Source organism: Leptonotus elevatus, chromosome 14 (assembly GCF_054856555.1).
Source record: "Leptonotus elevatus isolate MCC_2025b chromosome 14, RoL_Lele_1.0, whole genome shotgun sequence".
Lineage (NCBI taxonomy): Eukaryota > Metazoa > Chordata > Actinopteri > Syngnathiformes > Syngnathidae > Leptonotus > Leptonotus elevatus.
In genome coordinates this window covers 4,641,249-4,922,553 of record NC_141252.1, presented here as the reverse complement: position 1 = coordinate 4,922,553, position 281,305 = coordinate 4,641,249, and the positions used below count along the sequence as shown (strand labels likewise).

At 42.7% G+C, this 281,305-nt stretch overlaps 22 protein-coding genes, 2 long non-coding RNA genes and 1 other non-coding gene across 59 annotated transcripts in view; 10 read left to right on the top strand and 15 right to left on the bottom strand.

The window, feature by feature from the left end:
- Positions 1–1,902, bottom strand: part of tecpr2 (tectonin beta-propeller repeat containing 2) — an 18,049-nt gene extending 16,147 nt beyond the window's left edge. For both annotated transcript variants that reach the window (XM_086094895.1, XM_086094896.1), the window contains exons 1-4: positions 1,792–1,902; positions 1,388–1,468; positions 581–721; positions 379–507 (exon numbers count right to left, since the gene is read on the bottom strand). In XM_086094895.1, coding sequence (XP_085951021.1) covers positions 379–507; positions 581–721; positions 1,388–1,459 — 342 coding nt within the window. In that variant the 5' untranslated portion in view covers positions 1,460–1,468; positions 1,792–1,902. The remainder of the gene's footprint in view (positions 1–378; positions 508–580; positions 722–1,387; positions 1,469–1,791) is intronic.
- A 1,046-nt stretch (positions 1,903–2,948) lies between these two features.
- Positions 2,949–11,483, top strand: znf839 (zinc finger protein 839). The gene is made up of 10 exons (XM_086094182.1): positions 2,949–4,138; positions 4,826–5,806; positions 6,066–6,224; positions 6,298–6,420; positions 6,489–6,581; positions 6,877–7,026; positions 7,671–7,775; positions 7,858–7,939; positions 8,013–8,250; positions 10,180–11,483. The coding sequence occupies exons 1-10, from the start codon at positions 3,230–3,232 to the stop codon at positions 10,541–10,543; spliced, it is 3,204 nt and encodes a 1,067-aa protein (XP_085950308.1). The 5' UTR covers positions 2,949–3,229; the 3' UTR covers positions 10,544–11,483.
- On the bottom strand, positions 6,031–13,947 carry cinp (cyclin dependent kinase 2 interacting protein). Its single transcript, XM_086094184.1, has 6 exons — positions 13,892–13,947; positions 13,429–13,591; positions 12,940–13,033; positions 12,713–12,842; positions 6,278–11,681; positions 6,031–6,206 (listed from the first exon to the last, which is right to left on the bottom strand). Exons 1-5 carry the CDS (start codon positions 13,896–13,898, stop codon positions 11,473–11,475), a joined length of 603 nt encoding a protein of 200 aa, XP_085950310.1. The 5' UTR covers positions 13,899–13,947; the 3' UTR covers positions 6,031–6,206; positions 6,278–11,472.
- Positions 13,948–14,695: 748 nt separating this feature from the next.
- Positions 14,696–23,627, bottom strand: dkc1 (dyskeratosis congenita 1, dyskerin). Its single transcript, XM_086094183.1, has 15 exons — positions 22,212–23,627; positions 20,728–20,777; positions 19,875–19,961; positions 19,481–19,572; positions 18,491–18,675; positions 18,289–18,353; positions 17,966–18,092; positions 17,631–17,761; positions 16,495–16,638; positions 16,295–16,415; positions 15,961–16,079; positions 15,746–15,849; positions 15,345–15,393; positions 15,112–15,261; positions 14,696–14,967 (listed from the first exon to the last, which is right to left on the bottom strand). The coding sequence occupies exons 1-15, from the start codon at positions 22,225–22,227 to the stop codon at positions 14,902–14,904; spliced, it is 1,506 nt and encodes a 501-aa protein (XP_085950309.1). The 5' UTR covers positions 22,228–23,627; the 3' UTR covers positions 14,696–14,901.
- Positions 16,174–16,250, bottom strand: LOC147162674 (small nucleolar RNA SNORD83). The gene has a single exon (XR_015097183.1). It is a non-coding gene; the product is annotated as a small nucleolar RNA SNORD83 (small nucleolar RNA).
- A 9,809-nt stretch (positions 23,628–33,436) lies between the features above and the next one.
- brf1a (BRF1 general transcription factor IIIB subunit a) lies at positions 33,437–68,716 on the bottom strand. 3 transcript variants are annotated; one of them, XM_086095676.1, is made up of 19 exons: positions 68,550–68,716; positions 67,304–67,509; positions 65,754–65,834; positions 64,620–64,793; positions 63,527–63,558; positions 61,441–61,513; positions 53,812–53,961; positions 52,382–52,475; positions 51,859–51,985; positions 51,128–51,167; positions 50,965–51,057; positions 49,971–50,285; positions 45,318–45,379; positions 44,296–44,377; positions 44,134–44,192; positions 43,054–43,316; positions 36,738–36,789; positions 35,331–35,478; positions 33,437–34,506 (listed from the first exon to the last, which is right to left on the bottom strand). In XM_086095676.1, the coding sequence occupies exons 2-19, from the start codon at positions 67,482–67,484 to the stop codon at positions 34,469–34,471; spliced, it is 2,064 nt and encodes a 687-aa protein (XP_085951802.1). In that variant the 5' UTR covers positions 67,485–67,509; positions 68,550–68,716; the 3' UTR covers positions 33,437–34,468. The 3 variants fall into 3 exon arrangements, with proteins under 3 accessions (XP_085951802.1, XP_085951804.1, XP_085951803.1); XM_086095678.1 differs by having other exon boundaries at positions 33,437–34,503; XM_086095677.1 differs by having other exon boundaries at positions 68,467–68,550.
- On the top strand, positions 55,139–60,236 carry LOC147162672 (BTB/POZ domain-containing protein 6-B-like). Its single transcript, XM_086095679.1, has 4 exons — positions 55,139–56,042; positions 56,782–56,872; positions 56,951–57,069; positions 58,495–60,236. The coding sequence occupies exons 1-4, from the start codon at positions 55,630–55,632 to the stop codon at positions 59,525–59,527; spliced, it is 1,656 nt and encodes a 551-aa protein (XP_085951805.1). The 5' UTR covers positions 55,139–55,629; the 3' UTR covers positions 59,528–60,236.
- Positions 68,717–69,477: 761 nt separating the features above from the next.
- Positions 69,478–76,218, bottom strand: zfyve21 (zinc finger, FYVE domain containing 21). Of its 2 annotated transcripts, XM_086095649.1 has the most exons (8): positions 76,023–76,218; positions 74,597–74,647; positions 74,343–74,511; positions 73,684–73,759; positions 73,239–73,330; positions 72,640–72,693; positions 71,137–71,276; positions 69,478–71,060 (listed from the first exon to the last, which is right to left on the bottom strand). In XM_086095649.1, exons 1-8 carry the CDS (start codon positions 76,146–76,148, stop codon positions 71,022–71,024), a joined length of 747 nt encoding a protein of 248 aa, XP_085951775.1. In that variant the 5' UTR covers positions 76,149–76,218; the 3' UTR covers positions 69,478–71,021. The 2 variants fall into 2 exon arrangements, with proteins under 2 accessions (XP_085951775.1, XP_085951776.1); XM_086095650.1 differs by lacking the exon at positions 72,640–72,693 and having other exon boundaries at positions 76,023–76,217.
- Positions 76,219–77,252: 1,034 nt separating this feature from the next.
- Positions 77,253–104,124, bottom strand: LOC147162669 (kinesin light chain 1). 3 transcript variants are annotated; one of them, XM_086095403.1, is made up of 18 exons: positions 103,191–104,124; positions 102,460–102,657; positions 101,818–101,881; positions 101,333–101,423; positions 96,547–97,045; positions 95,016–95,094; positions 94,102–94,330; positions 93,262–93,349; positions 91,935–92,036; positions 90,877–91,050; positions 90,691–90,790; positions 90,094–90,146; positions 89,111–89,178; positions 88,936–89,044; positions 88,295–88,456; positions 82,607–82,728; positions 81,276–81,348; positions 77,253–79,220 (listed from the first exon to the last, which is right to left on the bottom strand). In XM_086095403.1, exons 1-18 carry the CDS (start codon positions 103,326–103,328, stop codon positions 79,155–79,157), a joined length of 2,415 nt encoding a protein of 804 aa, XP_085951529.1. In that variant the 5' UTR covers positions 103,329–104,124; the 3' UTR covers positions 77,253–79,154. The 3 variants fall into 3 exon arrangements, with proteins under 3 accessions (XP_085951529.1, XP_085951528.1, XP_085951527.1); XM_086095402.1 differs by lacking the exons at positions 101,333–101,423; positions 101,818–101,881; positions 102,460–102,657; positions 103,191–104,124 and adding an exon at positions 99,937–100,439 and having other exon boundaries at positions 88,322–88,456; XM_086095401.1 differs by lacking the exons at positions 101,333–101,423; positions 101,818–101,881; positions 102,460–102,657; positions 103,191–104,124 and adding an exon at positions 99,937–100,438.
- bag5 (BCL2 associated athanogene 5) lies at positions 97,171–113,938 on the top strand. 4 transcript variants are annotated; one of them, XM_086095407.1, is made up of 6 exons: positions 97,171–97,250; positions 101,201–101,273; positions 107,621–107,810; positions 109,037–109,525; positions 109,659–109,894; positions 110,555–113,938. In XM_086095407.1, exons 3-6 carry the CDS (start codon positions 107,655–107,657, stop codon positions 111,090–111,092), a joined length of 1,419 nt encoding a protein of 472 aa, XP_085951533.1. In that variant the 5' UTR covers positions 97,171–97,250; positions 101,201–101,273; positions 107,621–107,654; the 3' UTR covers positions 111,093–113,938. The 4 variants fall into 4 exon arrangements, with proteins under 4 accessions (XP_085951533.1, XP_085951531.1, XP_085951530.1 ...); XM_086095405.1 differs by lacking the exons at positions 97,171–97,250; positions 101,201–101,273 and adding an exon at positions 103,755–104,081; XM_086095404.1 differs by lacking the exons at positions 97,171–97,250; positions 101,201–101,273 and adding an exon at positions 104,329–104,518.
- A 5,836-nt stretch (positions 113,939–119,774) lies between these two features.
- Positions 119,775–126,959, bottom strand: trmt61a (tRNA methyltransferase 61A). The gene is made up of 4 exons (XM_086094758.1): positions 126,826–126,959; positions 125,276–125,620; positions 123,580–123,846; positions 119,775–120,200 (listed from the first exon to the last, which is right to left on the bottom strand). Exons 2-4 carry the CDS (start codon positions 125,604–125,606, stop codon positions 119,911–119,913), a joined length of 888 nt encoding a protein of 295 aa, XP_085950884.1. The 5' UTR covers positions 125,607–125,620; positions 126,826–126,959; the 3' UTR covers positions 119,775–119,910.
- A 568-nt stretch (positions 126,960–127,527) lies between these two features.
- Positions 127,528–131,796, top strand: ckba (creatine kinase, brain a). The gene is made up of 8 exons (XM_086094757.1): positions 127,528–127,685; positions 128,953–129,154; positions 129,238–129,392; positions 129,481–129,613; positions 130,055–130,226; positions 130,312–130,435; positions 130,598–130,787; positions 131,482–131,796. The coding sequence occupies exons 2-8, from the start codon at positions 128,962–128,964 to the stop codon at positions 131,658–131,660; spliced, it is 1,146 nt and encodes a 381-aa protein (XP_085950883.1). The 5' UTR covers positions 127,528–127,685; positions 128,953–128,961; the 3' UTR covers positions 131,661–131,796.
- Positions 131,797–132,856: 1,060 nt separating this feature from the next.
- On the bottom strand, positions 132,857–164,042 carry mark3a (MAP/microtubule affinity-regulating kinase 3a). Of its 16 annotated transcripts, none has more exons than XM_086094739.1 (19): positions 163,498–164,042; positions 156,968–157,156; positions 156,628–156,681; positions 153,707–153,755; positions 152,647–152,712; positions 149,869–149,939; positions 148,352–148,408; positions 146,890–147,126; positions 146,686–146,826; positions 144,710–144,809; positions 142,533–142,645; positions 142,316–142,463; positions 141,983–142,200; positions 140,502–140,608; positions 140,189–140,323; positions 138,272–138,541; positions 137,322–137,348; positions 136,438–136,482; positions 132,857–133,577 (listed from the first exon to the last, which is right to left on the bottom strand). In XM_086094739.1, exons 1-19 carry the CDS (start codon positions 163,546–163,548, stop codon positions 133,220–133,222), a joined length of 2,436 nt encoding a protein of 811 aa, XP_085950865.1. In that variant the 5' UTR covers positions 163,549–164,042; the 3' UTR covers positions 132,857–133,219. The 16 variants fall into 16 exon arrangements, with proteins under 16 accessions (XP_085950865.1, XP_085950866.1, XP_085950869.1 ...); XM_086094740.1 differs by having other exon boundaries at positions 140,502–140,605; XM_086094743.1 differs by having other exon boundaries at positions 146,707–146,826.
- A 1,082-nt stretch (positions 164,043–165,124) lies between these two features.
- On the bottom strand, positions 165,125–172,440 carry eif5 (eukaryotic translation initiation factor 5). 4 transcript variants are annotated; one of them, XM_086095261.1, is made up of 13 exons: positions 172,193–172,346; positions 171,474–171,737; positions 169,760–169,847; positions 169,559–169,657; positions 169,401–169,482; positions 169,055–169,227; positions 167,987–168,098; positions 167,783–167,916; positions 167,544–167,705; positions 166,515–166,676; positions 166,079–166,243; positions 165,755–165,895; positions 165,125–165,582 (listed from the first exon to the last, which is right to left on the bottom strand). In XM_086095261.1, the coding sequence occupies exons 4-13, from the start codon at positions 169,628–169,630 to the stop codon at positions 165,484–165,486; spliced, it is 1,302 nt and encodes a 433-aa protein (XP_085951387.1). In that variant the 5' UTR covers positions 169,631–169,657; positions 169,760–169,847; positions 171,474–171,737; positions 172,193–172,346; the 3' UTR covers positions 165,125–165,483. The 4 variants fall into 4 exon arrangements, with proteins under 4 accessions (XP_085951387.1, XP_085951386.1, XP_085951385.1 ...); XM_086095260.1 differs by having other exon boundaries at positions 169,559–169,847; positions 172,303–172,440; XM_086095259.1 differs by having other exon boundaries at positions 169,559–169,847.
- A 227-nt stretch (positions 172,441–172,667) lies between these two features.
- vps29 (VPS29 retromer complex component) lies at positions 172,668–176,893 on the top strand. Of its 2 annotated transcripts, XM_086094572.1 has the most exons (5): positions 172,679–172,749; positions 173,631–173,642; positions 174,949–175,140; positions 176,269–176,504; positions 176,571–176,893. In XM_086094572.1, the coding sequence occupies exons 1-5, from the start codon at positions 172,747–172,749 to the stop codon at positions 176,686–176,688; spliced, it is 561 nt and encodes a 186-aa protein (XP_085950698.1). In that variant the 5' UTR covers positions 172,679–172,746; the 3' UTR covers positions 176,689–176,893. The 2 variants fall into 2 exon arrangements, with proteins under 2 accessions (XP_085950699.1, XP_085950698.1); XM_086094573.1 differs by lacking the exon at positions 173,631–173,642 and having other exon boundaries at positions 172,668–172,749.
- Positions 176,894–177,767: 874 nt separating this feature from the next.
- On the bottom strand, positions 177,768–182,470 carry pgrmc2 (progesterone receptor membrane component 2). Its single transcript, XM_086094571.1, has 3 exons — positions 182,077–182,470; positions 179,828–179,983; positions 177,768–178,799 (listed from the first exon to the last, which is right to left on the bottom strand). Exons 1-3 carry the CDS (start codon positions 182,429–182,431, stop codon positions 178,693–178,695), a joined length of 618 nt encoding a protein of 205 aa, XP_085950697.1. The 5' UTR covers positions 182,432–182,470; the 3' UTR covers positions 177,768–178,692.
- An 871-nt stretch (positions 182,471–183,341) lies between these two features.
- larp1b (La ribonucleoprotein 1B) lies at positions 183,342–201,707 on the bottom strand. Of its 2 annotated transcripts, XM_086094457.1 has the most exons (19): positions 200,763–201,705; positions 197,594–197,655; positions 195,969–196,025; positions 195,065–195,365; positions 193,535–193,741; positions 192,726–192,851; positions 191,262–191,427; positions 190,614–190,758; positions 190,363–190,540; positions 189,075–189,259; positions 188,380–188,739; positions 186,916–187,030; positions 186,674–186,843; positions 185,949–186,055; positions 185,601–185,761; positions 185,383–185,527; positions 184,972–185,081; positions 184,763–184,890; positions 183,342–184,351 (listed from the first exon to the last, which is right to left on the bottom strand). In XM_086094457.1, exons 1-19 carry the CDS (start codon positions 201,085–201,087, stop codon positions 184,166–184,168), a joined length of 3,234 nt encoding a protein of 1,077 aa, XP_085950583.1. In that variant the 5' UTR covers positions 201,088–201,705; the 3' UTR covers positions 183,342–184,165. The 2 variants fall into 2 exon arrangements, with proteins under 2 accessions (XP_085950583.1, XP_085950582.1); XM_086094456.1 differs by having other exon boundaries at positions 184,203–184,890; positions 200,763–201,707.
- Positions 201,708–202,114: 407 nt separating this feature from the next.
- On the bottom strand, positions 202,115–205,300 carry LOC147162660 (uncharacterized). Of its 4 annotated transcripts, XR_015097042.1 has the most exons (4): positions 204,932–205,300; positions 204,523–204,568; positions 202,533–203,644; positions 202,115–202,459 (listed from the first exon to the last, which is right to left on the bottom strand). It is a non-coding gene; the product is annotated as an uncharacterized LOC147162660 (long non-coding RNA). The 4 variants fall into 4 exon arrangements; XR_015097041.1 differs by having other exon boundaries at positions 204,523–205,300; XR_015097044.1 differs by lacking the exon at positions 204,523–204,568.
- Positions 204,992–207,857, top strand: LOC147162659 (dr1-associated corepressor). The gene is made up of 6 exons (XM_086094458.1): positions 204,992–205,190; positions 205,592–205,664; positions 206,357–206,450; positions 206,509–206,619; positions 206,691–206,790; positions 207,481–207,857. Exons 1-6 carry the CDS (start codon positions 205,149–205,151, stop codon positions 207,505–207,507), a joined length of 447 nt encoding a protein of 148 aa, XP_085950584.1. The 5' UTR covers positions 204,992–205,148; the 3' UTR covers positions 207,508–207,857.
- A 690-nt stretch (positions 207,858–208,547) lies between these two features.
- Positions 208,548–214,466, bottom strand: ahsa1b (AHA1, activator of heat shock protein ATPase homolog 1b). 2 transcript variants are annotated; one of them, XM_086095625.1, is made up of 10 exons: positions 214,197–214,466; positions 211,726–211,916; positions 211,572–211,654; positions 211,379–211,496; positions 210,748–210,836; positions 210,527–210,661; positions 209,413–209,514; positions 209,282–209,333; positions 208,986–209,174; positions 208,548–208,877 (listed from the first exon to the last, which is right to left on the bottom strand). In XM_086095625.1, exons 1-9 carry the CDS (start codon positions 214,274–214,276, stop codon positions 209,002–209,004), a joined length of 1,023 nt encoding a protein of 340 aa, XP_085951751.1. In that variant the 5' UTR covers positions 214,277–214,466; the 3' UTR covers positions 208,548–208,877; positions 208,986–209,001. The 2 variants fall into 2 exon arrangements, with proteins under 2 accessions (XP_085951751.1, XP_085951750.1); XM_086095624.1 differs by having other exon boundaries at positions 208,548–209,174.
- Positions 214,467–216,197: 1,731 nt separating this feature from the next.
- Positions 216,198–222,032, top strand: cdca4 (cell division cycle associated 4). Its single transcript, XM_086094288.1, has 2 exons — positions 216,198–216,691; positions 219,043–222,032. Exon 2 carries the CDS (start codon positions 219,052–219,054, stop codon positions 219,931–219,933), a length of 882 nt encoding a protein of 293 aa, XP_085950414.1. The 5' UTR covers positions 216,198–216,691; positions 219,043–219,051; the 3' UTR covers positions 219,934–222,032.
- Positions 222,033–224,362: 2,330 nt separating this feature from the next.
- LOC147162656 (cell division cycle-associated protein 4-like) lies at positions 224,363–228,684 on the top strand. Of its 2 annotated transcripts, XM_086094290.1 has the most exons (3): positions 224,363–224,578; positions 224,814–225,330; positions 225,480–228,684. In XM_086094290.1, the coding sequence occupies exon 3, from the start codon at positions 225,484–225,486 to the stop codon at positions 226,147–226,149; it is 666 nt and encodes a 221-aa protein (XP_085950416.1). In that variant the 5' UTR covers positions 224,363–224,578; positions 224,814–225,330; positions 225,480–225,483; the 3' UTR covers positions 226,150–228,684. The 2 variants fall into 2 exon arrangements, with proteins under 2 accessions (XP_085950416.1, XP_085950415.1); XM_086094289.1 differs by lacking the exon at positions 224,814–225,330 and having other exon boundaries at positions 224,365–224,578.
- On the bottom strand, positions 225,416–267,794 carry LOC147162654 (uncharacterized). Its single transcript, XR_015097026.1, has 4 exons — positions 267,714–267,794; positions 266,830–266,912; positions 238,706–238,860; positions 225,416–230,503 (listed from the first exon to the last, which is right to left on the bottom strand). It is a non-coding gene; the product is annotated as an uncharacterized LOC147162654 (long non-coding RNA).
- LOC147162655 (uncharacterized) lies at positions 237,351–265,598 on the top strand. The gene is made up of 7 exons (XM_086094293.1): positions 237,351–237,550; positions 244,853–244,902; positions 245,546–245,656; positions 246,506–246,610; positions 246,705–246,858; positions 246,998–247,158; positions 247,242–265,598. Exons 1-7 carry the CDS (start codon positions 237,493–237,495, stop codon positions 264,990–264,992), a joined length of 18,390 nt encoding a protein of 6,129 aa, XP_085950419.1. The 5' UTR covers positions 237,351–237,492; the 3' UTR covers positions 264,993–265,598.
- A 223-nt stretch (positions 267,795–268,017) lies between the features above and the next one.
- LOC147162653 (protein LBH) lies at positions 268,018–275,046 on the top strand. Its single transcript, XM_086094292.1, has 4 exons — positions 268,018–268,184; positions 273,195–273,252; positions 273,613–273,763; positions 274,685–275,046. Exons 2-4 carry the CDS (start codon positions 273,196–273,198, stop codon positions 274,744–274,746), a joined length of 270 nt encoding a protein of 89 aa, XP_085950418.1. The 5' UTR covers positions 268,018–268,184; position 273,195; the 3' UTR covers positions 274,747–275,046.
- Positions 275,047–281,305: the final 6,259 nt, after the last annotated feature.

Genomic DNA, 281,305 nt, shown 5'->3' with positions numbered 1-281,305 from the left:
AGTCTCGCAGCAACCAATCATGTTAAACTCCATGACTGCGCCACTGATTGCTTTGGCCTGGCAAATGACGAGGAAGTGAAGTTTATTTATTTTTTTATTTCCGTCCCTATGTTCTGATAGTACATGCTTTCAAATTGGCAGTGTAGAAAATGTACAAGCAGAAACTGATTTTGATTCAGTTACTGGTTTGGCCCTGGACAATATTTCTTGTTCAAGTGCTGAAATGACAATAATTTGAACAATTTTCAATTAAACAAGGTCTCTAAACGACTAATCGATGATCAAAATCATTATCGACTAATTTGATAATCGATGAGTTGCTGATTAATCTACTATTATGAAAAGGTCAATTCTGTAGCTTGAGGTGAAGCCGCTCACCTGCTTGTTGCGACCCGGCAACGGCGACACCAGCTGGAAGATGGCCACTCGGCCCGACGCCGTTCCCGCGGCGACCAGGTCGTCAAAGCAGCTCAGCAGCTTGACGGCGGTGATGGCGTCGCATTTTCCCTAAACACGCATTCTCGTTAAAAAAAAAAGATCGGAGAGCGAGAAAAGACAATGAGAAGAAAACGAGCGCCACCTCCAGGCTGTACTTGTTCATGTGCGCCAGGTGGCGGCAGTAGAGGTACAACATGCCGATGCTGCTGCCCACCGCCACAAAGTCGCGGCTGCTGTCCACCGCCGTCAGGTAGACCACCACCGAGCGGAAACCGCGCTGAACCTGCACATACATTATTATAGTGACGTTCTTTTCTACTTAATTAAGGTTTTCGGTTGCCCATCAAACTATTGCATTAATGATTGTAAATATTAATACACCAGGGGCGTCCAAACTCTTTCCTCCGAGGGCCGCATACAGAAAAATCAAAGAATGCAAGAACTACATTTGACTTTCGTCCAACTTTATTCAACACACTAAAAACTTCTAAAGGTGAAACGTTTGGGATTTTTCATGATTTTGTGATGACAATAGATCTGCCCTTGCCCTGAGCAGTTTCCACAATCAAAGCAAAAGTCATCGGTAATGAGATGATAAATCCGATTATTATCATTTTGAAAGCAGTGTTTACTTAAGGACCGAAATTAATCATTAATGTGATATGTTCACAAATCAGACCTAATTTTGCTTCTGAACCTGAAATATCTTCTTTCATTTAATTACAAAGAGAAATGTCACGATATTAGTTATAAATAGTTTATTTGCGTATCTAGAAAAGCTCTAAAAGTCAAAATTCTTAGTTGGGTGCGTCACACCCATGTGGGCGTCACAATTCCTCCACTTTTTCAATGCCTGCACCCAAAAGGGTGCGAATAGTGAGGTCTACTGTATGCCCCTCTGCTCATTGCCTGATAGAGTAAATAACTGTACATTGATAGATATTTTTACTTTGGCTGGGATGGCGTTCAGCAGGTGCTGCAGTGGGCCGAATTCCCTCAAGACGGACGGCTGGCTCGCCATGTTTCTGATCTGCAGAGGAAGAACAATTTAATTTCTTGTCCAAAAGGGATATTTGCAAGTGTTCAATAAACGCCAGCAGGCATTTTGGGAATTGAGTACAATGTCACTACAACAATGATGCCAACACTACTGGAAAGTTGGTTGTTGCCAATCAAATGTAAGACAAAGACAATGGAAAGCAGAATAAAATTGACCAAGCACACACATACACAACACACACACAGACGGCGTTGTTGTGTTGAACTGGCCAGCCCGAGATATGCTAAGCTAACAGCCAAGCATTAGCACGTCAGCATAACATTATTAGGACCGGGACAAAATGGCACACTCACAGTCTAATGTCGTGTGGAACAAGTCGCTCGGCTTCGCGTCCAGATGTTATTCATCCCAGCAGCAGCTGGATGGTACAGAGGCGACATCGCCCTGTCAGTCTGGCAGACGTCATATTGATGTCGTCATCAAAACGCGCCCACCTCCTGCTCCCCACCATTTGATTTGTGACGTCATTTTGCTGCCTCGTTGTCTTCTTTTTATTTCTATTTTTCAGTCTAAATTCATTCGAATTTCAAAATTTAAGCCCACGAATCAACATTTTAAACGTGTCATGTGTTTTTTCGTGCAATTATTTTCATATTCCACCGAGATGAAATTACCTCGAAAGAATTGAATGGGGACGAATGAGAAACCCGGAAAGTGGATTTAGCGACTCAGAAAATTAATGGACTATATGCCACTGAGGAGGCGGGACTTCCAAGTTCCGGGTTTTCACCCACCAACTTTGTTTCCGTTTCCGATTTGAGAAGTATGGGCCGCGTCCCAATACTTGCGCTTCCGCCTTTGTGCCCCTCTGTTTCCCATTCCATTCGACGGGTGCGAGGCTGCGAGTGTGTAGTGTCCTAAGCATTTCAGATAGCAGAAAAGCCCTCCCGATGAGCGGGAGCACGCTGTTGGGGGGCGTAGGGGTGCGAGTGTTGGAACGCAGTGGCCGCAAACGGCGCTGATGTGTAAAACCCGGAAGTCGGAACTCTGTGGCATCTACCCCATAAAGAGGTTGCTAACGTGTAGGTAGGTTTCAAAAACATTCACATTATTACTCAAGAAGAAATATACATGTTATCAACTTAAGCTTTTTGCTTAAGTAGAAATATCAAAATAAGAAATCATTAAAAAAATTACTTCTTTTTTTTAACATGGGTCTTTGCTGTAATTTAATTTGATAAAAAAATACCCAAATAATACTCTGATTTGATTTCAAATTGCAAGTAGTGCATACAGTAATTCCCTACTGTAATGCAGTTCGAGTTGTTACTCTGTTTTCTTTATACTGTTTGGTATATAATCTTTTTTGTGCTATCAATTTCTTTTGCTCTCTCAACAAATTATGTTAGGATGTGTTGGTATTATTATCAAATTGTATTTAAAGACCTTAAAAACATTTAGGTGCAGGGGGGAGGGGGTTGACTGTAGTGTGAAGCGGGAGTTCGCTCCAGTTAGCCAGTCCGGACATTTTGCCTCCTGCCTGGAGCAGCTAGGCGAAGGCTAAGCTAGGCTAGCTGAAAACTCCTCCAAGGTTCCGTCATCTGGTCCCCGCTTTTTCTGCTCCGGTGTTCATGTTGTTCTTCGCAACGGCGGGGCATTTCACTTACAAACACGCACACATTCTCTTCGAGCGTCGATTTTTGTAGTCGCATCGCGTTACGATTGCATTTACTTTGAGGCGCAGACTGGTTCCCTGTTAGCCGCTTAGCTAGCAGCAACCGCGCAGCCAAAATGGCGGACAACGAGGATGAGAGCGGGTCTGAGAGAACAATAACAGCCTCGGAAACTCCTCGGTCCCCGGCCCAGACCCACGCCGCGGACTCCACGCAGCCCGAGGATGCGGCCCTGCCGGAGCCCGCCGCCACCGATACCGAGTCGGCCGAGTGTACGCCAGCCGCGATGCCCGGAGGGTGCGGGGAAAGCTCGCCCGCGGTGGGTGGCGAGCAAAGCGACCATCCCGTTGACCAGGGCCAGGCAGCGTGCGCTGTCCCCGCGGTCGGGGAGTCTCAGCTGGTGGACTTTTTACAGACGGAACAAAGCATCCTGGTGGGCGCCGAGTTCTCCAGCTTGGGCGCAGACATGAGTAACACCACCATCATCTACGTGCAACCGGACGGCAGCCTGATGGAAGGCTCCGGGTTGACCCCAGAGGAGCAACAGGCTCTGCTGGAGCAGCTCAGCAAGCAGCAGGTGGTTCAGGTGTCGGACAGTGAGGCTGCCCAACTGCTCCAGCAGAGCCAGACCCTAAAAAGCAGCCCTCTCCACAGTGTGGCTCTCAACCCTAGCCAACTGCAGCAGGTCATCAGCCAGGTGAGCAGCAAAACCCAGCAGCAGGTCCAGACCCCGCAGCAGTCGGCGAAACAGATAACCCAGATCCAGACCCCGCAGCCGCCCGTCAAACCAGTGATTCAGGTCCAGACCTTGCAACAAGCGGTCAAACAGCTAGTTCAGGTCCATACACCACAGAAGGTGGTGCAGCAGGCGGTGAAGCAGCTAGTCCAGGTCCAGACCCCGCAGCAGGTGGTAAAACAACTAGTCCAGGTCCAGAATGCCTCCCAGCACCTGAAGAGTGCTGCACAGCAGGTTGCGTTGCAGGGAAGTCCCAGCAGCACCATCACCGTCCCCTTGACTCAGTCCAAGGTAAGCACACGACACAAACGACCGACCCACCAATCGCTGCAACCCTAATTGATACCTTGACGTTTCAAAACCGCAGCAAACCCCCAGCCTAAGTGCATTTTGGGGAAATCGTCTGTTTTGGTTGTGCTGCTACCGTTTTTCCATTATTATAGAAGGTCATCCGGAGTTCACCCAGTAAATGAAAGACATCAGTACAGTACAAAATAACTGAAACTGTGTCTAGTTAGCTAGTACACGTCACATTAGGCATGCGTAATTTAGCAACTACCCTGACAAAAAAACAAAATACATCTTGATTAAATCTTTTTTTTGTTTTTCTGATTTGATTTAAGTCCCTTGCAAAAGGCCCTGTTCACTTATGTCAAGACAAACGGGCACAACATCCGATCGGCTTTGGGATTCAGTCATCACAAAATGGATTCTGAAACTAGTAATGACACAGAATCTGAATCCTGGTCCCCTTTTCCCTGAAGTGCCTTTTGATAAGTGGAGGTAATTTGATCTAGAAAAGGCTGAATACAAACGTGAGTATTGTCAAACACAAAAAAAGAAAATCTCACATTTTGCAGCCTGGCACCTGGACCCACACCATAAAAAAATTCCCCCCACGAGCCAAGATCACAAATAATTATGATTCATTGACCCCAAAAATTCTTCCTGAGTGTTATTTTCCTTTTATGCCCACAGCCAGAACCAGTCAGGATCCAGATTCAGGCTCCTCCCAAACAGGAAGTGAAGCCCCATCCACCCTCCCAGCTGCACAACAATCAGACTGCCAATCAACCACATGTGACGCTGTCAACCAATGGCAGCACTCAAATCATCCACATCCAGCCAATGGTGTCTCAGCAGGGCCAGCAGTTGTTCCTGCAGCAAAACTTGGGTGATGCCCCCATACAGCTGCTGCTCCAGAGCCCCACCCCCGTGGTGGGATCTTTGCTCCCATTGGTGCACAAACTTCCGGCGACCGCGTCGGTTACTGTGTCGGCCGCCGCGTCCGCCGCCATCGCCTCCCCTGCCAAGATGCCACCCACCCCCACCGTTAAACTGACCAATGTGTCACTGCTCAAGACCCCTACCAACGGCACCGCGCCGCCCCCCACTAAGAGTCCGGTCAAACAAGCTGGCCCCCCCGCAGCGGGCCTAACAGCCGTGGTCGCTCCCCTTGCGGCCAAGGATCGAGATAAGGAGAAAGCGAGGAAACAGAAGAAGAAAGAGAAGAAGGCAGTCAAGGTGCAGACCAGGTCGGGTCGAGTCTCAAGACCGCCCAAGTACAAAGCCAAAGACTACAAGTTCATCAAGACCGAGGACCTGGCCGAGAGCCACCAGTCCGACTCGGACGACTACTCGGACGTGAGCATGGAGGACGAGGACAAAAAGGACGGCGGCCAAGACGGCGACGCCTCGCTGGCCTACAGCCACAAGTCCAGGTCCCACCCTTGCCAAACCTGCAACAAGGCCTACATCGGACCGGGAGGGCTCAACCGCCACTACAAGCTCAACCCCAGCCACGGAGAACCCGAGCCGGCCGGCGAAGCGCTGCCGCCGACCCGCGGCGAAGACGGCCAGCCGCAAACGGTCGACACGGAAATGGCAGACGTGACAACGCCGGACGCCGCCACGGAAGAGGAAGCGGAGGAGAAAACTGCTGCCATGGCAACCGACAAAGTACTCCTACTCAATTGAACTAGTTCGTTTTGTTCCATTAGCGCTACAAGTTAACCAACTGCTTGTTCTGTTACTCTGCCTGCTAATTAGCTTACATGCTAATTAACAGGTGTTTATGCTAACTCGCTGGCATCCTGTTACTGCTACATGCTAACTAGTGATGCTAATTAACTGATTGTTGGGTTACTGCTACATGCTAATTCCATTACCTGTTCATGCTAATCAGATGTTGGTTCGGTTCCCTCTCTTTGCAAATTAGCCGACTGCCTCGTTGGCTCAGCAGTCGGGCCTGGTGGTATCTGCTGAAGGATTCCGGGGCGTCCACCACAGAGGTCCGGGCAGGCCCCGCGGTCGAGGAAGAGGGAGAGGGAGGGGGCGTGGCCGTGGTCGTGGTCGGTCCCTGGGGGCGCCACCCAAGGTAAGGTTACTTTGAAACTTCAACACTTTGAAATAAAAACCCAAGTGACTTACAAGTTCTTTGTGTGCTGAAGTTCGTTCAGGTTTCGGGAAGCTTCATGGGCCGGCGGGGACGCCGCGGACGGCCCCCCAAGATGGACGACAGCATGGCGAGCGGCGAGCCGCAGGTGGAGAGGAGACGGGAGCGACTGCAGGAGGTTTGTTGGCTTGTTTGCAAGCATCTTGCGTGCGTTTCCATGACAACCGCATTGTCTTCCGCCTGCAGCTGGTGGATCAGTGTGAGGACGAGGAGCTGATGGACATCGTTCTTCCTCGTCTCACTAAAGTCTTAAGTGTGTGGGAGATGCTGCTGGCCAAGGTACGAACACAAACGCACTCCAGTCCAACGCGCTGGCATTTCTTGACTTCCAATTGACCTCCACGGCAGTGAATGAGTTAAATGGGTCACCGCTCTATTTTTTCACACAAGTGGCAGCATATCTTAAGTTCCCTTGTAATAAAAAATACAACCAAAGAAAGTGAAGACTTGTCAAGTCTTGTAGATCAAGTACAGTCCAGCTGAAACTTGTCAAAGTTTTAGCCGAGCAAGTCCTCAAATTTGGTGTTTTGTCGGGTTGAGTCTAAAGAAGGCAAAAACGCAATCTGTGTTCCAGGTGGAGCGGACCGGACCGCCTCGGACTCACTTTCCGGATGTTTACCGCGAGTTCGAATCACTGCAGGCGCACGTGAGACAAGCCGCACAGGATTACATCGTAGCGCCACTAGGGGGCGCCGCCGCACCCCTGGAGATCAGGAACATCGAGGTGAGGAAGAGCTGAAAAAGTTTGATGCAGCAACATGGAACGTGGAAAACGGATATCATCAGGAGACTCAGGGTGGGGGTGAACTATACCTAAAGATTTAGAAATTTGGTAGACATGAGCAGAACCACCAAAAGATTTCAAGAAGACAAAAGACACAGCAAGTCTGCCATTTTGGTTTATAGCAGCCATTTTAGGGTCTGCTTGCTCATTTCACAGGCTACTTGGAATGTTTTCAAGATGTAGATCAGAAACCACTTCAACTTACGAACATGAAATTTGGCAGCGATGGCGAAAAGGCTCTTTTCAACACATTTGTAAACAATGACGAAACTTAGCTATATTCTCATGCTAATTGCTGCGAAATATACTTTCATTGCTGATGAGCGTTTGGTAGAAAGTCCATGTTTTGATAGCAATAGAACACAATATTCTGTGGGCCTTGCAAAATCAGTCCAAATCCAGTCAAACAGCCGGGAGCGAAGGGGGTTGCTTCAGTCAAAATGGCGGCCAGTCAATGAGTTAATTCCCTCAAATCCCAGAAAAATCAGTTAGACTGAAAAATGCAGTCGCCAAGTCCATCGTGAGTAAACCCACAAAAAAGAAAATTTTGGACGTGATTTGTGATGCAGCTGATACTTGCTCAGGTGGCGCGGTCGCTGGGCATCCTCGACGAGGTCAACCGGATGAAAGTCCTCCCCGGTGCATCTTCGGTGTCCAGTGTGAGCAACAAAAGTAGCCGTTACATGGAGGTACGTTCCCCAGCTGCCTTTTACCCGATCTCCGCTTGACCCCGCTCAGCCCCCAAACTAAATTTTTGCCCCTCCCCCCCAGAACTCCAAGATGCTGCCACCGTCCAAGCGCTTCAAGATGGAGAACAGCGTTCCTCCGCAGCACAACGGCATCGAGAGAGCGGGTACGTTGATAGGAGCGGGTGGCGGAACCTTGGCCGAATTCAAATGTTGACCTCTGACCTTGTAACACATTAGTTGTGACCTCCGCCACCCCCGTGGTGACCTCGGTGACCCCCGTAGTGACCTCGGTGACCCCCGTGGTGACCTCGGTGACCCCCGTGGTGACCTCTGTGACCCCCGTGGTGACCTCGGTGACCCCCGTGGTGACCTCGGTGACCCCCGTGGTGACCTCGGTGGCTCCCGTGACGCCAACGTCAACGGCCTGCGCCGCCTCCTCTACGGCAACGCCGCTGATTCCCAGTGAAGCCAAACCGTGAGTGAAGCTCCCAGAGTAACACGTCAAAATGTTTCAAACATCGTTAGAGCTGCAAATATTGAAGCAGACAAGTTTGTTTTATAACGTTCTCAGTTGTCTTTAATAAAAGTTTTGACATTCTTGTGTCACAATCCACAAAGGGTAAATATGGAGAGCGCACGTCACATCCACTTGCCTCACTGCTAAAAATCACTGGGGGGGGGGGTTGCTTCTATGACATACAGGCATGTGATTTTTCCGCTAATTCGCGGAATTCCGCTTTTTTTATCTCCCCCCCCAAAAAAAAATCCGATTTCGTCTCTCTACAGCATTCCGTTTTAGTGTTTCCGCAACTGAAATGAAACCGATCTTGCGATTGGCGGAAGTCTCCGTGTTGACCAATAAGAGCGCTTGTTATAAAGGCACAGGAGTATGCCATTGTTCATTTCTCAGACGTTTTTGCCGGGTGTTTAAAGAAATGTCCGTGATCGAACGCAAAGATGCTCCGCGAGTTAAGGAAATTGACAAGATCGTAAAAAACAAGTTTCGATGTGACTGGTTAGAGAAGGATATATCTACAAATGTTGGAAAGAAGACTGTGACGAATTTGTTCAGTGACTTTATTCGGAAGATCGATCGTGCCGGGAAAGCGCTTTGCATTTGGTGCCGTGATACCGTTGACGATGGTGCGAGAGGTTTCAAAGCTCTTGAAAGTCACGCAAAGAGCAAAAAACACGTGAAAGAACTCCAGTCAAGAACAACAAATTATTCCATCGCTGGAAGTTTCGGTGCCCGAACGAAAACTCCAAAACTTTACGGCCTCCAGACCTTATTGACATCACAATCGGAAGCGGTAATAGAGAGACGTGAACCTGCGCCAGTTGCTGACAGAGTCGTGAATTTTGAGGTCGGTGGTAAACGTTTCAAATTAATCGAAATCAAATTTTCGAAAATATTATAACGTAATAAAAATGGTCATAAATATTTAACATGGTTAATCATTGACACAAACTCAAATGAATGCTGCATGTTTGCACTTTTCAGGTTTCAATATGTTGACTGTCTTGATGTATGCAGTTACAGAGATGATCTTAGTCAATCCGAATGCATGATTGTGTTTTTACCAGAGCTTGCTGCATGAGGTATTTTATGTTTTTGTTATGCATTATGTATTAAATTAAGAATGATTGATTAAATGATTTATTGCATGGTAAATATATATGATGATATTCTCAGTGATAGTTTTTAAAAGCAAAGGCAGTCCAATGTTTTTGAATGTGACTGATTTTGAGTTGACTAAAACTTCAATTTTATATGGGATAGTTCAATATACATTGGAAATTTATGCTGTTGTTTTGTCTATTTCTTTGTCATCTGAGTGCATTGAAAGTACTCAAAAACACGGAAAACCCATGAGCTCTGGACCTAGCTGAGTGCCCGCGGCCCCCAGACCCCCGGCTAAATTTTCAGATAATTTCACTTTGGTCAAATCACATGCCTGGACATACCATTGCCAGTATGCCGTTTTGTTACCGTGACAACCGGGCGCGCAGTAATGATGTGAAGATGACTCATTTTTGACAACTAGGCATGTAGTGACTCGTAAAAAATGTAGTGATGTTTTTTTTCTTCAACTGACTCGTACCAAATGTAGCCACTCCGCATCCAACGCTAGGGTCGGGTATCGATTCTAATTTCCGCAACCGATTCTAATTTCAATTCGCAAGAGTTCACTTCGATTCAATTTTGATTATTCCTGATTAAATTCGCTTTAATTCATTCGATAGTGATTAATTATGGAACATCGATTCCTTTTAAAAATCAAGGGAATGATTAAACTCCACAAATTCCAAGTCGCAAAAAAAAAAGTTTTTGGTGGTTTCTGAAAGCTTGGAACAAATTAATGACAAATGTCAAAAGTACTCATCTGGATATTTGCTCCTCCAGCTCCACTGGCCCCGCCCAGGCTCCTCCAGCCGCCACCCCCATGGAAGTCACCACAGCTGAGCAGCAGGCGACGGAGGCCGCCCCGCCCCCGCCGCCAACGCCAACGGAGGGTCCGGCCCCAAGTGAGCGGGCCCAGGAAGCCGAGAATCTGCTGGAGCCGGAGAAGCTTCCCGAGACGTGTCTGGTGCAGGAGGGCCAGGAAATCTACATCGAGACGGACGGCCTGAGCGACGCCGACGGCATCGTCATCGTCAACGGGCCCGATGGGACCACCATGCACATCCAGACTCCGGACGGCGTCCCCCTGGAGGCGGTGCAAGCCCTGCTGGGCATCGAGGCGGCCAACCCGAGCAAAGCCAGCTGAACGGACGATCGTTGACTTGATGGAGTTGTTTGGATTGCTTTGTTCCGGGACGTTCTGTAACAAAGTCGGCGTGTAGAACTTTTGGACAAAAACAAAACAAGGCGACCGGCCAATCGCAGACTTTATTTCAGAACAAAGTCTGCGATTGGCTGTTTTGCTGGCTTTGTTCCAATGATGGACTTTATTACGGAACCTTGCGGGAAAAAGCAAGGTGGACGGCCGTTCACGGGCTCAGTCATGGAAGTAAAGCATCTGATTGGCCGTTGATGGACTTTGTCACGTCAAGAACAAAGTCTGCCATTGGCCGTTTCTGCTTGTTTTGTTCCAGAAGGTTCTGGTCCACGTATGGAAGGTTCTGGACAAAACGCAGAGTTTGTATCAAACGTCTGCGATGGCTTTGTCGCACCCTTGGACTTTGTTGCGGAACCTTCTGGAACAAAACAAGCCGGACGGCCAAACGTGGACTTCGCGGAACCTTCTTAGTGGCCGATTGCAGACTTTCTTCTGGAACTTTGTGGAGGAAAGCAGCTGATCGGCCAATCGCAGACTTGCTTCTGTAAGCAAGTCTGCGATTGGCCGATCAGTTTGCTTCGTCTCGGAAGGTTCCGTAATAAAGCCGGCAAATGCGCCAAAGGCGGACTTTGGAAGGGAAACTTGTGGAACGCTCCTTTAAGTTCCTATTTATTTCTCACGTTCCGATCTTCTCCATGTCGCCGCCATCCGAACGTTCTTGTGAGCACGCCGGAGCGATCGATCGATTGATATTTTTTTTTAGAGGTCGTTGTAAATGTTTTTTCATATTTGCCTTGTCAATATGTAGATAAATGTGAGAAAAGAAGTTGCACTATTTTTACGACTTTTTGGGATAACGCTCGCGGTTGCCCGCCGCTCGTTGCTCTCGTTTCCTGTTTTCACAATAAAAGCCGTTGTCAACCAGGAAGGTGTCGCTGGCCCGTCTCCAGCAGGACCGCCTCCAGGGCCAGGCGGGCGCGCGCCGGCACCAGCGGCTGGTGGAGCCAGCACGAAAGGTAGACCAGGCTGAGGTCCGAGTTGGCGCTGTGAGCCACTTCCTGGAGGAGGACGCGCTTGAGACGCAGCTCCGACGTGAACGACTGCAGCAGGATGCCGCACGACCACGCTGGCGGAAAAAACAGACACAATTCAACTTTAGAGCCCCTTTCGCGCCACTTTTCTGCAATCTCGAGCTGCCTCCAACCCCCTTCCACACCACATTTAACTTTCATTTACATTTGATTTTTTTAGTCAAAATCGTTTTCCTCTTTAGACCATTAAAGTTGTAACTCACTATTTTCCAGGAAGTCATGTTGACCTACTAAAAGTAGAATTTGTGATTGCATCTCTTCTCACATATCTTAACATATCCATTACCGACCAAAATAACACATAGAAGCCATTTGCAGAGAAACTTTAATAGCACCTTTCACACAGACCACACAACCTTTCCAAAACCTGTCTTTCTCGAGCCCCTTTCTCACTGCCTTTCACAAAAGTTACTGTTCTAACCCCTTTAACATGGTCTTCAACAAGATACCACCTTTGCAGTATTTTACACCACACTTATCTTTCCATATCCAATTTCATACCACTTTGTTACCACTTTACCGTATAGAAAAAACACAAATACTAAAATAAAAAAATGGGGGGGGGGGGTGAACCCAAGACAATGCACCACAAATGACAAATTCTTACAAATCCTCACTCCACTTTTCTTAAACGTTCTTTCTGTGCCCCTTTCACACCAACATGTGCCTTTCTACAAACATGATCACAATGCTCCAAAAAGATGGACTTTTCTAACCCTAAATCTGCAATATGTACATCAAGTGTCACCTTTCTGCAATATTGACTTTTTCGTAGCCCCTTTCATACTGTCTTTCCAGAACATTTCTCTTTCTGTATGCCCTTTCAAAATCAATCTTTCAGCATGTAGCTTTCCATTAAGTGTTGACTTTCTACAGGCCCTTTCACGCCGCCGTTACCTTTTCGGTAGCCCTGATCTCACGGCCTCCCTTCACGTCCCCTTTCGCACTGCCATTTTGCAACTCTTCTCTTTCACCCTGTCCATCAAAATAACCTCACTGGTCTGTTTATGCACGTCAGATTTTGCAGAAAAGGGGCTTGTTAAATTGCCCTTAAGAGAAACCTCACCAAAGTCTTTGGCGTTCCAGCTGTGGAAGAGCGGAACCTTTCTGCCTTGGGGGCCAAACTGAAATTCCTCCAGATTCACGAGGCCTCGCTGGGACGCCATCAGCCGCTCCATCTTCGCCACAATGGCCGCCTGACAGGAAGTTACGCATTAGCTTGACGCGGCGCCGACAAACGCTCGTAAACTTCCAACGTAAATTTCCAACGTAAATTTCCAACATTTTGGTCACCATTTTATTGACGACGCCCTCCAGCTTCTCACATTCCTCCTGAAGCGTCAAATTCCCCGGCACCAGATCCCTCGACGACCCTTCCGTCTCGCCGCTGCAGAGGAAGTAGAGAGAGGCGCTAACGTTAGCACGCAAGCCTGTTGAGTATAATAGTACAATACACTAAAACCATGTTGAGTTGACGTGAGATTCGGAGCTTCATTTAGACAAAGATAGTGCCTTGCCACCATCCAGTGGCATCTTGGGTGCAAGGAATGATGTTGACGGCGTTGAAGCGCTCGACCAAAAGTCGTGCTTTCTTGCCATTTGCTGTCAACATGAGCTCTTTTAGACAAATGCAGTGCTATGCTTCCATCTGGCGGCATCGAAAACTATGTTGGAATGAGTTGAGGCGCTTCATCTGGACAAAAGTAGTGCTTTGTCTGCAAAATATTTCTCTATGTGCGCAGTGAATCGACATGACGACTAATAATAGTATAAAACGGTGACCTGCTTCTCCTGGCGTTGACGATGTTTCCCGCGATGGTGAAGCCTTCGTCGTTGAACTTCTCCCAGCGCAGCATCAAGTTGTGCCAGTCAGCTGCGTTGTCTTTTAGTTTGCGTCCACTTCCTGTGACGGCCGAGCACTTCCTGTTCACGTTGGTGACGTCGCCTGGTTAGGGTACAGAAGCACAAAGTCATTTGACTGGCACAGATGTTAATGTTCCGTAATATTGCAATAGCACTTTTCACACAACATTGATTCAAGTTTGTGTAGCCCATTTTAAACACTGCTTAAAATGCAATCATCCAATTCAAATGAGGGACACAAAATCAATGATACGAAAGGACAAATATTTAACTAAAACAATCACCAAGCCTTCTACGTCACACTCGGGAGTTATATTGTGATGTCACCTTACAAAAACACTGCTATTACTACACTACTGGCAAGGCATTTTATTTTACTTACCTTCCATGTGTTTGAAATTTCTCCGCACGTCGACTTCCTGGATTTTTCTTCGTTGTGGGTGTCCAATGCGTAGTTATCGCCCCCTACTGGCGCTTAAACCTCATGAATCAACGTTATGTGGTTCGTAAAATTCATTAGATTATTTTTTATAGGCCACAGGGCAACTTTTACATAAAATACAACTGAATTAACCAGATATATATCTTAAAATAATGGCCCATGTCTTATTTGGACCTTTAACATCTAAAGATGTCGGCCACCTTTTCTAAAATGTGCTACATCGATTAAACAGATTATTCAATTCCACCCCAGAAATGAGATTATTAATACGACATAATCAGTATCTACTTGGTCCAGTTTTTCACGTTTTCCTAAAAAACTGACTTAGGCCATTATTTTTAGGATGATTACTTTCTAAACAATGAAATAAAGTGCTCCATTTTGGGGGCATCGTTTAATCGGCACAGTTCAGTTTCAGTTATTTCTGGAATGTTTTTAGTTTTAAGTAGTCGCGCAGGATCTTCATTATAAACACCCAATCCGTTCGATCGTTTTAACGAAATGTTTTAAATGCTGTATCTGTAGTCTTTTTGGGGAGGTCTTCTTTGCCACTTTGTGGCATTACAGCGCCGCAAATAGGTCGGATGTATGCACTACAACATTGTGGTTCATTACTCATTCACCATTGAGCATCTTTGACGGAACCCAAATCCATGTGACTCGAGTGGAGAATGGGTTTTCTGAGTACCAAAATACTTCCTTTTGGACATTTCTGGTGCTTTGAATTGACTTTAGTCAATGCAGTTAAAATAATTTGTTTTTATTCATGGAACTGTTTGATACATGGCATCAACCTTTCATTTTAGATTCTTCTAAAATGTCACAAACTTGCATACTTTTATTTTCAAACATTATTTACAAGTTAAACATAAAAGGTATATAAAAAAAAAGAACAAAAAACCCCCCCACTAAAGGTCCCTTGGTCCGACAATGGGCGGAGGTTGCGAGTGTCACTCGGAGGCTGCATCGTCATCTTTAGGTTTCTTCTTTTTCTTCTTCTTTTTGCCACTTTCAAGCTGCGCACACAAACAACATTTATGAGCGTCACAAACAACGTGATGCAAATATTGAGAAAAAATAAAGTTGAATATTAACAAAATAAGCCAAAACTAGCGCCGCTGTTCCAACACAAACCTCTGCATTTTTTGGTGCGAACTAACCTCTACTTGTGGCTCGGCCGCCGTCGCATTCTCCGTTTCGCCGTCGTCAATCTTGGCGCGCTTCTCTTTTTTCTTCTTTTTCTTCTCTTTGGGCGTCTCCTCAGTGGCCGACGCGGCTTCCACTTCGCTGTCCGCCTCCTCCCTCTTCCTCTGTACAAAGCGGAAATAGGAGAAAGGTGAGCGCCCCCTGCAGGCTGGGAGGCAAACAGACGAGCTGCCGATTTTTGTTTTACCTTGACCGTCGCGGCGGGCGTTTCCGACTTCATGGTGGCGGGGGTGGCACTGTGGCGTTAAAAATAGGCAAAGGTTTTGCTTGAAGATGAATACAGACGTGGCTGGGAATACCCCCCCTCCCTTAAAATTGACATTTGATATGAATTTTTTTCCCCAGATACAATAACCAAACTCCACCCACAATAATAATAAAAATAAAACACAGAAATCCCCAAAGAGCATTTTCCCTTCAAATTGCACACGGTGCATCAAAAGTGTACTCCGAGCAGCCATCACCGAGCAGAGCGAAGAAGCCGCCTGGAGAGTCGCTGTAGCAGAGTGACTCCCCGAAAGAGGACGGCACACCTCAGCCAGGGATAACCCTCTGCGACAACATGTACGCCACAGGGCACGCACGCACCTGTAGTCCACGTAGCCCGTCCTCCATGCTTCAGGCGTGCTTCCGTTGGGTTTCCCGTGCTTGTCCAGAAGTCCTTTCTGGATCATCATCTTCTTCTGACTCGCCTGATGAAATAAAATTAAAATGAAATAAATGACGTCCTGTTGATCAGGAAGCAATTGAATGTCTCGGCGCTTCCTGACGCCCGATTGGCTGGAGGTTGCGCGTTTGGGTACCTTGGGCCCGAGCCCCCACTTGCGCGGGTAGGTGTCTCGCTCCATGATGACGCGCTTGATCTTGGCCACTATGCCGTGATCGCACGTGGAGATGACCGCCGTCGTCATCAGGGCCACAGCTGGCGCGTGCAAAAACAGCGATGAGAAGCCGTTAACACCTTTTTTGTTTTTTTTGATCCCTCCCTCCCCTTCCCACGGACGCAGACCAACGAGCGCCATCAGACAAGGGTGATAGATGTCAGGTCAGCACAGCCCGAAGGCTCCTGGATCTACGCGTGTCATCACGTGGCCTCGTCCGTCGAATGTGCAACGCGACCACGCCCCCCCCGCTCACCCGTGCAGACCGCCTCCCCCTTGGTGGTGATGACCACGATGTCCTGGTTGACTTCGATGCCGTCCTCGTAGCGGAGGACGCCCGGCAGCATGATCTTGGCGCCGTAGCAGATGGCGTTGACCTGAAGGCGAGCGCGAAGCGGGTCAAAAACGAACGCCAGCGGACGACGCCGCGGGGACGAGCGAGGGCGGGAGACTCACGGCGCTGTCCTTCATCACCAGGCGCTTGTAAGACACCAGAAGCTTCTCCAGCGGGAAGATGACTCGCCGCAGGTACGACTCGTCTTTGTTGTGGTCAAACTGCCACTGCGCGTCCAGGACGTCGTGCATGGTCACCAGGTTGTCCTAAGACGCAAAAGGTCAAACATTCATAAAGGAAAAGAATAACAAACATTCTGTCATTTACATATGCAAAAACTAAAAAGGCAACATTTTTCTTCCAAAATAAAAATGGGTTGAAAAAGAAAAACTTTTGAAAAGAGACTCAGTTAAAAACGTAGTTTGGGAAAAAACTTATTGCAAAAGACCTTCCTAATTAATTGTACACCAAGATGACGTTTTGTCAAACCAACATTAATTGCAAATGCAATTAATTGTTCAGCCCTCCGTCAAAATCACGTTGGTAAAAATTTGCAGTTTGAAACGCTGACTTCCAAAATAAATAAATAAATGCAGCACTTTCACATCACAAATGTTTTTGACTAAAAACATTGCCCCTAAAAATATGACAATTGTTTTCAAAATAAATAAAAAAACAACCTTTTACCCGTCAAAAATGCAAAATGGTTGCTCCTCCACAAAATATAGAAATGTGTTTTTCAAAAAAAAAAAAAAAAAACCCGAAGGCAGTCATTGTCAGTGTGGCATTCGAGCTCCCTCTGGTGCTTCGTAGCATCAAGCTAAATGTTCAAATTGTGCACAATGTTACTATATATATATATATATATTTTTTTTTAATTATTTTTTTTTTTTATCTAGTTTAGTAGAGTAAAACTTAAGTATTTTAGAACAATTTCTTTTCATACATGAAAGTTTCCCCTCGATTGCGACATTCGAACCCGGTGCAACAAAAGCGCTGATGTCAGCAGTGAGACTTTACGAATAAAATCTCAGCTGCACTTGCTGTTCCAAAGTTTAATTGACGGTCCGACACCAGCAGTCGAACCGAACTCAACACTTTGGTGTGACGGCATCTCGCCATGACACAGATTATCATGATCGCCCTTTTGGGAGGGGGAAAAAACGCTCCCGGCTTCCTTGACTAAAGTTTCTATCGCTGTTGAAATAAATAAATCAAATACAGGAAGTGACATCACGTGACAGGAAGTGGAGCCCACCGTCTCTCCCATGACTCCGGAGCGGACCCTGCGGAGCTCCTGCATCTGACCCCCGACCCCCAGCAGCAAGCCCAGGTGGACACACAACGTCCTGATGTACGTTCCCGCCTCGCAGCTCACCCAGAAGATTCCTGAAAGACGCCAACGTCAAATCCCGCCTCACGCCAACGATACGGCCGCCACCATCGCCTTACAGTAGCAGATAGAGAGAGTTTGGTCATCTTTTTACCCTGTACTGTGATTGGTCAACTGCTGGTCACATGACATGGACGCCATCTTGTTACCCTGCCGAAACCGGACGGCCAAACTCTCTCTATCAACGGCTCTGGTCTTACCGAGCCTCCTGTCGGCGTCGTACTCCACCAGTTTGCTCTCGTAGACTGTACGCACTCGCAGCTGCCGCTTGACGGCGGCGATGAGCGGCGGTCGCTGGAACAGGGCGCCCGTCAAAGTCTCCATGGCCTGAAAAGGTTTTTTTTTAATATATATAATTAAATCTACTTTTTCTAGAAGACATGATTTCAAGAAAAAAGATTGAAGTTGGATTAGCGGGGAAGGAAAACAAATCAAATTTTAAAATCACGTAAATCTAATCGAGCCACACAACGACTTTGTAGAGCGCCACCTGCTGGACGTTTAGAAGCACAGCGCTACTTACTCTGGCCAGCGCATGTTCACTTTCGATGGCGTTGTGTAGCCGAACGATCCCCACATACTCTTTCCCTGCAACACACAGCAGAGCAGAGTGGGCGTGGCTGCTTTGTTCTTTGTTTTGGAGGCGGCTCGGCTCGGCCCGACCCACTTGGATCGAACTTCCGCTTCTCGCCAATGCAAAAAGAAAAAGAAAAGTGAAGGCGTACCTGCGCTCTGCTGGGACTTGACCAATCGCGTGGCTCGGTCCACGCACACGATGAGGCAGCCGGTGACTTTGGGGTCCAGTGTGCCGCTGTGGCCCGTCTTCTCCGAGCGCAGGATCCGCCGGATCCACGCCACCACCTCGTGAGACGACGGATTGGCCGGCTTGTCCAGGTTGATGAAGCCCGATCTGCAATTGCACAAAATGTCCGCCATATGACAACATTCCAACGAGGCACTGGCTAATTAGCGGTTTAGAAAAGTCAAGCTTCCAATAACTGGACAGGGACATATGATGGATAAGCGGCCATCTTGGGCTGCCACTCGCCAAGCTAACCCAAGCTAAATACATTGATTTAGGATGCAGAACAATATTAGGGCGGGGTATCGATTTGAACTCACAAGAGGTCAGTTCGATTCGATTAATTAAATTATGCAGTAAAAAGTAATTAAGCGATTAGAAAAAGAATGAGTGAAAAAATGTTGAAGACTTCCTCTCATAACATTAAATACCAAAATAATTGACATAACCGGTTGCTCCTGCAAAAATAATGATTTTTTTTATATTCTTTAAAAAAGATTACAAAAGAAAACAAACTTTAAAATTAAAAATTACAGGCGCCAAGCGATAATTTTTTATCGTTTAATCTCATGACTTTAATTAATCCCAAATTTTATATACGTTCTAAACGTACAAAAAAATAATCTAGGTTTTCATACTCATTAACAAAAGTGAAAACAAATGTGAATGAGTTAATTGAACAGCCCGAACCAATACTCTGGCTGATATTGGACCGAACTCAATATTGGCTGGGACAACCCTTACGATCCCTACCGTGAAAAGTATTGTCAACGTATATACTGCTACCCACTGGTCAATTGTTGGAAGTGCAACGCAACCCCCCCCCCCCCCCCCCAGCATCAGTTGTCTTTTTATTACTTCAAATGAACAACAAGAGGTGACATTATGTGATGATGTCATCATCTCATCTTACTTGATGTAGTCCTGGATGTTCCTCTTGAGCGGGTTGCTCCCGCTGGAGATCGGCGTGTAGTGGGCCGTGCGCACGTTCAGCTTGTCAAAGTTCTACAGGAAACAAACGTTGTTACTTCTCGGACGCGCCCGTCGCGGCGACCGATCAAATGCCAGCGGTGCGATCAGATCGTAAGTCATCTTTGAGGCCACCCGCCCGGCCCTCGACGCCGCGCCGTCCCTAGCCGTGGCTCCGACAGAACGCCGAATCGCACTTCGGGAGGCGACGGCGAGGCCCCGCCCCCAGAACGAAGGCGGGGCGACGGGCCGGGATGGGTCGCCGCTCGGCGAATGGATAAACAGATTCATCATGTCGCAGCGGCGGCAAGGCAGGAACGAGACGGACGTGCGGTCACCTTGAGGAGGAGGGGCCACTGGGACGTGTCCAATGTGGGCACGATGGTTTCGGGCTTGATGAGAAAGTCGCCGCTCTGCTGGATTTCCTGGTGGAAGACATGTTTTGTCTTTTAGACATAATTGCTCGTTTTCCGTGTCTCCTGCCTCCAATCCAGGTGCTTCAAATTATTCGCTCAAAATTACGTTTAGCAAGAGCCTCTCAGCTGTGTTCGAGGAGGGAGACATCAAAAACACGCAGGACTGCGGCTCTCGGACCCAACTTGCCTACTCCTGAGCCAAATATTTTAATAAAAGGTAATTGTGGAGCTATAATTTTAGGTTGCCATACAGTGATATTGTTACTTCGTTAGCGCACTGTCAACCTAATACCGGCCCGTGCTTAAATGGTAATCACCCGTCCTGATCTAATTCAATGGTTTAGTTTTATCCACTTAAATTGACCAATCATCAAATATATTAAATTAATTGAAAATCGAATTAAAAATGATTACGTGTCAACTAATTAAAAAGGTATAAAGCAAAATAATAACTCTTTAGCTATATTAATTACAGGCAAAATATGTGACGCTTTACAACACTTCACCCTTAAGTATTTAATGTTACGACGAATAAAAGGCTTAAAAAATAATGACTTGGGTGGTTTCTATGTCATTATCGTCATTGTATGTTAAAAAAAACAACCGGCCCGATTTTTGTGGATTTTAAAAGAGCCAACGTCGGCCAATGGATCTGTTGGAACCTGTCCTTGATTACAGATGCCTTGACTTGAAAATGAATGACATTTGAGTTCCATTTTAAGTCCCTGCTTCCCTGAAAAACACAAGAGACAAACGTGCTGATTTTGACACTCACCCCAACATCGGCAGCCATTTTCTTGGCCTTTTTCTTCTTCTTTGCCGAAGCTGCAAACAAAAGCAAAGCGCAAATGAAAACGAGGCCGACGCCAGAAAAACACAACCAGGCGTCGCAGTGTGCGATACGCGGACTTCCTTTAGTGCCGCGCAAAAGAATCACCGCCATGATAATCTTCAATTGTGTGTTTTTTTTAATCCAGACCACGCAAGAATAGATTTGAACCTGAATGCACATTTGCAAAATTGGGTGAGATTTGATGCATGTCTCTTAAAGCCGATTTGATTATGAACCGAGATTCAGATTTTTTTTGTCACCTTAATGGCTGACAAGCGGTTGCTTGCCGACTCGCTGCACAAAATAACCTATTGCGCAAGTTTTGAAAACACAAGAGACTGCATAGCTTCTGGATTTTGTGCCTGGTCTTGTCAAGCACGGTGAATTTTGTGTTTCACTTGCGCCACTTCCCAGATGACGTCCTCTTGAATGAACTTTCGCACTATTCTAGTAAATATTGTTCAGTATCACAATATAAACTGTGTAAATTGTTGCCCATTCAGCATCCATTGCAGCCTGATCCTCCTGGAAGGGAGATGACCACATTCGCGGTCCCTTCTCAAGGCTTCTCATTTTCCCGATGGGGGTTTCGAGTTTTTCCTTGCCCCCTTGTGGTTCGATGAGGGGATGTCGTTGATTGGTCAACTGTGGGCACTTGAAGCTCTTTGTGATAAACTTGACGAGGTGTTTCTCCTAATCTTGAGTGTTTTGCATTACATTCCACCAGAATAGTTGGCAAAAAACGACACATTTGAGCATGTTAAATCTTAGCAAGGTGAAAAAATATCAATTGCCTAATAATTGAGAGAAAAGGCAATCTGGATTAAAATTTCGGTGATTAATACATGCATTATGCGTCATATGATGACTTGAAAATTGGCGAGTTTGTCGAATGGATGAGCCCACGTGGTCACTTGCGCAACACGTGCCAGCTAGCATAGAGGCTAACGGAAACCGCACGAGGACCGCCTAAAGGCCGGTGAGCAAAATGCGTCAAATTGGAACTCAAACCTCCAAATGGAGACGATAAAGAAAAACGTGGTTGCAAAAGCAGATGGCGACCAAGTGTTAATCGCAACGAAAGAGCCGTTTCACGAGGTCCTGCCCGTAGTTCACGGCTCACACGTGGCTTGGCCATGGTACAATGAACGGCTACCACTTCACTTGACTTTAACAATATTCAAATGATTACAATTACATTTGTGATCTTATTTACAAATAAGATGTCAATGAAGAAAGGTCATTTTGGGTGATAAAGAGAGTAATTTGGACAGCTCATTTGCCATAGTTTACGTCACCGCGAGTTGTTTTTGTCACCTTCTTCTTACAAAAGTGAATTTTTATATAAAACAATCAATTATATTGCTTTTGAACAGCCACACACACAAAGATGAAATCGGTCGCAGGAGCGCTTCGACCTCGCTTACCTTCTGCGTCCGCCATCTTGATCTAACTGGTTACTGTTTGCCTCTTGCTCCGCCTCTTCTTCTACCACATCTTCCGATTCTTCTTTTTCTTCGTTGTGGACTTCTTCATAAAGTCGACTTGCTGCCATCTGTGGACATACTGCGCTACTACAGCACAGACTTAAAAACACAAATATTTAGCTCAAAGTCTGTAAACAAACTACGAAAACAACACACCGGAGACAATTTTACTGATAAAATAAAATAAGAGTCAACTAAAAATGTACAAAAAAAGGGTCTTCAATAAAAATTAAGAAACACTGAAAACGTTCAAATGGAAACACAATTTCAGTTTTGAGAGCTTTCTTGTTTTCTAGCACCAAAAATTGAAAAAATATAGTTCTTTCAAAGTCACACAAAAATACGGTCTTTGTCTTTACAAGTTTAAATTTAAGAATATATAAATTTGCAAGAAATATTAAAAGCTGAATTAAATAACATTGCTTTTCAAGTGACGTGTCGTAATTTAACAAAAAACAACAACATATAGCTTCAAGTTACAGAGTGTCGTGCTACATGACTACAGACTGTCTACAGCACCGACTTTTTTTTGCGATATGCCGTTCATTTGACGTACTGAATAAATAAATGAAGTATTATTGAATAAATAAATCGTACTATTTCAAACAGAAAACGTGACGTCACTTCAGATGCACACTCCTATTCTGACACTCACCGTAAAACGAGCCGCCTGGCAATACTTTTACAAAACAATGTCATCAATGCCTTGTACCGGCAGATGGCGCCGTTGGTCCAATTTCCAACAGCTGTTAAAAATCACACGTGCACAGGCACTGCATTATTCATTATATTGTTATGGGATGTCATGCCACTGTGCTTATTTCATGTCCCTGAAACTCCCTTTTAAAGCTATTTAGTAATAATTCATACATATATATTTATAAACATGTGTTGTTACTGTACTCACTACAGTGGCTAATGCAATCAAATACAAGCTTTGACTGACAGGCAAGTCTTCCTTTGACAAGGGATGCACAATTACACGGCATGCTCATACTGAGTGACAACTATTTCAAATATCCTGACATGTAACTCGAATCGGTGCATCACGGGAGTAAAAATGGCAAGTGACCCCCACCCCCTCCCCCACACACATACTCGTCGTCCGTGTGGTTTGTATGAGTGCATGTGGGCGAAAAGCTCACTTACACGCTAGCTATCAGCCTGTCACAATGCATCACGGGAGACGGCGGCGGATAAAAGCCTGCGTGGTCGTGCGGCCTGCAGGTGTGGAGGCGCGGCTCGTGTTTTGACAGACGTCGCCACGAGCTGCGTCCTCAAAGTGACAGCGTTTGGAACACGCACGCGGCCGTCGTGAAATGTGATGACAGCGCCGGCTGCCATGTTGGACCTTGCCTCGAGATCAAGTTTATTTTGACATACTCATCAACAGATGTGGGAGTCAGTCACATTGTGAGCAAGTAGGGGGGGGGGGGGGGGTGCAAGCCAATCAAGTCGAGTCGCCACCACATTTCTAGCAAGTCGAGTCAAGTTCTTACGTCGTTTAAGTCTTAAGTCATAAAATCATAACACAAAAAAATAAGATTTTATCTCTAAAAATTAAACAATGTAAAAGTGTGAAATGAATACACTTATGCTAACATTTGAATAAGTGCTTACCGCTACACACTTGACATTTTCTGTGATGATAAATACTATTTTGGTAGTGAAAGAGAACAATAGAATTCCTGGTCATGCCGACGTGATCATTCTGATGCACTGGGGTTTGGTGGGGGGGTCCGGTGGGGGCATTTGTGCCGGGTGGCGGCACAAAAGGGCAGACTGTGGCGACCCACCAGGATCTCATCAGAACTCCGGACACGCTTCTTAGCCCCAAAAGCTTCTGGGAGAGAAGAGGGGAGGCGGAGAATTCCGAAGCTGACAGAAGGTTCAATAATGAGGTTTTGTCTGGTGGGGTGTGTGCGTGTGCGTGTGTGGAATCAAACAGCAAAACTAATGAGTTTCAAAAAGCACTAATCAATATTTTTAATTTCACTCACAAATTACATTTGGGAAGTCCATTTTATCCTTTGGATGCTTTAGACCCAGAATGCAAAGCAACAAATGAAGTAATGGACTCGAAGTGTTTACATTATAATCCACTTTGAGCGTTTGCACACTACTTTCTTCTTTCAGTCCATTTCAAGATTACAGAAACTTTTTTTCCCACATATGGTGCCTTCCTTGAGGAATCAAGAAAGGCACCATATGTGAAAAAAAAAAGTTGACAAATTGATAAAAGGGACTCACTGGTTAAATGGCCAATTGGTCATATGTGAACCCAAACTGGACTGGACTCAAGTGGATTAGCGTTCACATTGCGTAGTGACAGAAATTCAATTGGATTCTTGTTAAATGATCAAATGTAAATACCAAGTGGATCAAAAGTATGTAACAAAAACTGGACTTGATTTTGATTGCTTCAAAATCACAGATTTACCTGAATTCAACTTTGAATGCCTTTAACTGACCAACGCGTCAGACTCGCTTTGATTTTCTTTCACATAGCTGCTGAAACAGGATCGAGTTGTATTTTGGGTTGAGAATGAGATGAGTGTTTTTTTGTTTGCTTTTTTATATACATACATATATGTATACATGCTTGAAATTCATTCATTCATTCATTCAAACACAATGGCCACGATGGAGGAGACGGCACCTGCCTCTCAAACCCCCACAATAGAACCCACCACCACCTCTCCGCCTTTCAAGACGGGGTGGGGGGGGGGGGGGTGGAAGTGTGCGGGTCTCCACTGAGCTGTCACTCAATTATCTATCCATCTGTCCAAGAACATCTGCAACCTGTGTGTACGTGTGTGCGCGTGTGTCTATTGTGTGTGTAAAGGGGGCGTCTCCTGAATTTATGACTCATTGTCAGAAGCAAAACAGTGCACTTAAACTACTTGAGCTAACGCACGCACACGCACACACACACACATGCACATACCTTCAGTGGTCCAGTGGGTGTGTGCACATCTGAATGTTGATTGGCTGACGCACAGGAGGCGGATTCATAGTGTCAGTCAAAGATTCTTGGCGGTCAGGTCATGTGATCCCAGTGCCGTATTCACAATCAAAGAACGGTTTTCAAGTTGGCTTCATGATGGAACACCTGCTCCGTACATAAAAAAAATTTTTTTGGGGGGGGGGGGGGTGTCCCTCTTGGTGTTCCCCCGACTTCCGACGGAGCGACAAGGTCACTGTGGTCAAGGTCACTGAGGCAGAAAAAAAAAGAGAGAAACAAGGACACGCCCCCAAGCAAATGGCACTGAGCAACATGCACATTGACAAAATGACGAACATGAATACGCTCATCTGCGAGCATCCTCCAAACACGCCATCAGTTGCGATTTTGGTCCGGTTTGCACTGAACGTATGCAACACGCTGACAAGAAAATACAAACAATTGGCGTAAACGAGTCACGCCAATGTCAATGAGTCATGAAAACAATTAACACATGACAAACCTGGCAAAAACAAACAATAGAAGAAAATGATGTCAGCAAGTATGGAAAGAGGACACGTCAACAAACGGCGTTCACAAGTGACGTCAACAAGTAATGTGAACAACCCGAGTAGTTGAGTAAATTAGTGACGTAAACGTGAGAGAAAAACGAGAAGCGCAAGCTAACGATGTTAACAAGTAACCTAAACAAGTCATCCAAAGTCGTAACATAAAAAACACCAACACAACATTAACGCATGTAAGCAAATGATGTAAACACGGTAAACAAAAGAAAGAATAAACAAGTGATGTGAAGACCAATGTGCTGCTTAGCGCAATTAGCATGTAGCTGCTCTTCCAAATGTTGAAAACAGGAAATTAATCAGTCATCGTGTTGAGTCGTCTTCCAAGCACTCACCACACATTAATATTCACAGACGTTCATTAGGAACTTTTTTTTCTTCCCATTTGCGTGTGAAAGCCTCCATTGTTCCCGCCGCATCACCATGGCAACAGCACAACATGCTGATTAAGACTTCTTCTTTTTTCTTGACAATGCACTTTCGCCGCTACTTTTACACGAAACGCTCGCCATCGCCGAGCCGAACATCCCGAGGTTGTTCGTGCTTGGCGGGCACCTCCAGGGGGCGCCATGGATTATGCGTCAGTACAATGAGAGTGAAAAGTAGGTCAGGCACAACATGACTCTGCACTTTTACGCATCATCCCCTGGCTCACCTCCAAAAGGCCTCCATGCTCACTTTATTCTCCTCTAATGAAATCCAGAGTATTCAAATATTTTCACTCGACATAAGAATATTAAAATCTTACAGGATGGCGCAATGAGTAACACGTGACCCGGGTGAGCATTGTGAGAATTCTTAGAATGGATCTTTAGATGATGTAGGAAATGTGTGACTGCTAAAGTCTTTTGTTGTGTCATAATAATGGAGGTGGTGGTGTGTGTGTGTGTGTGTGTGTGGGGGGGGGGGGGGTGTATTAAGCATATCACAGGTTCACAGTTGATATGTTTTGCAACATGGCTGCATCAGACCTTAATGGCTGACTTTTTTTGTGGGTCTTGTCATGATAAACAAGCCCACCAAATTTCATGTTGCCAAGCCAAACTGTCTCCAGGGGCTGAATTTTGAAAAGTATTTGAGGGGAAATAATCAAAAGGAGCCTACAACATCCTCATCAAAACAAAATGGTGGCCTTCCTGTGCTTTTTGGATATCGCTTGACAAGAGTTTACTCATGAGAGACGAGTGTATCAAAATGTACTCGGCTCAGTCAAACTGGCTTCAGGGGCGGAATTTTCAAAATAATCACGATGACTTAAGTGACTCTAAAATGGACGCTTCAAACCAAAATGGCAGACTTCCTGTAACTTTTTCAGATAGTTTTGCGGCTCCACTCATGATAGACGAGCTTACCAAATTTGATGTTACGTGAAACTGGCTTTGGTGAAAAGTGAACAAAGAAATAAGATTGAAAATAAATATGTTAGGCTGAGAAGCAGTTGCATGTATTTACATGTGTGTGTGTGTGTGTGTGTTTGTGTGCGCGCGAGAGGAGCATCTGCTATCACACAGGCCAGATGGAGTGTGCACGTGTGTGTGCGTGAGAGAAGTGTGTGCAGGCACGAGATCTTCCTCCTCCTCCAAGACAGATGTGCCAGTCTCACAGCAAAGACGCAGCTCACCCACTCTGACCCTCCCACAGGGAACAAAAGGGGGTGCGAGAAAGCAAAGTGACCAGCTGAGCATAGCTAAGTGACCTTTGAACTCAGCTGCACACACACGTCACACACGTCACACACGTCACACACGTCACATTTATGCTGGGATTTGCAACTTGTTGTGGAATGTGTGCGCACGCACACACATACACATGCACACACATACACGTTTTGTATTATTTATTTTGGGAGTGGGGGGGGGTCACATTAGAAAAAAAATAGTACATGATTCCAATAAACACATATGTAATTTCGATATCGCATTTAATTTGTTTTATTATTATTATTATTATTATTATTATTATTTTAGACTCTGTGGGTTCCCCCCTCCCCCAAAAAGTTTTATTTTACAGAAAAAAAGTATTTTATCAAAATAAAAAGTTGTGTTTTGAGAGAAAAAAGGTTTCTTTTTACACCAAAAAATTGTTAAACTGAGGAAAAAGATTTTTGTTGTTGTTGCAAAAGTAACATTTTTCACAATAAAAGTAATAATTTATAGAGATAAAAAGTCATTTGCTTAATCAGGAAGAATCATACTCTTTTTCAGATAAAAGTTCAGATTTTTGAAAAATCGGGAGTAAATTCTTTAAAAAAATATATATCAGAAAATCAAAAACAGAGGCCAATGGCCAAAATTAGTCCCCAAAAAAAGAAAAAAAAATCTCTATATTTTCACATATTTTCAAACCAGCACAGCAGTTTCCCCACCAAGCCTTTAGGGGGCAGTGTTTGCCATCGTCTCGCATTGCAAGCAGACAGAAAAACTGACTAAAACAACATTTCATTCATTTTGGTGATTGATACTAACAGATAGCAATGTGTTACTATCCCTAACCTTTTGTCAGGAGCTGCATGACCTCTGTTTTCCTCGCCCAATGTCCTGAACCCCAAAAACTAAAATTACCAACAAACAACAAAAACTACCCAAACCACAAAACGACACAAAGTGGATCAGCTTTGATCACTCTTAGCAACTATGCTAGCCTTAATCCTCATCATATCGCTAACATGAACCGCTAATCTTTACCAACTGTGATGACAAATTTGCTCTAGATTATTTATTCGGTTGTTACTAACATATCGATGAGATTAATTTTTCAAAAATAATTTCCAGTTGAATACATTTTGTAGATTGTTATTTACGTCGCAATGCCCTGCAATTGCAAGGTAAGTCTGGTACCGTTCCTAAAGAAAGAACATGCGATGTGGAACAGCCCCCCACCCCCCACCACCACCCCTCCCCCCCCCCCCCCTCCCCACACCGTGTTCTTGTCATTCACCACCCTTTAGGAACGCTACAGAGACGTACTTACTTGCGCACTGAATGCGTTGCCACGTAAATAACAATGGCGGTGTACGTCCAAATAAAGTTTCTGCAAAATGTATTCAACTAGAAATGATTTTTGAAAAATTTATCATAGCTATGTTAGCGACAACAACAAAAATAATATTACGGAACCCAAGTCCCAGCCACGACCCAGACAAGAACACACTGCCTCACAATGGACTCAAAACGCACACTTCAACACACGCTGTGATTGTGATGACAGGCTTTTCTTTCTTTGATCTTGCTCTCTGGTCTCCCTGCATGAGGTCACCGGCGATTGCGCCACGTCTGCAGTCTTTGTGTGTGTGTGGGTGCGCGAGAGGCCCAGGTGAGAACACACCTTCCGTGTCAACATGAAATGAGGCAAAGACGTCTCGCAGTGAGTCGCTGGATGTACGAAAACAAACAAGATGGAAGCAGCAATGAAATTTGGACAATCAAATGCGGTGCTCGTTACGCACGCACGGTTTAACGTGGGAGGATGCGCCAACCGCACGCCGACGACGCAAATGGAAAAACATGGCCAAGCGCCGTCACCTCGTCAAAACTCCCAAACGAGGAAAGGCAAAAATGGCAAACGTCTTCTTTGACGTTCCTGGGAAATTTGAAAGGTACCGACCACCGACGTGAATATATGACTGGATCGTCCATAGATGCCCGTGCAAGCCGTTGAAGCGACAGGGCGGCCATCTTGCTCCTCCCATCTCTGTATGAACCACGGGTGGGAATCTTTGGCAGTCTCACGAATCAATTCGATTCCGATTTTTGGGTCTACGATTCGATACAAAATTGATTTCCGATTCAAAATTATTTGATTGACAATGATTTCTGCTTCAATTTACAGACGTCATGATCTACTCCAGTCTTAAACGGTCATGCTAATTAGCATGCTACTCGCGGCACTTTTATCATTAAAATCGTTTTTTTTCTCCTTCAAAAAGAGTCCAATGCTGGTATTGGTTTGTCATACAGAGTGAACGATTAAAGCAGCGACTTGTTTAGCTTTGTTTCCCGAACGTAGCTAGCTCAAGGCTAACGCAAAATGGAAAGTGCTCTTGACTGAGCGTTAGCGAAGAGTCCGAATTTAGGGAGATTTTCCCTCATGCCTGACAGGAGCGTGCACGTGAGCGGCGTGCACGCACACGTGACTAATGAAGACGGCCGCCGCGTCCGCTCGCTAATGAGAGGCAGATGATGCTCGCAGGAAAACACTTGCGTATGTGCGTGTCCAAGAAAAAGACAAATGACACTCAACTGTCATCGCGCACACGCGAGCACGCACGCTCCTCAGATTAGCCGCTTATGAAGTCGTCAGTATTGCACTAAGCTTTCTTTTCACACATTTTAATCTCTCCAAGGATGTCTGAGAGATTTCTGTGTCTTTTAAAAACATTTTTAATATGAAAACTCGATTGCAGCCATCTTGTCCTGCAATCGTACATGAATCCAAGTCGTGTGGCCGATTTTTGCCATTTGCTGTCAGACTCGATCAGTTTCCCACCAGTGATAATTTTGTTGACGAAAAATTTCCATCATTTTTTTTGTCACAAATGTTTTTTTCCAGACGAAAATCCAATAAAAAAATGTGCATCCAATCACCAGTAACGCGTTTCTCAATTTCCCATTCAGCAAAATGAAGCAATCGATTCCATAAAGTGGAGCCGTAAGCAACTCACGGCTTAAGAATCAGCGCTAATTAGCCAGCAGCTGAATCCTGCTAATAAGCTCCAAAAATCAATCCATCAACTGTCAAGACGAGCAGACTAAATCCTCTGCACCTTTCTCACGATCCCGCCGATTACTCGACAAAACCTCCGTCCCGCCTTCGCCGACCCGCGTCAACCTTTTAAGTGATTGCTGTCATTTAAATACTTATTAAGTGTTATTTTGATTAAACTCAGAAGTCTTCTTTGATGAAGGACTACAAAAATCCGTGAACAATTATTGTTGATATGCTGAAATGAAAACAGACGATTTGGACAATTTTCCATAAAAAAATGGCTCCAAACGATGACTCGTTGATTGAAATAGTTGTCGATTAATTTGATAATGGATACATTTTGACAGCTCTCCGCAGAATATCATCGCAAAGAATGTTATGCCTTTAAACAATTTAGCATCATCGGCATCTCAATCATCGTAATCGGCATCATAAGAATAATCGTCAACCTGCAGCCGACGTTGCCAAGTTTTTAGCTCTCCACGAGTGTGAATGAAGGAATTCGTCTTCATTGTGCAGCAACAATGAAGACAAAGCGCTTGTCGGGGCTGCGGAGGCGCCTCCTCGAACCCCCAGGTTGTTTTCCCCTTCCCCCTGCCTTTCTGCGGCCCCCGAGGACGGCATCCCAACTGGAAGTCCAAGTTCAAGTTCAGATTTTTTTTGGGGCGTCTCGTTCGGCGCATCTCGCTCCCCTCAGGCTGGAAGCGCCCCGACTTCCCGGCAGACGGCGTGGGCGGCGAGCGTGGGGGGGTGTGGGGGGGTCTCCCGCTCAGACTGCCTATTTTTACATTTCATTTGATATTTTTTCCCTTGTCTGTCCATCCGCGTCCGCATCAGCAAGGAGGTTGGCGAGGGCGTGCGGCGTGGGCGGAGGACGAGGCGCAAAACGCTAAATAGCGCCAAAACGGCCCCAGGAATTCACCTCAATAGGCAAAAATGTAAACAAATTCTCCCACCTCACTCGTCCTGGTCCTGATGTTGGGAGCATCTTCCCTCGTTTCCATGGAAACCACTTCAGAAATGTCACTGATTTCAGTCGGGTTGCCTGAAATGTGATGTGAAAGGACTTATTTGTGTTTATGTTCATTCATTTCTGATCTACATGCCGAGCCGCTACACTTATTGACAAAATCAAACAGGGTGGCTTGGTGATGAAGTGCTGCTGCCACCAGTGAAAATACAATCCAATTTTCATGCGTGTTTGCTTTATTATAAGTGGGATGTCGTTGAATTGGCACTCAGGTGGATTTGTAGTGAAAATTTGCTAAGTAGCCGCTTGTTTCCCTGCAGAAAGAGAGAGAGAGGAAGAAAGAACAAATGATAGAGGGAGCAATGGAGAGGGAAGAAAGAGAGAAAGAAAGAGTGAACGAGAGAGAGAAAGAAAGAGAAAAAAAGGAAAAAAAGGAAAGAAAGAAAAGAAAGAAAAAAAGAAGAAAAAAGAAAGAAAGAAACAGAAAATCACTCCCGAGAACGAGAACGAAAACGAGGCGCAAAGAATTCGGGCCCACCTTGGGAAACGAAGATGCGTTCATGTGTCTGCCGGCGGCGAGGGAATGTGGGAAGTGACGGGAGCGGAGGAGGAACATTTTCTGTCATCTGCTGAGTTTGTCCTGCTTTGCTGGCGGCCATCTGCTGGAGATCACCAGAAAGGCGCACGTGGGGGGAGAAATGGAAGTCATTAGCGTGCGTCAGAATTTTCAGTTTTATTGAATGCAGCACAGTGGTGGCTTTCGCTGCTTCTGATTGGCTAAGGCGGCTTTTCAGGTGCCAAATTATGCACCAAACAGACTTCAAAAGACGACATTTGCTCAAATTTCGACATTTCCATTTTCAGTGAAAGCAGCACGGTTGCATCTTTTCCACACTTCTGGTCGACTCGATCAGCTTTACAGGTGCCTTGGCGCTTGACAGCCTGCAAAAGTGTCCAATGTTGCTGAATTTCTGGTTTCCTTGAACACAGCACGATGGTGTCTTTCCTCGAAAAGAACTCGACTTCACACAAAACTTTGTTAAAAGCATGGCAGCCTTCAAAAGTAATTTCCCCTCCGAATTTTCTTAATTCCAAGTCTCCTTGAAAGCAGCACAGAAGATGACGTTCGACAAGCATCTGATTAGCTAAACTTGATTTGTTACGCGACAGACAGCGTGTAGAAGTAAACATTTCGGGAATTCTCAAAGTTCCCAGCTTTAATGAATGCAGCACGACTGTGCCTTTTCCAGAAAATAATTTCTTTAAGCCTGTGATTGGCTAAAATTGTTTCACATTTTGCCATGCACTTCCGTGGACAAAAATGTTCCCTTGTGAGAATTCCCAGTTTTCATGAATGCAGCATGATTTTCCGGAAATGATTTTCTTCAGGCTTCTGATTGGCCAAAATAGATTTGACAGTTAAGCAATTATTTATTTTTAAATGGTGCCACCCGTTGCTTTGGTTTGGAAAACCTGGAAATGTTTTGTTAGCCTGAAATGAAGGAAAATTATGATTTTGTATCAAAAATGTGACATTTCTTAATATGATCTTAAAAGGTCGCCAGATTTGATATTCCTCCCTCGGAGACGGAAAGTCACAACACAGGAAGCCAAACAAAACAATACGAGACAGTCGCAGGTGGGCTGCAGTCACCTCCGTCCTCCCTCTAATTAAATTGTCTCTCCCACCTGCGCCACACCAACACGTGACTGCACGTAATTACAGGGCTGCACTGACACACACACGCGCACAGCTGGATAGAAAGACAGCAGCGAGTTGTGTGTGTGTGTGTGTCTGTAAATATGATATATCACAAATAAATGAAAGTGTCACACCATGTCGCCCGTTGTCGGCGGGAAGTGAAATCAAGATGGATGCATTTGGGATTCAAATAGGGATCTTTTCCACACCACACTAAAAAATCTCAAATTTCATTATAAGCAACATGATCGACAAAAAAAGTTGGCATTGCATGCTTGGAAACGTTTATTGGTGATGTTGAATTATGTGCCATTTACTTTTGGTGTGTGTGTGTGTACTTCCTGTTTGATTGTCACACGTTATTCTTTTTGGAAGAACACATGAAATGTGGCATGATGAGACATCATGCCACGATGTCATGATGTAACGTGGCACTGTGACACATCTGGCAGTGTGACAACATCAACTGTAACATGTGGCTTGTGACATGACCTTATATAGATATGACATCACAATGTCAGATGATGTCACATTACATCACGAGACACGACACCGTCACGTGACATCAAGCAACATCATCTGACATTGTGACACATACGTCTCAAGGTGTCAACATGTGACATCACTTCCCCCATCATCAACTCACCAGCACCCCCAGTGGCCACTTTCAAACACAAACCTAAAAAAATCCAAAAAACAAACAAAAATATTTGCTCACTCACCGGATGCCATCTGTGAAAACGTCCAGAAAAAAAAAGTATTTCCCCAAAAGTCTTTGCCAAATTAAAATCGTATTAATATTAAAACAATAGAAATATGATCCATTTAAAGAAAGGCAAGCTGCAGCAGCATGAGGCTAGCAAACATGCTAATAAATAAATGAAAACTAATAAACTAATGTGCTTGTTTTCTTTGATTTGTAAACAATTTAACTTAAGGAACTTTGGCATCTTAACAGTTTTGAGATAAGAAAAACTTGTTTGTCTTGGTGTTTAAGCCACTTCCTGTCCAATCAGGAAGTACATACGTTTGCAGCTTTTTCGTGAGCACTTGTTAACGTCGTGAAGCTTTTCCACTTGGAGTCAACTTTGACGAGCGTCTGGCGTCATCACGGTGGCTCGACGTGACGTCTTCGTTCCAAATCAGACTTGTGCCGCCATCTTAATTGCGCAACAACCAGACATTTGTCCGTTATTTTTGGCGTCCGCCAACTTGTGTCCCGGCTCGTAAAGGCTGGATCCCTTCAAGCGTGCTAAGTGGTGCGAGATCCGAGGAAAAAACAACAAGCTGCCGCTAGAAGCCGTCGTCGTAATCGTCGCAGCCGTAATCTGCTGGAAAAACAAAAACAACAAATCAAAATGGCTGCTGCAACGCTGTTTGTAAATAAGGATTTCCTGGATTTAGGATGGCATCTAATGCAACATAAAATCAGAGTATGGCTAAGATTGTTAGCATTGATGTTCCTTGGTTTCACAGCTTTGGACATGCCAACATGTTAAGGTCCAAGCTCTAAGGTCAAAGGTCAAAGGTCACAGTATTGCCAATTTGGTGAAAGAGCAAAAACTACTTTTGAGACAATTTTCATCCGATCGTCTTCAAACTTGGTGGAAAGATAGAAAGTATACAGCTACTTACATGATTTGGTTTTTAGTGACAATTACCTTTGATCGACAGGTGGTTACCTGAGGTCAAAGTTCACCAGTAACAAGTTCAAAAATCACATCAATAAAATACTATCAAGTCATACCTCATATTAAAGGTCTTCACGAGGGCTTTCCGGATATGTGATTGTGTTGCTGCTATAAGCTCTTACGATGAAATGAAAATCAAAATCACGTTGCAACAAACCAACATAAACAAATCATACCTCAAATGAACCATCCTTTCTATTTATAACTACATTGTCAGTATGATGAATATCCAAAACCTTGATATTGACTGAGGATTATTTGCCTTCGGAGATTTTTATAGGTCAAAACTCTGAAGGTCAGTTTAATGTCAACGCGAGGTTGACGGAAGGCGCTAATTGCGGCAAAGTGGACACAAACTGACCGGCGGCGCTCATTAAAAGACGTCATGAAAAAAACCGGATCCCCTAACGAGTTAGCGGCGCCGAGTGACGCCACTCGCGACAAGCCGACGGCCTCCGACTGACCTTGACTGCCCATCAGCTCCATGGCGCTCACGCAGGTATCCTCCTCCTCATCCTCGTCTTCCTCGCCCGCGTCGTCGTACATCACCGGGCCGCTCTCCACCAGCACGGCTAGGGGGGCCGCCACGGCAATCGGCGCTGGGAGGGCGGGCTGAGCAAACAGTGAAATATTGATTTTCAATATTTCTGATGATCGACAACAATCCAGTGACACGACTCACAAACATGGACTGACTGTGTGTGCGTGCGTGCGTGCGTGCGTGTGTAATGTCGAGTGGCAGCAGGAAGACATGCGGTTCCTCTTTGAAAATTTTGGCCCCAAAGCCAGTTTGAGTTTGCAACATGAAATTTGGTAGACATATCTTTCATGAGTAGACGCACAAAAAAAAGTCTCAAGAAGCCATGTTTGAAAAGCAACTTCAAGTCAACCACGTCGAAGATAATTAGAATGATGCCCATATGCTAAGAGTTGAAAAATAAAAAATGAATAAATTAGGGACTGAGGGACTGCCAAAAATGTCAGGAATTAGACCGTGCCATTTGCCCCTTCAAGCCCCCAGAGAGGATGTTTAATGGCGTATGGGTACGGTTTAATTCCTGGGAGCGAGCGAGCAGAGTGAACTCATCTCGTCTAATCTGCAAGATTACGTAAGTGGGCAGCGGACTCGGCCAATCAGGGAGGACCATTGCTTCCCTTTCCCAAGGGGGGGGGGGGTTGCTAAGTAACAAGGTTCGTTGACCCCAGCACTCGTGCAAACGTTCTTCTCCTGGCACGTGATTTAGCAAAGGAGAATTAAAAGAGGACAAGGCAGGAAGTAAGCACAGGAAGTAGAACAACAAAACGGAAAGATGCGACCAAAAATCAGGACAGGACGTGTGACTTTGAGTGTCCACGGAAACACACAACACAAACATTTCAATTCATGTGCACGTGCGCAGCCGGTAGGCAAGCAGCGTGTTGCGAGCGCACGTCGTGAGAAAACACAAAGTTAAAAAGCAGCAAAAAAAAGAAAAAAAGTGCTGCTGTGGACATTTTTGCCCTGAAGGGATTTTGACTTGAAGGCAGGAAGAAGGGAGAAGGGGGGGGGGGGGTCGCTGGGGGTTCTTTTCGGGGCGTTTGTTGAAGGGCAGACAAAGAAATTAGAGTTGGACTCTTCCGTGATGCCGTTCTCGTCTCGGGAACTCAAGTGAAACAAAAAAAATGTACATTGTACCCCCCGAGAGCCCCCCCCCCACTGGTCGTCATGGTAACAAAAGATGTACTCGCCATGGATGAGAGGCAGAACCACCTCCCCTGAAACCGAGTGAGTTCGACACCTAGGAACGCTTTTCCATGCTGATTTAAAGAACAAAAACAAAAACGTCTTCTGTGTATATTGATGATGAAGATGATGATGAAGATCATCTGACCTGCTGCACGGCCATCTTCTTGTTGGGCTGCCCGGTCACAAATGTCTGCAACCTGGCAACAAACAAACCACAACACTTAAACTTCATCTGTCTTTTTTTAAGGGTACTGAAAGTACCACTTTTATCGATACCGGTACTTGGTCTCAGGTACTACACGAGAATTGAAAAAAGTGGTATTGGGAATCTTTACTTAAAACCCATTTGAGTGACTTTATATATTGACTGTGGATGTAACGCATCATTTAGGATTCATACGGCCGATTTCCCTGTTTGGGAAGTATCGCTTGATTGATTTCACAGGTCCACACTGGGAAATGAATTCACCATTGAACCATCGTCTCGATTTTTGCATGTGCGTGCGTGTGTGTGAAACTCCTTCACATACGAATGTCGTCTTCGTTTGAGCTGCCCAGAACTACAGTGGGCTAATTCCATTTATTCATTTAAAGTCTTTTGGGCTGCAATAAAATTCTTGTGATTCATTTGGCAACGACGGCTTCTTCTGGCTTGTTTTGACACAAAGTGTGCTTTTTCCCAAGACTTGGCATTTTGCTGATGCGGACAAAAATGGAGATGGCCCACTGTGGTTGTCAGCAGCTCATTCCGGACCATTTAAGTTATTTTTTTTAATCTGAATTTCTGGGATGTTTTGTGTAGGAGGTGAAGCCTGGGGGCCATTTTGGAAACGGGAGTTGGACCAGTGTTGCGCTGGCGAATCAGGAATAATTTACTGCCTCCTATAGGTCAAAATTGGAATTAAACTTTGATTTTGACCAGTAATCATCTGAAATAATCATAAATGGAGTTAGCAACTTAGCCCACTGCAGTTTTCAGGGGCTCATTGCTGTTTTTTTATTTCACTCAAATTGAAAGAATAAGTTCCATTTCACAAGACAGAAGTGATTGACAGCTCAAAGCTCGTTCCCACTGGCGGCATCACCCGAGGCGCTGATCACGCCCCACCTTTTACAATCAACGCCTCCCTCTGGCCGTTGAGCGCTAATGAATCAGCCTTAAGCCAGGGAGGTGGGTGTGGTTAATGATGGGGGGGGGGGGAGGCAGCATGATGTAGGGCCCCCACTGCGTTGAACATGTGCTCTGCGAACACCCCCCCACCACCCCGAGGGGACACGTAACATTTCCGCATGACCCCGCAACGAACTTGTCATGAATACTAAATGCAAGCTTGTCTGACGCCATGATGATGATGATGATGATGATGATGATGATGATGATGATTGTTATTCATCACCGTTATCATCGTCATCAGGGCCTGAACATGAGAATTGCTTCATTTCTTCTTCTTCTTAAATTGTAATGACCATTTGTTGGCTTTAATGCTTATTGGTAAGTATATGATCATTATTGTTGCACACAGAGATCAAAACAGAACAGATTTTATTTTTTAAATCTTATTATTTGGGTTACTACTAGAGAATCTGTCACCTGTATGAGGTGCTTTAATTTTTACTACTGTTATTATTATGATTATTAGTGCCAAGCAAAGAGGTGCCAAGACATTGAAAGGGTTAAATCACGTTATTCACATTTTCTTTTAATGAATAGAATTTTCCAGTCATAATGTCACCTTTTTGGAGGCTTTAATTATTATGATATGATTGTTAATATTAATTATTATTATTTGTGCCTAAGCACAGAGCTGCTACTACTCAATTGAAAATTGTTATATTTTGTTCTTATGATAAAAAAAAAAAAATTCTGACCGATATGTTTTCTGGCCACTAAATGACCTTTATTTATACCTTTAGTGATGATGATGATGATGATGATGATGATGATGATCGCCCGAGTATGAAGCTGCTCGGACTGCCTTGAATTATATAGATTTTAAATTCATATCATTATATCAAGTCACCTATTAGGTGCTATAATTCTTATCATCATTATAATTATTATTAGTGCAGCAAATAAATTTTTACTATTGTTATCCTTGAACAATAATAATAATTTTCATAACTTTCCCACCAGTAAGCCAACTTATTGGGAGCTTTAATTCTTATGATGATGATGATGATTATTAAGAGCCAGCCAGAGCGAGTCGTGGTAATAACGTGAGAATAATCGAGTCATTTAGCGAGAGCGACTTGAGTTTGGATGTTTACGGCCGACGGTGGGTGTCCGGTAGAGTTCAGAGGTCAAAGGGCGGCTGAGCCCGGTCTCCGAGGCGACCGACTTGAAGAGGTGCCGCGGCGGGGAGCGGCTCCCGACGCGCCGCCGGAGTTGACCGCCCCTGCGGCCGACGCATAAATCATGCGTGCGCTGACAACAACGTGGCACTCTCACAGACGCGCCGTCGCCGCAGATGTCTCAGTCGGGTCAATTTCTCGCACATCGTCGGAGTCCAACAAAGACATGTGGCGGAATATTCTCCCAATTAGTAGTACTTTTTGCTTTTAAAAAAATATTTTTCAAACAAAATGATATCACCGTAATCTTGTAATATTTCTTTTTTTCTCTGGGCCTTGAAATGACATATTTTTAATTCAAATATTGAGCTTTCTCAATCTTTTTTTTCTTAAATAAAATATTGTAATATTCTATTTCTGGTTATTATACATGCCTGTAAAATGCTGTCTTAGGCAACTTTTTCTCTTAAACGGACACCATTTTTACCAAATGACACCTTTTTCCTGGCAAAATGTGTTTCGTCTTGCAATAGTGAGACATCATTACAGCAACATGAAGCCTTTTTTTGTGTGTAAATGTCTTTCCTCCCAATCAACTACGAGACAAAGGAAAGAAAAAACAGTCCTCATTACTGACGTTGGTTGTTCAAAGTTGGACTTTGGTGCTGACTGGTGATTTTTGCGGCGCAGGCAGGACGTGTTTTTGCCTTCAGGCCGGACAAGCTGTTGACTTCCTGCAAACATCCTCTGCTGAGTCGCGTCCTCCTCCTACTTTTCTTTCTTATCATCGGCTCAGCACTCAAAATACAAGCAACAGCTACAACATGAGGTACGCCAGCCAAGACGCCAACAAAACGCATTCAAACTATGTCGCTAACAAAAACAGCAGCACCGAGGCAAGGCACGGAAACGGTCCTTCATAAGATTTCTATTGTCTCATGTTGTTCCAAGCATGTCTTTGGAATTAATACAAATGTTGAGTGAGTTGATTTTCTTTTTCATGTTGCTTTGCCGTCCTTGAATGGTTGTTTTGCCCTCCGGCATTTGAGTTGCCACTCCTGCGCTATAAAAGATGAATTTGTGAATACCAAACCAGAAATATGCAGTGGGGTTTATTGATTTTTTATTTATATTTCATTTGCTCTACCTTGAAGTGACCTGATGCTAGGCTACTAAGCGAGTCGGGAGGCCTTGGCAGAGGTCTGTCCTCTCCCGAGAGACACTGTGCGGGTTTTCATCGGTTAAGCGTGGATCTAACGTCATCTGGTGTACCTAATGAAGCGTCTGTCGACGCTAGCTTTTAACTCCGCCCTTTGCCAACTGCTCCTGTGTTAGGCTATCAGTAGCCGCCGGCTTTAGCGACGCGGCGCTAATCAGCTTAGCGTCCAATGAGACGCCGCGCCTGAGCTGCACAGGCGACTGACGGCTGGTGGAGTTAAGCCACCGGATTTGGTGTGTGTGTATGTGAAAGGGGGCGGGGGATGGGCGAGGTGCAAAGACTGCAACCGTATGTAAGAAAAATTAATCTATGTAAGGGGGACTTGAGTTTAAGGGACAAAAGATGAAGTGGAATCCCCACAAGGAGACCAATCTAAATCCACGTTCTCACTAAGACAGCTTTTCCCCCCGTCTCGCTGTCTTGTGTGAAAGGTATCGACCCAAGCGGTAGTGGATCTGCGACTTTTTCAACTTCACAGGTACTTCTGCCTTGTTGTATCGCTATCTTGACAACTATTTCCCTTTAACACTGCTGTGTCAGGTGTTTCGCACCCCTTATACACAGACATCTGTCTGTCTTGATTCGGTTACAACTCTCACCCAAGTCACAAGTTGAATTTTTCCGGTCAGCTATGTTGCCCCAACCCTTTTGATTTGTTTATACCATATATATATAACAGTTACAAAACAAAAAAGCTGTGGGGGAAAGCCGAGGTTGTGTGAAAGGGGTTAGTGTGAGTCTTCAGTTTTAGTAGAAGGTAAGATTAAATTTGACCTCCCCCAAAGAGCTGTTCATTGTAAATTACTTTTGACACAGAGTGAAAGTGGTGAGTGCTGTTTAGTAAACTTCGCACCCCCTTTAACACAACCACCTACTGTCATGCCTCTGTTACAGCTAATCCAGAAAATGAAAATTTTCCAGGTCAAGGAAATCACCCCCTCACCCTTCTGATTTGTTTTTACAGAACAACAACAAAAGAAAAAGGTGGTAATGAAAAAAAACAAGAAAAAAAAACAGGGTTGGGAGAAAGGGGTTAGAGCAGGTACAACAAAATTTGAATTTAGCCTCTTCCAAATAGCATAAAAGCAAATTTGCAACAATTACTTTTGATGCATCAGAGCGAAGGACGGGTGTCTGGTGTTAACTTCGCACCCGGTCCCGATTTCCCAGTTTCCCCTTTCACACATTAGTCAACCTTGCTTGACTCTGCCGTTCAGTCATTGCCTGGTACGACAGACACCGGCTGCTGCCGCCGCCTGGGAGAAAACATGGCATTTCCTGTCTCGCACCCCCTTTTCACTCTGGCCCTGCAACCGTCCTGGGGGGGGGGGGGGGGTGTTGCGGCGACGGCGGCAAACATCTGCCGGCTAAAGTGCTGAGCTGCCAGTTCTTCCGTAGCGCAAAACCAACACAGACTCCCGCTGGAAAACAAACCCCGTTAGGAATTCTCTTTCTTCTTCTGTCTTTTTGCCTACACACAAAAAAAATGCGAGAGTGGAACTCGGAAGAGCGCAGCAGAGAAGAGCGCTAGAGGGCAATTAGGCGCTATTTCTGGATCCCGCTTCTTTCCAGTGAGGATGGGGCGAACGGGGGCGGGAATGTTTGGTAAGCGGCTTTCATATCGCAACAATGTAAGGAAAATATGGCAGGAATGCGCCACAGAAAGACAACCAACCGAAGCATCCCACTTCTGACACAGGATTCCAAGGAGTAGAACCTTCAATCGAGATTTGAAACTTGGGACACTTGACCGTGAAACCACACAACCAATCTCTGAGGACGACATCCTGTTCAAGTTAAGAAAAACAAAACAATACATACTTTCTCCCCCTTCCCCAAAAGCTAATGCTAACTAAATGCTACCTTGGTTGACTGTTCAAGAGCGGTAAACATGCAAACAAGTGCAAATAGAAGCCTTGAGAAAGGCGTAAAAGTGGGGGATGGGCGCACTGTCGAAGGGGGGGGGGGAGCTCCCCCCCCCCCACAATGTGGCCCCTCAGCAACAAGGCACAATGGCTGCACTGTCAGCAGAGCCGCACCGTCGCTCTTTCAATAACAAGCTCAAAGGCGGCCATTCTGCCCCCCGACTGCGTGCCTTCTTTTTGGGCCTTTTTCCCAGGCTGCACATAATTACGCTGCGAGACGATGGCCATGCCGTCGCCCCACTTTTTAAAAATTCTGCTAATGCATAAGCGACCAGTCCTAGCATTGTGAGCACAAGTTAACATTGCATTGTTTTACAGGCAAGTTGAGTGGTTGACCTGGAAGACGACAAAATAGGTCTTCATTTTCACACAAAGCGATTCGGACAGCCGCACAGCAAATATGCCAAGCGCTCATTAACAATCACTTGTTTTTTGGGGGAAAGATAAAATATGTATTCATTCTTGAGGCATTCAAATGACTCCGCAAACATAACATTAGCATTTTTCCATAAAGTCAGCAATGCACTCATTTGAAGGCGATAATACAAGTTGTTTAACTTGGAACAGACAAAATAAGTGTTAATTTCTGAGGGATTCAAAAACTCCGCAGATGACCTCACAGCAGGTACGGCTCACGTTTGTAGCACAACGTTAGCATTACTTTAGCATTTTGAGCTAACAACAGCATAGCTTGGTTTTCAATAGAATACAAGAGCATACAAAATATGCAAAATATTAGCATATGTGTCAGCATTTGTTAGCTAACATCAGCGTAGCATTGTATTACATAATGCAAGTTATTTATGTTTGGGCAGACAAAAAGTGTTGAATTTTAGTATTCAAAGGACAATGCGGACAAACGCGTAGCTGCAAAGGCCTGGTGTTTGAAATATCATCTTAGCATTGCAAGATTTTACAAACACAACCGTTTTTAACATCAGAGCAGAGAAAAGTTGTGTTGACTTTTGAACCCCCCAAAGTCACTATGCGGCCAAATGAAAAGCATTTAAGTTGTGCCCACTGACCTTTTGCCCAGCGAGCTGAGTGGCGTGCTGAGGTTGAGTGACGCCCGTCCCAGCTTTGGGTTGCGTCTGCTTAGCTTGGTTGTGGTGGTGGGTCCCCGGGGGGACTGGGCCTTGTGGGCGGGGCTGACGGCGGGCTTGATGTTGAGGTCCTTGAGCACGTCGTAGTTGATCTTGGCGGAGATCTTCTTCTGCTCCAGCATCTTCTCGATGGCCTCGTCGGCCGTGCCGGCTCGGATGGCCGGCCGCTGTTTGGGCGCCGCTCGCTGTTTGCAAAACGTCGCATGTCAATGTGGTCAAATGGCAAATCTGAAACTAATGTAAATTGCGATTTATCAACTCAATTTTTGCTATTTGCTCGGAAAAGTATTTCAGCCAATTTGCACATTTAGTTGTTGATGTTGATTCCGTAATGTTGAGCTTCATTATCTCGAACGTTAAGAGTTAATGATGGATGCTCACTTCATGCCAATAATAAAAGTTAACATTTGAGATAATGTTGACGCTAACCTTGGAAGCGAGCGTTGGTATCCAACTTCAGAAGCAGGATGTAAATATCATTGGAAGCAAAATCTTGAGGTAATGTTGACGTTATTACTTGAAGCAGATGCTAAAGACAAGGCTAGCTTCCAACGTTGACGCTAACTTTGGAGGCCAACAACAGAATTGTCATACGTGTAATGTGACGCGTAATGTTGGAAGCTTATCTCCAAAGCTAACATTGAAGGTAATGCTAAAGCTAACCTTGAAGTCTACCACCGCAGCTAACGTCAAAAGCCATCATTGTTCTTTCTAAGCTCCAACAGAGGTAACATTGGAAACTAATTTGAGTCTCTGACTCGCTAACTTTGGAAGCTAACGCGTCTCCGTGTGCTACGAATTTAGAAGCGAATATTGAAAGTAACATTAGAAGCCAACTAATGAAGCTACATTTAAAAGGTGAGGTTGAAGCTTTTGTATCGATTCTTAAACTATGCTGCCGTCTGCAGAGCGACGTGGTCTCGCGCTTGTAGCATAGCGTTAGCATTCTGAACTAATTAAGTCAAGTTGATTCGTGTGGCGCAGAAAGGCAAGAGTTGGTACCTTCTTCTTTTCCTTGTAGATGCCCAACTCCTTCTCCTTGGCGATCCTGGCCTCCTTTTCTGTAAACAAAAACAATCATTTGGTCCAACACAAGCCAAATCACAAATATAATGTTGCCATGTGATGATGATGATGATGATGATGATGATGATGATGACGAACCTTTCTGTTCTTTGAGGTATTCGGAGTTCTCGGCCATCCAGAGAGCCGTCTTGACCTTGATCTCCTTTTCACTGAGCAGGTACTGCAAACAGTTGTATTGCTTTTCGCTCTCTGGCATGTACAAATCAGTACCAAAATATTTGGTAGTCACAATTTACGGGAGCTTCTTTGGTTTTACAGCGGAGCTCAAAGTTAACCAGTAAAAGCGTCAAACATCAGATTTGGAACAAACCACATGGAGTCATACCTCAAATTAAGGGTCTTGAAGAGGGCTTCGCCGTTCTGTAACTATGCTGCCAATCTATCTTTCTATCATGACCTTATTGTCCAAAATATGCATTTTGCAGTATGACGTTCAAGCTGGTCAAAACCTCCCTAGTAACAAAGTCAAAAAGCACATTGCAAACAAACCACATCGAGTCACACGTCAAATTAAAGGTCTTGACGAAGCCTTTTCAGATTTGTAGCTTTCTTGTCGATATAGCCTCAGCTGATGACACAAGTGCTGAAAAATATGTTGGTTTTTCAGCATGCAGCCAAGATGGCCTAAAGTCACTAGCAACAAAGTCCAAAATCATGTTGCAGACAAAGCCATGTTGAGTCACACCTGAAATTAACGGTCTCGATGGAGGATTTCTTGGATCTGTTACTATGCTGTCAACATTGTAATGACATATTTACACCAAAACATTGTTTTTCCAGTGTGAAGCTAAACTGGCCAAAACGGCAGCACGGTCAAAAATCGCAACAAAAATCGCATCAAATCAACGGTCTTGATGAGTATGTTCCAAATATGTAACTATGTTTTTAATATGTTCTCAGATGATGACAAAGGCATCCAAATTTTTTTTTCCCACCCTAGTATGAAAGTCACATGGCAACAAACCACTTTCAAATGAAAGATCCCGATGACGCCTTCCCATGTTGCGACATCGCAGATCTGTCATTATATGTTGAGGTCATCGCATAAAAACACTTTCTTCCGCCCCACAACCGGGACTTATACCATCTCGTTTACGTACCAGCTCGATCTCGCTATCATCGATCCCGCTCAGGTCCAGCTCGCCGCCATCAGCAGACGCTTCTGTCACACAAACAAGCAGAAGCAACGAAAACGCTGCGTGTGATTTGTGACATCACGAAGGAGAAGCTTCCTGGTCTAAGAAAAAAAAAAAAGACTGAAAACTAAAATCTCGTCCATGGGGGCTGACTTGCTATCTGGTGGGCGCAGTCCTCCGAGAAGTTCCTGTGCGTTAAGTGCGAGCTGATAAGCAGCAGCGCAGCTGATAAGACTTGGGGGAGGTCACTTAGCCTGGCGCTCGTCGCACACCGCTCGCTAATAATTTCATCGCAACTATAAAAAAAGACAAGAAAAAAAAAGACTGAAAATATGAGAAAGATTAAATGCAAAAGTCTTCGAGAAGGCAAACGGAGGTCAGGCCGTCCGTTCGTCATTCATCATCTTTCCTCTTTTTGAGCTTAATGTGCTTCTGTGAGCTTCTTTTGTTCTCTTCACTTGTCGTTCATCAGCTCTTCTTCTGCTCATCTTTTTTGTCTTCACGTACGTCTGCTCGCTTCTCTTTCTCCCAAAGACAAATCATTTGGTCCCTTTTTGATTCTTCTTTCTTTGCAGATTTCTCTTCCACGCTAAAATTCTTCTTTTCCTTCATTGTGTCCATTTTCTTCTCTTTTTAGTCTTAATGATGTCCTGCTAGCTTCTCTTCCATCACTTTTTTAAACGCTTATTAGATATCCACCAAGTAGCTGAATGGGCAACAAATAAAAAGAAAAGCATTTGAGCATTTTCTTTTAAGTTTTGTTATCATGTCTAACCTGTCAACTTTGCATGTTTGTGTAGACATTTTTTGTACTAGAGATAATAATGCTGACTTTTCTGCAAGGCTATCTGATGCATATTTAATAAGATTATAACCGGTAGTTTTCCTATGTGGCTACAATTCTGGAAGATTATAGCAAAAAAAAAAAAAAAAAAAGTCTAGTCAAGCTTATTGGGGGGGGGCAAATAATCCCAGGATTTGCACTCCTGTTATCATTGATGGCGAAAGCAAAGAAAAAAAGCAGGTGCCGGAGTGTGAAACCTTCCCTCCGCTCGGTGCCAGACTCCCCCTCCCCTCTCCTCTCTCCTCTCTCCCCCCCAAGATGGATTTGCACCCCCTCGTAGAAACAAGCATTCAGACTGGCAATAAATAGAGTGGCAGATTCTTGCTGACACGGGTGGGCCGAGGCCAGCCCATTAAAATGCGACCTGCTCAACCTTGGAGGAGGTTCCGCCAAGTGAACGCCCACTCAAACACCTGCTCCTCCACCGATCCCCCCCAAGTGGGGTCAAAGGGAAGAGGGAGACACGCAGTTAACTTTTTTCACAAGGCATGTTTTGGCCCTTCTAGGTTTAAATTCCACGCTAATGGTCAGATGAAGACGAGCGCAATATGCTTGTGAACAGAGTCAATATGTGGAGGAACTCAATGTGTGCATGCATTGCCTCGATATATATATTATATTTATATATTTTTTTATATTTCATATTTATACTATTTTTATAATATTTTTCATTGCTGTAATATACAAAAGCACAATATTGTGTGCGACAGAAAATCTGACATTTTGCTTTAAAGTAATTATTAAGGCAATTATTATTTTTTTAATTGTAATTAATCACATGACTACAATAGTTAACTCACAAATAATCACAAATTTTATACATGTTAAAAATGTACAATGACTTTCATACTTTTTTTAACATAAAAGTGGGAAAAAAATATGGCTGCATCTTTTAGTCATTGATACAGTAATTTAAGAATAATTCATAAAATGGAGTTAAAATTAATAAGTTGTACTGTACAGTCAAAAAATCCGAATGTGATATTGATTTGTTTTGGTCATCTTTCTGCCACGAGATGGCTTAATTGCATTTGTAAGACATTGATGACAGCGCCGTGTATTTTTCTTTTCATACTAAGAGCTAGCTAATCATTACCATGAACGTGATATTCTGCACATTTTTGTAAAACACAACTTGTCTCCACGAATATAATCACATTTATTACTGCTAAAGTTTGACGTGGGCGTGTCTGCTGCACTGCGACTGGAATTCCTCCAGTAAATTAATTAAGATTAAAGTAAATCACGCGTTAAAAAAAAAACCATAAAAATAGTGGCGTCATAGGAATTTGAAATGAACTCACTCATTTTGACACCCCTACTTTAAAGCTGACATTTTAGAATCGTCAAGCTTCTAACTCAGCTCCACAAGGACACGAACAAACATTTTGCGAGTTCAGTCGGACTTGGCAATGCGAAATTTGGTAGGCCTGCCGATCACGAGAAGACCAACAAAAAGTCTCGAAAAGCCTTGCTTTAAAACGACACATTTAGATTTGTATTGGAAGCGCGCATACGAGAGCAGACACGGGGGGCAGGGGTGGCGGGGGAGGGGTTACGTGTTTGTTCCTGGCAGCTGAAACCTCCTTGCGTTGCGCCCGCGTGACCACATGTCTTCTCCCAGCTGTCCCGTCAGTGCGACGGATGATGGCCGTCCGTCCATGAATGAATGATGAGTCATTATTAATTCACGGGGGAGACAAAGTGCTCCGAGAGATTAAACACAAGCTGCAAATATTCACGAAACAGGTGCTCAAAACTTCAAGTCCAATTCGAACGGACACCAAAGCCACTTTCAGTTAAATCTCTGCATTTAACAAGATAACATCAGAATGATGTGACGTCATTGCGTTAAAGTGTCAAGTCATGTCATCCGAGGTGAGATTTTGCCACCTTAACGTGACCTTGGCGTGTGCCGGAGGTCTTTCGGGGCTCTTGCGTTGGACACGGCTAGCGTCCGCATTGATCCGTGCTGGTGGCTGCGGAAGCGGCACTCAGTCCAATCAATAAGCTCAACGAGCAAGTCAGGCGTCCGGGGAGCACTTCCTTTAAAGCAGCGGACCACCACCAACTATTTGGACGGGCCGCCGTAGAACCCTTCGCCATGACGTCACATGCACTTCTGGTCGGAAAGAAAAAAACAACAAGCAAACCTTTTGGACGTACGTATGAGGAAATGCCTTCCACGAAGTCTGTCGCGTTCCAAGTGATTTTATCTTCTGTGTATCGAAGACATCCATCCTTTGGTTTTCCCCCCCAAACACTCACAGGTTGCAATGGATTTCAGTTCTGTTTCAGTTGAGTGCGAGCACAAACAAACTTGTGTATATGAGAGCATTTGAATAGTGTGTATAAGAACATTTCAGTGGTGTATGTGAGCAAAAAACAAAAACTAAAAACCCAGTAACAGGTGCGTGCATTTCAGTAGTGTGTATGAACAAAAAAAAATGTGTGTGAGAGCATTTCAGTTGTAAAACCATTTCAGTAGTGTGTACAAAAGTGAGCAAGAACACACAAAAGTATAGTGTTTATGAGAGTGTTTCAGTTGTGTGAGCATTTCTGTTGCATATAAAATAAAAAAAGAACAAAATAAATAACAGTAATTGTGTGAGAGCATTTTAGCAGTGTTCACTTTCAGTTGTATGTGTATTTTAATTGTGTACATGTAATTGTTGGAGACCATTTAGTGTGTATGAAAACATTCCAGTAGTTTACATGAGTAACAAAAAATTAGAAAAATGTGATGAGAGTTTTGGTTGTGTGTAAGAGCATTGAAGTTGTGTATATGTATGTATATACGTGAGAGCATTTGAGTACTGTAAGGTGTGAGAGCATATCAGTAGTGCATTTGTGCATGAATCTCAGTTTTGTTTATGAACATTTCAGTTGCGTATATCAATCTGAAAAAAAAATCTGTAGTGAGTAATCGAGCATTTGAGTGGTGTATGAGTGTTTGTCTTAAGTGTGAGAGGTAACGTCCCTAGCAACCGCACCTGATTTCCAAGTTACGACTTATTTTCCCACTACTAACAAACCGTTGAACGTGTCTACACTTCTTCCTTGGTGAGTCACGGCCTCCGGCGCTATGTGAGAGGAGAATCAGCTGACTCAGCCAGAATAGCGTAAGCAGCATCTGTCGGCTCCTGGCGGGAGGATCGCCGATTGGCTTTTTACCTCCACGTTCGCTATGCTAACCAGACTCGGGTCATGAGTCACGCGCATTCGTCATCGTTCCGGTACTAGCATGAGCGCTAGCATGAGCTCACTGACACTAAAGAGGGGACGTGGGGGTCCACTGGGAGGAAAAGGGGGGCATTGCGGGTTAATTAGAGGGCGTTTACGGCTGCTCTGGCATCCCAAAACAGGAAGTGCAGCAGGACAGGAAATTTATGGAGTGACTCACGGGGAATCAAAGAGCTCCAAAAAAATCCTTGCAAACCGCGAACACCTCGATAGCCTCGTTAGCTAAGTGACGAAGATGCTTACTCAACTTAAGATGCAAAATTTTTTAGAAATGATAACACTTAGATGGAAGTTAACATATTTAGAGCAAAACCGTCGATAGAGTTTGGCCAACTCTGTTTCACCGTTGTAACAAGATGGCGTCCATATATCATGTGACCAAACACATTGGTTGGTTGGTTGGTCACATGACATATGGACGCCAACTTGTTACCCTGCTTGACCAAAATCTTATCAACGGCTCTGATTTGGAAATATCAACACACTTACTCATGCTAACACATTGATAGATGCTAACACATTAGCCTTACCGCCCTCTTGCTCTCCTTTGGCGCAGCTTTCTACGGCGTTGTCCAGGCCTAGCGTCGCCGCGGTGGGCAGGCTGGCCCCCAAGATGGACTCCAGCGTGGGTCCTTTCCTCTTGGGCTCCTGCGGGTCCTGGTCTTCAGCGGCACACCCAATCCGCTCCAGCTGGATGAGCTTCTCCAGGGTGAGCTCGGCGACATCTTTGCCAAAATGTTTGGCAACCGCCTTCAGAACGTCGTCTTCCTCCTCCATCTCCTTTTCGTCCTCTTGCTCCGCCTCGGGGGACGCGCACAGGGCAGCGTTCACGTGCTTCTGCGTGTCTACGTTGACATTGTTCAATATTGTTATTCTTTCATTCATTACATATTGATTGAGTGTGTGTGTGTGGGGGGGTATGTTTAAAATCAATATAGCTTAATTATTACATTTATTTTCTATAGAACAAAAAATATTTAACATTTTTTAGCATGATTTTTTCACAACATAAGGTAGAATGTAAAAAATTACTTCTCTATGGAATGTTTTTTTTAACAACAAAAACATTTAAAAAAACATTTTTTTTTAATAACATTAGCATGATTTAGTTGTTAACTCATTCACTGGCTGCCATTTTCATTAGAGTCTCTTCTGTCTGTTTCCGTTTTGCAACAATTAGCATTAGAAAATAGCTAAGTTTCTTCATTATTCACAAACCTGTTGAAAACACTGGAAAAAAGAGCTTGTTGCAATTTGGTCTTGGCTGTTCTCTTATACTGTGCTGCCATCTGCTGGCCGTTTTATGTAATAACTGCGATACTGTAATAATTGCTTTAAGCAACCTCTTCATGTCAGAAGTTGTATCAAAGCCTTCTGTATGCTCTAGCAAAAAAAACATTTAAAAAAAACACGTTTTTGGGAGAGAAGGACAAAGTATTAAAAAACTTATTTATACGTTTTTGGGGTTGAATGAGTTAATTGTCAACTCAATACATGAATCAAAGTAAATAATAAAATGTTGACCTTGTTTGGTGTACGCGGCGTAAATTCCTCGGAGTTTGGGTCTGCTGTTGTCCAGCTGGGTGTCGATTTGGTCCTGGTAGCATTCGATCTCATCTGCAAGATTTCCTCATTGATGACTTTTGTCTGTGTACGTGACCAAAATGTGTGTTCGCATCAATAATACCTTCAATTTGATCCATCTTTTTCTTGAGCTCCACCTCCAGCTGAAACAACAACAACACGCAAAGAACACGTTCATCACGTGTGTGCGACGCAGCCAAAAGCCACTCGGAGAAAAGAAAACTGACAGCAGGTGAGTGACTATTGGCCACACAGCAAGCGATTGATTACCGCACATCTGTCGATGCGCTGCAAAGAAAAAAACTGCGACCCTGTATGGCGTTTTGAGGCTTCATACAATTTATTGGACTGTACTGTTGTTTTATGGAACCACAAAAGCATGGTGCGATTGTCAAGGATGATGCCGATCGTAACGGGCGGTTGTAAAAGTCAGGAGATATTTGGAGCGCCTGTTGGCAATGATCGATCACCTTATTAGGAAATTAATTACAAAAAACAAAAAAAACAAGGTCAAGATCAATCCATGAAAATACTTTTTTTCGATTGAAAATCGTGCGCAAACTGAGGTCAATTTTCTTCTGCATCCACACAAACGTATTTATTTTATTATTATTATTATTTATTTATCATTTAAAGTGCTATTATTTTTATTCAAAAAATATATTCTTTATACAAGTAGCTTATTATTGCCTTTGCGGTACTTGAGATGAGGTGACTTTGCATGCAAGTAATTGTGCCATCGCAGATTTTTCCCGCCTTCACCATCGTCGCGGTCTTTCTCGACGCTTGCGATTGGCCAAAACGAGTGCGTCATTGTAATTGAGCGGGACGTGCCTGCTGCGCTTTCTTCTTGAGCAGTCCGGCCGTGAAGCAGGGAGGGTTGCATTCCTGGTCCAAGTCCACGTTCATGAACTCCTCCACCGTCAGCAGGCTGGTGGGCGTGTCCGAAAACTCCGCCAGTCTAACGGCCACAAACTCAAATTACATTGGTGGCATGCAAACATTTCATTTCAATTTCTTTGGTCGTGCGACAACATTTATGGCTGGCACATTAAATTTACTTTATCTCCGTCACATGTGCACACTCATGGCCAACAATGAGGCGCTCTAAATCGACCATGCCAGCCCGATGCCGCAGTCCACATGTTGGCATACTCAATGTTTCAATTGTGCCGGATAACCAACAAGCAACAATTTGAAGATTTTCTTTTCTTTTTTGATGCATTCATTTTCGTCGCCCACCTTCTTTGACCGCGTCAACAATTTCTTCGTGCGCCAAAACGTTTTGGGGTGGACTTTGTAACAATTGTACTCATTAATCTCCATAAAAGCCATACTGTCAAAAGTGGTCACCAACCTTTTTTTCAGCGTGGAGTCGCACACTTTGACCACATTGACGATTTCTTTGGGCGTGCGGCGAAAGTCGTGCATGCGAGCAGCGACCAGGAGCGCTACAAACACACACGCACACTTTAGATTGTGTACCTAATGAAGTGTCCAGTCAGTATACGTTTACTCTTTTGAACATAAAAATACTTTCCTGACTAGAGTCCGACTGATTAATCGGTGCCGATTTTTATCAGCTCGTTAACCCTTTTCAAAATAACCACAGTTGGAGTTTTGTCGATTAAACGCCGATATTTCAGATCTAACTAAATACGTTTCTGGTTTTTATTTTGTCATCTTTGTAATTCTTATCTTTGATGATGTAAGCGCAAAAGAAGTTACTTTAGTTCTTATTAATTTTGCTTTCGGGACTTTTTTTTGCATGAAAAAAGGCATAAATGGGGGGCAAAATGTATGTGTGTGCGTGTAGAATAAGAGTACGAGTGTTGCGCAACGAGCAGCCGAGCGAGCCTTGAAGGAGAACACTTACGTAAGCTTGATTAGAGCGTCTGAGCTACTAAAAGCGACATCGTGCGTGCGCTTACTTGCACCTGCACGCGGGCGCGAGACCAACCAACGCCATCCCGGAATCATCATAATCATCGTTAATTACCATCATAAACATTAGGATTAGATCGATGATTCATTTGGGCTTTTGCCGCAAACTTCTTCCAGCAGGCGTCTCCATCTTTTATGAACATTAAGCATTGAGGCGGGACAGCCGTCGAACACGCTCGCTGGAGTACACGAGAGAGGAAGAAGAAGCAACTTCCATCAGGCCCACAAATGTCAACATTCAACTGACATTTGGCCCACTTTTTATGCATCTATACATTTTTAATTCACGTCTAACAACAGTATTCTTGCAAAATGGCAACTTTACTCTTGTAATAGTTTGACTTATTTCACAGAATTGTTTCTCAAAGGGTTGCAATTTGTGTCCTGTAATATTTTGACTTAATTCTTGTCAAATCATTCGTTTCCTCTGGAAATAGAACCTTTTTTGTCAATCGTAAATTTTATTCTTGTGATTTTTTTGGTCTTAAAATTTGAGCTGTCAAAAGATTAACTTTTTAAATTAGATTAATCACATCTTAGAATTTTGATGAATCTCCATGAATCACTTTTTTTAATCAACATTTTTTGCCTTGACTTTGACAGCACTACTTAAAATCCAATAATTATAATATTAATAATATAAATAGTAATAATTATGTTTTCCCATAAAGTAGGACTTTTCCTGTAATATGTTGACGCCATTCTTGTAAAATTACCGGTATGATTTTTTTTTTTTGTCCTCATGTACAATTAAGAAAAATACATAATCCGGGTAATATTTTGCTTGGGTAGGCGGCTCTGTGTACTCGCTGGAACGGCGGCGATGGCGTTTCCGGTGCTTACCGGCCCCGCAGAGTCCGGAGGGCCTTCGTCCGGTGTGCATCCAGTCCCGCTTCATCCTCTGCACCAGCCTCAAAGCCGTCATGGACACTTCGTGGTTCTTGTCGCCGAAGTCCAGCTGCTGGGCAAAGCGCGGGATGTAAAGGCACGGATCTGCGGGGGGGGGGCAATGAAACAGTGTTGCCCATCTCATGATTGAGGATTTACATCATGCTAACAAACTTGAGCTAAGCTATTATAATTTCTCAAGATGCGGCATCCATGTATATTGAGAAAGAAAAACCCTCCTTCAAAATCTGCTTTTTAACTCAAAGCCTTCAGATACGACGAGAAGACGAGAAACGCCAGCGCGCCGAAGCAACCCGGCGAAACAACATGCCTACGTGGCAGCCATGTTGGCAGGAAGGTAACATGCTCATTTGTCATTTCTCAGCACATTTTTATGAGCTTTACTTTGTCGTCAACGCCAAATTGCCAATCAATGATAGCACGTCAAACCTTTTTGCCTGTGAAAGATTATTCACTGTTCATGGAATAAATTCGACAGCATTGCGAGCAAATCACGCGAGTTCAACTTCGGTGTCCTAAAAGAAAAAGATGAATCATTTAATAAAAGTGTGGCAGGTGTGCATTTTCTGCCTCTTTTGTCAACTTTACTTTAAGTGCGTCTAAATTTAGAAAAGAGATGGAAGCACTCTCCCCCTTCCTTCCTTCCTTCCTTTCTCAGGGATCCGAAAAGGAGAGTTCGATGCCGATGAGTTGAATGTCCTTCCAAGTCGGCCCGCCAGCTGCTAATACCGTTCCCCCGACGAAGCCCTTCATCATTCTGCTGCACTACTTTGACGATTACTAGTACGGTCCAACCTCCTATTAAAAAGACTGTCAACTATTAAAGGCATCCTATTCTTATTTCTTAGATACCAAGGATCTTTCACTATTTTGGTTGTAGTAGTATGTAATGAAATGTAGGGTTAAAAAAATATGTGTACATGTATTGATGGATTTTATACATATTATGTATGGAGAGAAGTTTATCTGGATATGTAATTTATTATTATGATTACAAATCTCCACTCCATTCTTATTTCATTGCATCTATACAAGGACCCAAAATCCTTTCATGCCATTTATTTTCAGTACTTTTATGTTCTATATTTTGCAGCCTCGAGTGTTCTTGTCATCGTTTCAGTGTGACGTTCATACTCAAACGAATTTAAATAAATAATGGATTACTGTATTCGTTTCGCCCTAACCCGCTCAGCGGAGGGGAAGCGCTCGTGTGCGCGTTGTGCTGTGACGCAGTCTGCGGAGGTTTAGCGCCCTCTGACGTCAACCACAAGCGTGAATGTGATTGGGTGACAATAAGAGGGGGGCGGAGAGAAAAGCGAAGAGGAGAACGAGAAGGTTAAAAAAAAAAATAAAGGAAAAATAAAGATCAGAGCTTGGAAAGTCTCCACAACAAACCACCGCCGAGCTCCGAGGCGAGTATCCGGACGTGAGGAGCTCGAAGCGGGGAGGGCGGAAAACGGATTAGCCGCTGGGTGGAGGGGGGAAAGAGCAGCGAGGAGGAAAAAAAGTGTTTGCGCTCCAAGTTGGCGGAGGAAGACGAAAAACAGACGAACGCTGAGGCCCGGAAGGATATTTTTAGATGCGCTGCTGGCGTCAACTTGGCCGCCGACGCCGTTTCCAAATCGGCGTAGAGGAGGTAGCGGAACGACGCGGCTGAAGCCTCCGGGGAAAACAGTCGCTTCGTCGGAGCAGTAGCCGCGCCGCGCCTTCTTCTTCTTCTTTAAATTTTTTTAATTTCGCTTTCTCGCGCCGATGCCCACGGCGGACTGCCGGCTGCTCCATCATGGCCGGATCATGAGGTGCCTGAGCTGCCTTCTGCTGCTGCCCGACACACTCCGAAAGTCCAAGAAGCTTGGCGGGCTCCCGCTGCCGTCCGACGACAAGCACAGGAAGATGGCCGCGGAGCTGTGCGCCGCCAACAAGGGCAACCTGGCGAGCGGCACCACGGTGGCGGACGCCGAGAAGGCGGCGACCAAGGAGGCGACGGCGGCGGCGAGCGTGAGCGTGAGCCAGGCCGCCGGCGGGGGAGGAGAAGGGGGAGGCGGGGGAGAAAGCGGAGGCGCGGCGGCCACCAGCCCCGCCGGAGAGCAGCTCAACGCCGGCGACAACAACAACGCCGCCGAGCCCCGCAGCTGGCACGGCAGACACCCCACACTCCGGGAAAGGTGACAACTCTCACTTTGCTCGTTACCAAATGGTTAATAATGCACCATTATCGACAAACAGCTCAAATGGCGTTAGTATTTATCACCACAAATGCTCCAATCCGCTGTCCGGACCAGAAAAGTAAGAAGTACATGATTTCAAATGGTGATTATACATTAGCGGTGTGCCATCACCAATTTACATACCGATATTTTGTAACAATTCAAGTGGATACACCATTTAACAAGAGTCCTGTTTGAGAATAAAGGGATTGTCCAGTCGTTTACATGCTGAATATTTTCAAGCACATTAAAGCACTTGATGGTTGCTACTCAAACATCATTATCCCTGTAATGGTTGTCGTTACACTTTTATGTATTCGTTTTTATCCTAAAATATTGTCGACAAATTTACCATTTTGGAAGAACTGTTGAGGGGAAACGTAATCAAAAGACTATTTTTAGTTTTAGTGCTCAAACCTAGTTTGAGTTTGTTTTGCTGAAATGGAAAGAAACCGTATTGAAGCACTCCACAATACTAGACGCTCAAAGTCATGTTCTCACATTCTGCTTTTGATGCTTCTATTAAATTGCAATTTGCAGGACATGGAAAGAGTTCGCATTAAAAGCACTTCAAGATGCTTAAAATCATGATTTGGTCATGCTTACTACATTTTTTTTGGTCAATTAGTCAGCCAGATGCACCGTTTTGCAAGAAAAGGATGACATTTTTGTGACCAAATGATTGCACTTTCTCAAGGAACGCCTTGATGTTCAACAACGAGTTGATGGCTGACGTGCACTTCATTGTGGGCCCTCCGGGTGGCTCGCAGAGGGTCCCGGCTCACAAGGTAAACAAACAAGCAAGCTTGCGTGTTGCGTCACAAAACCATCACTAACGCGTCACCGTCTCTTTTTTGCTTCCACAGTACGTGCTGGCTGTGGGCAGCTCGGTGTTCTGCGCCATGTTCTACGGCGACCTGGCCGAGGAGGAGGCGGACATCCACATCCCGGATGTGGAACCTGCTGCTTTCCTCCTCATGCTCAAGTGAGTGATGCTGTAGCGGACTACCGGTAGTTTGGCCCTTAAAAAGTCCACAAAATTCCCTTTCTCGTGGTTCGGGAGTAGGTAACGAGTGAATGATTTACTCATCAGTTTGCTGAAACATAGTTCATTGACACCAAGATGGCACCAAAGCACTACTTTTGTCAGACAAACTCGTCAACTTAGCAGCGCTACAAAATGGCTATAGAGGGCACTTTATAATGGATGGCCTGAAGAGAGATTCCAGAAACGGAGACTTCAAAAGCTCCTGATTACTCATCCTGACTCGTCTGTAATTGCTGCTCTTCTGCCGCTCTTTGTTCGTCCGGCTGGGGGGGGGGGGGGGGGGAATGGGGAAAATGTAGCCTGGTGACGATGTTGCAGAGCAGAAGGTTAAAAATAACCTGCAGTGCTGCAAAGCATGCTGGGAAGTTGCAGTGGTTCACTTGATGGGAACTGAGATGTGGAGGGATGGCGGTCCGCTTCCCATAATGGAGAGCGAAGACCTCCGCCAAGGCCAAAGTGTCACAGAGTGGGGCAACATTTTTGGAGTGGACTGCTATTGTTCTCGGTCCCTCCTATCCCAAGTTTTCCTTTGCGGCACCGTCCAATTTTGCATTTGAAGGCAAATGTCACGTCAAGCCGGTCTCGGAGTTGAAGGATTCTTCACTTTTTGTGAGTTTTTCCAGAAGCTTTATCATCATCCTTCATGAACATCCAGATCCCTTACGTACCTCCTTTGTTGCACCTTTGCATTTGAAGGAAGTTGATATAATGCGGTTCAGAGTGAGTCCCAATATGAAGGGTCTTTCAAATGCAACCTCCTTTATCCCAAGATTCCCTGCACACCCTCTTCGTAGGACCTTCAACTTCCACGTGAAGGCAGATACGGTGCGAAGGCAGACCCCAAGTTGAAGCATCCTTCAAATGCAGCCTTCTTTTCCGTTTTTTTCCCCCCATATCTCAAGATTTCCGTGCCTGCTTCCATTCGTGGATCTTAAAATGTTTGCATTTGAAGGATGACCTCAGAAGTCAAAGTCCTTCTGAAGACGTCTTCACATGTATGTGGCCTCATTTTCATGTTTTTTTAGAAGCCACCCGATGGAAGCTATCATATGCTAGCTGTATTCCAAGACCTTTTGTGAGATATTTAAACATTCAAACCATGTGCAAAAGTTGAAGCACCTTCAAATGCAGCCTCCCCCCCACACCCAAAAATGTGTAATGACTGCAAAGATTCCTTGTGGGATACGAAGATTTCTATTCAAAGGCATAACAATTAGCCACCTAATATCGTGACAAGCAGGAAGAAGGTTCGAACGGGTTCTTCGAAGTGTGCTTGTTACGTCTCGATAAGACTTTTTGAGCGTTTGCGACGGTCTTGATGAGTATTTTCTGCCCATTGACGCGTTTCCCTCCGTGTGTCAGGTACATGTACAGCGACGAGATGGACCTGGAGGCGGACACGGTGCTGGCCACCCTGTACGCCGCCAAGAAGTACATCGTCCCGGCGCTGGCCCGGGCTTGCGTCAACTTCCTGGAGACCAGCCTGGAGGCCAAGAACGCTTGCGTGCTGCTGTCTCAGAGCCGCCTTTTCGAGGAACCCGAGCTCAGCCAACGCTGCTGGGAGGTCATCGACGCTCAGGCCGAGCTGGCCCTGCGCTCCGAAGGTTTTTGCGAAATTGACGTGCAGACGCTGGAGATCATCCTGCGCCGCGAGACGCTCAACGCCAAGGAGGCGGTGATGTTCGAGGCCGTCATGAACTGGGCGTCCGCCGAGTGCCAGCGGCAGGGGCTGGCGCCCGCCACCCGCAACCGCCGGCAGGTTTTGGGCAAGGCGCTCTTCCTGGTGCGCATCCCGGCCATGAGCCTGGAGGAGTTCGCCGACGGGGCGGCGCAGTCCGACATCCTGACGCTGGAGGAGACGCGCAACATGTTCTTGTGGTACACGGCCGCCAACAAACCCCGGCTGGACTTCCCGACGAGCGCCAGGACGGGTCTGGCGCCGCAGAGGTGCCACAGATTCCAGTCGTCGGCCTACCGGAGCAACCAGTGGCGCTACCGAGGGCGCTGCGACAGCATCCAGTTTGCCGTGGACAAGCGGATCTTCATCACCGGGCTGGGTTTGTACGGCTCCAGCGGCGGCAAGGCGGAGTACGGCGTTTGCATCGAACTCAAGCGGCAGGGCGCCATGCTGGCCCAGCGCCTCACTAAGTTTGTCTCGGACGGCTCCAGCGGGACTTTCCCCGTGTGGTTCGAGCACCCGGTCCAGATCGAGCCTGACGCCTTCTACACGGCCAGCGCGGTTCTGGACGGCAACGAGCTCAGCTACTTCGGGCAGGAGGGCATGACGGAGGTGCAGTGCGGCAGGGTCACCTTCCAGTTCCAGTGCTCCTCGGACAGCACCAACGGCACCGGCGTGCAGGGGGGGCAGATCCCAGAGCTAGTCTTCTACGCCTGAATGCTGGGACGGGCGCCGGGACGAGCCGGTGGGACTTCCTGTCATGTAGCATCGCAAACTCTGACACTCTTCTGGAACTTAATTTAATTTAAGCTTATTTTTTTATTTAAACATTGCGGTTGTCAACTGGACTACTTACTGTTGTAAAACCAAGTCGGGTTGATTCGAGGCAACTGGCTCTTCGCTACGCGCACAACAATTGAATGGAGGCAACCGAAAATAGAGCAGAGGTTGCTCTGCTGTTGCTTGCCAAGAAGTCCAGTTGCCTCCATTCAATTTTTGCAGATGACAGTCGGCTAAATAACTGAGAATCTACAGACCAGTAAGAAAAGTTGAATCAAGTCAACTGGACCCAACAAATCCACTCGAAGGCCACTTTGACACATTCAAAAACCAGATTCCAGAAGTGGCTTTAAAATGTTTCATTCATGACTTTGGCCAGAGTACCGACGCAATCACACTTTTAAGAATTTGTTTTCCGTGAGAAAATTCAGTTTCCGCAACCAAGAAGAGTCCAGTTGGCTCGATTGAACGTTTCTGTATTAAAATGACCGAGAATCGACGAGGGTTCTTGCTGTTTTGCACTTTGAGGACGCACCCTCACCAACGTTTGCTTTTTGTTGAAAAACAAGTTATGTTAAAACAGCTCAATGCTGTCTGAAGAAGAGTTTATGTACCAGTTTGATGACATAAAAATTCTCACACGTGATCCAATTTGCACACGTGGCTTTACTTATGCTTTCCGTGTGTGTTTTTGCGACATGGTGGGGACCACATTCCAGGTCTTTACTATCCTAGTGGGGACTACCCGTCCACCGCCTGTCTTTGTGGGGCCATTTTGGTGGTCCCGACTAATCCAGACCTCTTTTTGAGGGTCAAGACTTGGTTTTAGAGTTTAGGTTTAAATCAGGTTTTGGTTGGGGTTAGGCAATCAGTTGTGATGGTTAAGTGTAGGGTAAGGGGCAAGGAAACGCATTACATCAATGGGATGTCCCCACCGGGATAGTAAAACAAACGTGTGTGTGTGTACATATTTGGTTTTGTAGTATTTACAAAAGTACCTCAACATTTCTCAAACTATTCAGCTCGGTTAAGACATCCTGCCAATTATTTGTCACATTCCATGAAAATCAGGATTTTCAAGCCATTTTGTCATATTTCCACATATTTATGCCATCCAAAAACAAATGTAGACTGCAGTTTCAAAAACGGTCTAAAATGTTATTTATTCGTACTTTCTCGTACTTATTTATTCGTACTTTCTCCAAAATCTATTTCTTCTCCACCTATGATGAGTAGCCCATTTTTCATCAGAAAATCCAAGTTCAATTATTTATTTTATTTTAATTCTAAGAGTCCCACATTTTCCCATGAGAACATTCAGAAATAAATGGAGAAATTTGACAAATTCACAATTTCTCAACATATTCAACTCATTGTAGTTTCAAAGTCCCTCATTAGCATAACAAAATTCCCAAATTAATGGAATTTTATCAATTCTATTCCGCTTAAATGGACATACTTCAACTTCTTTTTTTTAAACAATGTTTATTATTGTGACGTACAACTACCGCAGCAAACAGCTGTTTCTAATATTTTGACCACACTCTTGCACTACACAAGCTAGTCCAGAAGTCACATTTCTCATCTATTACGTCTACTAGATGGCAGGAGATTTAATAAAGTGGTCCTAAATGACCACCAAATGATTTATGACATTAGGAAAAAAATAATGTTGGAATTGTCACATACAATTACACATCAATAGTGCCCTAAATCATTCTAATATGATCCTAAATCATGTTATTGGAGTCCTAAATCAATGAGTGGACATTCCAGTGATTTATGGCCCTCCTGCCCTACGTGTAGTATTGATTGTCGGTATTAGAAGATGTTAAAGAGGGGGACAGTACCTATAGCGGAAGCGTTGATGCAAAGGTCTCTGGAGAGCGCCAGAAAGGTTTTTCCCAAAGTGTACACGTTCACCTGCAAGGACGACAACGAGGTCATTAGCATAACTTCCTGTCGCCAAACGTTTCCTTCACACTTCACTTGTGATTCGTCGCAAGAACGTAAACAAGAGGACGGACGAGCGAGCGAGAAGATTGAAGAGTAGCACGAAATCTAGTGGTTTGGAAGATGATGCTTTGAGAAAATGATTCTTGCTCACGTGACCACATGCTAACATGCTAAGACAAAGATCTGCCCCAGTATTGACGTCAAAATTTTTGATTCGTTTTTATTGCCGATTTTCATAGCGATACGACGCCAAATGAAATGGATGCTACTAGTATCACCGATACAGATATTTCAAACGCAAGATCTCTCCCCTTTCATGATAGTGTGTCTTGTCTTTGAAAATAAGAACACAAACTTGTTCCTTGTTTTGCTTCGATGGTTATCATCGTCATTATTAGTCACACGTTCCACAAATGTCCACAAAACCAATCAATAACTGATTCAAACTGTTCAGCATTCCAAAACTTTTCTTTTTTTTTTCAAGTCGGAAGGGTGCTGAAGCCACGCCCTGCTCGATTGTCAATCAGGTACCAATTACCACTTGAAAATGGATGCGACTTTGTCCAGCATCTTTCTTATGCCTGCAAAATAAGCGCACGTTTGAGCTGCAAAAATATCTTCGCTTAAAGTCACTAGTGGCTGAATATGTCTCATTGGGTCCTTGCAGGAATTTTCCACGCCACAACAACGAGGCGCTCTAAAGCAGCCACACCAGCACGACGCCCCGTCCGCACACTGGCTGTCAAGTTGGACACACACACACACAAAAAAGTTACAACCCGCCTCCCTTCTGTCTTACTTCGCAACTTGTCCAATCGTTTGAGTTCAATTTCTTCATCATTTGAATTCAGCGCCCCCTGTCAGTAGTCACATGCAATTTCACCAGATCCGATTTTTAAAATCACATTCTTGATGCGACACGCGTTCCATTCAAAGTGTGTGACAGGTGTGTGTCACAGATGTTTCGTTGTATTACCCACCCCCCCCCCCCGCCGTGTCTGTCCGAAAGTGACAAATTGTGGCCGCATGACAAAGACACGAGTCATCCTTTTGACTTCCTTTGCCAGCAGCCGCCACAATGACGTGTGGACAGAAGGCAGCGAGGGTCGCGAACCTGCCTCTGATCTCTGCAACTACCCTCCGGTGGGAAGTGGGAGCGGTACCCCCCCCCCCCCCCCCCCGTCCCGCCCCGTCCCCCCGCCTACAATCAAACATTCGGCAGGCCGCTGCTATTCTGGGAAGAGAATTCCAGCCAGGAATTTACGTGCGAGCCTGGAATGTTGGACGCTTGCTTACGATTTCCTTCTCTTGCTACAGACACAAAAGGAAGTAACACGGTAGCCAACGCAAGAAGTCAAAGATTCGCAAAGAAAAACGTTAACAGGATGTAACACGATCAAACTTTAAGTAGCAGACAGGAAGTAAGACAAGTAAACTAGTCACATGGGAAGGCATGCACAAACAGTTGCACAGGAAGTAACATACAGGAACTGTTACAGGAAGTAACACGGAAAGGAACATGGCTGCCTGGGAAGAAGCCAGTCACACGGGAAATCACAGCGTTGTAGCGGAAGTAGCGGAATCAAACAGGAAGTACACAAAGTACCGCATAGAGTAACGCAGTCGCACAAAAGTAACACAAGAAGTAGCACGAACACGGAACAGAGTGTGACAAACAGGAAGTGACAGCGTCGCAGGATAGATTGCGATGACTTCAACTTGACTAAAAGCCGCGTAAACTGTGCAGTCTGCGGGTTTGCCGTTTCAATCGCGCCACTGGAACAGTCATCCCAGACTGATGACTCGCACTCATGGGGCGTGTTGGGTGGGAGGAGCTCCAGCTGTTTGTGTAAAAATAGCCCCGCCCACTCCCAGCAGCAGCTGTGCCTCAGAATGCACTCGCACGCGCGCGCAAGGTTGACTCATGCTAAGTCCCGACATGCGTCAGACGTCAACACGGGACGAGAGCGGTCCACGTACCTGGACGATGTCGCTGAGGTCCAACAACATGTCTGCACCACAAGCGTTAAGTCAGCAACCCAAATTGCTGAACACCAAAGAACAACTTTACATTTGGAGCAATCGTTATAAAAAGAGGACAACATCTTCTAAAACGGGTTCTTTACCTCAGAAAATGACACAAGCTTTTGGACACAAAGGTTTCTGGAATATCTGAAGGAGTTCTAGAATAGGGAAAGTAGTTATCCTCCCAAACCTCTCCGTAGGTTGTCTTCTAGAACAGTGGTCCTCAACCCTGGTCCTCGGGGACCGGTATCCAGTCTGTTTTCCATGTCTCCTACAGCCAACACAGGTGGGAATCGTTATCAGGCTTCTCCAGAGCTTGCTAATTAGCTGATGATATGAATCACCTGTGTTGGCTGCGGGAGACATGGAAAACAGGTTGGATACCGGTCCCCGAGGACCAGGGTTGAGGACCACTGTTCTAGAACACCTCAAACGGTTTACCTTCTAGCGCTCCTTAACGTCTAGCGCATCAAGTGGTTAGTTTCTAGAACATTTCAAATTGTTGACCAACTACAGCATCTCAAATATTTAGCTTCTAGAATATCACCTGCACTTCCATCAAGAACAATTAAACTTAAATTTACATTCTCATCTCAAACCGTCACTCTACTAGCACGTCCCAAATATTTGACTTCCGTTATCTTCCCGAACCTCTCAATAGGTTGTCTTCTAGAACACCTTAAACTGAACATTATAGAGCTCCTTATTCATGTATTTAACTTCTAGAACTTCACGTCTAGAAGTCTCAAATATTTCACCTCTAAAATGTCCGGTTTTAGCTTCTAGAACACATCAAGTACATATCTTTCAGTACATCAAGCGGTTGCCGTCTAGACCAATGAAGCGTTTTTCGACTGTCCACGGCTTGCGTGTGTCACGTGGTTTCCCCCCCTCAACAATAACTTGAGCATTGGACCTTCTAGAAGAGTGGTTCTCAAAGTGTGTTGCAGTAGCTCCCTCTAGTGGTACCTGACAGAATGACTGAATGTGACGTTCCACCTGCGCATGTCGTTAACTGCAGGCGACGACGGCGCCAGCGAAAGGATACGCGGCGTTCCCTCGGTGCGACACACCAGGTAGATGCAGGCGGCCATGACGTGCGCCGTCTTGCGTCCGAACGTCAGGTGCTTGGCCAGCGCCATCTTGTAGAAGTTGAAGGCCGTGTCCAGGCAATGCTGGTTCAGCTGAAGCTGGTGGCCCAAAACGCTGATGTGCTGCTTGGCTACAAACACAAATTTGCCGCATTTCAGAAGCCGTGCCCGAGCCCCGAACTCAACCCGACTCGCCGTCGCTTGGACGAGGTTTCGTTTTGTGTTGCGGGCCAAAACAAGCGAGCTTCAGACACGTCGAGCTTCCTTCTCATAAAACGGAACAATTCCGGTACCAAAATGGTGATCAGAAAATAGGAAATGAACACACGCACGAGGAGCATGAAGAAGACGTTAACACTGGTCCAACAGTGGAATCCAACTTGACTGCAATTCCTGATATCACCCACTAGGCCACGCCCCCTTAGAGGCTCACTTCAACACATTGATAAGAACCAACTACCTGTTATATATTTTTTAAGTTCTACTTCATTCTGTATTTGTTCAGATTAATTGTCTGACATAAGCTCAATTGCAAAAACGGGCACATTTTTTGGGGGCAACTTTTGACAACATTCAACATCTGACATTCAAACATCCCTCCCCGAAATTAATAATAAATGTGTTGTCCATGCGAGGGCATTAGTACGGTGGCCCTGAAGTGTAAAACACAAAAAGCAAATAACCAAACGCAAGAGCAAATGAAAAAAACAATCAAAAATTGCTAAACAAAACAACAAAAATGATGCTCAACAGCAAATCAAGAAACACAAAAACAAACATTTTGTTTATGGATTTAATTCATTTGCTGTTGTTTTTTTGTTTGTTGCTGTTTTGAGGGCCACCATCGATGACAGGACTTTAACTGCTCCATTTTTGTTTGTCCTTCACTCGAGCAAAATTTCAAACCAAATTTTGGCACAAAAAAAATGTGACCAAGTGATGGCTTGTAAGTCCAAATACACACTAACTGTGGCACTCAATGTACCGCGAGTCTCCTATTGATATTGACAGCCAATATTCAGCCAATCCGAAATGTGAGGAAAGTTCCGAGTGGAAAACAACAAGAACAAACACAAGTTGTTAACTCGTACCTCTGTACAGCGTCTGCGCTCGTGACTCTTTTCCCTCGTGGGCCAGAAGACCGTCTCCAAATGACGGAAGCTTGGCGCCGCCTGCACACACAAACACCTTCAAGCATTTTTTACACACACACACACACACACACACACACACACACACACACACACACACACACACACACACACACACACACACACACACACACACACACACACACACACACACACACACACACACACACACACACACACACACACACACACACACACACACACACACACACACACACACACACACACAACTGGACGATAGAAGTTCACGTTCTGCTATGAAATGACGTCATGACTGAAAAGGCAAATTTGAGTCAACAAACCAAACAAGGTCCTACAAGAGTGTAAGCTCAGCATAAGGCAACAGCACACTCTTGTGGGAACTCTGTGAACTACAACAACATACAAGATATAAGACACGTGGAGGTCAAAGTTCAAGAGCAGATATACTTGACACGTGACAGATACCATCTGACTAACTTGATCATAATGGTTGTGAATCAATCAATAATTATGTGTTTGCTCATTCGCATACAGTAAAGCCTGAACTCAAATTCGGGTCTCCACGAACTTCCAAGGCTTCTAGAACATGTCTGGCACATTTCTGGCTCATCTTCTAGAACATTCCAAGTGATTTTGTCCAATAAGTCGAAACTGTTTAACCAATGAAAAAGCCTCAACATTTTTGCCCAGAATGTTTTCAAGTGTTGATCTTCCAGGACATTTCTTGTTTACATTCTAGAACTTCTAGAACGAGTGCTTTTGTCTCAGGGCTCAAGTGCTAAGCTTCTAGAATGAATTCTTTATCTTGTCTCGCTTATACAACCTCTCCTGTTTGGTCTAGAACTGCTGGTGTTTTAGAACGCCTTTTAGAACCTGCTAGAACATAACGTGCCTATTTTCTAGAACTTGTTTATCAATCATATCCCATGGAATGACCGTCTAGATAACCTTGTGAAAGCTTTCTAGAACTTCCCATGTTTGTTTCTTTTCCATGTGAATATCCCTTAGAAAATGTGCAGTGGTCTGAACTTTTATTTTTTTTATTTTTAAGCTAAGCTTCCAATGAGACAAACCAAACGGTGATGAGACTTTTGTTTGCTTGTATTTTACCTTGTAGAACTTACTCATGCTTATTTTCTAGATCTCAAGTTTTATTTTCTAGACATCTTGTCTGTCCTCCAAGTCATTTAAGTTGACCTTATATAACTTCTCGTTTACCTCCGAGGGACTATTTCTCGACATCATGGAATTGTTCTGCGTCTGTTTATTAAGTGTCACTCAAAAATCATATATATCTTTCGTTATTTATCTCCTAGTCTTGATTTATTTATACTCAAAAGTTTGGGTTCTAAAATGGCTTTTCTAGAACTTTTTTTTTTCCCCAGACGTTTTTGAAGTTTTGTTTTCCTGGAAGGTAATACGAGCGTGTGATGGTGAACGCCAAGATGACGTCATCTGACGTTCCACATTCAGCTGACGTTTTTTTCTTCCATTGTTCGAGTTCTGACCTTGCGAGGACACAAACTGGCCGACGGCGAGCGACCCGCCTCCTCCCGACTCGACGAATTCCACCTCAGAGACGATGATGTTGTCCTCCAGCACGGACCCGCAGGTCATGCAGACGGCGTCTCCGCGTGCATGATCCACATCCACGTCGGAACTCCCGCAGTTCTTGCACGTCGGGCTCATCTTGGCCGCTCTGGCACCGTTCACACTTAACACATTAAGCAATTGTTTTAATATAAATGTATTTTTTTGTTTCAATTAAAGTCAACATAAAAAAAGGCTGCAAAGTGGCAGATTTTTTTCAGGAAAGAAGTGGAACGAAAAACAAGCGAAATGTCAGCAAAAATGTCCGCATAGCTCACGAAAGCTCAATTTGGTGAGCATTCGAGGAGGTTTCACTTTTTCTTTGGCTTTTCTGGTGATTCTTGTGTAGAAGCCTCAACAAGAGCAACAGAAGTAACGTGAACCATGTGCTTTTCAGCATTTCATTGGTTTTACCTTGAATTGTAAACAATGGAACGGCTGATACTTTTTAGTGCAATATGTTTATTGTTAGTACATTTGATCTTGTTTTTTTGTTGCCTTTCCTCCTGGATTTAAGGCAGCGTTTATGTTCAAACGTAGTGGCTTAATATTTAAAGCACTTTTTAAGAATAAAAACTTTTTGATTAATTTGGGCCTACTAGTACTGCGCATGTATGTTGATATTGGTTATTAAAGTGGTGACAGAAGGGCCCCCCCAAAAAAGTAGATATATTTTAGGTGGTACATGGTGTCAAAGGTTTGAGAGGCATTGACCCGATAAATAAAAGACAACGCTAACTTGATAGCTGTCGTTCATTCGTTAACGCTTTGAAACTTCCTCCCTGCGTGCTGACGTCACAGAGCCCCCAACGTGACGTCGGCTTTCCCGTGACAGCGCATTAAAGACATTCAGACATGAATTAAAGTTCAACCGAAATCGTCTTTAAAGCGGAGTTAAGCGCGCAAACATGGACGACCGTCGGCAAAAGTGACAATTGTGGACGTGCCTCGTTTAGCCGGCTAGCTACGTGGCACCGGCAACGTCCGCTGCTCGCACTCCGGCCACGCGTCACTTCAACTACACGCCCAAAAAAGAAAAAATAATTGGAGAAAATAAAAACTGTCCCACGACGACACTTACATCGAAACGGGAATGTAGCGTGCTGGAAGCTAGCTCAAGCCGGTGGATACTACACACGTGCCCGCGCGTGCACGTCTACGTACCTGAAATCCGGCGTGGATGAGTGACGTGCGCGTGCTCGCCTGACCCGCTCCCCTCAAAACACGTTGTGTGTGTGCGTGGGTGTTTGCTTCCCCTTCTCCACGCATGCGTGTATTTACAGTTGAAAAGTAGTACTGCACTTAACAATTTTGCATGGGGGGGCACAGACACACACACACACGCACACACAAAAAGCCAGGCTTCTCAATACACGTGTGCACGTGCGTGCACGCTCGGACGATACCAACTAAGTTGACAGTGGAGGGGTGCTCAAGTCAGTTCAAGTTGCATTTCAATGGCCTGAGCCACCCAAAAACAATTTCAACAGAGTTTGGAGCATTTATTTGATATGTTGTGTGTGTGTGTGTGTGTTTTTTTTTTTTTTTAAGTATTCACGTGAGGTCCGCGTGACTCGTGGGCCGCACCGGAACCTCACATTAGTCACGCAAGCACTTTCTCAATTGCAAAGCATTACGTCAGAAATATTGGCCTACCCAAACGTTTTTTCAAAATACTGTACATACTCAAATTAATTCCAAATTATTGACCTCCTTACTCACGTCACATTTTTAATGTTCATGAAAATATAAATTTTAATAAACAGGCATGAGATTTTTTTTTAATTTAAATCGTTCAATGTTTATATATACACAACTTATTTGCATCAAAACGTCAACTTTCTTAAACATTTGTGTTAATACTGTCATAAATATTTGCACAAGCAACGAAATATTGTCCAGAATATTTTCATTAACAAATGTGTTGGGAAACGTCAACATGTCCCAAATTAGTATTACCATACGGGCATTTTATTTTATATCAAAAAGATCAATTAAAAAATGGCCAAGAATTTCCTTAAATCACATTATCCAGTATTTTTGGTAATTGTTTAACAAATGCATATTTAATGGCGCAATGAAGGAGTCCAAGTGAGAAATACTGCTTTTTATTCCCAATTGCTGTCAATAAATGAAGCGCTGGCGTACACATCCACTGAATTGCCAGCACCCTTCAAGTGCACACAACACATTCACACACGCTGGGTTCAGTGACGCCATTCAACTTTTAGGCAATTGAGCATAGAAAAATACTTTTAGCAGTAGTGTTAAAAAGCTGAGTGAGACGTTTTTGTCACCCCCACTTGATGAAATCAAGTGACGAGTAGTCCTTCATCTGCTTGGATTTGTGCTCTTTGAAGACGTCCTTCATACAAAACGTCAAACGCGTGCGTCATCTTCTCAGAAGACAATCAGCAATCAGCCTGGATGTCGGCAAAATGGATCGGACTTCTCGGATCAAACTTTCTGTATGCCGAACCCGTAAAAGGGATGCTTTACTAACTTGGCAATTTTCAGCAGTAAAAGGTTAATAGTTTGTCAATAATAATATGAATTGCATAAGGTCATTCTTTTTTTTTAGGGCTCAGGTAACAACCAATCACAGCTTACCTAATGTTTACAAGCTGAGCCGTGATTGGATGTCACCGCCCGTGAGACGTCATTTTCAGTCGACAGCAAGTGTAAAAGGCCTTTTTAAAAGGGGTTAATTGTACATGAAAAATAATGACATATCAAATTCATGATAGACAAAATATGAACTGAAAATGGCAAAATTAGTCAAGTATCCTTGAACAAGTCTGTCCCTGAACTCGAACCCCCTGGACTACACGGGCCACTTTTGATTTGGAAAATGGATACATGGACTCTGCAGGTCATTTAAAGACGAGGTAGACACAGGAAACCAAAAACGCACATGACATTTGCTAAATATTTGACAATTAAAACAATGATTATTAATACAATATGTATGTTAGAAAAATTAATCAATCATTATTTTCAAATGTTCAATATACTTGCTCAAATTTGAGGTTCCCAGCCAGTGAGTTAATTAACAGCACCACCCCGGACCCCCGGATTTGCGTAAAAACATCAAATGTATTAAAATTAAAAATGTGGGATTAAAATACCAAGCGGTGCGTTATGTGGCCCCTCCCCATGCTATATATACCCCAACTGCAGCCCAGTTCCAACCACTAACCTTCTTCACCAATTGGAAGCCCCGCCCTCAAGGGTCCCAATCCCAATCCTAGCATCCTCGTCTGGATGACCCTTTAAACTGAAGCTAACTCGTAACATTCCAACCCGAGGCACAACCATCATCATCATCATCTTTTTGTTCCCAAACTTCAAGTCAAGGGGGCACAATAAAGACCCCTGAGGTCCAAATCACAAAGGCAAGGAAGACAAACACTGTAAAAGGTACAAACACCTCCAGGACGACATTTCCCACAAAGTGACGCCATCAGCCGCCTGCTGAGCTTCGTACGACAAACGCTAAGACAAGATGGCTGACGCTGGAAGTAGAAAACAAGGTCAACACGGCGAGTACAAAATGGAGGCCGTTGGAGAAAGGGGGGGGAATCTTCTTAGGGCGTCCGGTTTTCTGCCGGCGACGTTCGGTCTGCAGAGGAAGACTCACTGCTGCTCCCGAGACTCGTAGAGTAGCTTGGCGGCCTGCAAACAACAAGCGGTCGCATGGATGGAGACGTTAAAGGAGCGCTCGCAGGCGTGATTGATGTGGGTGCCGGACCTTGTGCATGGCCAGCAGCCACAACTCGGCCGCCTTCTTTTCTTCCTCGCTGGTGCCGGCGTCCAGTCGCAGCTGCTTAACGTCCTGATCGCCCGGCGGCTTGTACTTGACTAGCATGCCGGCCGCATGTGGAGACGTGCCTGCGCGGACGCGGACACACACACACACACACACGGACACACGGACAATTAGCATTAGCATAAATGCTAACACTGCACAAGAAGTGACAGTGATGCTGCTGATGAATGGAGGCCAAAAATATTATGACGGAGCATTAGCTTTAGCTCTATGGCTAGCCTAAGTGTTAATGACACAGACATCTTTATTTTTTGGCTTTTGACTGTTTTTACGTTATCGATTTACTGTTTTAAAGTGTTAGTCACCCTTCAACATTTCTTGACAATAATATGTTATATGTGACCTCACAAGTCTTAAGACGACATTCTAATTAATTTTACATTTGTGACATATTTGTTATGAAGCAAAATTCAGCCATTTTGGTCCACCTCAGGGGGCGGCCATTTTGCCACTTGCTGTCGACTGAAGATGACATCAGTTGCTCAGGCAACAGCCAATCACAGCTCACCTGTTTTCTGAAGAGGAGCTGTGATTGTTTTTACCTGAGCAACTGTGATGTCATCTTCAGTCAACAGCAAGTGGCAAAATGGCCGCCCCGAGATGGATAAAAACGGCTGGATTTTGCTGCTTAACTCTTATTCCACTAACGCAATATGAACCAGAATACCATATTCAGACCAGTGAGGCTGCATAGAATATATTATTGAACAAACTGTTTTCATGTGTCTGATTATACGCTGGCTGACAAACCTGCCTACATGGCAGCCATGTTTGGAGGGGCAACCTTCCCATAAAAAAGTATTGTTTTGATTCTGCACCGATTTTATGAGGTTTACATATTCAATACCGTGAATAGTTTTTTTAAGGCGTAATTTTGATTCATCTGCCAAAAATATTTTTTCTTGATCTGTCAAGTGTGATTTGTTATTGTTCCGTTGTTGTAATTTACTTGCATTCACACTCATGCCTTTGATGCTAACATTAGCGTTAATGCTAACAGTGAAAAGAAAGTGAAAATAATAAACCACAAGCAAAAAAAATAAAATAAAATAAAAGTACCAGTACAAAACACTAGGCTACACTTTTGAAATGAATGACAACACTGGCCGGAAAAAATATCTTGAACGTGACTTCATGCATTTCAACACAAAAACACTCCATGTTAATGCATGTTTGGCATTAGCGCTAACACTGGACAGGACGCAACCTCAAAGGAACACTGACACAAAGATCTTCAAATGAAACAGGAGGGATCACTCGCATGCATTTTAAATCCAACGAAAAAAGGTTAAAATACATTTAGCTTTAGCATTAATGCTAATGGTGTTTTGGGTCCAAAAGTTATTTGGAAGCCAAAATACAAAACATAAGCGGAGGCTAAGAAGTCTGATGGAGCCCCAAAGACGGACGGCGAGTGGCGCTAACCTTCGCAGGCGCAACCAGCGTCCAGCAGGTCGTCGCCAGCGTCCAGCTCATTCTCTGACATCCCAAGAAGGACAAACCCGATCCGACGGGACCAGTCAAAGCAGCACAAGTGAGAAGAGGTGCAAGTGTTAATACGCTGCCTAGTGGGGAATGTAAAAGTGAGTAGACGCCCAACAAACACCAAAGTGAGTACTGGACACCATGTAGCAAAAGTGAGTGGTCGCTTGTTGGGGATGTAAAAGTGAGTGGACGCCGAATGAAGACAGATATAAGTGGACACCCAATCAATGAGCGGTCGCCTGGTGGGGTGTGATTGGTCACCTTTTGGAGATGTCCATGCGAGTGGACATGTGAAGCTGAGCGGACGAAGACAAACGTGAGACAAAAGACGAGATGCTACGAGAAGGCGACGGCAAACGGGTTTTCAAAATTATTACAAGCTGAAAATCACAACAAGTGCTCAAGCGACCGCTCATCAAACTCTTGGAGCCCCTTTCCAACAGAGACCCGAGCCCAACATTTGGATTTCACACAGACCGTCAACAACAGGCGCAAAGGGGGAAACGTGCAAACGTGTGAAAGGAGCGCCGGTCCCTCACCTGTGTGATTGGTCGTGTCTGTCAGAACCTGTATGGTGGTGATGCGATTCAACTCCACCTCAAAGTTGTTTTCGCCGTCCAGGAACAGGAACCTGACAAGCGGAGAGGGCAACATGTGAGCAGGCATGCATTCTTGATCCTCTTTCTTTCTGAGCAGTTTATGCATTGTACGCCGCCCTGGTGGCCAAAACGTGCACGCCACAAACAGCCACACAAACTCAGAAGTTCTATTTCATGATAGAACGACGTTTTGTCCTTCTTACAAACGTCATTGCTGCACAAAGATATTTTGCAATTGTGAATAACAGAATTGAGTTGATTGAGGGAATTTGAAATGTGAATGTGAAAATAAAAACATATTTCTATTTTATAAATGTGTAACAACTGTCAGCAAAACAAAACAATTTGGGTGCAGAATAACTTGTAAATATTTGTTCTTGTTGACCTGTGGTTGTTGGAGAGACGAGAGGTCATGGTGGCACACTTGTCTGACGTGTCCCGCGTGACCAGGAAGGGACTTCCTGTACATTCACACACAAAAAAATAAAAATAAATCACATACAGTTTGTACCGTGTTTAATAGTCGCACCATTTTTCATGGGAAAACGTGACATTGTTTTTCGGTCCTAACAAAAATGTTGAAACCTTTTTCTTCGTCTGACTTACAAGATCGACAAGACTAGGCAATGACGTCATACTGCTCATAGCCACTACTAGGGGGTCAACAGTTGGCTATTTTAGCCAATGACAGTTGGGATGTGTGCTAGCACGCCAAGCTAGAAGAAAAAGTATCGCGTCAGATTTATAGTGATAATATCACCGCCATTTTTTTTTATTGGATCCAGAATCAAAGACAAAACATGCGTCCCATCTAGGACCAGGGTTATTAAAGTTTGGGAATTTTCATTTTAGACCGTTTTTATTTTTTTTAAGTTTTTGAAGTCAGTGGTAATTAGTTCTCAGGGTGTTTTTGTTAGTTTCCGTTAACTAGAATAACCCTGTCTACGACAGGTGTGCTCTTACTTTTCTCAATCCAAGCACAAATAATGTTCCACTGTCGCGCAATATCTTCGATGAGAGGCGCTAGCTAGCTAGCTAGCTCACCTGCCACGAGCACTTTGATTTGCTTTTCGTAGAAGTCGCTTTCCTTTTGCGACAGCAAGCTGCATTGGCAGCACTGGCGCACCGGGTCCACGAAGCTCATGCGCGGCAGCGCCACCTTCTGGCTGCAGCACTTGTCGCAGAAGCAGCGGCCGCAACGCCGACAGTGGTGCTGCGCGGGGATCAAGACAGTTTAGGCAGGCGACATGTTGGGAAGGTTTGGTGATATGGCAGGAAAAAAAACAAAAAAAACAGACCTTGCGCTTCATGAAAGCAAACTTGGTCTCGCACTGCATACATTTTTGACACTAAGGGGGAAAACAGGAAGTGGTTACATAACATGCTGGCAAAAATGAAAAGAAGTGAAATCTGTTTATCATCTTCCTGCTAGTCAATAAACAACCAACACTATATCACAAATAAGCAGTTTCTAGTGGGTTTTAAACTATACAATGTAAACTCCTGAGAAATGCATCTTTTTTTTCCGGTTGAATGCTGGTTGATTTATATATAGATATAGATATATCAAAGTTTAGGTCAAATTTTGACCCGTAATTGCACATGTAAACTCAATACAGGAAGACAACGTGAAGGACAGCTGAGCGTTTGTGACATTAAAGTCATTGTGTGTGTGTGTGTATATATATATATATATATAAATTTATTTCCAATTCATTTTAATTTCCAATTTATTATATATATATATATTATATATATATATATATATAATATTATTATAATTATAATAATTATATATATATATATATAATATATATATATATAATATATATAAATATAATATATATAAATATAATATATATATATAATATATATAAATATAATATATATATATATATAATATATATAAATATAATATATATATATATATAATATATATAAATATAATATATATATATATATAATATATATAAATATAATATATATATATATATAATATATATAAATATAATATATATATATATATAATATATATAAATATAATATATATATATATATAATATATATAAATATAATATATATATATATAATATATATATATATATATATATATATATATATATATATATATATATATATATATATATATATATATATATATATATATAATAAATTGGATTCAGTTGATAATCATTAACTTGACTGTCACTTTGTGGCGCGTTTGTCTTTAGCGCGTGTAACAAACACAGTTAGCAGCTTTGCCAAGACAAACAAAGCAGTTACGTCACAACAAACAAGCCCCTCTTTGTCATCGGAACTACACAAAATATTAAATGGGGCAGGTGGAAGTTTTATTTCGGGAATCAACAAGCTTTTATTTAGTTTTGTTAGCTTAGCCTACTGCCGAACAAGTCCCGTTAAATTGACCGAATTTCACACGGGTCAAGCCGGATGTTTCTCAAACAATTCAAAATAAGAGTTTGGCTTTAACCGCCACCAAAGTTGTTCAAAGGCTTTGATGATATGAAACGCAAACAAGAGTTTGTTAAACTTTACAAGCGACTCAAGTACTTGTGTTTTAATTAGATTTGAGGTTTTGCTCGGATATAGTGAAAATGCGCACGTTTTATTTTGCAAACCTTCAACGGAAACGCTTAATCTACAACATGCTGGCTGGTTTTACAGCAGCTTCAGGGTAGGAAAAAAGGCTCGATTTAGCCTCACGTCTTTGTCGGGCACCCATGTGGGTTCCTCCAGGCAGAAGGGACTGTTGAAGGATCCGTTCTCGGCCACCATGCGAAGGCCGCTCGGGCTGCGGACCAACTTCTTGCCGTCGGGAACCGAAGACATTTTTCGCCCCTTGCCTCTTCGTCTTTTGGCTTCTCTGGAAGACTGGTGGCACTGGTAGTGACTGCGGACACGCCCTCGACCCGCCGGATTGGCAGGTCGGTGGGCCAATGAAGGCGCGCGAATCAAGTCACGTTGCTTAAAGCGCTGCCAGCCCACTGTTTTGCTTTTTGGGGCCGCCGCGCCCAGTCGACACGTTTGCAAACTTTTGCTTTTCGCCACAAATAAATACGCCCCCCCCCCCCCCCGTTTATTCTCACAGCTGTCAAGGTTATAATGAATCACTTTTATGCAAATGCTAGCCAAATTGTCAACATTTGTACCTTACCTCCGGGATTTTTGATCTCATAAGAAAACTTATAAATATATTTTAGAATATCAAATAAAAAGTTGGGGCTTCACTGGAGCTACACCGATTTCTGACGGGGCTTAGCACCAGTGTAGCACAGCCCTGGTTTGAGACGACGGACATTTAAAAAACAGAATAAAAGAAAGATATCACACAGGATTGGTAATAAATGTAAATAACAAACAACATAACATAACATACAGGGCAATTGTCTATCTCTATCTTTTTTACAAAATGTCATAGAAAATCAAATTACACAGGAATAGGAATAGCTTAAAAAGAGGGAGGGGGCAAACAAGATTTGCTTTGCTTTATTTGCTTTTGCAGCACTGGAAAAAATACAGCAAACTGTAAAAAGAAAAAAAAGTGTCCTAATTTTTTAGATGATAGAACTTAATTCATTTTTTTAATGATTAAAAAGTAAAAATCTAGCCATGAAAAAAATATAGATTTTGTTTACTTGAATCACTACATTTGTTATATATTAATTTTTTTTAATAACATTGAAATAGTCATAAAATATATTAGCAATGTCTGTAAAACAAACTTACAAAACTGTTGGAAATTGCTCATTAGTCAACTTTTTTTAAATGATAAAACTAAAATTGTAATTAAAAAGTAATAAACAAAGAAACATGTAAGCTACCTGTATTGGGAATGGTTTTACTTTTGATACTACGGGAAATTTCTCATTTCCAACTTTTATGGAGATAAAAAAAAAGAAAAAAAGTAACGGGAAATAAATACAGAATTGATCATTGCAGTAAAACAAAACAAGTATGGGAATTTATTTTTCTTTTGAAACACTGAAAAACACATTTAACCTTAAATTAAATACCACAGGAATAAACAAAATGAAGACTTCTGACTTTGCGCATCGAGTTGTGGAATTGTAACATGTAGTAACTACTAACGTGCAGCAGATGGCGCTGGAAACCACCCAATTTGGAACTTCGCAACAAAGCACACTACTTAAAAAAAATCTTCACTAACATGACAAACTGCATTCTAATGTTTATCATATTTTACACAAACGAGTTGCCGCTCAAACTTTGTAGTGAGAGCTTTCAAACAATATGCACATGTATGGAATTCCTGTCACCGGCAATACATTCATGACATCATCACTGTGCTGCTGCTGCTGCGAACGGTTGTTTGTCAGTGCATCGACGCCGAAAAGAGACAAAAGAAAAAAAAGACCGATCAACAGTCGCTTGAATTTCACAAATGTTATTATCATGCACAATTCTAATGTCATCGAGTTTTGGGAAATTACAGCAAGTCTTTGGGAATGTCGGCGGCTTTCAACGACATTTTGGACATGAACTTCGCACAAACAAGCAAAGACAGGCTTATTGCACAACCCTGCAAAAGTAGCACAAAAAAAATGTCTTCCTGGAAAAGTCTTAGGTTAGTCTTTTGGTCACGTGTGTTGTAGAGATAACACGGAATATATACACGCCAAAGACAACATCAAGTCCAGTTTGGCAACTATTGGCCTGCACTGACATTGCAATTACAATTGCAAAGTAAAAAAAAAAAAATCGCATTCAAATCTGTGATCCAAGTCAGACTTTAAGACCACATTTTACACATAAAATTGCAACATTTATCATTGAAACTTTTTTCATCATAAAATTACTTTTTTGTGTGAAATGGAGACTTCTTTTCTTTTTGACTTGCTGTAAAATGATTTTTTTTAAGAAAAATTGTTTATTTTCATAAAATTCAATTTTTTTGCTGAGTGTACACATCCGTTTTCATTTTTTAAAAAACGACACACTTTTTCATGTATAATTTCAGAAAAATTCCTGAAATATTCAGACTTTTTCTTGCTGACTTATTTCGAGCTGCAGGGTTAAAACTTTTTTTTTTTGGACATTTACAACTTTTTTGGGTCATATACTTTTTGGGGAATTTTTTCTCTCTCACAAAATTGCAATATTTTGTCAAAAAATAAGAACCCTATTGTGATGAGTTTACTTTTTATTTAATAACATTTTAAATGTAAAATACTGACTTTTTCAGACTGTTGATATATTTTTTATCATTTTAAAATGAGGGTTTTTTCCCCCTGTTGAAACTCAAAACCTTTTTGTCATAAAATTGTAGCTTTTGTGATGCGTATACCATTGATTTATTTATTTTTTAAAGTCAGACATCAGATTCTCATCCAATTCAAACTCCTTTTTTTTGGAAGAATTCAACATTTTTCCTGTAAAAAAACGAATTTATAAAAAATGTAAGTGGTACCATTTTTCTTGTAATCTTTTGACTTTTTGGTGTCATTTGCTGTCGTTTTGAGTCTCAAAATGACATCGACAACCGGCAGATTTTCCCCCCTGGTCACAATTTTTTATTTATTTTTTAATCCTAAATGTTCTCCGTCAGTGCGCGGAAGGACGACCCGAGTGTGCCCGTCGCCTTCACGTGCCCGTTGGCCAACAATGGTCAGCGGCAAAAAGTATTGTCTTTTTCCTTTCCCCATCCAGTTGCGCTGGACGAGCAAGATATCGAGTGTGACGTTACAGGCTACAAGACGGACATGTAAAAACGCTTAAGGGGCCACAGCAGCCTCGTTCTGCCCACCAGGAAGCGTCAAATCCAAATGGAAAAAGTGGCATTTACAAGCAGCAGGAAAGGAAGCGCGGCGGCGAGCGTCAACGCGGCAGGTCGCTGTGGCTGGCGCTCAGGTCGCGACTCTTCCTCAGACGATGATTTCGTTCCTGGATGGCAGCAAAAAAGAGCAATTACTCAAACGGATCCAAACTTGGCTTCACCGGTTTACCGCCAATGACGGCTACGGGCGTCAACGATCCGTTTGAAGTGGGCTGCAAGGGAACGAGTGAAAGGGGACCATTTGAGTCGCTGAGGGCGAGAGTGGGCTAACTTCACTCGGAGAAAATCTTTCACATGAAGGTAGCCATTGTTGAGCCGCAGGGGCCAATTCGGCATGTTTCCCGATCAATTAGTGCAATGCTGGGCTAAATCCCATTTTCACGATTGATCAAATCATCAGAACATGAATTAGCTCAAGATGATTATATTGACAGAAGTTGACATTTACACCAAATCCCAGTTTGTTTATTTCATTCAGACAGCTGAGATCAAAACTTCAATGAAAAGAAAAAACAAACAAATGTCTCAAGGGTGGGCAACACACCAGTTGCCCATTCTTGACTTCGATGATCGTGATCAGGCAATGGAACTCAAAATTGAATTTTTTTCCCTTTCAAAATCGAAAGTGGAATTTTCGAATTCAACGTGTCTTGTGCAATGTGACGAAACAAGTTAGCCCACTCTCGTTCTCAGTCGCTCACATGATGAAAAAATGTCACTAAACGAGCTAGTTGCTAATGTTAGCTTGATCACAGCACACATTTTAAAATGACAGCTTGAAAAAAAGAAAACAAAGTTCTAGGATTTGCAACAAAACCATGATGTCATCAACGTTAGTTTGATCACCGTTTCAAGCGAGTCTGTCAAAAAAACACTTTTCACTTGGAGATCGTGTGAACAGCAAAATGAAAAAAAAAATATATATATTTTACAATCGACCAAACAATGTTTTTTGTTTTGTTTTTATGAATGGAAAGAAATACCGTCGGTATATAATTAAACATGACCACATTCAAAACGCAACTCTTATTAGGCGTTATCGAGTAGAAAAACAAGTTAGTGGGATGGCAACATGCCGTCGTCCGACATTCACGTTGAATGACAACATTGTCCTTTCCAGTGCGCTAAAAAAATAAGCACATTTTCAGTCAATAGTTGTTTTTTTTTCAAATTCATCATTCGAGCAGAAAACAGGGCGTCGTCTAATGACAACTGCGATGTGGAATTGAAGAAAGAAAAAAGACGGCATTTTAAATGAAGAAAAAAAAGTTAATTCACGAGTTTTACACACAAAAAAAGTGAAAATACATATACTTGTAAAATGAAAAAAGTTGGTTTGAATCATAATTCAAAGCGACAAAAAATCACACTTTTATGAGGAAAAACATTTTAACCATACAAAAAAGTTGGACATTTTACGTGGCAAGCTGAAAATTTATGGGCAAAAAATGTTTTCATTGTACTTGAAAAAGTCATTTTGAGAAAAAAATCATATTTTGTACGAGTTTAAAATATATATATACATGAAGTCATGAATTTACATTGAAGTTGAATTTTACATAAACATTTAACATTTTTATACTTTACAAAAACAATTTTGATTTCCATATTTTATGAGAATGTCTACAAATTGAAATGAAAAGTCATTAAAAAAAATCCTTTAAAGGGATACTTGACACATTTTCAGCAGTAAAAAGTTAATATTTTGTGTCGAGTTAATTTGATAACTTCATTACTTTTCATCTAAACAAATGTTTCCATTTGCTGTCGACTGATGACATCACCTGTGCTGAGGAAGTAGGTAACGACCAATCATGGCTCACCTGTTTTCTGGGTTTGGTCAGCAGACTGAGCCATGATTGGTCGTCAGCACGTAGAAAATTTTGTTTTTAAAGGAATTGTACATGAAAGTATTTTTTTTCTTTTTAAAGTCGTATTTTTTTGGGGGGGGGTTAAAATTAGAATTTGACCTTAAAATAGTCATGAGTTTACATTTATGAGCAAAAAGTTTGATACATGAAAAACATCATTACACGGAGTTGAAAACGAAAACTCCATTTCACGAGAAAAACGCATTATTCCGACATGAAATTGCAAAGTTCTTATTTTAAATGAAAACGTGATGATTTGGAAAAAAATGTCACTGAACGTATCGTGCTTACTTGGTAGTTCGGCTCATTGGGCGCCGCTTCCTGGCTCACATTCAGAACCCCGAGCGAGCTGGCTCGTTTCAAGCTGCGCCCCCCCGCCGGATGGGCGTGGTGTCATGCGGGAGGGAGGGGGGGAGGTTTTAGGGGTGAGGGGGAGAACACGCGTGTCTCGGTTAATCACACTCGGTTAGTGTCACACGCTCACGTCAACAACTACGTTCAAGTGTCGTGTTGCATCTTGGGAATGACGACGATGACGACGATGACGACGATGAAGGCGGTGACATCACGGCCATCGCTTTATACTGGCTGTCATTTTAAAGTCATGAAGCCGTTACCAAAACAAACCGGTTTGGATTATACATGAGAAAGTCGGAATTTTAACAGAACCTTTTCATCGTTTATGGAAAATTTCGATTTTGAATGATACACGTCCATTTTGTCAGAAAAAGTCCGTCTTGTATTTAAAAACAATCCCAAATTCATGAGAAAGCCTTCAATACATGAGAAGTCTTTGCATTAAGAAAAAGGTTTTCCGTAATTTTTCATTTTCAAATTCAATTGTTACCTAAAATCCTAATTTCACACACAAAAAAAGTTTTAACTCTGTAAAGAAAACATTTCAAACATGTGAAATGAGTCAAAGTGAAAAAAAAAAATCATAATAGTTGTAATTTCTTTCACATAAGACTTAACTATACGTGAGGTCGTAATTTGACTAAGTTTTAATTTCGCATGAAAACAGATGAGATGATTTTAACTGAAGTCACAAACGGGAAAACTATTTTCATGATACACGGAAAAAAATTTGAAATTTGAAAATAAGTGAATTCAAGCGAAAATAATGATTGTGATGTCATCATCGTCATCGTGATGTCATCAACTTTCCACCATCAAGACAGGAAGCAGGAAGTGAAACCAGACCAGAGAGCACATGCGGGTCCGCATTCAAGTGCCATTTATTCTTAAATTAAAAAAATATATAATGAAACACACACAAAACGAGCCATGCAGCGACAACAGCATGTAACCTTTCAAAAATAAAACCAGACATGAAAATAAAAGCCCACAGCAGCCCACAGGAAGCCACCAGATGCAATAAATATTAGTGAACACCCCCCAAAAAAGTCATCCAAAATAAAAGCAGATATTGTGCAGCTGCATTTTTTGTCCCGTTCTTTTATTTCCTAAGGGCCGTCATGAAAATATGACTTCCTGTACAAGAAAGGTAGCAACTCTTTAGCTTTTGGTTAGTGCAGCAGGCGCCCCCTGCAGGCTTGGAGGTCCAGCGAGTCCCTCCTGCCGCCTGAGAGAGCAGACGGGTACGTTTTGGTGATAGTTACCCGGAATTTTTGGGCTCGCCGCCGCTGCCTTTGAGCTTGCGCACCAACTTCTCGCTGCTGCGGCGGAGCGACGCTCGCAGTTTGCTGAAGGAGCCGCTGCGCTTCAGCGCGCCGGAGCCGTCCTGATGTGGGGGAGACAACGCCACCCGCCGGACACAACATTAGGAACTTGCGCAGTATTCTTCTGGTATGTTACCTTGACGTACAACGTTTTAAACCGAAAGTCAAGGCACACTTTGATCGGCAGCACAGGCGCAAACAAAAATATGTTTCGTTTTTCTTTGTAATTCTTGCATTGGATCTCATCAGGTGGCGTACCTAATGAAGTGACCTGAGGTGTGACAATAAAGACAAGACAAGGGGGCGGTCCTAAGCGTGTCTTGGGTTGGACTCCGTGGTTACAAACTGCCTTTTCTCTGCCGAGTGAGCGGCTCGGCGAACAAAGAAGTCTGGCCGACTTGAATGGAGAGCTCCAGCAATCTTGTCCGCTGTCACCACAACTTGTCGAGTGTATTTATTTATAGATATTTGTTGTTTTTATTTCCATGTACATATATTTAGTTTAATTTAATTTTCAAATACATTTTTTTTAATATCCGTTTTTAATTTTCACTTTTACTCATTTATTTAGTGATTTATTTATTTTGAATTTTGGCCGTTTTGGCCCGCCATCCTGTCCACCTGTGCAAAATCGCGCAAGTCAATACCCCGTAGCATTATGGGAAAAAATACGTTTTGTACGCTTGAAAGACTATCATGACGTTCGATAGACATCGGCAGTTCCACACTTCCGTAGATTTGTGCCAATTTTTCTCTCTATCGTGGGGAGAAAAAAAATATTGTAAAACAGTCATGATCGATTTTGGAATTAATCAGCTGATTCATCTGAATTATCGGAATTTTCGGAATCGGCATCCGCCTCAAAAAAATCGATACAAAGATTGACTATCTGTCACACTGTTGATCCATTCATCAACTCGATGGCAAATATATTTTCAGGATCAATATTTCTTTACTAATCAATGAAAGGGAGCGCCAAGATGGAAGTCTTAAAACGGACTACATCGTCGACATCATAAAAAATATCAATCTTTGTTGTGGTTATTGTGATTTTAGGAAAAGAAGAAGAAGGAGAGGAAGAAGCGTCAGACACAAAGTTGATGTCAGCCAAGAATTCGTTTAATTGGAAGTTAAGAAAGATGCACACGTACACACAGCGGGCGAGCACAAGCAGCGGAAGATTAGTAACAGTAGAAGAAGAAGGAGGACAACATACAAGGAGATTGGAATTCATTCCCTAATCATGATGTAGTGGAGCGTGAAAGTTCCTCTAAAAATTCCAAACGTAGCGATTGAGTCGGTCGGGAATGATGAGCGATCGCAAACGCGGTCTTTCGTCATTCCCGACTCACAAATCGCCACGCGGAGTTTCATGTACAACATGCAAACGACGTCTCCATGACGGGACGCGCTAACCGCTATTTACACGCAAGCGAGTTGACATTTCTTCCGCACTATTTACAGCACTTTGGAGCAAGTGATGATGAGATGAGATGAAATCCGAGCGCCGCGGGCTGGAAAACCTCTGCCAAGGAAAAATGCCTACACATTTTGTTTTTGTAAATCCACGTTTGAAGGTAATTGCTGAACATGTGAAACGGCCTCATTTTATAATTGTGATTTAAAAAAAATTAATTTAAATATCCAAATCCGGCAGGGTTGTTGTGCGTCAAATGTACAAGATATTAGTTTTGGCTTTTATGGGACTGTAAAGTGTTGATTGGTTGTTCTAAATTTGAAACAGGGACAACTTTTATGCGCAACAGTCAAAGCTTATTATTCACGTTTAATAAATATTTCATTCATTTCAAATTAGCTAACCAATTATTACATTAAGGACATAAAAATGTAGACGTATTTTTTTCTCGTTCACTAATATTTAATCATTTTTATTTATAGTAAATAAACCGATCATTAAAATGGAGAACTGAATTAAAAGATTAAACAATTAGACACCGTGTGGTCTACATCTTTAACACAACTGTTTTGTATGTGAAATTGTAAAAAAAAAAAAAATGATGATTGATGATTTATGTTGCAAATAAAAATGTAAAAACGAAGATAGAGGCGGGCCCAAAGAAATCAATAAAGTTTTTAGCTATTAACAAAATGTCAACTTTAAAGGTCTTATTGCAGCAATAATGAAATTATTTAATTATTGTCAGGGAAGTTTATTTCCTGACTCGCCACAGCTACAGCTACTTGACCAGGCCGTGGGTGATGAGCCACATGCTGCTTCACCTAGCATGAAGTAAATATTATTGCCAGTTTGTTGTGACACTTTTTTCAAAACCATGTTTAACTTTAAATGTTGGACATCGTAGGATAGACGAGGTTTATTTCCCACTTTGCAGTTTCAGCCGTATAAGTCACATGACTATGAGGTCATCAATAGGAGACACTGCAATGTTTCTTGAGTGGACTACAGAGTGCGTCTCAAAAAGAAGAAGAGAAGCGGACGGCAGAAAACATCAACACGGTTACAAGTTGGATGGTTTGGCCTCTCTGGGTTTAAAACGACCGAACGTTCCTCCCCCGGCAGAAAACGAAGACGAAGCGAGAGCGAGGCGTCACTGCAAAGCTCGAGGCGTCCATCGCAGAAGACGAGCGTTTACAAGCGCTACAAGGCATCTGGAGGTTGTTAGGCCTGCTGGTCCAAGCGGCGGCGGAGGAGACAGGAAGAGGAAGAGGAGGAAAGACAGACAGACACACAAGGGCGGACAGAGAGATGACCAAGAAGAGAAGTTAGGCAACTTTCTTAATGAGCGCTCCGGTTTGGGTTCTTGGATGCTGTTGAAAGGTCAAAGTGCGCCACGAAAAGATGACATGTGAGCAGCCAGACTGGCCGACATTGTTCAAGCTGCACAATTCACATTTTCTGTGCTTTCTGGCTGCTAACATGTCAAGCAAAGCAGGAAGCTTTACGTTACATGCAATATGCACACATTGACGTGCACGCACGCACGCATCAAACATGAAATAGGAGTACAGTACAGAGCCCATGTTGACATAGTGGAGACAAAGACACGCATTTCCTCTCAAGTGAGACACTTTTAAGGCACCCCATTTGGTGACAAAATGGCTGACAGCGGACGATGCTGATTGGTTGTCAGAGCAGAGGGGGCGGGGGGTGTTATGACAACTGTTGCTATGCAGATCGACATGGCGTTAGCGGCGTGGGGGTGGGGGTGGGAGGGGCAGGAGGAGAGACATGATATCAAGCCACGGTTAGAGCTGCACAAGAAGTTTGTTTTGAGGAGTTAGTACGAGACATCTTCGAGAAAAGAGTCCAAAGTGGACCAATGGCGTCCTACAGAAGACTTAAAAACACTACAAGTTGCAGTGTTTGTTGTTGACGTGAGTTGACACACTTGCTAAGAAGCACAAGAAGCATCTAGCACAGGGGTGCTCAAGTTGGGTCCTGGAGAGCCCCTATCCTATCCCGCCTGTTTTCCACGTTTCTCTCCACTAACACACCTGATTGATGATCACGATCGTTATCAGGCTTCTGCCAAGCTTGCTGATCATATATCAGCTGTGTTGGAGAAGGGGAACATCCAAAACCTGCAGGACTGGAGTTTGACACCTATGATCTAGAACATCTACTGTATGCGTTTCCAGCAAGCAGTTGAGAAAATCTTGATGCTTCTTTTGTATGTGGGCAGGCGGGATGGTGTGAACATATCAACTAGGGGTGTCAGGCGATTACAATTTTTTAATCGTAATTTCATATCTGTTCTCATTGTACAATAAAATGCAAAATCTACGTTTTCATACACTTGTTAGCGTAAAAGTGGGGAAAAAATGTTAAACTAATAGAAATATGGTTGCATCTTTTAGTCATTGATACAGTCATTTCATAATTCATAAATTTGAGTTTAAATTAAAAAGATGTACTGTACTGGAAAAAATGAGTGTGATATTGATTTGTGTTGGTCCTTTTTCTGCCACTAGATGGCATAATTGCATTTGTAAGACGGTGATCTTATCTTTAAGATGAAGTGACTTGTGAAATTCTGCACATTTTTAAAATTGTAAAATAAAGCTTGACCCCGGTCTCCACAAATATAACATTCTGATTACATTTATTACGGCTAAATTTGTTTGTCTGCGGCTTTCCAAGTAAGGGGCGGTCAATAACCGCGCGTAAAAAAAAAGAGTGACGTTAAAGGAACTTTTCAATTAATTCAAAATCGATGCACTCATTTTGACACCCCTAATATCAACATAAAGGTGCTGAGAAGATGTCGAAACGTAAACATGGAGCAGACTGAAGTGGACCAAAGCGTACTGCTTGATGGAACTACGCAGCGGTACCTTGACTTACAACTTTCAATTGATTCCGCAACGATATTAACTTGCTTATGAAATCCATTTCCTCCATGAAATGAATTTCCACGACTGTCATTTTAAATCATTCACTGCCACCTGCTAATATATTTGTCAAATGTTTTTTTAACGCAAAGGCGTGAGGGATGGTCCAGAAACAAAACACAAAAAAAACTCTTTTTTTTGTGTTAAAAAGATGCAAGTGCATCGACTCAAACCAAATCGAATCATTTTTAAATATATTGAGATACAAATAGAATATTTTTTAATTTTTTTTGTCAGTTATATCTTTGATGGAAAGGGCACATTTGCAGTACTGACGTGCAATCAAATGTGTGTAAAATGACAACAAAAAATGGCGTCATACCGTCTTAAACTACGCCAGACCAGATCGAATTGCACTCAGTCGAACCAAATGGAATCGTTTCACTTTCAAATCAAACAATCCTTGGATGTCTCGTCATTTGTGGGGAGACGCACGCTGCCCGACTCGGCCGCGAATGCCAACATTTTTAAACCATCGTAATTGGGGACAGACCGATTATGGGCCAGACCGATTATGGATAGTTAGTATCTGACTGAACGGCGAATGCTTGCAAACGTAGCGAATTTAGGGTTCATCAGGATTTGTAAGATGTTCACAGACAGTTTTTACTTTTGGAAGAGAAATGTTGAACATGTTCAGACATTTTTTCACTGTCTGCGAAGGTCTTTTGAATTCTTTCCCCAACCGTGACAAAAAAAAACACATTTGCATGAATTTGTCACTCAGCGAGATGCAGAACTTTCCATTTATGTGTTTATTTCAATGACCACTTTATAAAAGATGATGCTGACACTGGGAAGTTTTGAGTCCCTAAACATTTTATTATATAAATAAATAAATATGAATTATATAAAAATAAAAATGATGTTGACATTTTGGAAAACTTTATTGACTTGCTTATTTTTTTTAAATAAAAAAATAAATAAATTTGTTGAAAATTTAAAAACAGGCTTAATGGCATTTCAACAAAGTTATTTATTTTTTGACACAAATATTTTCACTCTTACTGCAAAAGAATATGGCTTAAAATATCGGTTATTGGCCTCCTTGACTACTAATAAATGTTTCCGTTTTTTTTTGCGTTTTGTTTTTTTGCCCTTCAGCAAAGTCGTATATTTGTGCACCAGTAAGTCAAGGTACCACCAAGTCGTCTCCTGCAGCTCCCTCGCCGTCAATCAACAACATCCTTTGACGACTGCGACCATAAAGTATCAACGCTGAGTGTAATGGCGAGGGCTGTGTACTGCACTTACCCCGTTCCACTCCACGCTCATACTCACTTCCTCGCCGCCGTCAGGCCCGCTCTCGTACTTGACCGTGTCGGAGGTCAAGCTCTCGCGGCTGCGCTGCTTCTCGCGAGCTTCGGGCTCGCCGAGCACGTCGGCCACGCGCTGCTTGTGAGCCGTGTCCAGACCCTCCATCGGAAAAAACAAAAAACATTCCACATGTAAGTCAAGGGGCTCATTTTTGTGGCCGTGAAAACGTACGCGGAAACTTGTGTATGGATGCTTTGACAACTAATTGAATAAAATATTTTGTCCTCAGGTGGAAACATGAACCAAACGCAGATTTAGATAATCAAAGCCTAATACAGATTTGACTATTTCAACAATAGTGTTTATTTTTACGTGGCATGACAGTAATTTGTGGTGTACAGATGACGTCAGGACAGTCCGCTACGAAGGATACGAGTAAATAATGTGAAATTGACCATATTGACCATATTTGGACACGCAAGCGACATTTTTGACGTTAGTATTCTTTTATGCAGCTATTGAACACTTCATAAAAAACGGGAAAAATAATAAACTCCCAACTTGAGCTAAACTGACACGGGCCAAAGTGGAGGTCATTTTCGGCTCATTTGATATGCGTGCACGTGAGCAGCGGTCACCTGCTTCCGGGAACGCATGGCGGCCTCCTCCAGGGTCTCGGCCGCCTCGAACTTGCCCTGCCGCTTGTAGAGCGCGCCCAGATTCTTCAGGGTGGTGGTGACGGTGGGGCTGCGCACGCAACGAAACACTTGTGCACTTTTCGGTTCTGCTCATGTTGCTCTTGAAATGAATTACCTGTCAACTTTGCAAGCTTTGTACCATCCTCCGTACTCTCCGAAAGGCGAGCCGTCCTTTTGCTTGCCCTGAGAAAACAACAACATCCAACCGAGTTTGTTTGAATCAGCCGACCGCATTTTCTTTAAAACTCCAAATTCAGAGAAATCGTATTCAAATAAGTTACACAATTTCGATGTGATTGATTGTGTTTTTTGTTTTTTCTTAATCCCTGCACGCTTGGTTGAGGTCCTCCACTTCAAAATTGGAAGTTAAGCAACGCTGGTGGGATTACGGCGGCCTTGGCAATAACGCAGCGTTGAGGCTTCATTGCGGCGGCGGCGGCTAATCCGCGAACTCAAGACGGTGCCTTCTTACTGCAGCTTTTCTGTACGACTTAGCCGCTCCAGTCAATGTGTGGCAACACTGGTTACCATGGCGACCGTAGCACCGCCATCAGCAAGCGACGAAGTGGACGACGCAATCGGAGAGCACAAATCCAATCCTCTTCACAGAGGATAAAGAATAGATTGCTGGACCTCATGGCAACAAAAAGCATATTCAGTATTGGCCCAGCAGACGAGGGTTTGTTGGTCCTGCTTGAGACATGGCGGCCCTACGTGGCAGCGGGGGGGGGATGCTGAAGTGCTGCTTCCACCAGTGAAAATACAACCAAAACGCTTGCTTCTTTTTCGTCAAACTAAGGGCTAGTATGAGTTTTGGCTCATTTGCATGAGAAAGGACCAACCCCCTCAAAACACACAAAAGTTTAACAATAAATGTAAACATACTGCTTTTAAATTATTTTATATTGAATTGTCTTATGTGTGATTTTAAACTGCGGCTGTTTTTCAAATGCTCAACGAAAAACCCGGCCTGTACAAAAAAGGACAACATCTCGTTTAATGTCTTTAATTTAAAAAAATCCTTTTTGCACATTTGTGGGATTCTCACAAAGAGACAAGCTTTCTGATTGTAGTACAAAAGTATGAACGTTTCCTCACCTTGCTTTGTTCCTCCCTCTCCTCGGCGTGCATCCAAATGGGTTTGTTCTCGCCTGCAGTGTAAACAATAACAGCATTTGTGGACACAAGTGCGTGCGCGTGCACGTGCACGTGCGTGCACTTTTATACATTGTGGGGCCCATACACGCGTGTTTTTCTAGGTTTATCTACCATTGTGGGGACCGACTTGAAATTGTGGGGACATTTGGGTGGTCCCCACAAGTTCAGACCTCTTTTTGAGGGTCAAGACTTGCTTTTAGAGTTTAGGTTTCAATTGGGTTACGGTTGAGGTTAGGGTAAGGAATGTGGGTAGGCAATCATTTTGGATGCTTGGGGTTAGAGGGAGGGGCTAGGACAGGGGTGGGCACACTCGGTCCTCGGGGGCCGGAGTCCTCCAACACATCTGATAAATGATCAGCAAGATAATAATGATCCCGTTGATTGGAATCAGCTGCGTTGGAGGAGGGAAACATCCAAAACCTGCAGGACTCCGGCCCTCGAGGACCGAGTTCGCCCACGACTGGGCTAGGAAATGCATCATGTCAATGAGATGTCCCCACGATGATACAGAGACAAATTGACAGGTGCACGCCTTACCATCAACAGAACCAAACTCCCTCTCGTGGGCCCGTGTGAGGATTTCTTTGTAGAGCGTCTCGGCCTGCTTGAACTTGCCCTGCTTGAGGTAACAGGAGGCCTGGTGGAGGAAAAGTTGACAGCACCGTCACAGCGTGGACATTCCAAAACAATTTTGCATTTTTTTCTCAATGCTGTGCACCTCACCAGGTTGTTCTTGGTTTTGGCCACGTTGGGGTCGTCGGGCCCCAGTTTGGTCTGGTAGATCTCCAGCGCGCGCATGTAGTAGTACTCCACCTCCTCGTACTTGCCCTGGTTCTGGCACAGCAGGGCCAAATTGTTGAGCTGCTTGGCCACGTCCGGGTGGTCCTTGCCCAGCACCTGGAGCGCAACCACAGCAGAAGCGGAAGCGGGTGCCATTTGCTTTACGGTTGACCACCTGCGCACTCAGTTTGCACTTTCTTTCTCGGTTTTAAGCGACCCGGTTGAATTTTTTTTTTTTACGTATCTCAATTATCATGGGGATTGTTTTATTATGTTATCTTAACATATATTACTGTGACTTATTGAGGACTTTTGTCCGGGTCTATGTATATGTGTTTGGATGATTTATTATTCGGGATCGACTGATTAAGGCGCCGATATTAGGCATTTTGATGAATGTCGATATCGGCTTTTTCACAAAATCTGACGGCCGATAAAAGGTCAAGCTAAAACATTTCAATCTGAGGGAACTATTTATTTACATTTTCAGTTAACGTTATAAGAGATGCTGCTGACCCTGGGAATCCTCTGAACCTTTTGTTTTTGTTTGACACTAAAACAAAGAGATGTGAAAGTTTAAGATTTCACGATTCTTTAAATTTTGGGAGAAAAACTGAGCTATGGTTTTTACTTCTTTAAGTTTCCATGTAACTTTTTTTTTTTTTTACTGATAACCTTGGGAGCTCCGTAAACAATTTTAAATGAAGCATATTTTCTAAGATTTTATATATATATATATATATATATATATATATATATATATATATATATATATATATAGCAAAAACACATCACATCCATTCTGTTGAGAATGAAAATGAAAACGTGTTTTCATCTCACCTTCTCTCTTATTTCTTTTAATTTTTTTCTAATCTCACCTTCTCTCTTATTTTTTTCTAATCTCACCTTCTCTCTTATTTTTTTCTAATCTCACCTTCTCTCTTATTTTTTTTAATTTTTTTCTAATCTCACCTTCTCTCTTATTTTTTTTCTAATCTCACCTTCTCTCTTATCTCCAGCGCTCGCTTGCACAGCGGTTCGGCCTCTTTGTACTTGCCCCTCTTTCCATACAGCACGGCCAGGTTGTTGAGCGTGGCGGCGACCTGGCGGGGACGAGACAAACCTTTGGTCAACCTTGAAACCAACGCAGGCCTCAAATCATTTTCGCTCCGACAAACGTCAACCTCTGATCTGAAAACAGAACGCGCTCGGAAAGGAAGTCATCGAGTGTGGCCTTGTCATTTGATCCCATTTGGCGGGGAAAGTCATTAGGACCCTCAAGGTCGTCAGAGACCAGGACAGAGTTGGAAGAAGAAGAAGGGTGAACTCGTTGGGATGTTGTTGTTGTTTTTGTTGTATGTACTGTGTACACTGTAGCATATGGAGAATAGTGTGAAAAGTGTAGTTGTTTAAGTGTACTGTATGAAGTGCTGCCTCCATCAGTGAAAATGCTTGTATCATGTATGAGGCGTATGTTTGTTTTCCGCCACTCACTCTGGGCTCCACTTTTTGCAACTCTTTCTTGTTCCTTGGGTTATTTTGACCAAAGCATGTGACAGAATGATTTTAAATTGCAGGGGGGAAAAAGTACACAATGTGCCTCGTGTAAGAATTTGAATGATACAAGTTCTATTTGCGGAAAAGAGTGAGGAGGAAGTGCTGATTTTATGTGGCAATCACTTTGAGGTGAAAAGTAAGAACGGTGATGGGGAGGGCAAACCTCACAAAATGTTGATCGCTGAAGGTTCACACCTGAAGGAGTTAACACAGTTAGTTTTTTTCTTTTTATTTATACATACAGTGCGTGACTTTATCATCACCTTGCGTCAAAGTGTTAAAATACCGACACAAAAAATCCGTAACAACCTTGGAAGAATAATGTGTCCCATTGAGAAGAAAAACACAGTAATGGCCGTGTTGTCTGCGAGGGAGCCGGCAAAAATCAATGTTATTGATCCTAAAGCGAGCACGAGCGTGCTGTCCGGGTTCTCTACCCGCCTAATTGTATACACAGATAAAAAGAAAGAAAGGTCAGGGTGATGACAGGCCGTGTAAACAAGGCCAATGACTCAGCCCGTCAAATGAGCCGAATAAGAAGTTAGCTACAGTAAATATGAAAGTAGCCCGTTAGCTTAGCTTTAAGATTTTTTTAATCATTCATTTTAAATGAATTTTGCATTTGAAGGCCGGCCCGGTCCCAATACAATACAAAACCATTTGTTTGCCCCGATTGCTGTTTATGAGCAGACCCACAAAACAAATGCAGAACTTTTACATCCTGGACGAAGATCGGTAGCATTGAAAGTGGATTTTATACGATGAACTCACGGCAGGGTGATCGCGGCCCAGCGTCTTCTCCCTGATGGCCAGAGCGTCATTCAGCAGGTTGGCGGCCTCCTTGTACTTGTTCTGATCTCTGTCAAACGCGCGCGCACACACACACACACAGACACACACACAGACACACACACAGGACGAAAGCCCATAAAGCCCAATGACAACTTCCACTACTAACGTTATGTCGCTTTACCGCAGTTCCCACACGTAACCAAAAGACGGACAGATTGTTCCTCAAGGAAGATTTGTGGAGGGAGATAAAAATGAGAAGAACTCGTTAAAATAGTTTTCCAGCAGGTTTGGGTCATTCTTTTGTTTGGGGCAGACAGTGGCGACATTGACGCCGTACTGTAAATCGTCAGACATGTATGCCGGGTTCCACAAGGACCTTTACGGTCGTCTAGCAGCCGCTCACGCAACGCAAAGAGAGCTTTTGCTACGCTGCAGCAGCAATTAAAACAAGGCTGCGAGAAATATGATCCCGCCATCCGCTTTTTCATCCTTTCCCTAAAATTAAAATTAAATTACCTCTTCAAATAATTGGTGATTTTTTTTTGCATTTATATTTCATTGGCTATAATTAATAAGTTGCATTAGAATAAATTATCAAATTATCACTGAGCTCTTAGGAAAAAAAAGAAAAGAAAAAAAAAAGAATAAATTATCAATGTATAATTAAAATATCAATTTTCTATATATTTATTTATAATATTTTTTTTAAACTATGATGGAATTACTCTTTTGTTAAAATTAACTGGTTTACGGTAACTGTCCATTTTAAATTAAAATTTAAAATAAGAAATTTCTGGTAGTGGCGGCCATTTTGGAGACCTGTATACGAGGGCCAGGATGTTGAGCATGGTGGCCACGTCGGGGTGGTCGTGTCCCGACGTCTTCTCCAAGTCCTCCAGGGCCTGCTTGCAGAGCGGCACGGCCACCTCGTAGCGACCCTGCGAGGCGTACTGGATCACCAGGTTGTGGAGCGTCCGCAGGCGCGCCGGGATCTCGTAGCCGCCTTGCTGGGCAGCCGCCGCCGCCGCGCTGCCGTGGGCCGGCTGGACTGCGAAGACCACGGACGACAAGGGTGAGCGTTGACAAAATTCAGCACAAGAACCGGGATACACCCTGGACTGGTCGCTAGCCAATATTTTATGTATATATATATATATATATATATATATATATATATATATATATATATATATATATATATATATATATATATATTTTTTTTTTTATTACTTGTAATTTAGAATGTTTGAAAATATAGCGGAGAGCATGCAACTTTCTTCCTCCTTCATCAAAATGTCTTCGTAGATCTGAAATGATTTATGATCTAAAAACTAAAAAAGCAATCATCGGTGACCCCAAATAACTCAGGAGAGCGCCGTCATGGCCGTCTCATTATACGCTATTGACCGCTATGGTGATGTTTCGTTCACTAAAATTCATGATGCCCCAAAGTTGTGCTCGCTCATATTTGTCTCACACTTCGGTTATAAATAAATCATCTTGCGAGATGATAAAATTCCCTCCACGCTGCTGCGGAAATCCTTCAAAAAGTGAATTCAGTAACTGAACGGAGCTGTGACGCGGTCCAAATGATCCATTCAGCCGCCTGCTTCCTTGTCCGCACACTTTATGATGTAATTAATCCACCAGGTAAAAAAACAAACAAAACGCAACCCAATTACAGACTGGACACCAGAGGTTCAAAAGTATACGAAATCATAAAGCGTACTTACTGCCTTGCGCTTGGTCGTCATGATCGTCCGGGAAGAGATCATCCAGAGTCTCCTTGCTACAGTCCGAGTCTTTTTCCTCCTGAAGAAGAAAGTACACATACAGATTTTTAGATTGCCAATGAAAAAGTCATCATAGCGATTCAGGAATGCGTGAATGATTGCAAACCGAGTTTGGAATCATTCGTCATTCCTAATCACAATACTGGGTTTGTTCTACAGATAATTATTCATAGTCATTTCTGGACTATAAGGCGCACCCGACTGTAAGCCGCAGGTGTTTTAATGTTACCGCACCGGGTTCCCGCTTTCTTTTTCATAATTGTCTCGCTCTGGTTCTGTCTCTTTCACTGTATTTGGGTTCACTTGGTTTGTTTTGCTCTGCCTGACGCTCTTGCGCTTCCTTCAAAGTGCGCCCCCTTGTGATCTGATGATAAGCCGCCCCTTTGTATTAGCCGCAGGGTTGATTGCAAGTGAAAAAAAGTAGCATCTTATAGTCCAGAAATGACTGTACTTGCAATGAACAATGGTTTTGAAACACTTGATGATGTCATCACTGGCATAAATACAACACAGCACATCAATGCCGTTAATTCAGTAAATATATTAAAAAAAAGAAGCAATCATAGTAAAGTCCTATTGTTTTACGAATGAGTGTAATTTACAAAATGAATACAAATCGGTCCGAGGTCTTAGAATCGGGTAATCTATCTATCAATGAATCTTTCCAAACGGCTCGCTGCCGTCGCACAAAATCATTTAACACGGAGCGATGCGGTTGTTAAAGCGATCACTGCGAAGTTTGGAGGCAGAGATTATGCTTCAATCTTTTTTGTCATGAAATTATTTGAGTTATTGGATAAATCGTTTCTCCCCTGCACATAATTCACACAGCATTACAAAATGACCAATATTTGGCCGTGTCCTTAAATATTGGGACAATTGGCGTCTTTTTGTGTCTGAAGACCACCTTCATGGATTTGAAATGAGACAAGATATGATTTAATTTGAAGGTATTGACATCCAAATGTGTGTCTTCTTAAGGCATGAAACGTCATGGGACGAATTAACGATCGCTATTTTCTCCTTTGCAGTCTGACGTGTGGAACGTATAAAAGACATCAGCAGATGCCGGACTTTCTGGCAACCGTCTTCACTTGCTGCTTGTTGATGCTTGGGGCATTTTTATTGCAGTTTTGTCTTTGGCAACACTTTCTTAAAAAACAAAAAAAACCTCTTTGTTTGCTTTTGCATTATTTTTCAGGCACTGTGAAGCGCTGCCTAACGAGTTCCGGAGCATTTGGCTGAATATTATGGAGGATCAAAACTGCCAAAATGAAAAATAAATAAATCATAAACATTCACCTGACTTGGATGAAAACACCCTCAAATTAGCGCTGCAAATGTGCATTCAAAGTACATTTCAAAACAACTGTGGTGCCGTTTCGCGGCAAAAAGACGCGAACGGCGTCCATGTCCCAATATTTTACGGACCTGATTGCATATGGGCTTGTCAAACTGGAGCAGGACTCACCGAGGGGGACAGGTCGTCGTCGTACTTCTTGAGCTGGTTCATGAACTCCAGGTGCTTCTTCTCCTCCTCCAGCTGCGCGACGCTCTGCTCGCTCTTCTGCAGCTTCTGCTGCGTGCCGGCCAACTCGTCCCGCAGCCACTGGTTCTCCTGGCACAGGCGGCGCACCTGAGCCCGCAGCTTCTGCTTCTCCGACTCCACCGAGCTCAGGTGGCCCGACAGCGCCATCATCACCTGGGCCTCGCTCAGTCCCAGCTCCAGCATCTCCAGGGACTTGCGGATCATGTGCGACTTCTCCTCCACCAGCACGCCCTCCTCGTCCTGCTTGAGGCAGCGCAGCGTGCCCAGCAGGCCGTCCAGGATGGCGTGGTGCTCCTGCTTCAGGGCGTCCAGGCCTTGGATCACCTGCTTGGTACGCGAGATGATCTCATCCTGGGACAGCTTCTCTCCGGGCTCCTCCTCAGCCTTCACGCACACCATGGTGGACATGTCCTCACGCATCCTGAAAGCGACAATCATAGAAGGAGGCGTGATGCGAGCGCCCGTGTCGCCGTGACGCATCAAGGGACATCAGACGGCGATGAAAGCGGCGAGAACCAGCAGGGAATTCGCCACATTTACGGATTGACGCTTCTTCGCGCTCAAACGCGGAACCGTGGGATCTGGACTTTTTCAACTTTGTTGGATGAGGTTGACGAACGTTCAAGGTGAGTAAACGAGCTGCTCGGCTCGCTTCTGTGACTGTTTTCAACATTTGACTTAAGCTGCGATGACGCTTAAGAGCAAATTTTCTGCAAGTCCTCATCGGCCTTTTGTACCGTGAAGGTCACGGCTAAACAGACTACGTCTATTCATTCTCTATTCCTGTTGCAAAGAAGAAATGCTTCTTCCGCACGTCACTGGCTCAGCGCACACTGAAGGACTGAACAGTATTCCATTTCCGTCCACCTCGAGAGGATGTAAACCCAAACAAAATGGCACAAAACAGCAGGCAAACATTTCCCTCACTGGATTGATCAATAACAAATATGCAGAGGTCTCAAATCCAGGTCCAGAAAGCCAAAATCCTGCCACATTTCGGCTCTAGCCACATATGCTTCTTTCTACTCAGCTGGCTGGTAAGAGCTGGTTTATCTACTGGAAGCCAACCTGTGGAACAGTTCTTACTTTCTGGACCTGGATTTGGTACTGTGACCCAGCATAGAAAAATTAGTCCGCCAGGCAGATTCCAAGCTATGAGGCAATAATGACTCAGCAAGTCGAACAAACCAGCTACGACAAGTTGCGAGCACATTAAACTACTCTGCATCACCAAATGCAAAATGAAAATCAGCAGAAATAAACCGCATTCAACCAGCCATAGCCGCATACGTAACTCGATGTGTCGCCGAGTCGTGTTGCGCTCCGCGCTGGCTTTGTATCAATTTCACACACTCCGAAAGAGGATGATGAGTGAGCTGCCGCATAAAATGTCCGCAGGCTTCAACACAATACAACACTGCAAAGCTTCCCAAACGCTTCCCATGACTGCGGCGCACAACACCGATTCAGGATCAGTCTGCTCACTCGCACCTCCGTGGCAACACCGAGCGCAGCCGGGCCACGACCCGCCGTCGAAAACATTTCACATTCGTGAACAAGTGTGCGGAGAAAACCCTTTTAGAGTGCCGGTGGAAGAACGGGGCGGTTGAAAGGGGGGGGGCAGCGTCCAGCCTGCAGCAAGTCAGCTGACCGGCGAGCAGGAAGCCGACCATGTGGACTGCATGACATGCAGATCGAACTAAAAAAGTACAACCAGAGGCAACCAGAAGATTTAATGGACTGCATTTACTTAATCACCCACAAGTGGCTATAATGCAAATATTCTTCACAAGATGATTAACTAGATGTGATTTTATGAGATATTAACATACAATCAATTATGTAACCATGCCAATCATAAGATTAAAGTTTAAGTACCGCTGATCGTCACAGCCACCCAAGTGGGGCGAAATTCGTTCTCGGCATTTGAGCCATCCCCCGAGGGAGCGGTGAGCAGCAGCAGGAGCCGCGCTCGGGAATCATTTGGTCATCTAACCCCCCAATTACAACCCTTAATGCTGAGTGTTAAGCAGGGAGGCAAATGGCTCCCATTTTTAGAGTCTTTGGTATGACTTGGTCCATTTGGCATCATGAAGGAACGCCAACGTCTTGAAATGTAAACAACAAGTTTGAAGAGGAGCACCCTGGGAAGTGATGAAAGGTGTGGATTTCATTTCCAGTTTGATCGAGGAAGAAGAGGAAGTGCGAGCGCAAGGCGGGGGAGGAGGAAGTCTTAGTCAGCTCGCGTGGGCCGAGTCTCTTTGATAATCACGGCTGGGATTCGCTTAAAATGCAGGGAAAGTCTCGCCATAAGTTCCTGAAGCTCGCAGCTCTTCTGGAGCGTATGACCAAGAGCCTCATTGAATATCATGGGATATCGAAACTTTTGAGACACGCTGTAGAAAAAAGGCCCCCGGCTTCATATGATGCCTTGCTCCGTCTGCAGTTGAGTCCACCAACGCCCCAGGCCAGTACACCAGTAAATAATGGGCCGTTTATCCCAGAAGTGGCGCTTGAAATCTCGTGTTCAGAACACCACGTACTTCTTCAACAATCGACCGCAAGCTTTCACTTCCACATGTCATAGAGACAGGAAGTGTGGAAACGGTTCTTACAAGAACCACAGTTGTCCGCGCTGATTGTGCGCGGACAGTTGGTAGCGGCTGTTCAGTTTGTTTACAAACACAATCACAACAACGAGCAGTTCGCAGGACGATTGAGGGCTCGAATATGTCCCACCAGAAGCTGCATTTGAATCGGTTCTATTGACAGCCCAGTAGACATCAAACAAGATGATCCAAGGGAGAAGAAGGTGGTTGTCGGGAAGCCTGCTGGTCGTAGAACCTTAACGTCACCCTCATCCTCACCCCAGCTGTGGATCCCGCCACACTGGCGTTCACTGTGTCCCAACACAAGAACCTTTCAAGAAGCTCCACCCGCGCGGAATGCCAATCACGGTCAGGCGCTCGGACCCCGCCTCGTGCCCCTGGCCGGCTGGCAGGCTTCTTTTCTGCCCTTATCTCCTCACGCGCACACGGTCGAACCTGAAGAACCAGTTAGCCCGAATACAATGTTCTTGACTCACAGGAAACGCAAGCCTTCCACTTTCACCCGACCAAATCCTGGAATAAATGTCAACACATCAGCCCAAAGCACGGGTGATTTGTTTCTTTGTAAAGGGAAATCATTGTAATGCTTACAAGAGGTAGTACAGTCGATCATGGTGACGCGTAAATAATATACCACAATGAGTTTATTGACCTCTTTGAGGAGCGAAAGAGCGTTGCGGGAATTAGACCGAGCCCGCCTTACCGTTCTCTGGGACATCCGTTGCCAATGCAGCCAAATTGTGCCTTCGCCTCGCCTTCGATTCAAAACAAGCGCGATGAGGCGCTGATGGAAGGTGAATTCCCAACAAAAGAGTGTCCCGCCCTCCCGCGGCAGGGGTGGGATCCGTTTGGCCGACAGACGCCGGACAGGCTAGCTCACATACTAGCTAGCGTTAGCTGTCAAAAGTCCTGGCTTTAGACGGAGCCACTCGTGACGGGAGACGCCTGCTCTCCCGGGACTTCCATGACTCGAAGCGGGCAAGGAAAACGCTACGAAGCCGGATGATACGACGACCGCCGCGGACGAAGTTGACGGCTCGCCGCTCAGGTGACTGACTGACTGTCACTGACCGACCGACAGACTCGCTGGGTGCTGGTTAGGGGCGTGAAATGGCGCCTCCTCCCACGGCTCCTGGGCAATGACGTCACCCCGCCAAGATTACAAGGGGAGGGAGGAAAGCTGAGGTGAGGTGAGCGAGTGCGCGCCCCCGTTGTCATCGCCGAACGAAAGCGCGCTCCCGTTGTCATCGCGAACGAAAGCGCGCTCCCGTGGACATCAGACGTGTTTTGCAGTTCTTATCAGAGGGGAAGCTGTTGCTAGGAGACAACGCTTGTTTACATGGGAGTCAGGCGATTGGCTGGTCACGTGATGCATGGCAGTCACATGTGAGGTCGTTTTTGCTTCCAGGGAAAAGTGTGAGAGTTTACCTTTTTATTTGGGTGGATTAGAATTCACTTAGTCAATGAAAAAACTGCATGAAAATAAAACCATACCTAAAATTTTAAATATCCATGCTGAGAGAGAGAGAGAGAGCGAACAACATCTTTTTGTCGCAACACTCATGTCCCCCAACGGTGCAAAAAGTGCTTGTTGGACCCTTATGCTGGAAAAAGTGGAGGTGTTGAATCTTGTCGTTTGTTGACAAATACCCACATCCCCTATGGGGAAACGTGCGGGTGTTGTGAAAAGTGTCAGAGTGAACACTAATGACAAATGCAAAAACATCCTTGTCCGCCACCAATATTCATTTCATTAAAATGATCATTTCAAACAAATCCACTGGCCATTTGTTTGAGGTTGTTTTATTTGGAACCAATCATGTTTCAGCACATTGACCGTGACAGCGTCACCGCCAATCGGTACGCGGCCCGTGCGTACCTAATGAAGTGACTTTCCAGCAGATGTTGGCTTGTGATCACGTTGCGGGTGTGTTATGGCGTTTAATGCGGCCGACCCTCTTCCACAGGTTGAGCAGCGCAACGCGGGCCATGAGGAAGGTGATTGACAAGTTGCGCCGGTACCACTCCCTGCAAGGACGCGTAAGAACGTCAACATTACTCCTTATCATGACTGCACGTGTGCGTGTCAAGCAACTGACTTGTTGTAATTGGCGTGTCGCTGTCGATTTCTGTCCAAGAAGTCCTTGTAGAAGACGGACATTTCCTCGCTGGCCAGAGTGTGGCGGCGACCTGCAACGTGCATTTGGAATCATGTGAAAAAACCCAACAAATACAAAAACTTTTGGGTTATGTCAAAGCGGAGTTTAAAACAAAACAGAGTGACGAGAGCCCAACGGATGTGGATTATTATTTTTTTTTAGGTCGGTTCCGATATTTAGCAGGATAAAATTCCGATACCAAATATGAATGACAGGCTGAAATTTTTTACTCTTTTATATTACTTTGTTGAACTATAAAATAGAGAGGAAAATGAGCAAAAATCAGCTGATTTTTTTAATGGGTGAGGGGTGGGGAGAGGTTGAATGTCATTATATTTTCTTATATTGCAATGTGTTAAAAAAAAAAGAAGGCAAAAATCGTTTTTGTTTTTTTAAATGTGCTTGATGTCTGCAAATGGGACAACCTTGCTGGTCTCGCTCAGTCAAGCCTTTTGCCTTCAGATGCGACACAATGAAGGCATCTTTTCCCTGCACAAAACACAAACAATTTTAGAAAAACGATTACATGAAGCTGCCAGAAAATGATCCACAGCGGCAACAGAGTTCTGCTAATGAATGAAATGCATCGAGTCAAAGTTTGTTAGGCAATGCTGCCCTCTGCTGTGCGTGTCATCGATGACGTTGCTGTTTAGTGAAAAGTCTAAATATAAAAGCCAACTGGTCAAACTATCAAATCATTATTTAAATTATATCGTAATGTATTATCTATTCATTAAAAAAAGATATCGTTAAAGAAGGATACAGATCCTGTTTAATTATATTGTTGGATTACATTTTTTTTTAATTGTTATTGAAGCCATTTCATAACCAACATAATGTAGTTTTTATTTACAACCATTTTTAATAATATAGTGACGTTTTGTTTATTCAACAGAATTTTTACATTGGGATTTTTATTATGTCACCCTCCTAAAATAATGGCCTTTGTCTTTTTTTTTTTTTTCATAAAACACAAAACTGAACCAAATACTCATAATATAAGTATTTGGAAAAATATAAAAATACAGGGTCAACAGGAGTTGTTATTGTGCCTAATTTCTGAGCACCTTGTCGAAGGTGAGGTTCTGCTCGGTCCAGAATCGGTGGTTCCAGTCCTCAGTGTCCTGCCGCAGGTTCCGCAGGTGTCTCTCCAGCTCCGACTCGTTCTGCGCCACGCGGTAGACGATGGGTCGTAGGTTGGAAAGCGGGTTGGGAGGGCCGATCCAGTCGTGCGTAGCGCTCGGTGCCGGTCGGAACTTGGACCTCTGAGTGCCAACGAAACACGCAAAGACATAAAACACAAAACTTAAGTCAACATTTCAGTCAAGCGAACAAAATGGAAGATTTTACAGAGGTCTGAATGTGTTAAAATTTTATTGTGCCGCATTGACAAATAAAAAAGTGAGATTTTTTTTAACTACGCAAAGTAGCACTGTATATTATTGTTCTTATATAGAGTGTAAAGAATCAAACAGTTTATGTATCATGACAATTCAATGAGCATTGTGCTGCTCCTTCTGGTATGCATGCCTTGGCCACCAAGGGGTAGCGTAGTACATTGACTTATAATTTAACATTCATTTATAAATTAACAAAGGGCTTGCAACTAGACCAGTGGCCAGTCCAATATGAAGAAAATAAACAATAGCATGGATTGTATTTTCCCTGGTGAAGGCAGCACTTCATCACCGTGTTGCCGTGGTTCGACCTTTACTGGGGGGAAAAACTTTGGCCAGCCTACTGCCAGTTCAGAGGCGACGAAAATATTTAGCCATAGAGGAGGTTTAAAAATACAAACCTTTGGCAATTTATCTTGCTGTTTAGTCGCTAGTTTGCTGCATTCTCGACTGCCGGCGGCCGCCATGTCACTTTGGCGTGCACGTAAACAACTCCAGCGGCGCCACGTCAAACACACCGCGGCGGCTCGAACAGACATGATGACCACCCAAAAACAAATAACGACCAAAAACCACAGAATCTCGCACAACTGACGCTGAACAATTACTCGTCGTGGCTTAATTCAAACAAGACTACGAATTCTCGTTCACCAACAGCGTCCTTCTGCGGGCGACGGGTGACTTCTGGTCACGTGAGAGCCAACAGAAAAAGAGCGCTTTAAATTGATACCAGCTGCGCCCGGTTGGTAACGGGGCGTTTTCCACTATTTCCACCTCCGCTTCGTAATTGTCTACCGATATAGTTCCTGTATTGCTTTATTTATCTCAAACTATGCTTTTTAATAATGTTTCTATCACGCCCTTTTCTCAACGAGCCTCGCGATACACCCATCACGGCCTCACCTTTGTATTTCAAGCGCTAAATCCACTAAAATCCCGCCTTTGCAGCGCGTCATGGTGCCCAAACGAAGCGTCACTTCGTTGGCCAAACAAAACCTACACACAAAGCCGACGTTGACTTAAAATTCTAACGTTGCGACTTGCTCCAAAACAAACAAACAACATCCGCGCGACTACATTAATTGTGAATATAGTTGTTCAACGAGCAGCTGCCCGAATCGAGCATCCCAGGGCCCAGCGCAAACTCCGCGTTCGTTGCGGGCGGCGCCAAGGCGAAGTGACGCAAGCAGTTAGCCTCGCGAAGCTAATGTTTGTTAGCTGTGCTGGAAGAAGAAGCCGAGGAAGGAGCTGTGCTCTTTATCACTTCTCATGGCTGCACGCTGGCTATGCAGGTGAGAAGAACGTCAACAACGTGCGCCGCAGCTCTTTTGGTGCGTTAAAAGTTCCACCAGCCAGGCGGGGCACAGTCAGGTGATCGAACAACTGCTCGGGGGACAATACAAGCTTCCCGCGGAGACAAATGCTATCGACAAAGAGTTTAAATGTCGTCTTTTGAGGGGGATTTGATGTACGCAATGAGCTTTCGATGACCATCGGTGACGTTTAAGGGCGAGCTGGTAGCGGCTTGTGGGCGGGGCCACAGCTGCGCGGTGCTGGTGCTGATGCTGAGCACATCTGCTGCGTCGCTCCCTTAAAACGAAGCCCCCTCCCCCCCAAAAAAAATCCACATTTTCACTCTTTTCTCTCTCGTTTTCCTCATTCAATTTCACCGGATGGGAAGCCGCTCGAGTTAAAACATGTGCGCCAACGTGTTCGGAATGTTGAAGAGGTGAGAGCTGTCGTGACACGCAATGTGTGCGTGTTGCAGATGTGCAAGTGTGTGCGCGCAGGTTGACACATGTGCACCTTTTCTTTCCTTGTCTTTTTTTTTTTTTGCCGGGATGACATAATGCGCCAATCCGGGAATAGGTTTGCTGCAGGTGGGCAAGGCGATGATGGTGATGTTGCATGCAAGGAGGAAGAGGATCCGTTTTAGCCGCTGCTAGCCACTTAGCATGTGAAACAAAAGCCTGCAGGCGTTCTCTCCTCGTCTGCATCCAACGAACTGGCTCCATGTTTGGTCTCTTAAATGTCACATTGGTTGGATGTGGTCTGCAGAAGCCGGTGATCCGGCGTTGTGGCACAAATGACCTGGCCGTCGCCCTCTTACGTAACATTTTCCAAGGGGATTACTGATCCTTAAAACCTCTCCAGAGTGTTGTTATTATTAGCGGCGTTGTGCTATATTTAAAATGTAAAAGTCTCAGTTGTTGATGTTGTCTTGAAGTTGCATTTAGGGCGGAACCATATGCAAAACATATGCTCGTCTCTTTTGTGTAAAAGGAAACAGACCACATGGCATTTACAGTTTAGCATCAATTGCTAACTGCTAGCAGTGAATTCTGCCATCGTTCAAATATGATTCCTTAATGATGTGCAACATCTTGAATATCTTCTTTTTCAAAACTTGAATGATGCGTTTAAATGCTTAAAGTTCCCCAACTTTGTACACCAAGTGTGACGTTGAAAATGCCACGGCGATGACCGCACAGGAGCGCAAGCAAACCGAAACCGAAACCTAAACCAAAACCGGGCCGAGCTTTTATTCCCAAAAGGTCAAATAAAAAAAATGGTATGCGCAGTTTCAACATTAACACCGCTATTAGAGATTAGAAAAATAAAAACTGCACTTAAGGATTCAATTGAACAATATTGCACATAAAAAATCAACGGTTTTAAATGATAAAGTGCAAATGATTTGTATTTAAAAGTTAAATACAACTGACCTGTACTCAGCAAATGTACTCTATTGAATTTTTTGGGGGGGAAGTTGACAGCTGGTGTAACGTTTTACACGTTAAAAAATGTAATTCAGAGATCATGTCACATGCCACTAAAGGGAGTCTGTGTACCATTAGTAGCACACGTGCCACACTTTGAGAACCGCTGCCTTCAAACTTCTTTTTCAGTGTAAAATCTTTTTAGTAATGTCAGATCAGTTTTATTATGTTGTAAAAGATCAACAGCCTTAGTAATGCTCTATAAACACTATTTTATTTGAATATATCGACCATATTGCTAGCCTGGCCGTCCTCTTGCCAGAGTCTGAGCCGTACTGTGTTTGTTTACAAAGTCGAGTTCTTTCAACGGATTGCTGCAAAATGGTGTCTCTTGAAGATGTTAAATGGAGGCCACTGCTCGGTCGCTTCGGTCGAAAGGAGCGCAGCGCGTTCCGAGGGACGTGAGATGCGATTGGATTGTGTTTGGGTCAGCAGACGTCACGGGTACGAGAGAAGAACAGCAAAATGGAGGCTAACCTCATTACGCTGGCGTGTGCGTGATTCGGACCCGCTACTGCCTGAGGGTCTGTCTTCAACAATAATGGGTCATCATCCCGTTCTGAAACTTCCTTTTTTTGTTTTCTTTTTTCCATTCGATAAATCAGGAAAGAGAGAGAGGTCAATCATCCCGGCGCGAAAACTTCCTTTTTTTGTTTTCTTTTTTCCATTCGATAAATCAGGAAAGAGAGAGAGGTCAAAACGTGCTCGCTCAGGCGCTAGCTAGCGTGATAGCATGTAGCATCCGATGCTGTTGAGAAGTTGGAATTCTGAAGACAATTTGGACAATCAGGACCGCCCACATTCCTTTTGATCCGATCTTGGTGTTCGCCCGTCATAATTGTTTTGCTACTTTCCCGATGTGTCGTTTGACAGCCGTAACTCGTTTATCTCGCCTGTGCATGCTTAGGGTGCGGCAGATGAGACGAGACGCAAGGCCAAAGCAGCACAAAGTTCATAGCAGCGCAAAACGAAAACGGGGGAGGCAAGCTTAAGTTAAATACTGCATTTGGAACGTCTCGCACGGGGAGGGGGGCGAGGGGGGGGGCGCTGGGAGCCACGGCGACCTTTCGTTATCAAAAGTGAGTCAAACTTGAGTCTTGCATGTTGCTGTTTTTAGCTTTTCTGTGTAAACGACGTTTGTTGCGTTTTTACAATCCAACGAGTTTCTACAGAAAATATTGCAATTTAATTTCTGTTGGTAACAAAAACATTTTGAACTGTGAAGAAAAAGAACGTTTATTTGAAGGGTGTCCTTCAAATAAAACTGTCCGTTTTTCTTCTACTCGTGAAAATGAAAGCGAAACTTGAGTTTGGCCGCGGCTCAAATCGGCGCGAAAACTTCCTTTTTTTGTTTTCTTTTTTCCATTCGATAAATACCGAACACATCGTCTTGCACTCGCTATGTGATACTTTTTGATGATTAAACATGACAACCGTCTTCCTCTAGTTTTGCTAGCTCGCTACTTTCGTGCTGGACGAGATTAGCTCAACGTTGCAAATCATGCAGTTACGCAACTCAACTTTATATCTAAAGAGCATTTTTAAAACAAGCGTTGCTGTTTCCTTAAGATGGAACCCAACGAAAACAACAGCGGCCCCAGAATTGAACCCTGCGGAACGCCATACGTTGCGTTTTGCACGTCCGTTCATATTGCAGATATTCGTCTGAGCACTTTCTTTTTTTGCGCGACATCGTATGAAGGGATTACGATAATAAAGAAATCCTGCGACGTACCATCGCGACAGCCTCAAGTCGACGACCGAGCGCACCCAATTCCCCGCGCCATTGATTAGCTGCGCGATGTAGCGCGATTGATCACCTGCAGCCATTGACGGCCAAGCGGGGGATCTCGACATGAATCCTTGAAGTCGGTCGTGTTTGTGTCGTGACCTCCGCCCGACCCCTTGCCGACCTCTGCTCTAAAACACACAGCAGTCCTATCGCGGCCCTACAAAACCAGCAACTGACTAAAAATGGCCGCCGTATAACGGATGGGGAGTTCTTTTGCGAATTTCCGCTCATTGTTGTCACTTCCTGTTTGCTTCGGCAGCCTCTTCGGGAAGCCATTTGATGGTGGCAAGAGGATGGAGCACGGAGGGCAGCAGCAGCAGCAGCAGCCAATGGCGGCGGAGCAGCCGTCCCAGTACCCGCACTCGTACCCGCCCCAGTACCCGCCCCAACACCCCGCCATGATGCGGCTAAACGAAGTCCACCGGGAAATGACGGCGCTGCGGCCCCAGGTAGGTTTGCCAAAAACGGCCAAAATGAAACCCTTGCGCGTGTTTTTAAGATGGCTGCCTACTTTCAACTTCTCACCGCCACCCGCAAGTACACTCATCAGACATTTGATTTGGATTTTTTAGCTCGACAACCAAAACAAGAGTTTAAAGGGGACGTCAACCTCAACATGACATTTGATGAATGTGAGTTATGGAGCAAAATCCAGCTGCTTTGATCCATGTCAGGCGGCGGCCATTTTGCCACTTGCTGTCGACTGAAGATGACGTTACGTAATGTTGATCGAAACTCGTAATTCCGTGAATGCAATATTAACCAGAAGCACGCATTTAGACGGGTGGGACGCAAATAAAAAGATCAATCAATCCATAAATAAAAGTGAAAATAAAAAAGATCGTCATAAAATTAAATACAAAAAATAAATATAAATGGAAATAAAAACAACAAAATATATATATCCATCAATAAAAGTGAAATTAAATATAAAAATAAATGTATATATATGTAAATATAAATATCTAAATAGAATGAATAACGAAATATCAATCAATAAAAACGCTCTGCTCTCGCATTGATTTATTTCACGCTGCAGTCGAAGTTTTATTCAAATGAGGGGGCGGTCCTAAGCGTGTCTTGGGTCAGACTCCGCCCTTGCAAGCTGCCTTTCATTGGCCGGGTGAGCGTGAACGAGAAAGTCGTCCGTCGCCGGAGCTCCCCGCGAAAGCCGGCGACGCGCTCCGCAACGTTGCAAGGCGGAGTCGAACCCACGACACGCGTGCGGCTGCAGCATGAATGAAGCGAACGTGACAACAGAGCGCTTTTATTTATTGATGGAGATTTCATTCGATTGATATCATTTATTTTCATCCATTGATTTTCACGACTGCTCACAAGGGACGCGAGGGATTTATTTTCATATTTATTCTTTTAATCTTGTTTTTTATTTTTGTATTTATTTATGTAATTATGTTTTTGATATTTTCTCTTTTATTTATTTGTTGATTCATTCATTGATGGATTTTTCATTTTGACAGTTTTGGTTCTCCATAGCTTAAAACATATTATTGTAGACTTTAATGACGCCTAATGGCCAGCAGATGGAAGCATTGCGCCAATTTACAAACGAGAGTTTGTTGTCGTCCAGATTGCGGAAGAAGCGGCGGAAATGTCCTTATAAGGGCATTTCCTTGTTTCCTCCCATCAATCAAGCGGCCAATTCTGTCCCCAGGTGTGCACCTTCAGCGGCCTTCCCGACAACTGCGGCTACAAGCGTCTGGAGTGCCAGCTGACCTGCCTCCTGCAGGAGGTGGACCGCGTGGACACGGAAGGGAAGGCGGAGCTGCAGAGGGCGCGCAAGCAGGCGGCGCAGGAGGTGGAGGGCCTGCTGCGCTACCTGGAGGAGAACGCCCGCCACCCGTCCCGCCTGGCCATGGAGGAGCTGAGCGAGGAGGCGCGGCGGCTGGTGGAGCGCCGCGTGGTGGCGCCGCAGCGGCAGGGCGGCGCCAGCGACATCGACGACGAGCTGCAGGACGACCTGAAGCAGCTGGTGACGCGACTCACGCAGGTGAAGACGGAGGGCCGGGTGCCGCTGCGGAAGGCGCGCTACCGGGCGCTCACCCGACTGTGCGCCGTCCAGGACGTCCTGGACATCCGCAGGCAGCAGCATACGCTGCCGATGTCGGAGGAAACGCACGACGCCGTCAGCTCCATCAATCAGGTGAAACGATGGAAGGAATCGTTTTTGCAAAATGCGGTCCAACGGACGTCGGCTGGCTTCGGCCATTTCCAAATATGGTCAACGTCCTGTTCTGTAAAGAATTGAGCTGTTTTTCTTTTCTTCTTCTTGCTAGGTGATGGCCAAGGTGAGCGTGGCGCGCAGCCAGCTGGTGGCGCTGTTGATGGGCCTGAGCGGGCGGGACAGTTGCGCTCACCTGTCGCGGCTGCTGATGGAGATGCAGGTGGAGCTGGACGCTCTGGACGTGTCGGGCAACGCCGACGTCAGGAACTACCGCAAGCAGGTGGTGGAGGAGATCAACGGACTCCTCAAACATTTGGACCTGGAAGGGGAGGGCGAGGACACGCGCAGGTGAACCGCACGGCCAGTTCGTCGGCCCATATGAGCTTTTGGATTGATTACGATTTATGCGACATGACAACATGACACCGAGATAACATTGAAATATTCCGAGCCACGCCACCCAAATTAAAATGATGTCATTATTTATTTGACGATTTTTGCGCCTTCTTTTGTAAAGTTACAAAGAAAAAAATCAACAACGTAATAATAATAAATAATTCATATCTTTATTGTCGTCAGCATCAAGCTTTCATTCATTATATATTTATTTGAATTCATCGGTCCAAAGGTTGGTTATCGTGATTCGATTTGGCCTCAAAGAATCTGTATCGGTTGGAATCCAAACCAAAACTAACAAAATGGCGAAAACTAAAATAGAAAAAAAATTACAAAATAAAATGAAAAGGAATTTTTTTTAATTCACTTTCAATGTATTTTTTTTTTATTTAGAAGCAAAGTCGACTTTTTTCTCAATACTTTGTGACCTTTATTTTGTTCTTTATATTTTCAACTCTACAAATACTCTTCATATTTTTTCTTTAAAGATACTAAAACTATGAAAAAAGAAAACTGCCTTCAAACAAACTGAAATCCGACACTAAAAGTCAAAACAAAATGAAAAGTGGCTCATTCGAACCCTGTGGCGCACCGCCCCTTCTGCGTCTGCAGGTACGACCTGGCCCAAAACGACTCCATCCGCAAGATCGAGGAGGTGCGCGCCCAGGTGCGCGCCCACGTGCGCGCCCACGTGCACCACGGCACGGGCAAGCCCACCGTGCAGTCCAAAGCCGAGCTGCAGGACCTGCTGACCCACCTGGACCAGGTGGACACGGCCAAGAACCCGTGCATCCGCGAGGCGCGGCGCCGCGCCGTGGTGGAGGTGCAGGCCGTGGTCTACTTCCTGGACCAGCGCGAGGCGCTGGCGTGCCGACGCCCCGGGCCCGAGGAGCACCCGGCCCGCCGCGACGTTTGGTCGGTTCTGGTCAGCCTGTCGGAGCTGCAGGCCCGGGCGCTGGGCTTCGACGGCAAACGGGCCGACAAGAACTACGTGCTCCTGGAGGAGCTGCTGACCAAGCAGCTGCTGGCGCTGGACGCCGTGGACCTGCGCGGCGACGACGGCGCCAAAGGGGCCCGCAAGCAGGCCGTCAAGTTTGCGCAGGACATTATCAACTATTTGGAAATGAAGACGGACGAGTGGGAGTACTGAACGGACGCACGGACAGACGGCCGCCCGCCTGCTTTTTCCCAACATGCACTGCGGCGCCGCTTGTCCTGACCGCACACCCGCTGATGACACGCCGTCACAAAACACATCCTGCTTTTTACGCACTCGATGTAAACTTCTGCCTGTGTTTATAAACGTGTGCATCTACAAGTTGGTGTGTGCGCATATTTACACGCGTGTTTGCAAAATTAGGGTTGGGTATCGATTCGATTTCGATTCGCAAGAGTTCAATTCGATTCCATTTCCATTTTCCCCCCATTCGATTCACTTCGATATCGATTCATTATGGATCATCGATTGTTCTTAAAACCTCCACATGTGCCGAAATCCAAAGTCAATTTGAATTTGTGTTCTCATCACTTACGCACGAACGTCAGTAAAGTTGACGTTTTCAGAATTCTAATTCAGTAATTGTAAATATAAATTAAAAAGATTCTGAATTGCTGCAATCATCAATGTAAGAAAATACTTCAATTCATATGAACAGTAATTCCAAGAAAAATAACATTTAAAACATTCGGCCTTTAAAATTCAATTTTCAAGAGATATTAAAATCATCGATTCATGGTTTCATGAATCGATATCGGGCTCGAAAAGGAAAACCGATTTGATATCGATTATTCGATTTTTAAACCCAGCTTTAGTATGAATGCATTCAATTTGTGCGCGCGAGTGTGCGTTTGTGTACATGCGTGTGGTTGAACTATTGTGTTGAAGCTTCCCTTTGATGGTCACCACTGAACCCAATCGAGGAAGCGACCTTTTGACCTTGTGAATCGAGTTTGAAAAAACAAAATGGACTTTTTTCACAAAATTTCCTACTCCAACTATCGTGAAAAAAGATCGATTGTCATTTTTAACTGGAAAATCTCCCTCGGAATGTTCTGCGCTCCTGTTCCCAAACTTGAATTACCTTAGCAGGCAATGCTAGCGGATGGAGGACAGCGCCACCTTGTGGCGGCGCAGGCTCCATTTTGACTTTCCCCACAGGCGCATTTCATTAATCCGTTGCACGCGATTTAGTCAAATTGCCGGCAAGCACCCGGCGGATTCGCAGGCCGAGGCCGAAAAACAGGAAGCTGAGCGACATCTACTTCCTGTTGATTGAAGTTGTAAAAAAAAGAAAAAAAGTGCAGAAACAAGACGAGGACGACAAAGATGGAAGACGCCAACGGAATCTTCGTGCCTTCATGTTCACGCTTCTCAAACCGGTCTCAAAAGCCGCCTTGTACCATGTGTGTGTACCGTGCGCTCACTTGCGTGCACCATATGACCGGACGTGTATGTACTCAGCCACCAGATGTGTGTCCCATGTGACCAGATGTGTGTATCGCATGTATACCATGCAACCAAACATTCACCATGTAAACAGATGTGTGCGCCGCGTGTGTGTACCATGTGATCTGTAAAAAGATGTGTGTGTGTGGACCGTGGGTATTTAATCTGACTGGACGTGTGTGCACCTTGTGTGTACTGCATAACCGGACTTGTGTGTATTGTGTGCGCGCAATGCAACCAAACGTGTACCATACGTCAACTACGTGTGTGTACCAAAGGTGTACCATCTCACTGGGTGTATGCAGACCATGTGACTAGACGTGCGTGCACCTGGTGTGTAGCATGTGACTGCACTTTTGTTTTACCGCGTGTGTGTACCATGCAATCTATAGCAGGATGTGTGTGTACCACGGGTATGTAATGTGACTGGACGAGTGTGCATCTTGTGTGTACTGCATTACCGGACTTGTGTGTATTGTGTGTGTTTAATACAACTAAACGTGTACCATATGTCAACTATGATGTGTGTGTACCATCTCACTGGGTGTATGCAGACCATGTGACTAGACGTGCGTGCACCTGGTGTGTAAGCATGTGACTACACTTTTGTGTTTACCGTGTGTGTGTACCATGCAATCTATTGTAGGATGTGTGTACCACAGGTATGTAATGCGACTGGACGCACTTGTGTGCATTGTGTTGTGGGAGCACAACACAACCTAACGTGAACCATACTTCAACTAGGATGTGTGTGTGTGTACCATCTCACTGGATGTGTGCAGACCATCTGACTAGATGTGTGCGCACCTGGTGTGTAGCATGTGACTACACCTCTGTGTGTACCGTGTGTGTGTGTACCATGCGGCCAGATGTGTGTGTGTGTGTGTGTGTGTGTGTGTGTGTATACCTTCTCACCGGATGTGTGTGTGTGTGTTCCATGTGAGCGGACACGCAATGGCGCGCACACACACATGAAAAGCACAAGAGAGTTGCACTAGTGTGTATTTTTCAATGAGTATTTTTATTGCACAACACAATCGAGCTTTAAATGTGTTGAGATGGAAAACAAAATGGCTGCCATCCACGTATTGATTAGGAGCTTGTCCCATTACTTTTGTGCGTTTTGTCAGCGCTAACATAAAAGAACAACGTCAACGGTGGAGATGCATTTGTATTATTGACTTTATTAATCATATTCATGAAGCTATTTATAGACTTGATATGTAAATTATGGTTTTTGTCACATGAATATATTTCATTCAATTTAATGTTTGGAATGACTTTAAACCAAACCACTTTCCATGCAAAAGTCAAAATGGGAGGAAAAAACTCACAATTGAGGACAAAGCAATTAAAAAATATATATATTTTATTTGAAGGAAGTACTTTTCATTTCAATTGAATGTGCCCCCCCCTTTTTATTTTATTTGTTGATGCTAACAATGGGGAATGTGTGACTTTTTTTTCCAAACATAACGTGTACAAAAAACGGAGTTTAGAAGAAAGCTTGTGGTTATGTTCGCTGCCAAAATAAACATGTTACATTGTCACATTGCCTTGTTTTTTGTTGTTGCTTATTTTTTTGTGACGTGATGCCTTATTATTTATGTGCATTATGGATTTTGTGTTAAAGTAGAGAATATTTTACATAGTTTTATTATTTAAGGGGGGGAGGGGACGGCCACTAGGGGTCGCCACGTGGCCAGGAGCGAATGAGGCCACGCTCGGGTGAGAAGTGATGACGTCACCGCCGCTGCCAGGGGCTTTATGAAGGCAAATGATGACGAGTGAAAATTACGTAACATCACAAACATGATTCATAATTGGTGCGTTGAGGCAAAATTAGCATGTGCGTGTGCTAGCATATGTGCACTTATGTCACATGGGTGATGGGTGGGGGGAGGCCGGTGGTCTTACATAAGCCCCCCCCAGTGATTATGGTAAGCTGGCGTAAAGACGCTGAAAAGCTTTCAAGTAAATGGTTGAGCGGTCAAGCTCAAAGATGCATGAAAAATGAATTGAAAGCGTCCTCATTGTCAAGAATAAAAAAAACAACTTGTTCCAAACGCCCTTCGTGTTAAAATCACATTCACATTTGATTCAATGATAAATTCAAGGCAACAGAAATCAAAACTTGAAATATTATCAGAAGCATTTCAAGTTCTGAGTCCCATTTAACAAAAGTTTGAATGTGATTGGTACATTCTGAGGGTGTGCACACTTTTGCAGCCATATTATCCCACTTGTTTAGGTTTACTTTTCCAATGACATTGAGCTGCACAGGTCATAGGTCACATGAACGTTGAAAGAGTTTGGAAATGACTCGGCTGTCTCTTTTTAAATACGAGAATCAATAAATGGAATTTCAACAGGGGTGTGTAGACTTTTTATATCATCTGTATATACACTGTGAAAAAACATGACTTTTTTTTTTTGCCAAACAAAATAAATCTCGTGTTAACTCACGTGATGACACAACGGTAGCGTTAGCAAGAGTGGAATCATCTCGCAATGTCTTTGTGTGCGTTTTTCAACTTTTAACAAACCCAAAAGCGTGTTGGAAAAAAATGCTTGCAACAAAAGTACAAAAGATATTTTTTTCAAAGTTAGCAAGTGTAAAGAAATGAAATCTTACAGTTAGAAAATGTAAAAATAAAAAATGTTCATGCAAGATTGACACAAAACTGCTGCAATTTTAAGAAAGGTTAAAACTATGTTAAGAAACATAAAAAAGTTCAATTTAAAAAAATTAAAAATAATAATAATAATCCCATTGTATTTCATGTAGTGCTGTCAAAGCTAAAGTGCTAATTAATTAATCACCAAAAAGTATTGCATTAATCATTTATTAACGCAGATTAATTGCACAATGAATTCGTTTTTTTTACTGTTATGAGACAACAAAAATTAATTCAACGGTAAGAAAAATGTTTTGAAAAAAGGCAACCTTAAGACACGCCCCTCTTTTAGCACGCGCAAATAATCTTTTCAACGTTGGCCAGTTTTTGTAAGACACAGCTGCATGCGTGCATTCTGCATTCCAAAATGTTTTCCCTTCTCTCCCCGCGTGCTCATCTTGTTGACGGACATTTGTCCTCGCTCAACTTTGACCCCGGACTCCACTTGCTTGCCGTCGCGTCTCCAAAAAGGCGCTACAAAAGTTCATGAGACGACGATTGCGAACGCGTCGTTCGCTCATCAATATATCAAAATCAATATTTGATTTCGCGGACCTTGGATCGTTCTGCAAAACGGGACTCGGGACAGGAGTGATCTGCACGCAGCCGAAGATTGAGGCCAGCGAGTACGTCCGCACTTTCTTACGCTCCGCTTGACGCTCGCAAAGTTACGTCATCTCGCTGAGTGCAGAACACGCGCGCGCGCACACACGCCGAGTTTGACGACAAGTCGTATGGCGACATAACGTCGTCAAACGTTTCCGTCATATGAGAATGAAGACAAATTTGCTCAAGTTAAATTTCATATCAGAAGTCTGAAATTAACAAAGTTGTATTTTTTTTTTTAAGTCGCAATCCTGCAAAAATGCTTAATGAAAGAAAAAGAGCATTTTTGAGCATGAATTGTTCTCGAAGGAAAATAATGCAAGTCAGCGTTTGATTGTGTGAAGCAGCAGCAGCGGCTGCTGACACTGATGGGCTGCGTTGACTGCGTTGCCACGGCAACGGCGGGCAACGGCCCTTTCCACCCTCCGCTGCCTTCTTTTGCACCCGATGATTTGTGCCGAGTGCATTTTGTTTCAACTCGTGTCAGACTTCGGGTTACGACAAAATCACATCCATTTTTGAAAGGTTAAAATATTATAGACAAAAACAGTTAAGACAAGATTTGGAAAAATGTCATTCTTGCCACAGCACGACTCCACTAGAAAAAGGCGACTTAAAAACTCTCAAAAATAGAATTCTTGCAATATTGCCATTTTTTTAACGTGCAACTACTTTTAAAAAAAATACGTTTTTGGGACGTCTGCATTGAATTTGATCCCCAAAACATAAAACTGTTTTTAAAAAAATGGACAAGTGTTTTTACTATCAATAACAATTTAATAATCTCATTATTATTAATTTAGAGTAGCTACACTTTATTAATACTAAATACATAAACCTAAGGCTTTATTAGACGAATGAATATGTATCATATGAGGTTTATTTGCTAGCTTTGTGTTAAAAGTATCGAAAAAAAAAAAGGAAATGGGAATTTGTTATGTAAAAAAAACCATGACATCAATGTTAAGTTAGGCTCGACATATTTGTGCAGCGTGTCTGACAATTGCTATCAGGGATGAAGAATAGCATCGGGAAGTGTGCTCAGCAGGGAGTGTTCAAGTTGACCTTTGCCCTCGATAACAATAAAAGTCACAACAATACGAGCGCAGACGTGACGAGCCGCACACGCATGACCCGAGTGCACTTCCTCATGTCGAAACCACGCAGACGATCCACTTCCTACCTCAAAGAGGACTTGTTGTGTTTCGTTTGCCAGATTATTAGGAACACCTCGGAGGTTGCTCATATCGTTCGTGCGTGTTTGACATTCCTCCCCACTCAAGGTCATCTGAAGGTTACCAAACTCTATAAACATGCCGAAGGTGCGTCCTGCAGGGGTGGTTGCCTGTGTCTCGGGATGATGACATCATCGCTGTGTTATCTTATCGCACGTGGTCCCGCGGGTTAAAAATAAAGCAGGAAAAAAAAAGTGACATTGAGATTATTCGGGATTTGGGGATTAAAGAGTTAAAAGTCAAGCGACCCTTATGTGCGGCATCCCGTGACGTAACCACTTCAGTGCCATTTTTTTTTTTAGGCACACCCGCTCATTTATTGTTATATACATTCGAAGGTCTAGAATAACATAAATATTAGCCAGCCGTATAAAAACTATTTAAGGAAAATGTTTTACTCCTGCCATACGTTTAAAATGTCCTATGCCATATTTTGAGAAGCTTGCCACACATCCGCGTTTCGTTTTGCTTGTTTTATGCAAAATGACTTCAACAATTACGCTACATAGCTAACAAAATTGTAACTTGTTAAAAAATATATACTTTGTCAAGTGTTCCTTAGTTGTATTAGTAAAAAAAATAATTAGAAAGGCGTTCCTTCATAATAATTAGTCAACCAAACAAAATACAAAAACGCTAGCAAAATGCTAACACACAAAGTGAATCACCAAAGACGGGCTAACGGAAACTAGCATAGCGCTCACCCTTCAAATCACTTCGACGTTAACACACGGCAGAGCATCAAGGAAAGATGAAATATTGTACGTTCAACCAAAGCAAAAAGTGCAACATCAACTCTGCCCAGTAGGCGACCTTCTTCTTCCTGCTAATGAATTCTCTTCCAATATAGCTCAGTGCTGCCAAGCATGTTGTGGCGCAAGGTGGTACTACACCAACTCGTTTTCCTGTCCAAAACAATCTTTTGAAAAAGATGCTAACGAGCCACCACAACAACGTAAAGTTGCAAAAATGAGAAATAGATTGTTGGTTATTAATGCACTGCTTTTTTAGTTACTATTTTCCTCCATTTTACCCCAAGAGCCTGGCCCACAATTTAGAGGGACTCGTCCATGAATCCCTTTTGAATAAAGACAGCAAACTGAACCAACATCAGTCAAAGTATTATCGGCAGAACAACGTGTTCCGCCGGTTTGGTCAGGACTCGGGTCCAGCCGGGCCGGAGTCTGAAATGCCAGGGCTGATTTTTCTGTGCCGGTCCAGCCCTGCTAGCAGGTTAGCGGGCGTCCCTAATGAAATGTCCCGTGTGTGTGAGAGAGACTGCGACGGGAGGCGGGGACGTTTGCGGGCGAGAGAGTCAAGCCGCTTAACGGCCCAGGATCAGCAGCTCACAAGTACTATTTACAGGAAGCGTCCGTCCAGGAGGATTTGAAAAGCTCCGGAGAAGCGAACGCGCTTTGTGGCGTTTTAGCTCCTTCTTTGTGATGATGTCATGCCATGACGCCTGAATTGATATATTGATATATATGGAAAGCTCTCATCGTGGACTTTAATGGGGTTTCCGGCGAGTGATTTAAAAAAAATAAAATAAAATCTTGTTACTCTTTTGTTGTTAAAAAAAATATATTTTGGAAATGACTTCATCATATCGACAACATAATTACAGATCTCGAAAGCCCTCATCGTGGCCTTGAATTTGATGTGCTTTGTTTTAATGACATTTTTTACCTCGATTTTGGTGACCTTATCTCGATCTCCTTAAAGTTAAGGTGAATCGGCACCAAAAACCATTTAGACGAGTGGCTAGCCACCTTCAACATGTCCACCAAATTTGAAGACGATTGGAGGAAACTTGCAGGAAATGGAATGACTTTCATATTTTGCATGTTTGACATTGAGGCGACCTTGACCGTCAGCCACGTCCTTGAAATCTTGACCATCATTCCAAAGCCGAGAAGCCAAAGAATCCATGCAGTCAATATCAGGTGGTTTTAAGTTGATGTGCGATTATAAATAAATGAGGAAAACGGGAAGTAGAATCAGGAAGTGGCCTCGTTCTTCCTCTTTTCCACAAATAATCACAATAAAGATTCCGAGTAGCGCGTCTGGAGCGTGTGATCTCAACACGGCGCACGTTCCTCGATTTAACCTGCGCTCGTGAGTAAGCCGAGGATTAGCGTCGGCGTCTCGCGGTCGAGGCAGACAGGCCGCCCCGACCGGCGAGGTCGCGTCGTGCTTCCCGGCAAAGACGCCGTCAAACAAGCGAGAAAGGAACGTCGCCATCCGACGAGTGGCTGCTAGCGTTTAGCTTCCTTTTTAGGAAACGGCGACAGACGCTTGGAAACGCTCGTCATCGGAACCAGCTGCCGATAAATCACCACACATTTAAACATTGGGTTACTGGGATAGTTTCAAACCGTCAAAATGTAGCAAAAATGTTTCCAAATGTGGTATATCTTGGAAGATTGAACTTTTAAATAGCCAATCATCTCGCAACATTCAACTTAGTGTGATATAAATTACATAAAAAATGTGAAGCATTTCCATTTTAAAATTTTGTTTTCCTTTTTTTTTATAGCAAATATTTATAATATTGAACTTGACTTTTCATTTGTTTTAACAACTTTAAATAAAAAAAAATAATAATAGTTAAATAATAATAATTAATTAATTAATAAATAATAACATATTAATAAATAATAAAGTAATAATATTTATTACTTTATTATAATAAATGAATAACAAAGTAATAAAAATGTATACTATTAATAATGAAAATCATAAAATTATAAAATTAAATAATAAAGATTTATTTTGAATTGGAAAAAAAATGGATGTATCCCCAAATGTTCTAATGTGTGCTGATTTTCATTCATTATTACAGTACAATGAAGACGATACGTTTTTTCTCCTATGTTTGCTGTTTATTCAAGTAAATTAGACAAATGTATATTTAAAAAAAAGTTGTGATTAACCACATAAGCTTGATGCAAGCAAACAAGTATTTATAAAAAAACAAAAACGAAAATTATGTCATAGGAATGATCAAACCGTCCGTGTTCTGGGTTTGGTGGCGAATGTAAGGTACCCGGTGTGAGCGGCCATCTCGCGGGGGGGCGTGGTGGTCTTCAAGGTGACCGCAGGAAGGGGAGGGGCTTCCGGGCCGAACGCAGCGTCGGGCCCGAAGTGGGCCAGCGGCATGGAGACGGTGCGAACCTCGTGAACCCTCAGCACCACCTCCAAGGTGTTGATCTCCTCAAAGTTGCTAGCCAACAGAGCCTCGCACGTCTTTTGCACTTGCTCCATACACGGCGAGAACGAACACACGCGACCTCCTGCCGGGAAAACGCACAACACATGGACCGTGGTCAAAATGGCGGACGCCATCAGGAACATGAAATTAATTTTCAACAATAATCAGAATTTGGCCGGAGTTAAAATGGAGGAGAAAGTTAGCATATTAAGCTAATAGAGTGAGAGAAACACTGCCTATACAATAAACCCGCTTTCATCACAGGTTCTAAATTCTCATTTCCGCTATTTCACAGATTTGTTTGTAGTTTTCTAATGATTTCATTCTACCCGTTTATCGGCTGTAATTCCACGGATGGCAACACACTATTGTTGAAAACAGGAAGTATTTTGCTGAAGATGACTGAATGTGAAATCCTCTTCCATCCTGCTTTTTACGCCTACAGACATCTTTGGCGATGACTGTTGATAAATATTCTGAGATGGGTTCGGGTCGTTAATTTGGGGGGGAAAAAGGGTACATTGGAACACGGTTCCACTTTTTTCAAATGTGTTAATGACAGTGGACCCTCACACAGAGCACCTGCAGATTCGCAGATTCGTGTTTTTCTCGACTCATTTTTTTATATTTTGTGGATATTTTTTTCCCTCTATCTACCGCTTTTGCGGGGAAAAAAATTGAATGTTCACCGGCAGTTTTTTGTAGATTTTTTTTTTTCAGGAGGTGACTGTACTTTGCGTGTTAAAGACCTTAAAAAATGCTGCAAAAACATACTTGGGGAGTATTGAAATAAGGCACTGTTGACGGCTGCCATCCGTGGGGTATCGGGGCCAGAGTGTCCTGTCAATAGTGAAAATCTGCCCATTGACACCCATTGAAATACATCAAGTTTTTTTTTTTATAAACCCCCCCAAAAAACTTCAAAAAAATCATAATAAACCTTCAGTATACGTTTTGACGATGAAAATGTGTGAGAAAAAAAATAATACCTTTTGTTCTTAAATCTTAAAAAATGTGTGGAAAAACAATATGGGTGTCGATTGTATTTCCATATTGTGCATTTGGTAACGAGTGGTCAGGAACATGACTAGAAAATGTACGTGGATTTATTGCATTTCTCATCACGGCGGCAGCTAACACGGTAGCGACATTTATTTCATGCCTCGGCGGCAGCGAACTTGCAACTGCTTCCTGCAGTCGCATTAGTGGCAGGAGGCAGCGAAACGGCCACGTCGGAGCTTCCTTTGGCGAGCAGTGCTGCGTTTCTCCTTGGGAGAGGTCCAGATAGCCAGGGAGCGAATAGGGTGAGGCGGCCATAAAGTGGACGGTCTCCGTGGCAACCGGGGGCAGCAAACAGGGAGGGGTGGGGGGAATGATTAAACAAGTTCAACCGGCAAACAATCGACAGAACACCACACGCATTGTTGAACTCTTATTTGTTTAATGCACTTGGGTAATGGAATGGGGTGGGGGGGTTATAGTGGGAGGATTGCAAAATGGGGAGGGGGGGCGGTGTTGTCGGGGGGTTGGGAAGTCAAGGACCTGATGGAGAGCAGCTTTATTCTAAACAAGGAAGTCGGGCGGCTCGCCAAAAACACGCCAAGAATTACAAGCGAGAGGAAAGAATGAGAGTGACGAGAGAACAACTTTTATGCAACAGCAGTCAATTAATTAAAGCATTCCATTTAAAAACAAATTGAACATTTTCACCAATAGAAGTGAAGAATGAAAATGTTGCTTTGGTTTGTTGTTGTGAATTTGGAACGCTGGTGAAAATCCCGCTTGAGGAGGACGAGAACGTCGTCGTCGCGCTGCATGGCCCTCTATGGACATGCAACACTTGGGGATACGTGCGTGCGTGCGCGAACGTGCGTGCGCGAACGTGCGTGCGCGAACGTGAAACAACACGTCCATAAAAGGGAGTTTGAGTGGAGAGCATCGTGTCCACTGCGTTTGCTCTCATCTTCATGTTGATGTTGTGCTCAACGAATTTGGAAAAGCGTCTTAAATGGTCACTTGGTTGAAGATCAAATCACACCGTAGAAAACTAAATCAATTGAAAGTGTTATCGTTATGATAACGACGCATCGTAGATTCGTCGGCTGTCTTCAGTGTTAGCAAAAGCACGTACGCTAGTTTTGTTTACGATTAAAATGTCTTTTTGAAGTCATAGCAAGCGATATGGCGACATCACGATACCGAAATTGCCACAATATCGTCGTCGTCGTGCCGCGATGTTAAAAGCAGCGCATCTGGTAAAAAGGTGAGCTTGTATTCCATTTGTGTAGTTCCAGCGCCCTCTGGTGGTTAGTTAGTGCAGTTTAATTCTAATAAGCCTGTTTCGGCCACTGCGGTGATCCTCTCTCATATGAATCAGTCATACCAGCAAATATATTCCCCAAATTTTTTGAGAGTTTGTTTCAATCTCGCCCACAATATCGTGATCATTATCGTACCGTGTTTGGACATCATCACATCGCGATTTGGTTGACGACTAAATTGTCTTCAGTGACGTAAATGTTAGCTTAGCTAGCAATGAAATTACCTTTTGCATTCGATTTAAATCAATTGATTCCCATGTTAACAAAAATGTTTTTGTTTAATCAAAAACGATAAAATTTGTTTTCAATGTTGTGAAAAAGTCAAACTCTTCATCTGTCGGAATGAAAAGGCAGCAACAGAAAAGTCTCCGATGTTGAACGAAAACATACTGACGCATCGCACGTAAAAGCAAACGTTGCTTTCGCCAGTTTTCATGAAAATTGTCTTTGATGATAAACAAAAAAACCCACAGCAAAGCCTTGTTAGTGTTCAAGTAGCACTAAGGAACTTCTCAACCTTAATAAAATATTTTCATAACTCTTCTGATGAAAACATTGACTTAAAACTCGTTGAATTGTACCTTTGCCATGGCCTGAGGGGGTCTGTGTCATTGTGGAGGAGGACGGTAGGAACACTGTCGCACAAAAAACTACAAATGTGCCGACTGCTTTATGGCATACGTCACTTGCACTTTTCCCCATTCGTTATAAAGTCAGAAGTCAATTTGAATATTGTGAGCTCAAAAACGACGCAATGCGCTTGTCCTCGTGGGAAATGTGGTCTTCCTTCAGGCATAACATGACCACTTTTGTCCATATGGCGCCGCCATAATCAACATAAACAGAAAGCTAACTCTTATATATCATGTTCACAAAAACAAGTAAATTAGTTCCATCAATGGCTAAATTGTATTGACAAACGCGTACGTTATGTTAGACTAAATTGCCCAAAATGCATTTGTTTGTCTCATTGGCAGCCTTAAAGTCAACGCTAACTTCTTTAGCATCTTCTTGTTAACCCGACCTTCCTATGACCTCAGCGGGTTCCTCTCACACATTCACCTGACCTCCGACCGAGAGCTAAGACAGCAGCAACCGTTGCTCGGCGACATTTCTCGGGCGACGCGTCCGTTAGCTTACCGTGTGATTTGAGCGCGGCCTTGGCGTGCGGCACGGCCTCCCAGGGACTGGGGATGTCCAGTAAGACGGCGTCGGCCACGCCCGTCACCCCGAAGCCGTCCTTGCAGACGTCGGCGTTGGTGACGGTGACCAGGTGGTCCACGCGGTGCTCCGCAAACTCCTCCTTGGCTATTTGGGCGCGCTGTTGGTGGAACTCCACCGTGTGCAGGTGGCCCGTCGGTGCGATGCTGCGCAAAATGGCGTGAGAAAGAGAGCCGCTGCCCGTGCCTGGAAAGCAATAAAAATAAGTTTTTGTTTTTACATTTATTAAACATTATAAACATTTATTTAAAAAAAAAAAATACAAGTTTATTTCATCCCATGACTGACTGGATGCTGGGCGGATTTCTGGGAATTTTCAAAATCGCAAACTTTCCAAGGAAATTAACCAATAATCAACTAAGTTGAAAGTTGGCACAACAAATGTGTAAAAATTGGTCAGTTTCGCGTCTTTTTCAACATTTGGATGAGCAACCGTTTCTGCCACTGCGGCTTATCGAAGTAAGCTTGGGTCTCAATTTTTTTTTATGCAATAAATATATATATTTTTTAAAGAAATCCAGTTTAACGCAACTTTGGGATAAGTCAAGGTACCACTGCACACATCGCAATTCATATAAACTAGCGCCATGACGTCAAACTAATGAGTTAAAGGGCAAAAGCTTGCGGTTGCCATGGAGACCAGCAAAGTCACCGGGGAAGCTTGCAAGTGGATCTTATTGTTGACCCCCCCCCCCACCAACCACAAATACAAGAACTCAATCAGCTGGGGGGGAGGGGCTGTCTGTTTCCACGGCAACCCGCCTCAAGGTGACTCTCCCAACTGATAGCGAGGCCACAAAGCAGGAAGTAACATTTACACGTTTGTTTCCGGTTCCGCCGTCAATTCATCAGCAAGCAACCAACTAAAATGATTTGAGCTGAGTGACCGGCGGTGTCCGTCCGCACGAGACATGACGAAGCACCGCTACGAAATGCTCGCGGCGTTCCCATTCCCCGCCGCTGCCGTCGGGCCGGGATAGGCAAGCATGATGGAAGTACACGAGTGGGGAAGAGGCCGGAGCAAGAAGAAATGCAACACTTACGAGAAAATAGCAACACAAATGCTCACATTCCGTTCTTGAAAGACTTGAATTCGTCAAGATTTTTGGTCACATTTATGAAAAAGCAAACTTGGCTTAGTTAAAAACAATATTTCTTATTTTTACCAAAAGCAGTACGAAAGGCGATTGCAACATGTCGCCTGTGCAGCTAAACAAAAAACATTAGTATAAACTATTTTATATATATTTTTATTGTATCTGAAATATCCTCTAAATTAATTTTTTTTTTATTTAGATACAAAATCAACAATTAAGCATTAAAAAAATGACAGAGTACAATTTTAAGTTGTCAGAAAAAGTTGAAAAAACTACAGTATCCAAAAATGTCCAAAAAGAAGAGCAAGAGCGGAAAATGACCATTAAATGGCCACGATATTGCCGAAAATGTTGCCAATTGAATAAAAAATGAAGAAACAAAAAACGTCAAAAAGTAACCGTAAAATGCTCCAAACCAGAAAAAGAAAGGCAGAAAATGAGCATGAAATGTCTTTGGAATTGCCACGCAAGTCAGAACGCACGTGCAGTAGTTGAAAACGCCAAATGGCGGTTCTCACCCGACTCGCAGACGACGGATCCCGGCTTGAGCTCCAGCATGAGCGTGATGGTGGCGATGTCGGTGGTGTAGAGGATCTGCGTGCGGTGCGGCAGCGTGACGGTCCACAGCTCGGGCGTGGGGTGCAGCACGTGCACCCAGCCGCCTTTGCTGCACGTCACCTTGGCGCCGTAGCGCTTTCCGATCAGGTCGGCCGAGTGGCGAATGGCGCCGTAGCGCGTCTGCGTTTGGGCGCCGTGCCGCACCTTCACCGGCATCATGGACTCGTGGCCCAGGTACACGATGGCCACGTCGCCCTCGCGGATCTCGTCCGAGTACTCCACAAAACTCATGACACTCGAAAAAGCTGCCAGAAAGGAACAGTAGGTCAACTTTCGCCCGTTGAGATGTTGACAAAAACAGAAATTGGAGCAATTTGTCTTCGTTGACATCAACCCATACATCCGCCTCATCAAACAAGTGTTTGACATTTACAAAAAAAAGCACATTTAGGTGCTTTAAAGACACTCTGTTCTTTGATATTTGCTAAAAAAAAAATATGCACGTTACGTTGATGAAAAGCCTCTAAATTGTCATTCACATGAAAGTTAAATTATTGCCAAATAAATTGTCTTCCATGTTCATGGCAACATGGGCATTCAATGAATGGCGGATGACCTTTTTAACACGCCGTTACGCATGTTGAAGATGTTTAGGTTTGTTAGAGTCAAATGCTATTTGTTGTTTGCAAAACCACAGCTGCTGGGTTCATAGATCTGATGGTTATGGAAAACATTTACATGGTTATTGACAAGTGTGTGCTATTAATGAAAAGGTGGCCTCCGATTGAACAGAGTCTAAAACTCCCAAGTTTTTAATAAACCCGTTGTGCATGTTGACGTTTACAAAAACACAGAAAATCCTACTGTGGTGACCCAAATTTAAATACAATTACCATATGTGACCAAACTTGAGACTAAATGGACTCATTTTACACATTCAAATGAATCCAAACCCCCCAAATCCGTGCCACAACCCCCCCAAAAATTATAGTTATCATTTAAAGTGCAAAATTAACGAGTGTACTTTTTTTCATGACAACTTTGCACCAAGAAGGCCAAACAGGCGAAATGACGTCACCTATGTGATAAGGTAAATTATTAGGGTAGGTGATGCGTGCTATCTTGACGTGCCCTTGGGCAAAACTGATAAGATTACACTGCTTTTCACTCAAACGTGCACACATTACAGGCAGCAATACAACACTTATAGAAAACTATTTGTCACGAAACACATTTCAAGCCAACTTTAGCTCTTTAAATGAATGAAACGTGTAAGCCAAGTCGACTAGCATTACCGTAACTCGACACAATAAACACAATTGGGCGCGTTTGGAAATAAACATAATTCAGTGATAACAATTAAAAAAATAAAATAACGAAAAGAGAGTTTATGGGACAGAAAAGTTCCGAAGTGAAAGTTAGACTTCCGTGCTAACCACATTTAGCTTGACTGGCTAACGCACTGCAGAGATGGAAAATAAAAACAATCAACTTTCAGGACTGGACTTACCAAGTCAACAGCGGTGCTTGTTTAGTAACTCGCAAAGAGTGCTACAAATGTTTTTTCCGTCACTATTACAATGAAGAAATGTAGCCGTGGGTAGCCACACGTGCCGGTGAGCTCACAGGAAGTTGGGCGAAATTAACCGGAAGTGGATGCGTTTCGTAGATCAATATACTTCTTGGAGTTGGCATGATATGCTAAAAGTGTTAGTACACGTGATTTTTCGATCTACGTTTTCAAAAAGAAAGTGCAAAAGGATTTATAGATTTTTTAAAGTGGATTTAGAGATGGAGTTAATCTATTTTCTTTCTTTCTTTTTGGCTTACCACGTCAAAAACGAACAAAAATATAAACTTTTAGCGAACACTTGACAGCACGCTGACATTTTTTACATCTTAAATAATAGTACATTTTAATATTTGTGAAGCCATTCTGGGTTGTTTTGTGTGAAGTACAAATTAATCTTTATTCGTGACGTTCCATCATCCATCTCCTGACCCAAAATATATTTTATGAATTTATTTAAAACAATCACTTCCGTGATTGGAAAAATAAATTCCACCTGTCGCGGTATTTTATGACTCCAAATGTGCAGGATAGTGCATTAAAAACAGGCGAGGAGGAGGCGTCCAATCAACGTCGCGAACGATATGAATGATGCGAACGTCGTCCAATGGGCGTCGAGCAGGGGGGTCTATAAATGATGAGGTCAGCTGGCGTCGCTCCGCGGACGCTGAGGAGAAAGAGGGCAGCTCGTTGTTGGACACCACAGTGCGTCTTTGGGCTCTTTTTCAAGAAAAATAGGGATCTTCGTATCCGTCCCGGCTAGTAGTTGTAGTAAACAGCCGCACATCCTCAAACAAAAGGTAAGAAGTTGGATTTTTACACATGCACGTGCAAGAACAATTCCTGAAATGAGGGCATTTAATGATGGAATGATGCGTGTTGGCCCTGGTACGCTTATTATCGGACACACAATGACTTTCATTGATTGACAGCACAGCACAGGCCCACGCCTCCAAGACAAATTGCATTCTGGGATCCTCCATTTCTGCCAGGAATGCTGATTATTGCTCATTCGTGAGTCGTACACGGTATAGCATCGTTTACACGAATCTCGTGAATGGTCCTAAATCTAAAAAGGAAACAAAACGGCTGAAAGAGCTGATTGGGCCCGATATGCACAACAGAGAAAACATTAAAGTGGAATGCTGAATATCATTGTGGCCTACTAAATAAAATAAAAAATATAACGTTTGCAAATTGTAATGCAAGAACAACAAATACAGTTGCTTAGATATACAAAAAATGACAGATTTTACAAATATAACTGAATAAAGGTCCCAGAAACAAGATGGCATAAATGGTTAAAAATAAGGTTGACTAACTTGTATATAAAAATAAGTGCTTTAGTGTAAAAATAAATAAAATTAAAACGTGTGTGTATATTTTTCTGCAGGAAAAACTCTCCTGCAATAGTTGCTGTTTTAATGCTTGAGGTACCTGAAACAAGGTGAAATGGTAGAGTAAATAATACTTAAAGTCGAATAATTCTCTTACAAAAATAAACAAATATGCTTGCGTAAAAAAAAAAATATACCCACTTCGTTTTTTTTCTTTCTTTCACGGCACAGCGAACATCAGTTAAAGCTCACGTTTGCCTCTTTTTTATTTATTTATTTATTTAAAGTACCTGACAAGATGACAGTTTTTGTTTTTTAAGTTGAAAATGTAATCTTAAAACTACAATAACGGCACGTTAAGTTTATCTCCTGCTTTGTTTGTCAGGCCAAAGCAATGTTTTTTTCTCCTTTTGGTGCCATCTAATGGCTTCGTGGTGTCAATGATGTATATTGAAATGAGTGGAGTTGCGCTTTGCTGCCATCCTGTGGCATCGATAGGGACTTACAAATATTTTGGTGCGCGGTGGGGCATCTTGTACTTTTACTGTTCAAGCCAAGGTTGACTGTTGTGGCGCTCGCTCGGCGCGTATAATGCTTTCAATGTCTCTAGGGGAGCCTCTAGTGGTCGCAAGGTGCTAAGCAGGCGCTTAGCCGGCCTTGCCTTGAGGTGGACGGGTCCAATTGATCAATTTATAAATGCTTGTGTTCCGTTTGCCGCCGTCGGCGTCAGGACGCCGCCATGCCGTTCGGCAACACGCACAATGAGATGAAGCTGCGCTACACGTCGGGGCAGGAGTTCCCCGACCTGAGCCAGCACAACAACCACATGGCCAAGGTGCTGACGGCCGACATGTACGACAAACTGCGCGCCAGGAAGACGCCCAGCGGCTTTACGCTCGATGACGTCATCCAGACCGGCGTCGATAACCCCGGTGAGGACGAGCAGTTTTTCAATTTTTTTCTTTGCGTGCGTGTAGTTTTGTGTAAAGTGTGTGTTTGTCGTGCATGTGCTCAGGTCACCCGTTCATCATGACGGTGGGCTGCGTGGCGGGCGACGAGGAAACGTACGAGGTGTTTAAGGAGCTCCTGGACCCCGTCATCCAGGACCGCCACGGGGGCTACAAACCTTCCGACAAGCACAAGACCGACATCAACGCCGACCACCTCCAGGTAGCCGCCATTTTGAGACCACTTTAAGTCACATGATGGCCCAGGGGACAGGTTTACGTAACGTTTTTATTTATTTTTTGGCGGTGAGGGTGGAGACGACCTGGACCCCGACTATGTGCTGAGCTCTCGCGTGCGAACGGGCCGCAGCATCCGCGGATTCTGCCTGCCGCCGCACTGCAGCCGCGGTGAACGCCGAGCGGTCGAGGAGCTCTCCAACCAAGGTAAAACGGAGCAGTTGATGGAGTTTGGCCAACTCTTTAGCAGGGTAACAAGATGGCGACCATATGTCACGCTGTGATTGGTCAACTGCTGGTCACATGACCAACGGGCGCCATCTTGTTACCCTGCTTGAAACCGACAGGCCAAACTCTCTATATGGCTCTGAAGTACAAAACGTGCGACCTCTGGTGGCGGCAGGTGGCACGACACCCGTCTAGCCTTTTCAGTTGCTGCCTTTTTATTGTCAATTTAGTCAAACAATCCTTGACTTTAAATTGGATCTTCTTAAAAATGAGATTAAGATTACATCTGAAGAAGCATAAATACTGTAGTGTAATTGATTGGTTTCTCTCTGGAATCTCATTTTTGTGATTTAACTTGGACAAGAAGAGTATGTCAGGTTCCACGTGTCCCACCTGTGGTGACAAGTCTTCATCCCGCAGCTCTGGCGTCCCTGAGCGGCGACCTGAAGGGGAAGTACTACGCCCTGAAGAACATGACGGACGACGAGCAGCAGCAGCTGATCGACGACCACTTCCTGTTCGACAAGCCCGTCTCTCCGCTGCTGCTGGCGTCCGGGATGGCTCGCGACTGGCCCGACGCCAGGGGCATCTGGTGAGGCGAACACCCCCCCCCCCCCCCACCGCCCTCTTCCCCAAAGTTGCTCTTCTCACGTGACCTTGTGATGATTGCATTGAAGGCACAACGACAACAAGACTTTCCTGGTGTGGGTGAACGAGGAAGACCACCTGAGGGTCATCTCCATGCAGAAGGGGGGCAACATGAAGGAGGTCTTCCAACGATTCTGCACCGGACTCACAAAGGTCAACACCGCAACTTTCGGACTATTAAATGCCTCGACAACTGAAGCATTTTTTACAAAGACGTTTATGACAAATGTTTACCAAAAATGACGGTTTCCTAAAAGGCAACATTTTGCTGCCATCCAATTAGTTGAATTTGCGTTCTTGTGGCCTGCGCTCCAGATCGAGAGTTTGTTCAAGGACCGCGGCCACGCCTTCATGTGGAACGAGCACCTGGGCTACGTCCTGACGTGCCCGTCCAACTTGGGGACGGGCCTGCGTGCCGGCGTCCACGTCAAGCTGCCAAACATGAGCAAGCACGCAAAGTTTGAGGACGTCCTCAAGCGCCTCCGACTGCAGAAGAGAGGAACCGGTGGGTTGCCTATCCTTTCTTGCTGCTTTCAATTGGCAAAGGAAAAGGCCATGCTGCATTCAAGGAACGTGGGAATTTTGAGTTATTCAACTTGCTTGTCCCAGAGATGACTGTAAAGAACCAAGTTGGCTGGCTCATTCTAACTTGATACAGTTGGTCCTTACCAACGCTGTCCTCCTGTGTTCCAGCGCACTTTTCTTGGTCAGGGTGGTCACATTTCCTGTATTCCATGAATGCAGCATTATCAAAAAAAGGGAGAACCACAACTTTTTTTTCCCAAGTGAAAATGGAAAATTATTTTAATTGATGGCTTGGCCCAAATTAAATTTAAAATCGCGTTTTCAAGTTAATTGGTTTTTATTTTTTAAATGTATAAATTGACCTTTTTTCTAGATTTTAAAACAAATACCAAATTAGCCACTCATTTTGAAATTTAAAAAAATGAATAAATGGATTATCCAGTCAATGCATTCTTTAAAATTTAACGTTTTTTTAATTACATTTTTTTTAAACAAAAAATTGCTTCCATTTTAAAATGTTGGCCTCAGAACAAAAATATAACATTTTAAAACCAGCTGATAGGACTAAATAAGATTTAAAAAGTTGAAAATGAAAGTTTGTTTGTTTGCTGATGTGAACGGGTGCTAGGTGGCGCTCACCTTGAGTTAAATGTCCACGTTGGTGACACGTGCAGGTGGCGTGGACACGGCGGCGGTGGGCGGAGTCTTTGATCTCTCCAACGCCGACCGTTTGGGTTTCTCTGAGGTGGAGCTGGTCCAGATGGTGGTGGACGGCGTCAGGCTGCTGGTGGACATGGAGAAGAAGCTGGAGAAAGGCCAGCCCATCGACGACCTTGTGCCCGCACAAAAGTAACAATGGCGACGACGTGGGAACCTTCCGTAATCTTGGCCCGCCTTCCTTCGACTGTCCCAGAATGCACTCTGCTCGTCGCTCTGCCCCTGATGTGTGTATTTAAGATGGATCTGAAATAAAATGCTCCTGAAGAGAACTTGTCTGGGCTCGTATTGTTAAATGCACCATAAGGACAAAAGTATTGGGACACGCCTCCCAATTAATCACAGGTTGCCATTTTTTATTTTTGCTAGCATCCCAATACTTTTGCTCAAATCATTTTCTTCACTTCTCATGTACTTTTATTTGACCACTTTACACTACCTGTAGGATTTTGGCCAAACAACTTTTGGGGGGTAATTGGTGTCTTTGTCTGAGCACCACATTCTCTTTCCCAGAGGTGTCCCAATACTTTTGTTAATTTTTTTTCAGGAATACCAAGCTCCACATTTCCAAACACTTGAATTTTTTTAAAACTTTGTCCCAAGAGCCACATTGTCTTTTTTTTACTTGTAAAATATGTCCCAATACTTTTTTTTTTAAATTCCAGTCTACATTTTCATTTATAAACAGCCAAATACTTTCTGTCCAGCCACATTTCACTTCCTGTAGGTGTCCCAATACTTTTGCCCAACATCCACACTTTTAGTTTTCATTTGCTGCAAGTGTCCCAATACTTATTCACGTCCAGCTAATTTTGTCCGTTCTTCAGTAATGTCCCAACATTTGTCTGAGGTCCACTTTTCTCTTCCGGCTGGCGTTTCACTATTTTTGCACACATTGTCATCTTATTCGAAAAGTGTAGAAAAAAAAAATAGTACCGCTCCAAGAATATTTGGACTCGTCCCGAGAAGTGGACAAAAGTATTAGGACACTTCTCAAAATGTGTAACTTGAGCAAAAGTATTGAGATATTTCCGCAACCTAGGAAAATGTGGATAAACGGTGCTAATTTGAAGCCGCAAATTAGCAACAGGAAGTGAACAAAAGTGTTGGAGCATGTGCCAAAATGTGAGCAAAAGTAATGGGACACCTCAGCCAAGTAGGAAAACGTGCCATCAAATTTGACGTTGCAGAAATGAAGAGCTTGTGTTCAAGTTGCCACTTTTAATGGAGTCGGGGTCATGTGACCCTTACGAACGCTCGTGCTGCTCGCCACCATTTCTACTTTGTCTTCTTCACTTGTCCAACCCAATTACAAAAAGAAAACAAACAGAGTATTTGCAATGTGAGATATTATTTACACGGAAAACAACAAAGGAAAAAGCTACGTGGTGGTTTTAATCTTATTGAGGAAATGGGGAAAAAAGAAGAAAATAAATAAGACTAGAAATTCTTCTTCTTTTGCGTCCACATTCACAGCAGGACACAAATCAACTCTCCACAATGTCGCCCCCGTGTGGCCGGAACGAGCGATTAGTCAGCGGTTGAGAGATTATTGGCCAAAAAAAAAAAGGAAATTAGGGTATACGATTTGCCAAAGGATAACAGACTCTCCGGTCTTTTTGCTTCTTATAAAAGGAGACATTTGGAAAGTTGCTACGTGGATGATTGTACAGCTTGGATGGCGCTGGCGGCGCCTCATAGCTTCAACTCGTTGGCCACCTTGGAGGCAATGTTCTTGAAGGCCATGGACGAGCCCGATATCCTCTTGAAGCGCACGCCGTTGAGGGAGAGGCGCGGCAGCTTGCACACCTCCATCTCCCACTGAACCAGGTTCTCGGCGCGCCCGTCGCCGTGCACGCACAGCAGCAGGAAGCTCTCCTGCTGCTCGTAGTCGCAGTTGTTGGCGTCCAGCACCTTGCGGATCTCCCGCATGATGTCGGACGGCTCCATGGAGCTGGTGGTCCGCATGCTCCACGTGAAGCGCAGCGAGCGCGGCTTGCCGTCTTTGCCGCCGTCCTTGCCATCGCCCTTGGCCTCTCCGGGCACGTGGCGGCTGCGGAGACACGCGGCGCCGTCACGTCACGTCAGACATCGCGGGCGCGCGCGCGCACACACACACACACACACACACACACACACACACACACACACACACACACACACACACACACACACACACACACACACACACACACACACACACACACACACACACACACACACACACACACACACACACACACACACACACACACACACACACACACACACACACACACACAAACAAAAAAGGGGGCTGGGGGTATTGGAACTGTGGCCGCGCTTTAGATGAAACGTGCGCACAAAATGCTCATTTGTGGAAAAGAAATCCTGATGTGTGCACAAAAATTGGAATGAGTTGCCACAAAATACGACATTGCGACCATGAAATGCTCAAAATTCGGATTTATGGACAAAAACAAAATATATCATCAAATTATCACAAATTTTTAATCTGCGGCCACAAAATGCTCAAATGTGGCAATGAAATCCTGATATGTGCCCAAAAATTGCAATTAGTAGCCACAAAATCACAGCAAGGAAATGCGCATTTGCGACCATGAAATTCTGATGCATGAAAAAAAAAAAAATCATCAAATTATCACAAAATGGTCACTTGTGGCTACAAAATTTCATCCGCGGCCACAAAATGCTCAAATGTGGTCACAAAATGTTAATATGTGACCACAGAATGTGCCCACCAAATCCCAATATTTGCCCACAAATTCGAATTAGTAGCCACAATACAAAACATTGCAAGCACAAAATGCTGATCTATGGAAATAAAATGCTGATAAATTCACCAAATTACCACTAAATGGTCATTTGTGGCTCCACAATATGGAATTGTAGCCAAATTGTAATTGTTGGCCACAAAATGCAAAATTTCCGTCAGAAATGACAAATCTATGGCTATGAATACTAATTTGCGACCACAAAATGCTCATTTGTGTCTACAAAATTGTCATCTGTGGCCACGAAATCCAAACTCATGGGCAGAAAATTCATGATCACAAAACGTGGATTCGTGTCCAAGAATATTTTGTGGCCACAAAACTGTGACTGCAAAATGTCAACGAGCGGCCATGAAATTGTCCCAGCCGGACGAGCGGAGGTTGTTTTGCTTTTTGTATAATGACAAGAACGAAAGCAAATTAAATCATCTGGAAAAATTCATCATCATAAGATGGACCATGCTGCAGCAGGCGTGAAAAGGGGGGTTGTTTGTTTGTAAAGAGGCGTTCGTGCGTTTCAAGGTCAACATGCAGAAAGAGCAAACAAAAGCAAAAAAAACACAATAACAAAAAAGAGCATGACGGCATCGACAACGTGCAGCCAACAAGACGAACCAGCCGCATTCACAAAATCTAGCGGCCCCCCAAAAAAAGACAAAGATATGGAGACGGAGCGGTATGGACGGCGTAGCCCCTTTCATGCTGTCTTTATGCAAAAGTGGCACATCCGGGACGGAACTGGCGAGCTGGCATTTATTCAACTGTTGTCTAACAGCGATAAATCGCTTTCAACAACCGGGCGGTGTCGGGTGCTACATTTCACACAGCTGTCCCGGCTTTCACACGGCCGCCACGCCACCTGTTACGCTCTCAGAAGCTGGACATTTTGCGGCTCAACTCCAACATCCCATTCTACATGTTAATACATGACACGTGGGGAAGGGGGTAAATATCGGTTTTGATGCGCAGCGTGAAAGGGGCCAACGTTGGCTTCCGAGGACATTTCCCAGGCAGGTATTTGAGTATGTCACAGCATTGGCTGCAGCAATCGGATATGTTTACAATTGATGATCCCATCGACGAATCGAATTTATGAAACATCAACATGTGCACGTGAGGCACAGCTATTATGGCTGTCCACCACCTGGGGTCGCCATTTTCACGTACCACGCTGTGGCCGAGTGCGTATGTGACTTTAAAAGGTGGCGCCTGGCCTGGTGAGTGCCGTGGGTGTCAGAATGAAAGCGTTGGCCTCGTGTCCATTCTTAACCCCGAGTGGCGCCATTCAAACTGTCCAACGAGCAGCGGTAGGCTACATGCAAGTAGCTAAAATCAACACCTATCGTCATTTCAAGTAGGGACCGACTGATTAATCTGTTGGTTGGTTTTAATCAGCTGTTGTCAGCCCTTTTGAAAATAATCATATTGTTCAATATAATTTTTTTAAATGACATCAGCTGATTAATCGGTTATCGCAATTTTTCTCCTGGCTTTCTTGCACGCTTTGACTTTTTTGCAATTTAATTATTTTTTTAATCGTTGTTACACACTGTTGCGTTAATATTTTACTTTTCAACCGGTACGATAAACCAACCATTTACAAAATGCCGATGTCGATAACCGATAAGTAAGGCAATAATTGTTTGCAAAATGTACTTTAATACAAATATACTTTTAAGTCCTACTTTATTATCCGGTTTATCGGTATGACGTCAAATTAGCTGATAATTGCCGATAATTATCAGCCACCGATATTATTGTGCATCCCTAATTTGAACTCAGCCGGGGTCTGTGTATAAAACGGTTAGGAGCGATGCCCCAATTTTACGGAAACTGTGTGAAAGGTACAACAAAATGAAATCGTTCTACAAATTTCCCAACTTGTGACAAAGGCAAGATGGCGGCTGTGTGAAAACAGAAGCAGTGACTGAAGTATCACAACCAAAATTCATTTCTCCTTCCTGGTTGTGTTGATCAATTGTCCACCATTTGCTGTGATTTGCCCCTTTCACACACACTGAACGCAAAGCTGTGATCCCAGCGCCACCGTTCCACTCCCGAAAAGCCACTTTTTTTTTTTTTGCGCGAAAGGGGCCGGCAAGTGCCACCGGATGTTTTACGGTCGTCGGGTAAGCTCACCTTGAGCCCTCGAGTCTCCCGTTTCTCTCAAACTCTGTGGAGACTCTGAGGGACGCGTGAAAAGACGAGAAAGAAGAAGACAAAAACAAGAAGAGGATGTGGATCGCGTTCAAACAACGCAAGAAGACAAAAAATACAAAAAAAAAACCGCAAAAACTCCATTGCATCATTCCCCCTTATTTTTGTCACGATAAACACCGAGCGCTTCTTTGATGCCGTCTGTGAGCACACGCGCGCCATCTTGTGGCTCCAAAGTGTCAAACGGAGACGATGACGCCCAAATCCTGTCATATTTCTTGCAGCTTTTCGGACATTTATTTGGCTCTGGTTCATTGATTTATTGTAAATTTAAAAATGAGTGAATAGTCAATTTTACAATACATTTAATGTTCTATTTTAAGTGCTTTATGTGTCCCAAAGACAATTTTATACGTTTTTTTTTAATGCTAGAGCGCAATATCAATATAAGAATAAAAATCTTGACGTACCTTAGCTATATTTTAATGCTAATTGCTGCTTTTTTTCCTGATGAAAGAAGAGACTTTCATCTTTCTTTTGTTTTGATAGCAATAGAACCCATTATTCTGTGGGCCTTGCAAAACCCAGCCGGGAGCGAATGGGGGTTGCTTCAGGGAAAACGGCTGCGAGTGAATGAGTTAGTTATAATTAAAAACAAGTGTGTAGTATTTATTGGAATTCTTTGCACTGGATGATATTTTGAATAACATTTATTTCATTATTTGATGAGGTCGTCATACGTTTTGTGGCGTTCCTTTCAAGACGGCAAATTAGTGAATGCTAATGTGTGTGTTTGTTGTGCAGCCGAGCGGCGTGTTAGTGGCGTGCCAGCGGGGATGCGACAGCGCAGGCAGTACTGATCCTACCTTTTGGTAAACCTGAACGACATGTTTCTACAACACACAACAAGGGACACAGTGTCAAAACGAGGTCCCGGCAGCAGGAGGACGACGACGACGGCAAGAAAGCGGGGACGGACGGCGACAGCGGGAAACGCGCATCATGGGCGACCAGCGAGTAACAACCATCACAAATGAATACGGCTGACCTGCCTGCTGCTTCGGAAGACATTTTCGCTCATCTGCATGTTGCACGCTGACTTTTGTGTCCATCTTTCAAATATTTCTTCGAAGCAAACGTCTTTAAGGATAAAATTATCTTTGCAATGTGCGCCCACGAGTCCGCACTGCGCTTGTGGAATAGAATTAAGCAGAAAAAAACAAAACCTATTTCATCAACCCTAACCCGTTCAAACATGGAATTTATCTCGTTAAAATGTAAGAATTTGAATTTGAATTAAAAATTTTAAAACATGAAATTTATCTCAAAATGTGATAATTTTAAATTAAAACATGAAATTTATCTAATTAAAATGTGATAATTTTAATTTTAATTAAAACATTAAACCATGAAATTTATCACATGAAAATTTTTACATTTTAACGTAACAATGTGTGGATTTTCACATTAAAACATTAACTATCACATTAAATGATGACATTTATAACGCAATACTGAACATTTTTTTCCTGGTGCGGCAACAATACATCTCCGTAAAATACCATAATCAATTTTTTAATTATTATTTTTTTGTTCAAATAAAAGTATTTAGTAGTCAGCAAAATATAGACTATGCAATAACGCAGACAGACTTTTCCTCATAACATTTGTAATCATCAAATTTGAAGATATCTGAGTGCGCCGCTAGCTATGCTAAGCTAAGTGCAAAAATCACACGACATCACCGCGCCAGGCCGCGTGCCGATTGGCTGCAGGAACAACGAAGAAAGGCAAAGTGGGCGCGGGATTGGCTTACCTGCGCGTGAGCTTGGAGGTGAGCTTGGAGAAGAGGTTGCTGGTGGCGCGGCTGCGCGCCTGCGAGAGCGGCGAGGCGTCGTGCGAGAGGGTGGGCGAGGCGGGCGGCCCGTTGTAGGTGGCCGTGCGACGGTCGCGCAGCTGCCCGCCGTGGAAAGTGCTGCGGCTGGCCGTGCCGCGCGGGAAGCGCAGGCGGTCGGGCGTGGCCGCGTTGGCCACGCTGTGAGTGGACGCCACCGGGTTGCGCTGGCCGCCCGGAGACACCGGCACGCTGCGGGCGGACACGCAAGGTCAGACGACATTTTCGACCGCAGAGGAAGTTGAAAGGCAGAGGAAAAACGGAGGAAAGATCAGGAGAAGAATGAAAAGTTCAAACAAACAAAAAAATCTGCAAACCAGAAAAGGGGGCGGGGCCATCATCTATATTTTTCAAACTCTTCTCCTGTTTATTTATGAACACAAAACTATACGCAACCCTTAAAATTATGTACCGGTATTTACCTTAAAAGTTTTGAAGGCCAAAAAAAAATTTGCTCATAAAATTCAGATTTTTTTCTTCTAGTTTTAAAACTTTATTCGACTACATTTTCGGCAAAGGATCAGGATTTTTTTAAACTAAAAAATAAGGAAAACATTTCAATTTTCTCTGACAAAATACTTAAGGTGGCTTTGGATTCGAGATAGACCGATATGGGCGGTTTTCAGGGCCGATACCAATGCTGATTATTAGTAGTCAAGGAGGCTAAATATTGCTGTCAAATTTAAATAAATAAATAAATACCAATCTTGACTTTGTTGTAATGTCTTAAAGCTAATTATTAAATAATTAATTAATTAATGCTTTTGATCTTTTTGGGGGGGGGGGGTTAAAATAGTTTTTTTTTTTTTATCTTAGACAATGTACTTAATTTCAAATAAAAAAAATCTATGTTCATGGAGCTCCCAAGGTTATCAGTATGTCTTAAAATTTCAATGGAAACTTTAATTTTTCCAAAATTTATTAAAAAAATGTTGAACATTTCTTTGTTTTAATGTCGAACAAATACAAAAGTTTCAGAAGGTTCCCAGGGTCAGCGGCATCTTTTACAAAGTTAACTGAAAATTTAAAATTAAATCGTTCCCTGAGATGAAAATGGTTTCAGATTGACTTTCTATCGGCCATCAGATTTTGAAAAAAGGCCAATACTGACATTTGTCAAAATGCCTAATATCGGCCAGGCCGATTAGGATTACGATGGTTTTCACCTAAAATTGTCCGTTACCCCTGAAGGCTTTTTTTTCTTCTTCCATACAACACTCATAAAATTCACTCTTAAAAAAATACTTCAATCTCAATTTTTCATTTTGTTTTAAATTCAGATATTTTTTCCACATACGTCTAAACTATTCCCTTTAGAATTGCACAAAAAAATTACACACAAAATTGCTTAGAATTACTTATTCTTAAAAAAAAAAAGTTTTCATTTGACAATTATTTCCACATGAAATTCTGAACCTGCCCAAGCAAAAATGTGGATTTTTCACATATTTATTAAAAAAAATATATATATATATACATATATATATTTTATCGGGAAAATTCAGACTCCTGGAAAATTAGTTTGACAAAAAATATGACTTTTTTTGTGAATTTACCACTTCCTTGCTAAACTACCATTTTTTTCCCCTCATGACTGCAGATTTTTACCCTTAAAATTTTAAGTACATCTGCACAAACATCTGTGACTGGTGTCAAATTCCAACTTCTGCCACTTCAAATTCAGACTTTTACTGTGATGAACATTTCGGATCGTGGTGATGAAGTGAAGGAGGCGTCCAATTCTACATGCGGGTTGGCGAGGGGCTGACACCAGGAGAAAGTGGGTGGGGGTCGGGGTCAGGAGAGGGGTCATATCCCCCTCCCCCTCCTTCGTCTTACTTGGCCGAGCAGTAGTCCAGCGCGTAGTAGGAGTGCGGCAGCGTGGCCCAGCCCGCCTGGCACGCGTACAAGGGGCCGGGCCCCGGGAACCTCAGGGAAGGCGAGGGGCTGGCGGCGCGGGCCACCGAACTCGTGCTGACCAGCCACCGTGGCCCCCCACCCCGCGCAACCGCCACAACACGGGCACAAATTAAACACAAGATCGTGAGGGGAAAGCAAAAAGTGTTCAAAGAAAGACAGAAAAGAAAAGAAAAGGTGTTTCCAGCGCACGGCAAAAAACAACGTCAGCAAAATCAAAAGTGGGCACTCTCACCTGGCCTCCTTCCCGTTGGGAATGACCGAGAGGCGGTCGGCGTTGTTGCGATCGCTGCACACGTACGTGTTCCGGCGCGTCATCCCCGCCGACACCGTGTTGTTCTGCTGAGGGAACGCCAGACACATTTCACCCACGTGTCGACGGCCAATCACGCGTCACCACATTCTTGCTAACTGATCTCAAAATCCATCTCGGGCTGCACCATTTTACAAAAACGTTAACCAATGATATTAATGCCATATTTAACATACCTAAAGAAATTAAATTTTTATTATCTAATGAAAGATGTAATGCAAAGGTAACGAATGTTTTACATTAGGCATTTTAATGCTTTTGAGCATGTTCAAAATTTCCTTTCCTTCATTCCTTTTTTTCCTTAAATTTTGACATTTTAATGTAAGATACCTTCATTCAAATTGACTATTTATTTTGAAATCCATAAAATTCTGCCTTTTTGATTGAGTTCATGCTTATTTTTGTAGAGTAAATGTGAAATTGGGACTTTTTCCACTTATTACTTATTTTTCTCTCTGAAAAACTACGTTTTGTCCTGAATTTACAACTTTGAGATCAAATTATTTAAAAAATAAAATAAAATCTGACACAAGAAAATATAAAATGACAAAGAAACATCTACCGGTAATACATTTTGGAAAACTGTTTTTTTTCTGGAAGAATTTATACTTTTCTAGTCAAATTCTGACTTTTTCTCCCAATTTTTTTTTTTAATAAGTATTTTTTTTCTTGTACAATTCAAACTTTTAAAATTATAATCATAAGAAGAAACACAATTATTTTATTGTAGCTATGTATTGGATTTTTTTTAAACTATAAAATGATTTTTTTTCCCCTTGTAAAACTGACTATCATGAGTAAAATTCTCTGTTATGTCAAAAATTCTCTGTTATGTCAGGTTATTATTATTATTTTTGGATCAGATTTTGATATTGCCGAAGTCAGGCTGAAACCTTTTAGGTCACAATCTCTTATTTTTTCAAATATGTTATTGGTGAGTCCACACGTGTCAAGTTGATTTGTTTTTTTTTGTTAAAAACGGCTTGCGCCTGTTGACGATGCGATGTGACGGATTCTACTGAACCTAGAATATTCCATTTTGAATTGCTACTGCCTCCTACTGACGAAATATGAAACTGCACATACTCTTCGTCACATACTATAATACATACATACATAATTCAAACCCGAATCGGCCAGAAGCTTGGAGGAGTACCCATTGTGAACAGGTAAGGTGTTAATATACTAATGAGAAGACATTTCAGTCATAAATGGTCAAAAAAAACGGCTACTGTAAAGATATTTTAAGGGAAAAAGTTCCATATTGCAGATTGAACGAAGATTCCGTTTTTGGGGTCTTTGATTTTGGAGGTACGAGTATCCCACCCGATGCCAACGATAGGATATGAGGTGTGCGTATGAGGCGTCTATTCTAGTGACGTAATGAGCCGATATCCACTCACCGCGTGTCCGGCGGCGTTTCCGCCTTTCCTGCGGTCGGGTATGTCGGCCTTGTTGGGGTTGCTGGCGTTGCCCAGCAGCGGGCTGGCGGGCTGTGCGCCGCGGCTCCCCGGGACTCCGGATTTGCGCAGCTGGACGCCGCCGTCGTCCTTCCCGTTGTCGACGGCGGCGGTCTGACTGCGCTTGGGGTGGGCCGTGCCGGCTGGCGCGTTCTGGCCCACTGCGAAGAAACGCAGGGAGATTTTGAATTGACTTATAAAAGAAAACAAAAAGCATAGTAGCAACACGAGGGATATATTATGAAGGCACAAGCGATATGGATTTCAAGTGCCGACCTTGCTCGCTGTAGCGTCGCTGCTTGTGGTTGGACGAGACGCTCCTCTGGACTTTGAGGTGCGAGGGCGACTGTCCGTTGAGTTCGCTGTTGGGTCTGGGCTTGGCTAGCGACAGGTTGCTGCTGGACGCCGACTCGCCTGGCTCCGGCTGAGGGCGGGGGTCGGAGGTCAAGAGGGGCCGGCCCTCGCCGACGGCCGGAGACGGTTGGCCGCTTACCTCCGAGGCCTTCCTGCCCAGCAGCAGGTAGGCGGCGGTGATCTCATCGTACTTCATCTTGGCCAGCGACTCCTGGATCTCGTCCAGGTTGTAGCCCATGCCCACCATCACATCTGAGCACACGCACAAATTGATTGCTGTACATTTCACCACTCGCTTGACAGTTTCTCTTGTTGGGCCATTGGGACTTGGGACATACAACTGTATGATCCCTCATATTACCTCATAGACACAAAAAAATCCAGTAAAAAAAAAGAAAGAAAAAAAATGACAGTGTTCCCTCATTTCTCGCGGGTTCATCTTTTGCGGCAAGAAAATTAATTTAACAGACATAATTTGATGTGACGGACAAGATCTGGCCCTCGGGTCTCCAGTTTGACACCTCTGAGTTAGGCAATTATGTTATTAGGCTCAATTAGGAGTTTCATTATCAATTTTTTCTTAAAATACTAAGTACATGAAGTATTTGAAATACATCTCTAATATAATGCTATTGAATATTTTTAGAACTGAATAATACATTTTATTTTGCATTAAGTGTTTTATTTATTTAACACATTTTCACATTATTTGCAATAAATTTAACAAGTGTTGAATGAGATATCTAAATGCCATAAAAAAGGCAAAAAAATTGCAACAAGACTATTTTTTTAGATGAATGATATTCAATTTGTGGATTTATGGAGTTCATTTATAGATTAAGTAAAAAAAAAACATTAATACCAATTTTTTTTTTTACATTTAACAGAAATCTTATTTTTTAAAAACATTGTTCATTTTACAAATACATTCAAATATTTATCAATAATAAAATATTTTTTTGGTATTGATGTTGATTCTAACCTGCACCAGACGATGGCGCTGTTATATTTTTCCTTGTTGGATTGTGATGATGATCAATTTTCCATTGACGTGACAGCGGTAGGTCAAGTCGGGCAAGCCCCCGCATAAGTGTGTGTTATGTGGCCCAATACTTTTGTCAAAACGGTGCAATGGTCCACCATTTTGTCTGCGTGCCTCCTGCGTGACGGCTGTCGAACCCCAGCTATGCGTTACGTGCATTCCTCCCCTCTCCGCCGTCCATGTTGTTGAGCCTCTCGTCAGCCCAGCTGCTGTTACGTAAGCGACCCCGCCCCCATGCCCTTCATTAAGCCCTTATCCAGGACACCGCGCTGGGGTGGGGGGCGGGGGTGCCGGCCAAGTTCGCTGCCGCTCGCCGGCAACAGCTTTCGTTTACTTATTCATCGGCACGTTTCTTCTTGGCCGCTGGAATAACGAGACGGAGCGAGCGAGAGCCCCCGGGCCACCAAACGACAGCTCGCGCAAAAGAAAAGCCTTCTTACGCAACACCGAGATTAGCGGAGGATCGAGATGCTTAACCAACACAAATTTCAAACTGGCTAAGAGCTTTTTAAGGCAATTTGTAGCGAGGTGCGATTGTTAATTTTATCCACCATTTTTTTATTTAGTCTCAGTTTTAGTCCAGTTTCAATCACGCTTGTTAGTTTTTATCATAGTTCGTCAACCTCATCCTGTTTTTATTTAGTATTTCAGTCTTTATTTTAGTCCAAGAAAACAATTTTATTCGTCTAGTTTTGGTCAGCAAAAACTGTTAACATTTTAGTCTAGTTTTAGCGGCTACTATGGCTCCATGCTACGAGCTAGTAAAATAGCCAGCATTAGTTAGCGGTCGGATTAAAATTATTGATGGAACGTTAAAACCTTTGGATTAATGTTTATAATTTACTTCTTTTTTTTTTTTACCGTTCACCGTGAATCCACCTCCCTTCGGTCACGTGTTTGTACATGTTGCACTTGCTAGCTGCAGATTTGAAAGGGGGTGTGTCACAGAGACAGATTAGCAGAGACAAGATTTTACAAAATCATATCATTTTCGTCTCGTTTTTGTTCATGAACAAAAATGTTCATAGATTTTCGTCCAGTTTTTATAAAGTGAAGTACATTTTCGTCTCGTTGACGAAAACGCATACTGATTCAGTCCCACTAATTGTTTATTAACGAGGGTTTTATTCTCGTCTAGTTTTAGTGCGGTGAAAAGTGTGTGTTGATGAAATTAATAATTAACACTACTAGGTGCCTCCGCCATAATATTGAAAGAAGCCTGGAGACCATGAGGTGTTTTTTTTTAAGGGGGAGCGGGGGAAGGGGGGGGGTACCTATTCTTTTCTGATCAGTGATGTCCAGCTCAGGCTCAACGTAAGGCTTCAGCTCGTCTTCTTCGAATCCGGCATTGATCCAGCGATCCTTCATGATTTGCTGCAGCAAACAGAAAGTCAAAGTCGTTTGACGTGAAGCCACACAATCACAAATGCAACCTCTCCAAGTTGACGTTCATGTTGTTTGTTTCGGTGTTCCGCTGATCAGATCAATGTCTCGGGGAGATTTGAATCAGCCGGCGGAACAACTAATTACCATCGATCCTGTTGGGATGCGAGCGGACCGCATCGTGGCCTGACGCACGGCCGACATGACAAGCACCACAACACCCGGATTTGACATTCGGACACCTTTTTAAGTTGCTTGTCCTCAATCATAAAAAGCAATTGAATCATTTTATATTTCAACAATTTTTTGTATCATGGTTGGCAGAATGTGTTCCTTTATTTTCTTAAAAAACACACATAGTATCAAGAATACACCGAATAGAAGAAAAAAAAATCATTTCACAGTTGAAATCTTTTGAAACAAATTCCTTTTTTTTAGATAATGGTTTGAGGATAAAATCACACAAAGTTTGTATTTTTCCAAAATATTTGCATTTCTTCAGACAAAAAGTAGCGACACTAACTTTTATTGAAGTTTTGTTAACTATGCATTTTGATTTAGAGAAAACCAATCTAATCTAATGAGAATGAAATTTATGCAAAAAGGTAAACATTTTTAGATAGTTGAACTTGCAATACTAGAATAATAGTCAATTTTTTCCCCAATCTTTTGTTTTATTTTTTATTTTTTTCTAATCAAAGTGCAGTAAAAAATGCCATAGTTACAAGTTAACCCAAATCGGATTTTTGAAATCACAGCCAAAGCGTACTTTTAAGAAAAAAGGAGTAAAATGAGAATAACATTTTAACTCATTCCCTCGCAGCTTTTCACTGAAGCAACCCCCTTAGCACCCGGCTGTTTTACCGGATTTTGACAGATTTTGGGTTCTATTGCTATAAAAACATGGAACCTAGCAAAAAAAAAAGATTGGAGTCTCTTCTTTCATCAGGAAAAAAAAAAGTAAATTTCTATCTGTTTCCGTTTCGCAGGAATTAGCATTAGAATTTAGCTAAGTTTCATCATTATTCACAAATCTGTGAATATCCAGAAGGGAAAGAGCTTTTTACAACATGGCCCAGGCTAATCTCTTATACTCTGCTGCCACCTGCTGGCCGCTTTTGTAATAAATACCATTGCTTCAACCATTCTCTTGTTTAGAGGCTGCATTAAAGCCTTCTCTATGCTCTAGCATTAAAAAAACATGCATAAAAATATAAATACATCTTTGGGAGCATGGTAATATTTAAAATAGAACATATTTATACGTTTTTGGGAGCAAAAGAGTTCAAACGTTTTTATTCTTGGGTAGTTTTTTATGACCAAAAAGTGAATAAAGTTGTACAAAGTTTGTATTTATTTATTTTTATTTAAGAATAAAAAAATATTTTTTTCCCATGAAAAAAAAGTAACATTACATACATTAGATGTATTTTTTCCCATGGCAGAATAGTTTTAAAATAAAGGTTCGTACATATTTGGTGAAAAGCAAATTAATTTTGCAAAAATTGTTGTATTTTTTTGAGGAGAAAAAAATCATTACAAACATAAAATAAAGTCAATTTATGAGAAGAAGAAAATAAAGTTACCATTTCAAAAGCAGAAGTAAAAAAAGATAATAATTTTCTCAAACATGACTTTCTTATTACGTTTGGACTTCAGATTTTTTTTCCTCCAGGGTGACCCTATCACGCCACTGTACACATACACACACACGACAAGATGGCGTCACAATGGCGAGTGTGTCGGGACATCAGGAAAGAGTTGTGATTGGGACTCAAGCTGGTGCAGGTGTGGGAGGTGCAGACGACAACGCGCTCGTGATGAGGGACAGGGGCGGGCGTAAAGAAAGCGAGAAAGGCATATTTACATTTTGGGCGTCCTCCCTCACCTCGAGAGTACCGCGCTTGGCCGGGTTGAGCACCAGGAAGCGCTTGAGGAGGTTCTCGCAGTCGGTGGACATGTAGAAAGGGATGCGGTACTTCCCTCGCAGCACGCGCTCGCGAAGTTCCTGCGGAGGTCGGCGGCAAAGTCAGCGGCGCCGCGGCACTTCCCGTCGGACGTCAAGACTCACCTTGAGGTTCTGTCCGTCGAACGGCAGCGATCCGCTGACCAGCGTGTAGAGGATGACGCCCAGACTCCAGACGTCCACCTCGGGGCCGTCGTACTTCTTGCCCTGGAAGAGCTCGGGTGCGGCGTACGGCGGCGAGCCGCAGAAGGTGTCCAGCTTGTTGCCCATCGTGAACTCGTTGCTGAAGCCGAAGTCGGCGATCTTGATGTTCATGTCGGCGTCCAGCAGCAGGTTCTCCGCCTGAGGGCGGCAAACGCAGGGCCGGGGTTACGCGAAAGCAGGAAATGCCAAGCAACCTTTGTTTTTGTGCGTGGCATCATACTGTTCCTAATATTTTGCCCTTCTTGCTGCTCATGAACAGGCCAAACTAAATATCGAAACGGGATCTCTGATGATGTCGTGTAATGAAATTCTATATTACATCAACTACGGCAAGTAGACCCGTTCAATGACGGCCGTTGAAACAGTTTTGATGCAATTGTGACCTCTGCCAGAGTGAAATGTCATTAGGAATACAGTGGAACCAGATATGACAATTTGCCAAGGATAGGGAGTCGGCTCAACCACAAAGAGTAAAAAAATGCATATAATTGAATGCCATTACAATTGCATTTAAAAATAATAATAATAAAGGATCTTGAATAAATGGAGATATACCACCAATAAGCATTTGCCATAAAAAGGAAAAAAGGAAAATTCATTGAAAAAAGAAAAAAAATCCATGCATGGGTTAGTCTGCACGTGCCGAACTCCAAAATGGCAGAAATAGTTCTTTTCAGGTTGTGTTTCAATAAACGAAAAAACAAAAGAAGAGGATGGGCGTGTGCAATGGATCAAAAAATGACGTCCTCATAACATTGCATGTGATTCATCTGATTAAAAAATGTAATCGTTTGACAGCTCCGGCTAAAATAAAACACGTTTTGTGGAAGTTTAGAACAATAAACAAATGCAATGTTAAAAAATATTGCCTTTGAAAATGTTATAGCATTTATATCATATTTAAACAAAACTACACATGCTGACATGTTCGTTCCCCCTTCGGAGCATCTGAACTGAATGTACAATCATTATTTTCAAAACAGCCCAAGAAATGACCATTGAAATATTGGTATAGATTTCTTCTTTTAGGTAAAGTCCCTAACAGGCCGAGCAGACGCGCCACATCCTGCGAACATTCCGTGTCGAGACGAGACGAGGCGAGCGAGCGTCTCCAGCCTCCTGGATCATTCATGGGGCAAACGCAGCGCAAAGACGCAAAATGGAGGACGACGCGCGCTTTCTTTCACTCCGGCATTTTCCGACCAACGTGAGTCAGAAGATCTCCGAGGCGGAGACATGTTGCTTATTTGAGGATGGCTGTTGAAGATCAGGGCTTGCAGATCTTTCCTGGCAAAACTGGTTCCTCAACATTTGAGGAGATTATCTGCCGTCTGCCTGCGTGTGTGCGTGCGTGCGTGCTCACCTTGAGGTCTCTGTGGACGATGTGCTTCTGGTGGCAGTACTGCACCGCCGATACAATCTGCGACAGGAAGAAAGCAAACATTTTACAGTCGGCCTGTTGTGAGTCTCATTCATTTGATGGGTTTATTTTTAAACGGGCCTTTCGCAGAAGGTCGTATTAGCGAATCCGACGTCACATTTACTCAAGTAACTTTTGGGATCAATTGTACTTGTCAGTGTAGTTTTAAGGCAAGATACTTTTTAACTTTTTGAAGAAATGTACTCTGTTACACCGAGCTACATTCTACGGAAGCGTATTGCTGCCACGCCAGGAAAAAAATAAAGCTTAGTATCCTGTTATGACATAATAAATTCCAGATTTCAAAGTGATAAATGATCATGTTCAAACATGATGACTTCCGCATTTGGCAAAACAAAATCAAGTAACTGCCTCTGGAATAAATCAAACTGGCTACAACAACTACACTGCTCTTCAATAACTGCTAAAAAAAAGAAGAAGAAAATAAACGGATTTATAACAGCATAGTTTCTGCAGGTATCCGCAAATCGAATTTAATGCCATGTACACATATAGACATAATAGTGTTTATATATTAGGGCTATCAGTCGATTACGATTCTGAAATTATAATTAATCATATGATTTTCCGTAGCTAACTCACGATTAATCACACTTTACGCCTGTTCTAAAAATACAAATAAATATTGTTTTCAAGTTTCTCCTACTCTTGTTAATAAAAAAAAAAGGACAAATGTGGTTGCATCTTTCAGGTCATTGATTGCCTAATTTTATAGTAATTCATAAAGTTATTTAAAGTTAAAAAGATATACTAAAAGAAGTGTGAAACATACATTAAGTCATAGATTTGTTGTCATTTTTTTGCTCCCTGGGTGGCATTAGTGTTTCATGTTGGACGTTAGTGACAGAAACGGCACTTTTTTCTTTTCAAATTCTGAGCAATTGTATTGTATACATCAATCGCATTTCATTTTTAATACATCTGGGCATTGTGCTTCATACTTTTTTAAGCCTTCATTGTCACAAATTCCATTCAAAGACACAAATTGTTAAAAAAAAAAATGATTTCAGATTTCAAAATTAGACACATTTCCCTACATACCACGAGTGAGGTGACGAATAACGAAAGACTTTGTTTTGCTAAATGTGAAAATGGAATTGATCATGTTTAAATGTGAAACGTATAACGAACGTGAACCTGATTTATTTTTTTTCTAGTGTGGCACCAATTTGCTTTCGCACAAACAGGCAACAAACACATTTAGTTTTTAACGAGATGATTTTGAACCTGGTGCCATTTGTTGTGAGAGTTAAGTTCAGTTTATTTTTTGCCTCACTGATGAGCGGCAGCTTCGTTAAGACGTCACATGACGCCCGACCTTAATTAGCATCTGGAGTTCCGACAACGGCGTTCGCAAGCGCCTCGTTGTGACTGCTGACGTCCGTGTAGTGCATAGATGCCAAAGCGGAACGACTGCAGGCGTGGAAGAAGCGGCGTACCTGTCTAAATTTAGCTCTGGCCTCTTTTTCCTTCATTCTTCCATGTGCTACCAGGTAGTCGAAGACCTCTCCTGCAAGGAAGAAGATGAAGCAGACGGGAAACGGCGTTGAGGGCGAGACAAGATGGAGGACGGCGCGGCGTGCAGGCGGCATCTGCTCGCCCCATGTGTGCACTTCCAGGCGCTTTTGCCGCACATGGAGCCTCTCCAAAAGGGCACGAGCTGCTGCTGCCAAACATGACCAAGTACGTGGAACATATGTGGCCACAACGGAGCGCAAAAAATAAAGAAAAGAAGATACAGCCATAAATAAATATTTTAAAGAATAACGGAACTGTATTTGGTGTTAATGAGAGGCATTCTTATTGGTGGCAGATGTGTGCTGAATCCCATCAACACACGTTTAAAAGTGATCGGCTCATTCCAAACTCTTTTGCTGTCACTCTTTTTGTTTTTAAATTGTAAAAACCTGCCATTGTTTTGTAGACGTCTCGTATCCACTGTAAATATTAGGGCTCGGTATCGATTCTAATTTCCTCGATTGATTCAAGAGTTCAGTTCTTTTTTTTCTTTTTTTTTTGATTCACTTCAATCTGATATTGATTAATTATGGCTTGTCAATTCTTCTTAAATATCAAGGACATGATAAAAGCTTCACAAATATTATATTCCAAAGTAGATTTTAATGTGTTATAATCACTTAAATGTTACACAAACATTGAAATCAGCAAAGATGAGATGAAAATATTTTCATAATGCTAATTCAATCATTCTAAAAATAAATGAAAAAAGTCAAGTGTATAAATGTAAATATCAAGAAAACAGTAAAATAAAAAAATAAAAACTCAGCCTTTAAAATTCTATTTTCTTAAGAGTTTATGGGAAAAAGAGACATTAAACTAAATCAATTCATGGTTTTATGAATCGATATCGGGAAATTCAAAAACATTTTTTTTAACCCAGCCCAAGTAAAATATACACCTCTGTACCAAGGTTATTGTAGCTAACTAAAAGTAATGAAACAACAAGCTAAAAAACATTTTCGTTAACAAAAAAAAGAGAAAAAAATAATGTTTTTTAAAAAAACAAAAACTAACTGAAACTATATTTTACTATAATTACAGTGAAAATGTCCTTGGTTTTCGTCTTTCGTCATTCATTCAATATATGAGCCTTTGGGATTGATTTTAAATGTGATTTAAGTATTTTTATTTCGATATTAACCGGAATAATGACGTTTGAAAGTGTGTCGCATGGAAGTGATGTCATCTAGCAGCAGCCAATAGAAAAGCACCTTCGGATGACGACGTGTTTGACTTTTGGCTCGGCTCGCCGGCTTTTTCATTTCCTTCAGCCGAAACGCAACGCTAGGTAAGAAGTGTTACTTTGTTTTCATTTTACCATGGTATTTATTCAATCTTGCACATGAGTAATACACATTTTTTCAAAATGAAAACTAACTCAAACTAAACTAAAGCTAAGCATTTTTGAGACAACTAAAACTAATAAAAACTAGCACAGCCACCTTGAAAATTAACTGAATTTATAAAGCAAAACTCTAAAAACTAGTTATAATGAAAATTCCAAAACTGCAATAACCCGCTGTGTACACGTTAGTCGACAGAAAAGCAAGATTTTGCGAGTCAGGGTCCAACAGACGAGTCGACTGTTGGACGAAGACCGAATCCGATAATCATCTGATTGCAATGCCAGAGAAGCGAACGTTGCAAGTGGACACGGACAGAACCTTCCTATTGACATGATCAACGAGTAATGCGATCAGAGCGCTGGTCTCGGGAGATAATCACATTTGCTCTCGCCGACGCGACCTTTGCCGCTAATCGATGGCGCGAGTGTGACGCCGCATGGGATGAGGGAAGGATTCGGAAGCGCGGCGCTTGCAAAAGATTTTTTCAGTAGCTTTTACAAATTCTATTTTTCCATCCATTATCTGAAGCGCTCATCGTAACGAGGGTCGCGCGCATGCTGGAGCCTACCTCAGCTGTCTTGGAGCAGTAGGCAGGGTGGTAATGATAATAATAATAATAATAATAATAATAATAAATTCAATTTGGAATGCACTTTTCATCAACATGATCTCCAAGTTCATGATTAAATGTCAGGCGTGATTTACACCCTCAACTGGTTGCCAATCGCAGGACACGCCCAGACGAACAACCATTCGCACCCACAATCACACCGAGGGACAATTCAATGAACCTACCGGGCATGTTTTTACAAATATGGGTTTTTTGCAACATGGCCCTGGTAGATTTCTTAAGGGCGCACTCACACGCTTGCTGCTAAAGTCCGGTAGTGTAAACGCAATCGATCCGGGCCTGAGCACGGTTCGGATCGCCAGTTTAGCACGATTGGGAGAGGTGGGCCAGACAACGGTACGGTTGGCCGCACATGCGCACAGCTGCGGCGACTACCGCCGTACGTAGGTGCGACGTATATAGCGAGCGACCTGAACCGTACGACAACCACAGAAAAAATTTGAAATCAAATCAATCTGAACTCTTACAAATCGAAATTTAATCGATTGAGGAAATTAGAATCGATACACAGCCCTAGATCTTTCAGTAACTTAATTCAACCAGCCAATAACTCAAACGTGATTGTTAGCGCATGACCTTTTTTTCTGGTTAAAGGCGAAGAAAAATGCAATATTACAACTAACAACTCCAACCTTGATTAAATGTGTTTTACTGACCAATAAGTGAAGATTGTGAACAATGTGGAGGCAAAAAAGTGTTTTGAGGACGCGTCGGCTCACCTCCGCTGGCGTACTCCATGACCAGGTAGAGCGTCCTCTCCGTCTCGATCACCTCAAACAGCTTGACTGCCAAAACACAAGACACGCAGCTTCAGTGTGCGCGTGGACGTACGTGCGTGCGGACATGAAAGAGTGGGAGACGAGCTGAAAATAGAGCCACGGTGGGATGCAAGACGAGCATGCAGGCACATAAAAAGAGGTTTGGCTGTGTTTACCATTAGGGCTGATTGGCCGATATTGGCGCTTTTAAAATCGGTTGATAGTTTGCTAATTTTTACCAGTAGTTGTCATTACAACATAAGACAAAGACATTGACATTCAAACATACAACCGCCCTACCCAAATTATAAATGTAAAAAAAAAATAGGACGTTTGCTATTTTTTTCTCCTGTGCTGTAAAGTTAAATATACTAAAACACTAAAATGTTATTTTTTATTGTTGTAGGCATTGAGGGACTAAAAAAAAAAAGTGATTTTATTCAGTATATATATATATATATATATATATATATATATATATATATATATATATATATTTTTTTTTTTATTAATCAGTCAATTAATCGGTTATCGGAATTTTATTTTGCCAAATCTCGGCATCTGTCTCAAAAAAAAAATCCCAATCTGTAAGGTGCTATTTACGATGATTGATTATATCATTATCAAAAAATGAAAATTTATCTAAAACTTGTCAGAAATCTGTGTCAAAAATTAATTTCAGGACACAAATTCACCCCCAAAAAATTATGGTTGACCAGCATCATAATGGCATATGGTGCGACAAGAAAGATATGAAACTTCATTCAAGTGGCCAATCATCCGAGCACATGAAGATGAATGGTCGCTAATGATGCCGGAAGGAATTCCTGGCATATTTCACTGTATCAATTTTCACACTCTGCATCCAGATAGAAAAAAATATGCTAACCGTCTTCTATTGGTTACCGTTGAACGTGTGGACAAACCAAAATGAGAGGTCTTTTTGCCACTTCTCAACATATTCTCTGTACTTTTTTTGGGGTGATTAATAGAGAAATATATTAAAAATGGATGCACTTACCAATGTTGGGATGATTCAAGATCTTCATTATTCGGACTTCTCTGAAGAGCTGAAAGGCAAACACAGTGATCATACATAAACTGTGGGGGGGGGGGGGGGGGGCGAAACAACTGACAATACAGTAATGAATTGCATTAAAACCAAAGACAAACAAAGAGACGATAAATAAAAACACAGTGGCCATACGTACGTAAAGACAACCATAACCTCATGAAAACAAACATGTATACATTAACAGTCAAAAAGTGACCATAAAGAACAAAAACAATCATGACCAAAAATGTATGTGAAAAAAAAAGGCGGGGGACTAAAAAAAAAAGTGAGACAAAGGGATCATTTTGGGTGCAAGACCGAGCTCAACATACAAGTCGCACCACAGCAGGAGTAGCCAAACTATGACTTGGGAGACCCCCCCCCCCCCCAAAAAAAATGGCCGAACTCAAGATGGACGACCTTTCACACTATCGGTCAAAGCCAACTTGTCTGTGTGTGTGAGTGAAAAGGAACGGAGGAAAGCATAAATTTGGAAGCGACGTTTGAAAAGGCAGACGATAAGACAAGCGGTCTGCACCCGACAGGACGTCCTCCAATTGTTTAGCACACAAAACAGGGAAGCCATCATTAATGTAAACCCGGCGCACGACCCATCCAAGATGGCTTTTTCTCGCGTCGTCGTACCCTGTGAGAAAGGTACAGACCCCAAATGAGGGGGTGCCGCGAGTTTCAGGGTTTTAGAAGCAGAACGTGTCCAAGTGGGAAGAAGTGGCGACCCGGACGTAAATGTGGCGACACTCAAAACACAAAATCGCTGTATGAAAACAAAGCATGATCATAAATCAAGTCAAACCGACACAAAGTGACCATAAATGCACGACAACACACAGAAATGAGCACACGTTGGTGAAAACAAACAAAGGTGAGCGGACATGCATGAAAACAAACATCAAAAATACATGATGATGATAATGAAGGTAAAGCAGAAGACCAAAAATTATTTTCATCCTACAAACAAAAAATACAACCAAAAATTATGTACATGTTAAAAATGAAAGCTTGTGAAATGAAGCGCTCCCACAATATCAATGTGATGTTGATCAGTGACATCGGCAAGATGAATTCTCATGAAATGAACTTTGCGTCGTGTTAAACAAAAAAAAAAAAGCATTTTTGGAAAAGCTACTCAACAAAGAAATTAGACAGCATCTCAAAATAGAGCAACACAAATTCACCTAAAACATTCTTCACAACTCTTGATGTTGCTTTTTTACTTAAGGTTCGTTCGTCCCTACTAAATATTCAGCGCGTGTGGTTGGAATGATTTGGGTTGACGTTGACTGTAAGAATAAAATGTTCTTGAAAAGTTCCATTTTACCTAAAAGGGGTGTAATAATACGGCTTGAAAATCTGCCTTTAGATGCGGGTGGGGATGTCCGAGAGCGGCCACCACGTAGCGCCACCCCTGCCTGGCCTTGTTCTATCATTGAAAAGCTAAGATCATTGGTTTTGCTAAAAGCTCATTTGCGAAATGTGGGTCGGTGTGACTCATTTTGCTCTGCCGGGTCACGTATGCCGACGCATCCGGACAGCAGCAGATGTGAACAAAAGGTCCGATCGGCGGGATTAGCGTGGGGGGGGCTTTAATCCGTGGTGACGCTGGTCGCTCGCAGGGGATTTGTCAACTCTTCGTGGGCAGAACAAACCGCAATGATGAGGATGAAGAGGATGAAGATGAGGAGGAGGGGGCAACTTTGTGCGTATTTATAGCCTCATGTGAGAAATTTCACCTTTTCAAGTATTTTGAGACGGCGCGGATTTCTTAAAATAAACACGGGAGGGTTTTGTGTGCATGTGCGAATGCAGCCGTCAAGACTCCGTTTTTGTTTTTGTTTTTTGGGGGGGCTCTGACACACAAAAGGTTACAAATCAATGGCGCTTTGGAAAATCTGATGGAAAACCACCGCCGGCCTGGTCGAGGGAAAAAAGAAAGAAGGGGGGGGGGGCAATGGAGGCGGTTGGGGCCACGGCATGTTGCATGTTTGCTGTCACCAGCGGCGGTGACAACACGGCCCCGCAAAAACAGGGCAGCGCAGATGACACGCATGCTGGATGGGACCCAAACGTCCCGGCAAACAAAAACACGTTTGGGACCAACGACAAGAGACAAAAGGCTTGTGATATCGTTACCACAGTTTGGCCAATTGACCGCGATTGAATGACCACAAATCAAACCATAAAGTAGGGCCCGGCCAATATGCTTTTCTTTTTTTTTTTTTGGGCCGATGCCGATACCAATTTTTGGCAGAGAAAAATACAGATCAATCTGCAGAGTATTTAAAAACACATACTCAATGCATAAAATTGTGTTGTGAAATATTTGTTATTTGAAGGAAAAACACCCCCAAAATCGATGCTATCTTCCTGTTAGTATTTGAATGGGATCTTTCCCTTCACTATTAGCATTAGCACTAGGCTAGCGATGTTTTAAAAACAAAGCATGTTTTGTATTTAAATATACAGTGGATGCAATTGTTATTGTTGTGTGTTTAGTATTACAGTTAACTCCAACTGAGGTGTATTAAACAGCTTAAAGAACGCTTAGGGACAACAAAATAACCAGTATAAGATACGCTACACACTTGCTAGTTGCTAATGCTATGCAAGCAAAATGGTGCATTCAGGGTACTGCCACAGCGTCGGAAACTTGGCTTTCCTTCAATGATAACGTTTTAAAGGGCCATTTGGCCCAACTGGCCGATGCTTGAAGGACAATAATTGGCCAATTATAATTGGAAGCCGATTAATCGGTCAAGCCCATACCATAAAGACAAAAAAATATATATATATGCAGTATGATTTTCCCAATTATTGCGTTCACAAAGCTTTCGACTCGCACAGAATGTTTCCAATTTGCGGCCAATTACCTTCTGAAGACTGTTGGGGTTCAGCTGCGTCTTGTCGATGATTTTAATGGCCACCTGTGCGGGAAACGAACGTCCCAATTAAAGCAAAGACAACAGAAGTCAATGCAGTCACAGAAAACGAGACAAGTCTGCAGCGTTTGTGCAGTTCCAACTTCGTTTAGCCGTCTACTTCCTGCTTCATGGACGGACTACCCTATTTACATACTAAAAGGCGCACTTTAAAGTCTGGAATTTTCTCAAAAATCCACGGTGCGCCTCAACTCTTTTTCTGTCTTTTTTCTTTTTTATCAGTGACATTGGCAATTGTGCTATGAGGCTTACGTTGCTTTACATTAATTACCTCTCTGCCGGTGAGGATGTGACGAGCCAGCTTGACCTTGGCGAAGTTGCCCTTGCCGATGGTCTTGAGCAGGCGGTAGTTGCCCACGTGCGGCTGCTGAGGCTCCTCGGAGCTGCGCGAACGCACGCCCGAGCGAGACGAGCGCGAGCTGCTGACTTCCTGTCGGCCATTGGTGTGAGAGGACGTGTGCTGTGGGGAGGGAGGGGACGCGTTATTCCACAATGACACAACATTGAAAACAAATTAAATACATAAATAAATGCTGCTTTAAGCATAGTTCAAGCAGTCCAAGAGTTTTTTTGTGTTTTCCACAATTTAAAAGCATCTCTCCTGATATGCACTGCTGTGTTGGGGGTGGGGTTAATACAATCAGGAAATCTGCGAAATGTACTGCTAATGCGCTATTAGCATTAGCAACAGACATTTTTGCCACATATGCATTTTAAATCCGGCACTTGTGACTCCAAAACTAATGGCAAAAAAATAAAAAATAAACTTGAAAACTTAAGTCATATTTTCATTTAAACGTACAATTTTAAGAATTGTCAGCTTAGTAAACTATAGAATAATGTGAAGTTGTATTTAAAAATATGTGTGATTCCAAGCAATATCAATTTAATTTAAAAGTCAACACAAAAATGTTCTTTGTAAACAATACGTTTTCTGTATCACCACTAGTTTAAAGACGGTATTCAGATTAATATTGTGTTTGTGCAATACAAATTCAGCAGCAAAATCAACCTGTTTTCATCTGTCTCGGGGGGCGGCCATTTTGTCACTTGCTGTCGGCTGAAAATGACATCATAGTTGATCAAGCAACGACCAATGACAGCTACGCTTGTGAACGTCACATGACCAAACTAGGAGAACAGGCGAGCCGCGATTGGTTGTTAACAAAGCAAGTCAGTGTGATGTCATCCACAAAACAAGTGGATTTTGCTGCTTAATTCATATTCAACAAACGCAATAATAAGCAAAATGCCGTACAACATATAATCAAGAACATTTTGGGGTAATGTGCTCTGTGATGAATTTTTATTTCTGGCACTGTATAGTAACTAACGATTGAAGAAAAGGTTCCATTTCATGCATGATGTCAACAGTTTGACCCTTGATTAAATGACACGTGTGCATTTATGTGAAAAGTGAGGAACGAAAAAGATCAGAGGGGACCAAAGTAACAAATACCGGACACAAGCGAGCTCGTGATAAATGAAGCGTTTGGACGTCGACCTGATTAGCGTGCTTGCGTGTCGGAGTGCTCATGTGAACTTTGTTGCTGGCTGCGGTTCTCACCACACATTGATTTGTTTTTTGTTGCACTGCTGTCCTTTTCAAAAGCAACCAGGGTTGACGTAGTTTAAAAAAAGAAAAGAAAAGGAAATCGAATAGAAGTCAGTCGGGATGCAACAAGATCCAAACATCTCGATACGATAATTATCACGAAATGAAGGTCGCGATACGATAATTATCACGATATTGTGGGTACCAAAAAAGGTCACAATATTGTAAAAAAAACAACAACAAACACACTTTTGTACATTAAAGCAATTAAAAGTATTATAAAAATATTATAAATATTATATTTAAAGAAAAAATGAATATCATATATAAAAAAATACATAAATATAATAGTAAGTAAATTGTATTTATATAGCACCTTTCACAGATAAAAATGCCACAAATTAATTATATATATATATATATATATATATATATATATATATATATATATATATATATATATATATATATATATATATATATATATATGCTAATGAAAGCACACATTGAGTTCCTGCACATATTGATTCGGTTCACAAGCATATTACGTTCGATTTTAAACACAGAAGGGCCAAAACATGCCTTGGGAAAATTAATCTGCACTAAAAAACTAGCCACCAGAGGGTGCCAGAACTGCACAAATGGAAATCAACCCGACTTTTTTAACAGATGTCCTGCTTTTAATATCGTGACATGACGACGATATATTGCGGCAGTTTTAATATCAGGATATTGGCGTTATCGTTACATTCCTAGAAGTCAGTAATTCTCAAACGAGCCGCACCCAGAACCCGTTTCCCCATCACCTCCGCTGAATCTCAGCACGGCAAAGATGCGATTCCACTTTAAGTCCAAGGAAATTGCTTGGACCTTGAAGTCGATAACGAAAAGGTGTCTATCGTTTGCTGCCCGAGGTTCCCAGAACATTTTAACAGCAGGAATTAAAAACGTTGTGGAGGAAAATTGGTATGTAATACCAGGCAGGTAATAATGGTTAATTCCCCCAAAACGACATTTAAGGGGCTTTCAACTGCAGGAACTTTAGCCCCACAACAAGGAAGAAAAAGTTTCGTTCCAAGGAGATAGAACTTCTGAGAGGTCCTGAAACATTTGGGTCTGCAGTGCTAAACATGTTGGTTCCAGGGAGTACAAGTATCAAGAACTAAAAGGTGCAAATGTGTCAACCGAATTAGGTACAGCCAACACTGCAGACTCTGTCCAAAAGGATCCTGAACCTTTTCAGAAGAGTCGACTAACCACCAGAGAAGGGTCTTCCGTTTGGCCCCAAATTGAATTTAAAGCGTCATTTGCACTGCAGGATATTTGGCCCAGAATTTGGAACTTTTTGGACTCTAAGACTTAAAATAAACCGTTGTTTCTGAGATTTTATTTTCTAGGCCAGAATAAGTACTACCCACTTAATATGCTCTTTTTGCTCTGATAAATTACTTCAAAAAAAAAAAAAAGTTCCTGAGACGAAACACACATGCCACCAGACGTTCTTAGTTCCTGGGTGAAAAGGTTTCAGAATCTTTCCAGAATCTGCTAATAATAGCACAGATAATATTTACTCTAAAGTAAACGTCTTCTGCACCGCAGGCAGGAATTTTATCCCAGAACTAGGAACTTTTTGGACTTTGGGAACGTGTCCCAACATGCATTTTGTGGGATGTTTTTTTCTGGCCAAACGAAGTACCGAGTCACCGACCCCCTTCGCAAAGTCTTCTTTGGGTTCTAATAAAGAACCGCAGAACCACATCCAGGCAACAGAGTTCCGGCATCCAAATGCATAAACTTAATCCAAACATTCCAGGGCTAAAAGTTGCTGAATGAAAGACTGGCGCCCACAGTTGCAGTCAAAATGTCACAAACTCAATTTGAACCCAGAGCGTCCAAACCAGGCAGACCCAGGTCGTCATCTACTCAACTGCAGATGTACTTTGAAGTCTTAAATTTCCCACGTCACGTTGTTCACTCACGGCGGGAAACATCAAAGAGCGTCAGATTATAGCCCCCGCCCCCAAAATGAAACCCCAAACATCATTTTAGGTGACAATTCCATCTTGAGGTTTTACTCACGAGGCTGCAGTGCCTCCTGGCCGCCTGCGAGCCCGTCATGTCGCCACAGGAAAACGGCGCCGGACGCCTGACGATGACCGAACGTCCACGACCGCCGGCGACTTCTCCCCTGATGACCAGCACAGATCAGGACAGGAAGCAGGGAGAGACGGCCGGACGGACGGAGGGAGAGAACTTCAAATGACTGGCGCGCATCAAGCCAGCGACAGGCTGGCAACTGCAGCAGGAAGCTGGCCTTTCAGTATAAAAGCACGACTTTGATTGGAAGTCATGAATATTTCACCGTCCAGACATCCCGGCCAAATGATTCTTTTTCCAGGGGAGTCCATGGGGAGGAGCAAAGTCTCCATTTTGTCGTGAAACATGCTTTTCGTCTCGGGATTCAACCAACGTCGGGGTGCTCTGATCCATCGGCCGGCGATCGTGATGGGCCGTTTTTCGTTAAAAAAAAAAAGATCGCTGATTGCCGATCCAAGCCTTTAATGGCCAATCGATCACCAATCATTAAACATTTGCAGCAACTGCAAACAATTAACAATGATGTCATATTCTATTACAGAGACATTGACATCATAACTATCTTCCTTTTAAATAACATGACACGGTCAGTAAGTGCAATATGGAAATGTTTCATATCTAATTTCACTTTCATCAACAACGTTCAAAGCATTGAAAACTGAAACAAGGAATTGACCTGGACGTCACTGATTTACACACGACCTAAAACCACGGCTCATGCCTTATTATAAGCCATTTATGAACAATACTTAAACATATCAAAACAATTAACGTTGCTGACAAATTGGATAGGTAGGACTGATAATATTTCAGGTTTTGATTTTGTGAATATTTTCTATTTCATGTATCCACTCTTGCTCCTGAAACTTTGCACATTTCTCCAATGTTGGACTACGAAAGGTTCTTATATTTTAAATAATCATACACGTAACTAATATACTTTTAACCATAGATTTGGCGTTTTGCGACTGCATTTTGATAGCATGGCTTGAAGGCTTTCTACATTCGTCTTTGTGAACGTTACAGAAGAGAAGCTTCTTTTTTTGCAATTATTTGTGACTTACACACCGGATGCAAAGTGAACGTTTGCCATTTTTAGCTATGTTAGCGATCCAGCCGGGAAAATAGTGTGTTAATACAAACAGGGAAGTGACGTAATCAACATGCATATCTGCAATTGGACGGTACGGTCCAAAATCCAAAATCTCTACCTTTGGCCAAATGCATACCTTATATATTGAATGTACCGTCAATACTCCGACATGTGACGTAGAATTTGTTGTTGTCAACAAGTGATGCTTAGCCTGGCGGCGGCGGCGGCTAGCCATGCCTGGCTATGCTGCAAGGCTAACAATTTACATTTTCAGTGGAACAAAAATCTCAAGAAAGGATGAGCTTGTTAGCATTTTAGCACATACAAAAGACAAGTACGGCACCCAAAAGGCTCCTGAACCCTTTCAGAGGATTACCCTGCAGAACAGAACCTTCTTTCAGCTGGGATAAATGAGCCCAAAACTTTTGTCAGAAGCCTTTCCCACCACAAAACTTTTGGAGGACATTGCGCATTTGGACGCCAAAGCTTATTGGCTAAATTGGGCTCCATGGTAACTTATCAAGTGCCAAAAGGAGCGGTAGTGCTTGAATTAAGTCTAGGCCCGGTACCGGTATCTGATAGGAACCTTTCAGCTCCTGGGACTACACGTAGAACTAAAAGTTGAATCATAATTTATGTTTGTGCATTTTCTGTACTGTCAACTCAAAATGTATTTTTTTAATGAAGGGATGGAAAATTACAAAAATAAAATTATCCAACTCACTGATTAATAATAAAAAAACTAACAGATTGATTGATTTGTAAACTAATAGCCCTTAAATTGCAGGCTTCCACAATCCTGGTCCTCAAGGACTGGAGTCCTGTACGTTTTAAATCGGGGTTCACCAATTCCAGTCCTCACGGTCCAGAGTCCTGCAGGTTTTAGATGTTTCTGTCCTCCAACACACCTGATCCTAGAGATCAGGATCGTTATCAGGCTTCTACAGATCTTGCTGATGAGCTGATGGCAAAAACATCTCCAACCTACAAGATTCGAGAGGAGCTGGATTGAGGAAATTGACAATTTATATATTTTCATAAAGGAATGCTTGCGATTGCCCATTTGAATTAAAAATTGAATTAAAAAATGTGCGACTCTTGTGACTAGCTGATATCATGGCGTTGAGTTTATGTTGTCGGTTTTGCAATGTTGATATGCGGATACAAGAGACTAATTCAGCGAAAACAGAATTAATTGCAGCGTCCACGCATTCGTCCACCAATGTCGCCATGTTTGGTTCGTTTCTTCCCACGGCTTCGGCGCTTTTCGTTTTTGTCACGGCTGCATATCCCGCCCCCAAATACAATGTCAACCTGTGATTGGTCCAAACTACCCGTGGTTCGTATCAGTGGAAATTATCGGGAGCAGTACAAAATGAATTCTCTGGAGATTGTGTACTCACAAAAACAAGGTTATGTCACCACTGCAAGACTTTAAAAGCAGTTTCATCTAAATTTGTCATGTCTGTTAAAAGTACAACTCCAAAACAATATCATAAAAAAAACGACATGCAAAAATAACAGTGTAATTCTAATAAATAACCGGCGCTTTATTCTGACAAGCCACGTCGGAAGTGCGTGCGATTACGTCGCGAATGTTTTGAGCACTGAGTCAGGCAGGGGCGCTCCGTTGGTCACGAGTGGGCGGGCCTCAGACTCGGTCTTCCAAATCCGACTGGTCAAAACCCCTTGACTGACAGCCCGCGTAGCCAATCGGAAGCCAGAACACAATCTCCTCTGTCTCCTGCCAAGCCAACAGGCAAAAGTAGCGTCCTGTAGTTTTGTTCCACCGGGGCCTATAAGTGTCCCCAACACGTCCCAAATAAGCAACTATCGCTCCAGAACTTGACACCGGAACACCACGAATACGACTGTGACAAAAACACACGCAAAGAGAGTTCAAAACTGAGGGGGGGGGGGGGGTGATTTGGGGAGGCCGAAGAGGAAGCCGATTTGTTTACGAAGTGTGTGCGAGAGAACAATACGTGAGGATTCCGTCCGATAAACGCAGCAAAATGTGTGTCGGGAGCTGCTCGCATCACAAACGGCTACTCACACTCTCGGTCGCCTTCTCGTTGACGGTGGGCAAAGGGGTTTTGGTGGACATGATTCAGGCGAGGGGAAGCAGCCCGCAATCCGGTGACACCTCGTTCGATCCCGCGGCGGAAGAGAGGCACAGTCGCATGGATCTTCGACCGAGTGGGGAAACAACACTTGGAGTGTCTAACAGGCAGTCAAAATTGCAACTCCTCGCTGTGGCTGTCGTCGCGGGTCCCGTCGCGGCGAAGCGAACTCGAGTCGGCCAACGTTGACAGAGGCGCTGCTCGGCCAACACTTCCAAAAAAAAAAAAAAAAAACGCCCCGGGCTTTTTTTTTTCGCTCTCAAGTCCGCCTAGCAGCAACGAGCCATGGCCTCCAATGTCACACGGCGGCGTGTCGTCGGGCGGGCGGATTTCAAACGGGTTTGCCGGTGTAAATCCTCGGCGTCGGGTTGGCTCGGTCCATCGCGGGCGGCCCAAAGTGGACGAGCAGCTCCGTGTGATGATTTAGGTGGGACCAAAATGGCTACTAGTGCTCGGCGGCTGGGCTGGATTAGGAGGCGTTCAAGGACCTCACCCAAACTCCGACAAACCAGTTTTCGTAAACACCGGAACTGACCGTGACTACTTGACCAGACTGTTTATCGCTGGATAATTTCACACCCAAAAACGTCACATTATTGTCCGTCAAAATTATTAATCTTGTAAAAAATAGTTATTTTCGTTTTCCAAGCGGAGTTCCCATATTGCCGGTCGTTGTAGACTCTCTCTAAATTTTTGAGCATTTTGGTGACTCAGATTCTACATTAACTGCTTTGTTGCTAAACGTTTTCATAAACACTAATTTCCTGGCATTAAGCAAACTGTTAAATTCTCACCATGTAATGAGCCGTTGAGCAGTCACCACTGTTGCCCCGTTCCCGACGGCACCTGAAGGCAACATCACCGCGAACCAGCTGAAAGGGAGGGGCCGAGGAGGTCGCCAAGCGGAAGTCAGCAAACCGGTTGACCTTTTGGCTTCCGGTCGTCACTCAAATTCCCACAGTCAACATTTAATTTAAGCTTCAAACACAAGTTGACGTGTGTGTTATTTATATTCAAACTCCAGACAACAGAGCATCAAGGAATGCCCAGAATAAAACAGTGCAGCATGTGTGCTGTTTATGTTGCCACACAACATGCATGTTTGCGGGGACTACGGACCTGGCCAGCCCGCGAAAAACAATCCACAAACTGACAGCCATTACGCAGTACAGTAATTGGGGAGAAAAATATCAGTAAGCAGGGATGTGGAGTATTACTAATGGTTTTCACAGTATATAAAATTATTTTCCATTTTACTTGTCTGGTGTGTGCTTTAGTCATTTTGAATCTAATAGCAATGGTTGCATATTTCTTGTTCTACCATTTAAAACGGCACTATCGCCAAGAAATTAATAATTGCAGCGCAACAGCACCATCCATCTACTACTGTACCACTGTTCTGTCACTTGTCCACTACATTTTTAGCAATCCCGATTAAATTGCTGTTTATTGTATTGTTGGGAGTTATGCAGTTTTTTGACTGTTGTCCAACATAGTCATGATGTAAAATCATAATTCACTTCCTGGCATACTAGTAACCAATCAGATTGAAGGCAGTAGTTGTGGATAGCAAAAACATTAATTTTTCTTTATTGACTGGAAAAATACGAGGGACCAAAAAAAGTGCACTGCAATGATCCCCAAAAACAGGCATGATTAAAAGTTCTCCCAAAACGAGCGCCGCAGAAACTCGTGTCATATTTCAAGGCTTGAACGCACATCAACGTGACAAGAGTGGAAGTGCAGCCAATTAGCTTAGCGCGCTAGGTTATGTGAACATGCCTCAAAGCGGGGTGGGTGGGGTTACAGAGTGGCAGGAGTTAAGGGATTCAGCCATTTCAAAATTGTGAGTCAAAGCCACAAAAAAAAACAAAAACACAAGAAAGCATCATTTTCATCAATATTATTCTCTGAGCATCTCAAATAGCATCGATATCGATGTCTTCCTCGTCCTTCGCCGGCTTCTCCACTTTCACAGTCTCCACTTTGAGCTCACGGGCCGAAGAGGAATAAACCACCTGGTGGTGAGAGATGGGACAAGGGCAAATGTTACCCAAAAACAAAAAAGTCCGCTATAAGAAACAATTTAACAACCAACACAGGTTAATTTAGAAAATATTTGATCAAATTTAACACTTTAATGCAACGTGACTAATTGACAGAGAAAACAAAAAACGGAGCGATTTTCACCTCGACATTCTCATCTTCTTGCTCGTCGTCTTCGTCGCTGCCCTCGCTCTCCTCCTCGGCCTCCTTCAGCCACTTGATGAAGGGCGCCGCCTTGGCGTGGATCTCCTTGGCCAGCTCCTTGGAGACGTACTTTTTGGAAACCTGCAAAGTGACGCCAGCAACATTTACACCAATGACACCACAGAAGCGCTGGGAGTTTTCAGTCCTCGTGTGTCACGGGATTCATGTTAAAACGCACCGATAAATTGATTGGTTGCCATACAAGTCAAATGTGTTTTTGAAAAAAGACATTAAAAATGACGACAAAAACGTTGACGCCGTCACCTTCTCGGCCCAAGCGAAGATGACGTCCTCCTCCAGGAGGTCGGCGTCGTACATGTCCTTGAGGATGATGGGGACCCTCTGCAGCAGCTGGACTTGGTGCAGCTTGACCACGCACTCAAAGCCGCCCAGCAGGTACTTCTGAGCCTTCTTGTTGTTGTGGCAGAACTGAGAACAAAAAAGGGAAGAGCGAGCTCGTCACGCCGCTCGCTAAACTCACTTGGAATGACGATACGAATGTTAGTCGAGAGGAGATGAGAACATGAATTAAAACAACTTCCTGCAATTATAAAGTCTCTTCTTATCTTGCCAGGCTTTTACAAAAACTCCTGTACAGGAAATGATTTCAGCAAAAACTGAGTAAGGAGGGGCCGAACGAGACCGGTAGCCGCCCAGCCCCCCCACCCCGCCGAAAAGCCGTTGTGAGGTTTGGACGCACCCTCAGGAAGTGTCGCTTGTACTTCTTGAGTTGCTCGCGGATGTTGTCGTCAAAGAGCAGCTCGCTGAGGATGAGCGGGCCCATGGCCTTCACGTCCAGACGCTCCGCCTCGGCCAGGATCTCCTTGTCGGCCGCGTCCACCGTGCCGTTCTCCTTCCTTTGCTGCAAATCACAGCGAGCGGCGTTTTTTTTTTTTTTTTTATAGATGCAAACGGTTCCAAGTGCAGTTTTGCAGCAATGCACTTCATTGTTATTCGGTCACCAAATACTTGAATTGGGAAAAAAAAAAAAAAAAAAAAAAAACAACACATGGTTCAAAGCATTTTAACATGTACTTTCTAGGGCTGGGTATCGGTTTTAATTTGCTCAATCAATTTGATTTTGATCCATAAGAGTTCAGTTGCATCCAATTTAGATTTTTTTCCCCCGATGATTCGATTCACTTCAATCCAATATAGATTATAGAACATCAAGTTTTCTTAAATATCGAGGAGATAATAAAAATTCCAAATTAAACTTTGCAGAGGAAGTAACTGGTTCATTGATTTAGTGTTATAATCATTTAAGTGTTAGGCAAACATTGGCATCACCGAGATGAAAATATTTTCCTAATTCTTTTTAAATTGTAAATAGAAATTAAAAAGATTCTGAATTGTCTTTAAGTACAGTAAGTCAAGTCTTACAAAAATGTAAGAAAAATTCATGTGAATAAATGTCAAGAAAAAAGTAAAATACAAAACACTGCCTTTAAAATTATATTTTCTTATAAATTTATGGGAACAAGATATTAAAAACACAGATTCATGGTTTAATGAATCAAAACCAATCGATGTTGATTATTTGACCCCCCCTTTGAAACTAAAGCTAGCTAATTGAAGCTAAATCAACACATTTATACAAGCCACAGCCATTTAGTAACACGACCTGAAGTGGACGAGGGGTGTGCACCAATAAATCAATCATCAAACAACTATTTCGGATCATTCATGAATCATTACAAGACCTTGTTCGACTCATCGTGAAACTGACTTTGACAAAATTGTAGAAGAGGTTGACTCTCTCCTCCAGAGGTTTCTCCAGATCCTCGCTGAGTGTCAGGTTCTTGGCGTGGTCGCTGATCTCCTCCATTCGCCTCCTTTGAGCCTCCTTGGTGGTCTCCTCCCCCCAGTCGTCGTCGTCGTCCTCTCCGTCCTGAAACGGACGCAAACGTGAGCCGGCGCACTAAAGCCGGCGAGTCCCCGGCCGGGGAGGACGGTGAGCGCACGCACCACCGCGTCGGGAGCGTCGATGTTCTCCTGGTTTCCGGCTTCTCCGCTTCCAGAGCCGTTCTCCTTGTCCTTCTTGCGGTTCTTCTTCTCCTTGTCCTTCTTGGCGGTGGTGGAGCCGCTTTCGCTGGCCTCTGCTGGCGTGAGGGGAGCGCATTTTGGTGATCACGCAACTTTGGCTGATCATCTTGAAGGGTGTGGTCTCACCTGGTGGGTTTTTGAGGATGAATGTGCAGAGTTTGTGCCTGGTGTCGAGCATGCCGCGGTACCCGCACGCCTTGCACGCCGTGGCGATGGTTTGCTTCTTGGGGTTCACGTTCTGCGAGGGAACGCAAGCAAATCAAAACTAAACTTCACCTCAGCAAAGGGCTGCTCGAAAATATTAGCTTTTTCAGGACCCATACAGATTATCAGTAGTCGAGGACAATAACCGATATTTCAATCAGATATTCATTTGCAGTAAAAGAGAAAATATTAGTGTTAAAAAAAAACATTTTCTTTGAATTTTAAACTATATTGAGAGCTTTGTTTAAAAATTTGACAAAAATTGCAGGGAACTTTCAAGGTCATCAGCATGTGTTAAGATAAATTACATACGAAAACAAGTAAATGGTTCCCGAAAGTTTTCTACTCTAAAGTATTTCCAAAATGTCAACATTTATTTAAAAAAATTTTTTTAATAAGAAGTGTAGGGAGCCCCAAGTGTCAGCATCATTTTTATAAAGTGGAAATTTAAACAAATCCCCAAATGAAAGTTCCCTGCATCTCACGGAGCAACAAATGCATGCGAATGTCGCTCATTTGGGGTTTTCATCAGGGTTCGTAAAAGATTTCAAAAGTTCTTCGCAGACGGTGGAAAATGGCCTGAATATGTTCAAAATGTCTTTGTGACAAGTAAAAGCCATCTGTGAACATCTTCCAAATCCTGATAAGAACCCCAAATTCACTACGTTCACCGCTCAGTGAGATAGCAGCTTTATCTGCCTTCCGATATTTATCAAAATGCCAAATATTGGCCTGGCCGATAATCGCTCTATCCCTAATATTAATCATGATTAATTTGGTAATACTTGAAACACCAATCGAGACGATCATTTGTTTTTTGGTGCAAAACAAGAAAATGTTTAAACGTAAAACAATATTAAGACAAATACATTTCTTGGAAACACTATAATTATGCCAATTTTGTAATTGTGGAGTGTAATAATTGAAATTATAATTGAATTTGAATGTTGCGCTGCAGAATTAATTTTTGGCTTCGGGTTGATCATTTACCAGGTCCGTTTCTGGGTTGTCGCACTCGGCACACAGCACAAACTTTCTGATGAACCCGTCCAGCATGTCCTGCAGCTTGTTGGCTTCGTGCGAGCCGTTGACGATGTAACGGTCGTTTTTGGTATCAAACTGCGTTTGAGCGCCGAGTTCACAGCCAAAAAACTTGGTCGGGTCTGCCCAAGAGACAAATGGGAAACTTCAATATAATAATAATAATAATAATTTAAAAAAAACTGGAAATATGGTGGTCAACGTTATTCTTCCTCAGTATTCAAGACGTTCTTTGTGCTTTAACGTTTAAGTCCATCACAAATTGCTTTAGTGAATACAAAAAAAAGGCACGTACATGTTGGAGGCCTGTTCAGCGCCTTTGCAACATCGACCATGTTGACAATGACCGTCTTGATTCCATTCCCTTTTCCTTCCACCTGAAGAAAAATGCCAAATTAAAAATTAATGCAACTGTGGCTCATCGGTCCCGACAACAGCGGTCGGGCTCGGTACCTTGGCGATCAGACGGGGCATCTTGTAGCGGTAGAACTGGTCCGACACGCTGCGGTTGACATTGACAGACATGTTGGCTGGACGACGCGGGCGGCGCTACTATCAGTGAGATAAGAGGATCGTGATTGGGGACTTTCCGGGATCTTCTGTCTGGAAAAGAGGGGATGACATAAACGACTGCAAGCGCGCTCAGTCTCTGACATGAAAAACGCCGTGCCGCTGTGGCCGCAAGCTCCCCGCTTGAAGGCTAAGTTTCCACCACACAGGTTCCAACGGCTGCGCAACAGCTCTGAAACACAAACAAACGCACCAGTCAGACCAAAACACTCTTTCATTAACATAAAAAAAATAATAATAATAATAATTTTACCATTCATACAGTATGACACAAGAGAAACGCCCAGGTGCAACTTTGACCTTCAGAGTTACACAAAATCGTTTGACTTTGTTTGCAGCATAATTACCTTAATCCGACAAATCCACTTGCCTGACCATTCTAACAAGTTTAAGGCTAAGAATGTCTCTGGAGCACTTCCAGCAAATTCAAAATCAGTATTTGACTCGAACATAGCCCAAGTCAAATGTATTGGGTGTCTGTGTATGAGCTTTCTATATTGAAAGACCTATGACATCACAAAAGGTAAAAAAATAAATAAATAAATAAAATATTTCCCAATTGTTCACCAGTCATTAAAGTCAGTTTTACACAACCTACTCCCTGGAGGCCCTTTCAAGGTTGAGTTGGCCAACCTGCTGTGAGCTCAAACTATAAAAAGCCAACAGGACCACCTTCAATTATTGCCGTTTGACTGTGTGAGCACAGTGGGCTTAGTGTCACTGGACGGCTTCTGTTCCCGCACGCGCACACATCAAAAGAAAGTGCTGACCAATTCACCAAAGGGAAGTGCTGAGCAATTAAGTAAAGAAGATCCAGTCCACACCCACCCGCAACCTCTGTGATCCAGCACAGGACAGAGTAACCCTAACCCAATCTAAAAATTTACCAGATTTTGTTTTCACTACAAAACCACAAAAAGAGACTGAAAACAAGGTATATGAAGGTTGAAAGAAGAAAATTTCATTTCAAACGTAATATCTAATCAAATTGAAGACTATACACAAGTTATGCCGTTTGGCTTTGAAGGGCCTGTGGGCACCCTGATTCAATTTGAAAATGTAGAATAGTTCATTTCATACCAAAATTTAAAGGTCCAAGTGAAAATTGTCTTAATGTAAATGAAATTATTTCTAGCTAATAACCACACAAATATAGCTGTCCAGCACACTTGAGTTTAAATTGCGGTGTATGCAAAGCAAGTTTGACACAACAGCAGTAAAGCTCCTGTTCTCATACATACACGCAAAAAGAATCTGCTGACCAAAAGTGAACACGAAGGCAGATTAGGCCAAAAGAAAAGAACAAAAGACAGATTTACCCTGACAGTGGCTGTGAAAACAAAAAAGAGCTAAATATGTTTGTAAAGGCCCGTCATTGTGCAAGGGCAAAAGTATGGCGGGGTAAGGGATGGTAGTGGAACGATCCCACACAAGGCCAGCTCTTGTTAGGAACTCATACACATGTAGGCCCTTACTAATGCTAAATTGGTGACAAGTACTAAACTAGTTTGACGGCCAGCCGTCTATTTTCACACGGACGCCACTAAATCCAGCGCTGGCTGTGATCCCAGAAGCCATTTCAGGGGGCAGGCATGTTAGTTAGCTTAGCTCATTAGCCTAGCCTGGCTATCTTGGCGCATAGTGCGTCATGCAGCCAATGCACTCGAGTGAATGGGAGGCGCCATTTTGATAGCGCCCACTAAACAGATAGCGCCCGTAGCCATGATGTTAATTCCACTCACACGCTCGTGTTAAGAACGTTGCTTATAAAACACTCAAATCGTCATTTGCGACTTACCGTTTTCGCAAAATAAAGACATAAACACAACGCTGATCGTCCCAAGAGGCGCAGTGAACGATGTCGATGACTGCCGCTGGTCTTGTATCGATTGCAGCAGGCTTCTCGGGTGCTGTATTACGGGGAGGAGGACGAGGAAGGAGGAGGGGGGCCTCTCTCGCGTTTTTTTTAAGATACTGCGGAGAAAAGATGATGGCAGGGGGGCGAAGGTGTTGACCAGACACGCGGGCCGCTGTATCCAAAAACGTCCTCTGGCGGAGAGACCTTTCAACACGGAAGGAGAGAGGCGTTATTTTCGACTGTAAAAACAGTTGTACACGCAAAACATCGAGTGTGGTGTTAAATTTGGCCGAATCTCGACGACGAGTTGTGACGGGCTGCGGGCTTTTCCCCGTAAGCTCTAAATGGAGGAATGACTCTTACGCAAGTGTCGCATGTGTTCTTGCGTCACATACGACCCGATTTTCCACAGTATACCACAACTAATTAGCCACGACTGACCCGAAAGATAACCGCCAATATGCTCATCTTGCCCTGAATCCAGAATTTAAAGTGAAATCGACCAACGTACGCCAGGAAATAGCCCGTACCCTAATCGACAGGAAATAGTCTGAGCCCAGATGCTAACGGGACGAAGAGCTGTGACGTCGTTAACTAGCAAGGCGCCGTCGACGCCGAAAAAATGAAAATATCGTAATATAATAAATAGTTTAACCCACCCTGCTTTTAGCACGCCGTGTTTGCTCGGTCAACCTGCGACCGTGTAATTTGTGCCGCGAGGAGCCGGGTAAAGTGTACCAGATGTAGGGGAACACCAGTAGCACATTACCTCTAGAATGTTCTGGAAGTAGCGCAGCTCGCTCCACACGTCGCTTTAACCACCGAGATGTTTCCAAGGCGTATAACGCGGCATATGATATTACTTCCGGAATTGACGGTTTGTGCCAAAATAAGTGTCGCGTTAAAAATGCTAAAGAGTGCAGAAACATAATAAAGTCTACAGAACAAACAGGGGCAAGGAAACTGGGAAGAATATAATCGAGATTTGCGTAAAATAAATTTAAAATATATATTTTTTAAATAATCCCACGTTTCAACCTGTCACTTGCTTTTGTTTTGAAACGACAAAAAGGAAATAAAAACTACAGTAAATGACTTTACTTTAGTCCTGTTGTCGTTTCTCATTGGCTGACAGCGTGACGTAAGACGCATGCAGATACGTACGTACATACGCGCTTCCTCAACTTGACTAGCACAAACAGCGGAATTGAAGATGGTGAGTGTGAAGCAATCGTCCCAAAAGAAACCATGTTTCACATTTTAGAGCATCATTTTACGCAGGTTGTTCGTAGATGACTCGGTGGCGGACACGCGGGCGACGTTGTGCTTTCGGCGGGTGTAAAACGATGTGATTTATTTTCCTTTTTCTTTTTTGGTGACGCCTCAAGTCCGAGATGGCTCGTTGGTCACATGACAGCTTGCGCGCTTTAGTGTCACCAATTTTCAAATTGAAGGACATAAACTCACTTTCAATGTCAAACGAAGCCATCGAGGCGTTTTGTTATGCTGCGATTTCAATCGACATCTTGTGTGCGTGGCGCAACTTTGACGCTAACGTGACTTTTTCTTTCCTGTTGGAAGTGGTTAGCTCGTTGTGCTAACAAGCTAACAGGCGCGACTGCTCATGTTTGATGCAAGATGCAGCGCAGCATCGGAGTGATTTCATCTAACCTAATCATTTCATTTAAACATGCACTCATTAACTTTTAAATGTGGTCGCTAACGTGTTCAACTGTCTTGTATGAATGCCCGACAACGATGGTGGCCAAAGTATGGCCTGTCACATTTATTAATTCCTTTGCTATTTGCAATTTGCTAACCCCTGTTAGAAAACGACCGCTAACTATTAACAGCTGAAAGAATCACATTGTAAAACTATTTTGTTTTTATTAACCTTAATTTGTTTATCCATTCACGTTTGATTTCTAATTTCAACCCCCCCCCCCCATTTTTCTTCTCTCAATTGTCTTTGTCTCTCTTTCATCACCTTGAAAAGCATTTTTTGTTTTTGTTGAAATAATGTTTCCTTCCTTGTGTCATTCTATCCACGCACATATTCGCTTCTTCCATCCCGCTTGCCTGTCTCCAATCAACTAGGCTGGTCACCGGGTAAGTGCCCCGCTGTGGATGCCACTTGTTGTCGCCTGGCTCGCTAACACCAAACTGTGGAGGTCTGCAGTATCCAACAGAACCAACATTCAAACTTGATGGGTTTTTTGTGTGTGTTTGTTTTTACATGACACAATGCACTTTCACACTAATGAAGGCGGCGTTGACAAAAAAATTACATTTGTTGGGGGATCATTTTATGCAAAAATGGTTCCCCAATTAGCTTTAGTAAGACTGGGTACAGAGATGGGGAACCTAATAGCTTCTGCTAAGCCACACCCCCAAAATGCAACCTGACCAATTACACATCCCAGCATGGAGCAGCAATCTGACTATCCGTTCTATTTAATTCTATTGAATCTTTTTATTCATATAGTGCCAATCATCAGGTAAAATCTTTTTGATGATTTAGCCGTAAGCTAACAGTAGGTTGTTAGCTCAAAATGCTCATGTGATGCTAACGAGGTGCCCAAGGTGTTGTCAAGGTTCCCCAAGTCTGCCGCGTATCCTCAAATAGTGGCCTGAGCTCTGTTGGATGCCTCACTCCAAACCGATGACTACTTTTGGAAAACATCAGCTGCTGCAACATTTCAACGGCAAGAAGCCAAGCCAGAACTCAATTGAAACTAGCTCCAGGCTAAATGGATCAGAAGAGCCAATAAGAGAGCTGGTACTGTGAACAGGTCCAGGTAACTTTGCGATGGAGTTAGTAGCACTTTCCTGGAATTTGAGGTGGGTGTTGGCTTTGTCAAACCTTTTGGAAGACCACGGCGTTCGGATCGCAGGGGAACTGTTGTCTAAATTTAGATGTAGGATCATTTCTCAGGGTCAAAAGAAGAATCCTTTGGGCGTTGTCTGCAGTGCTGACTAGAACCCGAGTAGAACCCGAGTAGCAAGAAATCCAAACGATTGAAACTGGAGGTTGGCATGACGTCAGTCCACTATTTGAGGAAAAGCGCACGTCAGGTTGTTGGAGCTTCTTTCGCGTTGGTTGCTGCTGCTTCATGAGACGACGGCGCCGTGACGTTTTGTGTGGGCTTTTGCGCCGTGTGACGACTTGTCAATCCAAATCTTGACTTTCATCTGGTCTCCTATTGGCTGTCTGACGCTCAGCTGTCCATCAAAGACACGAGTAACAAAACAATGGCGCGAATATCAAGCAGTTGTCGCTCAGACAGCCAATTCACTCGGCTTTGGACTCGCTCAAAAGCAAGGGCGTTTGTGCCTGGGTGTCCCTCAGGGAGAGCTTCCTCGCCCACTTGTGTTCTTCCCGAAACACCTTCTGAGTCGTACCCTTTTCACGCAGTTGGTCCTGGTGCTAGGCGACCTGCACATCCCGCACCGCTGCAACACGCTGCCGGCCAAGTTCAAGAAGCTTCTGGTGCCGGGAAAGATCCAACACATCCTGTGCACGGGGAACCTGTGCACCAAGGAGAGCTACGACTACCTGAAGACGCTCGCCGGGGACGTCCACATCGTACGCGGGGACTTTGACGAGGTCGGTACGGCGTGGTCCAAAGCTGAGCTAACCCTTCCGAGGCCAATCGTTCACGCCGCCGGGTGAAGGCTGGCCTCTCTCCACGAAAGGTCACAGGTCATTCGGTCCGTGGAGTCACACGTTTTCAAAGTCTTCGCAGTTTCTAGTGGCTTTCTGCAAAATTGCAGCATCCGAGACCGATCTGGGATTTTTCACCCTGTGCCTTTCACACACAAATACGTCGGCCAGAGGGCTGCTCGGTTATGAAGAAAATATTCATCAGGATTATTTTAGTCATAATTGAAATCACCATAAAGACGGTCATTTTTTAATTTTTTGGGTACAAAACAAAATGTTTCAACATCAAATTCTTTGAAACGAGAGATGGGCCGATACCAATTATTCGTAGTCAAGGAGGCCGATAACTCAAATATTGGCGGGAAATTCAAATACAAATGCCAATCTTGACTGTTGTAATGTCTTCAAACATGTTTATTGAACAAATTTTCAGACTTTTCAAAATGTAGGTTTTTGGTTTGTCTTAGACAATAGACATCCTTTTACATTTCTAACAAAAAGTTCAGGGAGCTCCCAAGGTTATCAATATGTCTTAAAAAGATCAACAGAAACTTAAACAATTACAGTCAATATTTTCTTCCCAAAATGTAAAAATACCTGAAATCTTAAACTTTCACATTTCTTTGTTTTAATGTCAAAGGAAAAAATGGTTCAGAAGGTTCCTGGGTTTCTCTCATAAAAATGTAAATAACTAGTCCATGAGATGAAAATGGTTTTAGATTTGACCTTTCATCGTCTGCCTGTTTTTTAGTTTTTTTTAAATGACAGATAGTGAAATTCGTCAAAATACCCAATATCGGCGTGGATCATGTCTATCCCTATTTGAAACGCTAACGTGCAAGTTCCTTTTGGATGAAACCAAATGTATCCAATTATTTTAAAAAGGTGCAAATATATACATTGAAACAACTCAAAATGAGTATGAATATTTTATTTTTGTTTACGATTTTGTCGTGGAGTGTCAGAATTGAAACTAGATGCATTCCGATGGATCGCACAGTCCACACCGTAGCTGTGTGAAAGGGGCAGGCGAGCCATCTTGCAAGCAGGTTTTGCACGTGTCTTTTCCAGAACCTGAACTACCCGGAGCAGAAGGTGGTGACGGTGGGCCAGTTCAAGATCGGCCTGATCCACGGCCACCAGGTGATCCCGTGGGGGGACATGGCCAGCCTGGCGCTGCTCCAGAGGCAGCTGGACGTGGACATCCTCATCTCGGGACACACGCACAAGTTTGAGGCCTTTGAGAACGAGAACAAGTTCTACATCAACCCCGGTTCCGCCACCGGAGCCTACAGCGCGCTAGAAAGGTACCACGAGATTCGCGTGGTCGCTTGGTAGAAACGGGATCACGTTTTTCTGGTCTTGTTTTGTAGCAACATAATCCCGTCGTTCGTGCTGATGGACATCCAGGCGTCCACGGTGGTGACGTACGTCTACCAGCTGATCGGAGATGACGTCAAAGTGGAAAGAATCGAATACAAAAAGTCTTAAGAGCCACGACCGGATGATGTTCCATTCTTTTCCACCAGGGGGCAGTGTCTGCCCTGTAATATATTGTTCATAAAATTCTCTCGTTTGTTTTTGCTTGTGTTGGAGTTTAATCTGTACTGAATACAAACATTTATTTCCACGTGCAAACAACAAATTTCAGCTTCATTCTCATTTTTCTTTACACAAAATAAACGACTTCACTCCACTCATTTTGTCTTTGATTCTGCAATCAAAATCTAGCTTTGTAAATTTTTTAAAAATATTAACCCATTATTTAATACCCTAATGTCAAATGCATATGTAAATTTGTATTTTAGCAATACAAATTATGCTTGTGTATGTGTTAAGTTTCTCAATAATAAAAACAAGCTAAATGCTTATGTAAAATTGTTCAATAAATGAGAAATATTTTTAACACGTTTTAGGGGGGGGGGGGGGCTCTCATTATGCAACCAAAAGTACATCCATTCATTTGTTATAATTTATTAACTAAATGTCTAGTTGCAGTTTTCATTAACTGGAACAAATATGTGAAGAGCAGGAGCTCTTAAAAGTTCTACAAAACTTAGTTGAAGTTCCAACAGTGGAAAGGCCCTCTATGTCGATACTGTCACCTAGTGGCGTTTTAAGTTATTTTATGTACTTGCTCCATTCTCGGGTCAAAGTGTGGCAAACAGGCAGTTTGGAAATGTTTACCGGTCGTACCAGTGCAAGCAAAAATGAGTCAGCCAGACTCACGGAAAGTCAAACTACTCACTTCGCAGCCGCAAGACAGTCGTGCCGCTCTTCCTCCTTTCCTTTCGGCTTGCCGTCTTATTGGGACTAGGGGGATTAGCAACCAAGAAACAGACATTAGCAATCGATTACCAATCATCTATGAACACGGCGATTACATTCAAATGACTCACCCATTAAAGTCATACAGGGAAGACGTCAGAATAACAATACGCCATCGAGTGGCATTTACTTATTGAACAACCATGTTTTAGCATTAGCATGTTAGCATCTGATTGCTAAAAAATTCATCTGCACGGGTAACTAATTTCATGTTTGTCGGGGCAAATAAAGCAGACAAAGAATCCATTCTTAACCAAACCATTTATTTTGCATGAACAAATCCCTTCCTGCCTGGCGCGCAAACACACGCACACAAACATTCTCTCACACACTCACACACACTCAGCTGACATTAAATACGTAACACGGTGGCAAAGGGGCCCAACTCGCGGTTGTGTTGCGCATGCTTGAAGAAAACCATGGATATTGTTTATTATGTACACCGTCAGCAACATTCCCCCTCAAACTAACACACACACAGAAAGTGGAAGGGGAGGGGGTGATTTGGCGGAAGAAAAAGAAAGAAAATTGTGGACTAAGTGAAGATGGCAGATGGAACACTGACTGACTGACTGACTTGAGTCCTTAGCGCTAGTTATTTACAAGTCGGTAACTTGGACTAATCAGCGTGTGCCTTTTTGGGTGGGGCGGGGGCGGCTTTTCCACCAGGGACGACAAAGCAAATAAGGCACGACTAATACTTGGACCATTCCGATTTTTCAAAGGGGACCACGAAAGGGATTGGGGAGGGGGCGGGGTGCCTACAGACTTGTAGCCGGCTTGTAAACAACTGAATCGATTGATTAGGAACGCCAATCAACTTCCCTTTAACCCCCCTCCCTGATCCCCTCCCCCCCCATACGATACCGGGCATAAACAAGGGGAGAGCGCCGCCCTACCTCGCACCTTTGGTACTGCCACATCGGTCGGTGCCCCAAGGGGGTGAAATGATTGACAGATGGCTTGATTGACAGGTCGTCACAAGCAAGTGTAGATGTGAGCCAGAGATTAAAAAGAACACGTTTTCCTGAAGCCCGTCCACAAGAAGAGGGAGAGAGAGAGGGCCCAAGATGGCGGCAATCCAACTGGGGGGGGGGGGGGTGATTTGAGGTCGGGGTTCGGGAGGTGGAACGAAGGAAGGAAGGAAATTAGGGAGTAAGGAAGCAGTCAGTCGTGTTTGGGGTGCTCCTTGATGTCTTTGATGTCCTCCTCGTCCGTGTACTCGGACGGCTCGTCGCCGGGCTTCAGCAGCCGGCCCACGTAGTCGTACTTCTCTGGAACGGGCACAACACAGCAAGACGCAATTGTCATCATTCATTATGACATTCAAACACACACAGCTTATAATATACCAAGAAAGACAACAAAATAAGTCAAACAATTAAATATGTAATAAATTTAAAATACATATATGATGATGATAATAAATAAACACCTTCATTATGACCACACGAAAAAGCACCGCAAAAATGCATTTGCATTTGAGAAGATCACATTTTAATTTAATTAAAGAAATTAAAACAAAACAACATTTACTAAATGCAAGATTTTTGGAATAAAATAAAATAAAAATACACCCAAAAGCAGATTTTTTTTTAATTAACCAAAAAAATTATAATAAATACTTAAATTTTAAGATAAAACAATCAAAGCGGAGCATTTAATTATGCAAGGGGAATGATAAAAATGTGACATTTACATTACATGTGAAAAAGATTAAATCAAAAAATAGAAACTAAATTAGAATGAAACAAAATATTGTAATAATTTGAACATTTTCAAAATGTCATTGACTAAACAAAAACATCCACAATACTAAAATGAAGGAAATAAACTATCAAAACAATAACATTTAAACTACACAAAATCATTTCAAAAGAATACACAATCTACACACAAAAAAAGAAAGCCAGCCTAAATTATTTTGTTTTTTAAACGATCTAAATATCAAAAACAAAACAAAAAAACAAAGTATATATATATATATATATATATATGAAGATTTGAAAAAATATATTTATAGTAGAACCATATATAGTAATTATGTTTATACATATTTTTAAAGCATTACATCGACACAAGCATATCTTTCTTTTCCTTTTTATTGTTTTATGTTTTTTAATGAATTAATAGTGCTTGACCTCATTGCAATATCGGCAAACTGAAAAAATGAGGTCAGAAAATTGCAACGTTGCGGTATGTTGTTTTCATATTTGAGAATTAAGAGAAACTTTTTTTCCGAATGAAAGAGGACGTTTTGTGTGAAGTTGACAAGACGATGAGGTGCGAATATGCGGCTTACCCATGAACTGCATCTCCCACTCTCGGACGCTCTCCATCTCGACGGCGCTGAGGTCGGACAGGTCGTCGTACTCGTCCTTCAGGGCGTCTTTACCCAGGCAGAAGGTGGCGAGGCCTCGGGACGCGTCGCGACCCGCAAAGATCCCGTACGGACCCTCTGACGCGAGAGAGAGAAAAACAACTCCTCACAAATCCCCTTTCTCAAAATGGTGCTTCTCATAATGTTCGAAAACGCATATAACGGCCATTATAAATGTATTGGAGGTTGGAACTGGAATTTGTTTTTGAATAAACGGGGGATAAACAACCATTAAGCATTTCCAACAAAACGGAATTAGTTTGGCTGAATTTGGCTCGGAGGCACAAACTCTTCAAGCTGGAAAGGGCGTGCCGCGGTTGTGCAAAGGCCACATTTGGTGTCAAGAGTATCCCAATTTTCGCTTTCCATACTGTAGTGGGCAGAGTACGCACGCAGCCGTGCCACAGCGTACACACGCCTGTCGCCGAAGCTTGTGTCAGTATCAGCATAAAGATTAGATGTGCCGAAAGTGTGAAGATAAACATTTGCTGACATGTTTTCCGTCTGCACACTCAAAAGAGATCAACTCTATACTTCATTAATCTCATTCTGACTGTTGTTGAGAGATTAAAAAATTATTTGGAATAGATACGAAACAAACACACATACCACTCTATATATATATATATATATATATATATAAAATTATTACTTTTAAACATTTAAGTTGCAGAGTGCAGGTACATCAAGTGTTAATAAACTGCAACTCGCATTCCTGCACTGGAATGCGCTATGGGGCGTCTTTGCTCTTTTAGGGAGCGTTTCTTGGCATAAAAAAAACAAACAAAAAAAACAAAGCTTCACCTATTCATCATAGAGCACATGAGAAGACAAGAATAGAATCCAGTCTGAAAAATACAGCGCTGAGAGGACAGATTGACTCAAAAGTAGTTAAACCTTTTTTTTTTTTAAATCATTCCCAACTGCACCACTTTCAATTTAAGCTTCCCAGATAGGGTTTCTCAGCAAGCTTTCAAAATAGGGTTTAAAGGCAAGTGGTTTCACGGAAGGTTTGATGTATCAACCCAAGACAAGGGTTTCAAAATGGTTTACAAACCTGGGTTATGGTTTCAAAGTAGCGTTTCAAGCTAGGGCAGGGATAGGCACGTTGGGTCCAAGAGAGCCGCAATCCTGCACGTTTTCGGTGTCTCCTGCCTCCAACGCAGGTGTTTCAAATCATTATCTCATCATTACGTTCTGCAGGAGCGCCTCAGCTGTGTTCGAGGAGGGAGACATCAAAAACATGCAGGACTGCGGCTCTCTAGGACCCAACTTGCCTACCCCTGAGCTAGGGTTTATTGCAAAGGTTACAATTTCACAGTAGGGTTACAAGGAAGGTGTTGGGGGTTCAAGGGCAAAGTAGGGATTCGAGTAGGCTTTCAACTTCCAAGCCTGTTTTAGGATTTCAAATGAGAGCAGCAGGCGGCGAGACGGCAACCGCCAACGCGTCAAAAAGCGTGTGCACGTCAACATGCTAACGTTAGCCTTCCGACTCGAACTTGGCGCCATTGGCTCGGTTTGTTGCCACGCAAACAGTCAAATGTCGTCCACGCAAACGAGCGTCTTAAAAGTGTGCTATGTTGTAGCACGTTCACAAACGTTCAGGTGCTCGTATCCATCCCGTTTAGAAGAGACCAAAGACCTCCCTTCATCTCAAAACCAAAAGAGATGATAATAGCCCGAGATTCACGAAGCACTTTACGCCCAATTATTGCCACGTAAACAGAAACAGTTCTTATTTCCCAAAAAAATAATACTACATTTTAAAGTGCTCATACAAGAGCAAACGTCAACAAAGTCACCGGGTGGTCACGCTAACAAGTTAGCACCTAGCTATCACCACTCAAAACAAGATAACAGCCCCACAAATAACGATATTGAGGCCAAAACGCGATTCGCGAATCTACTTTACGGCTAATTGTTGCCACGTAAACCAACATCTCGAATTTTTAAACACACATTTTAACGTGTTACGACGCGCACTAACGGTCAAAGTCTCTGGTGGTCGTGCTAGCTCGTTAGCTCAAAGCTACCCCTAGTCAAAACAAGACAAAAGCCCCCCAAAAACGAGCGAGGCTAGCCCGCGATTCACGAAGCTACTTTACGCCCGATTGTGTGCTTGAAGACATGGAAGCGCGAGAACAGCTGGAAGCGGCAAAACGTCCGCGCACCTTTCCCGTAGAAGTTCTTGCCGCTGGTCACGTCGAACACCTTCATGTTGACGGCCATGAGGATGCGGGGGTTCCGGAGCCCGTCGTACTCGCGCAGCTGCTCCAGCGTCAAGTCCCGCCGCCTCATCTTGGGTAGCGTCGAGGCCTCGTCGCCACGGGCCGCGCCGTCCGCGCCGAGCCGCCTGGCCCAGCGGCGGTAAAGCGCCACGCACGCCGCCAGCACGGCCAACACCACGGCGACGTTCAACAGCATCCCGCCAAGGCCGAGCCCCCCGCCGCCGCCTGCCTCCTCCGCCGCGTCCTGGCCGCCGCTGGTGTCGAGTGGAGCGGTCGAGCTGTCTCCATCGTCCGCCATACTGCACGGTTAGCGTCTACCCGCCCCTGGCCCCGTGGTGCGTTCAATGTTGTCGGAAGAAAATAAAAAAAAGCGTCACAGCTTGGCGAAACCGGGATTCCCTTTTTCTTCAACGTGGTATTTGACCCCCCCCCCCCAAAAAAAAAATAAAAAAAATAAACTAAACTAAAAACATCACGAGAAAAATAAAAAGTAAATTTCAAATCAAAAGAGAAAATACTGATAAGAAATAATCGTATTTCTGGCGTACGTGAAACGGGCAGTTTTCCCAATATATCAACCACAAATTTGGATAGTTCTTTATTTAAAAACAACATCAGAAAAGACTCGTCCGGATACTGCGTGAAATAATTTTCAAAATATTATTGCTAATTCGGCGTGCCGCCTTTGCTTTTAGCTTATCAAAACACCACTCTTCACTGCCTTGGACTTATTTTACATAAACATAACCTATAGTCACTCACATCAATCAAAAATCAAACACTTTTGCTGTCAAAACACATCAAATCTTCCACTGCCTGACATGCGTTTTTAAGTATTCTTTGTTGCCCGACAACGCTGGACGCGTGTTCAGTTTTACGAGGTATTCGTGAAGGCAGCACGTCACCCGCCCACTTTTGCTGCCACCTGATGTGTGTCCTCATTTGGCACCCGTACTGCCAAAATAACGACATTGCATCGGTTCATTTAGTCTACGCCAGCACAATATTCCAATTAACATTCAGTGAACGTTTTTAGAGGCAAATACTTGGAGCGGGAAAAAACGGAATGACATGCTAATATTTGTTTTGTTGTATGATTTTCAACCTCTGATGTCACTTGGCACAAAATGATGCAAATCAGGTTTGATGAGTCATTAACGAATCAACATCTCACAAAATGGCTGATAAAAGAAGAGGTGATTACAATGTACATTTATACAATCAGTTTTTATTTAATATTTTTTTGGGTATTTTTACAGTACAATTCAAGATATTAACATGCATTACTTTATCCCCCCCTCCCCAAAAAAAAACACTCAAACAAAGCTACCAATCAATCGCTTCCTAGGATCAAAAAAGGAATAACTGAATAGCCAAAGATTTTTTTTTCATAGTATTTACATTTTTCTTCTCATTCAACTCTAAAACCTCCATTTTAAGTCAATCGAAGCAATAATGAAAATCAAGCCATTTAAGTGCTCTAAAAGCACCAAAAGCCTCAAGCGTAATGTCAAGTAAACTGAGCAAAAAAAAATAAGTAAAACACTTTAGGTTTTCTTTACGTGGCTAGCTCAAACCCATCATTCCAGCAGAAATTAATCAATAAAGAAGCAAAAAAGCTATGACAACACCATCAATCAAGTCGGTAACAAAGAGAAATAAAACAATAAATTATGTCAAAAGGGATTTTTTTAAAGCTTGTGGGTGGCATAAAATGTATTTGAATTAAAAGTGTCGACTTGATTGTCACAATTAAAACGCCATCTATTTTCTTTTAATCTGATGGAACTTTAAAAGTCGTTATTAAAAGAAAGAGGACATTTAAGACGGGGCGGAACAGATTAAGGCACCGGAGAGAAGCCACCTTGGCAGTTTACAGATCAAGTGACGCGATCGATCGAGTTTGGCAAGAGTGAGGATCAAAATGCACGGAATGCATCTGACGTTGTAAACGTTTGCGTAGACAAGCAAGACGGCGGCTTTCAAGTGAAATGCCGCAAACGCACGTCGGGTCAACACGCGCTCGCCATCTTCATTCCGTGTTCTTCTTTCCCACTTTGGGCTCGTCCGCCTTCTTCTTTTGGGATCCTCCGTCTTTGTGGTGCGTCGGAGGCGCCGCTTTTGAGGTAGAATTGGAGGGATGGCGCCGACGCCGGCCCTCGTCCCCCGACGACGACGAGTGGCATCTCCTCCGGCCACCTTCCTCTCCCAGGGGGGGCTGCGGGCACAAGGGGGTCAATGATGCGGGCTCATCATTCTTACATCACGTTACACTCATTTGAGGATAAAACACTAAGAACCAATGTGGCCTTCCGGGACCTGATTGCTATCCAGAATGACATTCAGGACCAGGTTGGACCATCAAATTCAAAATCTTCCAAGACTCGTGTGGTTTCGAGTGTGGCCTTCAAGGACCTTAGCTGTCTTCAAGAATGACCTTCCTGGATCTGCCGCAATGATGCAACTGTCCTCTGTGAGCTTCCAGGACCTTAACAGTTTCCTCCCAGCCTAGCCTCAATAGGATCGGACATATCGGCAGGGTCGCCGACAAGGACCTAAGAAGCTGGTTTCGTGGCTTTCGACTGGTCTCCTGCGGCGTTGTCCCGTAAAAACTGAGACTGTCACTCACCACCACCCTGAAGTCTTCCAGGTTCTTGAACTGGGAGAGGTGCTCCTGAAGTTTAGGGTCGATGGTTTGATTCTTAATCTTGGAGTACTTGAGGAAGGCCCAGAACTTCTCCAGGCCGTACAGCTGACCTGCCAGTCACGTAACACTCGACATCAACAAAACAACAAAGACGACGAGGTGGTGGCTGAGCGGCGGGGAGGATCCGTTACCTCTGTCAAAGTCCCTCAGGGTCTCTTCCTGGAAGTCCTTGAACAGGTCCAAGCGGAACCTCTTCTCCAGGCCGTAGCTGTAGTACCGGAACAGGCATTCCAGGCCGTACCTGCAAGATCAACAAATGTATCGACCCCTCGTGAAGACCGTCGATACTCTTTCTAATTTCAGGAAGTAAATGTCACACAGGGCTGACGGAACATTGAATTGCGTATGAATGGCATACTTCTGCATCCTCTCATATGGCCACAAAGTCGCAAAAGGTTGACGTAGGCTTGTGTGTTGCTACCAAAATGTAAACATTGATTTACCAACTCCGTTTGAGGGGTGTGATGACTTTCTGTGTTACGGTATTTGCGCTTATTTGTGGCCAATATCTGAAGCCATCAGGTCAGCGTCCTCATCCTCACCTGTAGTTGTCTTTGGCGTCCTCCAACGCGTACTGTTTGAACTCCTCGTACATCTTCCTGTTGAAGTTGTCCCTCAGGAAGAAGGACCAGAACCGGAACAGGGTGTTCATCTCCTGCGATTGGCCGACACCCAGTCGCTTACGCTCTGACCGCAAATAACGACAAACGTGTCACGAGAGAAGGGAGGCAAAGACCGTTTGCGGTTCCGTTCTTGGTACCGTTCAGGCATCGCCGTCTGTACTTGTGGTAGCCCTGCTGCGTGAAGCCGTTGTCCCGCAGCAGCTCGTGCGACGGATGCCAGAACTTGGGCAGCGACTGCGGCGTGCAGCCGTAATTTCCCGTCAGCGGGGCTCCTTCCGAAGGCGAAGCATTGGAGCTGCTGTGGGAACGAGGGCCAGAGTTGATTTCAAAATGGACGCAAGGGCTGGACGGTATGATTGTAAAGTCAAATCCATTACAAGAATTACAATTACAATTTTGACAAAGTAGTAAAAGAAAAGAAAAAAAGAAAAGCAAGTAACATTTTTCAAAACTAAAATCTGCTCCAAAGAAAATGGCCGCCGTACCTGATTGAGGCGGAACGCGGCCGGTGCTCGCGAGAGTCCATCACCCAGCCGATGTGTGCCTCATGCGGCGGGTTGGAACTGTGCCGGGTCTTCTTCTTCCGGGGCATCTGCAAGATGGGAAAATCTTTACAAGTCAAGCCTTGTTCATTCGCAAATCTTTCTGTGTTAAATCGGAAGCTAACAAGCTAATGTTGAAGCTAACGTAATGTTGAGAGCTTATTTTGGAATCCAAAGTAGTAAGCAAACATTGGAGCTCACGTCAGAAGCTAACGTTGGTCTTCCTTAGCGCTAATGTTAGAAGCTAAACTTCAGAATCTAACATTGAAGCTAACATTGCTAATGGAATGTTGAAAGCTAATTTTGTAATCCAAGGTGGGAAGCCAACATTGGAGCTCATGTCGGAAGTTAACGTTGGTCTTCCTTTGCTTTAATGTTAGAGATAATGCTAGAAGCTAATTTCAGAAGTTACCATTGAGCGCTAACGTGGGATGCTAACATTGGAGGCTACCAGAGGAATGTTGAAATTTATCTTAGAGGTCAAAAGTTGCAAGCTAACTTCAGAAGCCAAAAGTGAAAGCCAATTTTAGAAACCAACGCTCGTGTAATGTTGCTGATAACATTGAGTGCTAACGTTAGACGCTAACGTAGTAACTGATTGTCATGAGGTCATGACTTGACCCCCCCCCCCCCCCCCCCCCCGACCCCGGGTCCTTTGTCGACCTCACCTGTCCATCCACGGCGCCGCTCTCCTTCATCACTGGGTAAAAGCGCGGCGCCTTGGTGGGGTCCTGGCGCCCGGGGGTGCGCGGTGTCCTCGGGGTCCTGGGCTGGTGGGCACTGGGCGATTCTGGCACCGTTTTGGGCAAAGAGCGAGCCATTTCCGTCTCGCTGGGCACTGAAAATGCGCAACGCCGACTGTTACATCTGCACGATCACGTTCATCCAGCGTGTTTGCGCCCAAGCTCACCAGCAGCGGGCAGGGACGGCACTTCCTGGTTGGGTTCCACGGGAACTTTGGGCGTGAGCGTGTCAAACTCATCCTGGCTGATGACGCTCAGCTTCTTGAAGTTCTCCACTTCTTGCTGAAGACAAGAAGGGAAGACCTCACTAGTATTTGTTCTTTCTACAGGTCGTAAAAAGGCTGATAAGAAGCAACATGGCTGGCGTGTGTGTGACACATAACAGATGTGCAAGGGACTTTGAACGTTACACATCAGTGGACAAAGTGACCTTAGTGTGTGTGCGTGTGCGTGTGTGTGTGTGTTCAGCATGACAGTTCCCACGTGTTCTACACTTCAAAAAGACAAAGGCACAAAGTTGAGAGTTTTGCCTCAAAATCTTTAAGAGCCGTTTTTATTTTAATAGTTTGATGAGTCACAAAGTAAAAATATTGGCGTTTCTTGAAAAAAAAACTCACTGTTTGGTCAGAAACTGTCTTGTGATGAAGAAATATTTTGGCAGCTAAAAAGAAAAAAAATCGCTCTGCCTTGATTTGAGATTTTGAATCTCTTGGATTTCTGTTTTTGCACCTCGGGTGCAACGCTACGCCAGCAGTCCGGATATTCTAAAAGACAAAGCTGACATAATTGCACAAATGTGCAGTCTGCTTTGCCAAAAAGCAGGTCAGGCCACTCAGGGTGATGAACGGCAGACTAAATTTGGCCCCGCGGAGGACGTGCGCCCGCCATGTTATTTACGTTCAAATTCTTCATGTGGTCGTCACCAATAAAGATCAGAGCAACACAATTGTGTGTTAGTAGGAATTAATACATATTGAAATGTATAAGCACGACTATTCAAAGAATGTATCCTTGAATAAACAAACGGCATGCTACACAACATGAATATGTCACGCATTACATTTTACAATTCTAGATGACCCGTTATAATTACGAGTATCGTATTGTGCTATACGCTACGCACTGCTACAGTTTACAAGACAACTGTAATCAATTACATTTGATTATAACAATTAGGGGCCAATCAATGTGGATTTTGTAGGCCACCGCTGATTCCAACATTTGGCAGAAACTGATTAATCGGCTGAGCAATTTAAAAAATATACATTGAATATCATTTTTCAATTTTGGTCCCTGAACACTTACACAACAAAGATATGAGTATGTGTTTAACGAAAAAAAAAATTACCTAATGAATTGATTTTTAGATTCATGCCATAAATGTATGCTGTATAAGGAGCTGGGCAATAAACCAAATCATTCGATTAATCGGCATTAAATGTTGGTAATGTTTGAGAGCTGCATCATCACATCAAAGATGTGTATTGGATCAAATGCATTCATTGATGTATAATGTGCAAAAACTCCATCAATAGGATTTTTTGAAAGGGTCACTATCAGCCGATAAAATCGACCAACTGATGGATTTTTCAGTGCTGAGAGTTTAGCGACATAGCCGGCTAATGTGTTACCTTGGTGCTGTCGATCTGCTCGTCTTCCTTCCACAGGTCCTGCTCGTAGTAGTAAAGGCCGTCGTTGATGGCCTTGAACAGGTCGGTCGTGAGCTTGGCGCGCGACTCGTGGTTGCTGGTGCGGTCGCCGCCGGGGTGCTTTCGCAGGTACGGCGGCGTCTGCGTGACGATCAGGATCTTGCTGACGTCCTGGTCGTCCAGCTCGTAGTCGGAGTCGTCCTCGTCCGACCAGTCGGTGAACTGGTTCTTGCGCGGCGCCATCTGCTCCATCTCCTCGTCGAACATGAAGTCCAGCTCCTCCTGGTCGGCATCCGGGGCGGCGCGCTGCTGATGCTGCGGGGGCGGAGCCTCGCTGCGATCCTTAAACAGGTCATCAACGACTATGTTAGCCAATTAGGTGGAACAGTTTTAGCAACGACCACAAAATGGACGCCATGCTCCAATTAGTCATCCAATTAAGACAAACAAACGCCTTAGCTCATTTGAACAGCAGCAACTTTAGTTATGTTTGTCTGTGCTTCCGTTCCAGTAGACTGACGTGCGAGGCGGCTGACATGTGGCCGCTCCACAATGTTATGAATCCAATCCATGTTTATGTTACAATAGAGTGCGACATGAAGTTCCACATTTTCTACAGTTAACATTCCAAAAAGGTCTCAGTTGAGGAACCAAACTCCTCCGCCTGGTTCCAATACCTTTGCTTTGCCAGAGGCTTGTCGGTGACGTTTCTCCACCTGGATCCAGGCGTCGGGGGCATCTTTTGGGGCGTCTTTTGGGGCGTCCGTGGCGGGGGCCGGCTCCTGGCTGGAAGGTTGGGGCTCATCTGTGGGCTCTTGAGACGCGGCGGGCTCAGCGGGGGTCTCCTTCACGGGCGATGAAGCTGCGGACACAAATAATTACATTTTTCGCATTTCACACCGACTACACTACACTGGGGTCACTTCATTTTATCCGCCTATTAACACACATTTGCTGCGTGTGACTACTTCCTGAAATGGGAAAGTGTGTTTAGGAGCCAGTCCAAAAGTAAAAAATGTAAAAAGTTGTGTGCTCATGATAATAAAGAGAATTAACATATCATTTGCATATAGGATCAAAAACCTGTAGAATGTGAAAGTGAAGGCTCATTTATATTCAATTCCCAAAAAAATATTTCATCCTTTAAAAGAAAAATAAGTGAAAGGGTTAAAAGAAAAAAGAAGTGAAATGGGACAGAAAGAAGAAAAACTGATATCTGCCCCTAATCAACACACACAAAAATAAAAGGTTAACACAAAATAAATGACAGTAAACAGCAAACAATACGACAAAATAATTCAACTGCCTTGTGCTCTCTATATATATATATATATATTTGCAGTAATTGTGCTTTTATAATTAAAAGAAGATTTAGTTTTACAATCCACAGACGGACACCTTGAGTTGAAACACATCTTTCTTTTTGTTTTGTTCTATATTTAGGTTTGGAAAAAATGTCTGTTCCTCTTAATTTGTACTTTCCCTTTTTATAAATTTGGTTTGTATATTGACTGGTAAAATTTCATGATGGGCTTCATACAAAATTTTAAGGCGGTTAAAGGGGGGGAAAACTGGAGACAACTGTATTAAGACAAAGATTAAAACAAGGGGGGGGGGGGTAAATATGGCAAGTAATAAAAAGATTAAATGAAACCAAAAATGGTACAAACAAAAATAAAATAGTAATTCAAAGGAATAAAACACAACATTAAGGAACAAAGTAAACTAAAATGGAATAATGGTAATGGCACAGCAAAAATAGGAAAATAAGCAAAAAGTAGTGAAAAAAGGAAAAGCTAAATCAAGCAGAAAAAATAAATGGGAATTAAAAAAATACAAATAGTGTAAAAACAACAACAACAACAAAAACAAAGGGAGAAAAGTTGAAAAAAATGGAGTAAAAACATCACAAAGCTCAAATCAAAAAGTACAGACTGACGGACAGCGCTCCAGCTCAGCACTGACCGGCGTCGGCGACGGCGGCGCTCTGCCGAGGAACAAACTCGGGACAGTGAATGAGCTGCGAGAAGTCCGTCCTGGGCGATCCCGCGGCGGGCGGCGTGGGGATGGGCCAGCGCTCGGGGTCCACTTTGCATCGAACCCTGTTGTCCCTCAGCTCCACCTCCTTGCTGTTCTTCAGGGCCTGGACAAACGCACACGCGTCAGCTATCTGCCGGCGGGTGGGCCGCTGGCGGGGCCGGCGCCGGCGCCCTTACCTCCACGATGAGGCCCACGTCGGTGGTGAGCGCTTGGACGCGGTGGAAGCTGGCGATGAGCGAGATGGGCAGGAAGCCCTGAGCGTCCATCTTCCTCCTCAGGAAGAAGTCTCGCTCCAGGTTGTGCAAGCTGAAGTAGTACTCGCTGGAATGCCGCAACACACGTTAGGTTACGTTTTTAAACAAAAATGCAACTTTCAAAGGGGCAACAGGCATGTACATGCTTCATTACACCTCCTCATGAGTTGTTGCCAACGTATCTGAATGTTGAAACGAGTCGCATCTAAGACGATTTAAGATGTCCTTGATTGATATTGAAGGCCACTCACTAAATGAGGAGCAGACAATAGAGGAAATGTTGCCATCCATGACTTTTCTGGCAGGCTACTGCGCAACTAGTAATCATGTTTGGAGGATTTTAAACACGTCGATTACAATAAGTGGATGGCTTGAAGTGTGATTAACAAGAAAAGGAAGTCATTTAAGCCCCACGTGGCTCTTCCATCCTCCCGTGACTCACTATGACTTTAAAAAATGAGTATTTAATTGAAATGGTAAATTAATTCATGTTTCAAATGTAATGCAATTTGAAGATTCTGGTGCTCTTCAACATTAAAAATGACGAGTTTCTTTGTTCACTCAACTCACATTTGCCGTTTGATGTACTCCTTGAGAAGCTTCTCGTCCACCGTGTACATCTGCACTTTATTTCCACCGTCGTAGTAGTAAACCATCCCGCCGCTGCTGAACTCTGAGGCGGCGGCGTCCGAGCCGTCCGTTCCGTCGCGGTAACCCTGCGAGTAATCAAAGCGACCTGAAAGCAGGAGAGGTGAGACGCGTCACTTCAAATAAACACTAAATGGATGGACAAAGGCAGTAGGAAAGGAAAAAAACAAGAAAAAAAGCTCATCAAAGTGGTAAAGCGGGGATGAAAACACAAGGGTCTATTGGGTGGAAAAAGAAATAGGGAATAAGGTGAAGAACAGGACAAACTAACAAAAAGGGAAAGAAATGAAAGGGAGAAAAGAAAAATTTAACAAGGGAAGGAAAATAAAAGAAAAGGAAAATAAAGAAATGCTATAAAAAGGGAAATAAAGAAGGCAAAATATAAAATGAGGAAAATAAATAATATTTTTTGCTATAGCTATAGTGTAATCACGTTAGGATTCGTTGGTGGTTAATGGGACATTGTTTCTAAAATGAAAAGGCAGCATGGAGCGGATTCTTTCTTAAATTTAAACTTTACTCGTCATTCGCCGCAGCTCGAGCGACAACACTTCCTGATCCCCTATCAGCTGACGAACACTGGCCAATCAGATGCTAGCATACTTATGTTAATACTTAGGTAAATGCCAGTGAATGACGGAGAGCAGCAGATTCGACACATCAATTTAGATACTTGTACCAAAAAAAAAAAAAAAAAAAGTATGAACGTGTAAATAAAAATTCTGCAAACAATGTACAAGTAAAAATATACATTATAACAAGTTAATTTAAATGCTTCGGGTGTGGGCCTTCGCAAAGCGAGGCGTCTTTGTCGTTAGCAATACCCAATGCTTAAAAGTGCAAATGCTTAACATGATATGGTTCATATCTGCAAAAGCAATGACTATCTCCATATTTGGAAACCCGACGGGAAAGTATTGGCACAAACAGTCAAGTAGTACGTTCTGTGTAGTTCTCGTAACTTTCTTGAGTTTTCTTCTTGCAAATCTGCCACTCAATAAAGTCGCAAATTTTTCTAAAGTGGCAAATTTGCAAGTTCTTTCTCGGAATATTGCCCCGCCCTCGAATAAAATTAGATTTATACGTGGCCCTAATACGCCGTCGTAGAAAGAATATTGTAAAGCATAAAAAAAAGAGAGAATGTTAAAGCGGCAAAAGAAAAGAAAAAGCTGTATAAGGAAGAACCAACACAAACTAAAGATTAAGGCAAAATAAAAAAATAAGAGAAAAAAATGGAGCAAAGAACAAAAAAAACGACGTAACAAAAAGCAGATTAAGAAAAAGGATAAATGGGAGAAGAAGAAAAAAACGATCAAAGTGAAAATTGGAAATGAGCACGACAAGGAGGAGTTAGGTTGAGTGAAGAGTTGCTGCATGCCCACGAACCTCTGCCACGACCTCTCCCACGTCCGCGTCCTTTGCCTCGGCCTCGGAGGCCCCCGCGGCCGCCGCCGCCGTCGCTCCTCACGCTGGCCGCGTCGTCTCCAAAGTCGCGCGGCTCCCTCCTCCAACCTGGCGAGTGGAGCAAGCGCGTGTTTGCAGTCGCCATATTTAAGTCACTCGTCAGACAGACGGATGTTTAAAAAAGCGCCTGTCAAACTGGGCGCTTTTGCAACGTGGTAACTTGTTACGTTAACATGTGACAAATATGGCTGCTGTCTTATAATTCAGGTACCAACACTGTCAAAAAAACTAAAAACAAATAAAAAACAGAGCCAAGGGTTTTTTTATGTTTTAAGTTCACATCTAAAAGACAGTTAGCCCACCTACAGCATTTCACACTTTATGTTAGCATGAAGCTAACAGACTTTAGTTTCATGCAAACTTCAGCATCAAGCACATTAACACTTATTTGGAGAAATGTGAGTGCAAGAACAGCTCAAGAATACTTGAAAAGGTGTGTTTTAATCATTTTTAAGTTTGTTTCAATAAGATTTAAAAAAAAAAAAAAAAAGGGATGAGCGAGTACCGAGCCTTATTTGAAGGTATCGGGACTTGCGACGGTGGCCGCCCCTCTTGTGGCCGTTTTTTACGATAAGGAACGACAAATGAGAAGAACAGAAAGTTGCCATGAAGTTCATGAAAACTTTTCTATATTTTGAGATTTTCATCTCCGTAAAAGGGGTCACCGTAGCCACAAAGTTTGGACATGTGGCCAGCAAGCAGGCGAGCGAAAGCGGGCGAAGGTCACTTACTCCTGCCGCCATCGTGCGCCCTGTTGTTGTTGTTGCTGCTATGCAGCGCGTGACTGGGCGACGTCGGGTCGGGCGAGTCGCTGCCGGGCTCTGCGTCCGAGTGCGCGGGGGCCCCGCCGGGCGTCCTGGCGGCGGCGGCGCCGCCAGCCTCGCTGTTGTCCCGCGTGGCGTCCTCCAGCGGCAGGGACACCCACTTGCGTTTGTTACCTAGCGACGGTTGCACAACGACACACACAGCTGACACGCTGGCGAAGAACTGCCATCTTGGATCGGCTGCATTTCACAAACGCTTGACATGTTTCCGAATGGCCGGCTTCATCACAGTCTTGGAGTCGTAATTTCGGTTTATGAACGGCAATGACATGTTTCAACTGCGCGTCAAAACTCTAACTTGTGTAATTTTACAAATGGTGCCAAAGTGGAGTAAACAAACAGCTGCCGCTCTTCCGGGTTCCGGGCTTCCTCCACTCATTTGTTGTATTAATTTTAAATAATGCATTTGTTAAGAAAATATATAATTTGAGGTAGAATTCATGAATTTTATGTATATATACAAACTTTAAATATTTCATTAGCCTTAATGCATTTTATTAATAATATATATATTTTTTTTAATTTAGTATCTTCAATTTGAAAGTATTTTATTAAGTATTCATCGCTATCCTGTGAAAAACACCTATTTCCATTTTTTTTTTTTGTTTAAACATTTTTCTGTTTATGGGATGAATTTGAATGCAGATCCCAAATTTTTTTTTAAAAAAACGGGCAGAAGTGTTTTTCACAAGACAGCGACAACATGTGCAGGGAGTCCTCGAGTTACGGCCGAGTTCCGTTCCTACGCTGGCGATGTAACTCGAATTTCGATTGATTAAAGTCGATATTTACATCAAAATGCTTAGTACAGTAAAATAAAAAAAAACATATTTACGCGAGCCGAAAAATACCGGAACCAATATTTTGTGTTTCCACACGTACATTCATTGCTAACGGACGGCAAAGCGGAGCGAATATGAACTTAAACACGGAAATGTGACGCGTCTGATGGCGAGCCGACCGGCTCGATGGACGCCCGTTGCTGCAGGTGACAACAAAAACAACTTTCAATAACTTTAAAATGGCGTGATTACTGTGGGAAATTCACGACAGCTCGAGGCCTTCCTGTATTATTCTAATTGCATTTAAAATTATGAATTTATTCCTGTTAAGTGGTCATCTTTGATGAAAATGTATTTTATTATTTAAAACAAACAAACATGCTTAAATGATCCAATTCATCTAATGAACACATTCAAGGTGAAGGAAGCGTTCCCACATAAAGTCAGAAGCGAATGAACGATTAGGAGAGCCGTCCGAAGACTTTTTGTCCACTTGGTGCAATTCAATGAAAGCAGCAAAGCATGTCAATCTATGGAACGCTCACATGCAGCACTCGTCACTGTCCGGCGGAAAGCTTCTCCAAATATGGGCAAAGAGGAAGTCGTCACTTTCCACCTGACAGTGAGGGCGTGACAACGTGCTTGTTATCTTCACCTCCTCTTTTCTTGGGGCTGCCGCTCTTGGCGTCCTGTCCCGCCTTGGCGTCCCCGTCGGAGGCCGCCGTCATCTCCGCCTGAGGCTGTGGCGGCGTCTGGCGGTTCTCTTTGCTCTCACCTCCGCTGCCGCCGCTTCCTCTTCCACCGCCGCCACCGTCATGGCTGCTCTCAGATTTCCTGTCGGGTCGCTCCCGCTTCTTGTCCTTGTCCCGGCGGGAGGACGCGGGCTTCTTGCCGGCATTGTCGCCGCCGCTGCCGCCGCCGCTATTGTTGTTGTTGTTCACCACATTTTGTTGTTGCTGGACACAAACGAGTAGACAAATGCCTCATCACCAAATCTGCTCCATATATGACAGCTTTCTTCCTTTATTATATTTATTTCATACCCTCGAGGGGAAAAGGCAAACATTTGCATATTTATATATTATTCATAACATAATTTTTTTTCATAATCCTTTTTTAATTTATATTGTAATATTTTTTTTGGGGGGGGGGGGGCTAATTATTTTTTTCCAGGATTAACACCCACCACCCATACCCTTTATATTTATTTATATTTAAGTTTTCCAGGAGTTCTTGATGCATTGTTTGAGTTTGCATTAAAAAAACAACAACATTTGAATGGTCATCATTTATACATGGATTTTCTGTATTCACATCAATGATGCAGTTCAGTTAGAAAAAATATCAAATAAAAACAACTGTTAGAAATCACAGATTAAAATGTACTTTTAAAATGAGTTTCCCCCCTTTTTCTCGTTTTCAAAAAGGCTGCCAAGTAAAACTTCAGCCTCTCGTCTGACTTATGTGATAAACTTTCATTTTTTATCTGATAATTTGATGGAATCATCGACGGTACTCATAAGACAAGTCAGTGGTTGCGCGAGAGGAAGCGCTCTTACCTCCTTGGCCAGTTCACTGGGCGTCGGCCAGTTTGTGATGTCGCCAAAGTCTCCGGACTAACAAAAAAGAGAGAGAGAAAAAAAGACAACAAGAACATGGAGCGGAATAAGGTCAACAGTTACTGAATTGACACGATGTTCACTTTGGACTTTTCAAAGTTTGGACAAGCGAGGTCAGGTGAAGGCTTTCGCTCGGCGCAAACACACCCACGCATTCACTTCCATACTTGCATTAAAAGAAAAAAATTGGGTATTTTTTTCCAATGAGAAATTATTCTATTCATAAAAATGATTAGAAAATGGAAACATAAAAAAAAGGAATAAAAATACAGCTTCTTGGTAAATATTTCACAAAATATATTGGGAATACCACTTCCTTAAAAAGATCACTTGAAATCAAATTAAAACTCATTTGTCTGCTCATACAAATAAAAAACTACATTAAACAGTTTGAACAAAACCTGGGGAAAAAATATTTTAAACTTTTTATGCAGATTTTTTTTTTTTGGAAAAAAGCCAAATGAATATTTTGTAGTCAACCTAAATCCTTCTGAATCCTGATGTAGTGCATTTGTTTGCCACCAAGCATGTTCATGTCACCTGTTACATGTGACTGAGCGTGAAAATGTCAACCAAGGTGCATTCTGGGAAGCAGCATGCATGTGGGAAGGTCAAAAGCTGCTCGCTGTGTCTCTTCGTCGTCTGTTCACCAGTTTGTCCGCTGACGTTTATTCACATTCGTGCGCTTGAAACATGGGTCAACAAAAGCAAACATGGCGCCAGCGCTAATGTGCTTTAGTTCATTTAAAAAATATAAAAAAAGAAGAAGAAGAGAGAAGCCATTTGCGTGGCGGCGCTGGCAAGCGGCAGGTGTCTCGTTCCCCAGCGGCAAGTGTGGAAAATCTTCTTTTCCACTTCCACGGAAGTGGAAAATCTTCTTTTCCACTTCCACGGAAGTGGAAAAAGGTGAAGGCAGGCATTTGCGCACATTCAACCCATGAATAAGTATCGCCGTTATCTCTTTATTGGATGGATCTTATCTTATTTTGGTGATCTATTTCTATTTTCGCAAGTCTCGGGACTCTCTAGGCTAAACTGTTTTTTGTTGTTTTTACATTTACATTCAACTCCAACTGGAGTTGTCATGAAACCGACAATTGTCCCGTTACTTTTTGCTCCCTTCTAAACAAAGCGTCGTCATTGGTACAGCGCCACCATCAGCTGATTTGGATGTTATGTTAACCGCCTGGAACGAAAGCTGAAAATGTCAAACTTTCAAACGCAATGACTCAATATTGTTGTTGCCATTTTTCTGATCTACAGACCAAAAAAACAATTGTCAATTTGAAATAATGACCTAGCTTTTAATAAAGGGGTGGAAATTAAAACACGCATTTGTATTTGTCGATTAAAAATGAAGAACAACAGAGTAATTAAAAATCTTTTGTTTTTACTAATTTTGTCAATTTCAGAATCGGTCATTTAGGGACTGCAACACAACAGGAGGCAAATGTCAAAGTTTTCAATGCAACAATGTGGAAATAGGACAAATAACGTTTGCTATTCTTGTTTTGAAACCATGTGTAAATTAAACAAACACTTCCCAAAAAAAAATTCCTCATTACCTTGCTGGATTTTCTGGTTCTGGGTTTGCTGGCACGGACGACCTTCAGAGTGTTTTGCTGATCTGCGGACAGACGATCAATAAGTTACACGTGATATTGTTTCCAAAGAGCAACGTGGCTCCATTTTGACAGAAAAAAAAAAAAAACCAAAAGTATCTTGCCGTGTGTGTGCACCATGTTGAAGCAGTAAACATCCTCCAGCTGAGGGGCTTGAGTGTGTATGTGTGTGTGTGTGTGTGTGTGTGTGCGTGTGTGTGTGCGAGCGCTGGGAGTGGCCCCCAGCCGTCGCCGGGCCCTATCGCCTGCCAGAGAACGGCTGGGGAGATAAGAGGCCGGCGACCGCCTTCGCTGTAAAACGATGCCACGGCCGCCGCGGTCAAATATAGCAAAGCTAACCTTACCGACGCTCGCATCCGTTGCTCCAATAGCAAACTGTCAAACACATTCGAAGCACATCTTTGACATACATTATTTGGAAAGGGGCGTGGGGGGTTTTATGCCTCAAAAACTGCACACAAATGTGACGTTTGATCCTTCAAGAAGGCAAAAGAAGGAATCCCGACACTTATATCGAAGACTTTTGTTTTCAAAAGGGCTTAACTTCTTTAAATACAGAAGAAAACGGTGAAGACTGTTTATGCTTTACCGTGAACTTGTATACTTGTGAGACAGAACTGTTCATAAAAGAATAAAAATACACCACCATTTTAAGTTAACTGGCAGTGGATGAAGCTTCAGTCAAAACAATTTTACACGACTGAAGGGCTGCAGCTATTGTGTCTTTTTAGTAGGGATGGGCGAGTACCGATACCGGGTATCGGGGACCCGTGAAGGATGCGTATACCAGCCACGGAAACAAAAAAATTGACATTGACAAAGTCCTCCTTCCTTCACAATTTGTTGTTTCTCGTGTTAATTGAAATGTTATGTATCATAAATGGTATTGGTACTTGCTGTTAGCGTCAGTGAGCACTCAAAAGCAAATACTTGTACTGATGCCGTTGTGTAAAAAAAGGATCCAACATTCCTACTTTAGAATCGAGTATGCTACCGCCTCATACTATTGACTAAAAACTGATTTTACATGATTAAACATTGGCCACATTTTGGTTGTCACAATTAGCCAATTAATGGACAAAACTTTTGATAATCGTTTAGCGCCGTCAACTTGAAATTGTCACAAATGTCACACTTTCAGCCTCAATGTTTTCGCATGTCGGTCATCCGGCATGAAAGCTGACTGATTGATCATTGCGCTTGGGAACATCTACTTTTAGTTTGGAAAACAGTGATCAGCATTTTTGCCGATTTTCTCTGACTTGCCGGTACCAACCAAACCTGTAAATGAACGACAATCAATTTGTGTTTGTGTATTTGCTTTACTGTCAAATTTGTTTGAAATAAAGTCCTGTTTTTTAAATTAAGGGCTGGAAATCTTTTTTTTATCCAATTTGTCTGCGAATTTAATAATTAATTGACAGATGAAGTGATTAAAATAATACTTAGTTGCAGCTCTACATTAATTTAGATCGTTTCCAAAAGGGATAAACAAACTACGACTCCATTTCCTAATGCTGTATCGTTAGAATGATGCACAAAATGGTTGCCGCACAGTGCGCTGATTAGCGGCGATCCACCACTTTAGCATCACACCAAAACAGTTCCCACGGGTTTGACGTATGGATTCAACTGGACTGCGCGCAGACATTTTCCTTTTATGACAACATTGTGACATCACAGAGGCCGCTTTGTACGCCAATTATTAAAGACATAAAGGAATCAATGCATTTTCACTAAGCCACTTTAGGGGCTCAATCGCTACATTTATGAGTCAGGATTCTTGCGCACGTCAAATGTCCTTAATGCTACTTTTTGACACAAAATGCAGGCGGTGTGACGCATGCTAACGCGACTGTGTCTTGGGGGAGGCGTTACGAGACGACTGGTTACTGGATGTGCGCGGCTTGTAGTTTACCACACAACACACACATTTCCGCCCACCAAGCATTCAGTATGGAAAACGGAACCTTTGGGCTGTTGGGAATGATTCCCTCAAACCCAACTCATGAATAGACAACAGTGGACAATACTCAAAAATCCCTGTTAGGGAGTAGGAAATGCCGAAGACGGACATTTCTTGCTGCCTCATCGAATGTTTCGTGTAAATGCCACAACCCGAGTCAAAAGTTAAAGATAGATTTTGTTTTATAGATTGATCGCGTGCTTTCTCGTGTGTTCTGTGCTTTCATTTCAGAGTCCAGAGCAAAAGACACACTAAAACGACATCAATTGAAATACGTCGGGGTATTGTTAAGAACGTTGCATTTCCATTTCTCTTCATTGGGTTGCAATTGAATTTGGTTTTGATACGTCAGGTTGCGATTCAATTTCAAATTAGTTTTGATACTTAAGTTTACAATTTTAATCCGGCTCTAAATATGTTTTGATTTGGCTTTATATGCTTTGATGTTGATTTGGCGAGAAATAATCATTTTCATGCCCATGTCATCTGTCACAAAACATGTTTGAGCAATAAAGCATCTGAAAATAAAATTGGGCATAATAGCTTCCTTGTTGTGCAGACAAAAGTGAAACACATAAAGTGCATGTAAACTTAAAATATACACTAAATCACTATTGATTTGTGGGGGTTATTAATAGGAATGTTTACCCACACCGACACTAAGTTAAAAATATATATATATTAAAAAAAAAGGGAAACTTGTGGCGTTCTAAAACTTTTGACTGGGAGTGCTGGGATAACATTCGAACACTTTACAGTGGCTGTGGAATGATTTCAAACTGCCTCTGTGGCTCCCCATGGGCCTGACACTGGCTTCCCTCCAGGGAGGGGGAGGAGGACGCAATGGATGGGGGCGGGGGAAAGCCGGAGGGGGTTGCATGCTAACTGCTACAGAAGTAGCAGTTGTCAGCAATCAACACGTGGTGCTCACAGCAAGGGGGGGGGGGGGTACAAGGGGTGGGTGCAGGGGTCCTCTCAAATGTCGACATGCTCACATTAAAATGAAGCCACTTGAGAAGAATAATCCCTCGTGGCCCAGCGAGATTAATAAAGATGTCAAAGTACAAGCACGCATAGTACGCGCAACGTGCTGCCCAACACGTGCAAAAGTCCTCATCGAAAATCGATCAGCAATAATCGGCTCACCTCTGTCTTGCGAGGCCGACGGGTGGACGTTATGGAGCGGCACCCTGCCCGTCGTCCTGCGGGTCCACGCGTTGACTTTGGGCGGCGGAGCCTCGACGACTTTCTTGGCCGCCGCGTCAGCGTCGACGCCGGGCTCGCCGTCGCCCGCCTCGCTCGCTCGCTCCTCGGCGCCGCCGCCGTCCGTGGCGGTGGCCCGCTCAGCCTCCGCGGGCTCGTCGCTTTGGGGGTTCCGTCGCTCGTCCCGCTCGTGTCCGCCGGAGCTCGCCGCAACCGCCGCTGCTGTCAAACTCGAGTCCAAGTGACTGCTTTCAAGCTCGCTTGACATCCTGCTCGTTTCCCTACAGCCGTTGCGCTTTTAGATCCAGGGTGAACTTTTGGTCCTTGCGCTCCTGTCCCAGAGAAAAGTCGACCAAAACTCGCGGGGTGACCACATCCACAAGTCGAGGTAAACAACTTTTTTTTGTGGGGGGTGGGGGGTTGGACCTCGCTAGTCGGCTAACCGAAGTGGCTCCAGGCCGAATCGCTCCCCGTTAGCCGCCTAGCCGAAGTGGATGCTAACCGATAGCCGCCTAGCCCAAGTGGCCGCGAGCCAGTTAGCAGGCTAGGGAGCTAGCTAGCCTCAGCTCGCTCACGTCTGTCCGCGAATCCCGAAGACCAAAAGTGTCGTGTCTTTTGGACCCCGCGGGTGCAAAAGTTTCACGTCAGCCGGGCGTTTACCTCAGAGTCGCTTGGCGACGCTTTGTCGCTCGAGCCGCCTTCGACTTGGCGTAACTTTTGAAAGGCTGAAAATATGACGCGTCCCCGAGTAAGCGTGTGAAGTCCACGCTACCAAGCAGGCAGCTCGGAGCTACTAAGCTAGCTTACGCCCTCCCACTAGCTCCGACTGTACTGTACAGTGTGTACTGGCTGCTACTGTGGCGCTCGCTAACTTGTTGTTGCCCCACACGACGGCCCCTGTAAACAGTCGCTCTACTGCCCCCGGCAGTCAGCAGGCGGAAATGCAGCGCTGCTTTTTTTGTTTGTCAAATTACTCATTTTATTCATTTTTATGTTTCTATATATCATAAAAAAATTCTGTTTGTTTGTGGATATTTTTTTTCTAGAATAATTGTTTGTTTTTCGGAATATTTATTTTCCCTGTCATAAAAAAAAAAGCTTCTGACAGTTAAATAAACCTGTATAATATACGTTTTTTTGTCAACATTAAAAACACATTTAAATGCATAAAAAGCACTTCTGAGCACAATATTAGGAAGCTGAGGGAGAAAGAAATGCATACGGTTATAGAATGTATAAAAATGAATAGTAAAAGTCCACTTAAATGCATGAATAATAGAAGCTAAATTAATCAAGCCACATTAATTTAATATGCAACAGATGAACAGCTGCGTCAACATGAACTTGAAAATGATAAAAAAAAATTAAACTTGTACAGTCATTTTAATATTTAAAAAATAAGCAGCCTTTATGAAATGTCAAATAAAGTCAATTACATAAAGCACAAGTGTTTTGCAAGTGTACATATTAAAATGTACTAAAGTATATTAGCACTCATAATTACTCATGTTTAGTCTCTACAGTTTGCATTTAATAATGAAAAAGGACAAAAAAATGAAGATGAGTGACACCATCGATAGTTTGATTATTGGTGCAGATGGCTTGTTCACACGAGGTCTGGTGTAAACGTAAGGATGCTCCTGGAACAACAGAGAAGTATATTAAAAGGCAAACAGAAATCAAATCTATTGCTGCATCATGACGTATATCTACCTTTGGTGGGCAAATGAGTTTGATTGGCTCTGAGAAGCTGTCAATCATCTGCTTCTCACCGTCAGGCTGGAACTGGACACAAATGAGGAAGGCTAACATGACAAATATCCAATATGCATGCATACAAACAAATAGGATGAAATAACAGCTGTTATTTATGGATTGACTTTTGTTTCTTTTTTTTTAGTAATATGATATAATATTATTTTGTAGTAGTTGAAATGAGACGTCACCGTGTTGTTTCACAGTCGGCTGTGAAGAAGCTCGAGTCCAGCGAAGCGTCCTATCAAAGCGCATCAAACACTCAAAGGCAGCACCAAGTGTGTGCGCGTGCACGAGCGTGTTTCACACAGGAAGCCTGAGCGGTCCCGCCTTCTCCAGTCCTGCTTGTTACTTGTTTACTTTTCAACAGTTAATTTGCATCTTTGCACATTTAGAAAAGAAAATTACATTCGCTATTAGCAAATACCGTTTTTAGTAGATGCAGTGGGCCGCTTAAAAATGGACGGCGGGCCATAAATGGCCCCCATGCTATAGTTTGGACACCACTGTTTATATGATTCTAGTACACAAATCCCTTTTTTTGCAAACCAACAAATTTAATTTATCATCTCACAATATGTAGATAATAAAATGAGCATACATCTCTGTACGCGTAAAAAGCAGTATTAAAGAGGATTTGACAACCAATAATCTTCATCCAAAATTTAGGATGATCTGAAATACTTCATTCACCTTCTGTCAAATGTACAGTGTGGAGCAAAACAGCGCCGGCCGCCATCTAGTGCTTGACGGTGGAATTAGACCCAAAATAAACCGTCGGCAAAACAAAATAGTTTTAAACTTTTTACGACCAAGACGCCAACATCTCCGGAACAAGCAAAAGTCAAACATGATGCGGTGAGATGTTCACCTGGAAAAGGACGTTCAGCTCCGTCAGCTCGGCGGAGTCTTCTTCAGGCTGGACCAGACACGACGTCACATGACCGGGTGATGTCATCGTCAACATCACACGACAGGAAGTGCTCCATCACACCAACTTTTGGCTTGTGGACGTCTCTGAGGGGCTTCATGGGGAGGATCTGCACCACGTTGACGATGGTCATCGGCATCTGCAGCCACGCCAGGAAGCAAAAAGTTCAAGCTTGAACGCAATGCTCATTTTCAACCAGCAGATGGCGCTGTGCTTAAAATAAACACTGGCAATAAACATGGCTGTGTGTCGTTTTTTTTGTCTCACCCAAACACTTCATTGTGGGAATATGTTATTGTGTTTTTTATTCTATTGTATTTTTTTTTCATTTTTCCATTGGATATCATTCGTTCCACTTTGTCATCTAAATGAATGGAGGAGCCTTTCAGTAACACGTTTCCATATATGAATTTCAAGTTGCTTCAAAAATGTACGCCTCCCGGATTTTTGGATTAAAATGAGTTAAAACCAAGAATTTGGGTTTGGAATTATGTATATTTGGGTCAATCTGCCCACCATTACTAGTTGGAGGTGTAACCAACATGAAAACAATAAAGGCCTCCACAGGTGAGCAAAAGTATTGGAACATGAGACTGACAGGTGACTTTAGTGCTCAGCGAAGATTTCAAACATATTACAATTCTTGCAAACATCTTTGAATGTCAATTAAAATGATTGAATACGAGGCCAGGCGTCCGCATCAAAGTCAAACAGATAAAAAGCCTCTATGACTTGAGAAAAGCAAACAAGTGTGGTTTTACAAAAGTCTTATTCAAATGAGTGAGGCAACGAAAAATGATACTTGAAGTTTGCCACCTGACATTGATGATTTCTACAAGTTGGACCAACATGAGAGCGTCAGTGGGCGAGTAAAAGCGTCGGAACAGCAAATGAAGGTAAAAGGCTTCACTGTCCCAAAACTTTCGACAGTCTACCAACAAGCAAGTCAACAGAAAATACAAGCTGGTCATCTGCTCCACAGAAACAATACGATTATGTTTCTTCACATCATCTCACCTGCCTCATCATCAAGTCGAGAGCTTCAGTCATGAAGTGGATGAAACTGTCAGCAGAGATGAGTTCGTGGGAAAGTGTGACTTTTTTTTTTAAACATCCATCCATTATCTGTTAGAACTATCATTCGGGTTCACTTCAAAAGGCTGTGTAAACCCTGACATGATTTCAGCATGCTGAAATACCAAATAAGGAAACGCATACAGCAATAAACAAAACGTAATTAATGGCCTGGTTTATATACACTGTGCACAACCTTGGTGGTTATATTCAAGTGGCTGCACTTATGTACAATTTATATATTTTATCTAAAACGTTTTCATGATTAAATAATTATTTATGTTTATTTACGTGAATGAATTTTATAATTAATGCTCTGTGTCCCTTTTTATGTATTAATTATTTTTCTAACCACTTTCTCGATCATCTGCAAGGCGCGTGGTGATGACGTCACTTCACCTGCCCACGTGGGGTGGGTGTTGCCCTCGTCGCCAGGTGCGTGGCTGTCAAACTTTTTTCTTTTTTTGGTCACGTGTGCCTCCCTCAGGCTGTAAACAAATGGACGCGGCGGCGCCCGGCGGACAAAAGATGCAAAATGTGAGCCGGCGGCACCAAGGAGACTCGCTAAAATGCCGGCAAACAAGAGACGATTTAATGTCCGCTTCGCACCGGTAAGTTCTCCCTCTCAAAACATGGATTTATGCAGCAAAACGTCACGTGTAGGCTAGCTAGCTCACGTCCGTGGAGTTAGCTTGGTGATATGATGCCTTCGCGGACTGTCGGAAACGTCAGAATCCTTCCCAAAATTTTAGGTGCACGATGCTTTTAAATATAAATATATATATATATATATATATATATATATATATATATATATATATATATATATATATATATATATATATATATATATATATATATCCAGTATTTTGTTATGCATTTTAGCCACACGGACGGGTTAATTAGTTAATTATTAGTAACAGCGATCTCTGCTCCGCGAGTAAAATAACAAGTGTTAATCAAAGGCGACTGGACACACGAGTTATTTTGTGTTCTGTGTTTTTGTTGTCAGGCTCGCATCAAAAAGATCATGCAGAAGAACGCAGAGGTGGGAAGGATTGCCATGGCGGTGCCTGTGATCATCTGTATCCTTTAAGCGTTTTTGTTAGTTGAGCTTTTTTACTGCTGGCTAAAAATGGGGGTATTTTATTTTAAAATCAGAAGGTCCAACGTGCGTCCGTGTTGTCACATGACGACTTCGGTTCCAGTTTCAGATATCTACAACCTCTTTTCACCAAGTGAACATTTAGTGAGTTACATATTATCAATTCTGCTAACGTTTCCTAATGGGGTATGTGACGCGGAGGAGGCGGGACTTGTGGGTTTTCCGGTTTGCGACGTGTGGGCCGCGTCTCAGTACTTGCGCTCCTCGGTTGCGCGTTCCCGTCGACGGGTGCGAGCGTGTAGTGTGTCTCAGTTGTCCGAGCATTTTAGAGAGCTGAGACGTCCTGCGCGCTCCCGCCAAGCACGGTGGAGGTGCGAGTGTTGGAACGCGGCCAGCAATGGCCGGAAACGGCGCTGTGTGAAAACCGGAAGTCCGTGTCATCTACCCCATTATATCTGCAAGTGAATTGTAGATATCCAACGAGAAGCCCCGTACACATGAATGGCAAAATTGACATTCTTAAATTGGTTTTCATTGAGCAATGATTTCCATTTCCTATGGTGAAAACGCAACCAAATGACCTTGTTTGACCTCCGAAGTCCCAGTGTACAAACGATAAATAAAGAATGATCAGAAATACACGACGTGTTGACGTCCTGAACCGGAGTCCAGCTCGAGCTGTTGAGATGTTCCTCAAGTCTTTGCTCACCAAAACCTGTTTGATCACCAAATCCAACGGCAGCGGCGTGGTGTCGGTCGCGCACGTGTGAGTGTTGCCGTCGTTGGGTCATCGCGGCAAGTCCAAATAATGTCCATGTTTGTAGAAAGCAGTGCATCGAGTCGGAGAAGCTCTTCCACTTCCTGAAGGACGTGACGGCGAGATTCACGTTTCCACAGCAGGACAACAGAGGCCTCAATTTGTGGTCGTCTTGCATGTGAGGAGCTTTTGCATGCTTTTATTTGCGTAACCTGAAACCGGAGGTCTGATTGATGTTATGATTTGCAGGACCAAGCGACCTGACGCGTGTGTGCCAAAAAGGGAGAAAGTGGAAGAGGTGACGCCGCGGCGAAACCTGGACTCGCTTGGCAACGACTCCAGTTCCAGTGTAAATAAGTCACGCTCAAATTCATCCTTACATTTAGGGCTCGATCATTTTAGTAATCGATTCATCTGTTGGTTATTTTGTTGATTATTCGGATTAAATTACGGTTTAAACGGGCAATTTAAAAAATATAGTTTTTCAAAATAAATGCAAATGTTTTTATTTGGTGTAACCCAAAGATAATAAGTCCACTTTCATGCAAAACTAGAAATCAGACATTTACTCTTGGAAAGCTGAAATTCTGAGCATGTGGACAATTTTAAATTAAAAGTTACCTAAACGATTCATCAATGATCAAAATAGTTTTTGGAAAATCAGTTGACGATTAATCGTTGCATATCATATTATTATTATTATTATATCATCTGGATGTTAAGACTTTTCTGGTCAGTCGTCAAAATTCGCTGCTCACACGCAATGACAAAAACAGAAAGGCGCATGCTTTAAATCCAATTTGAAATCTCCAAGACAAGCTATTGTCAAAATGAACGTAAAATGTCCCTTCAAACCAAAATGGCAGACTTTTTTTCTGGGCCTCGTTTCTTGAGACTTTTGTTTTTTGTTGTTCTCCTCATAATAGACAAAGCAAGCAAATTGTGTGTTGCTACTTTAACCTGGCTGAAAGTTATCTGGAGGTCCAACAGCGCCACCGTGAGGCTGCGGGGTTCATGATGTCTTTTCCTTCTTTTACAGGAAACGGAGCTCTTCATCTGCTTGTGAGCGCGTCCTGCTGCCTTTTAGCTTCTTCTGGGCAAGAAAATTGAGACTCGTTCATCTATTAAGAGTGCAAAAGTACATTTTGATGTCCGTCTTTGGTTTTGGGGTGAAAAGAAGAAGGAACTTTTCAGTTATGTTTTGGATGAATTTGTGTTCGTATTTTCAGTTTTGTACATTTGAAATATTTTTTTTGTAGTGTTTCTGAATTGTGGTTGTCATTGCACATAGGAGGTTTGGGTTTTTGGAGCGTTTAATTTTTAAAGCATTTATAAATTAACGTTTTTAAATCGTCAAACCTTTTTGTGTGCGCAAAACAAACTGTTGGACGAACGTGGATGTGAAGATGCCCTCAAATGGCAATAAATAAGATTAATAAAAGCAAACGCAGTGATTGCTTTCATTATGATAATTTGGACATCTGTGTGGAAAGGTACGAATAGATGGGCTAAACGCTTACGGTGGTAAAATATATTTTTGTGTGGTCGTCTTCAGACCCTTTGAGGCGTTGCACGTTGAAGGCTTTGGATTTTTCAAAAGCAACTTTAGTTATGTGGATGTCTTCAGTTTCAGAATTTTATGTATTTTTGTTTTTTTTACGTTGGGGTATAAATTTGCAAATTAGTTTTGAGTTGACTTGAAGCATTTTAACTTTCAAAGCACTTAATTAGTATTTTTAAACTCCGATGCAGACAAGCTGAACTGAAGATGTGTTCAAATTAAGGCTTGACCGATACAGCCCGATGATTTAGTTAGCCAATGTTAGTGCGCTAGATCTTTTTTTTTTTTTGTCAACACCAAAAAAATAAAAACTAATTAGCGCAAAGGGACAAAGTATTGCCAAAACTGTCAAATGCTCTGCTTGCAATTCACATCTTTATTGAAGTGCTAAGGGACCCAAAAGTAAGTTCATTCATGATCTATTTCTACAAATTAATTGGTTATCGGAATTTTATTTTGCCAGATATCATAATTTGCCGGGGAGGGGAAAAAAATCCATCATCGGTTGGGCTCTAGTTGAAATGTGAAATAAGATCAAGAGCAAATTTGTCACGCAGTGATTGTTTTATTTCAGAAGTTTGGCATCACGTCGTCAGCATGAAAAGGTATAAATAGATTCAGCCCGCCCGGCGGCGGCGCTTTCTGTGCGGCGGGGACGTTTCCGTTTGCTACACTTGGCTTCCCACGTGATGCCTTCATGAAAGCTGGGACGTTTCATAACTGGTGGCGGTTTTGAGGATCAACATGCACCGGCGCTGCTGCCTGTTTGTCTGTTGAAATAAACGCGAAGTTCATTCTTTTACTTGTAGAAGCCAATTTGCTCGAGTGGTTCTCATGAGGTTCCTCTGAACAACAAATACTCAGGAGGGTCAAACCTAAAAAGATGAAAACAACACAAACGGTCCTCGCTGACTTCACGTCAAGATGCCACCGATCATGATGATGATGATGATGATGATGATGATGTCAAAAATCAAACCAACAAACAAAAAGTAGGTCTCAGAAGAGTCGCGCGCCGTAGCCAAAAGTCTGTTTGATGGCCTCCAAGTAGAACCTGCGCCAGCCGTCCTTGGTCCGATCCTCGTCGTCGTCGGGAACTCCGCGGCAGTCCACGCGCAGTTCCGTCTCGCTGCTGCGGTCCGCAAACGTCAGCGTGACCGTCGCATAGTGCTCTGAAACGGACGCAAACCAAAATCGGTCACGCGCGCGACACAAACTCGAAAAGAGTCTCGCTATTTTGTGTTCCGAGACAATTTACACCCAAAAAGGAAATACATACCACACGGCCAGTTGTTGTACCTCCACTTCATCACTATTTTCTGATTTTGCACCTACAACCAAGAGTTGAGAAAGTCACTTACATATAAAAAACAATAATAATGATAAAGGCTTTCCAAAGACGCGTCTCACCAACTGGGTGAATTCCCCCAAAACATTTCCACCCAGCAGACGAAACCTTCCTCCCTTCTCTCCCTCCACCGTGGCCGGGCCGTGCGTGAACGCCTGAGTCATCTGAAACGACAACGACGAGGCACTCAAGTGGACGCTAAAGACACCGATGGCTACACACATTCATCCATCAAATCCAGCCATTCAAAAAATGCCATTGTTGGTCTTTTTGGGGTCAAGCTGCAAACAAAAATTAGCATCACGAGCGCTAGATGGCGGCAGCAAACGTCACAACAAGCAGAACGACTTAAAAAAAAAAGAGAGAGAGAGAGAGGACAAGCGCTGGCTTGAAGCCATTTATTGACACCACTTCTTCAAATATACTGTCATAATATCAAACAAAAAGAAATACATGTATATAAATTCACAGAAAGTCACCTAGCTTAATGCTAACGCTTAATGGGAAAGACAATAGACACGCTAATAAAACCCGCATCAATATCGGAGTAGTTCTAAACCTTTGAACAACTTATTTATATAGTATAATGCTATTTTCGTATTTTAAAAAAACTTTTAGGGAGGAGTCTGAAACAAATTAATGGCCCATCCATTCATTTTGATGTGGAAAGATGATTTGTGATCCAAGTGCTGTTATACAAATTAAACTCCTAAGCCGAGACACCACGTTTTTTTAAATGGTTAATTTAACTATAAATAATCAATTATTTAATAGCATAAAAAGTTAAACATATATGTAGAAGTGTTACCTTAAACACCATTTCCAATAAATCAATGAATTATTGACACACACAAAAAAAAATCAAGAAATTATAGATAAAACGACTCGTTATTGTCAACGCTCGCTTACAAAATGGAGAGGTGGCCCCCGGGCCGCGTGTTGCCCACCCCTACTGTAAAGGCAGTGTTTCCCACACCATGTTAATACTTGGGCGGGCCACCACTCTAGTAGGTTTCAAGAAAATATTTTTTTAAAGTGTCGACATTCGTTCGTCGCCACTCACTTGTGGATCATGAGGTTAGAGGAGACGCAAGTCGCAGGACTGAGAACGCCCCCTCGCCCCCCACCCACCCAAGTAGTTTTCAAATGTGTGGGAAACAGAAAGGCGTCTCTCACCTCCTGGTTGACGAAGACTCTGTAAAGGTCTTCTGGGCTGGTGCGGAAAATTTCTGTCAGGCTGAACTTGCACGTAGGAATCTTCACGCCTGTGTTGGCCGGCGCCGCCGCCGCCGTGCCGCTCGACGACGAAACCTATTCCCCACAAAAAAACAAAAAAAAAAATGCGGTCAGCGTCCGCTCTATCTGATTGAATGCTTGTTGAGATGAACGTAGCCAACCCGAGTTGTGTCCGTCTTGGCTTTGGACTGCGAGGACTGCAGCTCCACCACGCCATTGGCCGTCGGCAGGATCATCCCCTGAGTGAACTCTGAACGCCATGACGTGAGTTATTAAATATGCAGTGGATGACAACATGAAAAGTCATGAAAGTGTGTGTGAGCCGCTCAAAGATGCTAGCTACTCTGAGACGTAGCGATTTACGACAACTTGATCTTAGTGACTGCTGGACCATTTTTTAAAGGTCATCTGGAATATGCGTGCCATCTTGGGTTATCAGTTCCAGTTGAAATTAAATCATCTTTTGTACAAGTTTTAAAACAATGACGCATTAAAGACATTTCAACAGCAGATTTTTTGAATTTTTAAGCCTAATTCACGCCTTCATTTTGGGGAATGTACTTTTTGAAGATGTGCCGCGACATTTTTAAAGACCTTTAACGGTGACTTGAAGGCTTAAAGTGACCCTTCTTAAGGCCTCCATTTTGGGAAAAGGACTGAAAACTTTACAAGGACGAGTGGGGTGTCTTCAAATGAAGACTTGTGTGCACTTCAAACGGAGTTAAGAACTTCCAATTTGAGCTCTCGTATAAAGGCTTAATGTGAAAATATTCCCAAAATGTTTTAGTCGACCTGATTTTAAGAATATGACGTAGCTTCCCAGAGCCTCGCGGATCTTCTCGGCCCCTTTGGATCTCATCAGGTGGACCAGCGACGTCTCGGGTTCATCTTTGTTCAGCGCGATGCTAATCTACAAGAAGAAGAGGACAGCACGTGTCACCACTCGGACCACACACACTCCACATGCACCGTCTTGACTGCTTACATCCAGATCCTCCATATCGTTCTCGTCCGACAGATTAGGAATCTCCACGGATCCTTGGTATTTGATTCCTGATTTTGACATTCCTGTAAAACAAGGCAGAAGTCCAAAAATGTGCCTTTTCACAGGCTTAGCGCGTCTCAAAACGGCGACTGACCTGTCCAGGTTGCTTTCAGGTTCCACTCGTAGAAGAAGATGAGTTTGCCTTTGCGGTTATTGATGGATGCCTCCCCCTCCGCCTTGCTCACCTCGGTCACCTCGCAGCTTCCTTCGTTGTTCTCCACCCGCAGGCCCAGCAGAAGACTTTTTAACTTGTCCGACGACCAGCTCGTGGCGTCCCGTTCCGTCCTGATGAGTAAACAATCATGTCGCAAATTTGACCTCTTAAAAGTCCACATTCGTAGTAAGTCCACGACACGCCAGTTCAAGCAGTGGTTAGAAATCCTGGTCAGAATTTCACACGTCTGGATCAGTGGACAGTCTTGGCTGGTCCCTAAGGGTTCATGGACATGAACATGGCATCCTGTAGTCACCCAATTCTCCAAGACCTCCTCCACGAGGTCAATCCGTGGGAGATTATCCGAGCGGTAGCACATAAATTTCGCTATATTTTTCTGCGGCTTGCCCTGTCGTCCACAAGCCCGCTGGGATTTTTTTCATTAAAAACAAAGGCTTCTAAAAACTCCGGCCAAAGTGGAGAGTTGCTTACTTCTCCGGCTCCGCGGTCACGTGTGCCCGTCAGTAAACAAAAGTTTTACGCGGTCCTCTACACACATTGGTGGCCACGCCCATTTTCACAAAAAAAGATTTTTAAAAATTAAATGCAAGCTGAAAATTGAAGTTTTTGCGTTTTATACTATGCATTAGCCATACAGTATTTATTTAATGGAAGGGGGCGAAGTTCCAAGATGTCATTTTTCTGGATGATCTGAGGTGGAATGACCCGAATGTGGCACATGTGGGACTACTGCGCAAGCCTTGAGAATTGCGCCCAACATTCCGGGAAAAGTTGTTCCATCAAGTCACCATGGCGATGGAGTGCGGTTGCCATGGAGAACCAACCAGGAGAGAGGATGATGACGCTCGTTGATGACTGGCCGTGATGACATTTGTTGATGAAGCCGGCTCAATGTTTGCATGTACTGACATGCTACTAATAATGAAGACAATGACAAGCAGGAGCATTTTTTTAAAGATAGTAGGCTTGTACATCATTTATACTTAGCGGCACGAGGACGGAAATACCACAGCAATTAAGAGGAAGAAAATGCACTAGCTTTTGTGGTAGTACTATGACTGTGCTCAGCTCTGTCACCATTGTTATCATCATCTTATTCAGTCTCAATTTCTTAACTTTGAGATTATTTTATTATGAGAGATTTGTCATATATTTGTCATATTCCACCTCAGATCACCCAGAAAAACGGCATTTTGAAACTCATTCATACCATAGTAAGCCAAAATTTCCATTTTTATCACATTAATGGTAGCCGAGATATCGCAGTCAAAAACCAACGTATTTCTGGAAAGAGGAAATAACCAAAATCCTGCATTTGTTTTACATCAAAGTACTTTAAACATATAATCTTTTCACCATTTTGATCTTGAAATTGACAATAAGGGACACTCACACCTCCAATGAGACAAATATATAATAACATTTTAGGCCTGTGAACTACATAAAATACAAGGGGTTGTTTTCGTGTTTGAGCAAATTATGATACAGTACATCACAGCCTTTACTCAATTCTGTGTAAAATGTGCACACGGAGGCTACATATTTTGCACTGGAGTTAAGTTCTCTTATTAATAACTCTTCAACTCATTTAGAACAATATTTTATAGTTCTTCATTGTTGTTATTACTATATTGCGAATCTGGTACAATGTAACTTTCATTGTACCAGATTCGTGTAACTTCTCAAATTTGATACAATTGCGAATACTCCCTTGTCTAATAACTGACATGATGTTTTAAGTCCAAAGCTTGAGATTTCCCTTTGTCAACCTTGGCCTGAAACGGATGCCTGTCTACAAACTCAGTCAACAGGCAAACCCTCCATATTTGGCTGCAGTTCAACATGTTCAAGGACCCTCGAGTAATGAGCATCAATTTACTGCTGGTATGCCTCGAGTTGTCTTTCTTCGTGCTACGATAATCTCCCATAGATTGGTCTGCTGGAGGTCTCCGAAGTTCATGAACTCCTATGGACCAGCCAAGACCTTCTACTGGCCATCAGGAGGTGAGTGATGTTGGGAGTCCTGATTCAGTTGAGTACATTTACGATTATAGTTTGAAGTGCATTTCGGGTTTAAAATTAACCTATAAAAAGGCGATTACATATACTACGTTCATTACTAACACCTTATTACCTGCGCTATTATAGCTACTAGCTGGCATACACTTTTAACCTAGAGATATTTTTAGATTTGCTCGGTCATTTAGGATATAATTCTATTATTTAAAAAAAAAAATCACACTTAGCGGTAATACGACGAAAATAAGATGGATTTGGGGTGACTAAGAAGAGCCCAAATGTGCTCTTTTCGTGCGCCCCGAATGAGGTCGGTGTGCTGTTAGCATTTAGCCAGCTAACTCGCTCGCTAGCGTCCTTTCTTCCCGCCTCACCAGTGCCAGTTGTTGACATTCGTAGCGTCCGCTCGCTCCTCTACGATCCAGCGAGGGTCGCCTTCGCCCCACTTGGCCATCTTGGCTGGAGTTAAAAATAAATAAAATGGTCCGTGAAAAGGGTGCTGCGCTGACGCCGGTGTGGACGCACACGCTCGCACACACGTTGCTTCTAGAAGTCTCTGCCGGCCCCGCGAGAGAATTACCTCGCCGAGGCGAGAAATTGCTGGAAACGGAAGTTGTCGCAGTGGGAACGCCTCTTTCGCCTTCAAAGGGATGGCTGCTATCGGTCACACCGGATATCCGACACGCTGCGAAGTCTCGCGTGATGTCTCTGTACGCGACTCTCGTTCCACACCTCTGCTTTCAAGATGGCCGCTCCAATCTGTTTAATTTCATACGTTTTACCTGATCAAATGGGTACTCATGCTAATGCTAACAGTGGCTAGCTAGACTTGACAACTCGCTGTTGCTATGTGGAGAAACGACACGGTGGCTAAACATAATTTTCTATGCAAACTAAAAAAAAAAAAAAGACTTGTTCATTGTTTCACCACAAGTGGCATAATAGATTAAATAGAACATTCAGATTGCGCTGACTCATGTTACCAAGGGGGCGCTCATATGTGGGGGTTTTAACACCCACATTTGTCAGTAAAGGTTCAACGTTCACTTTTCCCACTGTTCTCAATTTCATCCCATAGCAAGTGTTACAGTGCACAGCCCACCATTGCCATTCACATTTCTAACACACACACTTTATGCCCAAAGGGTTAAACATTTCCTAGGTTTCCCAAAAGTTCATTACCCACTTTTTCTGGCAAAAGGTTCAATCCCACCTTTTCACAACTGCTGTCAATATTACCAACATACCTAAAAAATATGGGTGATGAAAATCACCTCCACTTTTGCTAGTGAATTGTTATCGATATCATCGGATGTTGAGACATCCACACCCTTTCCGCTCTTTTCCTTGTAAAACACCCACACTTCCCAGTGAAAGGAGTGCACCTTGCACCCATTGAAAGGGTCAATCAACGTCCATTCTTTTTCCTAGTGTTATTAATTAACCTCCCAGGGAAGAATATGGATTTTGGAACATCCACACTTTTCCAAGTTCCAACTACTATCAATGTAAACCTCATCCTTGGAAAAGCCGAAGCGTGTGAATTTCCACACCATAGGAGGGTTCAACACCTGCACTTTTCGTACTGGAAGACTTCTAATACCCATGCTTTTCACAGTGAAATTGCTTAGCATCCACTTTTCGTAATGAAAGGGTTCAACACCCACCCTTTTCATACCCACCATGGAAAAGTGAGGATGTTATAAAATACCCACACTTCGCTTCACCAAATGAAAGGTTCCAACACCCACACTCTTCCAAGTGAATGGGTTGAACACTGCTGCACAACCTCTCCCAGGAAAATGCGGGTGTCCACACTAGTAAAACACCCACACTCTACATGGTCAAAGGGTTGAACTAATTTCATCAGTGCCTTGAGGGAGTTCTCCACAATATCAGTCTGGGACTGCACTTGTTTCGACCAATCATGGCAAAAGATGAAAATGTCGTCAATGACAATGCGACTGTTATGACATGGCGTTGAATTTATGTTTATCGGTTTTGCAATGTTGATATGCGGTTACAAGAGACGATTCAGCGATTCGTCCACCGATGTCGCCATGTTTGGTTTGTTTCTTCCCATGGCTTCAGCGCTTCTTGATTTCGTCACAGCTGCATATCCCGCCCCCAAATACAATGTCGCTCTGTGATTGGTCCGAACCACCAGTAGTTCGTATTGGTGTAAATCAATGGAAGCGGTATAAGATTAATTCTCTGGAGTTTGTGAACTCACAAATACCGCGAGAATACATCTTGCGAGAGCCCCTCCCCCCCTCACCCCGAAAAAATTTAGCCGTTAAACACCCACACTTTTCTTTGAGAAAGCTGTTCCGCACCCATAGTAACCAATATTGTTATTATTATTCTGTTGCCATTTTGTGCGTTTCTTACATTTGCGATGGATTCGCCATTGACATAACAGTATAGTGACGGCACTAAACGTCAAGTGATGACCAAGTCGAAAAAACGAGCGTTTTTTTTTTTTGTGACTGGGGAGAAAACGTGCTGATGAAAACGTGAAATGAAGGCATACGTTGTGCGTTCGTGTGTGTGTATATGTGTCTTGGCTCGTGGGCTCCCCTCCCCCTTTGCTCTGCTCGTCCGTGCCTGGCTGACTGGCTGGCTTCTCACTCTCTGGCTGACTCAACCGAGTGGCTGTGCTGAGCGGCGCTGGCGGCTCCACAGCAGCAGCAGCAGCAGCAGCAGCAGCAGCAGCAGCAGCAGCCACCGCAGCGAGCGAGCGCGCAGTGAGAGAGCAGAGACGACTTCACTTTTTGAAGCCGTGGCATGAATGATCTCATCGGAACCTTCTCCTCCGCTTTCGCCACCGACGATCCTATGACTGAGACCGGAAGAAAATAAGAGCAAGGTGAGCGCCGAGTCCTCCGCCGCTCGTCACTATATATATATATATAAAAAAAAAAAAAGCCGGTAGCCTCGCGTTGTTTGTGTTTAACAACTTAAAAAAGTGATTTTAGGGGGTGGGGGTCGGGGAGGAGGAGGAGGAAGCGCCACGGACTACTGAGTGGACGCTTTACGGGTTAATTAGAATGTTAGCACCCCCCTTTTTAATCGCGAGAATAGCCGGGTGACACACAGCGGGCACGTCCGGCCATTTTTTTGCCCCATTGAGGCTTGTTTTTGCCCGTTTCGTTGCCACATTGTCGCCTAACTCAGCTCCGGCTCGGCCCCCACCCCCGGCTAGCTGTTAGCCTAGCAGCGCAAAATGGCCTCATTGTCGTGCGGCGACTGGGGAGACAAAAGCGGGGCGCCAGCTTCCTTTGAGCGGCTCACTTTGACTGAGCGAGCGGGCCACCCAGCCGACAGTAACCGGCCGGTAACGTCGACGCTGGGGTATACCCGGCGACGGCGAAACGGAGAGGATAAACCCGACAAGGAGAGCGGAGTTGTTGATTAATGACGGCCGAGGCAAGGCCTAGCTGGCGGTGGGGGATGGGCCACGCTAGCGGCCATTGACGTACGGCGAGACTGCGTCTTGTCGAGGGGGACACTTTACGCCTTACGTACCGACGACCGTTATCACCGACAACATCTTGAACACATGTTTTAATTCGTCCCCACACTTTATACTACAACGTGTCGTTAAATGGCCTTTAAAAGCGCGTTAGAGCGGCTACAATGTGTCGTTTGTTTTCTCCTCACATTTCATCAAAACAAGGAGATGTGGCTAATCACATGATAGCGTTTGTGGTCTTTTTTCAATTCGCATTTCAAGCTTCGTCATGTTTTTCAAACGTATTTTTCCATGATGATGATGAGTGTTATCATCACACTCGTTGCCTGATGTGCTTATATAACACCATCGGCTAGTGACCTGTCAGGATTTTGTTGTTGTTGGTAAAGGGAAGCAATAACTCCACGATTGGCAATATACTAGCTTCTATTACGTTTTCTTGTATGATTCAATTAGCGTAACAATTACGTCGTTGTTACACTTTGTAAACATATAAGTGACATTTTAGATTATTATAAAAATAATAATAAAATAAAGGCAGTGAAGAATGTTTAGCCTTACTGTTATGTTGCCATTTACAAAGTTTGAAATTCTGGATAATCTTGTTTTCTTTTTATAACATATATAGAGGTGCAACAATTAATTGAGTCAACAACTAATCAAATATCACAAATAATCTATAATAAATAAATAAACTAATTAAAATCTTTAGATTCAACTTCTTAACTCTGTAAATATTCTCAGATTTCTATAGTCCTCCATGAAAGCAGACTGATTAGCATTGTTTGGTATTTTTTCTGCTTTTACTTTGGAAAAGGATGATACACATCCTTTGTTAATCAATTTAAGTTTGAGCGTTGCATTGTCAATTTGAAATGTCCTGTTTTTTAATGAAGGTACGGGGGGTCTGAACGAGTAAAATACTTGTCAGATTAATAGATTATAGAAATTAGGAAGGCCTAGTTATTAACATTAGCTTGTCAGACGTTTGGCTAAATACTTGACAGATTTGGTGGCTTGATGGACGAGGTGCTACCACCACCAGGGAAAATACAATTTATTCTTTAAGGCGGGTATGTATAAATGTGCCAGTTGCAGTTTCAGTGTAAGCATGGCAGAGGCTTCACAAGTCACTAATAACACCATTGCAATGTCGCGAGATTCGTTGATCGTCGTTCAGGGGGTGAAAATGTGATAAAAATGGTAAATGTTGAGTTTTCAAATGTTTTAATTTTGGAAAACAAATCAGGAAGTTGCGTTTTCTGTTTCACCGAGCATCTGAATCTGGTTCCACCAGTTTTGACGAGCGTACTCGAGCAGTCACATGACATCGCGTGTCAACAGCGGCTGGAGTTTTGTGCAATGTCAATCGTGTAAAGTATTATTAATGGAAGTTGACATATAGGGATTTTTATTATTTTATATCCGATTTTTGTTTAGGGACTGTGGCCGCCCAATATCACACTGCTATGCTAATACCTGTGCCTGTCAACAGGAATGGTCGCTAGCAAAAAACCCAAAGACAGACTGACAGGCACTGCTACGTTTTATTAGGCTCACAATCTGAATACATTGTGTACGTACTTTACGTATGTGGACTGGGCCTTACACTAATGCTACACCACATAACCGCCATCCCACACAAACATAAATGATTCCTAAATGACAGGGCAGTTATTAGTTGAAAAAACTTTTCTCGTCTCATGTGGCGTATTATTATTATTATTATTATTTTCTGCTTTCAGACAGGCAACATGTTTCCAAAGGGCACCAAGCGCAAATTCCTAGACTCAGCCGAGGAGGCGGCACCAGCGACCGGTCCCAGCGAGCAGGGCCCGGCGACCACTCGGACGCCGTCGCCCTCCTACAGCCTCCAGCGCCAGTCTCTCCTGGACATGTCGCTCATTAAACTCCAGCTGTGCCACATGCTGGTGGAGCCCAACCTGTGCCGTTCAGTGCTCATTGCCAACACGGTGCGACAAATCCAGGAAGAGATGACGCAAGATGGCACCTGGCAGATCATGACGCAGGCCCTGGCTGCCGCTCAGTGCCCCACCGACCGCCTGGTGGCCACCGAGGTGCTGTGCCGGCCGTCGGACCAGGCGGCGGCGGCGGCGGCCGGTCAGAGCCCCAAACCGTACCCTCTTGTGGGCGGCCTGGATGACTGTTACCACTCGGAGGAGGTGGTGATGGAAGCGGGGGACGCCCACAAGGAGGTCCTGTCCACGCAGTCCTACCTGGCGGGCCCCTTCGGGATGGGCCCCTGCTGGGAGGAGGGAGACGAGGACGGCGAGGAAGACGAGGACGGGGAGGAGTCGGAGGGCGAGGATGCCGACGACCACCCCGAGGAGGATTCCAGGCCGGCGGAACAGGTTTTTGGCACCTTTGAGATCAAGCAGCCGCCGCCTTCGCCGCCCCCGGACCCGGCGCTGGAGGAGCTGTTCTCGGACGTGGACCCGTCCTACTACGAGCTGGACACGGTGCTGACGGGCATGCAGAGCAGCCCCAAGATGGGGCCTTACGACCTGCTCGAGAGCCTCTCCTCCCACGGGCCGCAGCCCCTCAGCCCCAGCGCCAGCTGCCGGTCGGACCTGAACGAACTGGACCACATCATGGAGATCATCGTGGGCTCTTGAAGCTCGCCGCCTCCGTGGACTTCCTGAATGTGCTTTTGTTACACAGCCAGATTGTGGGAGGTTTGGGTGGGGCGGGGGCAAGGTGGGAAATTATCTGCGAGCCAAAAAATTATTTTTTCGGATCGGCAGCTCCCGTTAGGACCTTTTTATTTTATTTCCTTTTACTCGTTCAGTATATTCCAAACACGGAGGAGACGTTCACAAAGTAGGGTTGCAAAGGAGTGGAACATTTCCGGAACGTTGAACTGAAGGAAATTATGCTGGGGCAAAATTTTCCAAATTGGAAACTTTCCGTGGAAATTGAAGTTTAATGGAAAGGTCAAACTCAAAGCATAAACATAAACATTTTGTTATGTGTCATCCATGCTAAATGGATATAGCTCTCCTTGCCTACGTGTGAGGGCATCACGGTTCCTAAATGGCTCTATACTTGAGCAGTCGTGCATCAGAAGTTCACTTGCAACTGAAATTTCTGCTCTCAATACAAAGCCAATTTAAAAACTAAAAATCCAAACGACAGCGCTTAACTTCAACAACTAAGTTGAGAGCACTCGTAAGTCACGGTCAAGCTGTACATTCAAGAAATCTGAATTGACTTTGCCTTGTAATTGCCATCATTGATTGTTTTTAATTACCTTGACTCATTTAAAATTGTCCAAATAATCTGACTTCAACGATTATCTTTTATCTCAGCGAGCCGTTTTATAGACAAAAGCAGTAGCTGAATCCGTCTCAAGTTATTTAAAAAAGCAATCAAATAATTTCTCATACTATTGTTAAACAATATCAAATGAACGACAATTGGATAATAATCAGAAAAAAGATTTGCAATTAACTTGAATGCAAAATCATTTGTATCCAATTAATGGATAGAATAATCCTAAAATTGTTCACGAATGGCACTTTCCGCAAAAGCAAAAGTGTGCAGGTGAAATCTCGAATGTCGAACCTCAAATCTGGTCGTCTGCTGCAGCTGTGTTTCAGAGCAAACCTTCCGTTTTGGAAATTCCTCATCAATTTCCATGGAAAGTTTGGGACTTTTTTCCAATTCCTGGAATTGCGCAACTCTATTTGCAACAGTCCATTTCTTATTTTGTGTTCTTTCCATGTTTACGTCGGTTGCGCTAGCTCCCGCTCGGCCTATTTATTGGAAGTCTTCACACTACAAACGACAGCAATTCAGAACAAACATCCAAATCTATGAATTCATGCCTATTTTCCTAAAGATTTGAGCAATTATGAATGGAATATATGTATATGTACGTATATGTATATAGAAATATATTTTTTGCATTATACAGTCGGGGGGGGATTTTTGCAACTATCATTTGATATTCCTATTCTTTCCTGAGATTTTAACATAGCCACATTTGAGACTCGAGTGTCTTCCCGATCTTTTTTGCCGTGTCAGGCTTTTTTTTTCTTCTGCCAATGCTGATTTCACTTCACTCGCTCCAAAGCTTTTTTTTTTTCAATCCAGGGAAGCAAAACCACACCTTTCCATCCAGAAGAAGCCATATTGCTAATTTATTCTTCTTTTATTTATTGTATTTATTCTGTATGTAGGTACATCCGCGCCACACACGTCAACCATTCGGCCCAAATGAAAAATTGCCACTTGCGTTTTTTTTCCAAAAGTTATTTTCCCCCCGAGTGCAGTACCTATTTATTATTCCATTTTGTTTGAATAATCACAAGAACCGGGTCACAATTCCAATCACTATGCAGCTCTGTCATACGCGTTACAAAAATGATTGTATACGACTCCAATGTCCTTTAAAGTCCTTTTATGCAAACAGTTGCCTTTCTGCAAATGGATGCTCACAGCGGCGGTGAAGAGGAGGAGGCGGCGACGACGGCGGAGAACTCAGGCAATGTAAACATGTATTGACAAACACACAACTTCAGTATTACATACACACACACACACACACACATACACGCACACACTCCTGAAGGATGTCACGCTGGTCGCAATGGGAGCTAGAACTTCAAAGACTTACTACCGTTGTCAAAAAATGTATGCATTTTTTATATCCAGACAAAAAACCTTGTAGCGTCTTTGTAAATATTTTTTTATAATAAAAGATGCAACTATTGGTTGTCTTGTGTGGTTCACTGTGGTCTAGACGTAAGGAATATTTCATCAGAGATTGTGTGCTATAGTTTTACTGTCATTGAAACTTAAGCATAATACCAATGTGTATATGGTATATTTTTCCAAGTGTGCAAAAAGACTAGCCATGCAGCAGGTCAGTTAAACCTCAAAACAATTCTAGGAAATGGGATAAAACGTCTTGAGTAAAATAATTTTAAAACTACAAAAATAAATTGTTATGCATTGTGTATTTCATTTGCCAAAAAAAGACAAGCAGCTGGTATAAAACTTTGAATTATATTGAGTTATATAAATGGCCAAACATGCAAGAGCACAGATGTAAAATGTCCTAATAAATTAAAGGGGAACAAAATGGGGTGAAATTTAACTTTTATGTTTATAATATTAAGGTACAGAGTGTGTATTCTATTCAGGATCAGAAGACTTCTTCCTGATAGGGTAAAGGCTTTCTGTTTGTGTTCTATGCATATGTGTATGGATACTCATTCCCGCCAGGATATATATATATATATATATATTTTTTTTTAATTGTCGGAAGCCAATTTCCGCCAATGGAAATGTTTGTTTTACTGTCAGAAGTCCGATTCCAGCAAAAAATGCATCCATTTTTGACAATGGTAGTAGAAAAAGTCTATTGGCGGAAACACTTGACAGCAAAAACAAACCCTTTTTTAATTTTTTTTATTCTATATATATTTTTATAAAATATATTTGTCTATATTTTTTTACTGGCAGGAATGGGCTTCCGTCAGTAAGTGACGCCCTGTTATAGGTAATAATAAAAAGGTGCACTTAAATTGCGGCCTTTGTCCTCACATGCTGCTGCTTCTTCTCACGTGACAACATGATAAACCAAACCACACACGACCCAACAATGTCCATGACTTCCCTGATTGTTATGCGCACAAACTTGTACACTTCCTTATTTAACTTGTCAGGTCACTATGGAATAGAAATTGAGCACGTGTGTCTTAGCGTGATGGCCTGCTGCCAAGCCTTTGTGACCGTCTTGTTAAAGATTAATGGCCTGCTGGTGACTCAGCAAAAAGAAAAAGACCAGGGTGGGGGGGCCATTCAGGAAGACACAAGAACAGCTTCGAGGATGGACCATATACAACTTCATGGAGATAAATGAATGCTCCCTCCATCCCCACAATTCCAAAACGTGTTTTAATCACATGTACTACATGGCCCAATGGCAAGTGCAGCTTTTATCACAAGAGAATGGAATGGAACCAGTGGAAGTGGTTCCTTTGTATGTATTGATCATGTGACTACAGATAAAAGCAGGAAGAATTCTGAAGCGTTTCGGCCATTCTGATGATCTGCTCGTATTCAGTCAAAAGCTTGAGAGCTTCACAGTACAGATGGACAATGACACAAAGTACACTGCGAAAGCAACTAAAGATTTGATTTGATTTTTGTCCTAATTATAGACCACGTCCTCCTCCTGTAGTAACCTGTGTTTTCCCAGGCTGACATAGTGCACTTTGCAGTGGCCTTATTAGATGTTATTGAACGCAGCTATTAGAAGATTACGGCTGTGGGCGTTCTAAAGGAAAAGTACACAAATGTACTAAAGGAATTTTGAATTGACTTGGTATTATTCACGAGTCACGACCCTTAATATTTTCAGCACAAATAGCCCGCTGTAAGTTGTATATGGGAGTGTTTTATGACCCAACGGAAATAAAAGGGAGAAGTTTGTCGAACCACAGTGAACAAGTGTTCAAGAAAGAAAAGAAGAACAGGAGAGAAAATGAGCAAGCTCGAGCGACACGCTGACTGCTTTTTTTCTTCTTCTTTTTTTGTATAACAGGAGATTCCTTATTTGGTATTCGCACGACTGCTTCCGGTCATGCTCCGTCGATGCCTCCTCCCTCCCGTTCTGAGTCATCGGTCCTTTAAAATGTGGCGTTCAGGAAACACACGAAAATTTGGAACACCTTCCGGTTCATGTCGCGTTGGACTTTGCACCTCCAATAAGCATTTTAGATGTATTTGCACATGGAAATATTTTAATGTATATAATTTTATGTAATCGTCGGAGCGAGAAAAAAAAGTGTAATTCTGACGTGCAAATACGGCTGTAATTTTGAATGAAACGTCAACGGAAAAAAATATATTTTCGGTAGTACGACGTGTACATTGATTATTAAAGTTACGATATTATACATTGCCCTCAATCACACACAAAATGCGACTCGTCGATCACTTTTGGTGGCTCACGTGTGCAGCCACCCGAGTTACTGCGTTCTCTGTGCGGTGCTTAAACGCACCGCTGCCGCCGCACATTCGCTTCCCCGTGAGTGGCGGAGGCGGACGCTTGAACGACGGCCGAGTGGTCCAATCACAGCCGGCCTAAGAGCTCCGGGCCCTCCCTTACTTCGACATCCCCATTCTCCCTCCAAGCGGACGGAACATTCCTCATCTCCTCTCCCTGGGATTCGACGGCGACGTAACGTGACCGAAGCGAACTTTACGGCGGATTGTGTCCACTCATGACGCGGGCCGAGGACACGTAAGGTTTGTCACATTTAATTCATTCATTGGGAACTTTAAAAGTCGGCTCACGAGCGGGACCGGTTCGTAGGCGCCATCGCGGGTTCACCTCGGACCCACCAGCGCAGCGTGATGTTCATGACATAACGTGTGTTCCGTCATTAAAACAAAATAGACTTGACCTGTTTAATCACAGTCATTATAGAGACTTATCTATGAGGGTTCAAGCACCCCCCCCCCATTTTTTTTTTTTTTGTAGTTCCACGTGTGGTGGGTAGAACCATCTTCTAGAAACCTGCATCTACCTGGTCTGAATCTCCCTGTAGACAAACCGGCGCCTTGTCTGGATGAGTAAAATCTTATTTTATCTAATCTCAAAAAAAGGGACACAATTCCCAGGTGTCCTGGCTGGGAATGTCGGAACAGGACATCAGGAGGAGAAAGGCAACATTTTTGGTCACGATTACACAAAGCTCTTGTTTCCGGAGGCAAAATTTGCAGGTCGCTGTTCTGTGTGAAAAGTACCAAATAAGAAATAGGAGGTGGAAATGAACCCACAAAATTTTGCCGGAAAGCTTCCAATGTAGGATATGGCACTAGAGGGAGGACAGCAGCTATGTAAAAGTCGATAGCAGAAGAATGCCAGGACCTGTGCAGTTAAACACCAGTTCTGTGTGAAAGGCAAAAGGCAAATGAATATCTGCTCCAAAAGGTATCGATACGGAATGGGAAATCAAATGTTCTTGTCAGCACGTGATACTGTGCATCCCTAAGTAGTAAGTATAAATCTAAATATTCCAAAAACAATTTCCTAATTTTACGAACATTTTGCTGTGATATTACAAGAAAATGTCATTGCTATAAGTGGAAAAAAAGTTTTTTCAGAGGGAAAAATGGCAACATTACAAGATAAACATTTCTGCAGGTCCATGTTGGGTCGTGGCGCAAAGCGGAAGTGGAGCTGTGTGGAGGCGTTCGACGCAAGCGACGGGGAGAAGCAGCGGCGCGGTGATGGCGAGGCCGACACCGTGGAGGCGTTGCCAGGCGATGCCGGCGATACCGGCGACATGCGTCAGCGTCTGCTGGGCCTCAGCTTGGAGAAGCTGCAGCGCTACCGGGCCGGCGTGGAGCTCAGCCTGCGCCGCTCGGTTCTGCTCATCAACACGCTGCGGCAGATCCAGGACGACATGCGTGGCGACGCCAAAGAGAACATGAATGCGGTCCTCTGCGCTCAAGACTTGCCTCTTTTGCGTGAGGACCTCACGTGTCCTGGGTGCGCGGAGGGTGACAGGGAAAGTCTGTCCTCATCACTGGAATCCTCCTCCCAGGAAGTGAACATTGGGGCGATTAGCGATGTAGTGAACGCCATGGGCTACCTCGGGGACTTGGCCCTGGACGATATCTTCGAGGACATTGATACGTCCATGTATGAGACCTCTGACCTTTCCGCGGGATGGACGGCGGGCTCTCTGTGGCCCCTCAGCGTGTCCCTCTGGGCGGACGAGGCCGGCAAAGGCAATGCCGGAGGTCTCCAGCCGTGTCTGATGGACGTGAATGAGCTGGACCACATCATGGAGATCTTGGTCAAGTCCTGATCCACCAGAAGTACAGTGAACCCCTACGTAGTCATGTTCGCCATTTGCATTTTCACCTAGAACAGGGTTCACCAATTCCGGTCCTGGAGGTCCAGAGTCCTGCAGGTTTTAGATGTGTCCGCCCACTAGCACACCTGATTCATATAATCCGCTCATCAGCATGCCTGACATCTAAAACCTGCAGGACTTTGGACCTCGAGGGCCGGAATTGGTGAACCCTGACCTAGAGGTTTTTTTGGGAGGTAACCTGTCCTCCGTTTTCTCAACAAAACCCACTTACGATATTTAGTAGATTTTCACGACTCACAGCAGGACTTGGTACCTACTCCCCGCCAAAGACTGGAGGTGCAGATGAAGGAATGTTTTTATCCTAGGATGCGTTTTTGCAAATCCAGAGTCCTCAAGACATTTTGCAGAGGAAACAGTAGCCCCTTTCACGCTGCCTATCAAAGCCTTTTACCTGGGTCGCAGGACAGTTGGGGTCTTGAAGTTGATCCGCCGTAGTGACGGAGGCAACAACTGCTGGGCGTAAGGGTTTTCCCGCAAAACCGGGACCAATTCTGTCATGTCAAAAGCAACTTTCACTGTCCAACAACTATTTTATGACGAAATGCGCTTTGCTGAGTCCAGAGTTAAAGCCACAGTTATTTGCCGTAGAAGTGAAATGTAAGGGGATTCCGCAAAACCCCGGACCAACCTAGTGTTGAAAGCAACTGTCCCCATCCAACAATTATGATAATTATCTAGTTGCGGAAAGGCGCAGGTGAATAAATTCTTTATCAGAGGTGTAAACGTTGGCCGTACGTAAGTGTTTTTCCATCCCTGTTGGGTTGAAAGAAACTGTCGCAAAAGTTGTTGGCTGCTGTGTGAAAGGCATTGCTGTTACGCCTCTGATTTAGCAATTTTGTGGCAAAGTCAGCGTGAAAGGGGCTAGTGTCATGTAGGGACAGGTCAACGTTTGGGAGAACGTGACCCATCAATCGTGGTGACGTCTGCTGCATCACTGAACGCCGCAAACAACTACACAGATTTATTTTCCTTCCTTTGGCGCAGTGGGCACAACTTGGGAGGAAACCCGAGTCTAGCAGGTTGATTATTAATTGAGATGCTTTCAATTACTTAAGAGGCGGTAGCCGGTCGAGCGGGAGAACAAGGACCTAACCGGCACCCGACTTTGGGGCCCAATTTCCGACACTGCCGGTTCCTGGTGGTGCCGTGTATTTAACTATTTATGCGCTCTGACCATTCAACCGCAAGCCTCTTCCGTAATTCTTATCTACGACAATATTATTTACGATTGAAAAGCGACCACAAGCTTCTTCTTTGTGGCTGATTGTTAATCGCAAGTGTAACTGGTCATTGAGCTCTTTTCTTTTTCGACGTTTTTCCAAAAAGGCGAGTCTCGTTGGAAAGGCGATCGTCGCCACTAGGGCTACTTTGCTGCCTCGTGTCCCCCAATTGTATTTTTATGGCCTCTTTTTTTTTGCGGCTGAGTTTTTATGTAAGCAGTTTTATACACGAAAAGCTCCAGTGTGGAACTTTTATGGTGTGGTTTACGCCTGTTCTACCTCCTGATGTTGACGCTCCTGTGAACCAATCGTTTAGAATTTTAGCTTTCCCATGAGGAGGCCAAATCTTGCCGGTCCCATTCCAACTATGTGCCTTACTTGTGCGTCTCAGGCTACGTCCACGCATTCAAAAACTTGTGAGCTAATCATGAGTTTAAAAAAATATCTCTTTCTACACGAAAATCCATTTGTCAACCAATCAGAAGACTGAAAAAGCAAAATCAGCATCTGTTCACCCTTTTTCCAGTGGTGGGCTCTTCCATTTCTCATTGGGCCCAATCACTGACTTATGCCCACATTTTCAGCGTAGCCCAAATTTCAAAGACCTACCGACTGTCAGACTGACATGCTAACCAGTAGCGCTGTGGTTCTATGGTTATGACGTAACACAAATTAGTCCGTTAGGCAGGATGCGGCGTGGTCATTCTTACAGTAAAATACTTAGCTCATAAGTATTTTGCAATCAAATGATAAACAGACAAGTACGACAGTAACTTTAGTAAGTACAGTGGATGTGTCACTCGGTTTAAAAATTATACTCTTATGGTGATGACATAATCAGAATTTGTACGCAACTCAAACTGCGCCGAAGTCTCACTATATGTTTACACGTACCCAGACTTAAAAAAAAATAAAAAAAAAATAGGCTCAATAACAGAAGCTAATGTGGAAAAAGGCTGAGTTTTCCCCATCGACACACAACAGTTGGAAATCTTCCAAAATTGGCAATTCTTAGAGACACCAAAGGGCCAAACGAATAGAAAAATGGCCTTTTGGACAATATCTGCGTTCATGTGGACATTGCCTGAGGCGGGCTGAGCGTCACAGATGCAAGCACACAACCCCCCCAAAACACACGCCGCCTCCTCTACCACCACAGCCTTTCTTCTGTGCTCGGGCTTCATGTTTCCTGACAGGCTGACAAGCAAGTAGCTGAGGGAGGGAGGGGCAGGGGAGGAGAGAACGAAGAAGGTGGGAAGGGTTGAGGAGGGGTGGGGTGAGGAAGCACCGCTTGCGTCACTTGTCCATTGGGAGGAGCTTCAGCTTGTTTTGTCCAAGACTGGGAGAGCTCGGCCAATCGTGTGAGACATATGCTCCGGTGACTTGTTTTCTTGTTTTTCCAGCCTTTCTCTTCTGTGTAGAAAAACAGAGAGCTCGCGGGGCCTGACCAATGAAATATGATATTTAATTTAATTTAATAGGAGGCGGAAGGAACGCTGCAGTGTTATTTATGTATGTTTGTTGAGAGTTATATAAGCATTAAGCACAGACGCTGTATGTTGTCGAGAAATATCTTCATATATTTAAATGTAACTGAAGGATGCATTTGCTGATATAATTCATATTAATAATGTATTTTTGGGGAATATTTTATACATTTTATTCACCAATACAGAAACTACAAAAACGACAATCGTGTGTCTTTTTTCTTGCCGACAAAACAAAAACACGCATTGCACACACAAAACACAAAATGCCTTCTTTTTTTTAACCTTCTAACCTTTACTAAATAATTTTAAGAAATAAAATTAACATAAATAATTTAAGTGACAGCTGCACAGCAACTGCAAGTGTGAAAATGTATCGACAGACACAAAATGTCAACAAAGGTTGCCCTCTGGTGGTAAAAAGACCGTAATGCAGGTACATACATGAATTGGCAATTTGGCATGTCCAGTACATGGAGTTCTCGGTTTACGATGGCAATGTCTGTGTCATACGACGTTTCAAGGTTACGAATACATAATTAAACCCCACAATTAGGAACGCTTATTAGTTCGTGCTAGTCACTGGAGCTTATGTAATTGTTTTATATTTATGGCTTACAAGTGGTATATGAATATTTGTGTCTTTATTACTACATGAATAATAATAATAACATGATGTGAAAACACCTGGTTGGTTCTTATCTCTAAATTTGTATTCATCATTTATTTAAAAGTGTTGTGGAAATTAAGTGATGTCGATTTTGCGTAATACAAACTAAACCAACCAATTAAGGGACAGATGGACAAGTTACTGACATATATCAACCTTATGGTTTAATTCCATGCTTATTTCCTTTTCCTAACTTTCACTTTATCCTTGCCTAACGTTATCTTCTTATAACCTTAACTCTCCTTCGTCATCTTCAATGATAAAGCCCATAATCATCTTTAATAGTTATCCATTTGGAACACTCTAATGCTCACGAACATCAGCTGATTGATTATTACAACAGTGATGAAAAACATCACTTGTGTGATGTCACACTCCCCTTTTTAATGCTAGTTTTAAATGCCTGAACAACAATTGCTTTATATTGATGAAAACTATTAAATCTTTTTTTTTTTACAAAACGTTTGGGTGTTTCGGAAATCCTCGGGCAGGTTATTACTTATATTTGCCTAATGATAAACCCACCCCTGCCCCACCCTACATCTTTGCGGATTTGCCTCACCCTCCAAGTTTCATGGTGATATGAACAAATGACTCACTCTGATCAAAAACCATCGTTCTCGGCTCATCAAATTTGAAAATATGAATGCAGACCAGTAAAAACAGTTCTACAATACACATCCTCCCGTCTACTTTACATATTTATGGTTGCTTTTTTGTTTTCTAGATTTGTTTTTGCTACCAATGAAGCAGAAGCCAAATAGGTGAACGCTGCCTGGAATCGATCTGCGCCTTTGCTGCAGACATCGGTCACGGCGGGGCTGCGGGTGCGGTCCAATAAAAAGTCTGCCCGCAGTCCGGCCAGCTCTGCTCGTCTGCTTTTTCACGAGATGGCCGACATCAGTTGACTGCAGCAAATGAGAAAAAGAGGCGAGCCGGGCTTGGTGAGCTGACTCAGCAACACAAGCCCAATGAACCATAAACCGCTCCTGACGACAGATAGATGGCGCCACTTAGCAACTTGTTTGTGTCAACAGAATTTCAAGGCTTCACAATGTGATGCTATCAACTGGTCTACAGCCACAACAGGCAAATGACGCCGTTCAATTAGACATTCTTAAGAATGAAGCAAAAGTGTGGAGGATGATTGCACTACAAAGCAAACCGGGCCCACAGATGCACACAAAGGGTGTTGAACCCGAGTGCTTCCACCTCCAGAGACTCGTTTAAAAGCCTCGGCTTTGGAATACTCAAGTGGGAATGTGTTGGGAGAAAGCTGAGAAAACACATTTCTTGATCTGATTATCCGTTAAGTGATTTACAAGGCTACCCCAGACAGCGTGGAGAGTCAGGTCCAGGTCCGGAATTTGACCTGAACATGCAAACTTTCACGTACAAATGGATTTGGGATGCCATCTCATGACCGATCCCATTTACTCTTCACACGCTGCTCAAGGATGCTGTTTTTTTTCCCCCAGTCTCGACAAAATCATGTGATGCCATCATTCCAATGTGAACATTTTACAATAGTTTAGATTATTATTCACCCCACTTTTTTTACTTCCACATTTCTCAACTGATTGAAAATTACGGAAACCAAAGATTCTTTCCGTATTCCCAAAATTCCCACTCTTCCCATTCCCAAAAATATATATTTTGATATGACACAAAAACTTCCCCATCTTCACTTATCCAGGAGATCTTGGGAACTATTTATCACACTCCACAATTTCCTTCATTTCCACAATAAAATTCCCAAATGTGGAAATTTTTCCACATTTACTTCCTCCTTCCACATCACCAAATTCAAGCCTCACATGCAATTTCTACAGAAAATGCATGCTCTCTTAAAATCAAGGTTTTAAAATAGCAAGTTGTCATGACAAATAGGAATGGGAGTGTTCAATCTCATTTCCTCTTTATGAATTATAAAGGAGGCTAATTAGGGACACGGTCTCGCCCATGTGGCGCCTTTAAGCTCATGCGTGGACCAGCGCCACGTGGTCGTCACATGAGAGGCAGCGCTTCAATCACATGGATGAAAAGTGTTAGCGATACACGTCCACCTCACTAGCATCTAATTTTATGGTCCTGAAGTTGAGGGAATGTTATACAGTGGTTTCCATGGCAACTGCAGGCTCTTGAACTTTGCATCGTGCATTTTAATTGGAAACTCAATCAACTGGATGTTTGCAAATGCCACTAAATGATTCCAAGTGGAGATAATGAACATGTACAAGAGGCCTCAGTCACAGTAAATGACATTAGCTGGAGCACTTTCACCCTCTTTTTCCCTGGCAGCCAGCACAGTGCAGCTGGTCCGAGTAACAATATGGTTTTGATAGGGTCAGGGCCATCGTTCTGTTTTTGGGTGAAGTCAAAGGTTTCAGTTTGCTCATCTTGATCTAAAGCTGTGATTTACATTATGTCACACCATCAGTTTTGGTGGCAAAAAAGAGATAAGATGAGATAAATGAAAACGAGTCAGAAGAAAACAGTGGAATTTTTGTCTAAAGACACATTTTTTTTGGGGGGGGGGGGGTAATTGGAGGCAGCATCCTGGACTTTTAACCCCAAAAGTGGATGTTAGCCAAGTATTCAGTCTACAAAAAAACATTGTGATAGCATATTAAGTCCAACTTTTTGAATTAGCATAAATGTTGCTTTGAATTTGTGTGCTACATTTTCAAGTTATGAGCATATTTTATGAAAATAAAAAAATGTGAACATGAGCCACGTGAACAGATCAATCTATTTAGCCATAAAGAAGAAGAAAATAATTTCATCGTAAGCATTCCAGTACCTCAGTAGAAAAGGGATTCACGTCTTCGTGTATGGTAACCTAAGGAATTTCCAACGCTGATGTGACGCTGATATAAATCACCATCGCTTATTTACAGTATAGCTTTTATATAACTGAAGCGAATGCGATTTTAACACGGCCGACAAGAATCTGCTAACCAAACAAGAATGCTTGGACAAAACTCAAAACAAGACAGACATCGGGCTTAACAATAAAGTCACTGATGTAAGATCCACAAAACAGTGGAACCTCATTCACACATGGCAACAAATGAATAATTTTTAGATTAAATGAATGTACAAACAACCAATATGGCTGAGCGTCAATTGGACTAAGTAGCAAAAACCAAGAAGACATAATGCCCCACTGACAAGCAGAAAGACGTCAAAACATCCAAAGGTCCAAAATAACAAAACCCAAAAACATTAATGGCCCAGTTGGAAAAGGGTACCATTCATCCATTTTCTTTAGCATTTACACTCATTATGGTGGCGGGTGAGCTGGAGCCTATCCCGGCGGACTTTGGGTGAGAGGAGGGGTACAGCCAGGACTAGTCGGTGGTCAATCACGGAGCATAGACAGAAAAAAAAAATCAAGACGACTAAACATCCCATAGAAACAGGACCAAAGCACCAAGACGTCAAAACATCCAGAGGTCCAAATCACAACGAGAACAAACATCAGACAATGTGGTCAAGAACAGCTGTAGGACCAAACGCAAGTGGATCAAATACCAAGATGCCCAATCTCCAAAATATCACCCAAAATAAGAAGCCACGACTTGAGGTGTGTGTGTGACTATACTATACATTTAGATTTCGTCTTGCTCACGTGACGTCCATAAACAAGTCATTGTGTCACATAAACTCACTGGCGGCTGAGCAGGGTTGGAGGTGCGATAAAACCGCCAGCATCGTGTAATGAAGCAGACTGATGAGATGCTGAGCTTGCAAGAAGAAGAAGGCTCTGCTTGTTAAAGGCCTGCTGGCAGGGTCGATGCTCTTTGATTGACAGCAACAGTCATCAATCAGACTGGCAGGATCACAATGACAAGGTGGGGCTAATTGGAGGAAGCTTACTCAAAGCCACAGTGTGTAGGATTTAGTGCCATCTAGTGGTGAACAAATAATTCATTCATTTCAAAAACACACTATTCATTTCAATAATATCCCCCAAAAATATGTTATATCACAACAATGTTCATTAAAAAAATATATATAATCGTAGATCTAGTAATCGCTAGTTAACTCATTGACTCCCAGCCATTTTCACTGAATTAATCCCCTTCGCTCCCGGCTGTTTTACTGGATTTTGACTGATTTTGCAAGGCCCACAGAATATTGTGTTCTATTGCTATAAAAACATGGAACATGCCAAAAGAAAGATTAGAGTTTCTTCTTTCATCAGGAAAACAAGTATACTTGTATCTGTTTCCGTTTTGCAGCAAATAGCATTAGAAGTTTCATCATTATTCACAAATCTGTTTACAACAGTGGGGGAAATACCTTTTTGCAACATGACTGTGGTTGATCTCTTATATTCTGCAGTTGAGAGGCTGCATCAAAGCCTTCTGTATGCTCTAGCATAAAAATCAAAACATTAAAAACTTATAAATACGTCTTTGGGAGCAGGGTCATATTTAAAATAGAGTGTATTTATACATTTTTGGGAGCAAATTAGTTCATTACAAAAGGTTGCGCCGTGCCTGACAGGAGGCTGACATGTTTCGCCGCCATCTTTCAGCTACGGATACCCGAAGAAGAAGAATTTTGACTTAGTTAACCTCTGGCGTTGCGTGCATCTGGAGCGCTGTAGATCCTACTTCGCTTAGATAGTTTAGTTTTTTTCCCCATTTCCTTATTTACCATTGATTCTTGCTGCAAAATGTGATATCTGCGGCATACAAAAAAGGCACCTGCATTTGGACTGAGTGTGAATTTTATGGTTATTTTTTTTTCTCCACAGTATAATGCATCATTAGGGTTTGTCACAGATATTTATTCCTTTCCTCTGCAGCCATAAATGAAGAGGCTTAGCGAATGTTGTTTTGAAGGTGAGCCAGAAATAAATGCTGCGTCACTTTGGCTGTTGGGTGGGGAGATGTAAAAAAAAGATGATCTCTGTGATCATCTTGAATGTGGATCTAATGAGAACTGTACGCAGTCGAGGATCTGCGTGCCAACAGACTATAAATATCCCTCCTGATACGTGATGGTGTGATTGTTTCCTGAAATACAACACTCTGGAAGTTCCATTTGGGAATACTACGAAACTCTGGTTTAAAATGCAGGGAAAAACAACAGTCAAAACAAAGACCCCGCCTAAACTGAAGCTACCTGATACCTGGACTGCCCGTCACAGTGTAACGCTTCCTCGCATTCTCCTGTTATTGATCCACAAGGCTAATGCACCATCAAGTTCACATGGGGATCACTTAGTACTAACGCGCACCAATGGACCAGGATGAGCTCTTCGTGCGTGTCCACTCTCGCGAGACAGTAAAACAGGGATTTCTTAACGTTGGGTCAACATTAGGTAGCTACACCCTGACGGACTAATGAGCATTTTCAGAACATCTGACATGTCCTTCAGGCAAAACCGCATTTGACCTATATCTGCTCGTTGTGTGTCCAGCTGCTGCTAATGACGTTAGCGATGGAGCTAAGGAAGCGGCTAATCCATTTTTAACTGAAACGGTCTAAAAGCAGTGACGGCTGCCTGATGTCTGTTTCACAGAGCCGTTCCCCAAGTGGCTTATAGAACTATACAGTAAGTCATTAACTGGTCAGGACCAGCGATGCCTTCTCTGCCAGAAGGATTTACTAACGTTTACAACCTACAATCATACATTTTACTGTTTGTATCATTTATCCGTACTCTGGTCGCAGGTGAGATGGAGTCTATTCCAGCTAACTTTGGGTGAGAGGCTGAACTGGTCGCCAGTCAATCATTTACAATTACAACTTATTCTCATTCATCCAGGGCATTTAATCGATCCCATATGAAAAAGTTGTATACAAATTGCATATAAATTTTATCTGTTCTAACAGAATTATATGTGGATCCTATATGCCGCAAAACACCCATATACAAAATGCATACAATTTATATATGTTTCAAATCGTGTTTGCCATATATGCACAATGTAATACAAAAAGTCTTATACATTTTGTATACAGGAAAACTAATGCAATTATACTACTGCTGTTCATACATGTTTCCACGTGCAAATTTTATATGGCATGCCATCATAAATGCCAATTAGTGGTGAATGGTGACATCCTATTAGCACATCGGTTTTTAAATATATTTATGTAAGAGTTTTATTGATGTTTTGTATTTTGGTATTTAGACAACCAACTATATTTGCTCTTTGATAAATCAAGATAAATAAAACAATAAAAAGTCAAATATTCACAAAATGCATTTATGAATTACATGTATTTTGGTTTTACTAACCTTAAAAGCACACTTTCAAATTCTCACACTTTTATTACAATACAACAAAATATCATTTTTGATGACAATAGTATGTCAATATATTGTTGTGTACTATTACATTTCTTTAATATTTTTTTTTTTACATAACTGTCTGTGTATTCCATTTAAAAGCACATATCGACGCTGTCCTGTAAAAAACACTTATGTGCATTTTTTTTACGTTTAAGGGATAAAACAATGAAATAATATAATATACATATGAGTAATAGTATTAAATCCTTGTAAATAATTTTAAGCAGTTACAAAGAAAAAAATTGAGAGCTAAAATTTAAAACTGCAGAGATGTAATTAAGATCCGCCTTCGCACGGGCACTTTCTCTAGAACGCATTTTCTTTCTCCTCGCTTGTCACAGGAAACATTGACATTTGAACAAAAGTAATTTGGGCACATGAAGTCATTTTCACTCACAGAAGAGACTTCCCTGCAAAAACAAATAAACAACCCGACAATGTACAAAAGAAACAAAAATAACCGATTACACGTTGTCATCATATTGTTTAATTTCGCAATGAATCCAAATGATGGAGGTGGCGATGAAGGTGTATGATTGTTTTGTGATGTTTGAAGCACGCTGCGGATGCGCAAAGTTAGCCTGAATAGCTTCACAAACGTCACTGGACTGCAGCTTCTCATTGTGTCAGCCATTATTCAAAGCAAGTGATTACGCTCTGCTCTTGAATGCAAATTGGAGCGCTAAGGTCCGGAATACCAATGACGAGGCGCCTGCCGGCTGCATCAGACTTTTCAAACTTCTCAGACTTGCTCGTTTCCTTGTGTCTGACTGAGTCGACATGGCCGCTCTGGCTCAAGTTGCCTCCACAAAGAGGGGCTTGAAAAACTGCAAATCTACTTACGGCCTCTTATCAGTGTACACACACCAACATACACATGTAAACAAGACATGAGCACACATGTTGGGTCTACATTTGTAGTGGAGACATCTCATTGACACAATGCATTTCCTAGCCCCTTACCCTAACCTTAACCATCACAACTGATTGCCTAATCCTAACCCTTACCCTAACCCCAACCAAAACCCAATTCAAACTTAAACTCTAAAACCAAGTCTTGACACTTAAAAAGAGGTCTGGACTAATGGGGACCACCAAAATGTACCCACAAGGACACGTGGTCCCCACAATGATAGTAAAAACCCAGAAAATGGTCCGTCCCCATGATGTGATATAAACACACACACACACACCATCAGCACTGGAGCCATAGCTGAACGTCCTTGTCCGATGAGAGAGATCAATGAGCGAGGAGGAGGGAGAAAGAGGAGGAAGAGGAGGATTAAGAAGGAGAAATTGAGGGATGGGGAGTCTGTGCTGGGAGGGGGTGATGGCGGATGAGGGGTGGGGGGCAGCTCCTCCCATAAGCAAGTTATCGAGCCGCGCTGGAGGTCTGTGATGTTTACAGGGCAAGCCAGTCTTCAGACGTCAGCGAGCGCTCTCACTCGCCTCTCGTCGGATCGGGGACCAGGAGAAGAGCGGAGGAAAAGCCTCCCCGCCATTCCGCCACCTGTCCCGCCTTTTACGGCTTAGGACCTTGTCTACTCTGCAGACGCCTCTAGCACCTCCATCGCCGCCATCATGTGCGACTGTTTCCACCTGGCCTTCCCTAACTGGCATGGCGCGCCCTCCGGCACAGGTGAACATCTGTCCCTTTTAACTTGATGTTTAATCTTGTTTGGGCTGAGGCCAGCGCAGTGGGCGGGTGGTCATTTCTGTGGTTCGGGGTTTGAATCTTGCTTGCCTGGGCACTTTGGCTTCCACTCCAAAAACTGCATGATAGCTTCATTAAATGACATGTCAATTTTAAGGCCCGGGATCTGGCATACCGCATGATTTTTTTTTTTATGCTATACTAAAGCAAATCAAGTTTGTTGACTTATTGTTCAATGGATTTGTTTGTTTTCATTTTGGCAGAATCTGATCTGCAGCAAAATTGCGTTTTTTTTTCATTGGACAAGCATTTAAAATTTTCACCAAATGCCGTCAAGATGAATTGAACAATCATATTTATTTTTGGTCATCACTAATTTACATAACTCATGATTTGAAACTCAATAAGTCCAGCAGGGGCAATTGTGTATACGTAATAATATTGAACTAGAAAGTGGCCTACAATGAAAATGAGATCAAAATTGTCTGCAAGTGTTAATGTGTGCAATGTGAAGGAGTGGCGACCAGTCCATATTTTGTCGTTATGTGTTCTCTGGCAACCGGTCCAGGGTGTACCTCGCATCTAGTTCAAAGTCAGCTGAGAGAGGCTCCATCTCAAAGCCACCCAAAGGTATCAGACAGGGTGTTGAACTCAAGGCCCAGGGGCAAGACGGATTACCGTATCATCTTTTGCGGTCCACTAACGCAAATAAAGCATCTACTTCATGTTTCTTACTGAATGGATTTGTTCTTTTCATTCTGACAGAAAAACTGTACACAAATTGGCATTTTATTTAGCTTGAACCGGTTTTACGAGCATTTATTTTGACCAACCACTTTTTAACATAAATTCGGCAATAGTTACGACATATACCATACTAAAATATTTGCTTGCCACTATTTCCCATGACTCCTGATTTCAAATTCAATTTGTGGTTATAAACAAAATAATAAGGGGCAACTTTGTATGTGTAATAAAACCAGATGATTAAACATTTAGATGGCTTTTATATTCCGCAACAATGAGTTTGACACACCTGGGGTGGGCAGTATAGGAAAATGGATGGATGTTTGGGCTGAACAACATGCTGACTCAGCAGCAGTGTGTGTGCGTGCGTGTGTGTGAGGTGCTAATGCCGACCTGCAGTGAGAGCTGGGTGTGTCGTCTGCAGAGATGTCATCATCTCTTCTGGCGAGCTCGCTATCCTGCTGCTGCTGCTGCTGCTGCTGCTCTGCTGCTGCTGCTGCTGCACAGACGTGCTTCCTGTGTCGGCCTCAGGACACTCAAAACCGCGGCTGCACTCGACCAAAAAGAAAAAAGAAAAAGATGTGTTTACAGTCGCCACCTGTAACTTTGCAGCACATTAACAAAACAGATGCCAAATGGGGTGAAATTGGCATTCTTTGCTGTTCCTGTCACAGCCTGCTGACTTGCCTCCTGATGCATCACACGTTTTTGTAGCCTCAAGGCTGTTAGATGCAGTCGGGTCAAATGGGGGGAATTCTTGCAGGTTTTATGGTACAAGCACATTACAGTGATATCTTACATTGGTGGTGTAACGGTACATCCTGCTGCCTTTCATGCAGATGGCAGGAGGATTGACTCGAGTCGCTACTGCAGCCACAGGCCCAGATAGAAAATGAATGAGTTGCATCGGGAAGGGGATCTGGTGCAAAACTGTGCCAAACAAATCACGCGAATGACTCGCTTTGGCAACCCTTGACGGGAAAAGCCGAAGGTCACAACAGCTTGATAATGGTACCTTGACTTCCAACTTCCAAGTGCACAAACTTACGAGTTTTATTAGTTTCAAGCAGTCACTCGGTTGACTTTTTTGCTTTGAGCCAAGAACTGTGGTATGCATGAGCTTCGAATATATCAAGCTTAGCCAAGGAAATAATTACATACCACTGTAGGAAGGTCCACTATGGTTAAAGCATTTTAGCCAGTCATTTCTGGGTGTGATTCAAATTAGAGGCAGCACGATGGACGAGTGGTTAGCATCTTGTTTGTATGTTGTGCATGTGCTTGCGTAGATTTTCTCCGTGTATTCTGGCTTCCTCCCCAATTTCAAAAACGTGCATATTAGCTTCATTGAACTCTCTAAATTGTCCAAAGGTATAAAAGATCCAAAGGTGTGTCAATATATGCCCTGTGAATGACTGGTAATCAGCCCAAAGTGAGCAGTAGTAGTAGTACTAGATAAATGGAGATAGTTTGCTTTCAGAAGATTAAAAGTTCATAACAAAGCTCACATCGATACGTTTCAATTTCAAGATTGCTGAAGCCCGAGTATCATGTTTCTTGAGTACTATGATTCGATTGGTCAAGTTATTCCTGGATGTGATTTGAATTTGATTCAATTTCTTAGAAGCCGAGCGTGGCATGTTTAATTTTTGTCATGTAAAGTTATTATTGAGTTCCAGTACAGGCCGAAAGTTGGGACACACCTTCTCATTCAATACATTTGCTTTATTTTCATGGCTGTACATTGTAGATTCTCACTGAAGGCATCAAAACTATGACAACACAATTTGAGTTATGTACTTAACGAAAAAAAGGTGAAAATACCCAAATAAATAGCTACCCATTTCTCTGATTACTTTTTCGCACATTCTTGGCATTCTCTCGAGCTTCAAAAGGTAGTCACCTGAAAAGGTTTTCCAACAGTCTTTAAGGAGTTCCCAGAGGTAAGAATGACAAAAGTAAGCAATAAAGTAACTGGAGCAAAGGATGGCTATTTTGCAGAATCTATCATATAAAACATGTTTTCAGTTATTTCACCTTTTTTTTGTGTGTTAAATACATAATCTTGACATCAGTTCACAAATAGTTTTGTTGCCCTCAGTGAGAATCTCCAAAGTAACCAGTCAAGAAAATAAAGTAAATGCGTTGAATAAGAAAGTGTGTCCAAACTTATGGCCTGTACTGTATGTAAACCTAACTCAATAATAACCTGACAAAACTACATATTTATGTAGTATTGCAGGTAAAAAAAGAAAGAAAGAAAAAAGAAGTACAGTAAAGTAGTTACGAGATGAGCAGCTCACATTGAAACAGTTCCATATATGTGAGTGAGTTGAAGCTCGAGTATCATGTTTCTTGAGTACTATTTTGGATTGGTCTGGTCTCGCATAATGTTAAGTCATTCTTGGTTATGATTTTAAGTGGATTGCATTTTTAAGATTTTTTTGAAACCCATCCGCATGATTGTTTTTTTTTTTTTTTTTTAATATCTCATAAGGTCAAGTGTTGATTGGATTGTGTAATTTTGTAATGTACAAACGTCTGGTCATATAAAAAAAGGAGTGCAGTCGTTAAATAAGTAGTTTGTTTTCAGCAGATTAAAAGTGAAAATCAAAGCTCAGGTCGATATCTTTCAGTATCAAGATATTTGCTGAAGCTTGACTGTCATGCTTCAGTACGTGCTGCACTTCACATCTCGGGTCCTGTAATATCTATGAGATGAAAAGGTGTTGATTTTGTTTTTTAGGCTGGAAGGCACTCAAGGTCAGAACAGGGAAAAAAGAGATTTAAGTTGGGAAGCGAGCCAGGTGGCTCCTATGTTCAGTTCTGCGGTGAAGCACAAGTCCCATTTGGCCAGAGCAGGAAAATGGTTGCAGCTTTTTTTTTAAGACATTCAGTAAAAAGCAACAAAATCCTACTATGGATCAACACCTTCTGAGACAAATAAATTATGACGGTCATGAAGAAATTTAAGAAAATGTCAGTGCAGAAAACACGGCATTTATCTGTCTGAGCCTTTCAAACAGAACCCGGTGAAATGTGTAAGCTTTCAACGCAGTTGACACGAAATCCCGTAATGTGATAATTAGATGGTGTACTGTATAAAATAGTTGGGCGGAGTGAACGTCGGGTGATAAACTCCTCAGCCCTGTACTGACATTGAGGAATATGGAATTATGTTTTGGATACTAACTCCAAAATAGAAAAACTGTCGTTTCTGTGTATCGATACTGTAACGTGATCGACAACAAAGTGATATACGTATATTGATATTTTGTCCCAGCCCGAATATGAAACAAATAGTTCCATAACTGAAATTGTGAAATATTCCCTTAAATAAATATGTATTTAAAAAGCGTATTCAACACTGATTTTATCAATGTTGTTGCTGTGGTAATGAAGCAAAATGGCAAGAAAGTTGAGTGAGGCGTTATTTACATAATCACTTTGTGGGAATGAGTGCAGTTTAAGATATTAAATTTGAAGATTATGTTGAAGAATTAGCTTAAATTTCTTGTTCCAGTAAATTAGAATTCAGTATATTGATAGCACGAGGTTGAAATCAAATTGTGTTTTCATGGCTGAAATCCTATTATGATATGCTCGTCTGCGGTGAAAGGAGCTTGTGTCCGAGCACAAGCAAGCCGCTGTGTGACTTTGGATGACTTTGTTCGAGTTACGCAAGACAATTAGACAGGAAACAATCTCTTAAGCGCTTTAGGTTTTGTTTTTGCAAGACATTATGATTGGCATTAAACTTGAACGTCCGGGTGTCACGGCATTGCGCTTGTAAAAGAAACAAATACGATAAGGTGAAGTGCTCCGAGGGAAGAGCAGCCACACCCACGTCTCGAGCTGCAGTGTCAACCTGCAGCGAATCATCTGCAGCATCGCCTGCTGCTGACAAAATGCTGCTTCAGTATTTCTCAACTGTGATGCCAAACAGATGCAGTTATCAAACATGTATCAATGAAAATGGGTGTTAAAGTGGATATATCTGCTAAATGTGACTTTTAATGTCTTGCATACAATTAAGTGGATCGTCTCGTGTCAAACTACCCAACCAAGACAATATTTTTGTTAGTTTCATATTTCTGAAAATGTGTCTGTAAGCGTAACATTTGTATTCATTTATTTATTTTTTACCTTTTTGTGACATCTGTGTTGCTAATTTACATAATAACTGCCCCCTCGTCGAAGTCTAAAACTGTGCTCACCATTGGCCCAGCAGTGCATGAGGTGATCCTTGACTCATTTGCATTGAGCATAGGACCGACCGCCCTCTCAAAACAGCTCGTCCATCATTTTCTGTACATCTCACTTGAGAGGGGCAAAAGTGTACCTTAATTCTTGATCTTTTGCTAAAGCATGTTATTAAGGCATCTTAGACATCTTTTTCAAGTGTGAAAAATGCATAATTATGTCTCCTTCAAGGTCTGTGCAGTGAGCACATGACAAATATTTGAGAAAGGAGTTCCTCTCGTCTGCATTGTTGGACTTGAAACGTGTCGCGTAAAGCGACAGAAAAAAACAGCACTTTATCAATGGCATGCACTTAACACGAGCTAAGATGATTGTAGCCATGAAACAGCCCGACACCTTCTTGCCGCAACCTTTAATCCATCTAATCCACTTCAAGACAACATCCTGGAACATCAGCCTTAGCAGGATGGAGAGGAGAGATGCTTTCAATTCACAACTATTAACATGGTCGTATCAGAAACGCAACAGTAGAGCTGAGGTTTGCCTGATGTGAAATAAAGTGAGTTTTTCTTGGGTGTAAAATTTTCATACCCGTCCCACCTTTCTGTTTCATGCACCTACACATATTTGTCGCAAAAAAATAAAAATAAATTAATAATAATAATAAAAAGAAGAAAAAAAAGGACGTCTGAATTGTAGTTTATTTCGTGGCAAAATACTGTTCATTGTTTAAACTACTGATTCATAAAGTGTGGCACGGGTGATACGAAATAACTATTTATAATAATAATAATAATCAATCTTCACTATTTGTGGCCAGGCTCAGTCCCTACCCTCATGCAAATAATGGGGTCTACCTCATACCCTTTCACACAATGGCGACCACAAACCACTTTCTGTGTGGGTACGTATTACACAAAGCAATGACTTAGGAAAAACATTAAATAGGGTTTAAATTATGACCATGACAGGATTAATGGATGATTCAATGTGGAATAAAAATGTTCAAAACTAAAAATGGGAAAATAAATGCTGGATCCACATCTTTTTCTGGTTCTAACCCAAATTGAATGTGCCCCGTTATTGGCCATACCCCAAATTATCTGTGACGAAAGCCACATACTTTGACAGTATCAGACATTTTTAAATGTTTGAGCTACATTTAGTAATATTCAGCGCCATTAGTCATTATGACAGAGAAACACATGTTCACACATAAGGTGTGTACTCCCACCCTCTTTGTCTACGCCAGGCTGAACAAATCATTTGAGTCACTTGTGTTTAAAAGGACCTCAAGCCATTTCCAGGACTTGAACAAACAACTTCAGCAGGTAGGTGAACTGCTTAAGTAAATATCTCGGGTATTTAGACTTTTTATTCGATGTAGAGATTATATTGTGTATGTTGGCAATGTTCCATTTGGTCAAATTAATGTGGACCAGTGTTTTTGTTGTTGTTTGTTTCTTCTTATCGCCAAGTGGAATGTGATTTGATGTTTTTCCCCCCAAAGCTAACATACCGCCATCTCTTAACACTAATGCACTTATTAAAGAAGCAGTTGGAGCTCACATGACAAATGTTAGCACAGTGAGTGAGGTCTTACTATGCAAGTTTGTAAACAACATGTAGTACAGTACACTTGATCAATACCCCGAATACAACTTTATATCAGCTGAATGCAATTTTAGCAACCTGGTCTCATGATAATCATCTGGGTATATTTTGTGCCAACAAATTGAATGAGAGCAAGACAAATACTGGGCTCATTAAGTGGGTTATTATTAGTATTATTAATATTATTGCAATGTTTGGGAGAGTGGGGGAAGTGGGCCGGCAGCTTGCTGATACTGTTCTGTTCAAATGGGCTTTTACAGTCACTCAAATGCAGTGATTGGAATCATATGTAGTACGCACTGTACATGATATCAAACATAAGCGGTGTATTTAGTGTTTGGAACTGCCTGGGGAAATGTAGCAGCTGTGGACGCTCCCATCTTACGGGATCAAATAAGTATGGGTTCACTATTGAAAAGCAATTTGCTCCGCTATTACCTCAAACACTGCACAAATGTTTACTTAAATGAACCGCATACGTAAAATCTGAGGACAAGCTATCAGGGCTTCGGACACTAACAACAAGCAACCAGATGCATTTGTAGTCAGATTTTCCCTTTTTGGAAATGCGTCTCATGTATGGATCAATAAAGAGGATCACTTAACAGAACATGGAGGAGATGGGCCCCGGGGGGAATTGTTGCCAGGAAGAACTCTACAAAGTCTCAACAACAATTAAGATAATACAAATGTTGAAGTAGTGTGTTGCGTTTATGTTTGTAGGAGCTGGACGCAGGTTGAGAGCGCCGGACCTTGGCTCAGAGGACCACTCGGTGAGTCTAAATACAATCTAATACATTTGAGCATCGTAGAACCACTTGTTGGATCTTTTTTTTTTAAGAGGCAGATCTAAAAAAAGAAAAAGAAAAAAAAGAGGACAAATGGAACTGAAATTTAAATTTTTCATTTTCTTATTGTTTTAATTTTACTTTGAACCAGAACTAGAATAATTACTCGAATTCCCAATCATGTGATAAAGAAGAAGAAATGCAAAGGTAACAAAAGGTGGTGTTAAGGCCACAAATCATTCTTGGGAGCTGACAATATCAAACAATTGCCCTTAACATGGATGGGAAACACAAATGTAATACTGTACCTTATAATTCCCCCAAATGTCAATCAATCAAAATCTCAACTCCAGTTGACTTTACCTCTCTGCAGTCTTCTGTATAGACATGCTATCCATAAAGGTTGATGAAATGCTAAATATCTACTCAAGTACACCAACAAAGTATTTCTATGTTGTTATTCCCCACCACTGAAGAAATATCACAACTGTCAATGGCTCAGAAAAGTGTCATTATCACACCTTTTGCTTCCTTCTGGCAACATGAAGCTGGCAGAAACAACCCCCCCCCCAAAAAAACACAAGCGTTTTCAAATTAAAGCATAGTCTACCTACTGTGTCATCTACAGGCTTGTGACGAGCCGTCTCATTTCACCGAGGGCGAGAGACCACGCCCTCAGGGATCGTCCCCCGTCGAGGAACATCCAGAGACAGAGAAATATAGCGACAGTGACAAGGAGGTAAAGCGCAGTACGGCACACATGACTCGAAACTGGCCAACAAACGCTCACATAAATTATTGACTGGAGCAATTTTCTCCCCAGCTCAAAAACTCATTTGAGTCAACTGTATTTCCTCTTGTGTGTTAGATACCACACTATGGCCCAAACGTGCTGCTACATTTTTTTGCCGTTAGAATTCTTAGGCCAAATTAATCACCTTTTGGAGAGCCTAGCCTGAATTTTTCAAAACTGAGCCCCGAAGCATTTTATAGCAAACATGAAATTTGGTAGGCATGTCTATCATATGTAGAGACACAAAAACAGCTCAAAAACCAATGGCAAAAAGATGAAAGTCTTCCATTTTGTCTTGAAGTGGCCATTTCTGTGTAATTTCTGGCATTTCCAGGTGTTTACATTATTTTTTTAAAACTCGTGCGAAAGATTTTGTCTGATTGGTACCAAATTTCAACCCTGTATGCTTGACAAAGGACAAATGAAAATGGCATTTTCTTTTATATCTTTCACTCTCTCTCTCTCTCTCTCTCTCTCTCTCTCTATATATATATATATATATATATATATATATATATATATATATATATATATATATATATATATATATATATATATATATATATTTCTTTCTTTCTTTCTTTCTTTCTTTCTTTTATAGATTTTTTCCACCATCAACCACAAAATTCTGATACGTGACCCGACCTAGAACAAAACTGCCATACACTAAAGAGATTCAAAGGAGCCCACCTACTCTCATAAATGTATATTTGCAGTCCTCCATCTGGCTCAATTACCTAAATTTGCGCATATAATTCAACAGCTTTTTTTTTCTTCTTCTTTTTTTTCTTACAGGAGGATGATCCACACCACAAAAGAGGCAGGGGAAAGAAGGGTAAAAAGTCTGGCTTTGGCTGTGGGTTTGATCGCCGCTCGACTCCAAAGATGAGCAAACTGAAGGTGAGTAATTTTCCAGTAAATTTCTCAGGATTGCTGAAGTGCACCAGTTGTTCCTAAACATCTACCTTCCTACCATATGTTGGTGTTTGGACAGGAAGCGTATAGCCCAGAGTCAGGGATGATAGTGAAAACAGCCAAAGATGGTGGTGCAGAAGGTCTTGTATATGGTGGAGGAGGTAAAGAAGGCATCTTCATCAAAGAAGTGGTACCAGAGTCACCTGCCTCTAAAAGTCTTCAATTGAAAGAAGGTATTCTTCCAGTTTGACAAAATAAATACACGTTTTCCAAGACGATGGCGAACATAGTTCTAAATTCAGTAGTGCATTTGCTGCGGAATTATTATCTTACCAATATGCTTCTAAAAATGTTCTACTTCTTTAAATGCAGGCGATCAGCTTCTGAGTGCCACCGTGTATTTTGACAATGTGTCATATCAGGACGCCATTCAGATTCTGGAGCATGCTCAGGCTTATAAAGTGAAGCTGTGCCTAAAACGCAAACCCGACATCACAGAGACAGATCCCCTCGCTGAGTCTGACATCATCCCTGTAACTATTTTAGTTTATATCTTCAGACTTTTTATGGTGTGTTCTTTTACTTTGGCAAAACTAACATTCCTGTTCCTAAACAGGAGGATGAAACCTTCACTCCAGAGATGCGAGAACATGGGAAATCCAAGAGACGAGGTGATGCACGCATTTCTTGGCCCAAGTTTCCCTCCTTAGGTAGAGGAAAGAAGTCCCGTTTTGCAAGGTCTCACAGTTCCTCAGAAGCTGAAGAGCAGAGGAAGCTGGAGCTGAGTCCTACCACGAGCGACACAGAGTCCCCAATAAAGACTCAAGACTCCCTCAAAGGCAAGAAACGGCATAAGATGAAGCTTCCGTCTCTGACAAAGAGAGGCCGCATTAGTTCATCTGAGGATCAGGACACTGATGCACCGACAACATGCACACAAGAAGCTGCAGAATTGCTCTCACCTGAAGACCTTCAAAGCCCCATGGAAAGAAGACCTGAAGTGCACAGGATAGAAAAGATGACTCTGGTAGAAAGTTCTGACTCAAGAGTGACAAAACCTCTAGCTATTCAACACAAGGTGGAACTCATTGCTATAGACAGCGCTTTAAAAACAACTGATCTAACGGTGGCTCTGACGGGTCTAGAAAGCCCCACCGGACCACTCTCTCCTGACGGCAAGAAAAAGAAGAAAGAAAGGTCCGAATTAAAAATAAAAATGATAGGGAAGGAAAAATCAAACAAGAAAGAGGCGAAAGCAAAATCACCCAAAAGGCTAAAAACACTGGGTGCAAGCTTAGAAACAGCAGATCAAGGCACTGTCAAGGGCGATCAACTTGAGCATACCACTCAAATTGAACAAACATCACCACTGAAAGGCAAAGGCAAAAATAAAAAATATATCCTTCTCCCCAAGCGTGAAGACATTGAAATTCCTGGTATGGAGGACATGTCAGGAAGGACAAAGGTCAAAGGACCCCACGATGAACTACCAGAAACTGTGCAACTCTTGATTGATGTGGACAGCGTGAAAGAGGCTGTTTCAAAATTGCCTGGATATAAATTACCCAAGGTTGATATGTGTGGAGTACCTATTCCTGAAGAAATCACTGTGATAGATGCCAATGCTCAAAGAATATCAGTAAAAACACCCACTAAAATCGCTGATAGCAAAGCGAAACAGGAGGCACCGATCAGTAAGGCTGAGGACACTTCCACTCCAGAATTATCCAAGACTTCATTCAAGCTACCAACGATCAAACAGGGTGACTTACCTTCAGAAGAAGTTCTAACTGTGACCCGGATGGACCAAATAACTACAGAGACAACACAAGAGTGTGAACCTGCACTGAACTCAAACAAATCTGACAAGAAATCAAAGACGGCAAAGATAGTTTTGCCAAGTATCGGGTTTTCAAAGGCAGACTTTAGAATACCTGACGTTGGAATGTATTTGCCAAAGCCAAATATTTCCAAGCCAGAGGATGAAGAGGTAAAAGGAGAAAGAACTATATTCCTACAAGAAGAAATAAGTGAAGGAGGCATCAAATTAGATGCCAAAAAGCATGAAGTTGAAACAGCTGCTGTGAAAACTACTGGTGAACTTGAATACATTGATTCAACTGAATCCCCTGTTGAGAGAGAACTTGATGGAAAAGGAACCCCATTCCAAATACTGAAATTTGAAGAATCATTGCCAAAGTTAAGAGCTCCAGAAATTGATTTAAGCTTATCAAAGACTGACGGAAAAGTCAAATCACCTAATGCTCAATTAGGCGCATACAAGAATATTCCGGAAGAGAAGCCGACAGGTGACATTGCAGCGTCACCCATAGATCAGGAAGCAAAAGAACGTAAGTTTAAAATGCCACAGTTTGAATTCACGATACCAGAAATCACTGGACCACAACTCAATGTAAACTTTTTCAAAAAAGAGGTGGCTGTGAAAAAGCCAGAGCCTGAATCTGAGGCACAACTCCCAGAAGCCTTAGATGTGGATTTAAGTCCTGGAAAAGCACAGACGTCACCACGGAAAGATAAAACACCTGAACTTCTTCTGCCTGGAGTTAAACTTGATGGACATGAAGGCAAATTTCAAATGCCAAAATTGAAAGTAAAAGGACCTGATATTGATTTTGGTTTACACAAGGAAGGTGGAGATGCTATTGTGCCAGAGGCCAAGGTTGGTACCAATATCGATATTCCCGGAAAGGATCTTGAGCATAGAGAGAAATTCAAAAACATAAAGGCAAGTGTTGACATCAAATGTCCAGATGTTCCCAAAGTCGATCTTGGAATAGTGAATATTGGGATTGCAGAGGCAAAAATTGAAGATCGTGAGATAGATACTGAACCTTTGTATGCTGAAATTGAACATAAGGGAGGCAAGTTCAAAATGCCAAAACTTGGAATCTCCGTGCCAAAAGTAAAAGGACCAGAAATTGATTTAAGTATAGCAAAGAAAAATGTGAATCTACGAGAAGCCAAAGCTGTAGTCAAAATTCCAAGTGAGGAAAAAAAAGAGCTTTCTGTTGAAGATGATATTAAAACACCTAAGATTAACATTACAGCAAAGGATACAACATCACCAACAAAATTTTGGAGGCCAGCATTCAAACTACCAAAATTCGGGGTTGTTTCTCCAGGTCTCTCTGTAGAAGAACCCGATGGAGACAAACATGTGAAAATAGATGGATTTGATGACAAAATTCCTGAGGAGGTTTTAGCAGTTAGCATTGAGCCACCGCACATTGACACGGATGGTCCTTCAATAGAGATGACAATGACTCAAGCTGAATATGAGGAGAAAAGAAGCAAGTTTAAGCTACCCACTTTTGGTTTCTCTGTGCCGGAGGTCAAGGGGCCAAGTATTGATTTTAGCATTTCAAAAACAGCTTCAGAAGCGATACCACCAAAAGTCAAAGGTGAAATTCACCTTCCTGAAGTTGAACTGAAAGAAACCTCGGACACAGTGGGAATTAAATCCCCTGAAATTGACATTGAAACAAATGATCCCGAAGGAATGCCATCAAAATTTAAACTACCATCATTGAAATTTCCCAAATTCTCCTTAACAAAGCAAAGTAGCAAAGCGAGTGAAGTTGAAATTGTTCACCCAGATGTTGACATTTCTATTTCACAAGGAAATTTGGAGGTCAATAAACCTAAAGTTGAGTTTGAACCAGCAGAAGTTGATGTCAAAATGTACGAGCAGGACAGCACCTTTAAAATGCCGAAGTTTGGCATCTCCGTGCCAAAGGTAACAGGCCCTGACATTGATACAAGCTTATCAAAGAAAGAGGGAGAGCTCAGATTCCCAGAAGCGGAACTACCATCAGCTAAAGTGGAAATAGAAGGTCCAAAGATTGAAGTTCAAACAACCAATTTTGAAGGATCACCATCAAAATTCAAACTACCAACTGTAAAATTTCCCAAATTCTCATTAACCAAGCAAAGTAGCAAAGAGTCTGAAGTTGAGATTAGTCACCCAGATGTTAACATTTCTATTCCAGAAGGACAGTTGCAAGTGACTCAACCTCAAGTTGAGTTTCAAACACCTGAAGTTGACGTCAAAATAGACGACAGGGCGAGCAAGTTTAAAATGCCTAGGTTTGGCATTGCCATGCCTAAATTAAAAGGCCCTAACATTGATATAAGTTTGTCAAAGAAAGATGGAGAGATCAAAATCCCAGAAGCTGAAGTTCAACTAACAGATGTTGACATGAAACTACCATCAGCTAAAGTGGAAATAGAAGGTCCAAAGATTGAAGCTCAAACAAGTGGCGTTGAGGGATCTCCTTCAAAATTCAAACTACCAGCAGTGAAATTTCCCCAATTCTCATTAACAAAGCAAAGCAGCAAAGAGTCTGATGTTGAGATTGATCTCCCAGATGTTGACGTTTCTTTTCCGGAAGGAGAACTGGAACTCACATCACCTAAAGTGGAATTCCAACCACCAGAAGTTGACGTAGATATCGAAGAGCATGACGGCAAGTTTAAAATGGCGAAGTTAGGCATATCATTGCCAAAAATGAAAGGACCAGACATTGATATAAGCCTATCAAAGAAAGATGCAGATATTAGAACCCCAGAAACTCAAATTGAACTTACAGATGTCGAAATGAAACTACCATCAGCTAAAGCAAAAATAGAAGGTGCCAAGATTGAAGCTCAAACAGTCGGTATTGAGGGGTCACCTTCTAAATTCAAACTACCGGCACTGAAATTACCCAAATTCGGAATAGCTTTACCACAGGTCAATGTGGAAATGGAGAAACATGTCAAGGTGGATGAAGTAGATGTAAAATCCCCAGAATTAAACGTTGAAAGTAAACTTCCAGAGTCTGCTACAGAACTTGATGTCAAAGTGAAAAAGTCTCTTTTCTCATTTCCCAAATTCTCATTAACCAAGCAAAGTAGCAAAGAGTCTGAATATGATATTGGTGTACCAGATATTGATGTTTCTATTCCAGAAGGAAATCTGGAGGTTGCTCTTCCTCAAGTGGAATTTCAACCACCACAAGTTGATGTGAATTTAGACGAACAGGAGAACAAGTTTAAAATGCCCAAATTTGGCATCTCCATGCCCAAAGTAAAAGGACCTGAAATTGATATAAGCTTGTCAGAGCAGGATGGAGAGCTCAGATTCCCAGATGCTGAAGTTCAACTCACAGATGTTAAAATGAAACTACCATTAGCTAAAGTAGAAATAGAATGTCCTAAGGTTGATGCGCAAACAAGCAATTTTGAGGGATCACCATCAAAATTTAAACTACCAACATTCTCGTTTCCCAAATTCTCGTTAACTAAGCAAAGTAGTAAAGAATCCGAAGTTGAGACTGGCCTCTCAGATGTTGATGTTTCTATTCCAAAGGGAAATTTGGAGGTCACTCTACCTCAAATGGATTTTAAATCACCAGAAGTTGATGTCAGTACAGATGGGCAGGAGAGCAAGTTTAAAATGCCAAAGTTTGGAATCTCCATGCCAAAAGTAAAAGGACCCGACATTGATTTAAGTTTATCAACGAAGGATGGAGAGATCAGATTCCCAGAAACTCAAGTTGAACTCCCGGATGCGGAAATTAAACTACCATCAGCAAAAGTGGATATTGAAGCTTCTAAAGTTGAAGATCAACAAGGCAGTGTTGAAGGATCGCCATCAAAATTCAAACTGCCAACATTCAAATTGCCCAAATTAGGGGTGGCCTTACCACAAGTCAGTGTTGACATGACTGATACGGACACAGACATCAAGGTACATGGAGGAGATATAAAATCACCAGAATTAAAGGTTGATACTAAAATTCCTGATGCTGGCACAGATGTTGATGTCAAAGTGAAAAAGTCGAGATTCTCATTTCCCAAATTCTCATTAACCAAGCAAAGTAGCAAAGACTCTGACGGTGATACTGATCTCCCAGATGTTGATGTTTCTATTCCAGAAGGGAAAATACAAATCACAACACCAAAAGTAGAGTTTCAACCACCAGAAGTTGATGTAAATATAGACGGTCAGGAGGGCAAGTTTAAAATGCCAAAGTTTGGCATCTCGATGCCAAAAATGAAAGGACCCGACATTGACATAAGCTTATCAAAAAAAGATGGAGAGATCAAACTCCCAGAAGCTGAAGTTGAACTCTCGGACATTAAACTACCATCAGCTAAAGTGGAAATTGAAGCTTCTAAAATTGAAGCTCAACCAGGTAGTGTTGAAGGATCGCCATCAAAATTCAAACTGCCAACATTCAAATTGCCCAAATTAGGGGTGGCCTTACCACAAGTCAGTGTTGACGTGACTGATACGGACACAGACATCAAGGTACATGGAGGAGATATAAAATCACCAGAATTAAAGATTGACCCTAAAATTCCTGATCCTGCCACAGAAGTTGATGTCAAAGTGAAAAAGTCGAGATTCTCATTTCCCAAATTCTCATTAACCAAGCAAAGTAGCAAAGACTCTGACGGTGATACTGATCTCCCAGATGTTGATGTTTCTATTCCAGAGGGGAAAATAGAAATCACATCACCTCAAGTGGAGTTTCAACCACCAGAAGTTGATGTAAATATAGACGGTCAGGAGAGCAAGTTTAAAATGCCAAAGTTTGGCATCTCTATGCCAAAAATGAAAGGACCAGACATTGATATAAGCTTATCAAAGAAAGATGGAGAGATCAAACTCCCAGAAGCTGAAGTTGAACTCTCTGACATTAAACTACCATCAGCTAAAGTGGAAATTGAAGCTCCTAAAATTGAAGCTCAACCAGGTAGTGTTGAAGGGTCGCCATCAAAATTCAAACTGCCAACATTCAAATTGCCCAAATTAGGGGTGGCCTTACCACAAGTCAGTGTTGATATGACTGATACGGACACAGACATCAAGGTACATGGAGGAGATATAAAATCACCAGAATTAAAGATTGATACTAAAATTCCTGATGCTGGCACAGACGTTGATGTCAAAGTGAAAAAGTCCAGATTCTCATTTCCCAAATTCTCATTAACCAAGCAAAGTAGCAAAGACTCTGACGGTGATACTGATCTCCCAGATGTTGATGTTTCTATTCCAGAAGGGAAAATACAAATCACAACACCAAAAGTAGAGTTTCAACCACCAGAAGTTGATGTAAATATAGACGGTCAGGAGAGCAAGTTTAAAATGCCAAAGTTTGGCATCTCTATGCCAAAAATGAAAGGACCCGACATTGACATAAGCTTATCAAAGAAAGATGGAGAGATCAAACTCCCAGGAGCTGAAGTTGAACTCCCGGATATTGATGTTAAACTGCCATCGGTTCAAGTGGATACTGAAGCTCCTAAAATTGAAGCTCAACCAGGTAGTGTTGAAGGATCGCCATCAAAATTCAAACTGCCAACATTCAAATTGCCCAAATTAGGGGTGGCCTTACCACAAGTCAGTGTTGACGTGACTGATACGGACACAGACATCAAGGTACATGGAGGAGATATAAAATCAACAGAATTAAAGATTGACGCTAAAATTCCTGATCCTGCCACAGACGTTGATGTCAAAGTGAAAAAGTCCAGATTTTCATTTCCTAAATTCTCATTAACCAAGCAAAGTAGCAAAGACTCTGACGTTGATACTGATTTCCCAGATGTTGATGTTTCTATTCCAGAGGGGAAAATAGAAATCACTTCACCTCAAGTGGAGTTTCAACCACCAGAAGTTGATGTAAAAATAGACGGTCAGGAGAGCAAGTTTAAAATGCCAAAGTTTGGCATCTCTATGCCAAAAATGAAAGGACCCGACATTGACATAAGCTTATCAAAGAAAGATGGAGAGATCAAACTCCCAGAAGCTGAAGTTGAACTCTCTGACATTAAACTACCATCAGCTAAAGTGGAAATTGAAGCTCCTAAAATTGAAGCTCAACCAGGTAGTGTTGAAGGGTCGCCATTAAAATTCAAACTGCCAACATTCAAATTGCCCAAATTAGGGGTGGCCTTACCACAAGTCAGTGTTGACGTGACTGATACGGACACAGACATCAAGGTACATGGAGGAGATATAAAATCACCAGAATTAAAGGTTGATACTAAAATTCCTGATGCTGGCACAGACGTTGATGTCAAAGTGAAAAAGTCTAGATTCTCATTTCCCAAATTCTCACTAACCAAGCAAAGTAGCAAAGACTCTGACGGTGATACTGATCTCCCAGATGTTGATGTTTCTATTCCAGAGGGGAAAATAGAAATCACTTCACCTCAAGTGGAGTTTCAACCACCAGAAGTTGATGTAAATATAGACGGTCAGGAGAGCAAGTTTAAAATGCCAAAGTTTGGTATCTCTATGCCAAAAATGAAAGGACCCGACATTGACATAAGCTTATCAAAGAAAGATGGTGAGATCAAACTCCCAGGAGCTGAAGTTGAACTCCCGGATATTGATGTTAAACTGCCATCGGTTCAACTGGATACTGAAGCTCCTAAAATTGAAGCTCAACCAGGTAGTGTTGAAGGATCGCCATCAAAATTCAAACTACCAACATTCAAATTGCCCAAATTAGGGGTGGCCTTACCACAAGTCAGTGTTGACGTGACTGATACGGACACAGACATCAAGGTACTTGGAGGAGATATAAAATCACCAGAATTAAAGATTGACGCTAAAATTCCTGATGCTGGCACAGACGTTGATGTCAAAGTGAAAAAGTCTAGATTCTCATTTCCCAAATTCTCACTAACCAAGCAAAGTAGCAAAGACTCTGACGTTGATACTGATCTCCCAGATGTTGATGTTTCTATTCCAGAGGGGAAAATAGAAATCACTTCACCTCAAGTGGAGTTTCAACCACCAGAAGTTGATGTAAATATAGACGGTCAGGAGAGCAAGTTTAAAATGCCAAAGTTTGGCATCTCTATGCCAAAAATTAAAGGACCCGACATTGACATAAGCTTATCAAAAAAAGATGGAGAGATCAAACTCCCAGAAGCTGAAGTTGAACTCTCTGACATTAAACTACCATCAGCTAAAGTGGAAATTGAAGCTCCTAAAATTGAAGCTCAACCAGGTAGTGTTGAAGGGTCGCCATTAAAATTCAAACTGCCAACATTCAAATTGCCCAAATTAGGGGTGGCCTTACCACAAGTCAGTGTTGACGTGACTGATACGGACACAGACATCAAGGTACATGGAGGAGATATAAAATCACCAGAATTAAAGGTTGATACTAAAATTCCTGATGCTGGCACAGACGTTGATGTCAAAGTGAAAAAGTCCAGATTTTCATTTCCTAAATTCTCATTAACCAAGCAAAGTAGCAAAGACTCTGACGTTGATACTGATTTCCCAGATGTTGATGTTTCTATTCCAGAGGGGAAAATAGAAATCACTTCACCTCAAGTGGAGTTTCAACCACCAGAAGTTGATGTAAATATAGACGGTCAGGAGAGCAAGTTTAAAATGCCAAAGTTTGGCATCTCTATGCCAAAAATGAAAGGACCAGACATTGATATAAGCTTATCAAAGAAAGATGGAGAGATCAAACTCCCAGAAGCTGAAGTTGAACTCTCTGACATTAAACTACCATCAGCTAAAGTGGAAATTGAAGCTCCTAAAATTGAAGCTCAACCAGGTAGTGTTGAAGGGTCGCCATTAAAATTCAAACTGCCAACATTCAAATTGCCCAAATTAGGGGTGGCCTTACCACAAGTCAGTGTTGACGTGACTGATACGGACACAGACATCAAGGTACATGGAGGAGATATAAAATCACCAGAATTAAAGGTTGATACTAAAATTCCTGATGCTGGCACAGACGTTGATGTCAAAGTGAAAAAGTCTAGATTCTCATTTCCCAAATTCTCACTAACCAAGCAAAGTAGCAAAGACTCTGACGTTGATACTGATTTCCCAGATGTTGATGTTTCTATTCCAGAGGGGAAAATAGAAATCACTTCACCTCAAGTGGAGTTTCAACCACCAGAAGTTGATGTAAATATAGACGGTCAGGAGAGCAAGTTTAAAATGCCAAAGTTTGGTATCTCTATGCCAAAAATGAAAGGACCCGACATTGACATAAGCTTATCAAAGAAAGATGGTGAGATCAAACTCCCAGGAGCTGAAGTTGAACTCCCGGATATTGATGTTAAACTGCCATCGGTTCAAGTGGATACTGAAGCTCCTAAAATTGAAGCTCAACCAGGTAGTGTTGAAGGATCGCCATCAAAATTCAAAATGCCAACATTCAAATTGCCCAAATTAGGGGTGGCCTTACCACAAGTCAGTGTTGACGTGACTGATACGGACACAGACATCAAGGTACATGGAGGAGATATAAAATCACCAGAATTAAAGATTGACGCTAAAATTCCTGATGCTGGCACAGACGTTGATGTCAAAGTGAAAAAGTCTAGATTCTCATTTCCCAAATTCTCACTAACCAAGCAAAGTAGCAAAGACTGTGACGTTGATACTGATCTCCCAGATGTTGATGTTTCTATTCCAGAGGGGAAAATAGAAATCACTTCACCTCAAGTGGAGTTTCAACCACCAGAAGTTGATGTAAATATAGACGGTCAGGAGAGCAAGTTTAAAATGCCAAAGTTTGGCATCTCTATGCCAAAAATGAAAGGACCCGACATTGACATAAGCTTATCAAAAAAAGATGGAGAGATCAAACTCCCAGAAGCTGAAGTTGAACTCTCTGACATTAAACTACCATCAGCTAAAGTGGAAATTGAAGCTCCTAAAATTGAAGCTCAACCAGGTAGTGTTGAAGGATCGCCATCAAAATTCAAACTGCCAACATTCAAATTACCCAAATTAGGGGTGGCCTTACCACAAGTCAGTGTTGACGTGACTGATACGGACACAGACATCAAGGTACATGGAGGAGATATAAAATCACCAGAATTAAAGATTGACGCTAAAATTCCTGATCCTGCCACAGAAGTTGATGTCAACGTGAAAAAGTCCAGATTCTCATTTCCCAAATTCTCACTAACCAAGCAAAGTAGCAAAGACTCTGACGGTGATACTGATCTCCCAGATGTTGATGTTTCTATTCCAGAGGGGAAAATAGAAATCACTTCACCTCAAGTGGAGTTTCAACCACCAGAAGTTGATGTAAATATAGATGGTCAGGAGAGCAAGTTTAAAATGCCAAAGTTTGGCATTTCTATGCCAAAAATGAAAGGACCCGACATTGACATAAGCTTATCAAAGAAAGATGGAGAGATCAAACTCCCAGGAGCTGAAGTTGAACTCCCGGATATTGATGTTAAACTGCCATCGGTTCAAGTGGATACTGAAGCTCCTAAAATTGAAGCTCAACCAAGTAGTGTTGAGGGATCACCATCAAAATTCAAACTACCAACAATAAAATTTCCCAAATTATCATTTACAAAGCAAAGTAGCAAAGAGTCTCAAGTTGAGATTGATCTCCCAAATGTTGATGTTTCTATTCCAGAAGGGAAAATACAAATCACAACACCAAAAGTAGAGTTTCAACCACCAGAAGTTGATGTAAATATAGACGGTCAGGAGAGCAAGTTTAAAATGCCAAAGTTCTCTATGCCAAAAATGAAAGGACCCGACATTGACATAAGCTTATCAAAGAAAGATGGAGAGATCAAACTCCCAGGAGCTGAAGTTGAACTCCCGGATATTGATGTTAAACTGCCATCGGTTCAAGTGGATACTGAAGCTCCTAAAATTGAAGCTCAACCAGGTAGTGTTGAAGGATCGCCATCAAAATTCAAAATGCCAACATTCAAATTACCCAAATTAGGGGTGGCCTTACCACAGGTCAGTGTTGACGTGACTAATACGGACACAGACATCAAGGTACATGGAGGAGATATAAAATCACCAGAATTAAAGATTGACGCTAAAATTCCTGATGCTGGCACAGACGTTGATGTCAAAGTGAAAAAGTCTAGATTCTCATTTCCCAAATTCTCACTAACCAAGCAAAGTAGCAAAGACTCTGACGTTGATACTGATCTCCCAGATGTTGATGTTTCTATTCCAGAGGGGAAAATAGAAATCACTTCACCTCAAGTGGAGTTTCAACCACCAGAAGTTGATGTAAATATAGACGGTCAGGAGAGCAAGTTTAAAATGCCAAAGTTTGGCATCTCTATGCCAAAAATGAAAGGACCCGACATTGACATAAGCTTATCAAAGAAAGATGGAGAGATCAAACTACCAGGAGCTGAAGTTGAACTCCCGGATATTGATGTTAAACTGCCATCGATTCAAGTGGATACTGAAGCTCCTAAAATTGAAGCTCAACCAGGTAGTGTTGAGGGATCACCATCAAAATTCAAACTACCAACAATAAAATTTCCCAAATTATCATTTACAAAGCAAAGTAGCAAAGAGTCTCAAGTTGAGATTGATCTCCCAAATGTTGATGTTTCTATTCCAGAAGGGAAAATACAAATCACAACACCAAAAGTAGAGTTTCAACCACCAGAAGTTGATGTAAATATAGACGGTCAGGAGAGCAAGTTTAAAATGCCAAAGTTCTCTATGCCAAAAATGAAAGGACCCGACATTGACATAAGCTTATCAAAGAAAGATGGAGAGATCAAACTCCCAGGAGCTGAAGTTGAACTCCCGGATATTGATGTTAAACTGCCATCGGTTCAAGTGGATACTGAAGCTCCTAAAATTGAAGCTCAACCAGGTAGTGTTGAAGGATCGCCATCAAAATTCAAAATGCCAACATTCAAATTACCCAAATTAGGGGTGGCCTTACCACAGGTCAGTGTTGACGTGACTGATACGGACACAGACATCAAGGTACATGGAGGAGATATAAAATCACCAGAATTAAAGATTGACGCTAAAATTCCTGATGCTGGCACAGACGTTGATGTCAAAGTGAAAAAGTCTAGATTCTCATTTCCCAAATTCTCACTAACCAAGCAAAGTAGCAAAGACTCTGACGTTGATACTGATCTCCCAGATGTTGATGTTTCTATTCCAGAGGGGAAAATAGAAATCACTTCACCTCAAGTGGAGTTTCAACCACCAGAAGTTGATGTAAATATAGACGGTCAGGAGAGCAAGTTTAAAATGCCAAAGTTTGGCATCTCTATGCCAAAAATGAAAGGACCCGACATTGACATAAGCTTATCAAAGAAAGATGGAGAGATCAAACTACCAGGAGCTGAAGTTGAACTCCCGGATATTGATGTTAAACTGCCATCGATTCAAGTGGATACTGAAGCTCCTAAAATTGAAGCTCAACCAGGTAGTGTTGAGGGATCACCATCAAAATTCAAACTACCAACAATAAAATTTCCCAAATTATCATTTACAAAGCAAAGTAGCAAAGAGTCTCAAGTTGAGATTGATCTCCCAAATGTTGATGTTTCTATTCCAGAAGGGAAAATACAAATCACAACACCAAAAGTAGAGTTTCAACCACCAGAAGTTGATGTAAATATAGACGGTCAGGAGAGCAAGTTTAAAATGCCAAAGTTCTCTATGCCAAAAATGAAAGGACCCGACATTGACATAAGCTTATCAAAGAAAGATGGAGAGATCAAACTCCCAGGAGCTGAAGTTGAACTCCCGGATATTGATGTTAAACTGCCATCGGTTCAAGTGGATACTGAAGCTCCTAAAATTGAAGCTCAACCAGGTAGTGTTGAAGGATCGCCATCAAAATTCAAAATGCCAACATTCAAATTACCCAAATTAGGGGTGGCCTTACCACAGGTCAGTGTTGACGTGACTGATACGGACACAGACATCAAGGTACATGGAGGAGATATAAAATCACCAGAATTAAAGATTGACGCTAAAATTCCTGATGCTGGCACAGACGTTGATGTCAAAGTGAAAAAGTCTAGATTCTCATTTCCCAAATTCTCACTAACCAAGCAAAGTAGCAAAGACTCTGACGTTGATACTGATCTCCCAGATGTTGATGTTTCTATTCCAGAGGGGAAAATAGAAATCACTTCACCTCAAGTGGAGTTTCAACCACCAGAAGTTGATGTAAATATAGACGGTCAGGAGAGCAAGTTTAAAATGCCAAAGTTTGGCATCTCTATGCCAAAAATGAAAGGACCCGACATTGACATAAGCTTATCAAAGAAAGATGGAGAGATCAAACTACCAGGAGCTGAAGTTGAACTCCCGGATATTGATGTTAAACTGCCATCGATTCAAGTGGATACTGAAGCTCCTAAAATTGAAGCTCAACCAGGTAGTGTTGAGGGATCACCATCAAAATTCAAACTACCAACAATAAAATTTCCCAAATTATCATTTACAAAGCAAAGTAGCAAAGAGTCTCAAGTTGAGATTGATCTCCCAAATGTTGATGTTTCTATTCCAGAAGGGAAAATACAAATCACAACACCAAAAGTAGAGTTTCAACCACCAGAAGTTGATGTAAATATAGACGGTCAGGAGAGCAAGTTTAAAATGCCAAAGTTCTCTATGCCAAAAATGAAAGGACCCGACATTGACATAAGCTTATCAAAGAAAGATGGAGAGATCAAACTCCCAGGAGCTGAAGTTGAACTCCCGGATATTGATGTTAAACTGCCATCGGTTCAAGTGGATACTGAAGCTCCTAAAATTGAAGCTCAACCAGGTAGTGTTGAAGGATCGCCATCAAAATTCAAAATGCCAACATTCAAATTACCCAAATTAGGGGTGGCCTTACCACAGGTCAGTGTTGACGTGACTGATACGGACACAGACATCAAGGTACATGGAGGAGATATAAAATCACCAGAATTAAAGATTGACGCTAAAATTCCTGATGCTGGCACAGACGTTGATGTCAAAGTGAAAAAGTCTAGATTCTCATTTCCCAAATTCTCACTAACCAAGCAAAGTAGCAAAGACTCTGACGTTGATACTGATCTCCCAGATGTTGATGTTTCTATTCCAGAGGGGAAAATAGAAATCACTTCACCTCAAGTGGAGTTTCAACCACCAGAAGTTGATGTAAATATAGACGGTCAGGAGAGCAAGTTTAAAATGCCAAAGTTTGGCATCTCTATGCCAAAAATGAAAGGACCCGACATTGACATAAGCTTATCAAAGAAAGATGGAGAGATCAAACTACCAGGAGCTGAAGTTGAACTCCCGGATATTGATGTTAAACTGCCATCGATTCAAGTGGATACTGAAGCTCCTAAAATTGAAGCTCAACCAGGTAGTGTTGAGGGATCACCATCAAAATTCAAACTACCAACAATAAAATTTCCCAAATTATCATTGACAAAGCAAAGTAGCAAAGAGTCTCAAGTTGAGATTGATCTCCCAAATGTTGATGTTTCTATTCCAGAAAGGAAACTGGAAATTGCTTCAAGTAAAGGGGAGTTTCAAACACCAGACGTTGATGTAAATATAGATAGTGAGGAAAGTAAATTTAAAATGCCAAAGTTTGGCATCTCCATGCCACAAGTGAAAGGGTCTGATGTTGATATAAGTTTATCAAAGAAAGATAACGAGATCACACTCTCAGAAGCTGAAGTTAAACTCACAAATATTGAAATGCCATCAGCTAAAATAGAAATAGAGGGTGCTAAGATTGAAGCTCAAGCAAGTGGTGTTGAACCAGGTAGTGTTGAAGGATCGCCATCAAAATTCAAACTACCAACATTCAAATTACCCAAATTAGGGGTGGCCTTACCACAGGTCAGTGTTGACGTGTCTGATACGGACACAGACATCAAGGTACATGGAGGAGATATAAAATCACCAGAATTAAAGGTTGATACTAAAATTCCTGATCCTACCACAGACGTTGATGTCAAAGTGAAAAAGTCAAGATTCTCATTTCCCAAATTTTCACTATCCAAGCAAAGTAGCAAAGAATCTGAAGTTGATATTGGTCTCACTGATGTTGAAGTTTCTGCTCCAGAAGGAAAATTAGAAATGACTTCACCTAAAATAGAGTTTCAACGACCAGAAGTTGATGTAGATATAGACGAGCAAGAGAGCAAGTCCAAAATGCCAAAGTTTGGCATTTCTATGCCAAAAATGAAAGGACCTGACATTGATATAAGCTTATCAAAGAAAGATGAGGATACCACACTCCCACAAACTAAAGTTGAACATGCTGAAATGAAAATACCATCAGCAAAACTGGAAATCGAACCTCCTAAAATTGAAGCTGAAACAAAGAGTGTTGAAGGATCACCTTCAAAATTCAAGCTACCGACTTTCTCATTTCCCAAATTCTCAATAACGAAGGACCACAAAGAATCTGTAGGTGATATTGTTCTCCCAGGTGTTGATGTTTCTGTTCCAGCAGGAAAAATGGAAATCACTTCACCTCAAGTGGACTTTCAACCACCAGAGGTTGATGTAAATATAGATGGTCAGGAGAGCAAGTTTAAAATGCCAACGTTTGGCATATCCATGCCACAAGTGAAAGGTCATGACATTGATATAAGCTTGTCAAAGCAAGACGGAGATATCACACTCACTAAAGCTGAAGGTGAACTCACAGATGCTCAAGGCAAACTACCGTCAGCTAAAGTGGAAATAGAAGGTCCTAAGATTGAAGTTCAACCAGGTAGTGCTGAGAGATCTCCTTCAAAATTTAAACTACCAACAGTGAAATTTCCCAAATTTTCACTATCCAAACAAAGCAGCAAAGAATCAGAAGTTGAGATTCCCCACCCAGATGCTGAAGTTTCTATTCTAGAGGGAAATGTGGAAATTGCTCTTCCTCAAGTGGAGTTTCAGCCACCAGAAGTTAATGTAAATATAGATGAGCAGGAGAGTAACTTTAAAATGCAGAAGTTTGGCATTTCCATCCCAAAAGTAAAAGACACTGTTATCGCTGATATAAGCTTATCAAAGAAAGACAGAGGTATCACACTCCCAGATGCTGACCATCAAATCCCAGATTCTGAAATTAAACTACAAGCTGCTAAAGTGGAAATAGACGCTGCTAAGATTGAAGTTAAAAAAAGTAGTGCTGAAGGTTCTCCATCAAAATTTAAATTACCATCTTTCAAATTACCTACATTTGGAGGTTCTCCATCAAAAGTTCGTGTTGAAGTGCCTGCCGTGGATGAAGACACTGATAGTCATGACAAAGAGCTGGAGATTCCTGAAGATGAAGCAAAGCTGGTGGTTTCAGCACCCAGTATTGACATTAAAGGCCTGTCTCAAGAAGAGACAACTAAAGGAGATGAACTTGAAGGATCAGGAATCAAAATGAAACCATTACCAGATGTTGATGCTGAGATCAAGGCGCCGGATGTTGAAGTTGAACAATTGGAAAGTACTATTTCAGTCAGGGAAGCACCAAAAGTTGAAGTCGACATCAAATTGAGCAAAGGAACAGAGAATGCCGACATGAGCCCCGTCTCTCCAAGCAAATTCAAACTGCCATCCTTCAAAATGCCAAAAATGGCATTCTCACGACAAGAACCAGCAGTAGAAAGTGTGTCACCTGGCACAGAATATAAAGATAATCAACCAGAGATGAAAACTGAAGTGAATGGAGATGGTAAATCACCACAAGCAACTCCCACATCATTTGGAGTTGTCCTCAAAAATATTGACACTGAATTTGATGTGGCAAAAACAGAAACAGGGGACGGACATCCAGACACCTTAAAGGAAGAAATAGAAAGCAGGGACAAACAAACCAAGCAACAAGCTAGTAAAAGTCCTGAGCGGACGGGATGGTTTAAGTTTCCAACATTTGGGCTCTCCTCACCTTCAGAACCTGCCAAAATGCCCCCCCAAAATGATGAGAAGGATCAAAAGAGCCAATTAGGTGAACGCGACGAGAACATGAGCTCTACCTGTTCTGTGCAGTCATCAGACATCTTTGCTGACATCAGCTCAACAGTGACAAGCGAGTATGTCAGTTTGCCCTCATCTTCTCCGATCAAGATAATGGTAAAATATTCCAATCAGAACTTGCCTCCAGATCTCGAAGAGATGAACGTCGTAACTTCTACTGCCAGGTCCGAGCTGATCACAATCGAGCCAAACTTACCCGAGAAGGTCACTATCCTGTCGTCTGAGGTGTCTTCCTCTGAGGAAACTCTCAGATTGGCGTCGGAGAAAATACACGTTTTTACATCCAATGTACAATCAGGCCCTGAATCACATCATGCCAAACTTATTTCCACGGTCCAGTCGACAGGCGAGGCCAGCCAGATGTCGTCATCATGGACAGTGGAGAGTGCTCAGAGCAGCAGGAAGACGGTGTCGCAGAAACAAATCGTGCGCGAAACATCGCACGAAAGCACAGAAACCTTTGTGATTACCAAACAGATCACTAAAACATTCGTCCCCGCAGAGTTCTTCGCCAATGACGAGACGGCTTCGTCCATCCAGCGTCTCAGAGAATCCGTTCATTCGGAGAAAATGAGATTTTTTGACGGTGCTGAGAAGTGAGGTGCTACCTAAATCAACACAAAAATTACAATCATTATTAGTGTTTAGTCAAGGGCAGGTATTAAATAAACCTCTGACTGCATGTTGCTGAATGAAAAAGATGGACAAACATTGTTGGCAGAGGAAAAATGCGATGAAATTGTTAATAAGCTATGTATCTAGGTGTCTTATGACAGGGCTTCCGTAAAATGTGCTTGTATGTGGTACAAACAATGTTTACTCGCAGCATCTGTGCTCTAAGATCACAAGGGTGTTAACAATCAGGCTATAGCAGAATGAATGTTTACGATAGTCGTCATAAAAACGGTATGTGTGTGTGTGTATCTGCTGACGTATTCTTGTTGATGTACTAACGAAAACACTAGCAAAGAAATGTAAGTTACAAAAAACTGTACCACTGTAACTATATTTTTTATTAATATTTTTGCTTAAACCTCATTTGCAACAATACATGCCTATACATGTATCAGCAGCGCATTCTCAGCCAGTGTGAATAATAATAATAAAGCTGTCTGTGTAAATAGCTTTTAATGACCTCTGGACTATTCCATATGCCTCAACTCCAAATGTCTGCAATATACAAATAAATACATATTATTAGTCAAAGCATGTCTGAAGAGCTCATGTCTTACCACACATTGCTACCAAACAGCTGACAAGTGTATGACCTTGGTGGGGGGTATGGTTAAATTAGCTAATGGCTTTGTGCAGGGTAATCAGAGGTGCATTAAAGCAAAACTAAAGAACTTTCGGTTTACGTTGATTATGGCGGCGCCATATGAACAAAAGCAATAATGTTATGCCTGAAGGAAGACCACATTTCCCATGAGGACAAGTGCATTGTGTCGTTTTTTAGCGTGATCACGCTAGCGAGTGAAAGCCGGGCCAATGTTTATCCCCGACTGTCCTTTTATCCGGGTAGCTTCCCTTTTGCTTTTTAATCTCCTCAGACAAAACTTTTCTGTTGTCTTGCAGCTTCTGCCAGGAAAGCAGGAATAGTGCGTCGACATTCAAATTGACTTCCGTCATTGTAACGAATAAGGAAAAGGGGGGGAAGTGACGTATGCCATAAAGCACATTTATAGTTTTATTGTGTGCCAGTGTTTCTACCATCCTCCTCAAAGTTTTTTGTTTAGTATCAGTAAAAATGATACAGACCCCTCAGGCTATGGCAAAGGTACCATTCAACGAGTTTTAAGTCGATGTCTCATCAGAAGAGTTATGATTTATTTTTTTTTACTAAAGTTGAAAAGTTCCTTAGTGCTACTTTAACTAATTCACTCCTAGCCATTTTCACTAAAACAACCCCCTTCACTCCCGGCTGTTTTACTGGATTTTGACTGCTTTTGCAAGGCCCACAGAATATTGTGTTCTATTGCTATAAAAACATGAAACCTACCAAAAAGAAAGATTAAAGTATTTTCTTTCATCAAGAAAAAAAAGTATATTTCTATCTGTTTCCGTTTTGCAGCAATTAGCATTAGAATCTAGCTAAATTTCATCATTATTCTCAAATCTATTTAGAATTCTGAGTACCGGGGTAATTGAGGTTTTTTTTCAACATGGTCCCAGTTCATTTCCTATGCTCTGCTGCCACCTGCTGGCCGTTAGTGTAATAGCTACCATTTATTCAACAGTTCTTTGCAGTTGAGAGGCAGCATCCAAAGCCTTCTGTATGCTCTAGCATTAAAAAAAACAAAAACAGAAAACGTATAAATATGTCTTTGGGACCCTTAGAACATTTAAAATAGAACTTATTTTTACATTTTTGGGAGCAAATGAGTTAAGTGGTATTTGATTCACTGATTAGCATGAGCTTTTGAAATGCAGCACTTACTTGATTGGCTGGTTGTCAATCTAACGAAAACTGGGCTCGCCATTGGTCCAGTAGTATGTGGGGCTGGATGAGGGCTGGTACACCTGCATGAGAAAATGAGCACTGTTGAAGTAAAAGTTAAAAGTCCAGAATCTGAGCCATGTACAGAAGTAAAAGGGAGTTATTATAGTCAATTATAAACAGTACTGTAGCTGTTTTGACAACAAAAAACTGCACACACTCAATACTTTTTTTTCCTTATTAACTTACCTAATTATATTCATTCATTAATTTTTTGGTATTTCGTTGCTTGTCTTTACTGCATGACTGATTTTTATTCCATGTACAGCACTTTGTATGCAGCGATGGTTGTTTTAAAGTGCTCTATAAAGTGGAGTTAAGTATATACTCAAACTAAGTACAGATAAGTTAAACATCTACTAAATACAGTTGTTAGGTATTTGTACTTCGTTACTTCTGACCACTATGCCTTTGTGCCTCTTATCCCCGATTAATTAATCAAGTCCCGGTATTCTTGTTGCTACAAATACAGTAGCCTTCAGGGCTGTTTTGGCAATTGATACTGCATTTCCACCCTAGAGGGAGACACAGCTCACCTGAAAGGTTTGACTTACACTCACGGGAACTATTAGGATGAAACCGGTGACAATAAAAAGGGAGTTTTGAAGGATTTTTTCTTCTTTAACTGTATTTTCGCGACGCTTTCTAGCTAACCGAAATTTTAATCAAGCTAGCTACCGCCGGTGTAAATTACGGTCGTACAGTCAGTTCAGTTCGAACGAGGACAACTTACACTAGTTACTAACCTTATTTAAAAAATATCACAACACATCTTTATGTGTGAACCAGTTCAAGCATTGTGGGATTTTTTTTAGCACATTTACCTGATAATTGATTCAGCGAACAGCTGAATTAAAGACGTCGAAAGCCTCGTGTCTCGCGCCTGAACATATGCTGCTTTCAAGTACGCCTAGTAAATGGCCATTTCGCTTGCGAAATCGGGTACCAATATGCGGATTTTTACATCTTAAATCCACTCTATCGGTTATCTTAAAACGAGATCGCATATCAAATAGTGTTGGGGGTAAAGGCTGAATGACAGATGACCCAGTGAATTACTGTAGACCATTTTAGCCGCGTTTCCGACAGACCTTAAAGTAGCCGTTGCGCTCCCAACTGCGCATGCGGCCAACACTTTGCTGGGCAACTTGACCGGGAGACTCAGCTGCCTGTCGCCCACAACAGTCCGCATCTTCATCAGAATCCGCACCATCATCATCATCATCATCATCATCATCATCATCGGCAGCAGCAGCAGTGTGATGAAGAGCTTCTTTATCTAGATATACAGACAGGTATGGTGCTTTTTGTTTATTAAAAAAACAAACAAACATTTTAATCTAATTCTATCTGTATTCTATATTTGAATGAAGAAAACAATAAGCAAGAGTAGATTGTTGAAACTTTCTCATTGGAGATGTTGGACATTTAACACTTTTGGTGTTGTGTGTATAAGTGTGGGTGTCTCTTTTTACAGTGAACCACTCTACAGTAATCTCAATCTATTCATAGTGTCAGTAAGCAACGAGGCTACCTGTTGTGAAGAAGCTCAATTATTCATCATCCATCACACACAGTATGAACATTTATTTGGTGCAGTAACAAAAAGGGAACAGGAAATGACATTAAAATACCACAAAGCTGCATGGTGTGTGCGTGTAGACAGGAAATACATTTGGACATCCTTAAACTCTTAGTAAGAACTTATTAATTTAATGTTTTATTTGTATTTTTACCCATTTATATTGGTGATAAATTATGGACATTCTCATCTGGAAGTGGCAAAGATCAGAAATGAAATGCTTTAATTTGACAATGCAAATAAAAATGTTGAAACCACAAAATAATCTTTTTATTCCTCAGCAATCTATGCTTTGACGTAATATTACATGATGAAAATTGTTATTGTGTATAGTTGGCTCATGATAGGAACACCCTGCATCTTATGTCAATTTACAGTTGTTCTCATTTTCATCTTATTTGCTCCTAACTGAATTCTTGTGGTTGAGTCTCGTGACTCTCATAGCAACATGTAAAGTGATCGATCGTTTTAGGAATGAATACTTTACTGTATCGGAGTGTATTTGCAAATTATGTTATTTCTATATTATCTACTGTTGCGCGCAAGTGGGTTCTAATATGGTGAGTAGGATACGTTGCCATTTTTCTTATGTACTTATCTTATCTTAGCTTTATTTAGATGACGCTCAAATTTGGCACGTTTGCAAAAGTACCAGACATAAATAGTTCATATCAAGGTTTTGCCGACAATCACAGTTGGGTATATTACCTCGAGTTTAAAGGTGACTGATGGCTCGGTTCACATTCAAATCAAATGCAAAAGTGATTCTCTTTTATGTAAGCAGGAAGCGACTTAATGACATTTACAATGAAACGTAGGACAAACTGTAAAAAAAATTAAATAAATAAAAAAATCTATTTAGGAAAGTGCAACAAACGACAAGGAACACAGGAACCGTTTGAACATTTATTATACTATAAAAACACCAATGGCTCTAATAATTGATATTACAAATTCAATCTTTTCGTTTTTGGAAAGTTCAACAATAATAGTTTGTCTTCTTTTTCGGAAACAAAGGACATAGATACGTAAATACTAAATAGTCTGAAAAGTCAGATTTATTATGCTATAAAAGCACCAATGTCCTCAATAGTCATGAATAAAACACCTTATTTTGTTTTTGTTTTTAGGAAAGTGCAACATCAATAGTTTGTCTTCATTTTAGGAAGCAACGGCTATAGACAAGTGCAACTGTTTCACAGGTGAAGTAGCAAACCAATACCCTTAAATGACAATAAAGTACAAAGTAAAACTGCATTCTCACTCACACAATTCATTGATTGTGTTTTTTCGTCTGCATTTGCAGTTTGCCTGCATTCCATAACATTTAATACTGTTTGTAAATGCCAAAACTCGAGGTTAATGACTTAATGGCGTTTTGCTAAGTGCTTGCTTGTGCGCATTTTTGTTTGACCAGGTGCGAGGTCAGGCCAGTTTGTGCTAGCGTGTTATTTAGGTTAGCTAATACTTTTGATAAGCCTCAGGTGAAGGTGGTTCGTTTGTGTTGAATAATTTCACTGAAGACAGTCGTTTATGTAACATGGGTCATGAGTGCGTACATGCTACATGCATTGTGCCTTATGGTCCTCTCTGTTGTAAGTACCTTATAGTTTTGTCATCAAATTACAAACCCCTAGTCGTAGCATCAATCATTTGATTTGATTTGATTTTGGCAATTCATGGGTCGATTCCTATTCCAAGTGAAGAGAGGTTGCTTCACTGTACATGCAGTCGGACTGTGCGCGAATCGGTGACTCAAGTTGAGTAGCGAATTGGCCGTTAAAAAAACGAATGCCGAATGTCGCGTTAATTGTCACAGAGGAATGTCCAGTTGGCCACACACACACTCATGTCTATGTGTGACGTTGAATGTGAGAGGAGCGCATGCAATGTGTGAATCCTCGCTACATTTGAGTACAACACACGGAAGTGTTTGCATGTTGTATGCTGCGTCTGAATATTTAGCATTAAATTAACCCTTTCACACCATCACATGGCGGCATATGAAGGGAGTCTGGCCACTTGCATGCTGGTGCGGAGACACAATAGCCTACCCGGGTTAGCTTAGTGCTAACGCTAATTATTAGCAGTAGGTCCACAAGGAGTTGGATTTGAAATTGGTCCAAAATGGATGGATGGATAGGTGTAAGAGCGCCCTGGGTTATCTTAAACTAAAGATTGATGCTGTGTGACCGTATACTCCAATATGAGGCTTGGTAACGTGCTTTGGACAACATATAGTGTAGATAAAGCACTATAAAAGTGTACACCATTTCGAATTATGCTAAAAGTTTTTCTGGATTATGGACTGGTAACGATAGGCTCCAGCGACCCTTGTAAGGACAAGCGGTTAAGAAAATGGATGGATGGACAATTAGTAACCCCTTTGTATTGATTCAGGATTTGGTGGTTAACACTGAAAAAAAAAAACAGCAACCACAAATTTGGGGCACAAGTCCACGTTTCTAAGATGCAGTATTCATAAAAAGGCATGACTGATGCATCATGCTTGGCATTAGAATTTTGATACCCGTGTCTGTGACACATCACGGTGTGAAAGCACTTCTCTGATTCTGGCATCATGTGCGGACCATGTCGGGCCTCGTTCTAACCTCCATAGCCCCCTCTTCTGAAAAGCACACATTTCCTCCGGAGGAACAATAATGGCCTCTGATGAGGGATAAGAGCTGCATTGTGCACAACAACGTGTCCTCTGGTGATTGACGCCACACACGAATACCCCCCCCCCCCCCAAAAAAAAAAAATCAGCTGTGGGCCTCGCACGCTCAAGCAAAGTGCTCCACTCACTCAACTCATCACAGGAATCTCATCTCTCGGTCCCCATGGCAACAGCAGCTGCCGGTCCGTTGCTGACTGATTGTATGAAAAGTGACATAACTTGTTAAGACAGCCGAATGGAAGGCCGGACAGCACATCCAGGTGACTCGGGAGCAGGCACGGGGGCTGGGGGTGGAAGGGGGCTGGGGGTTGAAGGGGGCTGGCTCTTTTGTACTCATGGGCCTCAAACTCTTTTTTTAAATGGACAGGAAAATGAGCCAGGTACTCCATAGATGAAGTTAAAAGAAAACTATTAAATGGGGGAAGTGAAAAAGTAAAATTGCATATTTTAATGCTAATATAATATCCCATTCCCTTTCTTATTTTATATTTATCATTTATTAAATTATAATAAATTGGGCAAATATTTAATAAAATACAAAAAATGTTCATCTCACTATTTTTGTACTTGATGAACATTTGTTTATTTTAATAATGGTCCGATGCGTATTTTATTTCATTATGCATAATTAATTTAAATATAATATATATATTTAAAATATTTAATAAAACAATAAAAATGTAATTTTTTTTATTTTACTAACAAATTTGTCATTTTATGTAAAATTGCTTATTTTTGACAGTAAGATATGCTTATTATTTGATTGTTTATCATTATCACCTTCCATTTTCTTAAACTCATTTGGGTTTCATCGTTTATAATTACAGTATTGTAATTATGATGATTTGGCTAATTATTAATGCAATAATGATAATAAAATACTAATATTTTTAAATTTAATCTAAAAACGTATTTAGTTATATTGTATATGTAAAATTGTTTTAGTAATTTTTCATTTTGTTGATATTTTTGTATTTTCCATAAAAGAGTTCATCTGAGTAATAATAAAAAAATAATAATTAAACGACTAAGTCATTCCAACAAAAAATTACAGCACTGTTAATAATGCAAATGTTCGATGGGCCGATGTCCCCACACGGCCATACTTTGTCCAAACCTGCCCAGTTGGAATCATGTGGTGACCAGCTCGCCCGGCATCTCCATGGCGATGGAGTCCACAAAACGGGTCGTTGATCGGAGCTCGCGCCAAAGGGCCAACAGCTGCCGACTACGCTGGGAAGAAAAGACTCGTTTGTGTGGGAGCTTTGCGGAACATCGAGGGAAGCCCCCACCACCACTTTACGCTCGTCAAAGCTAACCAAAAAGATATGAGTAGCCATATTCAAAACACGCTGTTTGGAGATGCGCACGTTGTGTAACTAAGAGACGGATAAAGGCTGCATTCAGTCTTTGGCGTGTCGGAATAAAAGGCCACCAAGAAAGGCTGAAGCACAACCTTCAAAAATACTCAAAACTCACTGTTCATATCAAGTATATTGATTTTTCTGAGCCCACATCTCTGATTGCTTAAACACAAAAATTGCAGCATCTGAAGCATAACAGAGTTTACTCAAAAGGTTGAGAGCAAGTCAAGTCCAAGACTTTAAGGGTTTGGGACTCAGTCAAGACTTTGAGGAGTTGGGAACAAGCTGAGACAGACTTTGAGAAGTGGAGACTGAGTTGAGACATTTGAGGTCCAATTTAAGACCAATTCAAGACTGAGACGGATGGCTTGAGACCAACTGAAGACCTCTGAGGGGATTAAGCCCAAGTCCAGATCTTTACTTCAATAGCTACTTGAAGGGGTTAAGACAGAGTCAAGACCAAAACTACAGACTGAGTCACTTGAGTCATCAAGTCAGAACCAAGTCAGGTTGAAGGCACACGCACCATAACAGATATTTGAACAAACAAACAAGCCAACAACTGAAATATCTGCATGCTTCTAATGTGCTGTTATCTTTTCCAATGATTCAAAGATTTAAATGAACTAAAGGACTAAATGTTCAGGTCTAATGATCCCGAGGTGTTTGCTTTGTGCAGGATGACCGAGGTGATGAACTCTCTGGAGTCAGGCGCAGTAGTGGGCGACCAGGACTCCGTATCCTTCCAGAAGTGGGTGTGAACGGGGATGTTTATATGCTTTTTCTGCCATCTTAATCCTGAAATCATTGGAACCACGAGTAAAATATAAGATAATCTCACTGCGCTCACTATGAAGCAATGGTGAGTTTTCCAAAAGACACCATGACTTGAAGTTGATCAATTTGAATTGTCCAACCCTACAGAACTGAGATGAGTTCAAGTCAGCATCTCATCAGATGCTACACGAGGTTAGCGGCTTTGCTAATCCAATTTTTACTGCATTGCTGTTCTCTCACATGCGCCGTCACATGTTCTCGCCCTCCCTTACCACATTACCACTGCACCACCCTGCAGCCAACCTTACATAAACTTGCAGATATTCCCAGATTCCCATGAAAGGCATCCAAAGTTGTCCAAGAGGCTTCCTTCCATCGTGGTGGAGCCGACAGATGGGCCGGAAGTGGAGAGCGGCGAGCTGCGGTGGCCACCGGAACCCAGCTCACCAGACGCTCAGGCCAAACCAGTTGGTGAGGAAGACTGCATTCTAACCTCTTGTTGGTGCTAGCTAGGGTATGGAGAGATGATCAAAATAATTCAAAGGATTCAAAGGATGCATGAGACAGAGTGGAGACTATACTTTAAGAAGCAGTTAAGGCCAATACTGAAAGGTTAAGACTAATCGAGACAGAGAGTTTAAGGGTTTTGTATTAATGTAAAACCTTTGTAGAGTAAAGACCAGGACTTCAGAATGAAGACCAAGTCCAAACTTTTGAGGGGTTGAGCTAGAGTCAAGACCAAGATCCAGGCTGGTTGAGACCAAGTCCAAAACAAGCTGAAGGGTTGAGAGCAACTCAAGACCGAGTGAAGGCTTGAATGGGTTTAGAAGACCAAAGACCAAGTCAGGACTAAGAAGAAGATAAGACTACCCCAGCCAAAGACAGGGAGGGGTTGAAAACAAGTTGCGACCAATACTTGAAGATTTGAGACCAATTAAAATGCAAGACTTTGAGGAGTTGATACAAGATCAAGGTTTTAAGAGGTTGACATCTTTGATAGGTTGAGTCTAAGTCTAGACTTTGAGGAATTGAGTAAAGGTCCAAATGTAGGAAGGTTCAGAACAAGTTAAGACCCATTCAAGGGCAAGACTTGAAAGGGTCGAGACCAAATCTTGAGCAAAACATTGAAGGGTTGAGTCATGACCAACATTTGATGAGGTTAAGACCAAGTCATGAGCGAGATATTGAGGGGTTGAGTCAAGTCCAGGGCCAAGGTAAATTCAGACCAAACAAGTCAAGACCAAAAGTACGGTTGTGACCAAGTTCAAAACAAGATTTTAGTCTGAGTCAAGACAAAGACTTTGTTGGAAACTTACCAGGTTCACAAATCACAAACTATCAACTACTTTGGGAGACCATTTTTTTAAATAACCGAGCGTGTTGTCCTTTCAGATGAGGTCCAAACTGGATCTGGTGAAGGGGCTTCAGGTGCGACGGCGCAGACCTCCAACTGATGTCACCTGGCAGAAAAACTAAACCTCCATGTTAACAGTGACTTACTAGTCCATGTGTGGACGCGTGAGACGTCCAATAGAAAAGCACTTAGACAAATCACACAGCTTGAGGTGCCAACTAGGCTTGCAAATGGATAGAACATTTCCGGAATTTGGAAAATATTCCAAATGGAAAATTCCTGGTTTATTCCTTTAAAGTAGTAACATCAGTATCTTGGAAATGTGTGCTTTGTGGAAAACTTTTTTTTGTAATGTGACTCACTAAGGTACAACAAATAAATGAAAGCTAGATAAGAACAATCATGTTTGTCATTTTTAGGCACTCCAATCCTACAGGGGGCAGCGTGATATCTTTAGAGCTTGCTTGTCTACTGCTTTTATCAATAGAGAGGGAAATGCAAATCGCCTTAGTGCCAACTGAGAGTTAGCAGACCTTCAATGGAAGTTTCTGTTCCAAGCTTGGTGAGTTGAGTATTTTTTAAGTTTTTTTTACTTTCTTGACATTTGAAACACACTAAATAACTAGCAAATGTTTGTTTTGCTTTGCTTGGCAACTAGCTATACTACAACGACTACTACTACCACCAGCACTACCACCTATTTCAAGACTACTAGGCTTAGCTGCAGCTACTTCTTCTTGCAGCGCTTCCGAGAACTAACAGGACTACTAAACCTACTACCACAGGCAGTCCAATTACAATACTACTAGCAGTGCTACTGCACTTACAGGAAGCTTGCTAGCAATACTCCTACAATGACCTGCGGACTTGTACGACAGCTACCACAAGCAGCGCTACCAGACTACTACTGCGCTCACTTTTGGATGGCTGCAACACTTGCTACTACTAGACGACTGCAATTTGTCCTTCTTGTACTTGTTCCACTACATAGCGCTACCAATATGTAGTATTACTACTGGTGCTAGTACAAGTAATTGTAGTATTTAGTGCATTTTTTCTTTTTACATGAACTACAGTACTACATAATGTATATGATGTGAGGTGCTGATTGCTTTACTGTTTTTCATATTTAATAGCTGCCATGTTTTAGAGTATTTGATATTTGAAGTATTTTGCTTAGAAAGAAGCTGGCAAAAAAACAGGACGCCATTTTGTTGTTGATTCCTGCAGGTAACATCCTGCATAGTAAAATGATTGTTAAAAAAAATGGATGTTGATATTTGTGGCCTAAGATAAAACGTTTTTACGACTGCAACATTTGTTTCTTTGGACATAAATTATGAATTAAAATGTCATGTCATGGAATTCTAAAATCATTGTCAAGTGAAAGGTCTTTCATGATACATAACATTTATATATTTTAAAGTGAAAGGCATTTCACGATACATATCAATAATAATACAATAATGATTTTTCTTTTTGGAAATCTATTCAAGTCAAATGTCTTTCATGACGCATAGTAACTTAATCATTTTTGTTTTGGGGAGAAAATTTGACTTTGAACATTTGTCTTGCTTTTTTTCTTTTTTCAAATGAATGAATGAAATAAACAGTTGCGGCTTTTGGCTTGTTTACATTTGATTTCTTGAAAATATTCCCTCGGTGCGTTTGCGTGAACTCAAAAGTGTTGTTGAGCTGACAAAGCGCCCACGACGAACAACAAGCACCATCATCATCATCATCATCATCATCATCCTCTCGTGCACGTTGATGAAAGGTCACATTGTGATCTTTCTGAGCAGAGATGGACCGTGCGTTATTTTCTCTCCCTTCCACATCTGTTTCTCTCGCTCTCTCTCTCTCTGGTCATGACCTTTTCCAACTGCAGCTTGGCGAGAAGCGCTTTATTCGGCGCAAGCGGGGTCACTCCTGTGAAGATGAGGGGATGCGGGCACCGCCAATTTCCTTGCAAATGTCACATGTTGGGGGTTTTTTGAAGGAGGAAGAAGAATGTGCCAAAAAGTGAGATGGAAACGGAACAAAATTTGTATCATGGGTGATTAAAATAGAATCTCTTGATTGATTGATTTTTTGGGTCAAAAAATAAATAAATCTAAATTCTGATCTATTTAGTTACCTGCCAATTTTGCAGAAACTGTGAGAAAAAAGCTAGTGACATTTCATTCAGAACCCAGCAAAAGCTGTCAACTTGTTCTAATACCCTGACTTTCACTGGGTTCTGTGTGAAAGGTAAAAATCGCTGGATATGGATACTGCTACAGTTCTAAAACAAATATTTTTACATAGAAACCAGCAAAAGCAAGATATTGACACAGGTCTATATCCTGTTTTCGCTCGGTTCCGTGAGAAAATACCAGAACTACGTTTTTGGCTCTAATACAACAACATTTAAGAAACTCTGGTGAGAGGAGGTAGTGGCTGTTTTACACTGAACTGAGCAAAACTTAGATAGTGATGGAAGTGTTGTGTTAATAATACCAATTTTGTTGATAAAAGTTGTGTGAAAGGAGCTAGTGACAGTTTTACACAGAACCCTACAAAAGCAGGATTTTGACGCAACAGTTGCGCTTTTGCTGAATTCCATGTGAAAAGGCACAGGTGGCAAAATTTGCGGCTCTACTGTTACCGGTTCGGATATACAACGATTTTGCCGGCTCTCTGTGTAAAAGAGGCTCATGATGTCATGTCCTGCCGAAGCAGACAAGAAACAAACACAAGCGGCCTTTTTGTTTCATTGCGTCCCATTCATTAGTGTTGTCCAGCGGCGCGTTTAAAAGTAGCTTTTAACACGGCCGTGTGAGCGGCGCCGCCGAGGTTTGATGAAGATGTCAAAGCGATGATGATGGTGTGAAAGTGCGCCACGCCGCCACTTTCATCTCCGCTTGCCGCCGCCGGCTTCAAAAAACTCTTTCAAGTGTTTGTGTGTTCCGCTCGCCTCCGCCGGCAGCCTTCACTCCACCGAATACTCCTTCAACCCTCCTGTTACTCGGGTTTCTCAGCAATCATGTTCCTGGGTCCGTTTCACCCAAAACATGTTGAATTTAACTGCTCCAAAAGCGGACCAGCATTCATGTTCCTGGGTCAAATTGACCCAGGACATGTTTCAGTTTCCAGAAGTGCCAGAAATGAAAAAAGTGCCCACAAATGTTTTTCAGAACTAATCCCTAATAGTTCCAGGGGTGGGGTCCAAATGACATCATTATTCACGCATTATTCACACATGTTCAGATATGTCCCGACTTATTCTGGATCACCACATGTGCGATTTCATACAAAGTCCATATGTGGGCATAGGGGGTGGGGTCTAAACAGGACATGTTGGGACATGTTCTCAGCCACCGGAAGTATGACGTCATAGGAAGTGCATATTTGGGCATGGTGGCGGGCCGGAAGTATGACATGACAAAGAAACGTGCCCATATTTGAGTAAAAAGGGTGGGGCTGGAACTGAGGGGCGAGACTTAGACCGGAAGTGAATGGGGTAGGACAGGAAGTGACATCACACCTATCAAAACGTTTGACGAGAATTAGATACTAAAACTCTCTTAGGTCCATTTCACCCAGGGCATATTTTCATTCAAACAAAAAGTGTCCGAAATGACAACAAAATCGTACTGCACGCAGTTTCTTTAAGAAGTTTGACCCGAAATGTAAGGGGAGGTTTAACGCCACTATAAACAGTTCAGTCAATATTTAGTGAGTTACTGCTCACAGAAATCTCAATAAATAAAATCTCATTCTCTCTCTATCATCCCTTTTGCATTCATCTCACAGGAACAGCAACATTTCTGGGTCACTTTGACCCAGGGCATCTTAAACAATGTCATTGTGTCATAAAACAGGACAAAAATGTCAATACACATTGCTTCTTTAAGAAGTTTATTGCCGCAAAAAGTACTTGCAACAATGTTTTTAAAATGTAATTTTTTTAAATGGGTCAGTTTGACACTCAGCATGACATGAGGGATAACTCTGTTACTAATCATTGTGAACTAATGTGTTACATTTCACAGAAGATCCCACTCATCATAGTTTTCATCTTATTCTTAAAATAATTCACAATTTTTTTGCACACACACACACACGAATCATTTAAAGAAACATAAGAAAAAAACTTCATTTGACCCACAATACAACCAATAAATCAATTTCTTCGTCAATGTTCCCGATGAAGCGCATAAATAATTGTGTGCCACTTGATTTGCCCGGGCAATCGGGTACACGTTAACACAAGCACAGCAAAACTAACTATAGCCGCGTCCCAGTTAAGAGGCGACGCCAAAGCCTGGCCCCATTTCAAGGCTTCTTCAACAACAACAAAAACGCAGCCTTTTCTTGCAGCATTTTCATGGAGGACAACAAGTTTGATGTTTTGATGAAAGTGTCGGCGCCGGTGCGAACGCTGATGTTTGCGTGGGCGCTGATTGTCGTGATGATGATGTGCAAGATGTCGTCCATCCGCGCAATGATGGTAATGATGTTGATGTGACGATGCGAATTTGGATGTTGATTGTGACGGTGTTGAAGATGAAGAATGGAAATGACGATACAGATGGTGCTTGGATGATGATTTTTTGGGGGGGACGATACAAATGGAGATGCTGATGACAATGATACGGGTGGTGATATTGATGCTGATTCAAATGGTGACGAGGTGTTGATGTTGACGTGATATGGATGCGGTTGCAAATGGTGAGACCAGCACTGATCTCATATTGTTCTTAAGGGATTCTAATTTCGTCTTTCCGAGATGAATATTTCCGCAAAGAGATTTTCCTTCCACCTTAAATGGACTTTATTTAACAGGCATGTCTAATATCTTGGCAGTAGCTTAAGCTAAGTTGGCTATTCTTTCACTCTTCATTTTTAAATAAAAGGGAGTCCTCGAGTTACGGCCGAGTTCCGTTCCTACGCTGGCGATGTAACCCGAATTTCGACATAAGTTGGATTTCACCGTTAAAGTCGGGGTCACCTGTGTGTCACATGACGGTGCCACAGTGACAGATTAGCCGAGACAAGATTTCACAAAATTATTTAATTTTCATCTCGTTTTTGTTCGTTAACTAAAATGTCCATAGATTTTAGTCCAGTTTTTATTAAGTGAAGTACATTTTTGTTTCAGCTTCATTAGTCGACCAAAATGCATACTGATTTAGTCCTGGTTGTTGTTTATTAATGAGGGTTTTAGTCTGTTGAAAAATGTGTGTTGACGAAATGAACACTACTGTGTTGTAATATCTTAAAGCATTAATGCTTCTTGAACAATTTTTCAGACTTTTCAAAATTATTATTATTATTATTTATTTATTTATTTTGAGACAATATACTTCATTAAAAAAAAAATGTTCAGTACATCTTAAAAATTGAAATGGAAACTGGAAACAAATGTCTTTGTTTTAATCTCAAACAAAAACAAAAGGGTCAGCAGCATTATTAAAGATTAAAGATTCAAATGGTTTCAGCTTGACCTTTTATCGGCCGTAAGATTTTGAAAAAAGGCCAAAACCGACATTCGTCAAAATGCCCAATATCCGATGATCGGTCGATCCCTAATTTAAAGTATGTGTATGTTGATGCGAATGGTAACGGCGACGTGTCGATGACAACGGCAATGTGTCACTGATGCCGACGTGACGCCAGCGCATTAAAAATCGCGCGAGGGGCCGTGAGCCGAAGAGGAGGAAGAGGAGGATGAAGAGCACTTAGCATATGGACACCGGCCAGCCAGCCGGTGGGCCGGCCGGGAGCTCCGCCTCTTCCCTGCTTTTGAGTCGGACGCCCACGCTGAGAAGCAAACCGCCAAGCGCGAAGCCCATCACAATATCAAGACATTGTTCAGCTCAACACGAGCACATTGGATTTCACCACATCTACTTATTGTATATCACAATAGGAGTTCATCTTGTCAATGTTTTTGCTTTCCAGCTAACAAATGTGCAAATACAGTGCATATAAAAAGTCTACACACCCCTGTTATAACGGCAGGTTTTCATTATATTAAAAAAAAAATGTGTTCAAGTTAAGTCGTTTCAAAACTTTTCCAACATTACGACGATTCAATTGAAATTTTTCAATAAAACAAATATGGTTGCGCAAGTGTGGACACCCTCTGATAATTGTTATTTGACTGTGTTCAGAATGACCCAATTAGCATTCAAACTCATTTTCAATCCAAGTCAGCACCGAACAGCCACCATGAAGCCAAGTAACTCTGACGAACCGCCCAAAAATGTCAGATGTTCTTTGTTGGCTTTTTCTGACGTTTTTATCATCACATCTTACAGCACAAGCTATGATTAATTCATTAATAGTGAGAGAGAGAAAAAAGTGACAATTTGGTGGCAGAAAATCAATTTAAAGCTACGCCTGAGTAGACCACGTCTAAGTATTGGCACAAGGTAGACCTGATGTTCTAACACGGTTTTGATGAATTTGATTGGGACACACGGATTGTGGACATATTTCAATGATTTCTTTGGGGTGCCTGCTCACCTTGTCTGTTGCCACACTCAATCACGGACGGCTGCGATTATGCATCGTCCTCTTGCGCACAGAGAATGGTGCCATGTCGCCAGGCCAAACTGTGAGTCCGCCGCCTTTCGTGAATAAATATTCAACATGCAAAATGGCGCATGATA

Bases quoted from the DNA above. Each gene is read 5' to 3' on its own strand.
- znf839 (XM_086094182.1), top strand. From the start codon at position 3,230: ATGGCGGACAACGAGGATGAGAGCGGGTCTGAGAGAACAATAACAGCC. The intron at 6,225-6,297 runs GTAAGGTTACTT...TGTGTGCTGAAG, and splicing joins CCCTGGGGGCGCCACCCAAG to TTCGTTCAGGTTTCGGGAAG. The intron at 6,582-6,876 runs GTACGAACACAA...TCTGTGTTCCAG, and splicing joins GGGAGATGCTGCTGGCCAAG to GTGGAGCGGACCGGACCGCC.
- cinp (XM_086094184.1), bottom strand. The intron at 12,843-12,939 runs GTGACCAAAATG...ACTTCCTGTCAG, and splicing joins AGGGCGTCGTCAATAAAATG to GCGGCCATTGTGGCGAAGAT. The intron at 11,682-12,712 runs GTGAGGTTTCTC...TTTTTCCGCCAG, and splicing joins CTGGAACGCCAAAGACTTTG to CGTGGTCGTGCGGCATCCTG.
- dkc1 (XM_086094183.1), bottom strand. The intron at 18,676-19,480 runs GTAAGATGAGAT...GTGCAATTGCAG, and splicing joins AACATCCAGGACTACATCAA to ATCGGGCTTCATCAACCTGG. The intron at 15,850-15,960 runs GTACCCAAACGC...TTATTTCATCAG, and splicing joins AGTGGGGGCTCGGGCCCAAG to GCGAGTCAGAAGAAGATGAT.
- LOC147162672 (XM_086095679.1), top strand. From the start codon at position 55,630: ATGCCCACGGCGGACTGCCGGCTGCTCCATCATGGCCGGATCATGAGG. The intron at 56,873-56,950 runs GTAAACAAACAA...TTGCTTCCACAG, and splicing joins AGAGGGTCCCGGCTCACAAG to TACGTGCTGGCTGTGGGCAG. The intron at 57,070-58,494 runs GTGAGTGATGCT...TCCGTGTGTCAG, and splicing joins GCTTTCCTCCTCATGCTCAA to GTACATGTACAGCGACGAGA.
- brf1a (XM_086095676.1), bottom strand. From the start codon at position 67,484: ATGAGCCCGACGTGCAAGAACTGCGGGAGTTCCGACGTGGATGTGGAT. The intron at 44,378-45,317 runs GTACGTAAACGA...AACTGTTTGCAG, and splicing joins ATGATAGCGAGATCGAGCTG to TACCTGCTCAGTGAAAAGGA. The intron at 44,193-44,295 runs GTTCGTCATCAT...TTTTGTTTACAG, and splicing joins ATACCTCAAAGAACAGAAAG to AAAAGGAGGCCAGGATCGCC.
- zfyve21 (XM_086095649.1), bottom strand. From the start codon at position 76,148: ATGTCTTCGGTTCCCGACGGCAAGAAGTTGGTCCGCAGCCCGAGCGGC. The intron at 73,760-74,342 runs GTGAGCTAGCTA...GTGAATGTACAG, and splicing joins AATCAAAGTGCTCGTGGCAG to GAAGTCCCTTCCTGGTCACG. The intron at 72,694-73,238 runs GTGAGGGACCGG...TTGGGATGTCAG, and splicing joins AGACACGACCAATCACACAG to AGAATGAGCTGGACGCTGGC.
- LOC147162669 (XM_086095403.1), bottom strand. From the start codon at position 103,328: ATGTCTGTTCGAGCCGCCGCGGTGTGTTTGACGTGGCGCCGCTGGAGT. The intron at 89,179-90,093 runs GTGAGGAAACGT...TTGTTTTCTCAG, and splicing joins AGAGGGAGGAACAAAGCAAG to GGCAAGCAAAAGGACGGCTC. The intron at 79,221-81,275 runs GTAAGCACGATA...GCTGCCATCCAG, and splicing joins CCAATGAGCCGAACTACCAA to GAACGAAATCATCGTCTGAG.
- bag5 (XM_086095404.1), top strand. From the start codon at position 104,487: ATGTGCGCCAACGTGTTCGGAATGTTGAAGAG. The intron at 109,526-109,658 runs GTGAAACGATGG...TCTTCTTGCTAG, and splicing joins CCGTCAGCTCCATCAATCAG to GTGATGGCCAAGGTGAGCGT. The intron at 109,895-110,554 runs GTGAACCGCACG...CTGCGTCTGCAG, and splicing joins GAGGGCGAGGACACGCGCAG to GTACGACCTGGCCCAAAACG.
- trmt61a (XM_086094758.1), bottom strand. From the start codon at position 125,606: ATGAGTTTTGTGGAGTACTCGGACGAGATCCGCGAGGGCGACGTGGCC. The intron at 123,847-125,275 runs GTGAGAACCGCC...ATTGCTTTCCAG, and splicing joins ATCCGTCGTCTGCGAGTCGG to GCACGGGCAGCGGCTCTCTT. The intron at 120,201-123,579 runs GTAAGCTAACGG...TTTTCCCGGCAG, and splicing joins GGCCGCGCTCAAATCACACG to GAGGTCGCGTGTGTTCGTTC.
- ckba (XM_086094757.1), top strand. From the start codon at position 128,962: ATGCCGTTCGGCAACACGCACAATGAGATGAAGCTGCGCTACACGTCG. The intron at 129,155-129,237 runs GTGAGGACGAGC...GCATGTGCTCAG, and splicing joins GACCGGCGTCGATAACCCCG to GTCACCCGTTCATCATGACG. The intron at 130,436-130,597 runs GTCAACACCGCA...CCTGCGCTCCAG, and splicing joins TCTGCACCGGACTCACAAAG to ATCGAGAGTTTGTTCAAGGA.
- mark3a (XM_086094739.1), bottom strand. From the start codon at position 163,548: ATGTCCACCAAAACCCCTTTGCCCACCGTCAACGAGAAGGCGACCGAG. The intron at 148,409-149,868 runs GTACGCCGCTTC...TTCCTGTCGCAG, and splicing joins CCAGAGCTAAATTTAGACAG to ATTGTATCGGCGGTGCAGTA. The intron at 133,578-136,437 runs GTGAGCTTACCC...GTGTCTCCGCAG, and splicing joins GGGAGACTCGAGGGCTCAAG to CCGCCACGTGCCCGGAGAGG.
- eif5 (XM_086095260.1), bottom strand. From the start codon at position 169,630: ATGTCTGTCAATGTCAACCGCAGCGTGTCGGACCAGTTCTACCGCTAC. The intron at 166,244-166,514 runs GTGCGTCCAAAC...TTTTGTTCTCAG, and splicing joins ACAAGCGACACTTCCTGAGG to TTCTGCCACAACAACAAGAA. The intron at 165,896-166,078 runs GTGACGGCGTCA...GTCACTTTGCAG, and splicing joins TCTTCGCTTGGGCCGAGAAG to GTTTCCAAAAAGTACGTCTC.
- vps29 (XM_086094572.1), top strand. The intron at 175,141-176,268 runs GTCGGTACGGCG...TGTCTTTTCCAG, and splicing joins TACGCGGGGACTTTGACGAG to AACCTGAACTACCCGGAGCA. The intron at 176,505-176,570 runs GTACCACGAGAT...CTTGTTTTGTAG, and splicing joins GCCTACAGCGCGCTAGAAAG to CAACATAATCCCGTCGTTCG.
- pgrmc2 (XM_086094571.1), bottom strand. From the start codon at position 182,431: ATGGCGGACGATGGAGACAGCTCGACCGCTCCACTCGACACCAGCGGC. The intron at 179,984-182,076 runs GTGCGCGGACGT...CTCTCGCGTCAG, and splicing joins CAAGAACTTCTACGGGAAAG to AGGGTCCGTACGGGATCTTT. The intron at 178,800-179,827 runs GTAAGCCGCATA...TGCCCGTTCCAG, and splicing joins GTGGGAGATGCAGTTCATGG to AGAAGTACGACTACGTGGGC.
- larp1b (XM_086094456.1), bottom strand. From the start codon at position 201,087: ATGTCAAGCGAGCTTGAAAGCAGTCACTTGGACTCGAGTTTGACAGCA. The intron at 195,366-195,968 runs GTAAGAGCGCTT...GTTTGTGTCCAG, and splicing joins CCAGTGAACTGGCCAAGGAG to CAACAACAAAATGTGGTGAA. The intron at 189,260-190,362 runs GTCAGTGCTGAG...TTGTGTCCGCAG, and splicing joins CGCCGCCGTCGCCGACGCCG to CTTCATCGCCCGTGAAGGAG.
- LOC147162659 (XM_086094458.1), top strand. From the start codon at position 205,149: ATGCCGGCAAACAAGAGACGATTTAATGTCCGCTTCGCACCG. The intron at 206,620-206,690 runs GTGAGGAGCTTT...TATGATTTGCAG, and splicing joins AATTTGTGGTCGTCTTGCAT to GACCAAGCGACCTGACGCGT. The intron at 206,791-207,480 runs GTAAATAAGTCA...CTTCTTTTACAG, and splicing joins GCAACGACTCCAGTTCCAGT to GAAACGGAGCTCTTCATCTG.
- ahsa1b (XM_086095624.1), bottom strand. From the start codon at position 214,276: ATGGCCAAGTGGGGCGAAGGCGACCCTCGCTGGATCGTAGAGGAGCGA. The intron at 211,497-211,571 runs GTAAGCAGTCAA...TTCTTCTTGTAG, and splicing joins ACGATATGGAGGATCTGGAT to ATTAGCATCGCGCTGAACAA. The intron at 210,837-211,378 runs GTCGACTAAAAC...CATGGCGTTCAG, and splicing joins CGTCATATTCTTAAAATCAG to AGTTCACTCAGGGGATGATC.
- cdca4 (XM_086094288.1), top strand. From the start codon at position 219,052: ATGTTTCCAAAGGGCACCAAGCGCAAATTCCTAGACTCAGCCGAGGAG.
- LOC147162656 (XM_086094290.1), top strand. From the start codon at position 225,484: ATGTTGGGTCGTGGCGCAAAGCGGAAGTGGAGCTGTGTGGAGGCGTTC.
- LOC147162655 (XM_086094293.1), top strand. From the start codon at position 237,493: ATGTGCGACTGTTTCCACCTGGCCTTCCCTAACTGGCATGGCGCGCCC. The intron at 237,551-244,852 runs GTGAACATCTGT...TTATGTTTGTAG, and splicing joins TGGCGCGCCCTCCGGCACAG to GAGCTGGACGCAGGTTGAGA. The intron at 246,611-246,704 runs GTGAGTAATTTT...GTGTTTGGACAG, and splicing joins CAAAGATGAGCAAACTGAAG to GAAGCGTATAGCCCAGAGTC.
- LOC147162653 (XM_086094292.1), top strand. From the start codon at position 273,196: ATGACCGAGGTGATGAACTCTCTGGAGTCAGGCGCAGTAGTGGGCGAC. The intron at 273,253-273,612 runs GTATCCTTCCAG...ATAAACTTGCAG, and splicing joins TAGTGGGCGACCAGGACTCC to ATATTCCCAGATTCCCATGA. The intron at 273,764-274,684 runs GTGAGGAAGACT...TTGTCCTTTCAG, and splicing joins CGCTCAGGCCAAACCAGTTG to ATGAGGTCCAAACTGGATCT.